At 41.8% G+C, this 288,358-nt stretch overlaps 6 protein-coding genes across 7 annotated transcripts in view; 4 read left to right on the forward strand and 2 right to left on the reverse strand.

Annotated features, from left to right (window-relative positions):
• The window catches only part of GOLGA5 (golgin A5), a gene marked incomplete at both ends in the record, with an annotated part of 14,241 nt that extends 8,405 nt beyond the window's left edge, over positions 1 to 5,836 (forward strand). Inside the window, 5 exons of the mRNA XM_079536823.1 lie at positions 1,658 to 1,756; positions 2,762 to 2,987; positions 3,859 to 3,964; positions 4,166 to 4,229; positions 5,756 to 5,836. Of these exons, the coding sequence (XP_079392949.1) occupies positions 1,658 to 1,756; positions 2,762 to 2,987; positions 3,859 to 3,964; positions 4,166 to 4,229; positions 5,756 to 5,836 (576 nt within the window). The remainder of the gene's footprint in view (positions 1 to 1,657; positions 1,757 to 2,761; positions 2,988 to 3,858; positions 3,965 to 4,165; positions 4,230 to 5,755) is intronic.
• Positions 5,837 to 39,189: 33,353 nt separating this feature from the next.
• Positions 39,190 to 48,953, forward strand: CHGA (chromogranin A; the record flags this gene model as incomplete). Its single annotated transcript, XM_079536679.1, has 8 exons — positions 39,190 to 39,232; positions 39,819 to 39,865; positions 43,520 to 43,613; positions 43,925 to 43,993; positions 45,589 to 45,687; positions 46,273 to 46,782; positions 47,232 to 47,686; positions 48,870 to 48,953. The coding sequence occupies 8 exons, from the start codon at positions 39,190 to 39,192 to the stop codon at positions 48,951 to 48,953; spliced, it is 1,401 nt and encodes a 466-aa protein (XP_079392805.1).
• Positions 48,954 to 56,668: 7,715 nt separating this feature from the next.
• Positions 56,669 to 182,266, reverse strand: ITPK1 (inositol-tetrakisphosphate 1-kinase; the record flags this gene model as incomplete). Its single annotated transcript, XM_079537621.1, has 10 exons — positions 56,669 to 56,991; positions 62,675 to 62,837; positions 64,279 to 64,346; positions 66,218 to 66,383; positions 71,359 to 71,399; positions 72,782 to 72,880; positions 106,804 to 106,921; positions 114,682 to 114,807; positions 151,330 to 151,354; positions 182,172 to 182,266. 10 exons carry the CDS (start codon positions 182,264 to 182,266, stop codon positions 56,669 to 56,671), a joined length of 1,224 nt encoding a protein of 407 aa, XP_079393747.1.
• Positions 182,267 to 199,437: 17,171 nt separating this feature from the next.
• LYSET (lysosomal enzyme trafficking factor) lies at positions 199,438 to 199,889 on the forward strand. Its single transcript, XM_079537578.1, has one exon. The coding sequence runs from the start codon at positions 199,447 to 199,449 to the stop codon at positions 199,840 to 199,842; it is 396 nt and encodes a 131-aa protein (XP_079393704.1). The 5' UTR covers positions 199,438 to 199,446; the 3' UTR covers positions 199,843 to 199,889.
• A 4,926-nt stretch (positions 199,890 to 204,815) lies between these two features.
• Positions 204,816 to 212,405, forward strand: UBR7 (ubiquitin protein ligase E3 component n-recognin 7; the record flags this gene model as incomplete). Its single annotated transcript, XM_079537739.1, has 11 exons — positions 204,816 to 205,010; positions 205,097 to 205,230; positions 205,656 to 205,716; positions 206,743 to 206,838; positions 207,914 to 207,967; positions 209,196 to 209,301; positions 209,540 to 209,724; positions 210,273 to 210,404; positions 210,803 to 210,965; positions 211,591 to 211,652; positions 212,313 to 212,405. The coding sequence occupies exons 1-11, from the start codon at positions 204,831 to 204,833 to the stop codon at positions 212,403 to 212,405; spliced, it is 1,266 nt and encodes a 421-aa protein (XP_079393865.1). The 5' UTR covers positions 204,816 to 204,830.
• Positions 212,406 to 219,344: 6,939 nt separating this feature from the next.
• On the reverse strand, positions 219,345 to 255,114 carry BTBD7 (BTB domain containing 7; the record flags this gene model as incomplete). 2 transcript variants are annotated; one of them, XM_079536881.1, is made up of 11 exons in its annotated part: positions 219,345 to 220,160; positions 221,279 to 221,707; positions 222,860 to 223,038; positions 225,884 to 226,073; positions 227,460 to 227,573; positions 227,804 to 227,947; positions 228,170 to 228,330; positions 229,897 to 229,972; positions 231,115 to 231,323; positions 242,739 to 243,818; positions 255,033 to 255,114. In XM_079536881.1, the coding sequence occupies 11 exons, from the start codon at positions 255,112 to 255,114 to the stop codon at positions 219,345 to 219,347; spliced, it is 3,480 nt and encodes a 1,159-aa protein (XP_079393007.1). The 2 variants fall into 2 exon arrangements, with proteins under 2 accessions (XP_079393007.1, XP_079393008.1); XM_079536882.1 differs by lacking the exon at positions 227,460 to 227,573.
• Between the last annotated feature and the right edge of the window lie 33,244 nt (positions 255,115 to 288,358).

Consider the following 288,358-nt stretch of genomic DNA (forward strand, 5'->3'; position numbering starts at 1 on the left):
AAGAATAAACAAGACCCTAGAGAGTGAACAAAATTGATAATGATCTTAAATTTTATTTAACAGGGGAACAATCTAGCAACAGGAATGTGGTAATAAATGCATTTATGTCAATAAACTTAATAATAAAGGTTACAATTGTATTTGCTCTGATCAAATTCTATGTAAGATTCCAAACTACTGTATAAGACAAATTGTTAATGAGATAGTAGCAGTGAATTTTGTCAGGTTGTATCATCTTTTTAAGCTGTTCTGTGCTAGAAAGAGGAGAAAAAACTTCACTCTTGTGTGTTGTGTTAACAAACAGAATATTAGGTAGATTGGACCAATGTTTTGCAGCCTATTAAGATGTCCTTTAAAAATAAAAAAGCTCATGTAAGAGTATTAATGAGGAAAGCAGGTGAGTGTACTGTATTTGCTAGGAACAATTTATCTTGTAGGATTATCTGTCCTTTGAGAAATTACATTTGAATTAGATGCTAGCAGCTTGAACTAATTAAAAAGCAGAAGTTGATGTCTGTTTTTGATAGATAGTTGATGGCTATACCAAAGCAGATGGTAAATCATATCACATTACTCCTGCCCTTCGGAGGGGTATATTTTAATTTAATGTTATGTATAGAAGAAGTGAGGTGAAGCCTTTTTTTTTTTTACAAAAAAAAAAACAAAACAAAACAACAGAACAAACCATTATTGGTTGCTACAGAAAATGATATTTCTTTTGATGACATATGAATATGTGTGCTTTCAAAGTAATTGTTTGCAACAGTACTTAATGCAACAGTGGCCTGTTCTACTGGAGAATTGCTGTAACTTGCTGTAAAGTTTCTGAGGTTGACACTGGAAAACGAGAGGTTATTTATTGTATATCTGATGACTTAAAGGAAAAGTATCATCAGCTGTCTTCTGTAGCAGCGTTAGCTGAAGTGGCACAGTGATTTGAAGGCAGTTGTAATTTGAAAGATAAGTATGGTAGGCCTTTCAATAGGAGTTAACATAGCTACTAAATCGTGGGAGTAAGAATACTCACTGTTAGTTTTGCTGTTCAGTAAGTTGTCTCTTGTTAATATTGCTTTTCCTTTTCCCTCTGTTATGCTAATTTATCTTAAAAGTTTAAGGAAGGTCTGTGACATTCACAAAGCTAAAGGGAAATATGCCAAGATTTTTTAAAATTGGAAGATACCCACTTTATTTTGATTTTATGATTGATGGGCTCCTTTAGGAACAGAGATGTCTCTCCCCTTCCTCTTTCTCCTCCTCTCCTCCCCCTGGTATCCCTAATTCTTTAAGTTACACAGTATCATTTAAAGATAGCAATATAATAAACAGGGAGAATATGAGGACAACAAAACAAATCATGTTCCCAGTGGAACTGTGTCAGTATTAGTAAACTGGTCTGGGTAGTATTTACGTGAAGTCAGTCTTCACAGAAGGATTTTATGATCTTCTAGGTTCTGTCTTCATACTCTGCTCTCTTATTTTTTCCCAGTGCTAGCCAGACGCTTCTGGATTATATTAAATGTTAGTTTATATGTGATTATCCTGTGTTACTTACTCTACTGTGTAACTTACCTAATGTGTAACTTGAAATAAGAGAATGTCTTTCAAAGTACTTACATAAGTATGAGAACAAGGTCTTTGATTGTGATGTACTTCATAGGAACTCCGTTACACCGAGGAAGAATTATATCGAACAAAGAATACTTTGCAAAGCAGAATAAAAGACAGAGAGGAAGAAATTCAGAAGCTCAGAAATCAGGTACTGTATTTGTATAAAAAATAAGTACTACATTCACTTACGAAAACAGTGCTGAAAATTATTAATTTGCTTAAACTATACGAAAGACACATAGGAACTGCTACTGAGTTAGCATATGCTTGTTTGCTATGCAAAGTAGAATTTTAAGTGTGGAGAGCACAGGAAAGGAACCATGTAACAGTAAATAGTCTAATTTTTATGATTACACATGCTTTTGTCTTCAGAGAGTAACCTGGGATCCTACTAGACCTGCTGTGTGCTTCATCCTGGAAACTAAACAGCGCCATTGGCGTTTGATCATGACTGTTTCTTCAGAGATTCTTTTAATTGTGCATAGAAACATAAGATGTCCTTCAGACTAGTTAGCCATGTATCCAACAGATAGGTTTTTATCTTGAGTAGTGGCAGTGTGAGCCTGGACACTGTCTTTGCTCACTTGTGCTCTTTCAGCATCTGTGGTTTTCTTAGGTGAATTAGAGACCCTAAGTTCTGTAAGTACGTTTATGGAACTGTTTTTCTTAACTAATCCCTTTTGGAACATTCTGATAGTGTCAGTCCTTAGCAGCCTCCTTGGGCAGACGCTCCTTGTTTGTATTGAGCATTTCCTTCCTCACTTGAAAATATTTTACATGCTCACTTTGTGAAGTTAGAAGTAAGAGGAGATTGATTGTTGTGATTGTCATGCATTTAAACTCAGTTCTGAGACATAGCATTAATTTTTATGATAGAACTTATGTTCATAGCACTAGAAGTGGAAAACATACGCATACGTTTTTAAACAGCTTTCTTGTTTTTCACATGAAAAGTCTTGTTTTAACAACCGTTGTAATTGAGTTTCTTCTTCGTTACATTCACTGGTGATGGTTTGGATATTATTATCCCATAAAAGTCCTGCAAATGTGATAGCTTGTTTCTGGGGACTTAGATTTGGTGAGCGTACCACTTTTGTAATATGTCACATTGGTCAGATTTTGAACATGTTCTAATTTTTCCTTTGTTTTTTAGCTCACAAACAAAGCTCTAAGTAGTAGTAGTCAAACTGAATTAGAAAATCGCCTTCATCAGCTGACAGAAACACTGATTCAGAAGCAGACCATGTTAGAGAGCCTGAGCACAGAGAAAAACTCACTTGTCTATCAACTGGAACGGCTTGAGCATCAGCTGAAGGCTTTCCAAGGCAGTAGTAGTAATGGGCCTTCCATTAACATGGCAGGAATTGATGGTACTGAAGGTAAATAAGGAATGATAACATTTAAAAATTTTCTCTCTGCAATGCAGGTTTCTGTATTTCCTAATACTTTTCTCTGAAGATCTGACTTCATAAAGGAAAAAGAGGAGTCTGAAAACATGGTGCTTATAGCTTTCAGCAGCTGTATCAAAAACAGTTGAATAAAAGCTCCACTTTGTGAATGATAAGTAACCTTAATGAATCCAGTTTAATTCTTAATATTGTGGCACTATTAGAGCAATCTTATTTACAAATCCTGTCAAGGTGGAAATAAATCTGTCTTACTGGGTTCAAACGATGTTAGAAGCAGACAGTATTTGCTGTCTTGTAAAAAAAGTTTTGGGAGGTGAATGTGAACAGTACGCTTCCTTTTGAGTGTTGAACAGAATTTTCCTTTTGGCTTGTTTTTAGTTGCACAAAGGTAGCAGTCTGAGAATCTTATTAAAATAAAGTTGATGCGTATTAAAAGTGTAAATAATATGTAAATATTTGGAGTATACAAGTTAGTATCAGAAATACTGTCAGTTTTACTGTATGAGAAATGCAAGTAAATGGAGAAAAGATGACTATCAAACCCATTATTTTACACTTAATAAAAGAACTCTTATTACTTACTAGAATTCAATACCAAGATGTCCATTCAATTAACTAAAGTAAATTTTTGAATGTACTAAGTTGAATTGATGCTTAAATCAATTGTAAGTTTATCAAGAATCCTTCCCTTACAACACACTTCAAAATAGTAATCAGGTGAATTTGCAATTTTTGTTTTGTCTGTGTGTTTGTTATGAGCTGTAATTTACTTTTTACTTAGACTACAACTAGAAGTGATTTTACAGTAATGAGTCTCTTTTTGTTTCTTCCCTTCAAATAGGTGCTCGTATGCGTAATGTTCCTGTCCTTTTCAGTGATGTGGATACCAACGTAGCAGGAATGTATGGGAGAGTTCGCAAGGCTGCTAGTAGCATAGATCAATTTAGGTGAGAACATGACAAGAAAATGCATCTTCTGGTTTAGGAAGAGATTTTTAATAGTCTGCATTCTGAATTTTCTCACTCATGAATATATGAAGTAAAATTCAGGTCTGAAACAGATGTTTGAGTTTGTGATTAATTAGAATGAGAGGAAGAAGAACTTGCTGCTTAGTGCTGACTTGTGTATTTTGTTTTTCTCTTGTGTAGCATTCGGCTGGGAATCTTTTTAAGGAGGTATCCTATAGCAAGAATATTTGTAATAATATATATGGTAAGCAAGATTTCTTTAAGAATATAATTCAAGTCTTCTTTTGCCAGTTTATGAAGTACAAGTTAAATGTACCGTGTAATTAACAATATTTTTTTTTTTGTAGACTAAATAGTATATACAGAACAGTATTTTGGGATTGTGTTGCTTGCTAGTTCTCAGTTTTTCTCATGAATTCTTAGTATAGAACTCTGAAGGGCAGTTATGTAACTACCTTTTAAAAGAATGTTTAAAGCAAAGTGAGAATGGAAAATAATTCTGTGACCTGCATGCACTGATGTTGGAAAATTGACTTTTTTAATGGGTTTTCTTAATATTTGGCCCTCCACTTTTGTGCAGTAATTAACGATCATGCTACTCGAGTAGCTGAAAAAATGACGTATTTTTGCTAAAATTCAAATAATAGAATCTTAACAGAGTAGGTGATAAAAATTGAGAAAACAAAAAAATTATGGAAATGAGATTCCTTCCTTTACCACTAGAGGGTAGATGTTTGTTACTTGAAATGAACTGTAGCAAGGTAGAACGCAGTCTGCCCTGACTGAAAATGTTTATTGAGTCTTTGAAAGGAGAGGGAATAAGTTGCTTGAGAACACACAATGATTTTTCTGAACAGTCTCTAAGAACAGCTGTCATTATTTCAGTAAGGCAGAGAGATGCATGTAAGTAAAGGAAATGACAAGGTTCCCTTGCAATTTCTTCTTCCAGCCTGTGAAGTACTGGAAGGAACAGGGCTGTTTAATTCCTGACTTCTCCCTTTCTTCCTACTCGTGACTTAGACTTCAGAATATGTGAATAAAATGCTTTCTACTGAGATACTGAAGAATTTTACTGCCTGAGCTACTCAATAACGTTGAACAGAAGCCATATTTTGGGCCTTATTTTTTTCAACTGGAATTTTTGTTATGATTGCTGTGATTTTAATGCTCAGGTTTTGGTTATTATTTTTTAAGGATATTTACCATAGGTATTGTCACTTATCTCTTTTGTTGCACCCCAGCAAAATGTATTCTGTGTAATTCCAGTGAAGTTCAAATGATGATTAACATTTCTGCAGTGTTTATAAAAATGTTACTAAACATCATGTTTGGGTAGGGAGAAGGAAAGTAGAACTCAGAGTTTTACTCTGTCTGGTGTCAGCCAGGTGGCACAGGAGTATCAGCTTATCACTGGACAGGTGATGTAATGTGGTGTCTGTGGGCTGGGCTGGGTATCAAGGAGAACAGCTGGAGCTTCTGCAAGGTGTGCATGGATGGAAAGAAGGTAGAGAGCATAAAGAAGCCTGGATTCTGTGCACTTACTTTTGCTGTTTGTGTAAAATCTAATTTAGCTTTCTGTGAATGGCTTCTTCAGAATCTGACTCAGCATTTCATTAAGCATATAAGAATTAGTTATTAGAAGTAAAAATAGTAGAAATATTTTGCTTAAATATTTTTCATACAATTTTTTTTTTTTCACTTACACTGACAGACTTACATTGCCATAAACAACAACTGTGTGTGCTAAGTTAATTCTTTCTGTTTTCCCAGGCATTGCTTCATCTTTGGGTCATGATTGTTCTGCTTACTTACACACCAGAAATGCATCACGAAAGCCCCAGTGGCAGATAGGCTGAGACACCACCGTGTGCTGTGCTGATGTAACTTGGACTGACGGTGTACGTAGGATAATCAGTCCAGATATGCTGGCAAACTTCCTTATGGTGTTTACAAAGAATGAAAACCATCATGCCTGATTTATCACTACTTTTTAAATACATGTATAATACTATGTAGCTTTACCAATTTACCTGAAAGAGCATCTCTTTGCTGGTGAAATAAAGATATTAAGTTAAGCTAAGTTTAGCCTTTACATTTTACATAAACCTTCTCATGGTTAGTGTAAAAGATTAGCTTGCATCTATAAGAAATGCAAGGACTTCTGAAGTTACAGATAAACAAGGTACAACTAATTTAGGTAATGCAGGATGTGGGCTATGGTCAGATAGCAGACTGTACTTAGCAATTAAATAAACTTTATTCTTTCTGGGTTTCTTTCAGTCTTATTTTGCACTTCTGTTTTTAACTTTGTAAATAGGCTTTTCCTTAATTTGTTAAACTGAAAAAAATGCCTGGATCTGTGCAATATCTTTTTGTAAATACATTGGAAAATAAAACATTATACATTCTTCTTAGCTTTGTAGTGCAACAGGTGAATTCCTGTCAGCTGATTGGTGGGGCTGCCTATTTAAATGTTGTAGTGGAACTTTATCAGAGAGAGACAAATGGTGATTTGAAGAAGGAAGGTCCAAATTCTTCAAGAAAAATGGTGTTTCCTTTCCCACTTGGGATCTCTGTATTTTAACTACGTTTTCTTGTATACCTCTTATTCTATGTCTTAATAAGATCTTATATTCACTGAAATATTTATTTTCTGTAACTTTAGATACCTAAATTAAACTATTTCTGTGATTTTTGTATTATGTCAAAAAATTATCATGTCTAAACACTTCCAAATGTGATGATAAACGCACCTCATCAAATCCTTATTGTAAAACCCATAAGATCAATCCAAAGCTACCGTTCTGTCATTAGGCAGTGGCATCCTTAACTTGTAGTACCACAATACAAGGTCATTTTCTTGTGTGGTGCTCGAAGCTGAGTAATGTGAGGATGACTAATTTGTCACTGATGAGTATAGTTCAGCTCTCACATGACTTGAGCGTGCTAAGCCTTGGTCCTGTACACAGAGCTTGTCATGCTGTCTCCTATGGAAATGTTACAGTGGAAAAATGCCTGATTCAGGGCCTGCAGGGAAACTGGAATGTTTTGGTGGGTTAAATAATAAAAGAGAATTTTCAAAAAAGGTGTCCCTACCCTCTGTGATATTTGCTGTGCTTTTTTCAATCCCTGCTGCCTCTTTTCAGTTCTGATGCAAGAGGCACTCTTGGACACAGGGAAGAACAGATTGCTATAGGAGGAAATCGAGGACAGACATTTGTAAAACCTTTTTCTGCGTATGTAGATATTTGTGGGTTTGTTTTCCTCCTTCAAAAATCACATACAGCAGTCTTTGTCCCTTTTTTTTCCTACTTGTGAAAGAGGAGCGTAGCACTTCGAGGGTGGTACCCCATTATATTTTGCTTTTCAAGAGGTGTGATTTGACCAATCAAACTGAATCAGGATGTTCCCACCTTGTGAGAAAGCTGGCAGTTGGCAGGTGATGGTCAGAATTCCATACATGAGGCTGCTCACTGTGGGAGATCACACAGGATGAGAAAACACACTCAGCTGTGCCACTAAAAGCTGTGCTTCTGTAAGTAAACACCTTCACAGATCTGTGTAAATCACAGAGAAGTATGAAAAGCTTTTACAATAGTGTTACCTGCTTCAGAGTTACGCGAGAAACGCAGAGGACTACTCCTTGGTGCTTTCTTTTAGTGTTTTTTTCCCCCGTAATTTCTTTTAATGAGCTACACGTGGTGCAGTGTAAGAATATACAAGATCCTGTAATGGATCCTACCTGTATATAAGCGCCAGGTTTTAAGTCAAAGGTTAAGATGCACTTCCTGCTTGGGATTAAGGCCTGTCCCCATGTCACTTGCCGGCTGTGCTGGGGCATTGGGTCAGAGGTGGTGTAAGGCCGGCAGCCAGCAGCCATTCCTAATGGTGTCAGGAGGCTGCCTGCCTCAACAGATGGCTTTGGCATGAACAAGGAACTTCTGTTAGCCTACATCTTAAGTGATGGAAGGATATCCCAAGCACCGAGCCTTATCTAGGGGCTATCATGTTATGGTGCGCTTAACCCACCGTGACTTCATAGACCTGATCCCTGCACTTGGATTGCTGTATTAGGTCACCCATGTTACTGAGACCCTGCAGAATGGAAGTGAATTTACTGACTGCAGGTAACAAGGGGGGAATTGGTGACTTGCACAGTCACTAATTTACTCACTTCTGATCAGTATGAATGAAACAGATGTTACTTTATATTACATTTCTTTGCCTCCCTTCTTTGCTGGTCAGTTGCAGTTTGCAGTGAATGTGCTGCTGGGTATTTAGCCATAAAAGGCAATTTTAATGAATAACTATTTGCAAATACTGAGGATTATTTAGAATGTCGGTGGTTTTCCTCTGCATTGTCACCTTGGCCTGTGTCCTGTATTTAGAAATCCTTGACTTGGAAGAAGGCTGACAGGTATCACCAAAGTAGAAATGATATCAGATAAATAGCAGCTCACAAAATTACCTGCATGATCACAGAATGGCCAGGGTTGGAAGGGACCTCAAGGATCATGAATCTCCAACCCCCCTGCCACATGCAGGACCACCAACCTCCCCATTTAATACTAGACCAGGCTGCCCAGGGCCCCATCCAGTCTGGCTTTGAACACCCCCAAGGACGGGGCATCCACAACCTCTCTGGGCAGCCTGTTCCAGCACCTCACCATCTCTCTGTAAAGAACTTTCCCCTGACATCCAACCTAAACCTTCCGTTGCTCAACTTAAAACCATTTCCCCTTGATCCTGCAGTTATCAACCCTTGCAAAGAGTTGATTCCCGTCCTGTTTGTAGGCTCCCTTTAGGCACTGAAAGGCTGCAATGAGGTCACCCCGCAGCCTTCTTTTCTCCAGGCTGAACAAGCCCAGCTCCCTCAGCCTGTCCTCTTGGGGGAGGTGCTCCCATCCCCTGATCATCTTCGTGGCCCTCCTCTGGACCCTCTCCAACAGCTCTCTGTCAATGATAGTAACAAGCATCTATGTGTGTGCACTCATATAGCTCATCCTCTTAGATATAATTTCCTTCACATGTGCACTCGTCAATTTAATCTGTATCTTGGAGGGACCTGGAGTTGGGCTTCTGATGGAAATAGACCTTCCACTGGCTTCTGCAAAGAATCTTTGGGGCTCTCCCTATCTAAACTTGCTTCCTGCCAATGTTGCTTGAAATAAATACTTATGCATCAAGAAGTGAGTGCAAGCTAGTCAGCTTTTCAGAGAGCACATACAATGCTACAGGCAGCTCAAGGAAGGTGGGAAACCACAGTCAGTTGGACAGATCCAAGTGAATGAAAGTGAGGAAAACCCTTGGGCTGGGAGCATAGAGACACTTTCTCAAATTGGATGAAAAACAAAGCTGCTGGGTTTGTGAATTACAAGCTCTGTTAATGATGTGATTAGAATTCTGGCAGGTCAGATCTCATGTAAGATACTTCATGTGGGAAAAGATAATAGAGAAGGAATGATATTTCTGTGCAGTGACTTAGACATCTCTCATTAGAGAATCATACGTGGATGGGTTTTCTTCTGAAATCAGCTCTTCCTCATGCCTATACTGAAATGTAAGACTTTTCTGACAGACTTTGCATATACAAATTTTTTGTTTGCATCTTCATGTAAAACTAGGCAAGTTATAGTTTGGGTCCACGTTTGCTCAAGAAAAGCTTGAGCAAGAGTAGGACACAAGCAAGCAGGAGTTTGAACTCTGCTGCAGCAGGTGATGGACACCAGATGTTATGCAAAGACAAGCAGGTGTGCTTGAGAAAGCTGAGAAAATGTTTTCGTTTCCTATAGGCACCAATGCTGTGACTGATCAATTGCAGCAAAATACTTGACATGATATAGGAAAGATATGGGTTTGTAGGGCTGAGATAGACTGAATGTTGGTTTTATGGCTTGGTTTGATTTGGTTTGTTTTTTTGAGGTAAAGGAGTCTGGTTTAGGACTCATGCTGAAGAGGAACCTTATCACAGATAGCACCTTTCCAGTTTTATGCTAATGCACTTGTTTTCTCAAGAGCTTATAAGAAAGTTACCAACTCAACACCAGTGTCTCACAGAAATCTGGAATATATATTATTTGTATGCAAATTCAAGCAGTAATTAAATCCCAAATTACTCTATTTACAAAATTAAGAAGCTTGTTGAAGCATTTGTTTTCATGTCTTTAGTGGCAAGAAAGCATAACAGTTCCCAATTAATGTTTAATTTATAATTAGAAAACATACTCTATTTTCTAATTATGAAAAACAGCAGCATGAGGGTACTGCTGGAGACCCTTGCCTGTCAGCATGGTGTCTCCTGGCAGCATCCCTGGGAGGGAGCCTCATGTTTCCCTCCTACTGCCACAGCTCTACATGCTTTTTCCCTCCCCTCCTCTCCCCACCCCACAGATGCAGCAGATGAAACCAACAGCAGAACTGAGTATTTTTCCAGCTACTTATTCTGATGTTCAAAGCCTTCTGGTACAATAAAGCCAGCCTAACTTGAACTGCATATCGGTTTCTGCAAGTTGGATATGCAGACTGAGGCTTTTCCAAGCAGTACCTCCTAAATGCCTGTTTATGCAACTGAAGGAAAGTGTCTGTGTTATGTTTTTGAGAGCCTTGACTCCTCTGGGCCCTGCTGACTTGGTGGGACATGACTTTGAACATGGTGACATTCAACTGGCCACAAGCTGCTCACACAGGAACTTCTTCAGCCTTTATTTCAGAAGGGCAGCAGAGCTGTGTAATCTCTTGTATCAGTTATACATGACTATCATTAATCCAAGGTTATTGAAAGCATTGGTTTGAACTTCCTGCATCTGCTATTTCACAAGGGTTCATGCAGAGATCAACTATGCAGAAAAAATAGTTTAATAAAAGCAAGCCATACAACTGGCACTTTGTCTAGGGCTGTGTGAGCACAACCATATGGGGCTGTAAACAGTGCAACAAGTTTACCCTTAGAGACATTCAAGGTCAGGCTGGGTGGGGCTCTGAGCTACCTGAAGGACCTGTAGGTGTCCCTGTTCATTGCACAGGCATTGGACAAGATGTCCTTTAAAGGTCCCTTCCAAATCAAATGATTCTATGGTTCCATGACTCTTTATTTTTCATCGATATTGGGTTCAAGTCAGCAGTGGTATAGGAGTATCAATGTCCATGTATTTTTCCCCTGGATTCTTCCAAGCATAGCTGAAAAAATATGTCTGCAGTATCATCTACTTGTAGAAGTTTGATTTCAGTTTTCCTCTATGGTGGGATCAGGACAGCTGTTAGCAATGCACTTCAGTCTGACCTCCATGAGGGAACGTGGCATCCATCCCCAGGTGTCTGGAGATAACTAAGCACAAGGAATTTCCAAACAATGCTCTCTTCCATAAGTTGTGGAAGTACAGTGAAACCAAATCAAACAGCCCAGATTGCAGGCTTTCTTACCTATGGGTATGCTGAGTTCTCTGCAAAAATGCTTGGGTCTATGAAGGGCAGTAATAGCAATCCACAACCTCTGAAGCAGCTCCCTGAACTCTGGAGATAAATGAAGGTGACCCAGTGTTGAGGAGAAGGAGGAGGAGCTTGTCCTTTGCAAGGCTGCAGGGCTCATCTTTCCCAGTGAATTAGGATTAGCTGGGTCTGGCTTTTAGGAGTAGTGTGCCTGTCTAAATTGCTGGTAGGTAATTGATATTTTTCTGTCTAGAATGAGGTAAATGTGCATTTTATCTAGCTAATTAATCTGAGGGATAGAGCTAACATGATTACTGTGTTCTTCTTTCCCTTGCTCCTGTCAATATGGGCATGTGGCATTTGTATATCTGAGCCTTTATTAAACTGCTTTATTTGCAAGCAATCAAACTAGGAATATTATGAGGACATGGATGATTTTGTTTAGCCTGCCACCTTTATACAGAGCTAATAAGCAAGGAAATGGCAGCAGCATTTATTGTCTTCCTATCTCTGTAAACTCCCCTTTATTTAAAAAAACAAAGCTCTTAAATAAGCAAAGAGGAATGGGCTTGGAAAATTCTGTGGACTCCAAGGTTCTTCTCTGCTTTTTCTCTGCAGGAACAAACACCACCAGCTCCTCCTTTCCCACGCGCTGAACTGTTTTATTAATATGTCAGGAAACATGACTCAATCTGTGGCTTTGTCAAGACACAGACAGGAAATTTAGGTGCTTGCATTACCAACTGCTACTGTTTTGTCCCCCTTCTTGACAGTTTAGTGCCTTAGAACAGACTGTTTCTTTGGATATAGTGACTAATAAGACAGTCAAAATTGCCTTGGCATTAAAGATTCTTTGGGAGGATGATGAGTTATCAGCAAAGAAAATTATGCATGTAGTGGAGGGCTAAAGGAAAGAGATAGGAGAGAGTCTCACCTGTAGCTTGGTGATTCAGCTTTGGCCGAAGTCGTCCATAGGCACCCATCCATAGGTACCATTTGTACTGTACTGTTTCGCTTCAAAACTTTGGCCAAGCTGAACATCGATCTGGCAGTGCCTGCCAGCTCTGAGCAGTTGGCAGTTCCTTCCACCTCCTCTGCTGTACTGACCACAAACCCAGGTTTCTGTCTGTGACCCCTTCCAAGTCCTGACATGCTGCTTCATCTGATCGCCTCCTGCTCAACTTCAGTGTTAAGTGTTCACAGTTAGGTAAATTAATTCTGTATTTCAACATCAGAAAGAGAAAATATAGTGGTGCTAGATAGAGCTGGCTGCCTGCCCAGGAAGAGCAGCATCCTCACCCAGTGGTGATGGTCCTTTTGAATTTTCCTGAGGCTTGCAGCTTGTAGAAATAAAAAATAGAATAATAAAATAAAATAGTAGATAATCAAATCATCCCCTGTGGTTCAGCCTTTGCAGAGCCTCTTTAAGATCATCTCTTTCGTAAATGAACACCTTGGTTGTGTGACTGTATATTGATGAAACATGAGCAACCACAGCAGACATGTTGCTGATCTCCCATACCATCCCAAGGGCAGCTCTATAGAGCAGTAATTTCACAAAGCTAATAAAGCTAGGATGCTTTTGTTTAACAATATGTTTACCCAGAGCTTACAGGAAGGATTATTCCTAGGCTGCCAACCGCATGTCCTGGCTCTGTTTTAGCATTATCCATGAGCTGCCTTGGCGCCAGGACAGTGGAACTTTCTCAGCACCTTGGCACTGTGGCCAGGCAGAGTGCTGGTCCTTCCCTTCTTCAACCCTGGCCCCTGATGTATGGACTCTTAAAAGGGAATTATGTCTAAGTGTCACATGGAAAGAAACAACAATTTCTGAAACATGAATGCCTTTTCTCATTACATCTACCCCCTGGAGGTCTGGAAACCATGGTAAAGTAAAAATATCACTTCACAGGAGAAAGCAGGACTGATCCTATCAGAAATGAGTTCCTCCATTCATCCAACCTCTAGTCATTGTCCACACAGAGCTGGACAGGAAAGCAAACTTGAAAGAAAATTCTGACTGTCTTCCAAAAAACAACAGCAATAGTCAGCAACAGAAAAATTACTTAGGGCACAGGAGAGGATGGTAATGTGTGCTGAAGGTCCTTAGGATCCTGTATTTTTCAGTCTGGATGCATGGTCCAAATGGAAATTAAGAAGATTAGAACACTGCAACAGTGCACTGGAACTGGATGACCTTTAAGGTCCCTTCATACCCAACCCTTTCTGTGTTTCTGTGATTCTAAGATCCATATGCACCTGTTCAGCCTACTCTAGTCATGGAGGTGTGCCATACATGGCTGCAATACTATGGCAGATTCCTTTACCTGAAAAAATCTGCAGTGTTTAGGAAGCAAAAAATCCTGAGCAGTGGGTTTGGAGGAGGAAGAATGAGTTGGATATGAAAGTCCAGCAATATGCCCTGGACGTTGGAAGGCTGAGTTCATCCCTGTCTAATAGCAGTACTTGTCTCACCTTTGCATTTAAAGACAAGGACTATCCCTTAAATCTCTTAATGGACTTGAATCTTTCAATTTTATTTCTTCATGGTGGTGATGAAAGAAACCAACCAGTATTTCCTAGCTTTCAAAATTTTAATCATGACCTTTACCTGGAAAGTGAATTATCTTCTGTATTGCAGAACCTGAGATTTGTCAGTACAAATGAGGCAGAGAAGGGACATGACTTTCTGTGCTTTTAGCAGACACTTTGATGCAAAATTCCCAAGTAAAAAGATGTTTCTTTCTCTGTGTACTTGATTATCATGAGGTTATTATGCATTTACAGAGATCAGACCTTCTCTTTTGCTCCCTCTGAAGGTGCAGTGGTGGCAGCTGGTGTTCTGGAGCACTGCTTTCCTGAGAATCTGAGTTTTAATATCCTGAAAGACTGTCAAGCACATGTTACTGCTGATTGCTACTATCTATTCTGGCTTGAAATTAATTCTAAAGCGCTGCATTTAATCTGGCAAGTGCTTTGAACTGGGTAAGCATGGTTTGCCCAAGCCAGTTTGGGGAGCTACATAATTTTTTGAAGAGCTGCTTCTCTGAGGTGCGTTTAATAGTCTCATTTAAGCCTGAATTTTAATCCTTTACATCCAGCCATCCCACTGGATCTCTGGCAGTTTCTGGTTTCATTGGGGCTCAAGCAGGAACATAGGAAAGTTGAAAGCGCATTCTCCTTCCCAAACTTCCTGCTCACTGAGTTGAGAGCTTGTATAACAGACGCCTGCAGGCCTGGCAACATTTTGTAGCGAATCCTGTAGTCGTAAAAGCCAGAGAGCCTGAGGAGTGATATTAGTGAAAGGGTGTGGGCAAAGGATATGGCTGTGCTGCCAGGGGACCATAGCACTAATACATGGCTTTATATGGCTGGGGATCCACTTTTGATCTTCAGAAGCAAGAACTGGAATGCTAAAGCAAAGAAGAAAACCCACGGCATAGGCATGAGCTCATTAGTAGCTCAGGGCTAATAGCTCAGCCACCCACAGGGCAGAGGGCAGTGACCCAGAACAGCTCTGACAGGACCTGAGTGACCAGCAGCTCACTAGAAGCACTACTGTTCCCCACACAGACCAGCACTCTGCCATGCAGCAGGTCCCTCACCGACTTAACACAGCTGCCAAAGGGGTTAAAAATGCGGGCCTCAGTGGGAGTGAGTTCAACAGCCCCTCTGAAACAGCACTGTGCTAACAGCAGCCCTGAGGTCTGCTTGTGAATGGTGGTGTAGGGCTCAGCCCTTCTGTGGGTACTTCAGACTATTTTAAATGACTGTTCACTTCTTAGATGCTGGAGCTTTGGTAGGAAGAACACCCTAATGAAATTCCTTCCATAGCAATATGCTCAAGGCAAGAGCCGAGAGACTCGTTGCCCATGTTGTTGGGGAACATAAATCAAAGTTAATTTGCTAATTTACCCTGATAAAGTGCACAATGTATTATTACTATTGAGCAGTGCAGTTTCACTGCTCATCTCCTCTGGCCTGGTGGCTCTTCTTCACACTTAGCAGGTCCTGGACACAGTGTCCAGAAAGGGAGGTACCCAGAATCAAGGCTGATTCACAATGCTGTCACAAATCCTAGCTGCAATTCCTTAAAAAAAAGAAAAAAAAGAAAAAAAAGAAAAAAAAGAAAAAAAAAGAGCTTTTTAAACGTTGTGTTGATCTGTTAGTGAAGGAAACAAGGACAAAACTGGATGTCTCTGGCACATCCTGTGGCTTTGCCTCTATGCACAGATCCTGTTCCTCACAGCATCAGTGTGTCCAAACCACAGGACAGGAGCTTCTCCAGCAGAAGTCTCCCAGCCCCTTCCTAAAAAGCCCTCCACCCAGAGATCTCTGGGTGATCCTGCAAAGCCTTTCTGCCTTCTCTCTGCTGATGCTGTGGAAATGAGCTCAGCTGCAGCACTGCAGGCGTTGTCACTGCTGCTGCACAAGCAGAATGCAGCAGCCTGCGGTGCACAGAGCTTGTCTTTCCGAACCCTCTGATAACATCAGACAGCTGCGTTGCTTGTCTCTGGATGGGGATACGAAAAGGTGATGTGAGTTTTAAGGATCTCTTGAATCCCACAGACCAGCTAATACTCTGGATGCTTTTGAGATATCAATGCATTCATGCAGACAGCCAACGTCCCTGTTAGAGTGGACTGAGTTCCCCCATTTCTTGTGGGTATGATTTCATCTCAAGTACAACATTTACTCACTGTGGCAGGAAAGGGTTTATCCTGATATTTTGATTCTGGTTAAAATCAGATTACTTTTACCAGATCTTTTCTTTAATATAGTGCTCTGATATTCAGATTTTTTTCCCTACAAGGCTTTTGACTTCTCTGCAGTTTGTTCCTGGGCTCTTGGTAGTGCTTCCTACCATGCACAGACGTGGATATATGCAGTTAGGCACAGTCTGAGGTGGGGAAAGACCACTTTCTCCTATCCAGTCCTCTGCCTTTTGTTAGGGTGACATTTGTTATTAGCCTCCAGCAGACAGTGGTTGCTACCAAGGCTTTTCTGTTAACTCTCATCACTGGGACTGTCTAAATTTTTCTCACAGTGTCATAAGTCATTTGTTTTGGGAAATCAGAATGTCACTGAAGAAAGAAGAAGCTCCTTGTGTTTGCATTTCCATGGAAGTGCCAAGCCCAGTTTGATGACTATTAACTTCTTTTTCTGAGAATCTCTTGTAATTCCTTTTTCTTATTCAAATTCCCCATGCTGCTTGGGCGGGTTTTGGACCCATCTGGCTGCAGCACACATATACTGAATTCTGCTGGGATCAGTGTTAAAATATACTTACTTCAAGGGATGTCAGGATATTGACTGGCAATGTAAGTCCGTGTCAGTGTTAATTCATGTAGATCATTACCGTACTCAATCAGAGTGCTTTAATTACAGAAGGAAATGTTGCTGTAATTAAGATCCCAGGGCTTTTTTAGAAAAGGAGGAGAAGCAAAGCAAAATGAAGGAGAGCTGCTCTCAGCTCCTGTAAAACAGCAGCAGCTCCGTTTGATTTTCCTGTCAAGTCAGATGGGTGGTGCTGCACACATCATTGATCCCTAGGAAGAAAATTATGAAGCCAGATCCAGAGAGGTCAACAGAAGTGCTGACTTCAGGGGGAAACCCAGCGTGGAGAAGCTGAAGTCTCGAAGCACTGTCTCACAGGGAGACTTGCTAATGAGTGCTAGGTTTTCTTTCATTTTCTAAGATGAGCTGCTGCAAACCACCCTTCAATTAAATAATTCAATCTAAAAATCAGAAGAGGGGAAGAGACATCCCCTGTCCTCCCTGCTAAACTCTTTCCTCTAACCTTCATTCATTTACTTGTTATTAAAGAACAAGCAGATAAACCATAACTTGGATCTCTTGATAACTGCTGTTTGCACAGTACAATGTACAACTGGAGATGCAGACCAGGAAGGAAGAAGTTGTTTTCATTTCTCTGTAAACATGAGATGTGCAGCATTAATAAGCAGAAATTAAGATCTGTCTTGTCAGAGCTGGCATAAGGGTGATGCCCTGGCAGGGATGTCACAGAGCCTGTAGCACTGTCCTGTAAATGATAATCTCCTGATACTATTACAGGCAGTGCCATTATGGCTGTCAACTTTAATTAAGCAGACTCCCATTTGCTTTGTCCTTCTAATGTTGCTTCCGGGCCGCTGCTAATTCCATGTGCAGCCAGGTTTCATCACAAGGGTGTTGGCTTTGCGTTGTTGAAATCAAGTCTGAATCAGCTTAATTCCTGTGGGGACAAGACTGTGCAACGGTCAGGGGTCACCTAGCAGTGGGGTTGATCTTCTGTCTTCTGAAGACAGAGGAATTATGGAGAATTATGGAGAAATGACTATAGCAGCTGTAAGCACTAAGTTCATTACAGGGGTAATGGCTTCAGTGAGACTTCATACATGTATAAAGGGAAATGGCAAGGCTTTATAGAAAAGTATTAGCTAGACTATGAAGGCTATTTAAATGATTCGCTGACAAGACTCTGTGCAGTGGTCAGGGGTCACCTAGCACACCTAGCAGTGGGGTTGATCTTCTGTCTTCTGCCAAATGCTCAGTAGTAGTCAGTGCTGCCCCTGGGGTTTGTGGCTCCCTGAGGCTGGATGCAGACCCTTCCTTTCCTGCAGGCATAGGGAAGTCCTCTGAATTGGTACTGGGATGTCCCAACAGCTGAGCTGTCCCAGTAGAGCATGGCCACTACAGAGCCTCTTCAGCAGAAGTCTTCATTGGTTGGAAGTTTTCATCTTTCAGCCTCTGCCTTTGTTTTATTCTGCAAACATGAATTAAGCATTAGGACACCAGTGTTCTGCAAGGGCACCAAGTGTGGATACTGCCCTGCATTTTACTCTAAAAATTGAATCCTATTATGTTTAAAAAATCAAATATTAAATCGCATTATATGGAAATGCAGGGGATATATGTCTGTATATTGACATACCCATTTATTCATATGCACAGGAGGGTGCTAGATACAGGTACAAATAAAAGGAAATTAAGTTACTCGCCCAGCCTCATTCTGCAAATTGGCAGCTGAGTCAGGAGAAGAACTGAGATGTTATTCTCTGTTGGCTACATGGGGAAGCTGAGAGGCCCTATCCAAAGGTCTGTCTGTGAACGTAAATTATAAGTGCCTTTCCCAGGATGCTTGTTTTTCTAGCGTCTGCTCTTTCAAAGTGCCAAAGAGTCAGGCAGACATCAAAGATTGAGCTTCCCAAATCCCAAAGGATGGCCACTGCCCTTCCTCTTCCAGAGCATGTCTTAGCAAGAAAAACTCCTCCATCTCCGACCCAATCAAAAATTACACAAGAAAATTTGCCCTTAACGTTGTCCTGAAAGAGCCACCTTCTGGAGTAACATACTGTGATTTGAAGTTTGCTGCTCATCAGTGCCATATTATCCAGTGGCAAACTCTTCCTAAGCAGCAACCTGGGCAATGATCTCACCTCCCTTGGACACTCAAGTGCGTATTTGTGGAACATTCCCTGAGGGAGATGAAGGTCATCACTGTCCACAGCATTTAATTATGGAGAAATGACTATAGCAGCTGTAAGCACTAAGTCCATTACAGGGGTAATGGCTTCAGCAAGATTTCATACATGTATAAAGGGAAATGGCAAGGCTTTATAGAAAAGTATTAGCTAGACTGCAAAGGCTATTTAAATGATTCGCTGACAACTTCTCCTTGTCCCATGGCTTTCAATCATTCTGCTTGTGGGAGCTGAACAACATTTTTAAGAAAAGCATCTTTCTAAATAATGTATATTCAGATATGCTGAAGCTAGTAACAGCTCAGTGTTGAATTTGGCATTTTAAATTCGCCTGTCTCTGGAACAGCACTGAGCAGGTGGTGAGGGGTCTGACCTCCAAAGGCATAACTGTGAAGGTACAGTGTAGATTGAGGTTTTCCTTGTTGAGCCCACGTTTTTTTAACTCCATTCACATTTAGCCTGTATAGTGGCTAAAAACTGGTGGGTCTGGATGCATAAATAAGGTTAACAGTGGCCCAGTTTGGATGGAAACCTCTCTTTCTTTTCTCAGCTGCAGGGCAGGGACTGGGGCATAGCGTCTTCCTTTCATGGGGAGCTTGCCTAGTTGTGTGCAAAACCATGATAACAGCCTGAACACTACTTCATTATGCCATGCTGTAGGAGAACTTTTTCCATTTCAGAAGGTAGAAAGGAGACAAATAGGCATTTCAAACTTCAGAGAAAATTAGAAAAGACAATTTCAGAATGATAAATTTAAAATATGACCTGAATCTCTCATTCAGATACATCACGTGTTCTGTTCTCTACATTCTGTGTTGCTCAAGAAATACAGTTCCCTGCAGTGCAGGAATCAGAAACCCCGAGATAATCTGGAAGATTAGGAGTGACTTGATTTTCAGTTCTGCATTTGTAGTCGTGACATCGTGGCTTGAGTGAAGTATCCAGGCAACAAGCCCGTCTTCATGATTAGCAGCATGATACCTGCCTGAACAAAAGCTCATGCACACAGATCTAATGAGGCTGGTGCTAGGGAAAAGGAGCATTAAAAAATTAATTAGGATATGCTTTTTGAAACACCTTATTCTTTCTTGCTGCTCTATCACCTGCAATGTGCAGCATGGCTCAGGGAAGGCTGTAGCCAGATATAGTTACAGAACATCTGCTGGAGAACAAAGTGTGAGTGTCTCTGCAGAGCAGGTCACGGTGCTGGTGGGAGGTTTGGCGTGGCAGTGATAGCTCTGGCTGCTCACACGCAGTGAATCTTGCATAAGAACAAGGAGGTCACTGCAGTGTGCCACAGGAGCTGGTGGTAGCGCTGGTTACCCAATTGTCTTAATTGCGGGTAGCCTTGTTTTAACCCCTCCTCTGAAAGGCACAAGGAGGAACACAGTTTGCCTCCTAGAGCGTAGTTTTAGTGCTTGGAACACCTGCAATGGTGGTGACTTCCTCAGGCAGGAATGCCACCTACGTGTCAGCCAGGAGGCACAAATCACATTGCAGCCACTGCTGTAGTGGGCTTTGGCTTGGTAGATAGAGTGTGATTGGATATGGCTGGGATGTGCACATCAAACCGTAGTTACAGCTTTGCCCTAGTTTCTCAAAATTATTTTTTGTGTTTGCTTCACTGTAAGCATACAGCAGCTATTCGATTTGAAATGCTTGTTGGGCTAACATGCCCTGTACAAACTGCAAAAGGTGGCTTAATTCAAGTGACTATGTGTTCTGAAAACCAATGAAGTTCCTATCTATATTTTCTCACCCCAAATAATTACACAGATGCTCATAAAGCAAAAGATTTAATTACATAGTCCCTTTAGTTTGCTGATATTACTGTGTATACAATGAAGAAAATAATTAAAGTAGATGTGTACTGAAAAAGAATTCTGGTACAAGTATGCTTCAGAAAGATTGCTCACACACCTGCCCAGCTCCCTGAAATGACTGCTTTTAACCCCAGACACACACGTCTCACTTTGAGATCAGAGGTACAGAGTTCAGAGAAGAGAGATAATGTGCAGTAAATATTCCACACAGGCTCCCAAATGAGAAGCATTCTTAGTTATAACTCTAAAGCATAGAGATTTTTCTCCTTTGTTTAGGTGTGAACGCTATGGAGAGCTGGAAACCCCAGTCAAAGCTGAATGCTGTGACTCTCTAGGGGAACTGCTGGCATGCTTCTTCCCAGCAACTACAGCAGCTCCCACAGGCACCCCAGTGACAGAGGTGTTCAGGAGCTCCTGGCTGTGGGTCCCAGTGGGGAGCATGTTTGTTATACTCACCTGCATTTGTGAGCTACCTCCACAGAAGTAATGTGCTTTGCTTTTACTGTAGGCAAGCTGAAAGGTAAAGTTGCATTGCAAGCCATATGAGAAGGTGAAATCTTTGATCACAGTCAGAGATGAGGTGAAACAGCAGACTGCAGTGACAGGCTGGGCACAGGTTGGGGGTTCCTGGGAATACAATGAGATGTAACATCAAGTTTCCTTTTTGCCTGTCATTCAGGAGTGAGCTTGAGGGCTGATCAGCTGAACCACTGGAAGGAGGGTCTTCACAGAGTCATAGAGTGAACCACTGCAGATCTTTGCTTATACCTACCGCTGTGATAAACAGCAGCAGATCCTTTCTCTCCTCTTCCTGCTTTTAAACACAGCACTTGCCCCCAACACAAATGTCATGAATGGAGACTTTCTTTCTCTGCGGGAGGTTCTCTGAATTTATATGCTTGCCCCATTCCTTCATGAGCAAATTCATTCAACTTTATGTGACCTGCCTGCCGAACCCAATGTTCTTGTAAGTGGCAACATTTTCTAAGTCCAGTGATTTATTCACTGTACTCTCATCCGCTCCCAGGCTCCAGATTGCTGTTGATGCTCTAGATGGTCCTTGCTTGGCAAACAAGTAAATGACAGTGTGTATGAATGTAGCTCAAGCCACATTTTCTTGCTTGCTTCATAGCTTACCTAAAAAATGTTTATGAGACTATGGACATGGGGATGAGGTGCATCAGCAAGGGCAGAACCTCAGACCTTTTTGTTTTTTTCCTGAATTTATTGTATTCGTACAATAATGGGATTTCTACTGAGCAACATGAACATCTCACCTTTCCTAAGTCCTGAGAGGAGATCTGAAGAGACTGTGGGGAAGGGGTAAATGGTTACATGGTCTGTTAAGGAAAATACCCCAGAGGAGAAGGTTGTATTCTGGAGAGGTAATGATCCAGCAGAGGCTGAAACATTTGCTGTCATTTTCTGCTTCAAACTTCCTAGAAAGGATAATTATAACCAGATGTTGAGCACAATTGAAACAAATAACAAGGGGATTGGAGACCTGGAGCGGAATAAGGAAAGGAAAGCTTAAGGAATATTTAGATTGCTCTGACATGTTCCAGCCTGCATAATCAAACAAAATTCACCTGTAAGGTCTTAAGAACCCATTCAAAGCCATTCCTGAGCTATTATTCCTTTTGGGTAGCTATGGAATAAGAGGGGCAGGAGGGAAAGAACAGGGGAACGCTTATTACCTGTCTTGCAAGGAAAGCCAAGGAATTTAAATCAATATGCCTAACTCTGATTCCTGGAAAGATCTCTGGAACAAATCACTGAAACATCAATCTATAGTTGGCCACAGATAAGTCAGCTGATATAAAATACACTGCAGGATTTTGTCAAAAGCGAACCATGTCAGTCCGTTCCAATTTTAATTATTTGGCCCAGTGGTTAAGGGACACAAACTTATTTGTAGGAAGACTTTGGGCAGTTTCCTACAAAATGTACTCAGTTGTGCACCAGGGAAATGTTCTGGGCTTCACCATGAGAACAGGCCCAGCTACCTGCTAAGCTGGAATGGTGAAAGCTGAGCCTGAGCAGTGAGATCCAGGGGAGGTGTGCTCAGCCCATATCTGGGTCAGGGTGTGAAAGAACAGCTTGAATGATGGAGAAGGGAGAGCAGTTGTGAGATGTCTGAAGAAAGCCAAGCTGATAGGGCTTGCAAGACATTTGGAAATCAGGTTCATCATTCAAAATGATGTTGATGACTGAGAAAAGTGCCCTGAAATCCTCAAGATGACATCAAGTAAGAAGATCAAAGTACTGCTACTGAGGGGAAGTTATTGCAAAAAAGAAAAAAAATAAAAATAAAAAGGTATAAACTACCCATGAAAACACTAGAAAACTAGGACACGTGTATTATAGGATGAAATTCTGAAATGGCTTTCCAATAGATGTGCAAATGTCAGGAAATCCTTACTGGGTTCAGGATGAAAATGGGCAGTTTCAGGGAGAGACCTAGGGGTGGTTGCAGGCTGCCAGGCTGACTGAGCCGGGAGCTTCTTTGCTGATGTCTTCCATTTGATTCTCTGTAATGTATAGTGGCAGCTACACTGATCTTGTGAGGCTTCACCTGGAGTTGCTGGGTTCAGCCTTAGGAGCCCTACTTTGTAGAAGATAGGAGAAATGGAGAGTGATCTAGGACACAGCAACTTGAGTGAGAAAAAGGGGGAAAAAAACATGAGTTTAAGGAAATGCTCAGTTCATTTACAGTGGAAAAAAACAGGGGTGCAGGTAGTTATGATATCCACTCCACATCCACTGCTGGACAACCTCAGCTGAAGAAAATGAACTGGAAGTTGGGAGAAAGCTGTAGAATTCATCTGTCAAAACACAAGGACAGCTATGTTTTCAGACAAGATCCTTTGAGTTTAGGGTCCCATAAGGTGAAGAATTTCACCTGTCCAGTAGCCATGTGGTTGCCAGGAGCAGCAGGGATATTCTTCCAGCAGGAAGATCCCACAGTGCCTGATTCACCCTGAAACCACAGGCAGGTTCCATGTCTTCAGGAGGTCCCTTCAGCCTGGTGCTTCTGTGAGTCAGCTGTGCTAAAAGCAGGCTGCAGCTGTGTGCCATGAACCTGAGTTTATGATGGTGCCAATGGAAGAGGTCTCAGTCGACTTAACGGTGAGTCTTTCACCTTCCTCTGATCCCCACAGCTTTAATGGGTGGTATTTTCTCAAAATTTGCTCACACACCAGAGGGCACAGGCAGTAAAAATCCCCATATGCTTTCAGTCTCTGACCACAGTGATGTGATACTTTCATAATATTCTTTCAGACATATCTTAAAGAAATCTTGTCATAGTGACCATATTCAGAATCTCATTAGACTTAGTCCTACCTGGTACCTCCAAGTATCTCTTCAATTAGCAGTCCTGAAACAAATTCTTTTTGAAGGGTAAGAATTGGTGCTGGAATGACAGGGAAAAGGACATGGGTGTGAGGGAGAGGGCAAACCATCACTACTGGGAGGATTAATTCCCACACAGAGGTTGAAGCTTGGGGAAAGGAGAAGGAACCCAGGATTTAACAGTAAACAACTGTCAAGGAAAAACTGTTGTTTCACCATTTGCAAGACTGAAACTGCAGTGTTTAACGATCTCTGTTCAATCTCCTAATAAATTATTTTCTTCAATTAGCTTGCACAGTGAAACAGCTATGACTTGTTGGAGCTTTGAATGGGCTGATGAATGTTCTCAGGCTTAATGACTGCCCGTGCCCTTGCTGCTCCCCTCAGCCCGTTGTTCATCACTGCCAACCTTCCCTCTCCAGGATGCTGTTTATCTGACAATCAGGGGCACTGCCACTGAAGCATTTCTAAAAAGATTATTTTGCTAATTATTCAGAGGTCATTAATTGGAAGGTGAAGCCAGCACTGTCCCTCAGCTTTGAACTCCCTGGTGATACAAGAATGTTCCTGTTATACCAAGACCGTATTTTTTTATTCCACAGCACTTAATCTCCTCCCATCCTTTGAAGGAATGTTCCAGTTCCTGCAGATGTCCTTTGTTAGGAAGAAATGGAAGTTTTCTGCCTTTTAATCCAAGGTATGTTTAATAACCATAGCAAGCTGAGGACATTTCTCCTGCCTTTTCTCATCAATATGTCATGAGGGTAAAAATGCACAAGCAAATGCCCAGCACCTGCACAGGTGAACCCAAATGGGCTTGTCAGCATTGTCCACACACAGGCACTGCAGCTACCAGTGCAAACGCAGGTGGATTTTTGCTTCTTCCCTGATAACTGTGAGGGTTTGTAGAAATAAAAATGGTTTAATAGTCAGCTGTGGGCTGGGTAAAGGGCAGGAGAGCAAGGGATCTGCTTGTGTCTATAAATCATCCTGAGAAATTTTGAGGAGTGAGCATGGCCCCTATAGTCAGAGTCAGACCTCTCTGGTGAAGATAGGCAGTCTGCTTAACCTGTGGGGCATTTCTCAGGCATTTCTGCTCTTACCAGCTGCTTCCTTCTGAGAAAACATTATTTTTGGTGCCCCATTCACTTCACACAACTCTTTTGTTTATTGTGATGGGAATCACCCAGGAAAGGGTCCTTAGGAAGGGATCATCAGGGAGACAGGAGGAATCATGACACCTGCTCTGAAGTTTCCTCCAAACAAGGGATTTAGCTCTGTAGTGCTTTTGCTTAATATAACTACTGCATGATTCCATTCTCTGCTCAATTTACAAAGAAACTTGAAGCCAAATCCCTTTGATCAAAAAGCAATCCATCCTTACCATCTTATGATACGTAAATGGCTTGAAATACACACTGCTGGATAAACTAAAATAAAAAATACTGACTAAAGGAAACCTATGTTTATTAAATAAAGCAAGAATAAGGATGACCGAAGAAGGGAATTATGAAAGAGACAAGGTAATAAAAGCAGGAATGTAGCAGGCTGCATGTTTCCCAGTTCTTTGAGCTGTCTTACCTAGGAGATATGGGTTTGATGTGCCAAGAGGGCTTCCCCCTGCTCACTGTGACACTACAGACACAAATACCACAAAAAGCAATTCTTGAAAATTCCTTTGGGAAGATTCTCAATACACAAATACCACTCTAGGTCTTTCTGAGCATTCTGGCTGCAGGCTGCTGGGGACAGGTTAGGGCTGTGCTGTGCTGCTGCTGCTGCTTGGCTTCTCAGTGGTAGAAACACTGGGACCTATCACCAACAAGTTTGGGACACTGAGCTGGGGCTGTTGGAGGGGTCTATTGAGTCCCAGGTTTGCTGACTGCTGCTCACAGCGCAATTTCTTCAACCAAAACATGCTGTGGGCAGTGAGTCCCTTCTGGAGAGGCATGGAGGACACGGTGTGACAGTTGTCCTTATCTGCAAATCTCTGTTGTCTGGTCTGCAGCTCTTTAAAGCACTATCTCTGCCACTAACTCAGTTTCCAGCCCTGTAATTACTGAACATCGCTTCATGCGCATATTTATTGCTCTGAAGTCCCCACCAGGCCAACAGCCACGAGTTCCCCGGATGCTGTTTGCCCAGTCTCTGGACTGCAGCCTTGCAGTTTAGTCAACAATGTTCACAATTAAAGAATGTAACTACAGAAATAGCCAGTCTCAATAGTAGGAAGAAAAAAAACAAGATACAGCTCCCTGCAGGGCTGCTGCAGTCTGGCTCAGGCAACTGCACCAAGTGCTGATGGAAGGTGAGGGCTGGGTTCTGCATGTACAGCCTGACTTCAGGCAAGAATTAGATTGGATTTAAGGAAACTTTTTAATGATAAGAGTAGTGAAGCACTGAAACAGGTTGCCCAGAGAGGTGGGCGATACTTTGTCCTTGGTGACATTCAAGATCAGGCTGGTCCAGGCTCTGAGCGATTTGATTGAGCTGTAGGTGTCCCTGTTCATTGCAGGGGAAATTTGGGTTGTCTCCTCCCATTATGAATGTGTCCCGATCATATATTTGTATGTCTTGAAAGGAAATTTGTCGGGAGCACTAATTCACTCCCACAGCCCCAAGGCTCTTCTCACTGCTGAGCCCCCCTGCTTTTCCAGTGCCTTCAGTGTTGCCACTGACGTGATCAATCCCTTTTAGAGGGCTATGGGGAAAGTCGATTCCTCTTGCTGCATAGCAAACCTTCTAGATTCCTTGTAGGTCCTGGCTGGAAAGGCATTATGAATACTGGCTGCAGACAAATTCTTGACTGTGGGCTAATTGTTAGTACCATGGATCTAAGCCTAGAAAGAAGGAAGTGTCATGGGAGAAACAGGGCAGCAGTATGGGCTGGCTCCTTGAACCACAGGCTGGAGGTTGGCTGTGTCCTCCTAGAGCATGGGCAGAGTGAACTGCATCCACTGATAAAGAGCTGGGCACACACTGTCCCCTGGGAAAAGCTGGAGCTCCATCTGCAGAGGGGACATCACCTGCCGTATAAAACAACAGTGGCTTGTGGATATTCTGCCAACCAAGTGGGACTAACACTCAATGTGCATCATCCAAACACTATGCTGGGTGGGATCTTGAGTTCCCCCCCCACCCTCCAGCCCTCACAGCCATGTACCCACAGCACAACAGCACCTGTGCCTCAGCTCCTTGCTTCAGGCTCCCTCTTGCCTCTGATTAGCAATTCTGCAGCAGCGAAACTACGATGCAGCATAAGCCAGGTTTAGGCAGTGATCCATTTAAACAAGCATGATCTCTGTCAGAACAGCTTTCTTAAATCCTGAGATAGATGCTGCTACTTGCACTATATTGTTTTGCTGTGTATTAGGTATTTAGTGGCATTAGCATAACGTGCATTCCCATTTACGGAAGAAGTGTTTATCTGTGTGGTTTCACAAAAAAAGTGGGCTTGATTAATTAAAAAAGGATGAGATTGCTGTGAGGATTTAAATGTAAATGCACCAACAGATGCTTCCTGATCCTCCCAGCAGAGCACATCACTTTTAATAAACCCAGAGCAGATGGCTGACTGCAGTGGCAAAGCTGTGAGGTACTGATGTGCTCCAAGCTCCCTTCGTGCTGCCTCTGTCCTCATGTCTGGGAGCTGGAGGGCTGCATTCCTACCTACAGTCCCCTAGCAGAGCTGCTTGTGCCCCAGGGGTGCTGTGCCTACCTGTGCAGCTCAGAATGCTTCCCAGGGCACGCAGGGCTTCTGCTTCCCAGGCAGAGCTGGAATTCTGCTGGAGTGCAGAGTTGTGCCTAGATCAGTGAGGCTGCATAAGCAGCAGGAGATGGAGCATCTAGTTGAAATTATAGGCGTTCCTCTCTCTTCTCCATGGGAGCTGGCTCCTGCTGGTTCCTAAAAAGGATGTTGGCATGAACCAAGCCTGCCTGGCTGAAGTGTCTTCTCTCAATCACTCATTGTGCCAAAATCACCACTGAAGCTGTTTAGGTGTTTGCATGCTCTCTTCTCCAAAACACAGCATGATGAATCCATTTAAAATAAAAAGATTAAGGAATATGAATAGTCATTGTTTACTTGGGGCTTGCATCTCAGTATCCCAGAGCTCTCCCCAATGACACGGATATACCACCAGCATTTATTCCAAGGAATAATCCGAGCTGTTAGATGTGGAATGAAATAGCAAAGCTGAGTGTAGGATTCAGATCCATAATGTTTTATCACAAACTGAAATACCTTTCCTATTTTGGCACACCCATTACATGCAGCCAGCACAGTTAGTGCTGGTTTGAGCTAAACTGTGCAACGTGCTGTCTGATCCCTGCACAAGGATTTACTCCTGCTGCAGCCCAGTACCTCTGCTGGCAGTGACTGCTGGCACTGCTGGCTGGCAGGTGAGTTCTGGAAGTATGCGAGTGCCTTCTGGATGGGGAAAAGGAGCTCTGTGGTTCAGTAGGAAATCAAAGCCATTTTTCTCACAGTGGGGAGATGAGTTAAGTAGGTCCTCCCCATCCCTGGCTATCACTAAGAGAAAAGAGCTTTTGTTCTGTTGCACTGCACACCTCCAGTGATACTAGCATCTATTGCAAAGACTGTAAAGGGAACTAGGACAACAGACTGACTTCAAGGTTCTTTAACATTTGCAATTCAAGTGATGTAACCAGAGGCAAATACAGACTTAGCTGCATAAAATGAATTAGGCCTCATGAACAGTATGGGAGATGGGGAACACTTGGAATGTATCTGGCAAAATTTCCAGTGTGAAATCTTCATGATGATAAGGACCAGCATCAGGAAGATCATAGAATCATAGATGTGCCCTGCTTTCTGGCTTTGGTTCACTGCAGACTGCTCAGCAGGAAGGCATAGGAGGATGATCTAGGTGATAACTAGACGGTCTTAAAGGTCTTTTCTGACCTTAATGATTCTGTGATTCTAGGACATACTAAGCAAAAAACCAAGGTCTATGCTGAAGCTGCTATTGAAACAACCCCCTTTTGCCAAAGCACAAGAGTAAAAGGGGGGTGGCTATTCATCAGAATGAATGGCAAACTGGCAGCAGAGTTCAGAGGATCCTCCTAGAGAGGGCAAGGAATTGTGAGCTCAAGAAATCCTCATCTGTGTCCCTGTTACAAAGAAATCCCCTACAAAGGCTTGGATGAGCCAGGTTGGGTCACTGTACCCACCTGTCGATAGATGAGAGAAAATACCTTGGAACACCCAAGTTGCACTTTACACCAGGTGAATTGTTTCTGATACTGATGAAGTGCTGTGGAGACATGGTGTGCAGGGCAAATGCAGGATGCAATTAAGCCCTATGGAATTAAAATTAAAGAATTGGGTCAATGGTTTTAAAGAAAAGCGGATGGATAGCAGGGATGAGGTAAATAAAGATGCCAGCTAGGATATTTTGGAGAGGAGAAAAGAAGGCATAGGCAATGGGCGTTACTGAAAGGAACAGAGAGGTTTGAGTGGTTCTGCCCAGCATCGCTGTGTGTGGGTGCCATGGACCTTGGCTAGCACTGCCTCTGTGTACTGCACAAGCTCCCATAGTGCAAGGGGAAACATCAGCTTCCGTGTTGCCCACCTCAACAGACTTCTATGAAATGTCGTCCCTCCTCAATTCCGGTTCAAAGCTAAAATATTATTGTATATTGAAAGTATAAAATTAAGATAAGCACAATGAGATTGATACTGGGGATTTTAAAAAAATACTTCATAAAACTTCGTCTCTGTATAATGGAGGGTTTGCTGCTGGATGAATGCCTGTCTTGGGAAGTTCTTTATTTTAAGCATCCATTTATCACTGTCTCAGGTACTGTAAACTGCAAGCACTCATTGACAGCAGAATGAACTTTCCCGTGAGTACAAACTCATCATTCAGCTCTAATGATCCAGAGGAAAGTTTCAGAATAATCCATACAGGAAAAATGGCTGTGTCACCTCAGAACGTCAGTAAGAATAGGAACTCTGTGCAAGGTCATCCCGGTGGGAAGGAACAGCCCTGTTTGTTCTTGCAGAAGCACCTAATGTGTTCAAGGCCAGGTTGGATGGGGCCCTGGGCAGCCTGATCTGGTGGTTGACAACCCTGCCCACAGCAGGGTGGAACTCTTTAAGATCCCTTCCAACCTAAGCCATTCTGTGTTTCTGTGATTCAGTGATGTATCTGAAGGTTTTGAAGCCAAGACCACTGGTCCTGCCAGAGTGAAGAGTTTGTGCCCAGGTGATCCCCAATTCCATGTGAATCCTGTGGAATTTAGGAGTGGATGTGAGTTCCTCACAGAGAGGCTCGCAAAAAGTAAAATTATATAGAACATAAAGCATCCAGTTATTCACTCAATGATCTTGTCAACAGTGATTAAGCACGTTAGCAGGTCATTTGTGGAGGTAAGGCAATGCTTCTAATACGGGAGATGAAAATTACAAAACAAGACCCTTCAAGTGGGGAAGTACCTTCTCTTGAGGAATAGGCAGAGAGGGACATGGAAGGGGGGCTGCCTCTGGGCAGGGCAAACCCAGCAGCTGGTGTAGCTGAACCAAGGCCGTTGCTTGCTGAAACTGCACTACTGCCTTGTTCAGTGGTGGTTTTATTGTACCCTTGAGGGTCTGACTTCTCTGATTAGCTTTTTTGTTACATAGGAGCAATACATAAAGATTTCCGTTTCTCATCTCTGGCTAAATAGAAGATAACAGCTTCATTAGGCAATTGAGTGCTCTTCCAATCAAACAGCAATATTCTGGCCCCTGGGAGCTTTCCTTAACCACAGAATGCAAGCAGCTGTTCTAATTGCACTGTGCTTGGGGCCCACTGCAAGGGCAATCAGGGCTGCTGGTTTTCCTGATTTTATCTTGTGAGCAGAGCAGAAGCAGTTCTGTGCCTTCGCTCCCCTTTTACAGTGAGGATTTCCAGAGGACCCCTCCACAGTTCTGATTATTGAAAATGCTCTTGGAATATTAAAAAATAATTTCTCTGTCAAGGAATAAACCCCAGAATGTTGATGATTTGAAATGCTTAGATGTAAAAATTATAAGTGAAATGAAATGAAGTAGTAAAATAAAGGTCTTGTACTTAGGAGTGTGTGAGTAAGGGTAGGAAGATCAAGGCTGAACACCTGTTTTCTTTCTGTGACTGTTGTTGTGGCTGTGTACTTGATCTTTATAAAGAGCTAATGAACCATCAATAGATGCAATAAGCATGTTAAAAACATGAGTATCCTGTGATCCAGATGGCAGTAAACATGCTGGTTGATGGTGATAGAAATGGACTTCAGGACGGTTATAAATAGAGCTGATTAAAATATGAAAAAAGGTTCTGCAAAGCAGAACAACCAAAGTTGTTTTCAGATCAAAGAGTTTGGAGTATGCACTCTTATATATATATATATTAAAGTTTAGAAAATAGTCCATTCTGATTCCACTGTTATCTGTTAAAAATATCGCAGAAATTGATATTAATAATTTGCATAGATGAAACACCTTTAAAATGGATTGACAGTGTCTTCTCAAGGAGGGAGCAGAATTTCTCTTGGGAGATGAGATCCTGCAGACCCTCTGATCCTTTGTCCATGATAGGCTTGTGACTATTTCTGCACACTTTGCAAGAAATTCAAAGCAAGTCAGATCCTGTTTACATATATTGTTATACCACCTGCTCTGACTTCTAAAATAGCAGTTATTAGCATCACCTGATGGGTATTACAGAGCTCCAAAGCCATTGTAAAAGTCCATTGCAGTGGACAGCAAGCATCATCTCCATCACTAGTAGCAGGGGAAAGTGAAAGCAGCCAACACAGGCACGGACAGCAGGGGTAAGCCAAAACAAATCTGCAAAATCATGGAAGCATTTCTAGGCAGATATGCTGGTTTGCTATGTTTCCTGTCATGAAGGAGGAGGTTCTCGTTAGGGCTTTTTAAGAGACCTTGAGCTGCAGCAGATGCCACCTGTGTATGGAGCAGAGCAGAAGGGAGTAACAGCACCTCTGTGACAGACACTCAGATCCCTCAGGGCTTCCTGCTTTTACATCTGCCATGGCTGAAGAAAACTAGCTGTCATAAGTTATAGTTTAGATTTATATTATTGCAGGAATGTCCTTATCACAAAAGAAAACAATGGGAGGAAATCACCTTTCTCATGGAAACTGCTGAGAGATTCCCCAATGCAAGGAGAAAACTGGTGACAGAAGGGCACTACATCAAAAGTAAAGGGAAAACATGGAGAAAATGACTCTCCTGCACCCAGGTGAGCATAGCAGCAGTATTAATTAATAAGAATGCTCATTTGTTGATAACTGATGCATGTAATCCTTTGTTTTCAGTCTCCCAAAGGTAAATGTGTAGGGATATGACCTGAAAGCTCTGGGAGGTCACGCTGTGCCCTGTAATCAGAGCTGCCTCTGGGACATGCTCCCCAAACTCCTTCCTTGCAGAATCTCAGGCTGCCTGATGCCTTCTGATGCTCAGTGACGAGACCAGCGCTGCCTGTATGAGGCAGCAGCCGTAGTGCCAGGTGCAGGACTCAGCCCCAAACTCACTGAAATGTGAAGGAGTGTTCCTATTGACCCGTGTATGTTTGGATTCAAGCTTTTAATTAATGATTTGTTTAGAAATGTAGTTAATGAATGTGTTCCTTACACACCCAGTGGTTCACTGCATGAACCTGTATCAAACAACACAGCTGCAACATTCCCCTCAGTGTAGGAAGTCATGTACTCACTGCAGGTTTAAATGTAAAGTGAGAGTGCTCATTTATCTTCTCCGCCTTCATTTCTGCTCTGGTGAGGTTGCACAACAGCAATTGCTTCTTACACAGCATGAAACACATACAAAGATTATGCTGTGTTTGTGGTTATCTAGCTGTCTCCATGAAACAAAAAGCCACTGAGAGTCAGCAGACATTGTTTCAGCAAACCAAAACAAAATAAAACACTAAAAACAGGGAATAGCATGGTCAGGCTTTTCTTTCCTTCTTTGCCTTCCTTTCTTCCTTCCCTCCTACCTCTTTCTCCTAGTGTGGTTTGTCCTGAAACTTTCCCATCAGCATTTAGAGGCAGAAACTGAGTCTGAACTCAGCTTAGCACAAAGGCAGAGGGGATCTGCACAAGGACAGTGACAAAATCCCAAACCCAGCACATGGCTGTCCATTGCTCCATGGCTTTCCAAAGACAGGAACTGCAGTTTCACATCCCCTGCTCCCCCAGGAAGCCAAAGTGTTGGTGAGAAAGGAAATTGGAGCTCCTGTGTGGTGAGGAAAAGCTCAATAGCAGTAATTTAAGATTCTCTGGCTGTTCCTCAAGCTCTGTGCTGATGCTTTTAGGCAATTTAATACCTGAAGGGTTACCTCCTCCTGTTCTCTGTTTAATACCACAGGAAAAGGTTTGCTTTACCTGTAGAGAGAACATTCATTATCTGGCATTAACTTGCAATTTAGTATATGGAAACTGCCTTATCAATAGAACATCTGGGGGAAGAGCCATCTGCACTGCAAAGGGTGCTCATAGCCCTGCTCAGGCTGAGCAGAATGGATAGAGGGAGAGAAGGGCCAAGAGATTAACAAGGAGAATGGAGCAGCAGTGGAAGCTTTTTCTTGCCACATGAAGACTATCAGATTTTGTGATACATGCTGAGACTATGCTGTGCCCTATTGCTGGCATGTCTGAGTGCCAGAATCCCTCCCTGGTCTCTCCATGATGTCTTTATACAAGGGAATAAATCTATCTTGAAGGCATACATACTCCTGAGGCACCTATGTACAGTGATTGCTGAAATGGAAACAAGTCTTTCAGGTTTCCCCTTCAGAGTTTCTGTAACAAAAGTGAGTGAAGGCTGAAAATGCCCAGGAAAGCAGGATACAGCATCACCTCTTCACTGTGCTACCCATGCTGCAGGTAATTTGTCTGTAGGACTCACTGGCTGATAGTCCAGTTTGAAGGAGCTGTATGAACAATCAGAATACAGAGATAATTTCTCTTGGAGAGGAGATGAGCAAGTGAAACTTGTAGATGCCCATAAAAGCCTTACTGGTCTGGGAAAGTGGTTTCAAGACCTAAGTCTGGCTTTTGTGGCTGGCACTTTTGGGGAACAGAGGGGTACAGGAAGAAGAAGCTCAGATGACTGTTCCCCACCACTCCTCCTGCAGCAGCAGGAAAGTAAGCTACATCCAGCCTTCCTTTCATCTTCTCATGTGCAGCATTTCCAATGTAAGCCAAAGAGATCAAAGAAAGCACCTAAAATGGGAACTGCTTATGCATTCCACAATCCTAAAATCTGCTGTCAGAGAAATGTCCATTTGATATTTTTTTTTTTTAATTTTTTTTAAATTACAGGTTTTGTCACTTGATCTATATGGATTGGGAAAGTTAGCATAAGTTCACCTGATTTACGCCTCCAGAAACATCGCAACCATGCTCATATGTTTTGATCAGAGTGTAACTCATGGGACTGCGTACCTCTGTATCTCCCCTGGTGTTCTCTGAGCAACTGGAGTGGACAGACAGTTTGGGAAGATTCAGGAAAGAAGGAGAAGATGTTTAAAGGCAGAAAGTGAGGCATAAGATTAAGCAGTACAAAATATACCAGACAGTCACTGTCTTTTAATATACATAATCTAGGACGACGCCGATGCTGACTGTGGGTCCATGTGTTGGCTGTGAGCGGAAGGTAGTGTGAGGGCAATATGGTCAGTTTATGGACTCCCTGGAGAGGAGTGCAGGTACAAAGTCCTGAATCACTTTCACTGTGGTTTGTTGGTGGTGATGGTAGTTTTTTCCCCCATATTATTTTAAGATTAAAAATGAGAAAAGATTTGCTAAGTCTATCTATGTAAATTTTTCAATTCCAAACCTGTAATTCCATATTTTCCATTTAAAGAACAGTTTTTCCCTTTTATTTTAAGTAAACAAACAAATAAGTAGAAAATCGAGCCCGTTAACTAATTAATGGTGCCTTTTTGGCGTAACTAACTCTCACCAATTTTGTCAGTGCCTGAGGGCAATAAATAGGACTATCTGTCTCTTACTCTGGGGATAAGTAAACATTGAGTAATATCAGTGGTTTTCTCATAAACTTGTTGAAGACCATTCTGAAACTAGAAAATTGTTTGGGGGTTACTTAATATTGACATTAGCATGACACAGACTTCATTATCACAAGTCAAATAAAATCATATCCATGGAATAATCAGTAATTTCCTGAGGAAGCTATTGGAGATTATTTTGGCTGGGGAGAACCCCCATTTCCAGCTTTTCTTACTGATTCAGTTGGGCTTACAGGAATAAGCAAGGTCTTGCTGTAAGTGTTGGATACACTGACCAAAGCATTGGGGGAGTATGACTTTTTCCAGGCTGGTGTTTGAATGGTGTTAAGAAAAACTATATTGAAAAATAAGCTCTTCGTAAGGGAGCCCAGATGGTATTCTCTGATTGCTATGGAGAAGTCTCTTCTCCCAATAGGGAACATAACTCATCTGCCCCAATGAGAGCTGTACATGCCAGGCAAGGATGGGAACAGATAGACAGAGCAGCAGCCACTGTCAACTTTGAGCACAGTGTTGGGCTTTGCTGGTTGTGTGCAAGTAAAACTTTGAACAGGAAAATCAATTAAGTTCAAGTCGGTGCAATCAAAGTCTAGATGAAGAAAATCAAAATAAATCAACATCAGTTTGCCTCTGACCTGGAAAAGAGAAGTGCCTTTTAACAGTGTAGATGGATATTCACAACAGCAATCTGAGCTTTGAAACTTGTTTCTATTTACAGGCATACGAGAGTGGTTTGCATTGGGGAACTGAGAAGTGAGCATAGTTGACTAATGTAGCGCAGAAGTATGATTTGAAGTTTTTAGTAGGCCTTCCTGCTACTTTGTCAGTGAGATTACATTCAAGTTTTCAGTCTGTTATCAACTGATTTCATATGCAACAATGTAATTGTTAATTTTTTGCTTAGTAGTCTGTTTGGCACCTGTGCAGGTAGTAGCTGTGATTTGGCTTCGAACTTCTTTGATATCTTTGTGAAAATGACACTTTTACTCTGTCTCAGTTTCCGGATTTGTAAAATCATAGCAGTCTGAAATGTGGTGTCAGTACTTCCAAGTACCAGAGAAGGGTGAATTCTTATTCCAGTTTCAGCCAAGAAATTAGAGAATTAAGCTTTCAAAGTAGCTCGCTCGGAGCCATACTCCTGATCCTTTGGCTTTATTTTCTAAATTCTGGGGAAATAGGTTGCCTTATGTCTTGTCTGAGAATAGCGTTTGAGCCAAATGATATTTTTCATATAATAATATGGCTTTTTGGATTGCTCTGTTGTTTGCTCAGCCCAGAGCATGGGCTATGCAGTAGCACTGGTTGTCTACTTCCTTCATTCAGGCATTGCATTCTCAAATCACCTTTCAGGCAAGTAAGGCAAATATCCTTTTTCTACCACAGTAACTCATCACCCTGCCTGTCTGCACATACTATGTTAATGACTGTAAGCAGATAATGGCATATAGCTCTCCATATTCTCACCACACATCATGCACTAGAAATCAGACAGTTACAAGGAAAATAGTTTTTTCTCTCCACAGGCTTAAACAGCCTTTTTTATGAGACAGCAATTGGCCAGAAATGCCAATTTCTACCATCATCACTGTCAGCCACTAAGGACCTACTCCTTTTCTCCATATACTAAAAAACAAGCTACTTAAGACATACACAGACTTACTCTCCTCTTGAAGTCTGTGTCTGGTTTTGCCTTTCTCTGAGTGGCAGACTACCTTCCAATTTTTTATTTGATCACTGTTGCTCTTTGACATAAATCTTTCCCTGACATGTTTTACTTTGACTGTTCCTAATATAGCTGTGCCTAATGAGACAAATTCCAATAGCAGAAGTACTGATTGCTGTATTAACAATTTCATATCCATTGCCTTGGGGCAATAAATAGAAAAATTAGTATCCAGCATGCTACTATAGTGGAAGAACTCATGCCATACCTGAAAAATATTTAGTTTCTCCATTACAATGTACTTAAAGGATGCAAGAGCATAGCTTGAGAGAGGAAAATATATAGTCACAAACAGTGCATGTTCTACTATATTTCTCAAAAACAGGGCCTCAGGGAAGAAAAAGGCTTTGTATAAGCAACTGGGTTAGAACAGAGACAATTTATCATCCTAATAAGATCAGAGTTTATGTGTAAAGATAAGTAAATATTGACTAGGTAAATACAGCCTGATAAACAGATCAATCTGTTTTTCTGTTAGAAATACATAGGAATTAAGAAACTTAATGATGGTCAGTATTTTATAACCTCAGACTAAAATGCTCTGGTGTACCCTGAAGGAGTAGAAGGCCATTGAATATGTCAATAGATAATAAATAGATTGATAAATCCAAAAATGCAAATAAACACACATACAGAAAGGATGTCTGTTGTTCCTGGAGGATTCAGATTCCCCATACAACAAGAACTGTCATGGATGTTCATTTCATGGTCCTATAAACATATAAACATCAATCAATGTTGTCCACCAAACTCTGTTCAAAAGATTGATTTATTGTCAGCTTTTCTCTGCCATTAAATAGAAAATGCAACAGTCAAGGGGAACTTTGGTTACATATGAGCAGGCTTTTATAATCTAAATCTATCTTTTGCAGCATAGATCAGATATTAGAAGATGTTAGAGGACTTTTGAGCATACATTTGAGAATTCGTCTCCATGGCATACTGGAAATCCATGTACTCCCTAGTCTCATAGAAGAGTTTTTGTCATCTTAGAGCAAGTATGATCTCACTTCCTCTTTGAGTATAGTACTCTACAGTGAGTGTAACAGGGTAATGTACTTTTCTAAATTTGATTTTCTAATATAAGTCTTAGACTTTTGTGACCTCTGAAATTACTCTAGGGATAATAATCCCCTTGCATAACAGTGGCACTGAATGTCAGGGGTGCACATTTAAGGGAACAAATCTCTGACCATCTCCTAAAGAAACATTGCAAATACTTCCAAAAGAGATTCAAAGGGCAGCTCTGATAGATATCACATCCAAAGAATAAACAGCCATTTTGTCAAGGACATGGTAATGCTTGTGATTGGTCCAATTGGTCCAATGGTCCAGCATTGGTCCAATGCTAAGAGATTGGTCCAATTCATTACTTCCTCTCCCTCCTATGTGCTGTGCTCAAGTAATTTTGGTTACTCCAACTCTGCAGTGCTCAGCAGTGAGAGTATAGTGTGATGTTATAGTTTGTTGTGAACTACTAAACAAAGGATATCAGCATATTAAAATTTGATTGCAGAATCACAGTAGCTGAACAACAACCTCAACAACTTTTGCTATTTACCCTTCTGTTATCCTGCTTCCCAACAAATCTTTCATCAAATAGCTGGAACCTGTCATCTCTATTGGCAAACTGGCTTCATGGTGACCAATTCTCTGGCTACTGACCAGTCTTATGGGCACTGATCTTTCGTGGAGACATCTATCAGCCATCTAAAAATATCAACATCTATTCTGAGCTATTTATCTAGGCCTTCTCTGTGGTCAGTGGAAGGCAAGAGCACCCCTAGTGGGCAAATCTGCCTACAGATGGCTACGCTGGCTGGGATACAAAAAGTGGCTTTCTTACTTCAGACTATTGGTATGTACATAAACGAAACATATGCAGAATGCTTGTAGATGGCTGTTGTTGGGTGAGGTGCATCTCGCTCTTACCACTTTCGTAAAGTGATAAGATACTCTTCATAATCATCCTGCTCCTGCTGTGTATAAAGAAGAGAACAACTCGAGCTTGACATCTTGCTACTGGAATATTTTCCCCAGGTAGCCGGAGAAATCGGGGTCGCTGTGTCGGGTGTGGAGTGTGGCTGCTTCTTCAGTACTCGGCAGGTGGTGGAGGTTAACGAGCTTGCTGCGTGAGAGGGGAGGAGGGAAAAAGGAGGAGGTGGCTTCCTCCTGACGCCATTTCCGAGGGGCTGACATATATAAATGAGCCGGTTGCTGCAGTGCCCCGTCTAGGATCTTCAGCCAGGACACTGGCGCAGACACACACAGTGCCGGTCTCCCTCCAGCACCTCGCCGATCCCCCCAAACCAGGGCCAGACTAAAGCTCTGCCCTTCCCCGCACCCCGTCAGCACCATGAGCCCGAGACTTCTCGCCGTCCTGCTGCTGGCCGTGCCAGGTAAGTGGGGCTGAGCGAGCTCCGCGACCCCTCCCCCGCTCCGGGGCTCCGCAGCACTGCGGGCAGAGCCGCCCCCAGCCCGCCGCGCGCCCCGCGCACCTCGCTTCAGCCCGCCGCTTCAGCACCGCGGACAGCGGCTGCCGCAAGGTCACTGCCCGAGGGCCGCGCCGTGCCCTGCTAGTCCCCAGTGCCAGAGCCACCAGACCCCTTCCCTTCCCTTCCCTTCCCTTCCCTTCCCTTCCCTTCCCTTCCCTTCCCTTCCCTTCCCTTCCCTTCCCTTCCCTTCCCTTCCCTTCCCTTCCCTTCCCTTCCCTTCCCTTCCCTTCCCTTCCCTTCCCTTCCCTTCCCTTCCCTTCCCTTCCCTTCCCTTCCCTTCCCTTCCCTTCCCTTCCCTTCCCTTCCCTTCCCTTCCCTTCCCTTCCCCTCATCGGGGGGAAGCACAGTGTGCACACCTAGAGACCGCATCAACCAGAGCCAGATTCCCACCTCCTGCACTCCCATTTTTAGCAGGATAGGATTTCTGTGCTTGTCTCCCAGAGGCAGGGAATAACAAGCTCCTTCTTTTTGCTCTCTCCTCATTTTGCAGCTATCTCCCTTCCTGTGACAAATGAAATGAATAAAGGGGACACTAAGGTAAGAATAAACCTGTAGTGGAAGAGGGGAGCAAAGTTGAAGGATGTGATAATTAACCTCTACTTACCTGGCTTATCTTGGCTGCTCCTACTGAAACACCCTGTAGGAAGTGACAGCTGGGGGGATTTACATGAGAATTGCCCATATCAGGATCCATCCTCCCCAGCTGCCTCCCTACCAGGATTTACCCTTTGCAATTCTACTTCTGGGTACTTGAGCATGATGAGACTGGGCATGGAGCTTGGGTATGACCCTTTCAGGTCCTCCTACTTTCAGTTTTTCAAAGCTTCCGACAGGAGGTGACTCAGGGGAGAGTAGGGGGGAGATATGATTCAGGAATGGGACTGTGTGTGTTTGGAGGCGTGTATACATCTGTCTGCCTTTGTATGCATGTGGTGTGCTACTTCTCTATGTGCCTGAAAAATAGGCAACTGGATACTCTCAGAGTGCTAATCTGGCCTCAGCTACTACTCATTCTGTCAGGATGGATACAAGCTGTGTATGAATTGACTGACCTTTTCAGCCCTCCTCTGTAGGCTTTTGTGCCTACATCTATGAATCTCTCTGATGTACTTCACACATATGTGCACTCCCAACTGGCTTTTGGCAGCTGAATGCTTGGGTAGTTGTGTTTGCCTGTGTTGATCTGCAGCAGAATCCTCCCATCTCCTTCCTGATGTTACAATACCTGTATTTTTTTTCAGATTAGTTGATCACTTTACTGTCCAAATTAAGACTTCTACAGGAGTCAATGTACAGAAATCAAACACCAGCCCTTTCCCCTCTGCTTTCTGAACCTCTTTGTTTCCTGAAATCTTCTAGCTGCACAGGGATTTTCCCCAGGCAGCATTAGGAGAGAGCACACTTGTGTCACTCTCAGACACACATTCTAGAGTATGGTCTCTGGTCAGTGTTATTTACAGACTGAGTGCCATGAGAAACTCCTCCTCATCTCCTGTCAGATGCACCTGGGCCTGAGGAGCTGTTCAGCTAAGACCTTTAGCCTGCTTAGCCCTTCCTAGGGCTGAGCCATTGGGTGCCTGCTTCAGGCTGTACACTGAGAAATGAGGCTCAGGCAAACGCCCCTTAAAGTGGGCTGGGCCAGAGCAGGATTCTCATTGGACATTCCATGGGAAATTCTATTAATTCCACAATTTTCCTTGAGAGATCCATTCCATGATATGCTTGATCTGTAAAACATGGCAAGTCCCAGTAAGCTACATTTACGTTTTACAAAAACGAATGCAACTCCATGGAAATCTTCTCCCAAGGAAGAATTATCTCCCAAGTCTGTCCTCAGCTTGGGTACTGCACTGAAATGGGTTTGAACTGAGAGGAAACTTAGACAATACCTAGGCTTTCCTGGCACCAAGGGAGTTGCACATGACCACAGCAGTTACCGTATGCCTGATGTATGCTTACCCTTACATTCAGAAGGCAGTATTTCTCACCTGAAAGCATGTATTTCAGAAAGGGCCTGAGCATAGTTGAGTTCAAATGTGGTGAAGTCTTTCCTGGTAAGGCTGTGTTCCTGTGAAAATTTCTGTGCAGGGACAATGTGACAAAGTCTTAAGGATTAGTTACGTGCTTGCAGTTAGAGGACAACTATGGGAAAATTTCAGTCTGAATTTCTATACTGGATTAATTGATTCTTTTAAATTTTAAGAGAGCTTACAAGCAAGAGGGAGGACTGGTGGTTTTTTTTTTGTTGTTGTTGTTTTGTTTGGTTTGTTTTGTTTTTACTCAGTCTGATAGCGATTAGACAAGGCGAATTGCTTGAAACTGAAAGAGTGGAAGTGTAGGTTAGATGTTAGGTGGAAATTCCTTACTCAGAGGGTGGTGAGGTCCTGGTACAGGCTGCCCTCTGAGAGGTTATGGTGATTCATCCCTGGAACCATTTAAGACCAGGTTGCATAGGGCCCTGGGCAGCCTTCTTTGGTAGGGGGCAGCCAGCCCATGTCAGGAAGTGGGAGCTGGATGATCTTTAAGATCCCCGCCAGCCTAAACCATTCTATGACTTTGAAAAGGCTCTCCTTCATTTCCTGTAGGTTGTTCTATCATGACCTTTTGAAACCTTACTCTGCAAGATTTGATCTTATAAAAAATTCTGGAAAGTGTTGGGCTGACTGCTTTCCTCATTTCATTAAGTTACATTATTTCTCCACAGAGCTGCCATATTTCTGTGGTGGTTGTTACTTTTCTTTGTGCTCTGGCAATGTCCTGAAGTCATTTAGAAATATTCAGGAAGCTTGTTCGGGGTGTTTCATTAGACAGGTTCTCATTTGTAATGATGAGAAACTGCCTCCTTCAGGATCTGCATCAAATACTGGAGAGAAAAAAAAAAAAAAAAGGCTTCAAATTTTGGAAAATGTAGAAAGGAAGTATCAGAATCTGATATTTGTTTGGTTTTTTTCTTCTCTTTATTCTTTATGGTTGGTTGATCGAATTGTCACTAGGTCATTTAAAATCAATATTAATGGGCTGTTTGTGGTATCGGGGAATGATACCAGAGAAATTTCCCTTCTTTCTTTTCGTTACATCTTTCCTGCAACATTTTAAATTCAGCAATAAATCCCCTCAAAATGTGCCAATAGATAAAGAGTTCAAGATTTCCTGTCTGTATCCTGTGAAAGCAGAATTCTCTCCTTACACAGAGTGCAAATTTGCCCATTCCGGTTGGTCAATAAATATATCAATTGCTTGAATGAGTGACATTGCAGCTGACTGGGAATTGCTGGCTGGTGTTTAATTTCTACTGCAGCTACAGCGCTCTGCTCTCCTGAGAATGGCATCTTGAGAGGGAGGTGAAGGCCCTTAGGGCTGCCTGCAGAAATGACCAGCTGCCCCAGCCATGCAGCACTAAGTGGCTGCTTGTGTAAAGAGCTAGGGCTGAGTGGGGATGATGAAAATGATGCCTTCTCATTATACACAGAAGAAAAGGGTTCTGCATAGGGCAGGCCCACTGTCTGTCCAGTCTGGAAAGCTGCCTCAGGCAGTAGCAAATGTATGGGAACTTCCTTGCCTTTAGATGGCCTGACTTCATGTTCAGCTCTTCCAGTTTATAATGAGTTTATTTCATCCAGGAAGTCAAGAACTTCTGCAGAGTGGGTTGCTCTTCTCTAGACCATTAGAGCAGTATTTCTCAACTGCACTTGAGAGTACGATTTGACTTTCCTCACCCTCTATGCCTGGCTGCAGTCTAAGCAGAGTGTCCTCCTCAGGGTTTGAATAAGAGCTACGGACACGTGTTGTTCTCTGTGACCTCCCACTGAGTCCTTTTATCAGGTACAGGTTGAGGCACACTGACTTCAAAAACGATGAATTTGAGTTCAGTATGCATCTATTGAGTATCTCTTGAATCATTCCTTGTGTGCAGCCTGTGGGGTGGGCTGAAGTCATGAGATCCTCAGCTGTGTCAAAGTAGCTCTTTCCACTGGCATTTTTAGTTTTATTTCCACTGCTCAGTTTAGGGAGGTACCTTCTGTTCTTCTGTTAGGTAAAATGGGAACTGAACATTCCGTTCTGGATCCATCAGAAAGGCAAAAGGATCTGTGCCATCATCTGCTGCATTTCAGCCTAGATAACAGATTGATTTAAGAAAAAAAAAATAAATCGAAGAAGCAGTGCTTTTGTTTGTATTTTGTTTCTTTCTAGGTGATGAAGTGCATCGTGGAGGTCATCTCTGATACTTTATCAAAGCCAAACCCACTGCCGATCAGTGAGGAATGCCTAGAGACGCTCAGAGGAGGTACAGATGTTAATTTAATTCTGGGTATCAGCAAGAGGGGATCAGGCAGAGAGAGAAGCAGGGTCTTGCTCTCCATGGTCCCGTCTGACACATGCTCAGGCAACTGGCAACCCAACAATTTCACCTTCCCTGTAGTCATCCCACTGAGCCTCCTTCCTGCCAGGCACAGAGCCAAGAGATGCAGCAAATCAGGCCAGAGGACAGGAACGAGTAAATGAGCAGGGAGATGGAATTTGAGTACTTTTGTATTTCCTAAGGGTGGTGGAAAGTTGTCTTTGACCACATTCTGTACCAAGTCTCTCCTATTGCAGATGAACGAATCATTTCTATCCTTCGCCACCAAAATTTACTGAAGGAACTTCAGGAAATTGCGGCTCAAGGTACAGTTTTACTACAGTTGTTTGGGAAGATGGATTTCATCAGTTGTAGCTCCTTGCACAGTTCTTGTAGTTTTATTTTACATTAATTTAATATCATAAAAATGTGTCATAAGGAACACAGTTCCAGGATTTCCAGTGAACACTGCAAGTGTAGGGATACTATTCTTACAATAACTCTAATATGTATCTGATGACTGAAATAACCTGCAGCATAACTTAGTGGCCACATACAGTTTTCCTAGACAGTGTATGTATTATGGGAGAAAACTATTCACAGGTCCCCAGCACAGGACTGCAGGTTGCAGGCAAGGCACATTCAAAGCTGGTGAGGATCCCAGCCAGGTGGTCCAGGCTGCAGCTGCCTGCCTGCCTTCTCCTTCTGCATGGGTTACTCAGCTGGCAGTCCTGCCTTGCCAGGGCATCCTTGTGCCCTCGTGGCACAGCAGCCTGAGATGGCTGGGAGACACTGCCACCAGATTGCCTAGAGAGTAGGGAAGCCACAGAGGCAGCAGGGAGAAATGAGAGGGAAAATGCATGTCAAGAGATCTGTGCAGCTCCCAAAGCAATGATTCGGTCCTTGCCTAAATCTTATTGTGTGGGGACAGCAGGCAGTGGCCCAGTTAGGCTCCAGAGGTGCTCTGATGATCCAGAAGAAAGAAACCTGAGCCTCTTCTGTGCTCTGGGTTGCTGCCCAGGTTGTGCAGGCTGTGTTCTATTGCCATACACACTGTGCAACACAGTGGAGCTCTAGCTTTCTCTTTCCTTGACTGAAACCCATCACACCATTTTGTAATGACGTAACATGAGCTCTCACCAAGAGATCAGTGACTGAGAGTAGGAGCCCAAGGGAAAAACAAAGGCTCCTGCCTCGCTCTCCTCTGTGATGGCTTCAGCTGTTCCTAATCAGTCTGAAAAGCCCACACCCTACAGCCCTGCCCCTTGAAAGGCTGGAGATAACTGAGCCAGTACTGCTGTCTTTGGCCTTTGAGTTAAGTTGTAGAAACAGGCTATGAGCTGGGTTAGGCATGGCTTGCTGAGTATACAGATTCCATTGGGATGGGGCAGTGTGGGGAGCACTGCTTGCCAGGACAACTGTGCAGTGGTCCCAAGCTCTGTCCTTGAGCTCAAAACTCTCTTCAGATGCCTTCATGAAGCCAGCACTGATGGAGAAGGGTCCCATCACCAGGTGGGAGGGCACGCGGGGCTCCCAGTGCTCACCTCAGGTACGTGGGCAGCATTTGGAAGAAGGCAATTATTATCCTTCAGTACTCCAGTACTTAAGTATTTTGTTGGCCTCAATGTGCTGCAGCTCAGCATCTCCTATTCCCTAGTTTGCCATCAATATTGCTGTTTTCCTAGCAACGTTGCCTCTCTGTTTTCACAGAGACCTTTTTATTCCTACAGATAATGTTTTTGATGATGGCTTTGTTACCACAGTTGGTTCATGCATCCCCCATTTTACAGTTGCCCTTTGGCAGATTTGTCCATTGCAGAAAATACATGTAGAATTATAAAGAGCACAGCTATTTTGCTGTCTGTACCTTCTGAAAGTACAGAAGGTGCTGCTTTTTGCTACTTTTTGTTTCCCAACACAGGTGCCAATGAGAGAACTCAGCAGCAAAAGAAAAACAGTGGCTTTGAAGATGAACTTTCTGAAGTCCTTGAAAGTCAGAATGATGAGAACAAGCAAAGAGGTCAGTGTCAGCCTCCTGCCAGGGAGTCCAGGCAGGCAGGCTGTAAACAAGGATGTTCTTTCTGACAGCCTTGGTGTGTCCATCTGCTCCTCATCCTCTCCTTGGGTGTCACATGCACCAGCAACCCTGTGTTTGCTTTGGTCTGATATACCAGATAAAACAACATGGCACTTCTGAGCTGTAGTAACCAGTGATGTTCAGGTTACCAACATGATAGTGATTCCCTCCACCTTGCTGCCATACTTAGTGCTTAGGATGAGTCATGACTCTGTCCTGAAAGAGATGCAAGGGCAAGGTGGGTCTGTCTTACAGCCTTCTTTGAAAGACTGAAATTAATTAATTTAGGTTATGGTCCCTGCAATGAAATTTGAGTTCAGTCCACGCACACACAAAATACCATTATCCTGAACAGGCCACATTTAGCTCATTTGGAGGCATGCAGTGCTGCAGGAAGGCGGGTTAGTCCACTGCTATCATGCTGGGAGGAGGAGGTGCCCATGAGGAGTGTGATGGTTTTCCACCCAGACTCCCCTGTTTGTGAGATGAGCTCTCAAGAGAGGTGTTGTTTCTCACTCTTCTCTGCAGATGTGGCACAACAGCACCCTGAGGAGGAGCAGCCCACAGCATCCCTGGCTGAGCTGGCAGCACAGAAAACCCAGCAAAAGGAAGATGTGAGAGAAGAAGGAAAAAATAGCCTGGAGGTAGGGGAACCTAGGCTGCAGGATGCCAGCCGTGGTGAGAAGGATGACCAGGACGAAGCAGAGAGCAACGAGATCAAGGATGCAGAAGATGCGCAGGGAGAAGCAGCTTTGGACAGCCATGCTGACAAAGATCTGGGTGAGGATGAGCAACAGCAGCGAGGGGAAGGAGAGGAGCAGCGCAGAGGCCCCAGGAACAGCCTGGAGCTCGAGGAGGAGGGAGAGCAGCCATCCAGGCAGGGCCAGAGGCAGAGCAAGGAGGAGGCAGCAGAGGAGCGCGTGGAACAGGAGGACGATGGAGAAGATGCTCCTGGAGAGGAGGACCCTACTGAAGCAGAGAGATTACTCGATTTGGCTGAGGAGGATGGGGAGGCTGAGGAGATGCAGGAAGATGATGGTATGTATCTTGGATGACTGTGCTGATACCTATCCAGGGTGAGATGAGAGTGCTGAGACAAGCTGATAAGAAGCTTTAAACTCTAAAAGTTCAGGCAGGTGCTTACCAGGTTTTTTACAGAAATATCTCCAGTGACAGTCACCCAGGATCCCTAAACACCTGACCCATGGGCATATGCATGGCAGTAGCACAGACACTGCAGCTGCCTTGCTGTGTGCTGCTCACTTGTCCCGTGGGGACAATTCCTTGCCTTTCCGTGAACATCCTCTGTGATTTTGACTGTTATCTTCAGTCCGCATTACTGAGACAGTGACTTGAGAGTTGGATATCCCAGAATCCTGGGAAAATGGGGACTAAGTCACCTTACATAACCTCTGAAGTCTTGGTTCAAAGGTGGAGCCCAACCAGGTTAAAGCTCATGCTCACTGTTGTGTGTTATGCTCTTTCAGGTAATGATGATGCTCTGGGATTTGGCAAAGATGAGCAGAGCTCTGAGGAGGAGGAGGAGCAGCCACATGTACTGAGACGAGGAAGGCATCGCCTGGAGGATGAGGGAATGCAGGCAGAGGAGGACACCTTCCAGTCCAGGGATGCCAAAAGCGAGGAAATGGAGGATGAGTCCTCCAGGGAGTGGGAAGACTCCAAGAGATGGAACAAAATGGATGAGCTGGCCAAGCAGCTGACATCAAAGAAGCGCATGGAGGAAAATGATAGTGGAGAAGACCCAGACAGGTCCATGAAAATGGCATTCAGGTCCCACAAGTATGACTTCAGTAGCCCAGAGGAAGATGTGAGAAGGTCATGGAAGCATCACTCGAAGGAGGACAGCAGTGAAGGATTTCCGTTTGCTCCCATGCCTGAAGAAAAGAAAGATGAGGAAGGCAGTGCTAACAGGAGAACAGAGGTTGGTGTACATAGGCTTAACCGACTGGTTATTACTTGGGAATCCAAACTGTGCTAATGGAAAATAAGGATGATGCCTCAGTGTTATGCAGCCCATATTGGTTCTCTGTGACATTAAATGGATGTTTGGTGCTTTTTCCAGTTTTTCAGACCTCCAGGTCTGAAAAATTTTTGATATTTTGGATATTATTGAGGTTTCCTCTGGTCTATGCCTTTGTTTCTTTTCTAGATTTAGTAATTAGAGCAAAAATATTCCTTGTCCTAGAGAGCTTTAAAAATGTGACAAGAGCATTGTGCTGGCCAGTGCTGGACACTGTGACTAGTCTTGGTGTGGGTTTTGTGTCTCTAATCCCCTTCAAGTCACAGGATAGTCAATTCTGTCCCAAGCTCAGGTATGAGATGAGCAGTTTCATACCTCTTGGGGAGGCAAACCAGGGACAATATGGTGGGAGAGCAGGTGTTAGAATGGAAATGTCTGCAAAGGATGTAAGGCTGTCTGAATATGCCTCATTCCCTCATGTCTCATGTGATGTTATGCAACAACTCAGCATGTCCCCTGGCAGCTAGGAGCAACTGTTTCTGTTTCTTTGGTGTTGAAGCCCAGCTCCAGTTTATATCAGCCACAAAGTGCTGAACACAGGGGCTGGGATTGGGTTCTGCAGTGCTCTGGGACAAGCCATGCTCAGATGCCCGGGAATGAAGACAGTTTGCTGCATTTCTCTTGCCTCCAAGACACTGTTTTTGCTTTAGTAATGAAGAGCAGTGTTGCCCAAAAGTTGCCCACCAGCATTCAGGAGGGTGTCACGTTGGTTGAAAGTGAAGTTAAATGTGTTGGCTCTGAGCAAGGAGAGAGCACCTGCCCCTTCTGCCTCCTGCTTTTGGGGAAGGTCTCTTCCCCCTCATAAGGCTGCTCCCTCCTAGCCCAAAGCCCTTACAGCAGCTCTGGGAGCGCTTCATCCTTCTTTGTCAAAAGCAGTGTGAGTTGTATGGAGGAGGTCTACCCTGCTGCTCCTGGGAAATTGGGACTGAATGGCCCAAATACCTCCACGTGTGCTGGCAGGGCCTGAGGCAACACTGCCATATCTCCTCATTGCAGCAGACAGTGAAATAGGCAGGTGGCATGGCTCCAGCCACACTTCCCATCCCTATCGTTCCCTGTTGCCCCATTTCTGCTCTCGTTGCAGGACCAGGAGCTGGAGAGCCTTGCCGCCATCGAGGCTGAGCTGGAGCACGTGGCCCACAAGCTGCACGAGCTGAGGCGGGGCTGAGGGCTGGCCGCAGCCTCTCTCCGCCGTGGTCTCCATTCCTGAGAGTACGATGGTCTCCATGCCGAGTACGATGAGCAGAAGCACCGCGCCTTGGACGCCGGCCCCACGGGCGCCAGGCCTGCCTCCCTTGCAGTAGTGTTGTGCCCATCACCGCTTCTTGCCCCCACGCTCCTCTGTCCCCTACGGATGTCCACCTGCCCCATCGGGCTGCCGTAGCCAAGAAGTGTGACCTACACCTGTATTTTCTCTCTTTTTCTTTATTTTTATTTCCTCCTTCCCTTTCTGTTTTTTAAAAGACAGGAGAGCTCTCTAGGAAGCTCTCCTCCCACTGGTAGTTTCACTGGGTTAAATTGCAATAACTTGTTACCTTTTGATTAAAAGCTGAGAACTCTGACTGTAATATATTCTATATAAAAAATTTATCTAAGGAAAAATAAAACCACGGTGGGCTCTTTGCTTTCTTCGCAAGCTTCCATGTCAGTGGGCTGCATTCCCTCACCACCCTGGTGGCCCTCCCAGCCTCACCACAACGCTTGGATGGCTCCATGCGTCTGAGGTGGGGGCTAAGGAGCCTTAGTGTTGGGTGAGCACTTGAGAATGTGAGTGGGTTTTAATAAGAAATTCATAAATGGGACAGTCATGGAAAACCAGGACATGCAGCCTGGAAGCTGGGCTGGGGTGGTTGGCTCCTGCATGTCTGTCCAGGCAAATGTTTGGGACCCATAGACTTTCTTCAGAGGGAGGGACAGAGCTCAGGGCTGGGCAGGGCAGCAGCAGCAGCAGCTCTGTCCTTGGAGGTGACACAAAGCACTGCTCCGCAGGCAGTGTTTACATGAACACAGGCTGAACCTGCCTGTTGCCTAGCAAAATTTAATACTGCTGGGTGAGACACCTACCTCTCCTGCACAAAATACAATCCTGGTTAAAAACCCTACTAGGTTTTGAGTAATCAACATTTCCCCATCAGGATCAGTCCAGAAGGCAGCACTAGGAATAAATCCTTAAGCACAGCAACAGCCTGAATCCCAGTGACATCTAGATGTGCTATGCAGTCATTATATAAATAGCCTAATTTCCACTAGTCTTACAAATCAAAGCCAAACCAACCAAAACTTGATAGGAAAAGGGGAATGGCTTTAAGCTACAAGAGGGGAGATATAGGTTAGATGTTAGAAAGAAATTCTTTACTTGGACAGCAGTGAGGTGCTGGCATAGGCTGCCCAGAGAGCTGTGGGTGTCCCATCCTTGGAGGTGTTCAAGGTCAGGTTGTCCTCTGGGCAGCCTGAGGGCAGCCAGCCCGAGGGCAGCCAGCCCATGGCAAGGGCTGGGAACTGGGTGATCTTTAAGGTCCCCTTCAACCTAAGCCATTTTACGACCGTACACCAGCCATGTTCCCTAGTAGAGCTGGTTTAAGAAAGTCCAAAGTAACAGTGACACTGAGGAAGATTCTCACACTCAGCTGCTCCCCTCGCTGCCCTACCCACTCATCAAGAGAAGCCAAAGTAAAATTTGTTATAAGGCATTTATTTTCATTATGTGTTGTAAAGGGACAGTTCTGTCTTCAAAACAAGTACAGAGAGAATGCCACAATACCTACTGCATATTGCTTTACTGTCGAAACCAAAACATTGTCCATCACAGGTGCTTGGCAAAAGAAAAAAAACCAACATATTACCATTGAAATCATTGCTGTTAGATGAAAGCACCATCTCCATTGTCAGATCCGATCAGTCATGCAACTGAAGTAAGATGCCAGATAGCAAACATTTCTATTTTTTTTTTTACAGTAAACCACAATTTTATAAGTTTTTTTTTAATCATTCTAGATAAATTTAAGTACAAAATGGGAATCCCGTTTCAGAAATCATAGTGAAGAGGGCTGGAGCAAATCACAAGACGCGCGTGTTAACACTGTACAGTTGGATTTGAACACAGATATTGACAAACTTGTGAAACCTGGCACAGATGAATGGTCCCCAGGCCTCAGCCATGCTAAAGTGGGGAGCACTGCTGGCGAGTGAAGGAGAATTCCAACATGACCCACACGTGAAGGGCCACTTGTCTCAGAACTGCTGGGATCCCAAGGAACTATTACTTGATTTAAAGAATGACTGCATCTTAGCATATGGTTCTCACAAAGGTATACACAAGCCATATCACATACTGCTTGAGAAATAAATAATAAAAGATACATCTAATACAGCTTTTATTTATTTATTTTTTACAGCACTGACTTTACAAGAGGATAAACAACTCATTTTTAGGGGCTGCTAACATCTGAAACAAAGAAGTCACTATTTTATACTCAACATATAGCCAACCTTTTAATAACTTTATATATGTATATATGACTTTTCACACAAAAATGTTAAAATAATTTATATATAAAAACTACTGTGTAAAGAACGAAGGAGGAAATAAAAAGTGGGTTTCTTTAAAAAGGATGGAAAAGGAAGACCTGAATTTCACAAACTCCATTCACTGTTCCAGCTATTTCTAGTTTCAAGAGATTTCCAGGCCATCCATCAGAACTTCATAATGCTCAGGAGCCTCCTGCAAACTCCAGGCATGCTGGACAAGGCCACTGCCTACTGAGCTCATGGCCCACGGACAACTGCTGGCATCAGCCCCAGAGGATTCAGGGTGAGAAAGGCGGAGAGAAAACATCTCCCAAGATTTCTATAAAAATAATGGAGCCGACTCCTGGCCCATTGGTATCAGTGTCCCCCGGCCAGGACTTTATCCCCAATCCTCACCTGCCTCTTCTCATCCCTCTTCTTCATCACAGAGTACATTTTTTTACAGTGATTTTTTTCTTCCACAGGGAAACTGTACAACCAGCAGGAATGGACCAGACCCCAAGAGTTCCCTGTACACAGCAAGAACACTTTGGAGCCTGTGCTTGCTACAGAAGCTATCATGCCTGTGTTGCCAAGGAATTACCATTCTAATACTTTCATCTGCACCTGGACTCTCTCAAACTTCAACAGACTTTAGCAATTAGTGTGGCCATGTAAACATAACAGCATCCACAAAGGATGTGAAACCCACTCCATCAAAAGCTCAACTTTTGATGGCTTGGATCCACACAGGTGAATAGGGAAAGGAAAGGTAGTGAAGATGTGGGAAGTACTTTTCTGGAGGTTACATTCCTCTGAAATACATATTAAAGCAATATTACAAATAAAATCAGCAATGCGTGTGTCACACATGAAAGCGAGAGGAGATTATATTAAAGGAAATATTTTAATCTACACAAAGCATTTTCACATCCTGCTATTATGAAACACACAGCTGCAACACCATAAAGTAATTATATACTGAATACAAAAATCAATACATCTCTGACCAGAAGGAGGGAGGAAATGAGAATTAGCGGAGTAATGCAAGTGAACTCCTGCAGTATGCACATGGGGAGACCACTACAAACTCAAATTAGACTCTATTCACTAACAAACCCAAACCCAGGATCTTCTGCACCACTCTGGAAGGTACGGCTGCAAGCGAGTGTGAAAAAGTCTGACCCATGGTCACTGCTGCCACACCAAGACTTTGGGGAAGCCATGTTAGCTGAACTGCTGCTAAGTCTGGAATTTCTTTTTGTTGGATAGAAACAGAAGTTTCCATTTTCCTTTGTTTTGCTGGTTTTTTTTTTGGTCAGTCAACTCAAACACCTTTGGCCACCTGCATTCAGTTGCTCTTGGCTGTGCCCCGCCATTCCGATCCATGCGCTGCCCCATGCAATCACTCCTAGACCAAGCACAGCCCACGGCTGGCTGAGGGATGTCATCCCTCAGCTTGAGCCATCCACCTTACTTTCCTCCCCTCCTGGGGCCCCAGGATGAGGCTCTTTGTTCGTGCCCATTTTTATGAGGACAGCAGATGAAGCCGGTGGTTCTTACCTGAGCAAGTTGTTGCAGATTCCTCTGTACAAACACTGACATGTTCCAAATGGGGATCTCTAAGCAAATTTCTCATTCCAATGGTCTGAATAGGTCTGGAAGAGCCAGACACATGGTTACCAAAGGCAGAACAACTGCAGGCTAAGGGTGTCAGCCCTGGCACACGTGGTCAGGCTGCACTCCTGCACTGGGTTTTCTGTATGACCCAATTGCCCTGAGGCAGTCACTGCAAACCCAATGTAACATGGCAGTGTCAGCTAGAGGGAGAGGATGATGGTGATGGTTTTGCATTATGTGCACTAATAATACCATTCAAGTTCTCTTCAACAGGGTATAATCTTCACCTACTGAAGTCAGCTACACAATCACAGCGAAAATCACAGTCAAATCTCCTCCATCACGCTGACGCAAAACCTGGAGAACATTCCAGCCAAGCTAATGGTGCTCCTGTGGACTGATAACAGTGAAGCAGAACAGAAGCAGATCCACAAGATGCTAACTGGTGACCACATCATTTTAACTTAATTGCTCCAATCAACACAGCAGCAATAGCTATGCCTCTGAAAACACAGCAGAACCTTTTCTAACCCACAATAACAGAATTCAAACAAGATGTTATGGAAAATCTCCCTCAGATTGTCTGCAATTTTAAGAGCGAGGCTATTATATGGGATGGTCTAATGTTACTACATCTCCTTACTTTAAAAGAAAACAACCCAAAAAAAAAAAAAAAAAAAAAAAAGGAAAAGGAAGAGACTGCAGAACAAGAACTACATTACTGTGAAGCTTATAATAAATCAAAGCCATCCTAAACTCATCAAATGAGGCAGCAATTCAGAAAAGCACTTTAGCACAGGCTTAATAACATACGTGTGCTCGAATGTTTTGCAGTAATGTAATTGTATGTCTGGACACTTGGTAATCTACAGTTTTGGCTTTTAAAAACTGGTCTCCTGATTGGCCCATGTGATTGGGCGGCACTCTAACATATGAGCCACAACAACAATTTCGGCAAGGAAATATAGCAGTACAGCAATCGCATGGTAATTTAGGAGAAAACTCTATTGTAATGCCACATCACAACAGGTACTTGCACATCTGCACCTGGTAAATTAAAGTGATACAGATACATTTGATAAATAAGAAATAAATTACAGACTATGGGAAAAATGTCACTGATCACACCAATGACCTAAACTTCTCCTCTAGTTAGACCAAGGTCTGGAGTAATATTTAAATATAGCATTTCTGTAAGCCTTCAGAGAATTACAAAATAAACTTTTAACAATCATCTGTAAACAAGTTTAAAATGCACAATTATATTTCAGTAGTTTATTTTGGAGAAATAAAGCAGTGCAAAATAGGCCAACCAAAATTCAGAAGGCAGCCAGGAAAATAAAATTCTCATTTGATGTTCTAACTAGGAAACAGCATACAGACACTTCAATTGGATCCGACACTCAGATTCATGTAAACATACTTAGTTTGAAAGGTCTTGAGTTACTAACCCAGCTTTAACATCATCGCTTTTTCCCCACCACCAAATTAAAAACAAAACAAATCAAAACAAAACAACCCCAAGCCATAATAAAGGGAGCAAAAGGCAAGTCTACAAACACTCCACCAGCTGGTTACAAGAAAGTACCATACAAAAATAAGCACTGGCAAATTTCTTCCTGAGGGTATCTTTTGTTACACACGTAACATAAAAACACTTTTTATTTTCAACAAACAAAAACAAACCCCAAACTGTAGATGTCAATTTTATTTCAGTCACGGCTTTATGAAAGGTTTGGTCTATCGTGAATACTCGTATAAACCCACATCTATGTACATCTGACTCACTCACACCACTACAACCCAGACCTGCAAGCTGCACTCAATGTGGGGTTCAGCAGCCTCAAAGCATACAGGGAATGCAAAGAGAGCCCAGCTCAGGGCCGGTCTGCAACAGAATAGGAAGTTGGCTGTAATTATGTGTACCCTGCAATTCTACAGGTATCACACTCACAAGGTCCTCCCCTCTTGTGTAGGCTGTCCTCAGAAATGCAAACCCAGCTACAGAAATTTTCCTACAATGGCACTTGGGGAACAAACCCAATCTCTCCCAGAGGAAAATGAGCGTGCGTAAAATAACTGCTACACAATGCTCTTCATAATGCCATCTCCTCCAGGACCGGTACCATCAGCTTAGGATGGCGATGCTTTCTACTGCTCTCTCCATGGTCTGCCCAAGCTTTAAGCTCTAGATCATTTCCTTTCGAGTGGCAATGCATTTCCTTTCAATCTAATACAGGATGCTAACAAACGGGCATTAAATGCTGCAGTGATGGGTGCTTTACAAATATCCGCTATAGAAAGCTGGAGACTACCATACCTGTAAGCTATGAGCTGAATTAAGGACATTTTCTTTCCACCATGCCTCTTAAATATATTTTAGGGCTTATATGGGAAAGAGAAGGCCACTCAGTCTACCAAAATAGTGTCTATGTTCTCAGCACTGATAGAGTTGGTTACTTCCAGTTTAGTGTTCAGAATTGGCAAAAGCTGCAGGAATGCTCAACAGCAGAAGATGCTGCCATGCTAGAAGATGCAATAGCAGGTGAACACTGTAGGTTTACTGCACATCTCAAGACACAGAAGGTGGCTGCATTATCGCTTACAATAGTGTGAAGCACCACTGTAAATTACCACACAGCCCATCTGACAGACTCACCTGGCAGCCTGGAGCACGATACACTACTTAGAACTGCTGTCTCACACAAAGGTACTCATTCAGCACACATTTCATTTGCAAAAGAAAAAACTGCAGCACCGTGGATCTGTGGAAGGCAGCAATTGTGTTACACCCAGATCAGGTGCACCGCTGTAAGGAGAATGTGTGGCTCTGGTTGGCAGCCTTTTGGCAGAGCTGTCTCGGAATCCTCACAAGTGTAATGTAGGGAGAATTAAATTCTCTGCTCAGAGATGAGCTGCTCTTCTAGCAGATGATGGAAAGAATGTCATTTCATCAACTAAATCACTCAACTTAACTACCTGCACCTCTTTTTCAGCCTCTAGTCTGCCTGGATCAGACACATTTCACTCTTGGCAAGTGTAGCCAGAAGCTGCTGGTGACTAAAGCAAGGAGGCCTGGGGTAAAGCTGTGAAGGGCGGCTGCTCGGTACTGAGCCCTTAACAGCCGGCATGCTCGGTCCCATCTAAGTGCTGTGGCTCACAGCAAGCTCTCTGTCAATACCCTGACAATGCTGCAAGAGATTTGGTTTAGTGATACTGAAGTTGTCTTAGCTTTCTTTTGCAATGGCCTAGCTGGAAAAAGGAATGGGAGTATTTTAGGCAAAAATCTCTAGCACTGTTACATTCATACATTCCATTTCAACATTATTATCTCCTTGATACCATGAGGTCCGATTTTAAAATGCTGGTCACCAGTGATTACAAAGAACAATAGAAACAAAAGAGCAACCCTCCCACAATGAAAGGTCTAGTGTTAAATCCCATGCGTGTGTGTAAACTCACTATAGATTTACAACTGGAATCTGATGAAGTGGATCTGAATCACTTTCTCACCCTCTCCTTTTCAGACCATTTCATCAGCAAATCAGGTTAAATCAAATGGAAGGTGGGTTTCTTTTAATTGTTATTTTGCTTTTTTTTTTGTATTGTGTTTTCTTGGTTTTTTTTTTCTTTTTTTTTTTTTTTTTTTTTTCCTTTTTTTTTTCCCCCCCCAATTCTATTATTACAGCCTGATCTGGTTCTGGGACCACTATTTGTATCCCTGCGGCTTTTTTCTCAGTCCATGGCATCAGCAAGTTACTGGGAGGAAGCTTTCGTGGCCAACGTGGCGACGCAGTGCTGCTGGAAGCTGGGGGACACTGCAGAGTTGCAGCCTAGTCTCTGGTGTTGCAGTTTTACTGAGCTGTTGGTCTCGCTCTCCACAATCCAGGAGGAGTCTTTTCCCATGACGCTGAGACAGCCCGTGCTCGCACAGCATATCCGCTCGTCCATCATCCCGCCGGTCTGCTCAGCCAGGAGCTTGCTACGGTTTAGCTGGGTCACCTCAGGTGCCTGACCCTGCAGGACAGCAGCTATGTGGTTCAGGAGATCTGTGAAAAACTCGGAAACGCCCTCATAGCCTGAAAAGGGGAAAAACAAAGAATGGGAAGAAAATGCAGCTGAGTAGTTTCTGTATGTTCTCTCTTCTCCCACTTTATTTCTTAGGCTGTCCTCGACCTGCCACTGATAATCAAAAAGCTTTCTTCCATGACGCCACTGTGACTGAAAGCACAAGCAGGCTAGCATAAAAGGGAACAGAGACCCTTGCTGCTAAAATACTTCTGTCCAGACAGTTCAGTAAGAGGCACTAGATCACTTCTCACATTTTCTGCTTCTTTTTCCTCCCACACACATATGTATATATATATAATTTTAGGTATATCCTATCATTTGTTTTCAAGTCCAGCTTTTCCCCTAAGTTACAAACTCTGTGTTGTAGCACCAATTTTCTGCATCCTGTTGCTAGGATTTACTACAGAAACTTGCTCTAAAGCACAGGTTCCTTGAGGGTCCACACCCTCCATAATTTCCCAGTAACCTCTCAGCTAGGGGAACCTCAAAGAAGAGCAAAGCAGGCTCTGCTCCCTACAGAAAGGCAGTGTCTGATTGAAAGAAGCAATGTGGTGCTTGCCTAATCTTACCTAACTTAGCACTCAAAACACGTTCCCTGCTATGAATAATGTCTAAAAACACAGTCAAGGAGACTAAATATATTTAAATGATGCAGCATTGGGCAGAAACAACAGAATCTGGACTCAGAACTGAAACCAACTTTCTGCATGGTTCTGTTAAGAGATTCCCAGACAATTCATACTGAGGATTTAACAAGTGCCTTGGCTAAAACAGATGGTCAAATAACAGGAGATACTACATTTTTTGGTGACAGCAGGTGTATAGAGTATTGGTTTATTTTAAACTCTGGTATGGACACAATTTTATTATTACATTCATTTTAAAATTGAATCAGACATGCGACACATCTATACAATGTCTTGAAATGGACCTTAGCTACTACTACATTAGCTGAAATTGGTATCAATTTGATTTAGTATTTAGAGGTAATGTGACATTCAGTGTATTAAATGGGCTGGGCTGATTGTTTCTGAATGCCTATAAAAGTATTTTAAAGGTGACCTAATATTAATACCGGAGACTAAAGCAATAAATGGCAGTTTAAAAGTTCCACGTGAATAGCACACATTCACACAGATCAGCACGACAGCAGAACTGCAGACCACAAATAAATGCACATTTTAGAACACTTTTAGTAACATGACTAAAGGGCAGAAGAGCCGTAAATAATTCAATTTGAATCTCCCTTCTTCTGTGAAAGCCAAATTCCTTTGGCAATAAGAAACCAGCTTCCTGAAAAACACAAGGTAAGAAGACAATTTAACCTTGAGATAAATGTGGTGGTTTTGCGGGGTATTTATAACCCACACATTAACTAATTAACTCTTACTTAGGCTGCCACATTGCTTTGGATTTTACTGCACTCACAATTTTCTTAGGTATCCCAAACAGATCTCATATCTCCCCCGGTTTGTGTGACAACAGTTCCCAGTTTTCCTGTCTCAAAGACCCTTACAGAAATTCACCAAACAAACTGGCTATTTAAAACCTTCCAATGACCAGTGACCCGCATTGTAACCCACCCATCAGTCGGGGACAACCAAGGCTTTTGCAGTTCTGGGAGCCAGAATAAGAGCTCCTCCTCTCTGATAGAGATGCTTGTTATGCTTTCTTGCTTATGTAAAAGACATGGGATTAGCCTTCAAATCTACTCAGAGTGCTCCTGGCTCCCTGGGAATAAGCCATCTCCATAGTAACAGCTTTAATATTCAGAGAGGAGACCCATAGACCCTAGATGGTTTTATGTCTGCTTGCTGAAAACAAACCAGCCTTGTCTGAGGGCACATGGTAAACTCACAAAGAAGTTGCTTTAAATACTTAATGGGAATAAGAAAGCCAGTTACAAAGTCCTGAAATCAGCAGATGTTACAGTGTAAGGAAGCTACACATTTCATACATGTGCCAGCCCACTGCACACTGCGTGGAAACGCTCAAATAATTCTGCTTGGTCACTGAGAAGAAAGTTCATATAGCAAAAAAATATGTATAAAAAAGTACACGGAAGGGAGGAAAAGAACAATGTGTCTCAGCTCTTAACACCATCCACAACATGGGGATGGCTGCAAACTGTCAATACTGGCTCACCCTGTTCCCTGACTGCTGCTGCACATCTTTCAAAATGACAACTGTGGGACATCACTGTGCTGCGACAATAAGGCATCAAGAAGGGTAACTTAAATTATACCTTCAGAAATTACTGGTAACAAAGTCAGGGCTCACGTTACACAGTGAGTCAGTCAGAGGACCCAAGTTTTGCGCACCTAAACACAAGCGGTATGGATCATGCTGCTGCAAGCACGATGCTAAGACAACCCTATGAAACCACTATGGAGTCAGTGTGAGGTCTGCATTTTGCTGTGATGAGAACAGTCTCTAGTGTTTTCTGTCAGAGCACGGATAGGAAGGAAGTTTGCCCAGGAACTGCACAGAAAACAAGCACCCTGTCGACTTGAGCTTTGCAGAGCCACAAAGTGCTCATGAGCACTTTTAAGCTAGTGTTACAGATATCACACTCCAAATTTTTAGCAAACCTTCCTTAAGCAGGCAGATACTCTGGTTTTCTTCATCTTCCCTAGGGCAAAGAGAACTGGATAGCCCACAGCCTGCATTTGTGGCAGCGTGCTCATACATACACACTGTGTGCCCAGACCCAGTGCCTTGCTTCCCAGCTACCAGATAAGAGCTCACACATCCCACTGGCAAGCTGCTGCTCAGGCTTGCTGAGATCAGCTGCTGTGATGCAACAGCAGGCTTCATGGAGCCCCTTCTCTGTTACCTGAGGTCAGACAAACATAAAACCCACACGCTACGTGACAGTTAAATACCTCAGCTGGTAACCACAGCTAAATATGGCCCAGACAGTTTTCTATATAGCAGGAGACACAGTAGGGCTTTTAGACATTTATCTTTAACATCTTTCCAAACTGCCACTAATGCTAAATGAAGTAGATAACAGACAACATCCTCCTCCAGGTACATTTGCTCTAAATTCTAATGTTGAATTAATCTCAATATGATATCCATGAATTGGCAAGATCAAATGAGCTCCAAGCTAGGTAGATGTGAAAGAGAATGCACAAGAAGCCAAGCCTCTGGGTAGCTGGGGAAGGCTTTGGTCAGGCCTGGTCCCAAGATGCAGCTTGAGCTCCGTGAAAGAGGCTGAAAATACACCTCTTTCTCTCCCTCCCCACTAAGCAGCAGTACTTCCCCTAAGTGTCCAGTTTGGCGTCCATTTGGATCTACTGCAATCCTTCCAGGACAGAAAGATTTGAGGAAGAAGTGAGGGAAAGCCCCTTCCATGAATTGCATGGTTTGAAGCCACTGCTGACACAACCCATCAGGGACTCCTTTGAGCAGTGCTGATTTTCAGCTTCTCATTAGCTAAGTGTTGGCTCCATTGATGAAGTCAGTCCTTGCAGCTGCTCATCTTTGAATCAAACTGGCCCACGGAGAGAAATGCATCTGCCCTGGCTGAATGTGCTTCTGAGCAACAGGGATACATCTCTCTGTTGAGATGTAAATTTTCTTCTGTTGATTTTTACTCTGTTACTTCTCCTCTGATTTTAGCAGCTTTAAGATCATAGAATCATAGAATCATAGAATCACCAAGGTTGGAAAAGACCTAAAAGATCATCCAGTCCAACCGTTCACCTATTCCCAATAGCTCCCACTAAGCCATGTCCCTCAACACAACATCCAGCCTTTCCTTGAACAGCCCCAGGGTCGGTGACTCCACCACCTCCCTTGGCAGTCCATGCCAGTGCCTGACCACCCTTTCTGAAAAGTCCATCTTCTGAAATCAGTCCCTCTCTCTCTCAGTTCTGCTGTCTTTTACAGATTTGAATATTGCTTTGTTTACCCCCAGCCTTCTCTTTCATATGTCTGGTCCGTGCTGCTGTCCTCTAGACTTTCTCCAAGCAGTTTTCAACACCCTCTGCCATGATGATAAAGCCAGTAGCTATCTTCATTACTCACAAGGTCACTATAAAAAAAAAATCCTGTGTGCGATAAAATGTAGAATTGTGCACAAGAAGCTTTCCTGTGCTCTCAAGCATCTTGAAAAGAATACTAAGTTGATGTCTATTCAAAGCCTAATTACTGTGCAGACTGAAATGCAGGACTTGCATTGAATATCAAAAACTGTTGTCTTAGAATAAGCATGCAGCAGAGCACAAGGCTGCAGGCAGTTCTGCAAGGTGATGCCACTACAAGGAGACATTATGCCTGTTTAAGTTGCGGAATTTGCCATTAGCTGTTGCCCAGTCAGGAGTTTTCAATGTTTCAAGAAACTAAGTACCTTGGTCTGTGCAAAGCACCAAATTTGAAACAACACCTGCAAATAAAAAAAAACACCTAGAAGTACAGAATGCAAAACAGTGCAAAATGCAGGATTGCAAAGAGATGTTCTGCACCACTCAGGTGCAATATTTCAATATTCAGTGTCTGAAACATGAACCTTTGGCTATATCTGACTTCTGATTTAGGTAGTTTCGTTGCTCTTGGCAGAAGACAGTTTTCATGGGCTCACAGACTACATCAACAGCATATGGTGGAACCAAGCAGCAAAGTGATCTGTGAATAGCAGGCCTGAAGGTTTGAGAGGAAGCCAGTCACAGACAGGCAAGGCACAACAGGGCAGCACTGGGATTGAGGACTTGGATTGAAAGATTAAGAAGATTGGTGATTTAGGACAAGACTTCTAGATATGAAGATATCTCAATGATACTGAAAATTCAGTGATAGGCTAAACAAACTATGTAACAGCCTGGCTATGTCTCTGAAAACAGACGAGACTATTCAGGTAACGATACAATATTTTCAAAGAGAAAAATTCCATGTAGAACAGCGTCAGAGATTATATAATCTTTTCCTATGTTAGCTTACCAAATCTAGCACGGGTGACAGAGCATTACTGTCTCCTGTTACACACACTTGTTACTCCTAACAATTTCAGTGGTCAAGGATTTTGTTTAGCTGCTTCCAAGGCATATGGTGCACTAAAGAAGTGGACAAATTTTCACATGTGCATTCTATTGTTTTATTCCAGGATACACTTATGAGAGCCTTCAAGGATATTTAAAACTTTATAGCAACTCCTCCGCAAATGCAATCTTCCTTAGATTCCTCCCATTGTTGCTTTTGCGCACAAGACATCTTTCCACGGGAGAATCAATTTGCACAGGAAGAGATTTTCAAGGGAACAGTTTGCTACTTCCACCCCCTCAACACTTTTAATGGTACAGAGTCTAGAGAAAAATAATCTTAGAGGCTCTCTTAAAATAGAATTTATTCTCTCCTCATTTTCAGAATGAAAGACAGACCTAGAAAGTTCAAGCCCCAGCACACAGCCCTGTGCTTCAGTTCCTGAGCAACAGCATGAAAGCCACACAACAGCTAGCCACTAAACTTTGACTGCATCTCCTAAAAGCTACTATTTCAGTAGCACATCCATATCTACACTAGGGTTTTGTCCTTGCTGGATTAAACACTGCCTGATTTCTGTACAATTCTGCACGCCGCTCTCCCTTTCCCCACCTGAGAAATAATTATATGAGACACCGGCAGCCAAACTTCACACAAAGCACACACTGCATGGCTTCTGCATAGCATGAGTAGAAAGGCCTTTCTCACCTGGGAATGCATTTATATCGATGACTGCATGCTGCCCGGTCTGATTGTTAATGATGACATCGATTCCAAAGAGGGAAACTCCCAGAGCTTGCCGCAGTGCCTTAGAGATTTCCCGGATGACGTCATCATCTGGCCGCTCAAACACTCCTTCGATTTTATCCAGCTACAGAGGAACAGGACACATTACTGAGTCTGAAGCAGTCTTTTAAGTGCAAAGATTAAATTTCATTTCCAGGTCTAATATCCACCAAACTGCAGAGAACTGGTAGCACAAAAGAGAAACAACAGGAGCTTCTTTAATAATTCAGAATCCTACATACAGCAGAAGTTCACCTACTGTAAAGCATCTAGTTCTTTGCTTCGTATTGGTGCAGTTCCTTAAAATATGTGACGGTGTAGGAATAAATGGAGAATCACTATTTTAAGTACTAAATCTTTACCTCAGAAAAATAAATTCAGCCAGCCATTTCAACCCTGTGCTACAACCATTCTGGATACAATTCTACTATTACAGGTAGATTATGGCCTGCCTGTGGGACTGATAAGACAGACTTGTACCTGCTAGCTTCATCTTAACTACAAAGCACAACTCTGCTGGTATCTTCAAGGCAGCAGCTAATTCAAAGTGGATAGCTTTTGTGTGAATTTTCATCTATAAGTTATTCTACAGACGTGTACTATCGTAAGTAATCTAAATTATTCTTGACTGGAAGATGTAATTTTTTCACCTTTTAAACAAGAGGTTATGCAGCAGACACTGGTATGCTTACAGAAATGTGCCTGGAATATGTATGTGCATGGGAGAGGTGGCAGGTAAACCACAAGAGCATATTCTCTACATAAACTTAAAAGTAAATTTACCCACAAAGGGATTTACAACTATCACAATTACAGCTTTAAAATTTTACACATGCACATTTTGCACACAATTTAAATTAATCATTGCTGACTACAGAACTACTCCCAAATAGAGCTCGTGAAACAGAAAAGGATCCGAAGACTCAGAGATTTAAAGGACTCAGTCCTGCAAAGTGACTTTCATAGCAGTTGAGCACCTGAGGCCTTATTTGGATTCATATGTACAAAGCTTATTAAAAGGCCTGGTAATGTGAGCATTAATCCATGCCACTTGCTTGCATGGCTGGACTCAGAAGATCCCCAGAAATGGTCCTTTGGTTGCAGCTCAGCAAAGCCTGCACTGCAGCCAGCTACTGATCCTCTATGGCCCTGTCCAATGCATTTTCTCTCAATTTTCACCATTTCTCTTTCCTCACAGAACTGAGGATGATTTATGTCTATAAAGCTCTCTAGACAGGGAATGGGCAGATATTTGTATTCAGAAACTTCTTCCCTTTCTCCTCAGCTTTGGGGAGTCCATGCCTAGTGCGTAGCACACGGGCCTGCTGAACAGTGCTTCCTTACCACCACAGCTTGCTAAGGAATACCAGAGGGACACACAGACATGCTGGTTCATTATACTGAACAGACCTCAGCCAGCAACATGGAGGCAGATAACTTAAGAGCTGCTAGCTACCAGCACTTTGATAAGAAAGGACTAGATAGTCTTCCAGTTATGCTAGAGGAAAAAGAACAAGTATACTTACTGCTGTTAAGACAGATGATGATTCTGGCTTTGAGACATTGTGGCTGTTGAAGAATATTGATTCTCTGTCTGAAATTAAAAGAAGGTAGTAAATAACTGTAGAGGATTTTAATTTCCAAAGGATGAGTGCAATGAACAGCAGATGGCACTGCAGCCCAGGGAATCCAATCTTGATCAATACTAGATAGCTCCCTGCACCATCTGCCCTGAAGTGTGCTCCTACTCACAGCTTGGCTATGAGCATAGGCAGCAAAACATGGCCAGGGCCAGCCGTGGTTTCCAGACCTCAGCCCTCAGTTAAATAGAACTATGAGAGGTTAATAAAAACTAGTTTTGATTCATCTATTAAACACAATCAATTAATAATGAAGTTAATTTCTACCAATTTGATACATTCAATATGACTGCTCAGATCATAAAGCTTGCTGGCCTCTGACATGACGTTTAAGAGAAGCCACAGAGCCATGTACGATAAAGACGGGAGAACCATGAAAAGCAAACTTAAATCCACTCTAAAGTCTGAGACTATCACGTACTCCTCTTGCCTTTCCTCCCATTCAGAAAGGCCCCGTATTTTCAGACAGTCAGCTCCAGGGAGTGCTTCACAATCGTCAGACCTGTTAGAAGGGTACTTATAGCCCACAATTCTACTGAAATTGGAAAGAAAGCCAGACACTTACCCTAATCTGCCCACCCAACGTATTTTACATAAGCTTCCAGACAACTTTAAGGTTTTACACTAATGGATGAGATACTAGCAAAGGCATTTTTAAAAAGATGCCTTAACATATTCTCTTCCAGCAAAACCACAGCCAGTCGCAATATCTTATATGAACACAGCCTACTTCAGGACACACAGCACACCTAAAAGTAAATATATCCAACCTACTGCCACACATCCCTACAGACAAGGTTTTTTACCAGGATCCTGCTGAATTCCACATAAACTAACAAAGTATGCCCTTGTGAGTGGAAACAATGGTGAGCACACACTGATATATTAAGATTAGCAGAAATCACTACAAAAAGTCACCAGAAATTGGTACTTGTTTCTTCATCTCCATCAGCTTAATCCCTTTCACTCATTTTTCCACTTGCAGGACTCCATCCACCATGAGCTCCAGGGAGCACCAAGCACCTTCACAGCCTGTGTACACTTAGTGTGGCACAGCCTGAAGAAGACTTTGCCTAAGAAGGACCCTGTCTGTATTCATACTTCTGCTCACTGATAGAGAGATCCATGCCCTGCTAATTCCTTCTTGCTTCTGATGTCCCACTGAATGTAGATCTCAGGCCCATCAAGGGGAAGGAATTCTTCTTCCATACAGGAAATTTTAGAATCTTCTAATGAAAACATTTAATGTGACTGCTCTCCAGTAACATATAGGAGGATCACTGTTCTTACTGACAAGACCATTCCTCCTGTTCTCCAACAGCTGGTATCCACAAAATAAAGAGACTTGCACCAAGGTTTACAACAATGGGCCTCATATTTCGGGGAAAGCACAAGTGAGTTTCAATTTAAACACACATATATAATCAAGGTAAAAATAGGGAAAGGAAGTTCTGAAGCCATGTAATCCAGGAAATCCTCTCCAAAGCACATTTATAAACAAACTCCGGAACAAATGATGTGACCTTACTAGGAAATCAGAGAATTTCTCCAGCTCCACACTTCCACATTACACAAAACACTGTTTCTAACAGGTAAGACACTGTTTACTGTTGCGTAAATATTTACTGTATAAATGTCATTCATATATATTCCAGAGTACGTGAGTTATCCCCCTTCTTATTGAAATAATACAGAAGAAATAACATATAGGAACCAAATGTCTTCATTTAATCAACCTTCTCAAAGATTTTTTTGAGCTTCCTTCGAGCTGTTTGTTGCTAAGGCTCTAAGAACAATCGCTTCCTTGTAAACGAGCACAATATACCTGAGATTCCAGCAGAGAAGTTCTTTAAAGATGGTCTTTTCACCACTGTGTAGGATTCCCCAACTACAAACACTTTATACAGCACAGCATTGTGGTTGATGAAGCTCTGAATGACACAAGGCGGGCGGACAGCTTTCAGACCCTCCTGGTTGAAGATGATCGCCATCTGAAAACACACACAGTTGTGCACAAGTCTTTCAATAACTTTATATTCACCAACAAGCAGTGAGGGGGAACATGTACTGGTGGATATACATTGACCAAGTGTGGATCCCTTCTTAGCAGCAAGTCCCACATTATTACATTTCAGTGACACAAACTCTTCAAACACATCTGATAGCATAACTTTCATTTTCAATGAAAATTTTAATCTCAGCTCTTCATAATTTCATTTACCCACTTCTGTTAAGAATGCTACTGGAATCACAAGTTTTTAGAAGAAAAAAATGGTAAAATATGTGACCATTATAGCCAATCATGTCTGTGTGAATATAAGCTTGTGTCATGAGAATAACAGAAGCGTGAAGGCATACATCTGTGTACTAACAATATAAGTTTTTCTCTGCAGCAGTATTTCCTGTGGCTTGGGTCAGTACAGTGGCAACGTCATAAGCAATGGGGTCTAACCCACATGATCAGATAACTTTTTCCAGCACCTAGTATCTCTTACTGCTAGGGAATTTGGGGCCAATGATTTTCAGTTTTGACCCATTATTCCAGATGCACAGTTCCCTTCAAGGAACTGTAAAAAATATGCCCCAAAGGAAGTCATTTATAGGGCCTTTATGATGAATACCAGGTGTCTCAAACAATGGATTTGATGCTGGATGGTGCAGAGAAGTATTCTGTCAAGCTAACGTATCTTCAGCATGTTACACTGTTCTTTGCATAGAACCTTCCACCAACTCACCTGCGTGCATATCTAATTATCATAAGCACTGTTTTCCACCTTGCAGGTTTGTAGATGGGATGCAAATGTGTCCATGGCTCCAATGCAGAAATGGCAGCAAGCACTGTTCTGGCACAAGCTGATGAAGTTACTTTATACCCAGGTGCCCCTAAAAGCTGTGAGGATAAACTTAAGTTTGTTCCCTAACCTAAAACCCCTGAGAAAACTTTGCTCTTATTATCTGAATAGGAATCTCTCTTCATCATTTCAGTGATGCTGGGCCTTGTTATCCAGAGACACACAAGAAAATTTTGTCAGTCAGATGAATATGAGTAAGAACTAACCAAGACCAGAGAATCTGATGTCAGGTTTATCTTCCTTCCCTTTGAGCACAGTTCCCTGGCACAAGTTAGACCATCTTTGGGTTTGACAACTGTAAAGCTGTGAAGGCAACAGCTAACCTTCCATCTCTTGTGCCTGCATCTACCTCATTCAGTGCAGGATGTACATTTGCCATAAAAGCTCCTTAGCTCTAAAAAATGAGTTTTTCTTCATCCATATTAGTATTTTCTCCCTGTCCTCTTTGGGCCTAGTCTTTTACTTGTATGTAGAACAGCCCAGAGAGGTTAAGAGAATTCCCGTGGGTCCCACAAGAACTCCACAGCAAGGTACAGAATAACATCGGAGCTTCTTGCTTTGGTATGGTGCAAATGAGTTATCTGACCATGTGTTTCCAGTCAGTTTTTGTACCTTCTGGCACAAGCTGTACCTTACTGAAGTCATATAAATTGGAAAGATTTTACAAAGAAACTTTTCTGCTTTATGTTCTCCCACTCCTACTTTATATTATATATGATCAGCTATTCATCTGCTGTACATTGTACTGTCATACTGAATTCTTGATAACATCTCTGTTCCTGCATTAAAAATAGTAAATTTAATAGATTTTGTTGATCCAAAACACAGGCATGGTAAATGATGTAGTGACTACACATTTATAGTTAAAAGTCTGAGCATTTTATTTTTGTCGTTACTTATTTAATATTCTGCTTTGCTCCTTATGTGGTAGACCACATAGGACCACAGAACCATCTGTATATAAGCACAATAACTCAGGAGATTAACATTTTCTAAGTTCACGTCAGTATAAGCATTCAGTGCCTACTTGCAGCTGATACTCTTATGCTGTCTCTTACACCAGATGCCAGCTGTTTGACACACAGACTGAATCTGTGATTAGTGATAACTTGTGCAAGAAACCTACTGTAACCAACAGCATCATCCATCAAGACGATTCACAGCAATAACATCATTTGCCTTTCACTGATGGCAAGAACCACTGTTCTTTTCTCCTTGTGCAAAGACAGCTGCCTTTATAATATCTACAATATCATGCTGGTAAAAACTATGTTGTTCTTATCCTCCAAGTGTTCTCTGCAAATAGTTAATTAATTCTTGGAAACCACTCCTTCATTTTTTGTTTTGGAACTGTGAAAACCCAGAGAGTTTGTATTCTCAGCACAGAGCCGACCCAAGCTACTAGAAACCACATGAAACCTTTCTTCTGCAAAGCTGTGTCTTGACAGCCCCATAGACTAGCATACAACCCATAAAAACTTTCATGGCGCTGTGTTATGCTGGTTCATTGGGATGTCTCATTCCTTCAGCATGCATGAGTACAGATCCAGGAATTTGATTGCAGGGTGTGCTTGCCCTTTGTCATTTAGCACAGACCTGCTGTATCTAGCAGTAACTTGGGAATAATACTTTGTATCATAATTTTCAAATGGCATTACTTGTTACAGATGCAGAGCTCTTCTAAAGGCAAACCAAAATACCTGGCAGCAAGAAATTATCATGTTAATGGACTTCAGTCTGAAAAAAAAAAACCAACCCACAGTGGTTCCCTACTTTTTACTCTTGTCTGCTCAAAATTTAGAAAAATAAACATTCTGGACATGTTTTTTCACATCATGGATCTTAGTGATGTCAGCTTTACCAAAGGACAGTCGTGTTTCAACCTACTAGCAGCTGGGAAGGAGAACCTTAAGGCATCGTCTGTTCAGTTTCTAACAGAAATGATGCTGGCAAAGTGGGATTCAAATGCTGGGTTGGCTGATGCAATTTGCAGTACAGAAGCCACGTGGAACTGTGGGACACGAATACTAACAGCACCTGACCTAACTAGTTTGTGCATTCACAGCAAATTATGAAGTCTGCCAGACAAGGCTGGCACCAAGCCCAAATTCAAGCCCTGTCCCTTCAGTTGTCCCTGCTAGCCAATACTTGATCTTTCTGACTAGTCATCTAATGAAGAAAAGCAGATTTCTGACCAGATTGCATTCTAGTTTCAGTGTCAACTTTGCAGTGGGAATATCTCTACAAATTATGCAAATTACCAAAAGCCATAGGAGGAGCCATTAATAAAATATGCAACCATTTCTTCTAGACCTACTATCTTTGAGACAGACTGTATTGTAAACAGACTATTTATTCTACATTTCCCTTGCCATTACTGCCCATAAAATAACATTTACAAGACAGTTCTTCTCTGATTATAAATATACTTTCGGATCACTCCTGAGAACACAGCAATTTCAAAGTTTACTAAATATGTAAAATGCCATGCTAGACTTTAGGCTTTCTTCCAGGAGACCCTTTTTTGCTCTAGTCATAAGTTCATGTGATAAAACGCAGCTTACAATTATATGTCAGTCTAATGTTTGCTCATAAAATGGAATTCTGGTGGAGGCATGTCTGCACTGTACAAAGGAAATATTCACCAGTGAAACAAAAGTCAAGGCCTAATTGGACAGGCCTTGAAAGCTTCGCACATTCCAGGTTGCACTTGTAGAGGAAAACTACACAGAAAAGTCAACAGAGAACCAAGTCTTAAATTCATTACCGACCCAGTCCCAAGTGCTCTCAGGAACGACAGCAAAAATTCATAGCAGCTGCTCCAGCAAACTAACAGAACTGTCTGTCATGCTTGTAAAATGATCCAAGCCAAGCTTTAATGAAAAACCTAGCTGCATTTTTTACAGCATTGTCCATTCAGAAGTTTGGCTGTAGGCATTCTGTTCATCTAGACTGGCATTTTACTTTAGGGCCTTCACTTCCCAGAGATGCTGCAGCAACATACTGCACATTTCAGGAGCAGCTGGGAAACCTGGAACAGTGACCATGTTGCTAACAAAGGAAGCCAGGCATTCTTGGAGCCAGCAGGGAGGACAGGATTCTTAAAACTGAGCTGTGGTATGCAGGAAGGCAAGAAGCACAAATGGAAAAGAATTAAATCAGGACTCGACTTGCCTAAATTTAGAGGAAGCTAAGCTCACAGAGAATGCACTCCTTCCAGGAATACATAACCGTTTTAACTGCAACTGCCTTACGGGAATGAGGAAAAGCAGATAATGCTACCAGTTCCGTTCTTCCCACAGCTTCAACCACATTATTACAACCGAACATGCCTGGAAACAGACACTATTTGCTATTCCTGTAGTTCCACTAGGATCCAGCCTGCCTTTATTCACATCTCTGCTTCATCTGCAGCACAAAATCGTTTCTCACCAGTACTATGTATATTTTGGAGGGGAAGCATGGTGGGGCAGAAACCCCCACCCCCTGGTGTAATCTCCTGCCAGATGAGAGGCTGACAAAGGAGATGCCTTGCAGACAGAGCTTGACAACAAACTGTCGGAAGCAAGTATACAGTTGGATGAGTAGCATGGCTAGGCTGGTACGTTGTAAGTATTACAGTTAGAAAGATTATCATGCTGAAAAAGAAATAACCCAGGAAGGAATGCTTACCCGTATCCAAGGATACAGGTTCACGGTGGAAAACTCCAAAAAGGAGGAATCTTCAGAAGGAGATCCTTCCCCAGTGGTAGTCAGCCCTTAAGTGGGGTCTAGGAGTTTGCCTTCACCTGTGCTCCCATGGCTGACCCAGTCCTTGCCTCAGGTGCTCAATCAGTGGTTCAGGCCGTGACTCAACAGTTCCCATGCAGCAAGAAAACTAGATAATGGAAGCTTGAAACTGCTACAACAAGCTTTTATATCAGGAGTTTAAAGATAGATTTGGCTATCTTTCAGATAAACCTAAAAAATACTGGTGTTATTAAACCCAGTGAAATGTGTGGGAAAGAGAGTGGTTTGGGCAATGCCCTCATTCTGCCTTCCTAAAGAATCAGAAAGCACCAGCCAAAGCGCTGCAAGAGGGGTGAAAGTAGAGCTGCAAGAGTTTTTAACTCACCTCATGAGAGTTGGTTCCATGGGCCACTCTGGTTTTACAAACTAAATTAAAAAAAAGAAAAAAAAACTGAGACAGGACACACAAAACCCTTACAAATCCATTCCCACCCACACTTACAATCACTGGAGGCACTGACTGTATCAGATAATACTGACAGCCACTGCTTGAACAGCATCCTCAGTCACTGCAAAGTTTAGCTTGCTCCGACCTCTGCTCTCTCACCTACCCCCTGGAACTGAGATGCAAACAGAGGTCATTTGTAGGGTGAGACAGAGGTGGGAAGCTCCAGAGTTAGTGCCACTACTGGTACTGTCAGCCTGCCCACTCAGAGGGCTTATCCACACATTCGTGGTTTTGCCTGAGGCTGAAGAAATTTACCTGTGCCACAAAAAACCCACTATCCTGAAAACAAGGGAGCTGGGGCACACTGGAAACCAACTGCTTTTCCTGCTTCCCTCTTCCTGGGGAAGGGCCAGAGACCAAATGGTCTGAACCAAAATAAGGCACAGTGTATTTTTTCACAGAAAATCATGGAGGGAGACAAAGAAGCAGAGAGCTCAGCAGTTCTTTCTTCTCCATATTCCTTATCTGCTCTGCATATCTACGCAGTTCCCATTTCCATACCAAAACTGGTAAGAGGGAAGAAAAAAAAATGTTCCTGCTATTATGAAATCAGGAAAGAGCTGAAGATCCTGGGAGCATGATGTGCAAAGATGGTATTATTTATATGTTAATCAGAGGAGATAAAACTTGCATGTAGTGAGGAGGTGGACAGGACAAGACTTCTCTGGGGGCTGCTGGAAGAATAAAGCTGCAGGGCAAGAGGACAGGCAGCTATGAAAGGTAGATGCCCTGCACTAGAGTCCAAAATAAGTTGTAACTGGACATTTTGGAAAGTGGGGCATGATGTCTGATAGACATAAGCTCTGTGAAGCAGGAGAATTTGGAAAAAAAAATTAAATAAAAGAATCAGAAAAAAGCACTCCCACAATGTCACTCTTGTTACTTTTTAAATTTTATCACCATTTAGAGGCACTGACTCAGGCCTTCTGAATACATAGAATCATATAATGGCCTGAGTTGAAAAGGACCACAGTGATCATCCAGTTTCAATCGACCTGCCACAGGCAGGGTCGCCAACCACCAGACCAGGCTGCCCAGAGCCACATCCAGCCTGGCCTTGGGATGGGGCATCCACAACCTCTCTGGGCACCCTGTTCCAGTGCGTTACCTCCAACAAAAGCGGATAGGGAGGAATTTTATTCCACATCCAATCAAACTGTTTCAGAGCATCTGAATTAACAGCCTGTACACTCTGGCAATGAAATACACTCTCCTGCAGTGTTGGTCACGATGTTCTTTGGGGAGTTTGTGGAATATTGCAAATCTAACTGAAGCACCAATTCAAAATCCATATACATACTGAATGGGAATGCCAGTCCATTCTTCTCTATAAGCTGCAAGGTATCTTCTCCACAGGCACTTGTAAGCTCCATAAAGGGTGGTGAACAGATCCTCTCATCTATAAGACAAAATGAGCCCAAATTAACATCAGGGGTTTAGCTTCTCAGCTGCATATTTATAGACTCTCTTCAAACTAACTGCTTCTTGGTAGTCAGCTATACTTTACCAGTTGATATTAAAACATCAGAAAGACTATCAGCCAGACGTGGATTTGCAATTCTGGAAACATTTCAGAAGATATAAGGCCAATTTTTGGACACACTGAAATAGAAATACACAAGGCCCACATTTTCTCAAGTAGGTAGGTAGGCAAAAACCATTACTCAGAAATACATAACTGCACAAGCTGTAGCCATGGAGTAGAAAGACATAGGGATGCTAGCTTTTAGCATTTTACAGAAACTTGTATGCTTAGCAAGTGTGGTGGGAGCAGGCAGTCTCTCAAAGCAGGCATTACTGGATTGCCACTCACACAGTTGTGGATGTATTTCAGGCAAGGTGAGAGACACTATTGCTACAAGAATTTTTCTCTGAAAAGACTATTTTCCTACCTCCTAAAAGGAGCAGAAACATCGATGCTTTGAGATCAACCTTTAAAAACTTAAACAAAACATCCCAGACTTCAAGGTTTTCAGTTTGCTTCTATGAAAACAGAAAGCAGCATCCAAAAGTGACAGGTACTGCAATATTTACAAGCCTTTGCCAGAGTAAAAGAAAGTTCCTTCGTTGGATGAATTAAGGAATCAGATTTAGTTTACAGATACTTGGGAGCAACTTTGCCTTGGCAGCTCTCCCACCCATATGCTTAAGGCTCACAAATAACTTTGCCTTCAGAGTGCAAATGAAGAGGGACGTATGGTTCCATCTCACCTCCCTCCACTGCTCTCCTCTGAGAACAGTAATCGGAGACAGGACGTTTTAGTGTTCCTGCCAATTACATGACGTTTGCATGCGGAGATGAAGAAAGGGGCAAACAGTAATCTCTTTGACACTGCACTTACAAAAGACCACTTGGATCAACAAAAATTATCAGAGAAGACTCTTAGCATCTCAAAGTGCTCCTGCAGGCTTTGCACAGCAACGGCATTTTCTCCACCAAGAAGGCAATTCTAGCTCACTAAAGCTGCTCGAACAAACCATTAATTCATGGCTACACCTGAGGACAAACAACACTTAACCCAAGATTCCAGTACAGCCTACAGCTAGAAGTGCTGCTCTGAGTGTACCTGCACACACTGCAATTCTGAAGGTGGCTGTCACTTTATAAAAGTTCTCCAGCTGTCAGTGATGATCCTTTCTTCCTTCCAAAGGCGGCAAACAAACTCTGAAGCTTTCTCTCATCACTGAGCTCCTACTACCAAAGTGAGTGCAGTCTCAGCACACCTTCCCTGCCCTGAGGTCCAGGATAGACATACAATTCTATGTCTGAAGCTCAATCTCAAAACTGGGTTTAATCAGCACAAAATTACACCATACACTCATGTGGTGCAACAAATAGCCACAGGCACATATAACTTTCTCTTATCCTCCCACAGCAGACAGCAGCTGCAGCAAAATCCTACAGAGCACAAATTGGGTGCACGATGCTTGGCTACTGCTGCTGCCTCTTCCTAAGCCAGTAGCTACCAGTCACCATGGGGAACCATTGTTAAAAAGGAAATAATAAACATACAAACAAATGAACATAACAGTTTAGAGGTGAGAATGAAAGACAGAAGTCTGGCCCTACTGCTGACTCTGTGTTGACACTGACTTTTCAGAAAAGACTATCGCATCTTCCATCTTTGGCGATGCACAAGTGCCCTTAGTTCTCAGGAGTCTTACAAACACAATTTCTATGCTCTCCAGTTCGGACTGGAAAGAAAAACTCAGGCACTTCCTCCTCACAGTGGGTGCATGCTTCGAGTCACATGACCTGCAGATAACCATCGTTATCAGCCCCATCTTCACGCGGCCTTTAGTGAACAAAGATATCAGAAAGGAAAATCTCTCCACGTGTCAGAGGAGTGCGGTGGTAAAAGAGGCTACATACTTTTGCAGGGCACGGTTACAAAGTGATATTTCTTTATTTTTTCCAAGTGCCTGGTGGTCTGTCAGAGACCTGCCCTTGGAAACTTGGCCAGGGCCTACAGGTAGGCCATGTCAACTCACAGCTGCCAACTTGACAGCAGTGAGAAAGGGCTGCTCTTGGCAGGGTTCAGCTCTTGCTTCAGACAAGTACCAAAAACATCTGTAGCATTTTTTGTTGTTAGAAACAACACATTGTATTTAAATGTAAGGTCAAAATATCACTGTATCCCTCCTCCTGTCTTTGTCCTTAACTTTATGGTACGTTTTGGTACATAGTTTGTGGTATCCTGCTTTCTACATATTCTTTATATTCTTCTCTCTTCACGACTGTATGATCTCAGGTGGCTTCTTCTCTCCTTTCTTTTGAACTTTCTACATTTTTTCCCATCCCATCCACATTTCTTCTCAATGTTATACTTTATTAACTGCCATTTCTGTCCTTCCGTTGCTACCCACACCGAGCCCATTCCTCCCTAACTTCCACATGGAGACCAGGGCTGAGATCACGCTGACTGCAAACGCAGAGCAACAGGTGATCTCTGAAGCCAGCAGGGAAGCAGTCATTACCAGGCCACCAGTGATGGCTGGGCCAGACAGTAATGGCCTCCTGCTATGCAGATTTGCGGCACCAGACATGAGCTTTGCCAAAGCAGTGATCCCATGGAACAACACGGGCATTATACTGGATGAAGTACAATGAGGGTAACAGGAGAGACTGGGATATAAAGATGTGGAAGGTGCAGAGTAAATACTGGTTAGGGAAAAAAGTTTTCTGGCTTTGAGAACTGGCTGAAACCTTAATGCTTGGGGCTTGTTCAAACAAGAGGTGGTGAGCAGTGGTCCCCCACCCAGGTTCTGTGCACCACTGGTAGCCTGCAGACAGACTGCAAAACAATTACAAAACATCCAAGTCCCCAAAAGAAAGAAGGTATGAGAAGTCCAGAGCTGAATACACACTGCCATGCAGCAGGTAGATAAATCAGATAAAGGTACAATAAGAGTAATACATGTCCGTTCTTAGTTTAACCAAACCTTATCTGATAATAAATGGAAACCACTGTGACAGCACCATACAAGACAGGCCCTGGATGGTATTCATGGAGGATCAATGGTCCTTGTACTATAAATGGTTATAAGTACTGACACTTAGGGCAGCTGCGAAAAAAGCCTAAACCAGAAGAACAAGACAAACCATAAAATATATTCCTATTCAGATTTCTTACAATGCTGGAGATCTAAGACAACAAATAATAAACTAATTCTAATGCAGCACAAGAGAAGGCCTGTAGTCCCCTGGGTATGTTACAGACTTGTCCTGAAGCATACAAATGTGTGACACCAACTTCTGTTTAGCAATTAGAAATAGAGCACTCTTGAGTTTCTCTCTGTGGCTGGAAAGGCTATCAGTTTTTTTCCAAAGAAATGAGGTATACAATCTCCACATCACACATAACTTTATACAGAGAAATGACAAAACTGTTTTTGAAAAGTACTGGTCTCTGTTGTAAACACTCATTAAGATAACTAGGACAACACCTGTGTCAAAATCAGCACTGGCTTAGATCAATCACCACCAAATGCTCACAGAGCAAATGTTAAGCTTTAAGCTATTTAAAAGATCTGCAGCAGACCTTATCAAACTCTGAGCTTCCTATTTTAGTGTGAAAAGCCACTCTAATAGAATAGTTGGCTCAGTGACTTGAAGATGCTTAAGCTTCTATAAAAATAGAAATGTACAATAAGCCATGCTTCACTGTAGCTTCCACTGGTTTGCACTGTTGCACTCTGCCCATTTGGGAAAGGGAGGATGTACAGCCAGTGCAACATCTTTTTCTCCTAATACAATAAGGGGAGGAAATCTGAACTTCCAGCTCACCCTTGCCTTCTAAGTTTATTTTCAACAAAAAAAAACAACTCAAAGGTATTTTAATTTAAGTAACTACATGACTGTGGTTCCCCTCCCCTCCCCTCCCCTCCCCTCCCCTCCCCTCCCCTCCCTGTATTTAACCTCTGTAAACTTATCAGAGTTTTGAACCATTACTTCTACGGTCATGTAACCCCCCTCACACTGCTTTCTCAGATACTTAATTTTTCAGTTGAAGTTTCATTAAAACCAAAATTTCAGAGTTTATCAGGCTTATTCTTTTGCACTAAAAATAACCTCAAGTTGTTTTCACCTCCCTTCAGAAATTTATGTTTATGTGAAATGTTGGCAGAGCAGATTTAGCTCAAATATACATTGAATCATATGTATTACTGAAGAATCAAATCATAGCTGAATAACCATGAGTTAAGCCTTTTACTGTTAAGTCTGGAGGGGGAAAATTACAATTCTTACAATAAAACAGCTGTATCTGGGGTGTTTTTAGCAGTGTATTCCAAAGACACAAGAGGGCAGAGCAAACTTACCTTTGGGGGCATGATGCTAACTTTGCCAATGCTTTAAATATAAGGAATTGTGCACTAACTATGCTAAATGGAACATCTGCAGAAGCAACAGTCTTCATGTCTAATAAACTGGTGATTTTGAAGCATCTGGGCCAAGTGAAGAAATCTCACAACTGAATATTAATAAGTATTCAAAACTCCCAAGGAACTTGCCATTCATATGCAGTTTAGGACTTCTAGTTACAGCTTTTGAAAATAATGAATTTGGCTTACATTGGAAAGCAACGACGGAAGTTTATATAAAGGAGAAAGTCAAAGTAAAGGCAATCTGACGGATGCTCCCTCAGGTTCCTCTGCTGAGCCCTTCTTCATGGAAAACCATTTCACAAAGTTATGATCTGCATGGTGTCCTCTCCAATCTTTTAAATCTTATGCCCACTTTCCTCACTAAAAAGGGTGCTCCTTTCTTATTCCCAAGAAAGGAATTCACCTTTCTCGGGCAGTTAGGTTGAAAGAAGCAGTTTGCAAACAAACATTCAGCTTACTCATTGTGATTAAGCCTCTAGGGTATTTGGAAGCACACCAGTGCAGCTACAGACTTGCCTTAAGTTAAAACAGACTGTGGTGAAACTCGCTCATTGGCACTGCCAACAATGTGAGCTCACGGAAAAGCAACAAGTTCAGAGGTGAAAGATTATCTCATCCCATTAAGGAGACAGATCAGAGGAACAACTGGGAGATGTGTGTTGATCATCAAATAACCTAATTTTTCAGCAGGTAAGAGCAGTTACCCACCACGATGCAAACAGAAGGGACAGAAAGCTTTGCACTTTAACTTAAACAGCTCAACTCTTTTAAGAGAGTTCCCCTCTTCCCCTCCCCCTATTTTTAAAATACATGATTTCAGGTGCTTGTAAAATGCAGTATATTGGCTATGCTATATGTACCCCAGAATTAAAGCTTGTTTCCAGCAACGTAGGAGGATTAACCAAAAGTGGACTACCTACAAGCTTCCTTCCCCTCCTGCTTTTTAGGTTTCTCAGTAGCACCACACGCAGAGGCTCTCAGGGAGTCACTTGGATGTACCTGGCTACAAAAAATGGGAGAAATGGACCCACTTTTCCAGAAGAAGGATATCATCTTCTGGTGCTTCTAAGACACTCTGTAAAGAACAACCTTAAGCAAAATTTTCTGATAAATCATAACAAAGTGTAGAAAAAAAATCTGTTAGAACCACCTATATTGAAACTGTAAGATTTATTCTGTACAGTGATGAAGCTGTACCAAAAACTCAAGGGATCATTTTACAGGCTGGAACATTTTCAGTGATATGGGAAGAATGAAAGCCATTCTCCTCAACAAGAAAAAAAAAAAGAAAAAGGGATTATTTGGCAAATTCTAAGAAGAATTGATCTGCATTTTTATCCCAGTAATGTCCTACTCAGAATCCCAGCTTTGGAAGTACTGATATCTGTGAAACTCTAAAGGGATTTCCAGAAGAAAGACAATGCAAAATCTGTTCTGTAAGCTTGCTCTATTTTAAAATACAAATGTAAGGTTCTGTGTGAATACCTGAACCCCACTTAAAGGCCACTCAACTGTCTCTAAGCAGTGGTGTCTATGTGCTGTGTTTCACATACTTACTCATATAGCCTAGTGACAGTAATGACTGTCATTCTGAAGCGAGAAAAGTCTCAGAGTTTAGCACTCTTTCCAACATGCACTACTTTAGTACGCAGAATGATAAACGTGTCTCAGAACAAAGAGCCAGTGTCCAATTACAACTCTATCCTCTGAAATACCTCTTGCGTTGATGGTTCACTGCAACTTATTTCAAGCTTCCTCCACCCAAATATTGAGCCAAGAAACTTAGAACTAGTACAAAACAACTTGCAACCCAAATTCCCATCCTCAAACTACACGCATTTAGGACAGGAGCTGGTGTACCTGTACACCTGTAGGCCTGTATACCCCTGGCCTAGATGGTGGTTGAGAGCAGCAGATGGTGGTCTACACTTACCTGTATAACCACACACTGCTTGAACACGGCCAGGGAGCACCAGATTTTGTGCAAATACATTGTTACACAGTACACTTTGGAACTGGAAGGAAAGGCATTAGCACAAGGGCCCTTGTGTTTGAACAGATAACATAGCAGCAAGGAACCTCACAGTCAATTGACACGCCTAAGAAATTCAGTTCAAAGCAGAGCAGCAGTGGGATGCTATTCACACTCAGGAATCTAAGTGGTCTTTGTAGGCTCAACACTGAATTCCTTACTGATTTTATTTGCATGTAATGCTACTGACTTAATTGGGTTATTTTCAGTAGGTTGCAGAATCTAGCTCTCAATGTCTTACACAAAGTACATTGTCTATCAAAAAATAAAACTATCACTGAGAATGGTAGAGGAATGATGCCAGCCACGACACAGGCATTTTTTTCTTGTCCATGACAGAGTTCGCTTCCAGACATTAGAGTATCCAGAAGAGTAGAGAGTCAAGGGAAGCTCTTTGTAGCTTTAATCTAACAGGGCTGATGGCCTTTAATCAGATCAGTTTAATGAGCTTTTGGAAGATAAATCCTGTGAGAGACTAGACAATGCATGTCCCATGCTTTCTGAAAATGCCATTTCCAACTGCTCTGTGCTGGGTCAGAGGCAAAGCAGAAGTCCTAAGGCTGGTGAACCAGCGATACAGCTTGCCCCAAGGCAGAGGCTTCTCAGGCCATGCTGAGTACCATAGCCAGATGGAGCCTCCAAAGCAGAGCCTCTGCAGCAGCTCTGCTCCAGCTAGAAGCAGGCAGAGCAGAGCTCTTGGCTTCTAGTCCAGGCTACACAACTGATAAAGGTGAAAATGTGAACAACTACTTAGTCCTTACTGCCTCACCCCCTCACATGTGTATGAGCCTACCATGCAGTGCAAGAGCTTATATGCAGATCTATAGAACACTGCAAGATGTTGGGATAACACTAATTGGAGAAGCGTGTCACTATTGCTGTACTAGCGAGCAAGGCTGACAGCAACTGAGCAGAGTGCTTCCAGTCAGACATGGGTCTAGCTCAAACCTAACAACATGGGGCCATCTCGGGGCTGTGAAGCCAAAAGGATTTTCCAGAGACATGGTGACCACTGTTTTTATTTGTGTTTCACTGCGTAAAGCAGATTCCCAGAACAAAAGTGCTAGCAATGGTTTTCTCACTGCATCATGAAATGAAAGAAAATAATGTAGTATTTCAGAAACAGCAGGGGAACTAACTGTTTAGTCTGAAACAAATATCCTTAAACAAGGATGGAGAAACCCAACCAAATCAACAACATACGCAAATGACCACAAACCCTAAATCTACATGTGACAAAAAGGTAACTTCCTGACCTAACAATGTCTTCACTCAGGTTAGCAAATATGCGGAATGTTTACCTTCTACAATGCCCATAGTTCACTTTGTGGGGTGGGAGGAACATCCAAATTGATATTTTGTACTTTTGAATCTATGAAATTTGAAAAAGAGGTCATAGGCAATTACGAAACACATAAAAAACCATAATCGTACTAACAGAACACTGGTTCTCATCTCAGAGGGTCCAGTTCTGCACTTGCCTGCCATGGGCACAGCTGGAACATGGCTCATCTCCAAAGGCTGCTAGGCACAGCTGCAGCTTGATGGCTTCTCCAAACTGGAGTGGATAGGGCCCATTTTGAAACCACCAAGAAGAAATAACTTTAAACAAACAAGCTACAGCTATTTTTATTTAACACCAGAAAGAAAAAAAGCAGAGACTTCTTTACAAGGGAAAGTTTTGTTGGTGTATGTTTTTCTGTTATAATTATGTTAGTATAACTATATAGCAGAAGAATGAACATGCACCACTCTGTTTACACTGTGTTAATTTCTTCCTTTAAAAAGTCCTCAGATGGCCTTGCACTCTTCTTCTTTTTCTAAATAACTGCAAAACACTCTGGGTAGACATTGCAGCATTCCCGCACTGCATCACAGATGACCAAAACGCTGTGCAACTAAGTGAAGCTATTGGAAGGCAAAGATCAGAAGTTCTTCTTGGCTATCCTAGGAGCCACTTTGTTTTCAAGGACCATTATTTACCTTATATGTTCAATAGCTTGAGATTAATCACTCATACTCACATCTATCTCTGCCAGTGATCGCAGAAGAACGCAGACACTGAAATGTGTATTTCTGTCTTGCACTAAACAGTAGTGCCCTGTATATTCTGAATACACGAAGAAACATACACTCTTCCCTGGTCTCAGTTACTACATTAAGCCAGAATTCATGAACCTGCCATCACCTTCTGTCAAAAAATCACAACAGCAAGAGTGGAGGAGATATCCTTATGCAAAAACACCCTGAAATAAAGCCCAGGAATGACAACGAGCTTGTGGCTGACTTGCTCAGTTTATATCTAGCAATGCTAGTCAGGATAAACAGTCTCCTGAATCACATTCTCCACTTCAGCAATGATTAGCTACAAATAATCTTATTAGTTCAATCTTCCTTGTTTAAAAGAGAATGAAAATATTGGCCTGTTCCATCTGAGTGTAAGTACATTTGTGTGGTTTCATCTTCGGCTCCTCGGCACAGGCTTGCTTGCTGCTTAATGAACTTTTTGCTTATATTATATTAATCTTGCATTACACCTCCTGCATAACTGATTGGTGTGGACTGAATCATCTTTTTTCTATGTATCTTCATACAGCATTAGGCTGGAGAAGCTGTACCAGCTTCAGCAAGTAGTTCCCATCTGCTGACATAAAGACCAAACATACTGAGGCATATACATATTTGGAACTGGTTGATCCATTTAAGGCTTGATATAAGAGCTATCTCTGTGACACATAAAACCAAATTCAAGCCAGAATTCAAGGTTTATGGGAAATACTCTTACTTAAAGGTTACAACACTACTAAAAAAAATACCCTTTTCTACATACAATTGCTTCTTCTTCATTATCATCCTCTTGTTCGCCTTGCTGTTAGGAATGTAGCAAAGAATTCACCATCTCTCAACCCACGGGTCCTTTTGGTAAAAAACTCCTCACACTGTGCTTGTCAGTCCTCATAGGGGACCTCCAGCCCTCTTCCCTCTTTCCCCTTCATTCCAGTGCCTCATCTGTTCTTCTGACTGACAGCTCACATCCCTTGCCATTTCTGACCTTCCCCTACCTATCTACCCTGCCACCTTTTAAAGCATTTTCTTAAGGATAAACTGTTTCTGAGATTGCTCTAAAACCATGTCTTTCCTTAAGTCCGCTCTGCCAAAACTCAAGCTTACACATCCACTTTCTTCCCTTTCCCTGGATGGCTGGCTCTCTTTCACATCTCTCCTCTTCTATATAATATCTTGAAAGATGTAAGGAAATGTCTTAAGTATACAAGTCTTCTCAAAGAAGTATATACGAAAAAGACTGATAATAGCTCAAGAGGAAGAAGCCTTAAATATCAGGAAGGAATCAAAGAAAACTGAGCTAAAATACATTCAGAGTGAAATGTTAAAACACTGAAGGTTGCTGAGTGAGTGTGGAAAGCTTTTCTATTAGTAGCTAACTATCCATAATTCCCTAGAAGTCCTGCATCTACACTGATAAATAAGGGGGACAGAGATTCCTAAAAGGACAACCTATCTCATATGCATCCATTAACAGGCTGCTCAGAGAGGTTGTGGATACCCTGTTGCTGGAGGTGTTCAAGGCCAGGCTGGATGGGGCCCTGGCAGCCTAATCTAGTAATTGATCTAGTGGTTGGCAATCCTGCCCATGTCTGGGGGGTGGAACTAGATGACCTTTGAGGTCCTTTCCAACTCAAGCCATTCTACGATTCTATGATTAACTAATCCTTACAAAGGGGGCTGGAACCCTAAGAAACTATAATGAACAGGCAAAGCTTTCCCCTTCTGTAACACCCATCAGCAGGATGCATGACAGTGATCTAGAAAAGGACCCAATAGAAGATGTCTTGAGCCACACTGACATTTGTTTAGGAACCACCACCATACTGTGCAGCTCAGACTATCTGATCAGACTATCAGAATGATCTGATCATTCTGAGTGAAGAGGAAAGTTCCACTTCTTTTCAGTGCCAACTCTCAGTTTTCACCATATTCTCTTCCAAAGGAAAAGAAACATCCTTTGTCTTCAGGAAACGCACTTGATTGAGAAGCAAAGAATTCATTTACACTCGTTGACTGTCTTCCCACCTACATTTTCATGGGTGGCAAGAAAAGGGTGCTGAAATTCTGCGCACTACACAGAACACATCCTGCACAAAAGAATTTATGAGTTACAAACAGGATAAGTAAAAATCACAGGCTAAACTCTATTCTTAATTATGCTGTAATCAAAGAAGCATTAAGGACTATCCGGTCTGAAAAATACTGGATTTCTGCAACATGCCAGTTACAGAATCTGAGCTCTGCTGTGTAGGTGGATTAGAAAGTTATGGAAAGAGCTAAATTCTTGGCTAATTTTCAAGGAGGGAAACATTGCTAAGCTCAACAAACTAGACATCTCTCAGCATGACCCATCATGATTTGTATAAAACATCTTTGATTTAGTAGACATGCTATTTCCTTTTTGTCTAATGTATTTAATGACCATTTTCCAGGCTTCAGGAATCTGGATAGTCATTTTCTTTCTGACAGATTGAGAATGTGAGAACAAAGTCAGGGTGATAGGAGAGACATTCATGGTAACAGCATTTCCAAAATGCTGAACATGTCTGTAGCTCAGGGAAAGCTAAATACTTCCATGGCAATTAGCAGATTTCTGAGAGATGCAATCATGTCTTTCATTCAAGACTTTGCTAATCTGATTCCTATTAAATGAAAAGAGTTAGCTTGTATTTGCAATGATTTTTTTTTAGGGAGGCAACAACAGTAAATACTGAGATGAAACATTTCAGCCAGCTAGAATGCATGTGAAAGAATGCTCATGGAAAATGCAGGCTTCTGTCACTGATTTACGTTTCATTTGTATAAATTTCAAACTACAGGAAAAGTTTCACATACATCAAAGATTCTCTCAACATGCCTGGCCTATCCCCAGAACTTCCATGTTACTCTTAGGGACATTGAAGCAGACCTTCAGTAAGCTGAGCAGAGTAACAAAGGGATTCAGAATCAGGTTAGGATCAGAATGTAACAGAATTCTACCAAGTTCTCACACAGCACCTCTCATTTGGAGATTCCCCCTTTTCACAAAGGCACTGCTCATCACCACTGCATTCTACAGACACAAAGTAAGAGACAGAACGCTAAGAGGACTCCTCTACAGAAGATTCCAAGACAGGGTGGAACTCATCTTTTGTGTGTGATTGCACCTGAACCAAGAGCTTCCCAGCTCCTAGGCCTGAGCCACCAGCTACTCCCAGTGCAACAGCTGAACAGTGTTTGTCGAGGCAGGTAAATACAGAGAAAGAAAACAAATATTGAAGTAAGAAAGTGCGGTGGAGATGTTTATAAAACCATGACCAGCACACACAGTAAGTAGTTTAGTTAACAAACGTTACTCCATTGAAAATGAAGAATGTGATCCTAAATAATACTAAGACGTGCAAGGATGCCCAACAAAGAATCAATGCTGTGCCTTACATAAGACTTTTTTCTGTTTCTGGAAGCTCAAACCATGCTCATTTGTTAGGTTTTCACTTCATGTTCTTGCACTGCTGTGATTACCACACAGTGGCTTTTTGGTCTTTGTGCCCACGGATGATTCACATAATTGTAACTGTCTCCAGCATGATGCAGGCATACAAACATGCTCAGCTCTCATTCTCAGATACAAGGATCTGCATATCCATGCTCAGAGTACTTCAGAAACAAGCCTGACACGTGCTGTACAAAACATCACTTTACTGGAGCAGGAAGGCTGCCCTTTCTGACTTCAGCTCATATTTGGAGAAGATGAGATTATGCAAACACCAGACTTCTAAGACCATGGATTTGTCCTGACAAGACCATTTCAGCTTTTCTTCCTCTTCCCTGAGGCCAGCACTGGCGCCATTCATTAGCAAAAACCCATGTGCCATGTGGGAAACAGCAAAACCAAGTGTATACAGCTTTTCTGGGTAATTTTCCTCTCTTCCCATTACTGGGGAAAAAGGCATGTGAAGATATCAGGCTGCTGCAGTCAGGATGCTGTACATGCTACACTAAAAAGCAGCACCAATGCATTTCTATCTCACAAGGAATAGCGTTTGAAACATGACATCAGTAGCTTCTCTCTGGGATTTAACGTGAAGGATGCTGCCACTTTTCAGTGCTTCTAAATTCAGCTCAGAACAAATGGAAAAACACTAGGAAAGGAATTCTGTGTATTCTAAACAAGCATACATTAGCACCCTACAGGGGCACAAACCCTGGCAGTACCAGTCTCTGCTCTGTTCCAGAGAGTCTGACTATTAGTCACATTTATGCCCTGACTGCAACAGCCAAACGCTGTAGTTGGACACATGAGACTTGTACACACAATTCCAGAAACTCATTCACCCTGTGCCAAATGACAACGTACTGCCAGCTTGAGGGGGATTCTCCCTCCAAGAGCAGGGGGTATATTCTGTTTCCAACATGTAATAGGACTCAGAGGAGACATAAAACTTGGCACCAGGCGGGAGCATCTGAAGCAGCAGCCTGACAAGGTGCTTGTCCTCGGGAAGCCCGGAGTCCTAGCACGACAACAGGAGGAAGTACAGCAAGTCCTCCTCATGGCGTTTGCGTAGGAAGAGAAATTGACTGCACTACTGAACTGAGAAAGTAGAAACAAATCAGAGTGCAGAATGAGAGAATCACAGGAGATGCTAATATTTTCCTGTCTTTGGAAATGCAAAATCAACATTTCAGTCTTTTTCGTCAAGCTCTTAATAGTGGTCTCTTTAGGTTACTGAGGATTGTCTGCACAGCCTATAGGGGAATACAAAGGCAGGAAACTGTCAGGAGATTTGGTGTTTTACTCAATGTGGAGAACGTGCCAAGCTTTTTGTGAACAAAAGATTGCAGGTTCAGTAATGCTGCAAAAGAAATGACTGAGATGCTGGCTGTGTATAGGCTCTGTCACTGCTTCTGAAAATGCCACACGGCTATGACTGAGGCAACACTGAATTGGGGCCCCAACAAAGAGCACACAGCTGTAAGTCTGCCTCACTCACACAAAAGATCTGTCACTGCTGCAACTTTATTTCACACATTTGTGACACTTACTTTCACAGACCGCACTGCACAGAGCAGGCACCCTGTGTACTTCATCCATCAGAGAGCAACAGCTCAGCTCCCACGTGGGAGCAGGCAGGTATGAGCAGAGAGATGAAGTTTAACACTGCTGTTTCCTCTACATGAGAGTTCACAGAGGTGCCTCAGCTTACAGCACTGACTGTCATCATTACTGGAGGCAGCAGCAACTGAACACTCCCTGTAGATCTGAACTATAATCTCCCTCTGCAGTCCTACTTGGGATACAAGGACACAGGCTTGCCTTTCCAAGGGACTAAAGGAAGGTAACCATTGGCTCCAAGACTCATCAATGAAGAAATCCCCCAAACAGAGAGACCCCCACCTTCCCAACAAGCCTTCCCCATCCACCCACCATTTTATGGAGGTGATATGAGTCTGGGGAAGACAGCAAGCATCTACTGATGCTTCAGGAGAGGACAGAACACCTGGGATAATCACACTTACTTCAACTGTAAGTTATCCATGACAGGACATGCACGTTCCACTGGGACAACCAGCTTGGGAAGCCAAGGCAGCTCCATCACTGGAGGAGCCAGCGGCTTGATCCTCCTGCACTGTGGGGTCTGAATCTTACTGCAAATGAAAGCAAAAGTATGCCACATCCCAGGTAGATCTGACCACAGCACCATAGGAGCAAAGCGCAATCCTGAGAATGATGCTACTGCTGTGGCTTATGCTAGTGAATGCAAAGCTGAAGGCACCTCCAAGCCAAGGCTGATAATAGCTGAGAGCTACGCTTACTGTCTTCTAAAGTTCAACCTCCTCTTCTACTTCGTGTGTTATACTCCACTCCTGCTCTTTCTGACTGAGGCTGAGCTAGCTGCTAACTGACTGCTTTTAAATCTGCAGGATGACTCCTACTCTCTATGCCACGAAACAGAAATTATGTTTCTTTTGCCAACAGCTAAGTTCTATTATTGAAATGAATGTTCTCCCCTCAATGCCTGTTTCCTAAGCCTGCCTGAGTAACAGAATATTCTGTAAATATATTCCTGTCAGCTAGCCAACACACTAATGCTATTTTCTGTAATACTGGTGCTTTTTTATAGCTCTCCCCCCACAAATACTTTGTGAGTCTCCCACAGATGAGAAAAGATTCATTTTCTATGTGAGAGGAAGATAGTGGGATAGATGTTCATGTAGCACATTGAAATATAAAGCATTCCAGAGACATCATTGCCAGTAAGCAATTATCTTTTCTTCACTGGCAGCAAGTTACGTATGAATGAAGCTCCTACCCTTTGCTCTTCACTTTCTGTTTTTCCTGCTAAGCAGAAAATCCCAGAAAAGCCTCAATGCCCACATTTAATAACATATCTTTCTAAGAACCAACTCAGGATTTTTAAAGGATTTTCATTCTTACAGGTCATGATCACATACATGAGGCTCTGCACTCATTTTAATTCACCTTCCCTCAAAAAAAGCAAAAAAACTTCCAAACATCGAGGATTTTAATTTCATTTTATTTTTAACCCCTGCATCTGCTTTCAAAAGTGCTCACGTTTTGTGGCATGAGTCTGTTCATCATGTTCTATGCTATATAAAGCTGCCAAAATCTGGAGTTAAACTGCAGTCAGCCAATTTTCAGACCTCTTCAGGCTCAGGAGCAGTTCAAAGCTGCTTCTCAGCACACAGTGGGGTCTTCCGCACCAAAGCTTCACAGGCAGAATCCCACTAAACTCAACTAGCAGCTTCAACCTGGAGGCACCCATAATAGCTTCACCTGCATTTTGCTTCAGATACTCATCAGAGAAGTCTTGAAGAAATGTCAGCTTTTTATTTCCATACCCGTTTGATTAAAGAATGACCAAGCAGAAGGAATCATCATAGAATCATAGAATGGCCTGAGTTGAAAAGGACCTCAAAGGTCACTCAATTTCAACCCCCTGCTGTGGGCAGGGTCGCCAACCACTAGACCAGGTTGCCCAGAGCCACATCCAGCCTGGCCTTGAATGCATCCAGGGAACAAAAAGAGCTGAAGTCTAGAAACACAAAACCACGTCATGTGAAGCAGTACGTGGCTTTCTAGCTTTCTATATGCCCTTAGGCTTATGCTAACCCTGACCAGAAGAGTGGTTTCAGCATCAGGATGACGATCTACCGCTTGGCAACCCTGCCCAGGGCATGGGGGTGGACCTACATGATCATTAAGGTCACCTTACAATCCAAACCATTCTATGATACTTCACTGTAACAGGACACATCACATTTTTCTAAGCTTGCTTTGGGATCTTTGGCAAACTATTTCTATATTTTAATATCTCAGGCTATTACATAGGCCTTTCAAGGCTAGAACAGCCATGGTTTGAAAGAAAATAACAGATACTTGGTTGGAAAAAGTTGTAAAGATAGAAGACAATACTATACTCGTAGATGAAGATCATATTTTGAATGCAGTCTCCTATACAAAGTCCCTACCTTTAATATGGAAGTACACTGAAACAATAAGCCTGGTCACTATGAACTAAAAATCAGCCTAAAAAGATCATGAAACACTCAGACGATAGCTCTCTACTGAAATTTGCTTAGTTCAAGAAGAAACACATTTCAGCAGTTTTAACGAAGAGAAGCTGTGTTTACACAGTTACAGTGCATTAAACACACTACATTCCGTCTGTGCAATTTAGAAAATTGGTCAGAATCCGCCATCAAAGAGGTGTTCTGTAACACCTACACAGTTAACTCGGATTGTAAATCCTCCCACCTTGTTTTAGAAGGAGGGAGAAGATTCATTCTCCCAGAAACTACTGCAGGCCGTGCTCAATTTGGCAGTGCTGGTTAGACTGACACTCATCCATGACTGTATCCAGACACCGATTCCCAAAGATTTGTATGCAGGAAACAACATTTGAGTGCAATACCTGCAGGGAATCACTTTGCTTAACCCATCCCACCTTAAATGCACCTTGCACCTCCCCCACCAACCAACAAATAAACAAAAATAACACTTGGCTGATATAAATTAAGGTGAAAATACCATTTCATACATATTCTGATCATAAATTCCAATTAGAAATATTGGAAATAATATATGACTAGAATTAAGATTTAATTTAAGTTAAACTTTAAATTAAGAACCAGATCTTGTAGCTGGATTGTTTTTTTTGGGTGGCTCTGCTTTGTAACAGCAGATGCATTTGGTTTGAGGCTCAGATGCTGGTTTTGAATCCTAGAGCAACTCCACACAGCCTTCTTTCTCCTCTCTCAGTGGAGATGTGCTCAGCTGATTACACAGGCATCTCCAGCCCACTGCAGTGTGAAATGAACCAGATCAGCTTAGATCACTTCCATAACTTATCTTCTTTCTTTTACCTTGAAAAGGAACTGTAAATTCAGAGGCTGTTATGACTGTGAGCTAACACGTGCCTGGCAATGAGAGCTACCTCATTACCAAGAAAAAGATAGGGCCTGGAAGAAAAATATGTTTCTCCTGCAATGTGCAATGCTCAAGGCTAGATTCAACCATGACACAGAAATAACCTGCCCCTGCAATGTGACACACAGCATGCTCTGCATCCTGGAAACGGAGGGCGGCTGCTGCTGCTTTGGGCTTTGCCTGCTGTATCAGAGCTTAATGCTTCAGAAAGCTGAAGATCAAAGCAAGCTGACTTTTCCAAACTCATTAAAACTGCAGGATGATGGTGGGAATTTGGTAGATGGACATTTCCCCACTACGGAAAATCTTTCACTAAAAGCATCATTACTCTGCACCATTAAAGGTCTAAAAGACTTCAGTATATCTAAATAAACAACAAATGGCACATCTGCCCCAATATCATCTTAGCCAGACATCAGCCACAGAGGTCTCAAGGGGTAAATGAAACAGAAAATCAACAGATAAATCATATTTCAGAAATAACAGTTCTCTGGTCAACGCAGGCATCAACATCAGCCTTTGACTTGAAGCATTTCATTTTGTGCAAACAATTTTTCCTATAGGGTAAAGATTATTACATTAAATTCTCATTAATTTTAATTATCATGCTATCTAAATTCTTGATATGTTTACCAGCCCTGAAGATATGTTTTGTTTCAAACTACAAAGCATTCTCTCTTCTTCTGGATCATTTTTCAAAATTGTAACATTTATTTAACCCCAATAACAATCATCACAAAGGAGAAAGTTGAATCACATGGCCAGAGTGGCAAGCACCAAGTTTGCAGCAGTTAATCTTCCTCTGATCCCTTCTTCCAAGAGGCTGCTCCTCACAATCTGATCAAACTCGAAAGCCAACAAGTACATACTTAGAGGGATTAGCTAGTGAAGCAGAAAAGGAGAGTGGCCGTAAGAGAAGTCGTTCACTGTGCAAATTTCCTCACACTCACTCCCCAGGACTCATTTACTAAACACATTTAATATAGCCTGAACAGCAACCCATATTGAGCATCTATCACCCCTTCTCTCAACAGTCAACAAATCCCTGCACTAACGCTGGCCTTAATTTAACACTGAAGAAGCAGATGTGGAGCCACAGAGGTAGCTGCAGTCCCACCAGGTCTCCTGGCATTTACATCCTTTAAAACACTGGTTTTCGTTTAGCTTCAGGCTAACTGAATAGAGAAGTTCCTTGTGGAGACCAAAACAGGACACAAGAAGTTTGGAGATGTTGATGGATGAAGAGGGAAAAAAAAAATACTGCTGAAGCCCAAATAGTACCTCCTATCGTTCTTGCCTGTGATTGTTCAGTATTCTGAAACGGTGAGACAAACATCACTATATGAACAGCTAAAAAATCAGCATACTGGGCATTAGATGCAGTGAATAACGGAGTACTACAGACCTACTGCTACACAAAAGGATATGCACACTGCGTCAACTCAGAGACTACTTGGAATCTAGGTGACAACACTGAAATCTGTCAGAAAATCTCACGTGGTGATGGCCATAGCACCTAGTGTGGATGAACCTGAGTGCTCAGAAGAGCCCAGAGAAGCAGTCATCCATACACTGTCATCCATACACCCCTATTTCTACAGAAAGAGATTTTCTTAAAAGAACATAACCTGCATTTACTTCCTCCTTCCCCAGCTCAAAAGGAAAAGTGGTGACAGCCAGGAACTCAAGCTCACTTGCGACATGAATGTGCACAAATTCACAGGCACTCAGAAGACAGAGTCTGTCAAGCTCTGCCCACAGATTTGTCAATATGCATAAAGCACCTGCACTCAATACACTATGTCAGTTTTTTTTCCCCTCGGGATAAGCACTCTTCAGTGGAACTCGTGCCCCGGTTTGATACAGGTGTACAACCTGGAATCAGGTGGCCTCAGATTCTCTTACAAAAAGCCTTGTTTGATGCTTGCCTTTGCTGAATGAGGGCAGATGTTCTGTAATTATTTTCCTTCTTACCAGGGTGAGAAGAGAGCTGCAGTATGAGAAGAGCTGCTTCCTGCAGTGCTGATACCTGTAGCTGAGAATAACCAACCAAAAACTGCTCATTTGCTCTTGATGTTTTCTTTTAGCATTTTGCTATTTTATACAGACAGAGAAACCAGATGAAACATCTTTATTTGTTATCTTTTTCCCTATTCCATTCTCCTACAAAGCTGCTATGGTTATGCCCTGACAGTAAAATACTGATGCTTCAATATCTGTTCTCCCTCTATTTCATAATCACTGACGGTAAGATCTACAAAATAATTTGTTGAATAATGAAGTTTCATACAGCTTCACAAAACCTACAAGCGCTTGAATTGGAATTACTGGCCTCTTTTGCTGTGTCCCTTTCAAAAATGAGTACTATGACTGCCCCAACCTAGATGATTCTATGACCAGCAATCTATTCTCATTATTAATGCAACCTCCATTACGCATCCTGAGTTTCCTATTGAATGAAATGAATCTGCCTTCATTCACTCGTGTTCCCTACTTCCTTTTTAAGGGAAATACACAAATATCCTTCCAAAAGGAGCACTGTTTAATCTCACTTCCATAATGATACACCCAGAATGAAAAAAAAAAACAGCAGACAACTGTCAGAGAAAGAACAAAAGGTCAGAAAACCAAAATCCTTCTGTAACACCATTCTACAATTAGAAGCAACGAACTCTCAGAGCTGACCCATAAATGTTACTTAAGATCAAATCAGCTGCATGAGAACTGCTGAGGATGAGACAGGATGCCCTGAATAACTCCATTCATCTCTCATTTCCTTTTTGTAAAACAGGCAAACTACCTTTTACTGCAGCCAAAGCAGGGCTATATACCACAGTTCTCACCTCACAGGTAATGCAGAAGTGAGACTGAGGACCTGCCAAGAAAAAGGGATAACTTTAACACTGCAGTTATTCTGCTTCTTAAAATCAATACTTATTCCTTCTCATACTAGTGCTCTAGCATAACTAGGGCTGTGCAAGGGCCTCTGAAAACAGACTGGCTGGCCTCTTTGGGGACAGAAGGACATAAAAGCATCAAATCCCACTGCCATACATGAGAGATGGCTCTCACTCCTCCAGAGCCGCACTCCAGCTCTGCTGTTCTGTGCACTGTAGCTTTCTTAATTGCTGTTTTTTATATGAAATTTTGAATTAGGTTCTATGGAGTTTAGTTACTGCTATCAGCTCCAAGAAAGCCTTGTTTCTTTGCAGAAACAAAACTCACAGCAGTTCCTGATACAATAATTTTACAAGTCCACTTTTCAACTTGAAGCCGAATGTGTAGAAATAAACTTGGAAACACAAAGGCAGTGGATTGGAGGGACTGAGCACCAGTGATATTCATCACTTCCAAGAAGATCCTACTATGAAAGCTGGAATTTCTCATGTCAGAGAATTAAGCCAAAACGTTTGCTTCCTAATTAAGCCTGAGACCGCAGTAAGATCTTCCTGGATATGCTCACTACTTGCACATCTTGTGTATGGATTTACATAGGGAACTGGTGTGGGGGGCATACAAGAGCCCTCTTTTGCCATCCCCACGTTGGGCACTTCATGCCATCCCTAGAAAAAGCTGCAAAGTGCCTTACCAGTGCTCCGCTGCACCGCTCACTGCCCTGCCACACTGCTTTCCCTGCAGCTTGCTCAGTAAAAGCTGTTAACTACACCAAGCTCTGCACCTGTCCCTTGATGCAACAATACCTAAACAGAAGACTTCATATTCTAGTAATTATTGTTCATAATTACCCAGCGTCCAGAGAAACCCCTTATGCACCAATCTTTTTCTTTTTGTGTGTGCTTATTTTTTAGGATCAGATAGACCTGTGACCTCAATATTATTATGTTATAGTTGAGATACCTTGATTCAAAAGATTACAAGCAGCACAGTCCTTGTCGTCCCAAGAAATTCCACCTTATAAACATCTACTTTTCCCCTCTGTGTTACAAAAGACATTTTTTGCCAAAACTTACACAATAATCCATGAAAAAAACCAAACCATGAAGGATTAAAGCACTTGACTCTACGCTTATGCTAACAGAAAAAGTAAGATATTTAGCTTAGGCAAACAATGTTAAAGGTGCAACAGCAGCCCTTCAGCATTTCACTGCCAACTGAAGAATTAAGGAGGATTCCCCACAGCCCTCTTTAGATCTGCAGATACATTGGGAAAGGGCAAAACAGACTGCAAAATGATTGAAATGATGCTATAAAAGAGAGAAGGATATAAATAGGCCTAGGAATGCTCATTCTAATCTGTGTTTTTCTACTCATTTTTGGTTTGTTCTGAGCAAATCCCTTATGAACTGCATGTTGAGACATTTCTATAATGATCTGGTGAACAAGCATTATTTATGGCAAGATTTATGTAACTACCTACACGTGGGAAGCTCAGCACAGTGTATTTTTAGCATCAGATACCACAGGCTTCAAAATAATGACAAAACCTGAATGTTTAAAGAAACCAGATCATAGTGCAGACTTCAGTTTTCAATAATGGCTGTTTCAAGTGTTTCCTCTGAACACAGGAATAATTAAAAGCTACATGGACATTGTGGGAGGTTTCCTATCATCTTCTTACATGACAGGATTATTCGTATTGCAGTAGAAAGCAGATATTTTGAGGACTGCACAAAACCCATGACAAGAGGCAGTGCCTGCCCTGGAGAAGCCTCAAACTAAACAAATGGGACCACTCAAGGATAGCGGCATGAAATCAAGAAACAAATAACTGGAGGAATGAAAATCTACTCAGATGCTGTTGGAAAGGCCTGGAACAGAATCAAGCTTTGCAAGTCCCAGCACAGTAGAATTCTTCTATGGATTTATCTTTACCAACCCTCCTGCCTGACACATTGCCCTTGCTCTAATGGAGCCAATGATGGTGCCATTTCTAGATTCACACCATGTGCCCTACAGCCTGCATCAGAACCTTGCACTTTAATCTAGAAGTTGCACTGCATGGCATACACAGTGCAAAAGCCACACGACACTGGAACACAAAACCGCTGTGCTTAAATCAGAAAACACCTGGGGGGGGGTCGTTTTTAAAACAACAACAAAAAACAGTAAAAAACAAGAGAAGAATAAGTCCACTTAACGTTTAGGCTTCAAAGAAAAAAGAAAGCTTTCCTATAAAGCCAAAAAAACATCCAATGCATGTGAATTTGCCTGCACAAAAGGAAAAATGGATTTTCCTGCAAGGGCTAACCAGGTATGGAAAGTTATTAAAGTAAATTATCTTTGTGCAAGAAGAAGAACAAAGACTGCACGAGAGCTCAGAAAGAAAATGGACCAAAACAGCTGCATATGTCTAAACACATTCAATTCAACATGAAATGCAGCTGTGCTCTTCAGTTTTCAGACAAGCTTTTACTTTCACTGTAACTAAACAAACACTAATGATTTGATGCAATTTACTAAGAAATACAATGACAAATAGGTATATTTAGGTTTAAGGGACATATTTTCATTCAGAATTCATTCAAATTCCTAAAACTGAAGGAAACAATAAACGTGGTTTCTTTTTCTGAAGATAAAATTCTTTTGGTAAGTTAAGGGTTATACAGTGAAGACAACACAAGTGCTCCAGATTCAGAGATGTGTGTGCTTATCTAGATGTTACTGTTATCCAGTAATTGCCTGATGTGCTTTGAATCCCAGCTCTGTCTCTATTTGTGTTTCTTTCTGTGTGCTAAAATTCAAGACTCCAACAAAAGGTAAAATGGCCAATGCAGACAAACTTTTTGCTCTTAAGATGATATTTATTTTGTATGTAAAACTGACTGTGAATTAATTTGGACAATTAGAAGGCGTTCTTAGCTATTTCACTATCTGTGTTCTTGAGCCACCTTGCAAGTGAAGTAAGGTTGGAGGGGAACCCGTTTGCTCTCTGTGCTGGCTCACCTTAATGTTTCTAAAATGGATTGCCTGATGAAGTACCCTGAAGAAGCAGGATAGGGCTTGGTAAATCTGGATATGTTGCATATGTTAATAAGCAAGGATACTGAACTAATCCAGAATGTCCAATCTCCCTTTAGGAAGAAAGGAATGCTTCGGTATGTGTAATCTCTCTTGTTCTTCCTTCTTTGTATTTTGCAGGGAAGGAAGAAGTCTTCCCAGTTCATATGTACCATTTGTGTAAGCTGCTTCATTTACCTCCATACTATTTTCCCCCAGCTCTCCTCCCATCTTGACCATTACAATTCTGCTTGTATTTGTTCTTGCATTCCATAACTCCACAAACACAGACACCCCCCCCCCCCCCCCCCCCCCGCTTGCTTGTTTCTACTTTCAAGCCATGACATACTGCCACTGTGTTGTAATGGAACACCTATTTGTTGGGCCATGATGGAAAACACACCAGGGAAACAACCCAGAGTAAAAATAAAATAATGACTGGGGAACGTGGGCAGGTTTTAAAAAATGGATTAGTTGCCCAATCCAACCTATTGCTTGGCTCAACAACTGTCTGTGCTGGCTTGTGTGAGCTGGTAGCATCTCACTAAGTTAGAACATGGGTAAGCCAGCTGCTGCAAAAACAGCTCAGGTAGCTGCTGCAGCTGGTCACAAAGCCAGTCCCAGGTAAACAAACCTTTACAAACCTTTAGGAGCCACCTAAGGTTCTCCACCCAGTTGCCTGCCAGGAGCAACACATGCCATTTTGGCATAGACAACACTATTGTTTCAGCTATTTGGTTAGATTTTTAATAGGTTACAATTTTAAAAGCTTCTCCTACCATTAATGGCGACATGTCTTCAGCCTGTTTCACAGAGTCTTTGCTCCAATTCACAGAACATCTCTGAAAATAATCAGTCTGAAGAGAAGATAGGAGGGAAGAGGCAGAGCACTGCATAATCTTGGCTCAAGGCAAGCATGCACTTGCAGAGAACTGCATCCACAGTGAAACTGCTGCCAGAGGTGCAATTACCACCTGGGAAGGTTACTCTGCACCAACACCTGCACTGATGCAGTTACACAGATTGGAAGGGTGCTTTATTCTAGTACAGTTTATCCCTCTTCCCACGCAGGAAGTTATGTAAGAACATCCGCGTTAGTGCTGTCATTTGCTGGTAGGAATGAAATGCAACACACCTAATGTAGCCAAAACCATTTTAAATGTGACTTTAATAAAACTCTAACTAAATAACTAGATAATGGATACAGTAAGTTTTTAATGGCTAAGTTCAAAATGAAGAGCATGCCAAAATGCATACAGTAGGGCCCACACTTTCATCATAGGTCTGAAGCAAGATACTTTGCCAAGAAGAATAAAGCAGAGTTCCTTTGCACTCACCTAGCAGTGTCCAAAAGAACACATCACCTTTCTCCCAAAGACTCTTTGGGCCAGAATTACAGAATGAGGAAAGAGAGAGAGAGAGAGAGAGAGAGAGAGAGAGAGAGAGAGAGAGAAAAAGAAAGGAGATTTTCCTCTCTTTTTTCTTCTCCAAGTTCTAAAATCTCAAAAATGCTGTCCCCTTATAAATGAGTATTTTTTTCAGTGCAAATGAAATAGATATGCTTTCTTCTAACATTATTTTATTTCAAAATACTGAAAAACAGAAGCAGTCACAATCAGCTCTGGTTCCTAAGATAGTCACTTTCCCACAGTACAAGACCTTGAGGGGAAGCACTGAGTTTGCAGAATTGCCTGTATTTCATAAACAACTCTTAAAGCAGGAATGCATACAAACATTGTGGAAGGTGTTGGAAGACACAACACTTAGTGCAAAACTAGCTAATGCAGCGCTCTGCAGTCCCTAAACTCTTCTACTACCTACATAAACATATTTCTAAGATTAACAGTTTAACTAAGTGGCAGCCTAATGATTGATTAGAAAACGCTTGGTGAAAATTCATGATTACAACAATAAAATTTCCTAATCATGCTGCAAAGGCAGCAAAAAACACCCAAACAAAAACCCATCTGCAATCTAATTTGACTGCAAGATAACCTACACCAGACCCACACAATGCAAAGTGTTTATAATAGAACTCATTTCCCTGCAGAAAAACACAAGAAAATTTCATTTGAACTGGTTAGCTTACTTACTAGAAGCGCATCTCCTGAACTGTATCTGCTTTCTGGCAAAATTAAATGGGCTTTTTGTTGTTGTTTCTATGTGTAGTTTTTGTTAGTTTTTTTTTATTAAATATTTTTTTAAATGGGAACAAAAGCACCGCCCCCAGGAGCAGCAACAGCACCAGTGAATTACACAGGACAAGACATCAGTTGATAGGATACACTTTTCTCCTTCTAGAAAACCAACACTAACTGCCTAATTCTGAAGTAACTGCAGTTCATCTCCTAGCAAATTCTTGTAAGGATTCCCAAATCAGCAATTAGCATCTCTCCCATTGTGCCGCTCTGCCTAATATCTTATGCAAATTATACAATTTATAGCTTTAGTTTTAATATGCGGTTGCCTAACTAATGCCACAGGGCAAGAGGAGCCCGCTGATTCAGGAATGCATCACTCAACTGCCTCACCCTTGTGAAGCAAGTGACAAACTCATTCCACAGATTTCTCTGCCAGGGAAGAAATATTTGCTCCTGCTGCACCATGCCCACACGAACAGGTGCAGACAGACTACAGCTCCCTCACAGCATCCCAAATCTCAACTCCTCCACTAGTTTGTCTGAGTGCTGCAGCAGTTTAAAGACCAAAACTCTTATCGTGCTTACCTTCTCCTCCCTGTGTTCAAACAGTGTGCTGAATAACACTCAGAAGGTGCTCCTTGGCAAACAAGGAAGTTTGGTATTTTAGACATCAAGAGTAAGTAGGATTGCAGACAAAGCCCTGAATCACAACGGCAGAAATCAGGAACAGCTGGCTCCAGGCACCCAGGCTCTAATAATGGCATTTCCTCAGAAACATCAAACTGTGTGAGTCAAACAGGACTATTCAAACAACTCAGGTATCTCCCCAGACTTGGCTGTAACAAAACTGCATGCACTAGCTTACAATTCCCAAAATTGCGACGCCATATTCTGTCAGGTTCAGAGATTCCCTTAATGCATGCCTTGATGACAGTTCTGCGAGCAGGCTTCCACAAAGCTAACTATTCATCAGTAAGCTTCATTAGCGGTGGATAGATGTCTGTGCCACTGACATTTGGCATCTCTGCAGGGTGGATTTCACTGCTGGCTGCTCATGGAGACACAGTCTGACAGAACAAACACCCCCACAGCATCCTCAAGCTGGTAAAGAAGGAGCTGGAATATGAACACTCCCCCACATAGGAATCCCAGAGCTACGTCTGAAGTTAACAAGCTCAGTAACAGCTGAGATCTCACTTTCCTCCTTAGCCCAGGAGACATGAAATAAGATGGCAGCTGTGCTGCAGCGTGGGCAAAAAGCAGCAACTATTCTGAAGGTGGACCAGGCTTGTTAAAGCAACTAGGAGGGTAAGAATTGTGGATTGCAACCTGTTTGTTCATTTTCATATTTACATGGGAGGAGCATTTTGTAGCTTGTCAATTTTCTCCATTATTGTGCTAGGCAACAGAGGAAAAAATGTAACAGGATGTTTTGAAAGTCACTGAAAGGTCCCAACGTTGTAAGCAATGCCCTGTCCCAGACAAAGCACAACTGTGACCTGGAGGAAGATCTCTTTGATCCTCCAGTAGAAAAGAGGTAATCGACAAACTCCTTCAAGGGTGTTCAGTGATGTTGAGTTCCTGGTGCATATTACTAGTGTCTCCTCAGCAGTGCCACAGCTCTGTCCCTGCACACACACCCTGCCACACTTCACAAAGTTTAGTGTGGGCTACAATGAAAAAACAATCATGAAAACATCACCAAGCTGTATTTCTGAAAAAATAACACTTTAGCACGTACGGCTGTACTTGAATTTCCCATTTAAGAAGTGTAGATAATAATTAATATAAAACCCAAGACTAAATGATATGAAATCCTAACACTTTATTCACAAGACAGAAAGATCATTAAAATATTACTACTTGTACTAGGTTTAAAATACATGTCGAACTACGAAACATTTTTAATCATCACCATGGTTTCAGGCACTCCTACTTCATGGAAGGTGAAAAGCAGAAGACAGGATTTATCAAACCACATGAGACCAGAGGTCAAGCTGAGACCACGAAATCTCAGTTTCTGCTCTTCAGCAGTGGGCTTCAGACCAGAGGAAATGCGTGAATATACAGGCTCTGAAAATATCTCAAGTTGTGGAATTCAGAGTTCATAAACTGAACTTCTCCCTAGCACCTACCAGTCATTACTATGCAGTTCAAAGGACAACAGTTTGCAAGTCTTCTAAATACAACTGTGAACATTTCCCATCTTTTTCAGTCTAGCTATGCTCAGTTGATGTTTTATGGAAATTGCAGAGATATTCTGTGGAATTTTATCCTGACAAGGTAGGAAAAAGGAGAATATTTCTCCTTTATTTATTCATAGTTTGTTTGCTCAGGTTCTATTCCACCTATGGCATCAAGAGTAATTCACCTCACTCTCCCCCTGCATGGCTGTTCCTTGGCCCTGACCATGCCTCTTTTCTCCAGCATTTTTATTATTTCTAACACGTATTTTTAAATTCAGGAAAGGAGAACTGAAAACAGTCTTCTGGGGAGATAAAGTACTTTGTTTCCATAACTGTATGTTCAGTATCTTTAATGCTATTTTTGGCCACCATAAGATTTTTGTTTGGTTCTGCTGGCACGTTCTTTTTGACCACTGAAGCAGAGGGGGCAGAAGTTTCCAGTGAGCTATCCACTTTGATGCTGAGGTCTTTCCTGAGCAGGGAGTCAATTTAGAAGTTAACAATGTGTGGCAGTTCATATTATTTCTTTATGGGCCCAAGAGACTGCAATAAATTTGATCTATCATCACACTGACTCTCCACTTAACTTTTGTTAGACCCACTTGAAATTCCTATTCCCACTGCTTGGAAAAAAACAAGCAATTTGGATTTATCTGAAAGATTTTCAACCCTGTGCCTTTTCCACACTGGTTAATAAATGCCCTGGAGCAGCGCTGGTACGGACATTTGGCTTGCCTACTGGAAGCTGTTTGTTTATCTCTCTGTCTTTGGTTTCTGTCTTGTGCTTGGTTTACTCAACGTCAGCTCTCAAAGTGATTTTTTATGGAAAGTTGTCTAAATGCAGAATCCACCGAGCCAAACTTGAGCTGACAACTTCAAAGGACTCCAGCAGACCAGATGATTTGAAGACAGCTAGAGCAACTTGGCCAACCCGTGCCATTTAGGATACACACAATTTCTACTATCCTGTGTATTTTACTCTGATTTAACAAGCATTGGTTCACTCCTGGTGTACAGAGCTTGAACTGAACATGTTGCTTATTTCTCTACAAATGCCACTGGTTCTAAAACATGCTCCAAGTGCATCCTGTCCAGCAAACAGCTTACAACAGGATGCAACATCCTCTTATAACACTACCACTCTTCCTCCTGACTCCAACACTCTTCTTGCTCTTTCTACCTTGGCAACAGCAAGCAACTGTACAAGAGAGGAGATTTCAGGTTCCCTCTGTGGCTTCCCTTTCTCACTTCCCTTTCTCTTCCTGCTACATCTCAGGACAGGATTAGTTCTTTGGAAGCAGCTGTCCACTTTAAATTTCAAAGTCAGGCCTTGTTTATTTTAACACCAACATGCCCCTGTCTCTGTCAACCACCTCCTACATGAAAGAATGAGCTTTTATGAGGAGGATGTCAGATGACACCTCCTTGGGTCAAAAGTCCCAGTGTCTTTCCAGTTTGGTACAGCAGGGCTGAGACGTAACAGAAGTGCTGACAGCCAGAGTACACAGCACTGTCACACACAGCGCTGCTGTGTGCTGATGCTCTTTGGACAAGGTCTTTTCAGAGAATATTAATTTCATTCCAATTACTTCCCTCCACATTTGTACTCTAATTTTCAGACAAATTAAAACACAGTGCATGAACATGTACCACCCTCGGAGTGAGATGATGAGACATCAGTTTGCATGTGCTCTTGGGAGAAAATCAACATGGAAGATTTTTGCTTTCTGAAGTGACATGGTTATTGCAGTAGCTAACATCAGCCCTCAACTCAGAGGCTTTACTGATTGTTTCCACAAAAACAAATGAGTCTCAGGTGGATGATTTACCACCTTTAAATTAAAAACAGATTTTTCCTTTCGATTTCAAATATAGAGGAAAATTCCTAAAATTGACCTATGTGAATATTCTACTCCCTCCTATCCGACCAAAATTGCCAACTAAAGTAGGCCACAGACCACAGTGACCAGAGATTCCAAAGGTGAATGCATAGAACTATGTACATAAAGCTATTTTCAGGCACTTTAACTGGGTGGCCTAATTTTGAAAAGTTCTGAGTATGCATCACTCCAGAAGTATTCATCCCCCATGACTTCCAAAATGGAAAGTCATACTACTTGCTTTGCTGTTGACCTACAAGAACCCAGTTTTCCACTCACCAACAGGACTATGATTTTGGATAACACACAGCAGATGTTGCTTGGCATCAGAGACTAAGTATGAAAGAGTCACACGCACATATATTTGGAGGAGGTTTCTGCCTGGAAAAATGTGGCATTGGCAGGGAAAAGACAGACAGATATGGTCAGAAGAAGGAGATGCACAAGGGTCCCCAGATCATGCCAGCAGAAAACCTGGAGTCCCAGACTGTGGTTTATCCATTACATCATGTTGAGCCACTCTGCTAGGCACAGAAGACATGCAGTTCAAATAGTATTTCTAAGACAGAGAGATAGAATTTAACAAAACAAAAACAAAACAAAACAAAACAAACAAACAAAAAAAAACCCAAAAACTACTCTGGGGAGAGAGAATGGTGCAGAGTTCTGTTCCAAAATTTTGTGAAAAATCAGAACGATGTACACAGAAACAGCACCTCCTGTAACAGCAAACAATCAAACAAATGATTTCAGATACATATTGATGAAAATATCACATCTAAATGATTTTACATTTTTTTCTGCCCTTAGGGCATAGCTCTATTTCAAAAAATGAGAGAGAAATTCAGGACTCACAACTGGTTTCATACATGAACTCTCTTAGAATCGTAAGAAAAAAACAACAGGTAGAAATGTTTATAGAAATGAACTCCAGAGTCCACAATACCTGAAGGTCCAACACTACTGAAGAAACTGTACAGGTGAAATAAAAGGAAGCTGAGTTTTATATACAGTTGCTAACTAGAAAAACACCTAGTGTGTTGCACATTGGTCACAGTTTTGATCTTAATGCCTCTTGTTTATATTATTATGTGTAATATGTATCAGGAACATTAAAAGCTTTTCATCTTCAAAATAAAAAGGCTTCATTGCCAAGCCAACTCACAGTGATTATCTGCTATCACCTTAAGCATAATTTAAAAAGTCAGATCTTGAACTCTGAGGCTGTAAGATCACAGCTTTTCAACAGTATCAGAGAATCTAGTTATGTTTCATGAGGCAGAAGCTTCAGAAAAGCTGACCCAGCTCCCACCACTGCTACCCTGCAAAAGTCAAATTTCTGTTAAATAACGTCCCTAATCTTTCACCAAACATTACAAAATCTGTTTGAGAGCACTTTGATATTAGAAGTCATTCTTCACAGATAAGTAAACAAAGCAATGTAACTGCCAACAGAACTCAACTGCCATACCAAAAAAGTCTTTTCAGTGATTTATTTCAAGATAGACCTGCCAGCTATGTAGGACATGATTAGAGAATGCAAACTTTTTTCCAAAGACTTAGAAGGGAAGGTTTCAGAATGACTCTCTCTGACCCTGCACTCAAAATAAGAGAGAACAGGAAAAAAAGAGGAAGTCTCAGCCCTGATCAGGCTATTTCTTCCAAAAAAGAAACCACTAAAACTAATGCTAAAATAGCTGTACATAAATGTATGTATATTTTTAGAAGAGTGCTCCATTTCCTTCCAAAGGAGATACTACTATCTGAACTGAAAAAAACAGGATTTCTGCAAGTCACTTTACCCCCTGCTACCTGCATGCTAGCATGCTTGGTTCAAGGTAATCCCCGAGTAGGTGGCCCAGAAGGGTCGCACATCCTCTTTCTGTGCAGATACACAGCATTCAGATGGACCTGGTTCCGAGGATCCTGCTCTGAGCAGGGGGATGGATTAGGCAATTTTCAGAAGTGCTTTCCAACCTTCATGTCTCTGTGAACCCCATATTCCTGAGTCCTTAGTGGTTACAGTGTCAGCCTCACAGTGTCAGCCCACAATCTGGACGTTCAGGTTTAACTCTGTGTTTCACACTAAACTGCATGAGTAACTCTCACCTACTTGTAGTTCTCCTCCAACTCTGTCCCTTTACTAGCTATTGCAGGCTGCAGGGACAACGTATGTGCCACAAAATGCCTGTTCCAACCTGTTCTCATGAGGCTGGATCAAAAAGCTTTTCAGTCACATGGTTGGCTTCATAAAGAGCATCCTGCAGGACTTTCAGAAAGCTTAACAATGTCCAGGTGCCAGTTTAGGCACTTCATGGAACGATTCCTTTTATCATGCCACATGGAGAATTCACTGTTTAAAGCATTAAACCTGGATATCTGAATGATAATTACCTATGCAATCAAGCTGTTCATCTAACACCAGGTCCTACTGCTGCAGAACGTGGTCACCTCAGCAACATCCGACATTTGTGAAGATGCAGGCAAGTGACCAGAACGTGTGTTCATCCTCCCCTTAGCTGTTGCAAATCTCTGATTATACTTGATTATATTCTTTCCAACAAGCTTGAAATGCAAATGGAAGATCATAAATAAGGACTGTACTTTGTTTGCAGTTCCTCTGAAACGCAAATCAAAGGCAAAGATCACCTGAGTCCAAAACTGCCCTCTGAATAGTTTTCCAAAGCAGAGCATTTCCCCACACACAAATACTGAACCATTCCAACCCCCCCGTATGGCATTCCTCTGGAAGAGAGAATCCCTTGCACTGAGCTTAACCCACCACATTCAATCTGTATCCCGTGATAAAATGGGCTCTCCAGTTACAGCTAAATTCTAGGATATTATTCTTGGTAGTGACTTCCTTTCTAAATTCCAGAACAAAAAAGATGCGACTTTAAAGACCTTATGCTATTTACAGATGTATTACTTCTTGTTTGAGCTTTCTAAGTGCTCACTGCCTTGGGATATTCCATGACAGCTGCAGAGCAGAAAACACAGTTTAGCAGGTGAAAATTAGGAGGGGAAAAAACCCACCACGCTGTCTAGAGGGATGCAGCTATTTTGATCTTCTCCACTGCAAATGATTACATGTGGGAATACAGAAGCTGGTCTGCTTAGGCCAGAACAAGAAGTCAGCCAGTTATTCAGCTCTCTTGAGATTTTCCCTGCTAAATACAAAGGTGGTTCAAGGTCTCTGCCATAATATTTATGATGATGAGAAAGAAATAAGCTGAGCTATATCTGGAAGATCTGGGGGCACAGCTCACCTAACACTAGAATAGCCTGTGAAAACAGGTGAAGTTTTTTTCTGCCTCATTCCTAAATTTTATTAACAGCTTCACTTGGAAGCTGTCAGTTTTAACTGAATAAAAATCGACATTTTCCTTTTTCTTCCTCAGTAGTTTTCCCTCCTTATTTTTTTTTTCCTTTCTCAGTTTCACCAGTGGAGGCTGAAATATGTGCATTATATTAATATTCAAACTCCTTGCAAAAACTGGATGCTCTCCTGTGCATGATATTACCATAGAGAAAATAAGGACAATAATGTCATTAACAACTTAAGGAAAAAACAAATAAACGAACAAAATAACCTCTGAATCTCTCTGCTGCTAGAAAAAACACAAAAAAAACCAACCCTATATTCAGAGCACAGATTTCCCTCAGTAACTCTTTCCCATTCACATACAGCAATAATCACTTCAAAACAAAATCCTTTTAAACTAATTGAACATCTTCTTGTAAAGCACATGGGAGACTGCTGCTATTCCTCTTCATTTTACATATTTGAGAGGCTCCTAAAGACACTACACTGATGGGGCCAGGCAGGTCAGATGCAAATAGCAGGTCAATAAAACCCCAAATTATGAAAATGCAAATTGGTAAGTTTCCTTTGAGCCCATGAAATGGTAATAACACAATCATAAAGAAAATTGCAATAATGCCACATTAGAGCATAGTTCAAAAATGCAATTTCCCTGAAATGTAGTCATCTAATCTAAGGAATAGTTACTTTTAGAGCTTCTCTAAAACTAAACAGAAAAGGCAAGAAGTCAAGAAAACTGCAGTAAAAGTACAAAGGGAATGAAAGACCAACTTGACCTAATAGTTAACACAGTAAGATGCTAGAATTATTCAAGTTTAAGAAGCATGACTTCCAAATGTAGGAATTCAGTCCAATTAAGTCCAATTAAAGGCAACAATGTATGTCAGGTAGCAAGCCAACACCAGTAAAGCATTCGTGCTTCCTCCTAGCAATTAACTTGTGAGACAGACTTCCAGCATTTCTCATGTATCTTAGCTCTATTAACAATTTAATTTTTTTCACTTCTTTCAAAAATTTTTTTTCTTCTTCCATAAATCTCAAAATTCAAGCCTCGGGATTCTTATGACAGGTTGTGAAGTTTGTAGTGACGTCTCAATTTACCAGCATGCTCAGAAAGAAAATGTTTTCCTGAAGATTTCTGTGAGCAATGTAGTAAATATGCTCCCCATTAAACCCACACTGCATTTTTACCCAGATGCAAACCTCCTTTGCATGCTTTGAAAGAGAAGAGCACAGGGGGTCCAGAGCGCAATCCCATGTCACCACAATCCTTCAGTGTTTGTGCTCCCATGGAGAGGGAGAATTAGAAGGGCCCAAAGCCTCTGCTGGAAGCCTCACAGCTAACTTCCAGAAGCCAGCTGCTTCCTTCCCTACAAATCACAATAAAAAGTCTTCTGGGACAGCAGGTGACTGGCCTACCTTGCATGTATGCCTCTATTTGTCGAATGAGCTCATAAGACTTGGATCGGTCCAGAAGCGTACGAATAGCTGGAAGAGGGTCCAGGACAATGGTTTCTGGATGAGCATCAATATACTCCTGCAAAACAAATATGAAGGTAAAAAAAAAAAAAAAGCATTAGGTTGGCTAAAGACTGTGGAAAATAGTGAGATGGGAAAGAGAACACAGTTATAAACCTCAGTCAACATCCAACCCTTTTTTTACAGGAGACAGACACTGGCAATGTAGGATGTGACAACATGGACTTGATGCTGACATTCGAAACAAAAACAAATGTGACAGCTAACTGCTTCAGGATGGCACATTCCTCCTGTGGACTCACCATCAGCGGTGAAACCTGTGCTGCTACAACCCCATCAGCTCAGAAATGAGCCAGTGGCAAAGTGCCACAGCAACAGCTGTGAGCAGGGCAGAGAAAAGTAATTAGAAGAAAGATGACACACGGCTATCTTGGGGTCAGTCTTGCACTGAATTACTACACATGAACATCAAAACTGCCTGAGCTAAGCTCAGAGCTACATCTGAGTTCCTTAATGCTGCTATTAAAACTTCTAGCTGTTCTGAATGTTAAGAGCTGGTTGGTAAGGGCTGGAATTACAGTAGATGGGTAAAGAAGAATACGTCTTACCTCATCCAAACTAGGACAAACACCTCCAAAGCTAGCATCTGTATGTCTTTAACCCAACTTCCAAAAGCCATTTTACATTTCCATTCATTCATTTAAATTTGTTCATGGAAACACATGGAAACTACTCCTGCAAGTACTACACTTCCATGAACATCTTGCAGTGCTTCTCATGGTGTATCAGTTCCCCCTTTGGTAATGTGGCAACAGCCCCTCCACCCTAACCATGCTGGTTCCACATTGAGCTCAAGCTCCACGTATGTCCATTTAGGCCCATGCTGTATGCACTGACCCCTCACCTCACACATACATTCCTCCTCCCTTTGGTCTCCATCTCCTTCACCACTCTACAAGGAAAAAATTATTTTTCCCTCTCTCCGTTCCTTGTGCAGCTTCCAAATCCTTCTGATGCTCTCTTGCTCTTAATGAAAATCCTCACTGTTCTGTGCTCAGGTATACTCCACAGTAGTGGATGTAGTGAATTAGCCGATGTATTTCCAGAAGGAACTCCAAGGAACTTCATTTATAAAAGGATAATAGCTCTAAATCACATTAGAAGATGATCCAAGAACTAAGTTTGACACAGCATAATGAAGTTTAACAGGAAAGAAGGTCTGATCCTGAGGCAATTCTACACCAGGCAATGCTTCAATAGCAGTAAGCATCTCAGCTGACTTTCCAGTGACTGCTCATCTTGCTGCCTTAATGAGACTCCAAGAGCTCTGCAAGGCAAGCACAAAATAACCACCAAGCATGAGAGCTGTTTCCCAGAAGCCATTTAGAGCCTGGGGGACTTAGTAGTGTAAGAAAAAAACCTCTTCAAACACAGGAGACTGTAAGGAGACAACCTTTCCTTACTGGGAGAAAAAAAAAGGACGAGCTGTTACAAATATGAACTTGAAAACGGAGCAGCTGCAGGAGAATTACTGAAACCAAAAGATAGCTTTCAGTAGAGCACAACCTGTCAACCTTCACCACTCAGTTCTTCTCTGGTCATCCGAACAAAACAATTCCATGCCTTCTTTTGTTGGGTTTACCAAAGACTGGTATTCAGCTTCAGACTCCAACAACCCAGACAACAATCTGCGAGATACTTAGATTTTCCAGCAGTATTTTTGGAAGGCTCTCTCCCTGGGCTGCAGTTCAGCTTGACCCAGACAATGTTTGTGTTTTCCTCTTTCTAATCTTTGATACAATAAACGCAAACAAGAAAAAAAGCAGGACTTTTAGCAGATCTTCCTTTGTTTTTATTCCAGGCTTGGTATTCAGTAATGCTCTGTACCAGCCCTGCTACTGGCAGAAGGCCAGCAATGAAACCTGAAATCAAAGGGAGACAAAGTATTTCATGTTCCCTATTAAATACCTCTGGATATAGCCCAGAAGTTTTTTAAAAAGCCCTTCTTAAGAAGTATATATATAGATGAGAATAGAATTGATTGTCATTTTACCCAAAAAGGTAACTTTTTTTTTTTTTTTTTAATATTTTAACAGAAAGTTGATACAGTATCTACTGCAAATATTAGGTCATTAGATGATAAGAAATACTCACTGACTCATTTGACTTGACTTTATTACTAAGTAATAAAACTTCAATAACCCTTTGTTTAACGTTAAACAAAAACTGCATATAAAAATGTCAGCAAATGAAACAGTGATAGTGTTTGGATTTGTGTTTTCCTGTGTATAGAAACATGGAGATAACTGCTCATAACAACAAATGGATGTTTTCCAAGGGGAAAATATGTAGAGACAGAAACAAAATTCATCCAATGACCTTGAATCGGATTCAGACATAAAATATAAAAGACCTTTCTGCTGTCTTGGGCTCTGTGCATGGACGCCAAAAGGAAAGCTACAGGCAAGGTGGAGCTTCAGCAAACACCGATCCCAAAATTGTTTGTCTCCTAAAACCTATGAGATCCCTGCAGTGGTTGGAAAGGATGCTGGTAGCAGACACTTTATCTGTTCCTCTTCTATTTGTGCTACAACTAAAAGCAAATTTCTAAGCTCAGCTTCCCTGGTTTTCCATCAACAATTCCCCACAGCTTTATCTTGCAAATACCCATCATCAGGAAGCTCTCCAGTTGGCTCTGAGATGAGAGATTTTTAGTTAATTTTGCCTGATTATAAGGCTCTTTCAACACCAGAGTAGGAGAGAGTTACTTTTCAAATGGGAAAAACACAGGCACTGGCCTGTGAATTCAAGTGCAAATAGACTATTTCAGCTATGTGTCTTATCCTGTCCCACCAGTAAGAAAAAAATTACTAAGCTTTGAATGTTTCTTTTGATTTTTCACTTGCCCATTTCAGCAGAACACATGAAAAGAAATTTGAAACTTGTATTTTCAAAGCATAAAGCTAGTAACTGGGAACAGAATGAGCTAGTATAAGAAAAAAAAAACCCAAAAAACACAAAAAACCCACAGCATCATCTCCTCATCCCCATGAGCATGTACTCAAATCACCTTTTTGAAAGTGAGAAATCTGATGAAAGCAATCAGTGCAGCATGAACAAAGCCTAACTTCTCACCTTCCAAAGTATTTCCCTTATTTCCTTTCATCCCAGTCCCAAGCCCTTCTAACAGCAGAGCTCTTCCTAGACAGCTTCAGAGTAGGAGAGCCAGAAGTAGGAAACACGGGTGGTGGTGGGGAGGATGAAGAGCAGAATAAGGAACATTTTCAATTTTCATCAACCTGACAGCACAGGCCTAGGAACAAAACTATTTGTGATATGCTTTCAAGAACGCTGACAAAAAGAGAAACTGTTCAAAAAAGCTCTGAAGCACAAATCAACAGTCCTATTGATTTTCCATCACTTAAGGCCATCAATCAGAATGGAACAGACAGAAGGAGCTGTTATGAATAAAGCTACACAAGCCCTTGTATAGCTATGACAGGCAGCTGTTCAGAGAGTATTTTGCTAAAATCAGAACTTAACAAACTTTCCTAGTCAGCAGTGGCTTATGCCAGCCAGAACATATTCAACTTTCAAAGCCATAAACTTTATCTGAGGGGCAGGAACTGGGTAGCTTGCTTCTCTTTCTTACCAGGATGACAGGAACCAGAAAAACAGCAAATGAAAGGGTACCTTGGGTACCCTTCACACCTGACTTATCTCCCATGTTCCTCTGGTCAAGAAGGAAATGCCTTTAAATGACTTCAGTGTTTTGTGTGGTGTTTTTTGATTATTATTATTATTATTATCTTTTTTTAATTATACGACAACTAAATTATATTCAATCAGCTCAGCCCAGTGTTGCTCTGGGTAGGAAAGGAGACCCCACATTCTCTAATGTAAGGGCTGAAGTATCTTGCAAAACAAATGGAAAAATTTCTGTCCTTCACACAAATCACTAGGTGCTACACATGGTCTTCATTTTGGCTTTGGAGGAGATCACTAAGCAGCTGCCAATGCTCTCTGGAGGAACTGTAGTCCAGACCACATCCAAATAGCACAAAGACCTCAGAAGGCTCGGTCCAAAAGGTCTTCTTCAATTAAAAGACCAGTATTAGCATGCACCTCCTCCTCACCATTTTGAGAGTCTGCTGTAACAGTAATTTTTTACGATGCAATTGAGAACACTCATTGAACAGCAAGACAAAACTGGCATGCCAAGAGGCTTCACAGTCTGCTAGTGCACAGCACCAGACTGCAAGTGTTTGTCACGGCCTGCAGAGAGCAGGCACACAGACCCAGCTTTCTCCTAAGCTTTTGCAGAAGAGATGGTCGAGACTTCTACAATATAGCTCCGAAATAAGTTATTCTTCCAAAGGTCAGAAATGCAGCCTTGCAGACTATTCCTCCTCCTGTGATCAAGGAGCCCTTGCTTTTTGCTTCCTGAAAGACTGCTCCATGGAGCCACCAAGAAGCCAAGTGCCAGGTTTCATGTTGATGATAAATTTATGTTCAATAGCAAGATAAATAGCATATTGAATTTTGGATTGTTTAGTCAGATTAAGTTCAGCAATAAGGGAACACACTATTTGCACTATCAGCTCCTCATTAATGTCAGAAAGGAGTTAATAACATTTCCTTTAATTTATGACTTGGGGATGCAAACAGGATCATCTAGATCACACAATGAAACTGTGGACTAAACATACATCCCAGAATTCCTTTCTAAATTCTCTAGGCATTACATAACACTTCTTTGCAGGAAGACAGCATCCTCAAAAAATAAATACGTTAGATAACTGTTTACTGAATAACCAAGACTAATGACAGAGACAGAAGAAAGAACATCAAGTTCTGCTCTAGCATTCTTAGCTTTTTTATTACTGTCATTTGTGGTTAAATTTAATATTGCTAACTATGAAGCCCTTGAAGGCCAGCTGTATATAAGCAGTTTGTAAGAACAATGCTTCTTACAAAGTTTCTTACCACAGACCTGCTGCAGCCATTCTAGAGCATGCTTGGCCAAAACTTGCCACTGCAAGAACAGCAATGCTAAATTGGCATTAGGGTACGTGTCCAAAAGAGATTCATGTCATCATCACCAGTGACACGAAGATGAAAGTTTAGGGGAATCCTTAATGCATGAACACAATTCACCTGTAGAGGAGACTGGAATGAGACAATGCCCTTTATCCATAGGGTGCTTTTCACCCAAATTTATTTCCTTATGTGGTTCAACTGTTAGCTGAACAAGTTCAACTGCGTCAACCCATTACATCAAGAGACAGTGAACTATTTCTTCTGACATACCCAGATCTTATCCTTGCTTCCATCTGTCTGCACCACTTGCACTTGGGAAAAAATATAGAAACTATGTATTACTGGGGAAAGAGATTTTCCAGTGATACAGCTACTTGCTGATGAACAGATCTGCACACACTTTGAGGTTGCTCATACAACCCAGGTATGTATGCAGTAAATTTACTTTCTACAACACTTGACACGGAATCCAGATTTCCAGTATTATCAGAATAAAAAATGTTCAAATTCCCATTAGTCCACTGCTAATTATCTTCATAGGACCACAACACTATTTTTGCCTGGATACTGATATTTAATTAAATATTAATTAAAATTGCAATGTTCTTTGTAAGAAATAGACTTCAGTTTATGAACAGAGGTACATAAGCTGAGGCACAGAAAGGCATTTTAGGATGTAAGGGTGGAGAGAACTAAGTTTCTGACTTGCAGTTGCAGTTTTCTTTTAGTATTTCTGTAAGGGAATGTTTGCTGTTCTTAGGCCATTGCATCTCTTTCCAGGTGATATTATTCTTTTGTGAGTGCTATCAAAATGATACAAAAAGTAAGCCTCTGAACCAAAGAACAAACTATAAAATATAATATATATAATATATACATATATAAATATATAGCACTTATCTCTCACCAATCTCAGAATCTATCCCACAGACTCATTAGATAGAAAAATATTTTCACTGAGATTTTCTAACTTAAGTAGGTTTAAAAACAAAGCTTCAACACTTAACCTACACAAAAATAATGACTTAATTTATTTAAGTACTAACAAAGATACATAGAGTAACATCAAGGTACACTGTGATTACTGTAAGAAATTTATCAGGACAAGGCATTTAGCTTTAGCGGGTCATTTTAGCTCTAACAGCATTCCACTCATGCAGCAGCTGCCACACCAAGAAGAGCCCATTAAATTCTCAGCCAAAGCCAAGGCTCTTGTTGTGAAGTGCCCCATTTCATACTGAACTTCACATTGGTGCTTAAGTGCAGCTTTAGGAAAACATGCTCTCCATACTTCATAGTGCTTCTTAAAGACCTCACTTAGACATTTGAAAAAGGAACAGCTTATGATCTTCAGTAATTAAATACATTAAATTCACTAGCTGGAATTCTTAAAAAATATTCAATATTCACTGATGAGTTCTTGCTCAGTAATAAAAGAAACATGTTTCAGATACTAATTGTATTGCTACACTCTGTTCTCTAATGCTTGCACAAATTCCCTATCTACGTGTTCTGCAGGGGACAAAGGAGGTAGCACAGCATTACACAGAGATGAGCTCTCTGAGCCCTGCTCAAACTGAGACCTTCAGGAATGCAACCAACAAAGTAAGGATCAGGAATCTCTGGACTTTTACACAGCTGTGAGCAACTCAACACACGAGTCTTTTTCCCTTTTTGGGTATTATTTTTTCCCCTCAATACAACGTGTCTATTACAAAGGCAAATCAGCTAACATCGGAAAGAGGGAAAGACTGTGAGCTTTAGCAGAAGGTCCCTGAAGTTCATCTCTCCATATTCTACTTCGGGCATTTGAAATTTCAAGTGCTGGGGGATGTGGATGCCCAAGGTACTCAGTGATGAAGTCACATATTCTTCAAAGAACTGCTATCAGAGGGCCAGACCCACAAGTGTATCTTTTGTGTGAGTATGAATAACAGGCAGATGGGAGGAAGCAGCAAACTTTTCTAACTAAAACAAACAGAATATTTTCTCCATTAAGTACAACATTTTCTGCATTATTAGAAGAACATTAAGCAGAGCAAACAGTACATGATTTCCCAAGACAGCAAAGTTGTGAAAACTGCAGAATTTGTCTGAACTGTTCTTCCACCTGACATAAGCATATTTCATAAATTTCAGAAAATATCTTACTCAAGTTCTCTGTGAAAAAGAAAAGAAAAAGAAATGCTTTTGATCAAAACTATCCACCAGAAACATTACCTTTTAAAATGATAAATGCATCATCATCCATACTATGATAGGAATTATTTGGCAGAACAGTTGTCTGTACCACTGTGCCCTGCATATTTCTGACTTAACAATGTTAACTTGGGAGGAGAAAAAAAAAAAAAAGCAAATCAGAATGCTATCAGAGGATGAAAATACTGATACTAGCCTTGATGTTACAGAATTTAGCATTCCAGTAAGTGGGAAGAATGGACAGGACTGGGAAAAATTATTTTAGTAGCTTCTGTCATAGAGAAACAGACGTAAAGGACCCTGGAAGCACCTGTTCTTCATTGACTACACCAGTGTTCTTGAAATGACATTCAAACATTTAGTGGGAAACGAGTTGTTACTAAACTCACAGTGCAGAATGTAACCACAAATGAAAATTTATTTTAGACAGACAAAATGGTGTTTTCTGGACTCTACGGCTGGGCAGCAGTGTGCCAGAGACCTCTTTTCACCAAACATCATCAGCTGCATAGAGAACAAATTAAATCTGCTGCACCACGATCATCCTCTTGCTTGAAATGCTATGGAAGAACCACATACCTGGAACCTCTGCACCAACTCCAGTGACTGGCTGTCATTCTGGTCTGCTTCGAGGATGACATCTGTCAGCTTATGTATGATCACATCCAAAGGGCCCTGGTCTTCAATAGGTTTGGTGAGATCAAGCTGGGGAAAAAAAAAAAAAAAAGAAAACCTTTATCAATATATGGAGGATGTGAGGCTCACTGCCCAAGGTGCTGCCATCACACTGGGCATTTGCTTTACACACTGCCTTTATTTTGACATGTTATCCAAATCCCTGACAACTGATATTTCATTGAATGCCAGGAAACTTTACTCAGATATTTACTTCTCAGCAGTGTACACCTAATTCCATGAAAAGGCACTGAAATTGCTGCAAGCACCCTTCCTCCGAAGGTCTTCCTGTGCTTCTTCTCCTCCTTGAAAAAGTATTTCCTTCTTTGCTCTCCTCCCTGTACTTACACATATATGCAATGTAAAAAGATTGAGCCAACAAAAATTACCACTAATAAAAAGAACACCTCTCATGCCCTTTGCCCTTTGAGCCTGCACAGAACAGCAACTAGGACGGTCCTATAGGTAACATAAGAGCAAGTGATTCAGGATTTCTGCAAATTCCTCTGCTGCAGGGAAAGCTACCCAAGTGGGAGGGGTGCTGCTCCCTGAGCACAGCCTATGCCATTCAGCAGGATAGGGTAGGGGAACACACACTGAGGATGGGGTCAGCAGAAACTCAGCTCCAGACAGTGTAGCTGATACAACATTAGTGGCAATGTGTCACAGGGCTGGATCCCCAGTACCAAGACAGGGTGTGGGGAGCATTGAGCTTGGTCTTCACTGTCTCATTGCCTCGGACTTTGTCCTATACAGTTTCCCATCCCATGCTTTAACGAAGGTAACAATGAGACAGGATGAACAGAGCTCAAATACCAGTAAAACTAAAGCAATAGAAACTTTGTAGCCTTTTAATTATAGGCCAGTTGCTAGTATCACTGATCCCTGTAGCTGAAATGGTTTTCTTCTATAGGCACTCTGACCTGGGCTAGCTTGAGCAAAATGAATGGAGTAAAACAGAGACAGGATGACTATTCTTCCCAACAGAGACCATCTCTGCTTGCATTTTACAATCTACTACTCTGCCAGCTATCTCATACTATCTTTGAAGTACTCATGTAGAGTATGCAACTAGAAAATAAGGCACATCTTCAAGAGGAGAGCAACCGACTGCTCTTGCATGTGAGTAGCAGAGGCTCCCTGCATGCGAAGATGACGTATAAGCAAGGACAAACAGAGCCAGTGGGGCTGCTCAAAGGGCCATGAGCTGCAGGTGAGCAGCCTGCAAGAGGGTGGCTGTGCTGAACCTATATTTCAATTCCTCCAAGCAGTGCAGCAAGAAGACTGAATGCAGACATAAGCGTCTGCAGAATCAAGACAAAATGAAGTGAAATGCAGCTTGGCCAAGGACGGCAAAGGAGAGGATCTGTTGCAAAAAAGTTCCAGAAAATTAGTTAATAGCTTTAAAAGAAATGTCAGATGACCTAACCAATTTTCCTGAGCTTTTTTGCATCTGCCTATCACATCTGGAAGGAAACAGTAATAAAAGGGATCCATTTAACTGCATCAGAAGATTCCAAGTTGCCAAAATTAAAAAAAAAAAAAAAAAAAAAAAAAAAAAGTGAATTAATCAATTTTCAGGACTTACACTTTCAAAAACAGTGAGAAGCAAGTAAGTATTGGAATTTGGTTACCCTACCCCGTTCTTATGGCAGTTGCAGCTATAATCTGCAGAGAAATGTTAAAAACCAAGAAAACAGTCCTTCCTTTCAGCCTTGACCCAGGAATAGAAGCAGCCTTCAAGGCACACACCGGCATTTTCAGCACAGTGTTTCCCAGAAACATAAGACACCTGGGCAAGAAAACTTCCTTGCTACAACTGTGTCAGCTAAAACCAATGGACACGTTACTCTGAGCACGTAAACAAAACACACCTATCAAGATCTGCACAGGCAAACGTGTTAAAAAGTGCCCTGTAACAGCGCCCTGCCTTCTGGTTTGTGAATAAAACAATCCAGGAATGGCAGCACGCTTGAGCAGCTGCTCCTGGGCCGTTCAGTGAATGCTTAAGCCAGCTCAGCAAGGGCAGCAGGTACACTTCAGCCACACAAATCTTCAAAATTTGATCCAGCATTTTGTGGATTGGAGGATCAAACTGTTCACAAGAACAAGTTCTCTGTGTTCTGGGCCGCGCTGTGGAAAGCAAATATTTCTGAGCTGTGCAGAACTTGGAAGTGTTCCACCTTCCTTTTATATACCAAGGAAAAAGAAGTTAAAGAAAGAAGGAAAAAAAAAAAAAAACCCAAAAAATAAAAAAACCAAAACCTTGGAAGGGGAAAAAAAGAGGCCTTTTCAAGTGGAATATCGGACCCAATCACAAGTCAGTGAAAGTACAGTGCAAAATTTCTGCTGGCCCTCTGCTGAGACAAACACTGATTCATTGTTCGTCATCAGCTGGAATTTGAGCCCTCCTACTTCCCCTCTCTTTCAGCATCCCTCTCTCCAAACATCTTTGCATTTAACATGATTACCCAAAGGTTTGTTTTCGAACAGAACTAACACCATAGCAACAGAAGTGAGAGCAAAGATTTATCAGCACCGGTTTGAAAAAACAGAAACAGAAACTACGGCCATGGCGTGCTTTCTTCTGCAAAGTACACTATTGTTTGTATTGCCTACTCTGCTTTTTCAGAAACAGAATTAGGAGGAAACTGAAGATGAGCATTGGTTTCATGCCATTGTTACTTACCACCAAAACCCAGCAGAGATCAGGTGAATGACATAGAAGACAGTATCAAAGCTATTGGTTATTTCTGGAAAATTGCAGATATCAGGTGTATGCCTTACAAATCCATATAGGGAAAAAAGCAATCACTAGGTAAATGCCCTCATCATCAGTCTGCTCACCTTCCAACACAAAGGCCGGGTGGGAGTTAACAAGCACTCTATACTATAGAAACCTCATAGGTCCCTTCCAGTCTTCCCAGAGCATCCACCAACAAGCAAGTTATGCACACACAGTTCCTTCTCTTCCCACTCCAAGCACACAGCCAACATATTTTCTCAAATCATTACACAGTAAGGGAGGAAAAAAAAGTTTATTTCCATTAAGAACAGTTTGTTTAAAGCTTTGGGGTTGTTTCTGTCCAGAACACTGGCAGGCCATTTATACTATGCGGATGGGATGGATGCCTGACAGCATGCCACTGCTCTCCAGCATCCCAACAGCAGTCCAGCACACACACACTTCTAGAAGCAGAATTTAAAGATAAAACTAGGTCCGAGTGAAAAAAAAAAGTGGGCTACATTCACTCACTGCCAAACAAACTGCAAGACTGCAAGCATTGGATGTAAAAACAAAACAAAACACAAAAACCAAACATTTATCTAAATGATTAAAAATAAGCAAGTATTCTTTATTTGACTCAGAGTTTCCAGTGCATGCTACAATCAACTGTATTTCAGAATCTGGCTCACAGGATAACTTTTTTAAAGCTCTTTTGCAGAAATAATTTTTGCATTATCATTCGCATGAAATGAAGTCTTAATATCATCCTGGTCTCCAAATTGAAAACAAAATCTGTCCCCTGCTGCATCCCTGAGGAATTTACAACACATTTCTAGACTTCCGCTTATCTTCATTTTTTTCCTCTTATTATATTTCTATTAAAAAATAAAATCTCTTCTTTAAGCATTCTGTTCCCAAATTCCACACAGCTAACAAACTGCACTCACCAGAATGCTGCACTAACTTATGGCTTTGGTTTGGTTTTTATTTGATCTCCTGCTTAGAAAAGCTGTGCGTATTCCGCTGCAGCAGCCTGTTTTGTTGGGGGGGGGGAAAAAAATCTCATGGAAATTTCACCTGCAGGAGATGAATGAAGAAAAGGAGAAATCACCAGAGACAATAGGTTTGTTTCGAGCCTTCTCAATAGGCAGACAGAAGACCAAAACATCAGACATTATTCCAAGTACAAGAAAGTTTAAATGCAACAAAAGGGGAAAATGCATGGAATTTTCTCTCCCTTCTCACAGAGATCCACCAATGCTCTGAAATTTCTGAAATGCAAGACATTTTCAGAAATCAGTCCAAAAGTCTCTGTGTGGTTATCTAACCATTTCCTGGCACTGAACTCTGCTATGAACCAGACATACAGCACCAGCCTGAGTTGACCTCTCTGCTCCCTGACTCCTGAGGCTGTAGATGGAGTTTTCTACACCATCTTCTGTAGCCTGCTATTCAAATATTGAGTTAAGGTTGCACTGACCCCAAAACATGTGGAATTTATCTCAAACTTAATTCAGTTTCTTAAATTCTACCAAATGTACACCTTCAGGCTAGCAATCACCTTTCTCTGCTGAGGCAAATTTCTACCCCATGTATTATCATAAGTTATATCAAAACACCTGTAAAACAAAGCCTTAAAGATTTCTCCCATTCTTTCCTTTTCCTGCACACCAGTGCTGCACAAGCCAGGCTGAAAAACAGTCCTGAGCTATGTGTTGGAAAGCCAAGTCTTCAGAAAGTTGAAAACTGACAGCTGATCTATCAGTATGCTGTTCTCTCCCCTGAAAGCTTAGAGATGAAAGCCTCTAAAAATATCTTAAGAATTCTGGAGAGGGAAGGGAGGAAACAAAAATCAGTAGTGTCAAGTTTACTGTTTTTCCTTGTAAGAAGCAAAAGCAACAAAAATACAGGATAGTCTAATTACAGGAGATAAAGTGCATTTGCAAGGTGCTGGGATAGAAATCGGGGAAAAGGCTGTGCATTTCTAACCGCACACATGAGATGTGGACACAGCCTGGGGCAGTAATCCAGACCCAGCTGGAGGCCTGCTCTCTGCTCACACACACAGGGAGCTCAGCCTGGTCATGCAGGAGCAGCCTGGCCCTCTGCCATGCTGGCACTCTCACAGGCTCCGTGGCCAGGCAGGGATGTGGGACTCCATACCAAAACCCATGCAAGGTGACAAAGCATATACATCATAGGAAAGACGTAGGGTTATCTGGAAGATGAAAAACAGGTATTGTCACCGATACACAGGCTTTCTGCACCTCCTCAAATATTTACATATTAAAACTAAATAAATATTAAAACTTTTAAATATTTAAGAGTTCCTCCTCCTCTATCTGGCCAAACAAGGAAATGACCTCTGCTGTCTCTGCACAACGCTTACTGCTGCATCTGGGGCCAGAGAACAGTGAGCACAAATCTGTAAGGCAGAACCGCCAGCTCTGGTCCATTGCATAGGGCAAGCACAATTCCAGCAATCACAGGCTGCAGAGAACAAGCCAAAAGCTCTCTAGCAGGATCTGTTTTCTCTGTCTCTCACCATCCTTCTCCAGTGCTATGAACCTGAGCACCGTGATGCAGTAGCAATCTTGGACAGGAAATGCTGCAGTGAGGAGACTCCCCCAGCTCTCCTACTACCTCTCACTCTGACAGCATAGCAGCACCAACAGCAGCTGCCACGGCAGAGAGGAACTTTCCTAAGCAGGAAGGAAACTTAGCTTGAAAATACCACACATTTTTGTTACTCTTCTCAGAACCAAGGAAGCTTAAGACCTGCTGCAGAGCTTACCTTTCTGCCACTGCAGAACGTTAACTCTGCAGGCTGCCTGCTGCTATTCTGCCCAGCTTGGTTCTAAGAGTATCCCAAAAGGAAAGGGCAGTGGCCCCCACACTGAGACACACTGTTCACAGTCCCAGCTGCCAGCTCCATCCCAAGCAGCAGGATGCACCTGAAGGTGAGGAGCAGCGCAGAGTAAGCGATGAACCCTACTGGGTTCCCATTTTCTCAGATACTGAAATGCTAACACCAGAGGAGAAGGTTCCAGGTTTAACAGATGGTTTCTCTGCATTTTCTGTCACTGATGCCAGAGCTGGTTTCTTTGCATTCTGTTTGGCACAAGTTGCCAGAAAGTAGGTGCAGCAGCTCTGCATGTTTCCTGGAGACAGACACGGCCACTGCCCTGGAGACAGGTATGGCCTCGGGGAAGCCTGAGAAAAGAGAAACTGCACTCTAGATAATGAGAGAAATCTCAGAGATATTTTTAATTATTATTATTTTATACTGCAAGTACTAATATACACAGACATCACTTACGGATGAGTTCTCTAACTACTATGTAAAATCAACAGTACTCATATACCCAGCCAACCTGGCTGGGACTGTGGGTAGCTTGGTCTAACACAAGATGTCCCTGTTAAGGTCCCTTTCAACTCAACCCATCCTATGATTCTGTGATTCAAGGCAGTCACTCAGCTCACCAGGATAACAGCATTTCCTCACTGCAGCCTCCTTGGCATCCTTCCCACAGGGGCAAGCAGCCAGCAAGCGCTGCCCTGGGCTGTGCAATACAAGTGACAGTCATGGCTCCTCCTCAGCCTGCAGAACACTAGGAAAAGTGACTCCTTTCTCCCTCCTCTGATCCTGCTCTACGAACCTCAGCTGAGCATTACTTTCCTATTAGCATCAATGTTTGTCCCTATTAGCGCCAATGTTCATCCCTTCACCATCTAACAGAAGAAACAGCACGCTTGGTCTACGGATAAAGCTCTTCACAGTACATATCTGCTTTCCAGAAAAGTGTACTTCTTTTCCATTTTGTTTTTAACTAAGTATATAACTTTGTAACTATATTGTTTTTGACTTGGAGCCCTGCAAAGAAAAAAATATCAAGAAAGGAAAATAAACCTTGGCTTGGCTTATCTCCTCCTTTTAGGTACAGTATTTTGGCACTTGCAGAAAGTTCTTTCCAGAACTTGCAGAGATGCAGACACAGCTATTTCTGAGCATGATACTACACTGCAAGCTCATGTCCCATTAGAGTAGAACTACAGTAAGCATACTTTAGTCAGCAAGTGGTTAAACAGCTCAGCCCTGTCCATGGATGGTCTGAAAGGCAACCGTTGATTTTCAGCACTGCAGGAAGAATAATCAATGTTACTCAAATCCCAAAAAAGCCTCTTGTCAAGGGTTTCTTCTGAGGTCATAAATACCCTTGTGGATTAGGAAGGGCAGCAGAACAAATCCAGAGATTAGCAGAGGAGAAAAGTTGAACAGAAAATGTGTGGCACAGGGGGATTAGTGCTCCAAAGAAGAAAAGTAAGTTACAGAAAAACAAGATCCTGAGTAGAATTCACAGTAGGCGTAACCTGCTGCTAAGACTGCTTTGCTTTATTTTCTGTACCAGTCAAAAAAACGTTGTTCACATCGAGCTGATTAAAAGATTCTATAGGTGATCCCAATGGAAGAAGAAGGTATGGGAAAATTAGAGTGATTCAGAAAACATCTAGTTTCCTTTCTGAACTGGCAAATGAGATCCAGAAAGACAGGAAGACTTCACAAGGAAAGTTTTTAATGTTTCCTTCAGTGAACTGGGTCAGTTCTAGTCCTGTTACTGAGCTGACAGCTCTATTAATCAATCATGTGGGAAAGCAGGCACTGCAGAAGGAATGGAAGGGAAATGCCATCCTCAGTGAATGCCCAAGTTAACCCAGAACACAGAAATACTGCAGCCCTGCAGGCAGCACAGCCTGAATAAGCAAGGGGAGGGCTGCGGGAGCAGCTCTCTGAAGCTTTTGGTGCTTAATTATAGCACTGGATAAACATTCAAAACATCAAGATTGGACATCACTGCAAATATTTTTTTTTTTTTTTTTTTTTGTAACTACTGGATACAGACAAAGTTAACACGAAGGAAAAGTGTACTTCTGAGTGTTTCTCTTGGACCCATGTAAACAAGCACTGCATAACTTCCCTCCTTTTGGCAGTGAGATTAGTAAGTAGAAAAGCTGATCTGCACAGAAACATACAGCAGAAAGCATGGCTACCATCCTTTATCCTTAGGGCTGAGGAAACCCAGGTCTGGACTCACACCACACAGCTCAGGCTCAGCTTCGGGACAATTCCTCACTTGTCCTTGTCAACCAGCACTGACAGAAGGTGCTCCTGGGTGCAGGGCTGCATCTCTGGGAGATCACCAACGTCTGCTGTGATCCTCCTTTAAAGCTCCCTGCCAGTGAGCATGAGGCATGTTCAGGCCTCTGCCAGCCTCTACTGTGAATAACCAGCACAAGAGTACCTGTTTTTCTGGGGGCACTTCCCACCCTAAAAAGGCTCTGGATGATGCAGAGTTGAAGGTGAATGCACTCAGCATACATTTAGCCAGCCTGCTCATCATTTTGCTGAATTTAAGTGGTCTCTGTTGTGCTTATATAATTTAACTACATGTGGCGAGAGCAGTCACTGGCAGGGTAGAAAGTTCTCACGCTTGTTATTTGCCCCCTGCCCAAGGTAATTAGGATCTGTTCTGCAAAAAAATGAAACAAAATTTAAACACATTACTCTCAACGTGCTCCTTCGTCCAAACACATTCTGAAACATTGCTCATGAGTTCTGTGTGCCTAGTAAATGTACACACAATAGCACAAAACAGACATGGAGAAAGTACACTGAAATACAACAGGGATAAAAAAAACAGCTTTAAGAGAGCATCTAAAGGGAAAATAAAAATAGATAATGCTATGTTTAGATAAGGAGAAGCCATGCTCAGGCTGATCTACATCATATACCTAAGCTGCAGGAGCAGAAACCAGGAGAGACTGGAAGAGACTGCAATATTCCCGTCCACCCTGTTCTAGAGAGTATTATTTATGGGATAATGAAGTTGCCTTTCAATTACAAAACATTACTTCAGCTTGAAACCATGGCTCCCAGTGAGACAAAATGATGCAACTACTCCTTCTAATGATGAATTTAATTTGAAATGAACATTTCATTTTGAAATGAACATAATCATATGTTCACAAAGGTAAAGCAGCCCCGGATTTTTCAAACTGAGGAAGATGACCATGGCTGGAGATCACAGCCACGATGGGTCACGTTCCTGCACACTGCACTGCTAGGAAGATACAGGACAAAGGAGCAGAGGGTGGAGCCAGGAGAAAGTGGCTGGGACACAAGAGAGGCTCTAACATGAGGAAGAGGAAAGTAGCAGGGCTCACTCACTGCTTCAGGAAACTCCCTGGCATGGAGGATGAGACAGCAGTTAACGACCAAGAGCTCATGCTTTTCAGCAACTGTGAGGCCTCTCTGCTTTTGCTTTCTCCCAACATCTTTTACAGGCGAACTGTTTTCCAACACTGCACCTGTCTAAAGTGTATGGAGAACTGGCACACACAGAACATTTGGGGTCAAACTTCCATTGAACAAGAATGATAACAAGTCCTGCTCTGCAGTGTTGAGAAGGTTGGACAATCTCATAGTATTATTTAACTGTAGCTAGATATTAATGGCAAACAGAACTGTGTAATTAGGAGAGATTTGTTCACAAGACTAGGGAGAACAAACATTAGTTGTGAGGCTATGGTCTGAGTATTCCTGAGCAGGGATAACTAACATGAAATTTGCTAATAGAAATACTTGATCAAGATGGTTAAGCTTTAATTACAGGATAAAAGGGTGTATTAGCCAAGCATTTTTCATGATCTCAGGATGACAAATTGATAAATTAAGGGAAGTAATTAGCAAAGACAGTTGAGCTGTGAAAAACTCAAGGATCTGAACGTAAAAGAGGCTAAACATTTCCTACATACATATGAAATAGTGAAATTTAGGAAATACGTAAAGAAAGGAAGAAAAATACAGAGCTCCTATTCAGTAAGTGAAGGTTTATATTAGAAACAGGAATGGCACCAAATTTTATTCTGATATTTTGCTTCCATTTTCAGCAAGAATAACGATGCCAACTGGGAGCAAAGGCAGCAGCAAAGACAGGTACAGAGACACCAGTGGATACCTCCAGTCAAAACCAGGAGTCAGAATGAGATCATCTCACCTAAGTTTAAAAAGTCAATAACTATATTTTAAGTATATATATATATATATTTAACTATATTCTAAAAGTGGTCAAATACTTTGAGGTCTTAAATTCATCTATCTTTCTTTAGACTCCTATTCTAGGACAATAGGAATTGCACTTGAAACATGCACGACCAGAGAAGCCTGGCTGAATTCAGCCTGGCACAGATGTCAACTGCCTCTGAAGAGCACAAGCATGCTGAGGTCAGGGGAAAGCATCCCTCTTCTATAATCGGACACTTACCAATAATAATAAAAAAAACACTCTAGAAAACAAAATCCAGTTAACCTAAGCATGGCATATGAAATCACAGGATAGCAATATAAGGGTTCCAAATAACTCTATCTATTACAGAATGCTTCCCAACTGTTAAATATTTGGGAAAGAGAAGGAGGGGAAAAATTACAGCTATGGACTATGCAGCTGACCTAGTATTACATAAGCTTTTCAACACATTAGAAGATGTAGGAAAATAATCACATCTCCAGAGGTAAATAAATAAAATTAATCAAACAAATATGGTGAAACATGACACAGATCTACAAAAGATGGGTCAGGGCTCTCTCGCTGTATGACTGCTGATCCTGCAGACAAAAAATTCAGCAAAGGTCACCTCTCAGACTACAGTGAAGAATGCCATTAGGCAAACCAGAGAAAGATAAGGGCTAATAGAAGAACAGGAAGGTGAAAGGGGAGCTAAACACAAGATGACAACTTCTTGCATGCTGAAAGCAGCAGTAGCAAAGCAAACCAGAGAGGTATGCACCCTTGGCATTCCTTGAGCACCAGTCTTGTGACCATTTTATTTAATACCTTCATTAGTGGCCTTAAGCACAATAAGTAGATTACTGACAGACCTTAATAATTACCCAGAAGTGTAAGCGACACCACCAGTTAGAAAGAATAATAATACAGAAAGGTGAATAGAAAAATGGGACAAATGGTACAAATACCAAAAAATGAAAAGTTGCACATAGTTGGGCTAATGATTAAAAAAATAAACAATCTGACCTTTTCTCAGGGCAAGATGTGAGCATCACTGCTGACATAGGTCAGTTGCAAAGATAAATCCAATTCCACCAGGACCAGAAATGTGCACATTAGATGAGCTTTGTAAAAGGTAAGTTAAAATACCTTGTATTACTGAGACCCCAAATGGAACAAGTGCACGCAGAATAGGTCATTCATGTCCAGACATAAAAAACAAAAATGAAACTAAATGCTTAAGAATTCAACCAAGCAATTAAAATATATGTGTGTGCATGTGTATAATATTTATCTCTTGGAGGCTAGGGGATGGAGAAGGAAGAACTCATCTAGAGTATAGAAACTGTTCTGCACTTTATTCCTGTGGTCACAGGACTTAAAAACTGCATAGGAGCACTCAAGCTAATAAAAATTCTTAGAACATTACTCACTTTCTGGTAAGAAAATGCTTACCAATCATAAACAGTACTGCACTTAAATGCTGATCTACTTTATCCTCTGTGTTTGTGTTCTGGGGCGTGCAATAGGACAAAGAAATCCACTATCCAGGAACACATATGATCCAGGAGCTCTGTAAAGATTCTTCTAGGAACAAAAGGAGAAAGAGGTGCAGAAGAGGAGATCAAGTGGAAAAGCCTCAAGTTTCAACCTCACATTTCACTTCCATTATAAATGGAGTGCTAAGTGAGTAGCACATGAGAGACAAGAAAAAAAAAGACCATCAGAAGCCATCATTCAAGGGAAGCAGGTGAAGAGGCACTTTGTCATCTAGCCATAAAACAAGTCTGGCACCCTCCATAACTCCAAGTTCTCTCCACATCCATCCTGAAGTCTTCCTTAGCAGATGGAGAAGGCCTCGCTGGACTTCTACAAGCATGCAGCAGGTTTTGGGGTTTTTTTCCTCCTTACAGTGGGTGCTCTGACTTAAAGGTAAATCAACCACGTGAAATTAGGTCACAATTTAATTTTAATTAGTTAATAACAGTTTCAGGTGACATCTACCAAGCCTATCATCTGACTGTCGAAGCTTTAAAATGACACTGCCCGCCCTCTACTATTCATTTTCTTTTCCCCTTTCACTGTTTGAAAGGCTCAGATGAACAGGAAAATGACTTCCTATTCAGGGAAGTTAGTGAATGCAGTGGTAATTAAATGGGCTAAAAAAGAACAGCTGAAATTGTACTTCTTATTCTTCACTCAACTGTTTTTACAGGAGTCTCAGATGTTCCTGTCACAGCACAAGGTAAAACATCCTCCAAAAACTCTACTGATTGCTGATATGTCTTCAACAGATGCTAAATCCAAGCCTCAGCATTTTTTATCAGGCAAATATAGGAAGAGAATAGTTAAAATATAAGAACAGTGCTAGAGTGTGAAAAGCTTGTCTGTGTAGCTTATAACCTCATGACAGAAAATACCAAATAAAATTATAGAAGGTCTCTTATGATAACTTAGTTATCAAAGCACGACTGCATGCATGCTCTGATCCTAAGCCACTTATCTTGATGGTCAACCAAGTGTCTGTCAAGGCACCCTAACAAATTCCTACCTCCCTCTAGTCAATCAGAGCTGACAATGTTTCTCTTGTTCTCACTTTCTTCCCTTCTCCCGCTTTTGAACAGGCATAGCTCCAAACTCATTCCTGATATCATCCTGGCATCTATTCTCCAGTACTTTCCCCCAGGCAGAATCCATTCTGCAGCCAACAGGCAGAACTCAGCCCCTCTCCTATTTCCCCCAGGCATCTCGCTCCCAGATATCCCATCTCTGCTGAAGTGTTTTTTCTGACCTCAGCTGTGTTTTTCATTGTAGTTGAACCTTAAGCTCATAATAATAGTTTCTGCTTTCTACTTCTGGCTTACCTCTGCTTTTGCTCTCTCAAAGTTGCCACCTTTTGTCATTCTCTAAATAGTATCACCTAGTTGCCAGGACCACAATTTAGAAGACATCAATTTTCTCAAGCTCTTTCCCTCTTGCAATCCGGATCTTGCAAATTTCTTTTGTTTCTTATCACTTCTAGATCAGAGGGAAACCCTCCTGTGCTCACCTTCAACACTCTCAAGTTTATTATCTCCCATCTCATTCAGAGAGCTAACTTCCACCACAACTTCAAATACCCAATCAATGCTTTTACATTTTCTTCCCATATCTCCACTTCCACTTCTGAGAAGTTCTTCACAGGCATTTACAGAGCTCTATTATTATTAGACTTGATATTCTTTCTTCCAATTCCTGCTTTGCCATGCTGACTACAAAACTCCTGCTATTTCAACTTCCCTATTTCAGGAACAACCAAAATAAAAGGTTCATGATGATAACCAAGACTGTCCTGTATTGCTCCCTTGCCTTCCATAACCTATCTGTTGTCCCTTGTCTCACACAGTGAATTCTGCAGGGATGCTTTTTTCCCTTGTCACGTTTGTGACGTGCCCATCAGACTGGCTGCCAAAGCACAACAAGGGCTTTGAATTACTGGGTTCCACAAGCCTGCGTTGCGCTGCCATTTCTCCAGAGGGCTGCCTGACTCCATCTGCTGGCCCCACCACAGACAAGCATTCAGAGTCCAGGACCATCAGCAATGGCAGCAAAGCCCCCGAGCTCCAGATGTACCAAGTATTGATTCCATGCAGGCAACATAATGAGACAAACTGTTGTTCTTCTGCACATATTAACTCCTGGCTAAATTCAAGCCTTTGATGTGCTTCCATGCTTGCTGCCCTCTTTATATTTGGAATAAGGTTAATTAATCCCACAGAGAAATACACATTGGTGCAACACTGAACCTAAATTAATGTGGCTACACAGCTTCCAGATGGTCAGCAAAGAGACTAAACCACCACAGGCACAATAAGATTAACAGGGGCCAGGTGAGCAGAGTGGCATCTCACCTAAAATTAGAAATCTGATCAGGAAGAAAGTTGCTCATGATAAAAAAATTAAACATGCATAAACACATTTCACATATTCATACATGTTTTCTTTCTCTTCTTCCCTATGAACTTTTCCTTATGGTATGCCAAGGAAGAAGTTTCTACACATTGCCACTCCAAGCTACCTTCTGATACTCAAAATTTCAGCTGGGCTTCACGTATTTCCCCCTGGCCTAATTCCACCAGTGCAGTCCCTCAGTGCCCGGAGGAAGTGCCTACATTTTGGGGAGGGAAAAGTAGGCTGAAATCCTTATAGTGCATCTAACAGACACAGCTTCATACTCAGAAATGCTCTCACACAATGATCCATTGGCCAGAACACCAACACGAGCTCCTTCTGTTCCCGTCCCATGCACAAGAGCCAAGCACAATGGCACAAGCTGTCCCCTCCCAGTTGTCTGAGCAGAAAAATCTGAGACCATTTCATAGATGGCACCACTTGTACACCCAGACATCTTTACATTTAACTGAAAAAGAGCCTGTGTGATGACAAGATCCTTTCCACGTGTTTCCTGAAGGACTGTTAGGTCTCCACTGTTAGTCTCAGCAAGATATCCCGAAACCTTTTGGACACAAGTAGCATGAAACTCCCAGATCAAATTTAAATTTCCAAATGAATAAATGCCTCCTTATTAAAAATAAAGGGGTGAACAAGCTTTCCATTTTCATTTATGGCAAGATTTACATAGGGACGTGCTTCAGAAAACTTCAGGGAAAATATACTTAATGAGGAATATACTTAATGGAATGTGCTGGGAAAACAAACAAACAAAAATGGTAATTCACACTCTTCGCATCCCCTGCCTTATTGCACCTGTTCAGTTCACCAGCTTGGAAAAGCTTACTTAACAACTTCAGATGCCCAACAAGCGAAGCTCCTGCAGAAGAAGTTTGCCCAGCGCATCGCAGAAGGAGCTGGGAGGCAACTGGGAGAGGCTGCTTCCTGAGCCCCTGCAGCCATTCCTGCAGCAGAGCAGCACACAAAGCTGTCCAGCTCCTGACTGGAGTTACCCAAGGGAAACCCAAAAACCACATCCGGATCATCCAACCATCACTGCCCTCTTCATTGCTTCATGCTTCCCTGCAAGTACCCTATGTTTCTCCCATCCCTCTGTTAGGTGAGGATCACTTTATCCCCAGAACCCTGACCATGGCCCTCCACTGCTGGGCAGGAAGCACAGAGGTGCATGACCCAGCTGGCCCCAGTGGAGGGAATGCTGCCACGGCTCCCATTGTTCCTCTGCATCTGCTGCTGGGAGGAAATAACCTACTTGTCTGGGCTGGAACAGGGAATGTTGGAGAACTATGAATCAGAAATCTGCTTGTGTCAGTTTCCTAAACTTCAGCCATATGTTGTGTTAAAGGATTTTTTTTTTTGTTTTCCACGGTTGTGCAAATAAATAGAAAATTACCATCATTTTTCCTCCCTGTTTCCTCCCATTTGCACAGTGGCAGAGAGGTGTAGTGGAGAAAGGCTGAGACCCACACAGCAGAGGTAGACTTTCCTCCTGCCTCTGTCACCTAATGCACAGCCGCAGCTGTAAGCAAGCTTTAATGCATACGAGACTTTCACGGCAATGAAAATCATGCTGACACAAAACAGGAAGTGCTGCCGGATCCACAGGCATGTGTTGAATTGCTGAACTCCAGGCCAAGTCCTCAGGAAAACACACAAACCAGGAACAATGGAGGTGTTCTTCAAGCTGTGGCTGTAGGCACTGGGAGTGTCCTTCAGCTCTGAGATTGCAGAGTCTACCAAACATAAACACTTAAGCGCAACGGTGGAAACTGATTTGTGAAAGAGATGACTGTTAGGGACTGTTTGGAGTGGGTTTGGCTGGGGCAGAGTCAGTTTTCTCCACAATAGCCTGCATGTTAATGCATTACACCGGTGATCAAAGCAGCTCTGGTACCGGCACTGATAACTTTAGATACTACTGAGGAGATGCTGCTTGCCATTCAAAGAACTGCTATGCGATAAAATGGGGGAAGTTTTTCCAAAACTGCTCAGAGACAGGCTGGGCATCGCTCTATTGGTGGTGCACAATTCCTTTCACAACTTCATGTATTTTTTTCTAAATCTTTTTTCCTTCACTCAGTAAACTGCCCTTATCTCAGCCCATGAGATTTCTTTCCTCACTTTTGCCCTTTTGATTTTCCTTTTTGGAGCTAGCACGTAGGGGAAAGGAGGAGATAAGGGGGCTTTAGCTGCTGGCAGGGGTCAGCCCCTCCATGGGTGTACAGAACATCTTCCAAATCTAAGCTCAAGCCATTGTGAAAGCACAGATTTAAAATAATGCTACACGATTAAAATCAGAAGTGAAGAGATCGGGCTGGTAGAGGCAGTTATTCCTATTGCTTAGGTAACCAAAGTGCTTTTTAAAAGTCCCCTTCCCATCTCCATGCAGTCATCCGCAGTCATTCTTCTGAGCTGGAAAGACATAGAAAGTACAAACTACATTTTGCACATTTCTGGCAACATGACATTTTCAGTTGTTTAATTTAGAAAGGAAACTCATTTCAATATTGATTGATCTTGAGTTTTGACAGTCCATTTTTTCCCTATTACACACTTTCCTCCAGTTATTTCAGCTGCTCAAAAGTTTTCACATTCGCCGAGTAATATTTAAAATATGCTGACCGAATGCGCTCTTTCAAACACTGACACAGAAAAATTTCTAATTTATGGCAAAGAAGATGGCCAAAGGGCATTCCCAGTTCCCTAAAAAAATGAGTTGGCTATCTGCAAATCATACCCTAGCTCAACCATGTCATTTCTCACACGCCATCGCTGGTGAAGGAGGGCTGACTAAGGAGATCCAGGCAGCAATCCCTTTGCTCACATGGCCCTTGGCACCTGGCACAATGATCTCTGCAAGGAGGGAGGTGTCAGGTGTGAGTGTGGGATGGCAAGACTTCCACAGGAAAGGGGCAGACCTTCGCAGTCACACAGCTGATGCCAGCATTGCAGACATGGGCTAAAGGTGAACACAAAAAACAAAGAAGCAATTGATTTTAATAAGGTGCGTGATTTGAAACAAATACCAAAGGATGTACATGGAAGTCAGTAAGTTGATAAACTTTCTCTTCTGATAGTAGTAGTTTAGCTAAAGACAAAAATCATTTCAGAAATTCGTATGAAAGCTGTTCATTGTAGATAAAAGAGATTGTCCTCATAATTATTATAAAGCCTCAAACTTGGAGAAGGAAAAACAGCGCCAAGTACGTTGTCCTCAGGTCACCAACCTGCACATTGGACTCTCTTTAGCTTCTTGCCACTTCTTCAAGAACAGCTCAATGGGAGGAGGTAGGAGATGGAAAGGTTTCAAATGAAAGTGTTATTCAAACTCCACTATATCCTACAAAAAACACAACAATACTGACATAGCAGAGATGCAGAAGACCTGGCTGGGTTCCAAAACACAACAACCATTTGTCTTCTTTGCCAGAGGCAAGAAGCAGCCAGGGATGCTGCTCAGGGGATAAAGTAGCACTACTCTACAGCTCAAGGACGACTCCCAGGAGTAACATAATACATAAGAATAAAAGAAGACAAGTTAGACGAATGCCATTTGAGAACCTTTTCAGAGTGCACTGAGATTTCTTTAGAAGCAGCAAAATTAAGGATGCCAAAAAAATCTCCCAACACAGTTTTCCAAAAATTACTTGAGAGTGAAAATGAACTGACATGCAAAAGGCTTCATCTAAATCAGCCTGGAAAACCTACAAAGAAACCCGAGCACAGAACCCAGAACAAGAGTTGCCTAAAAGGTATTTTGTGGAAATGAGTGTTTTCCTAGAACTGACCATGTACCCTTTCAAATGCTTCTAAGAATCTGCAGAGTGATTTTACACGCTGCAATGAGAACTTTGAAAAGTGTCTCAAGCATTTCATAACATAGCAGGAAAAAAAGCAAAAGTCCAGCTAGAGGTTTTCATTATTTTGTCACAATACCTGCTTCAAAACTAATTTTCTCCTAATACCTGTAAGCCTATACTGCAGCAAAATCTGCATGTTAGAGAAAGGAACTGCAGTATAAGAGAGGAATAAAAACACAGAATTCTTGTCAACATTAAACCTGCAAAGCACAAACACTCCATGAAGCCACAAACTGTTGCTTTCTTTTTTTTAATACCACTGTTCACTCATCAGGTGACTGTTCCAATAAGAATAAGTGAGAGCAGAAGTGCATGTGTCTCAAAAACAGACCCCTGTGCAAACATGCAAGGAGAAGCAAGGTGTAGGAGATCAACTAGAAAAGGCTTCTCAAAGTGCAAATGAGAGGGAAGGGAGGAAAAAAAACTTCCTCTGTATCACAACAGGCTTAATGTAAAGTAAATTAAAGTCCCTAAAGAACCACCCTAATGACATGGAATGGAAACAATGTCTTCTGCACTTTTCAGTGCTGCTGGAAAAAAGAGCACAACACTGGAAGGCACACAGCGACCAGCAACAAAAAACAGGTTCAATTCCCACAAAAGAAGAGCTAAACATAGCTGAAAGACCCATGGCAGCATACAGCTCCAAGTTCCAGGTCACAGCTAAGTTTAGTTGCCACCAGAGTCTCCTGGGTGATTGGTTTAAAACTGTTAGCTTACAAGAATACAAACAAGTTACCGTAAGATAAAGTCAGTGGATTTACAACTCATTAACAATGCTGAGGCCAGCTAGCTGTGGAGTAACCCAACTTCCACCCACAGTAAGACTGTCATACTGAAAGAAGCACTGACATCTGAAAGGTGCCATGCACTAGAAAGAGATAATGCCTGAGATGAAAAGTATACAAGAAGGATTAATTAGGACTTACGTGATGAAAAGGAGAAAGGAAACATATGGGCTGATTAGCAGGAAGACTTCTTGGCAGCAAAGCATTTAGATTCTGGAGTAAACCCCCATAGGAACTGCAGAAAGACGGACCTTAGGAACTTTAAAACAACAACCAAAAAAAAGTACACTGAACAATAGAAGAAAAAAAAACAACAGGAGAGAATCCTGCACTTTGGGGAAATGTAGTGGTGGTTTTTCCACATCTACCGAGCCCCTGCCTCAGTTCAACCAACCAGCAAAGCTCGATGCAGGCCTTCTCACTATCGGGTCGTCTCCTGCTCCGAAAAAGATTTAATCCATTCTGTAGAGACTACCATGCCCACAAACAAGGTAGGAGCCCAGTCAGTGTCTTGGGATACTGATACACATTGCTTAATACAATGTATTGCTTAATAAACTGTGTCACTCAAGCTGCAACTACTCTGAGGTGTAACAAGCACTTCCAAAACTCAGCACATACAAAGGTAGAACATCTGAATACAGCAACGCACACAGACCCACTGCAGTTTGAGATCACACCAGCAGCTGCCCTGCAGCAACGCGCAGCTGAGCAACTGCTGTGTTAGCTGTGACCTACAGCTATTTACAAAGGGACATACCAAATGAAACCTATCTTGGTGGAGTGCTGTGTGTTGTAATGCACGCTGTGGTTTCAGGCACTTCCTTGTATCAACTACTAACAACCAGGATTTTTTTTCAGAAGTTCAGTTCATTTCATGAAAGGAACAGAGCTGCTCCCTTCAGTCCAGAAATGTAAAGAAATAATTCCTAATTCCTGACAAGTTCCTAGTCTAGACATGTGCTCTTCGACACCGACCAGGCTCCCAGTGCAGCCAGGAACGCCCTGTGCAAACACAGCCCATGTTCTTTGCTGCCTGATAAGAGCACGCTGGGCACACTGGCTCAGCAGGTAGCAGGGTAAAGAACGTGCACTTCCATGGCACATCCTGCGTTGCATTTCTACACCACTGGCACTCACATCTCATAAAGATGCTGCAAGAGACAAAGGTAGGTCGTGAAAGGGATGCTCTGTCATATTTATTACCACAATGAGTAAATGACAATCAGATCTTAAGGATCATCAGCCTCATTGAAACCTCTAATCTTTACTGCCCTGTCCTCCTCTACACATCCCATAACCCAGAATAACCCCAGAAAAGCACTAGCCCTGTCAATCTCTAAAGTGCACTGGTGATGGGCACTGCACTGCGGGTAGGGTCAACCTTTGGCCTGCCTGCCAACGGTGGCAATTTCAAGTGCTTTATTGCCTGCATAAGCAAAGTTGAGGAATAGCTGAAATATGCTGAGTATGACTACATTTATCAAGTAACATACAGCAGGAATTTCTTCTATGATTAAACCCAACAAAATAAATGTATCCATGTAAGATATCTCACTGTCTTTTCTATACCAAGAAAAACAACGACGACAACAACAAAAACAAACACAAAGAAAACAGACAAACATTAATCCCCACATCACTGTAGTTTACCCTACCCTCCACAACAGATCACTTTTCTCCTCCTCCTCTTTTGCAGCCCCTTCTAGCCACCTCCAATGAATCCGAGGTGTCCCACGGTCACTGACACACCAGCCCCATGGTGCTCACACCCCTATCTTCACCAAAGCAATAGGACAAAATGCTGAAGCAACCAGGGAAAACAAGCCCTCACCATGCAAAGGGACATGCCAAGCTACAGAACACAAAACAATACAGCTACGTATTAGATCTGTTGGGAGAAGTGCTTCCCTACACCACCAAGGACCTTAAAATCCATTTGATCAGTTCCAGTCCCCTAAATCCCTGATGAAGCTCAGAACAATACTACCTGTTGGCCAAAGTAAGGCCCACAGAAATTATGCAAGTTATTCAAAGCTTCCCACGTGGGAATGGGAACAAGTATAACTAACTGCTCAGAGCACCCACCACAAACAAACTTAAACATTTGGTTTTACTTTGCTTCCCTTAGCCAGTTGTTTGCTGTTTTTAGTGAGAACAGCAGGACCCACGGATAAATCAGGCAGACAGATACCTCAAGGAAATGTCTCCATCTCTCTACCGTACTGAGGGTCTGGCTTTCCCAGCACATGCTTCCTCCAGAGCTCTTCACTACAGTAGGATGCAAGTCACTGCAAGGGGCACCTCTATTCCCAGCCTTGCATTTGCAGAATGATAAACTAAAGCTTATAAAAGGCAATTTGCCCTAATGTCCTCCTGTTTGATTTGAACCATGATAATGGCGTTATGATAGGGATCAAAAGGCAAGAACTGCAGAAAAGAACAGTACATTCTGCCTTCTCCTTCTGGTAAAGTTTCCGAATCCTTACTCTCCATGAGACAAACAGAAGGGAGAAATACGGAGCCTGTCAAGGAACAAAATAATGAAGATTCACCCAGCAGACATTAAGAATATATACAGGAGAACTCAGTTGTTTTCTTTTCTGCCTAAAATAAATGTCTCAAATAAGTGCTTCAAGTAACTTTCAAGTATTAAAAATAGTTTATGAAAAACTGGTGCCTTTAAGCTGTCTCCTTCTAGGGAGAAGTTCCCAGCAAGCATGATGGGAAAAATGAAGACCCAACAGCAATTCATTTCCAGCTCATCCTATAAACTGCATTTTTACTTCAATCTCCAATTGACCTAAGAGAGCTACACATAAGTTAACAACCCACTACACAAGTGATGACAGCACAGTAGCAATTTACTGGACTTATTCTGGACTCCTTGATTTGGTTGGATTTTCCTTTTGGAATGAGCAACAAGGGAATTCTTTTTTTTTTTATTAATTTATTTATTTTTAACCAGGGAACGTAAAAGTTTCTTTACTTCATCCTGTGCCTGAAGGAGGGGTGACCTCTGTTTTCCTCGTAATAAAACTTCTCTTTCCCAGTCTTTCTTTATGTTACACGTACCAAGCTTGTGACATTAGGCTGCTATTTCAGAATCAGAAAGTTCTCAGAGTTTTGGAGAAAATGCATGGTATTCTCAAAGCCATGGCTGGAACTGCTCTGTCTACAGCACATGGTCATGCATGGTAGACACACTTACGTTAGCCTTGATCTTCCTAGGGAAATGAGCAGAAGCAAAAAGGACAGAGTGACACTGACTTAGGTCCGAATCAACACCGTAACTACATATCTCATGCTCTTCTTCAGATTAACCAGTTTGAATGGGGCCCTGGGCAGCCTGGTTTAGCATTTAACGTGGAGGTTGGTGGCCATGCATGTGGCAGAGGGGTTGGAGATTCATGATCCTTGAGGTCCCTTCCAACCCTGGCCATTCTGTGATTCTGTGAATGGAGAAGATGCCACTATTAACACTCCTAAGAGATAACACTGCTTTTCCAGCTACTCCACACAGACACTGCCCCCAGGTCCTACACAAAGCTGCCTCTTCCAGCAGAGAAAATGCTGACAATCTCATCTGCGCAGGTCTTGCTTGGCACAGACATCTCAGCTTTGCTCACACCACTGACCCAGTCACTGCTGGCAAAACCAAACTAAGCAACAACCCACATGGATGAGTGAAAATGTTAAACCTGACTTCACAATGAGAACTGCCTTCAGATCCTTCCTACTGATCTTCTTAAGCCCCAGTATAGACTCACCAACCATTCCGTTGCAACACTGTTTGCAAAGATGCACCCTACCTCTAAACAGTTAGAAAAAACAAGCTCACCCCCTTCCTCCCTTCTAAAACGCAGAAGAAAAAAACACATTAACAGTGCTCTTTTTACAGCACAGAGCAGCAATGCACTGCCTTGCACGGTACTTTCTTTAGATGAGAAGAGTATCTGCAAGTCATCTCACTACTTGGTTTCTAGATTTGCATCTGCTGAATTTGAGTTGTTTCCACAGAATCAAAGTCTCTCTCCAAATAGTTGAAGTATCTGGGGTAAATTTCTTATGAAAGCTAAAAAAAAAAAAAAAAAAAAAAAAAAAAAAAAGAGTTCATACAGAATTTTGTATGACTTGCCTTCTTTCCCCTCCACATAGCTAGCCCATATATGAAGAACACACATTCCTATTTGAATATGGTATCCAGCTAAGTGCATAAAAAAAAGTGTAGAGTCACTGAAGCATTAACAGAACTTTTTGTTCTGCAAAGCTACTAGGAAATAAATACAACTTCTGTATATAAAAAGCTGCAATTTTAGCTTTCCTATGCCACACTACCAACAAGAAGTAGATTTGCAAACACAAACATTTTTTCTTAAATAGAGATATCAGAAACACAAATACCAAAATCAAATGGTTTTGTAGAGCATAATTGTACGATAACCTCATTGAAACTGCAAGTCCACTGATGGCACACAAGCTACTGCATGTGGAATTTAGGATATTTTGGTGTCAAATTTAAAAAGTCCTCCAAATTAGAAAAGTCTCCCCAAAGTAGCAATAAAAGTATTGCAAATTTATCCAAATGCTTGTACGGGGAAAGACATCATGGAATAGCTTCAACACAGGGATCTGAGAGGTGAAGCTTTCCTGTGCCCCAGAAACAGGAGTCTCCCATCCCTGCTCACATCATTAAAGACTAGAGCAATCCCAATAGAAGCAATGCATATCATGACAGTCAGAAAACTTGCTGGCATTTGGAATTCATTCAGAAAGATTTTCAGCTAACATTTAGGGGGGATGACACAAATGACAGAACTCACATACAAGACTGTTCAGAATGGGTATCTGCATTCTGCATTCATATTTACACCCAAAGGAAACATCTAGAGTGTTTGGCATTTTCCACGTATCTCAATAGCAGCTGTAAGCACCTTTGAAATACAAGCTCATTACTTTGCAATTTAACCCCCAGACTTTCAGATTAGATAATGGTCCAGTACAACCATCTGACATGTCCCATGGCACAAACCACAGAACCTCCCCTCACCAAGACCTCCAGCATAACCAGTGACCTGTCAAAATGCTTAACTTTATAGAAATAATAAAAATATGAAAAACGATTCCAAGTTCATTTCAGCTAACTGGGAAGCTAACCTGAGGTTAAGGAATAACTTTAAATGATTGTTTTCTCCTGATTAGAATATATCATTTCCATTGCAATGCTGACACATGTTATATTCCAGCCATTCTCTCTAAGCCATATCCAGAATGTACAGGAACATCATGAAAATCTGGGGCTAGCGACACACTCCATCCTGGTTAGGTCTGATATTCAGTAACGGCCCAGCATTCAATATTCCATAAGGAGGCTGATGGCTGCAATGCTACCACAAACATCAGCACGCTCAGGTCTTCCACCTTCTGTTACCGCCAAGCACTCCAGCTTCCAGCCCAGGTAACAAATGAGGTGCTGAGCACTCCTGCCTCAGTACAAGAAACAAGGTGCTGCAGAAACACAGCAGCATGAGCTAAAACCCAGCCAGCATGGAGCAGGAGAGGACGATCCCTACAGACAGCTCCTCATGCTGGAGGTGTCTTTCAAATTCAACAACTATGCCTGCATGAATTTACAGCTTTTGAGTAGGTTTGTGGTCACACGCAGGCAGTGGCATGCCTGGTGCATTGCAACATAGTTGTAACCTGGCTCTCCCAGGGATGCTGTGGCTTTCCAATGTGGCATGGAGCTCAGGAGCCTTGTTAAGTCCAGCTGAGAAACAAAGCCTGTCCCTTGCCACACCAGCACTTGCTTTTGCAACCTCAAAACCAAGAGCTGGCTTGCCTCCAGCCAGCTTCAAGAACAAGCACAGGGCAGGCCCCAAAGACATGTCCTTCTGTACAGCCTGTTCTGAACACCCCAGCAGAGACATTTGTGAAGGGGAACAAAGATGAATGCAAGCCAGCGCAAACAGTGGCTTGAAGTTTGAAATTTACTCTTCTGAATCTGTCCTTCAGGCTCACCCTGCTTCTGTGAGGTGCAGAAACATTCACTCAAAAGAAGTCAAGTCCCACTTTCAAAACTTAAATGAGCCGGCAAAACTCAAAAACAGATTACATGTAAGCAACGACTAGCAAGTTGTAAGTATCCTTGACATAAACACATGCTTCCAATATGGAGATTGAGAAACTAGAGCATTTTTGTACACGTGCTATCGCTATATTTTGAGCATCTTATTCCAGAACTATAACACATAAAAAAAGTGTCATCCAGTGTTTTCACTGTTAGCCTTAACAGAGCATATACACAAAGATTATTTTAGTGGTCTTTTGTTTTAGAATTAGCTTGTACAGCCTCTATCCTTTCACACACTTTTCTTAATCAAATGCATAGCTTTTGAAATAGGTGGAAGGATAAACACATTAGATGATAGGTATTCAAGTATACAGTGGTCCACTGATCAACACAGATATCAGACAGGAGAGGTAAGTTTGCTGCAGAGCTCCAAAAGCTAGACTGAAATCACAGGAATGTGATTCTATATGTAAACAAGTGCAATAGAACCACTTAAGTGAAAGCTCCAACCACAACCACTTAATTCATGGCTTCTCATTTCCATCAAATGCAGGTTCTTCAAACCACTGGCTGCCTCAAAGACCTGCAGAAAGGTCAGCACAACTTTAGATAGTCCCTTTCTGCAACGCACAGAACAGGACAACCAAGACAGGTTTTGTTTGACCTCCGCTGCCAGGTTAAACAAACTGCGATAACCCTGCCCAAAACAGCCGGCATGTGTAAAGGCATAGCTTGCCCCAGCTCCTTACGGCTGGTTTATCTTAGATAAACCCATGACCTTGACAGCCCAGTGAAGTACAATTTTCAACACCTGCAGTGTTAGGAACAAAGCAAGCGAGCGGCATTACAACCTTCGAAACAGCAAAGTATGCTACACACGCAGACCTCAAGGCTGTGAGCTTAAAATACGTTACAGAAACAGTTTTGGTTTTGCAGACTGACAGGATTCAATAGATTGCTCTCTTGCTGAACTTTTCCAACTCACAGGGTTACCTTAAGCAGAATAAATTAGCGATCGATGAAAGATGGTGTCCTCTGTTAAGTTCACCTCCCTTTTCCAGATAAGAACATCACTGCTCATGCTCAGTACTGTATCTTCAAACCCTCCGTGCTACAAGAGCAAATTTGGTAAGACTGTTTTTCAAAGAAAACAGGAAGGTACCCGGTTCTCTCTTCCTTTGAGATCACAGGGCTCAGAACTGGAGGTCGCTGTGGGAATGTGATGATCAACAAACTCAATTCCACCAAAACTCACCTTCTCTATTGAAACTTCTGTTCATACCCAAACTCTTAAAACTCAAGGAATCCTAGACATAAATGCAAATACTGCAGTATGGTTTCTTCTTCAACAGGTCAAGAAATGGTAGAATTTCTTCAGCCTACATTCAGATCAGAAGGAATAGGTGTGTCTGTACATATAGATACACACACAGGTATATAAAACATGTATTTTAAGACTCAGCATTTCTCTCACATGCTGCAAGCCACTCAAACCAAGGTCCATAAACACAATGTCAGCTATATTCCTGTCAAGTTACTGTTGCCTGACAAACACAGATGTGGGGCATTTACTTTGTGTTGTGTCCACATCTCAGATCCTGGGGACAATTTCTGAAAAAGAGAAATGTTTTCTGCTTGCATTCAGTTTTCACCTCCCAGTGCAAGCTAGGTCATTTATGTCAAGCAACTTATTTGTATCAATATACAATAATGTGACCTGAAACGTGCAGAAATCCAAGACTTGGGAACTTCCATTCCTTAGCTATCAGTTGGTGAAGGACTAGTTAGTATTTAACAGATTAGTTTGAGCTGATTTAATATCAAAGAGTTGCTTCTTTTGTAAATACTCAGGAGATGCTCCATTACAACATCTGCAGAACTGACATGAACATCTGTAGAAGCACAGACCCATCACTGCATCAGGATGACAGCAATGTAAACAAAGACCAAGAAGTAAAGAATTTTAGACAGTGCCCCAAAGAAACAGTGGAGCTCTTCACTACACAAACTGCTTTGTTTTGCTGTAAATTTCTATTTACTTGCTGTTTCTGGGTGTTCCCTCATTGTTTTAAGGTTCACCATACTAACATGAGGATGTCAGAGGCAACTTCACCATGCCATAGGCTGTTGCTAAGTGATCCTCTACAAACACACAAAATTCTTCAGACAGAAGTGTAAACATCCCTAATAGACTCAGTGAATGAAGTTGCACTACATCAACCTTCAGAAAATTCAGAAGAAATTCAAATTCACAATTGCCACCAATAATACTTTGTAAACCTATCCACTGAAACAAATAATTCTCTAATAGCTCTTTTAAATATTAATGTGATGGTAATACCGCATTAAAACTTGGCTACAGACAGATATGTCAGGGCACTAATGAAGGATAGCTTTAAGACAGCATCTCTGTGGACAGACTGATTTCATACATATACATTTACACTGCAATTCCTTACACAAACCAAAACAGTCAGCACAGTGTTACTTGCAACATATATATGCTGTAAACAGAGTTAAGACTCCATGAGAATATTTGACTGCAGTTATAAAAAGCAAGCCTCAAAAACTGGGAATATTCAGCACTGCTGCAGACTTAGTCCAAAAGATCCAGAATAGATCCAAATGCACTAATCTAATTGTACGAGCAGATTAAATTAGCTTAGAAGAGACCCAGCTGTCAATAATATCTAGGATAAGTAATTGCAGCATCTAGCAAAAGCAAGCAGAAGAGAACCTGGGCACTGAGCACATCCAGTGGGACAGACTGAGGCTGATCTCGTAGCCCTGCAGGAGTCAAGAGCAACATGGGGCAGAGCCACCAGGTCCTGCAGTTGGTGCAGGAGCATCTCTGCTGGGAGCTGCCGGAACGCCAACCTGCCCTTTTGGCTACAAGCGGGTGGATCTGCCACCAGCAAGGAGCCAGTGCTCTCTCTAGCTCCTTTTTGGTCACTTAGTGAACTAAGTCAGCCATTAAGAGCTTGAATGGCATGAATTCACTGCAGCAGGCTTCAGAACATCTAATCTGCTTCGCCTCTTTTTCAAACTGCTTTGCACTCACAGTTCAAAGAAAAATTTCTGCTTTCCCCTTTACAGCTGCTGTTCTTTTTTCAACCACTTAAGGACATTTCCATAAAAGAAGGGGTATTACAAGATAAACTCAACTAGGTCACAAGAACGAACATTTTCCAAGCTCGCCTAAATTAAAACAATCTCTTTGCAATCAATATAAATTCTCTATGGACTGCAGTTAGCATGTCCTCCAATCTTTGCAATCAGTAAGGCAGTGAGCAATCCCAACACAGGAACTCCATGCTGCTAAGGCTACAGAACAGCAGGGTTGTGCAGTGAAGATTCCTGTGCAAGAAAACATTTTCAGATGCACTTAGACCTTTGAGTAAAGGAAGCTTTTGGCTCCAATCAACAATTTACTATGAAAACAAATCTTAAAAGCTCTTCTCTGTTTGCAAATTCAGCCAGAAACTCCTCTGCAACAGTTGCTTCCCTTACATCTCAGTCTCTTAGCTCAGCCCTAATGGCATGTTTTCCATTCCCATCTTCAGATTACTCTGTCAAAACACTGTAAATAACTTGTTTGCATTTGGTCAGGGAAGTTGTATTTAAAATAAAAACTCTTCACTAACTAAACTGAAGTAAATGCCCACATTAGAATAAATACTCAAACAAGGATGTGAGATCCATGTAACCTAATGCATATAGCAACCTTAACTTAGATACAAAACCCCTTCGATTCAGGGAAGCATACCTCTTGGGAAACTAAATGAGAGTACTGTAAAGTACTGAAGCAACCTCAGGTTGGAAAGCTGTGATCAGTGGAATTGAGTGAGGTGCCTTGGATCCTAAAATAACAGCCAAAGAACAGGACAAGTCCTGAATCTATTCTATAGACTGAACACAGGTTTGGGTTTATTTTGCTTAACTGAACCAGAGAGCACCTGGAAACTAAACCTCCTAGGAACAAAACTATACAGCTTTATGGAAGAGTCAGCAGGAGTAGCGCAGATCCCACACCTTGTCAGTAGCACAACATCTTCAGATGATTATCATTCCTGATGTGAATAGGAGAAATAGATACAAATTCCCACAAACCTGACAGAAGGAGGCTTCTGTCTCCAGCCTCCTTCCATAGTCTGCGAAAGGAAAGTTAACTCCAGACCTGAATCCCTTCTTCAGAAAGAGCTGTTCAATAAGAGGGGCCCTATTTCCACCACCTACTAAGGGGACCACTTAAGACTGATCATCTCTCCTTAGGTATCCAATGAATATTTCAATCCAATTATTAATAATTGCTGGCCCACCCTCGCTTCTGCAATACCAACAGAGAATGACATTCATCTCATCTAGGAAACTGAAGCAGCCGTCTGCTTTTCGACAAGTCACGTAAGAGAAGAGATGAAAAAACCAATACAAAAACCCTTTCAAATTTTCCATAGATGTGACCTCATGTTAAGAAGAAACATTTTGAATTACACACTCCTACCTCATTTTAGAGAAACTATGTTTACAGTCATCTGCATTTCTACTGGTTCTGTTCCTTCCTCATCAGACTCAGAAACTCCCACCCTAAGCTATTAACCGTGCTGCTTTTGGTCAGTAGCAAATATTCTCAAAAACTATAGAGACAGTGATTAAAAATAATTTATCAAGAAGTATACAAGAGCTTTCCATTAATACACTAGCACACAGCAAAAGTTAAGAAACTTTATGCCTTCTGTCTTTAAATACCATGTTTCATTGGCTCATCATTCAATCTTGTGACAGTAATGAACTTAACTCATTTAACTGTGAAGCACTACAAGACAGAATAAGCATGCAATAAAATGGATCTCCAAATGCAAGCATCTCAGATGACAGCTAAGATCAAAGAAGTAATTTTTGCAGAAGTTGAAAAAAGGAAGAGTCAATAGTAAGAGACTTCCCCACACTCCAATTTTGATGATATTCTTCCTGTGAAGCTTTTGATTGAAGCAAGTCTTAGCTATGGGGGGAGATGAGAGACACTACTCCCAAGGGAACATCCCTGTACTTGTTGAACAAAGCCCCAAGAGTGAAGACAAGGTTAGAATCACAGGAGTAAGCTTGTAGCTCTGCTTGAGCAGGAGAACCAAATGATTTCACTCCCAAAACTGACACAGGATTGTTATTCAGCCGAGAGAGGACATCTCAGTGTTAGGGTCAGAGGCACAGTCACCTTTGGAACTGAATCAAATCATTCCCCTTTCCCTCCTACTCTGAGAAAAAAAACTTCAGATGAAAAATGTCAAAAGAACCATGTGCATATTTGTACTTCAACATATACTTAGCAATTTCAGCTAGCCACACAAGACAGGTTGGTTGTAAAAGTAAAATTTGCCCTGGTTTGACACCCTAACACTTGTATCCAGTGAGATGAATAATCTTATATATGATAATAATCTTTAATGCAGCCTAACATTAAAGTTTGTTCTTTGGTGACCCGTGGGTACCACTGCAGTAATCATGATTAATAAAAGCAGTGTTCAACTGCTGCTTTGTGCAAAGACCTGACTATATGCTGCAAAATATTTCTAGTCAAGAGCAAGCAAATATAAGTTCTATTCCCAAGCATAAGAATCCTTTAAGCTCTTACTTTTATCTGTACTGTTTCCTGAGGATGGTTTTATGAAGCTTTGCAGTTTGTGTAAGTATCTGGGAAAATGATGTTGATGGCTGAAAGAGTACTATACACAGCAGCATTTAGAAATTACCAGCACCCATTATTACTCCTCTTCTCCTTTACACACGCATCTTACTTTAAATCTACTCAATTCAGATTTCTCGAAGCAACTTAAATGGCATTCCAGTAAATGGAAAAATATCTTCACTAGAAAGCAGAAACAGACTTGTCAAGAGTGTCCAAAGTGCCTGCAGTAAGTGGGGCACCTCCCCATTGCAATCTCAGTCCTACTATAATCAGATAAACCTTTGGCAGAGTTCCCAGAGTGCACAGACTTCCATCCAAGGCATCCCAGCTCCCAGCCTTCAGCAGTGGTAGGCATCACCATCTCATCATGACGTAGCCAGGAGATGGGAGAAGACAAATGACAGAGAAGGCTTCACAGGCCAAAGCAGAACAATCTCAAACTTGAAGGCTACTCACCACAGATTTCTAAATCTTAGCAATGTTTTCACTCACCCAAGAAATTCTGGCAAGTGACTTCAGATTCCACACCTCATCCAAAACTGGTGGAATTTAAAGTCAAAAGAAAGCAATCCAACCAGTCGGTAAGAGACTGAACATCTCTGAGCCACAAACACTTCCTCTCAGATCTCACATTCACTCCCCAAGAATAACGATCTAACTGCATTTTGATTGACTTCATTCTTAAAAATTAGACAAAGTGCATATTTATTTAATCTGTTCAATCCACATGATGAAAATGTTCTGCTGTTTTCTCTCCCTTCCCTGCCCCACCAGATGTGTATTTATTCTTCTTCCCCACTGGACCAGAAAGGGCCATACTGTACCTCCCTGACCAGTCTGCTGATGCAATAGGTAGCAATGTGCCAAAGCCATCTCTCCCTGTTCTGGAACCTGTGCTCCATTCCTTCTGGGCAGGGCTGCTCCTTAAGTACCAAGATGGTCTCATGTAGAAGGATCTCCCCTTCTGAGAAGGATCTGAGAAGGATCAGAGGCCTGGCAGTTTTTTTTTTTTTTTCCACAGACGTGCTATTCCTGAGGGACTTTTATCACTGCAACTTATTATTTTTTGAAGACCCCACTCTGAGGCTTCCCAAATACTAAGCAGTATCACTGCATGCTTCTGTGTTATAATCTTCTCAAGATTTTAACCAGCTGCTTTCACCTCCCAGCACACACAAAGCATCTAGACAATCCAGACTAAGAAGGGTTGGAGGGCTTTTGCAGCATCATTTCCAAAAATGCAATACAGACAAAACTGAGTGCCATACTGAGGAGAACATGCACTGTAACGAGGGGTTGGCATGCATGTAAAAATAAAACTTTCTTCTCCCTATACTACAGAGCCAGCTCTCCAACATCTCAATAAACCTGCTTGCTTTGGAAGCTTTCCAGTCACATCTTTCTGTACATGCTTTTGAATATATACTTTATAAGCTCTCTTCTCATTAGACTGCTGCCGTTCCAAGCCTATTCCATTAATACTTCATGTGAAAATAAACCTCTCTGCATTTCAAGAAAACAACTGTTCCCTGGCAACAATTAGTGGAAACTCTTGCCATTGGTATTTCACTTTGATTGAAGATTTAGGAAGGGGGGAAGGGACCCTCAATTCTCCTTTGCTGTCATAAGTAAAACTCACAGCCCGAAGGACAGTTTGCTTCTCGAAAGTAAAAGATTTCAAATATCTTAATTCCCAGAGGGCTGAAGGGAAAGAAAGGAAAAACAAAACAGCAGCCTAGACCATTGTAACTACTACAATCAGCTGTTCCACACTGAAAAACATGTTGTCCTCCATATCCCATTGCTATTAAAAAATGTGCAGCTTGAAATACAATGACTAATCCCAGTTTTATAGCCAACCAACTAGAACATCTCTCCAAGATAAAAGAGAGCATTACTGCTCATCAGAACCAAAAATACACATGGAAAATAGGAAATCTTAACTATTTAAAATTTGAAAGAAAAAAAAAAAGTAAGTTAGAGCTCTAGGAAAGCCTGGGTGTGGAAGTGCTCGAAAGGGCTTTGAAGTCCCGAGAAATAGAAGGCTCCAAACTCTGTCACACAAAGACGGAACTGGCAATTTGTCAGAAGCCAAAGGGCTGCAGCTAATTATTCTGGATTTGCATAGCTTGTGAAACAAAAATAAATGCATGTCCCCATCAGAGGTACTTGTGATGCTTTCCACTTCACTGCACATGTTTTCAATCTCACATTCTTCAAACTAAGCCAAACAGATTTTTTCCTGAAAAACAAGGTATATGGAGATGTTCTTTCTTTTCCTCACCAATGCACAGTTATAAGAAATAGAATACTGTACTGGCTGAAGAAAAGCTGACAGTATGCAACTCTAAATTTGGCCCTACATTAATCTTGAGGGGTGAAACTGATCAAAAGCAAGCTTTAAAAAAAAAAAAAAAAAAGGTCAGAAACAGCTTTATGTTTCAGAAACTTCTCAAAACCAATATTTGCTAGATTCCATTAATAGAGAAGAATTTTTATTACTGCTAATGTCTAATTAGCCAATCACTGCATAACTACAGAAGCAGTATTCCCCTTGAAACAGCGATGAAAGAAATTAAGAAAGGCTTTTGTTGAAGCACTTAGTGCCCTGGCAGCCCAGGCTAGCACCAAAGCTGCTGCCTGCCCAATGGCCTACAGGCCATGGTACTACTGGGGCTCTGAGTACATGTCACCATTCAGGGCATCGCCACCCCACCACTGGCTACCTCTTCAGGTGGCTCCAGCTGCAAGAGGCTGGGGGAGCTGGCAAGAAAATAAATCAGGATGACAGGCAACAGCCCAGGGTCTGAGAACCCACAGCTCCCCAGACGTCTGAGCTCTACCCTGTTCCATGCAGCGCTGTCAGCACAGCTGCCAAAACACCACTTGGGCTGGAAGAGAAACAGCATTCCCGTAGAGCTTGCATACGGCCTTCAGTTCTTTTTTTGTTTGTTTGTTTTTTGTTTTTTCAGTTCCCACCTTAAAAACAGAACAACAGCATTTCCTTACCTCTCTGTGTACAAGCAGGATAATCACCCTAACACAGTGGTGGTGATGCCTACTTAAAAACCAAGAAAACAGCCTGCCACAAGGTAAGAGATTGAGCACAGCCCTCGATCCAGAGAACTTTCTGCTTGGTTTCCCTTCTAATATAATAATGGTTTGTAGCTGCCCCACTGACTAGGATTTAAGTCTCAAGAGGCAAATATAGGTCTAAAACACTTCCAAACCTTATGTTGTTATTCAGACTTCTGCCACCGGAAAAAAAGACATGAGCTAGTCTGATCAGAATAAATCCGAGGCTCCCAAATGTTTGGGTGCAGGCTCAGACTTTGGAAAGGCTCAGTCTTTGGAAACTTCATAACTTTGAAAGCTTTTTGATTCATTTTCTGCACTATCTTTTAAGCTAGACAGCTTGATGGGTGTTACTCAGTTGTACTAAATAACACAATGCATTTCTCCTATAACTCCTATAACTCCTATGCATTGAGTTTACAGTGAATTCTCATTGTTAGAATTAGGACTTCTGTAAAGAATAACAAAGAAAACAAAATTATTTATCACCCAGTGAGTTGAGAGGTTCTTTGTTTTCAATATGAAACTTAAACAATTTCTTAAATTCGAACAGAGGGTCATGTCTGCTTAGCTTTCCATTGCCAGTCCTACTCTTCTACTACTTCTCATTGGACAATGTGCGTGTCGCCCAGCTCAATAAAAACAGGAAGCTGGAACTACCCTTTCTGCTATAACAAAGCCTGAGAAGAGATAAAACAGAGAACTTGAACACAAGTCACAGAATCTTGTCTGCTATCTAACAGTGTACAGAATCTTGGCTGCTAGCTAACACTGTATAGAAAATCTGTACAGTGAAAGTAGCCCTAAGTAAACAAAATAAGAAGACGCCAGAATAGTCGAGGCACAAAGAAAACAGAAGTCACGTATGTGCTTACTTGAAGACTTTTCTAAGACTTTTGTTCTGTAGTAGGAAATTAATTCCTGCTCTTGTACAACATTTTTGGAAAAGAATGAACTATTATCTGTCTGCAGAAATCAACACAAACCAGTCCATTATGGTACCTGGAAACTAGTAATTGAACCTCATCTTCTGACTTGCTACTTTTAACTGGGAAGCATGTATGCATTCAGGGAAAAAAAGAAAAAGAAAAAAAAAAAGGAATTTATGTAAAGAGGAAAACAGATAATCAGTATTCTACGTTTTGAGTGATTTGTCTTTTACCATGCATAGAGCTGGCTTCTCTTGAGACAGCTCACACCAGAGCAGGTTCTTTAAAGGAGAAGGAGAAACAAATAAAAGAAACCTTGCTGCTCAACATAGGTAAACAACATCCCCCCTGTCAGACAAACTTTGTCCAGCAGACCGGTATCAAGATATTCTCTACCTAAAAGCAGGGCTAGTGGAAAGACAGTGCAAGGTGACAAAAGCCACGCTTCCTAGGAATACTGAGTAGGCAAAGAACAGATATCCAAGATATCTCTTGCTACTACAAGTACATGCTTTAGCATGTACAAAGCATCGTGCAGGCCAGCAGTGAAAACACGTGGCCATCCACCCTGCTCTAGCAGAGCATCAGGCATTGATATTCCAGGTATGCCTTTGGGGCACAGATTCCCAGTATAGGTTAGTGTGGCATCTCAACAATGCTGTAAAATTTGAAACCATCTAAGAAACTCTACAAAGTCCTGCTTAGTTCTGTCCAAATGTTTCCCAAATGCTCGCTGAATAAATACATTCTTTCCAATTATTTTGTGAATATCTAATGACTAGCCATTAAGTCACTAAACATCAGCAAAAAAACCTAACTAAATAAATGCATTTGTGCATCTTGCATACACTGATACAGCAAAGACTTAACTCAAATAATACACTGAAGGACAGCAACTTTAGCCCAAGAGGTAAAACAGCATCTGTTCTCTTTATCTAATCATAGGATCATTTAATTCATTTCATACAGGCACAGCTTAAGTGCACACAGCAGGAACTAGGCATGTATAACAAATGCAGACATTGGATTGTAAACCAAAGAATGCCACAAACACAGGCTAGCTTTCTCCTTGTGCTGCTTGTTGAAGACGTACTTTGCATACGTTGGTTGCACTTATCAATCCAGAGGTGCTCTATCAGAACTTATAACAGGAGCTGCTTCTTAGTTCTGAGCAATAGCAGGTACAAAGCAAGGAAGATGCTGCTGCAGTGGTGAAAGGGTACTAGAATTAAGCCTAAATTCAGACATGAAATATGTGCCTTCTTTGCTCATAATACCATGCAGTTCTCAGATAACCAGACCTACTAGAAAGACTTTGTCCAAGGTTAGCTAGTAATTTTTTAAAAGCCTTTTCTGACAAGATTCTTTAGAATCATATGGATTATTTTTTTTTTCTTTTGAAATGTCCCTACTTCATGTTTGTGTGAAGTCACAAGGACACAAGAACAGCATCAACTATCAGTGACTAACGCCCATTTCTCCTCTACTGAGGCAGGTTCATTGCGGCTACTGGGACGTAAGAAATAATAGGACAAGAGGAAATAGTCTCAAGCTGCACCAGGGAAAGTTCAGGTTGGATATTATGGAAAATTTCTTCTCAATAAAGAGTGGCATTGGAACAGGTTGCCCAGGGAGGAGGTGGAGTCACCATCCCTGGAGGTACTCAAGAAATGCAGAGACGTGGCACTGAGAGACATGGATTAGTGGGCATGGTGGTGGCAGGTTGACAGTTGAACTAGATGATATTTTCCAACTTCAATGATTCTATGATTCTATGTGTGAGGAACACATCGAGCATACGTTAGACTAGAAAATGAGCATCAGGTAAGCACTAGGAAGAGTGAATCCTGTGACACTCAGCTCTTCTAAGTACACACAAGGGGCCAAAAGAAAAGAACGTGCTTCCCCATTCGATCTTTTAGGAGCACAGTCCTCTGACTGAGCAGGCATAACAAAACAGCTGTCATGCTAACATAATTCCTTTCCCAAGTTGGCGTCATCCTTTAAGTACCATCTTGTGTAAAATACGACCACTTGGACGTAGCTAACATTTATACTTAACAGCAGAGGGGCTAAAACTTCAAAGCACTTCAGTATCACTTCTCTGCTCCCTAGGTTACAAAAACACCACTACTGTTTGAAAGGCCAGCTCCTGTTTCTGCTAGATCTGACCGTCCTTAAATAAAGTAAGCACAGATTAATTTCACTTAATCAACTATCAGATCTTTATAATTAATAAAGACAAGAAAAGCCAACTTCATCTCCACTTTCACTTAGTCACCTCTACTAGATGAGCTTGATGCATAGTTGACAAAAATGAATCCATTTCTTTTCCCAAAAACAGGATTGATAGCAGAGAAAAAAAAAAGAAAGAAAAAATAACTGAATAGTTTTTACTCACCTGTACTACTTCTACTCCTCTTTTCCTGAAAAAGAAAAAAAAAAAACAACAAAAAGGTTATTGTCGGAATGTGGGAAAAACGCACAGCAAACATTAAAGGTAAAAGGTTGCTTCATACTAGAACACAAACACTAAAGATCTGCATTCGCTGATTCAAATTCAGGAAAGCATTTGCTCAGTTCTATTCTGCCTATGAAGCATGTTTGCAGTTTCTGAACCATGGTCTCAATGGGGACATGGGACATGCACTGAGCAGCTGTAATGCTGAGAGCAATGCAGCTACCCAGTGGACAAAGGTGGGAAGTGGGTGATGCGAGGGGGAGAGCATCTCAGTTTTAATCATAAATCAAAACGTCAAGAACTGAAACTGGCAGAGCCAGTTCAGTCCAATCTACTCTGCTAGTATGAGAATTGAGATTCAGGTACACGCAGCCCAGCAATGTTCAGTCAGTGCATTTGACAAGTTATCAAGAAAAACAAACCATTTCTGCTTTAGTCTGGAGAGCAGAACTAAGTATCTGGCACAAAGCCCAGTCGTTCCTATTCCATGCCACTTTCCCACTACATGAGGGCTATTTAAATACATCATGAACTTCTCCTCACTTTGAGGACATAAGGAATTTAATTTAAGAATCAAAAGCCTCAGCAAGGACATGACTGGAATCTTTTTTCCTCATTCCCACTAACCTCATCTGTGAAAATCAAAGACCCTTGCTGGAGAGGTCAGGGCAGCGCTGCCTGACTGTCCCCAGCGCCCTTCTATCTATGAGGGCCTATGTTGCTTTCCACAGTCACAACTGTTGCACACTGCTGAATGCACAATGGCTCCTCCAGTTTTCTCCCCAATACAGTAAGTCTTTCTTTTGGAAGGCGGTTACAAAGATGCCCAAAGGAACAGGCAATCCATCAGCATCTATGACATAAATTTTTCCTTTCTTCCACTTCACAAGCCTGGAGTTTCTCTGGCTGAAAAGCAGTATGCATGCGCTACATAGTCACAACAGAGCTCATCGTTGCTCAGCAAGGAAATTATAAAGAAAATGAAACCAAGCACCTCTTACAGAGAATTTCAAAGCCCTCTTGCAAATAACAGTAGCCTGTAAATGGTGGGTGATTGATGTGTTGCTATTAGAGTGTGGGAAGCATTGCTGCAGAACAGCACCTGAGGCTAGCCAGATGCATTCCAATTATGCTCTGGGAAGAAATAGACTCCTATAGAGAAAGAGTTAATAGCCAAATTGCTGAAACAATGACTTTCACACAGCTAAGTGACATAAACAAGAAATACTAGGTAGGAAGTGTTGTGTGCTTTTCTTTTTTTGTAAATGAGTGCAGCAGCAACTGGTGAGCCATTCCACGCACTGTAAGCTAAGACTTAAAATAACCAAACCAGCTACATTTTTGCTGTGTCTGCCCTGGAGTAAAGAGAACTCAGAAGCTTCATAAAAATACACCAGGCTACAGCAAGGACTACTCCAAAGCTCCTTGAAAGACGGCATCTGATGGAAAAGACTGCATTTTTTGCCATGCCTACACACATTGAATAAGTTTTGTCCTACTTTGCGGAAGAGAAATATGTGAAAGCTGGTTGCCAAAGCTACTTGAGAATGAATGGGCCTAAAGGCTTTCTATAATGACCCCAAAATGGACTCTGCAAATTGACCAGGAATTACTGAAACCAACTGTACCGCATCAGCACAAGGTAGAAGCTAGCCTACAGCTTTTGTTTCCGCTAACAAATAGCAAGAAGCATCCGGTGTTGAAGACGCTGTCACACACTTAGTGGCTATGGGAAGGAGGAAGCGATTAGCAAGGTTGGCTTGCAGCACCGGGTCTTCCTCTTTCTCAGTAGCGGGCTTTCCCCTTTGGCTATCTGAAGTATTAGAACTACTTACACTTAAACCCAGGAGACAAGAAACCATAGAAGCATGTGTGTTTTGTGGATTAGTTAACTTGGGATAAATCCTCTATCAAAATAGTTTGGTTTCTTTTTGTGAAATTAAGTTATTTAAAGAACCAAAGATACCCACGTAACCAGGACAGCAGGCAGCCTCGTGTCTCTGTTACATCACCACCTGGCAGTGCCACAAAGCCACAGGGATGGACAGGTGGTGGCTGTGAGGCACCAAGATGGGAGCTCCACAGCCGAGTGCGTAGCACCATGTCACCACACTAGTTGTCCCACATCCTGGAGGAAACCGATTGGGAGTGGAAAGCAAGCTGTTCCCCAACACGAAAAACTCTAGGAACCCCCAAAAAAATCAGTGGGCAGAAGGAAGCAGACCACAGGCCATAAGCAACTCAGCAGCAAGGGGCTGCCCACAAAGGGTGTGCAGGTGAGGTGGAGCAGTTGCCAATGAGCCAGTCTGGGAGCCTGACAGAACCAGCACGTGGCCTGAAACCAAGTCATATCCTGCCTGAGGAAGGGCATCTATTCCCAGCTTGTCCAGACATCTCCTGGAACTGGCTACATGGGATCCAAAACAAGCTTTGCAATACAATCCCTTTTTTCTGAGGGGAAGAGAGTGATCCCCATTAGCTGTGTTTCCCTCCCCCTTCCCAAGGTGTGACACAACCACATCAAAGCAAGACTGCTCGCCTACTTTCCTTGAGCAAATGCTTGAAAAATGGCCACTCTTAAACAATGTTCCTAGAGGTCACTGTTTTTAAAACAAATATAATTCTAAAGAATATCCAGACTGGGATCTTTTATCAGCCAGGAAAAGTAAAAATAGCCAATGCTAGAAATCCTCTGGAGAAAAAGAGAAGAAGAAAATTGGCTGAAAGTGGTAAAACTAAACACCTAATTCACACCAAAGCTTCAATGTCTTCAACTGGTCCAGCCTGTCTAAAGCTATGGAAACATATTCACAGGCATCACAAATTTCTGACTGATGCTTTAGCACACGCTTCCTTCAGTGCTGAGCTTTCATTTAATCAGACACTACAACATCTCAAGAAAAACAAAATTGTTGAAGTTATCTGCTGTTCTGAATAAAACCCAGAAGCCCATCACAACTTAATTCTATACCCGAGGCACGTGGAGAACTCTACAACCACACGAACAGTGATTAAAGTAGGTTACCACGCTACATGACTTAAGAAGTTATGAAGTTGTCTGTGGATTCAGGGAAGAGTTTGATATCAAGTTGCTATGAACCCATAAACTGGAGTCTTAGTACTGATCCTCTACCATAGTCTCAAAGTATATGGAACAGTTTTGGTTGCTTTAACATCCAAAGTAAACAGTTTGAACTAATTCACCCCAGCATCTCAGACTAAAATACCATAGTGAATGACAGTTAAAAAGAAAAAAATTATTATGTCATACATTACAGCCAGGGTTAAATTAAGTAGCGTATTTTTGCTGTCTGGACTGAGTGACAGATTGAAAAATGGCAAGCAATTTACATTTTGAGAACTAAAAAGCAATCATGATACCTGCTTTAATAACCTAAGCAGTTATTAAGGCATGCAGCAAAGTTCATTTTCTCAGATCTGAGGATGTTTCACCTCCAGAAGGTTCCATTTACAAAAGTAGCAAATAATAACATATTGCTTTGACATAAAAAATAAAAGAATGTTTTGGTTTCAAAGGGATTTGCATAAATATTAATGAACCAGAGCAAAACCAACATCCAGTAAGATTTTCCACCTGAAATTATCAGGCACGGAGGATGGCACCCTACAAGAAGTCCCAAAGCGAAGTGCAAAATGCAGCAAACACCAGCCACCCCACAGCCTCACAGACATCCTGTTTTCTCTTCCAGGCATAAAGGCAAGCTCAGCTAATTTGCATGAGATTTTCCATCAGCAGGGCACCCTGTATTTCTGTCAGGGAATATTTTGAGGATCCATGCTTTTATTACCTTCCCTCACTGATGGACAGTCATTACTGCCCATGACAGAAGCAAGCAGACAGCAGCCCCAGTGCAGTGCGTGCTGCTGGGAGGCGCAGGCTTACAGTCATAGGTCAAACTGAAATTAGTTGAAGGCACCTGAAAAGCTACAAGACTTGGAAGTAACACAGGAATTTATTTTTTTTGTGGTTTGTTTTTGCTTTGCACCCAATCTATTAAGCAGGGAATTAATCAGAGGTAATTTTGCTAATATAAATCCAGCTATTCCTTTTAGAAACATTTTGCTCTTCTTCCATCAGTAATTTTGAAAGACTTATGACTGAAATTGGTCAGAAGTTGATGTTTGGGATGGGCAGAATCCTTGGTTTTCCGTATCTCTGTAAAGCATCATAGATCCAGAGGAGAAGGGCAATCAAGTATACCCTTATAGATAGGTAGCCACAGATAGCGTTGTGTGTTTTTAAATGTTTTAGGCTGAAGAAATGGGACCTCTGACAGCCACTGAGGATCTTTTAAATAGAAAAAAATCATGGGGGATAGTCACATACGTGCATTTCATCCTTCTTATTATAATCACATAGAATCACATAGAATGGGGAACAGACCTCATACATCAGACGCTACAACATGGCAAGCAATTTTCATGCAGCCATCCCACGTGACAGTTGGGAGAGCCATCTGCTCTTCTCCACATCTTCAAAGCATTATATCATCCCATCTACAGCTTTAAAACTGCTCCTTTGAGCACCATACCAGAACAAGATGCCAGGAAATGGATTAGTTAAAAGGAGAGCTTTTGGGCAGGGCAGGCAACAACATCACTCTGGCATTTACCTGAGGGACCACAATGCCTCCACACACCTCCAATTCCACCACAACACAGTCACCTTCTGGGAAAGAGGCAGCTAGAACCCCACTAACCTGTCATCCTGCCAGACCAATGACAAACTGAAGTGTCCAACATCAAGACTACAGTGGTTGAAGCTGCAAGGAGGAGAAAGCCACAAAAGAAAGAAACCAGACACTCTGAACAGTGACCATAGGGAGTATACTACCTTAAGTCACTAAATATGAAGTCTACATTTCACTAATACAAACTTGAAAGGATCTGTTTTCTTCTGTTTTCTTTTTAAACTCGACATTTAAGACATTTCCATGGTGCTGATCTCTGCATGATGTTCTTGGAATGCAGCGATCTTGGGTCCTGTGAGTCCATACTCACTGTTTTCCCCAGAAGAGGAACAAAACGACAGTAACAAGGGAAGAAAAAAAGAAGAAAGAAAAAAGAGGCGCAATCATGGGAAGAAGGAACGATTAACAGATGCACAGAAAAATGATTTAAGACAATGAACTATTCATCCTGCCAGACATTCAAAGGCGTATTTAATACCTGGTGGCAATTATGAGCAATTACACAGGGTTTAGCTTTCAACCATAGGCACACAACACCAGTGAGACCTTCAGACCTTATCAGATTCAGTTTCCACCTATGGCAAGCAGCCACACCACATGCTCTCTCTATAAACTTATTAAAAATCATCTTCAAACCAAGCTGCCTTGGCACTGTATCTTCCATTACAAGACATTATTTCCCAAAGGTCACAGTCCTTCAAAACGCTAAGTTGTTCCAGCACCACCCTTTGGCTTCAATAAACTGCCTGTCTCCTTAAGAGCTGCAAAAAGTACGTATGCTCTCCCTGTGCCAGGCTCCCTTTGTCTCTCCATAATCCCAGTCACCCTAATGTTAATGTGACCCTCTGCAAAAAGCAAACACTTGAGCCATCCCTTTCAATAGTCTTTCTAAGGTCACAAGGCACCAGTGATGACTGAGAGACTTGAAAAGAGTAGACAGAATCCCACGGCAGAAGACAATATTGCTACTGAGAATAGATAAAGTATTTATCTTCTACGTATACTGTAAACTCAGTGCAGAAGCTGCAACAGGCTTCTAGAAACATACAGACCTATTCACATTTTATAAACAAAATGAACTAAAACTTCACATGAAAAGGTTTATATTTTGAAAAACACTTGATATTGCCTATTTGCTCTCCAGTGTCATGATATGTTCAATTAGGTGTTACACCAAGGCATAAGTTTTCTACATGCATTGATAAAACTCCTTGGTACTGTATAAAATGCTTCAAGACTTATTTCATTCACAAGCTTCTAAAAATTACATTTTCTATCATTGTCAGCTACTCTCCTCTCGTTCTCCTGAATAAGGAAGTCATTAGGCAGAAAGAAGAGTCCTAAAAAACTTCATTTTCCGTTGTCATTGGAGCCCTCGAAATCAGATATGTGTATTTTCTCCATGTAACGTGTGACTCATCATGTAACTTGGGAAAAAAAGGGCAAAAAGGTGCATTAGCTAGTTGAATGGTAATTTGTTTACATCTGAATTTCCAGATACTGTCAAAATGCAGGAAAAACTATTTCAAACTTCTTAACAGCTATTATGCTGGTGAAGGAAGACAGGCATTAGGATCGCCTCAACCTCCCCAGTACTAAATTGCAATGTAAGAAACTAAAACCATTCTGAAAGGCTTGCCACAATAAGGCACCTACACTAAAGTCAAAAGGAAGACTCACATTGACTTGATGAAGACTTCAGTGTCATGTTTGGGTAACACTGCTAGAACTGCTCTAGATGAAAGCTAATGGTAAACAGTCCTGACATTTCTTGTTTGCAGCAGCTGAGGATCCAATAAACAGGTGATTTTTCAGTTTTCCAAATGACAGGAGTTCACCTTCCATAGTTAACTTCACCAAGGCCACACCAGCACTCAAAGTAATGGGTCTACATCCCAAGCAACACAGATAATTAAACTGCTCCCTCACTAGCTACTCTTGAGAAACTTGTTCCATCACATTTTTCACTGCAAGTGAAAGTACACATGATGTGCTGGAAAAGCACAATGTACTGCTAAGCCACTGTGCAAAATAAGATTTAAAAGGAGTGACAGAACAATGCTGTTTTAAGAAAGTGAAACAAGGTAGGATGGTTAGTCACAAACTGCAAGGTGAAACAAAGAGCACTCAATTTGAAGAAAGAGTCAGCAACCCTGCTGGCAGTTAGCTACACATACTTGCCCCAAGGAATCACCCTGCAGCTCTCGTGCCTACAGCAAGCAAACTTCTCTTGCTCCCCAGTAGGACAGACACACACAACATTGCACTCAGCTACAAAGGAGCCTGAAAGTGCAGGCTTGCAGGTTCAATTTGGGCTTGAGACCTTACAAAGCATCACCACTTTGGGAACCTCCTTGTCAGAGCCAGGAGAGCTAGCAGCTCACAAAACCCACCGTGACAGACTGACACAGCTTTCCGTTTAAGCTGCATGTCAACTACATGGTGATGCCCTTCAGCATGCTTTTCCCAAAGTGATAGGTAGAATTCCTGTATTTGCATGGGTCTTTCTAACTCTCAGGTGCCTTTCAAACAAAACTGGCAAAAAGCATTAAGTCAAACGCCTGTTCTCTCAGCCTGATACCATCAAATCTGAAGTCAACTCAAGCACAACTCCTCCAAACTCTACCAGTACTTATGTGGGCCCACGCTGCTTATGAGCACTATCAACACAGCTTTACCACTAAATCTCTGAACTGCACCAGGCAAGATAATCAAGCCTTCCGCCTACCTCCTTTCAAAGACCACATCTTTTGCAACAGGAATTAAGATTTAGCAAGAGCTGGAGCAATGCAGATAAAGTTGAATCGAGACATGCACCTGCACTCCAGCTTACCTACCTGTAAAACTATCCAGAAACCAGAGCCTTGTCTTCCTTTATTTAAACTCTGCAGCTGAAGTGCAACAGGCAATCTTACTATAGCAGACCGCAGTGCTCACCTAAGGATACAGTTTGTACTCTGTCTCACTGCTGAAGTTTCCCCAGCCAGCCACTTGAAAACTACCTCACAGATTTCTTCTTGTACTACAGAAAAAGCTAGACTGGACCTTAAGTCCATTTTGACTGGAAATGGAAAATGAGAAGGGCAGAGAAGAATACATTTTTCTCCAGCGTAGGTAAGGCTGTCAAAATGAATGAGGAAAAAACTTCCTCCAGCATCTGCAGAAAAGCCCTTTCTCTAGGAGGCTAACAAAATCATGATGCTTTTACAAATTTCCATCTAGGCAGAGAGCAGCTAAAAAATAAAAGATTTAAGGCAGATGCAAACTAGCATTTTTATTATTATTATTATTATTTTTTACTCTGGGACTTCCTTAAGGCTTCTGCTTCACTGTTCAGTGTGACGCAACGTAAAATTACTTTCTTTTCAATATAGTTTTTAATTTTTAACTCACGTACACCAAGGCTAGTAAAACCTGCATACATATTTTATAAGCAGCTTTCTCTGAGAATTCTAACAGCTGTCAACGTCTCTTTATTAAAACAGCTGTCTTCCATGTTTTGGTTAACAAATAAACTCAAGGCTTCTGGGGCTTTTATAAGGCAAGATGAGGTTTAAATAGAGACAGCATGCATTCTTGCATTTGGACAATATACAATCATAACATACATGAAGACACCCACAAAGTTGTTTCATCAACAGTTTTCAACTTAAACATCATCAATCAGATTTAGGCAATAAACACAACTATTTGTTATAGTTGCAAATAATGTAGCCAAACCAGAAACATTGGTTTGCCATTCATAGAAATACCACACTGTTATCAGCTACCAAGGAAGGCTAAAGAGACAAGACAAAAATTTGCACTTGTACACATCAGACAGTTCTTAGTGCAAATATATCTGCATCTATCTATATACCCTACTATCTATCTCATTAAATCTGTGTATGGAATGAAAGCCTTAGATTAAATATATTGATGTTGTGCCCTACTTACAAATCTTCCAATTGCCTGCCTCTTCTTTTTGGGTAGGGAAATCAAACTGAAGAAATGCAACACATCTGATCAGCTAACCTAAAATGGGCACAGCAACAGACAGCAGCTGCCTACCTTTTTTTTTTTTTTTTTTTTTTTTTTTTTTTTTTTTTTTTTTTTTTGGAAGGAGAAAGAGAACAGAAGAAAGACAAGAGGTGAACTGGCTCGGTCTTCCAAGGTCACATAACAATTTCGACTGCCCCATCTGTCTTTCCCCTGCAGTAAGCCGACTTTCTGAAAGCATCTGGTAACTGTCCTCTGAGAGTCTGACCTTCTCAGGACTTCTCTCAGTTCTAGGCATCTGCTGCAGTCATCTTTAACAACATTATCAACGGAGCCTGCACACAGCTACCTGGCAAACGCAAGCAGGAAAACAAAGTGCTACAGGAACACTCATTTAGTAGAACCATTATCCACAGTTTGTCTTACCTAGACCAGAATCCCCCAGGGCAGCGCATTTGAAAAGCATCCAACTCCATCAACCCGGAGAGCTACTCCTGTTACACCAATCAGCCTCGACGGCAAAGCCCATTCATGACCACAGTGTCTCACTCAAGCCTCTGAAAGGTCTGCAGAGAGCTTATGGCTCTCCCACAGAGTTGATGCTCAGCCTATTAACATCAATTGGAGGCACTTTTTCTAATAGTGCAGCATTCAATACTGGTCTAGTATTGAAGATTCATGATCTTGGAGGTACCTTCCAACCCTGGCCATTCTGTGATTCTGTGACTGAAGATGAAATTTTGCCATAATCCTCTGAATTATGAGCATCCAGGTGTGAGATGTGGAAATCTCCTTCTTACAATGCCTGTCTACAAAAACATGTAATATGTGGCAAGCCAAACTAAAAAGCCCTGTACAAGAACGTCTGCTAAATTCTCACACACTAATCAAGGCACAGAACTGCTGAGTTTCTTAAAAAACAAGGTAAGAAAGAAGGTACTTAGAGCAGACTTGTACATCAGCCAGAAGGGGCTGCTTCCACACTGCTCTTTCTGTTCGACTCCCCACCTCCCTCCAGCATTACTACTGCTGCCTGCTTACTTCCACAAGTCTTATCTGGATTCCTAACTCCTAGCTGAACAAAAGCAGCCTGTTAGCCTTCCAGAAGCTTGGGCCTGGAGCTTGCATTCCAAGCAGCTTCCCATGCTCTCCACATAGCGTCAGCCCAGCACAGACAGCAAGACCAGGCCCTGCTGGCCCTGCATCCCCATCCTGCTGCAAACACGGGGCGCTGAGCGATGAGCATGTCTCTGCCAGGCAAGCTTTCATACTGAAACGGCTTTTATTCCATTAACCCTGAAACCCAACGCTGAACTTCCACTGCAGCTTCCCAAGACATTGGCAAACAGCCCTGGATAAACCTTTTGGAGTTTTACAGAGACCAGACGTGCACTGAGACATACATGAGAAATGTGTAATGCAAGCTTTTTTTCACTCGGATCTCTGAAAGAGACTGGGTATTTTTGGCAGAAATTAGACATTTATTTAAACTCAGCAACTTGCCATGCAAAAATATGTTTATTCATTTCCAGCAAGGCTTCAAGTAAGATATATAGGTGCCTGGGGCTTTTTCCTGCATGCAAAACTTCATTATACAAACAAGACAGTTAAGTTAGCATGTCTGCTCACCACAGAAACCTGATTGCAACTTTTTGTTTTTGCACAAAGGATGGCCCCAGTGTTTTAGCATACTACAACTCAGACATCACATCTTCCTCAAATCATTAGCTCTGAGAATACTTGTGATTCCTCATATCCTCTGCTTACCAAGTGACCTCTGCATACCCAATGAACAAATTTTCTTCCTCATGTATGGAACCAAAGAAAGGCACTGACTCAGCCATAGCTGACAAGAGAACTCTACACCCAGAAGTTACTGCCACTGCTACCAAACTGGTTTCCAGCCTGGTGAACATCAGGATATCAAAGGAGAGGGCTTACAGAAAATAATGAATGCAAAAAATGTTCCTAGAAGCCCCTCCACTCTTAGCTCAGCACCTGTTTAGACTCACGTAACTCATCCATCCAGTTCCTGGTTTGCTTGCTGCCTTTGTCAGGCATTTCATGCTTGAGCCTTCTGTTTCTGTTGAGCTGTTTCTACTTCTGAAACAGCTAGTATTTTAAAGAGAACTGTTTAAGCCCAAAATTAATATCTGGCTAGAAAGCAGTCCCACCAGTTCAGCATTACATGAAACTGGGATTCACCTATTTGTTGTGCACCATCCCCCATCCTGTACTCTCCGAATAATGTAGGAACCATGTCATCAGCAGACAGAAATCCAACTGGAATGCAGAAAGTGCAATCCTGCTGTCTAGTTCCCTTTATGAGAAGAAAAAAGGTGTTCAGCAGAAAGTGCATGGTACAAAATAATAGTGAATCGGATTGCTTTTGTCCACTTCAACATATTCAGATGCCAGTACCAACAAATGGAATTTCCTTCCCCTGCAACTTACTCCTCTGCTTGAGTTTAAATCAACATAGATCAAAGAAATGATTTTACTTTATTTGGAAGCTTCATTAGGAAAGCTTGCAATAAAATGAAAGCTTGGCTTCCAATAAGTGATGACCACACTGTTTCAAAACATTCTGTTTAGTGACATGCAGCCAAATCCCCTGAGAAGAAAGAGGATGGAGCATTTGACAGCGCCGCAGAAAATTATCTTAGTGCTCTACACAAATTACACATGATTCTGGAAATTGAAATGCAAGCAACATGCTTGTTATTGAGCACATTTCTTCTCATAAGGAAAAAGGATCTAAATTGAGAGATAGTTAGTTAAGGAATTATTTTAATTATATTGCATATAGAATGCTACTAATGGCTGATGTGGGAATAAATAGTTTTTTCCCTTAAGAGGGAAAAATACTTTTCTGCTAGTCCTGCTAGAGAGGAGTAAGAAATCGAACATATGGAACAACATACTGCCCTCAATCTTTCAGTATCAAGGCAGTCTAATCAAGAGGATTGACAAAAATTTACCAAAAGCTTTATTAAGTGAAGGATATTGGATCCTTCCGTACAGAACAGCTGAAGTCAGAGAGAGTAAACTTGAGGCTGGAGCAGAGATGAGACAGTAAAACAAAGTCTCCACCACTCAAGATAGTTTCTGCACCTGAAAAAGACAGAACAGGATCTCTGAGAAATCTCCACCCTAGCTGGAGAAAATTCCGTTGCGGTGTCTAGACCACTTCAGAAATGCACATCTGTGTGCATACTGCATACGCACCTATTTTGCCAGACATTTTAACTGCTTTAGATTACAATGAACTTTGTTGCTAACTGTAAGATTAAAGTTCTCCCTATTTCTTTCAGTCCATAGGCTTCTTGCTCGGAGCAGCAGCATATGCATAGCACTGCCAGAATACCATTTTCTCATTTGCTTCAGTCACAAAGAACAGCTACTACCTGTTTGTGATCCAAGCTGTTAGACAAAATGCATACCTACCCACAATGCAAAAATGCATTATAGAGTAAGGAAGTTCTTCAACAGAAATCCGGCTTGCTTACAAGAAATTTAGAGCATTCTTCTTGCTGAACCAAGCTATTCCTCCCAACCAGCTTCAGCCTTTCTACCAGCACCACTGTGCCCAACAGGTGACCCTCAACACGCTTCCTTGGGCTCAGACTCACTACACATACCATGCATCCCCACACCTCTCTTTCTCTTTCCATGGAACATCTTGCTTCTATCTCTCCACACAACACATACATACAGCACTCCAATCATTCCTTGTGGTTTCTTTTTTTTTTTTTTTTTTTTTGTGTGTGTGTGTGTGTGTGTGTGTGTGTGTGTGTGTGTGTGTACACAACTTTCCCATGTTTGGCCAGGGCACACAGGAACTGCTATGCAACCCCCAGAATGCTATTACCTGTTCCAGCTGGACTTCACTGCAGCCCAAACTCAGTCCTGCTGGGAGTCCTGCACAGCTGGGAATAAAGCAATGCCTTGGGCCTCCCCAGGTTTTCCAGAAGCTGCCTCAACAAGCAAAACCCTGAGGGAGCTGTTACTCACACTCTCATTCTCTCTTTCAGAAGAACAGCCCAAGGCCAGCAGTTCAGTGGCATCTTTCATATTTGCTTCCCTTTATGGATTTATCTGGGCTCCCTGATACCTGCAATTGCAATGCTGTGCCATTACAACATGCCAATGAGTTTAATAATCTAAATCTATATAGATGGATAGATTTCAATTTCTATTCTAAACCACCAAATTACCATTGTCCTTCTCATTACTAAGGAGGCAGACACTAACAGCTGATGAAGGAGCTGCACAGGCAGACACAAAGGTGCAGAACAGCCAGTTGTTTTCCTCTGGGTTATTTCTGTCCAGCTCCGCCCTGAAACTCACTCTTCAATCCCAACAAATGGCAGCAACTAATTAGAAGGAAAAATGCAAGTTGCTGATTAAATGTCTGATTAAATGTTGATTACATGTTTGATTAAATAGGATTGCAGAACAAATTTCCCTTGGACAAGCGTATTCATCTTCTGTTGCTTACTTCTTTTTCTTGTAGACACGAAAGATAAGGAACTCAGAGACGATGCTATACCACACAGTGGGATTTCAAGACAAGAGGTGACTGTGCAACACAAGGCAAGGAGAAAACAATGATTCCTCTCCTGCTGGCTGGTTTCTACATATCATCATAATGTACAAACAGCTAACTGCCCAGCTTCTCTTGTTAGGGCTTAGATGTTTGACACAGGATCCAGCTCAGAGATTGCCAGAAGTACATCACAGGTTAACTGGAGATACAGTCAGCACCGAAGAAAGGAACAGATGGAAAGGTTTCAAATTGCTGCAATTCTGAGATATGTACAAGGACTTGAAGAACCATTATGTAGAAAAATAAAGTTCACATTACACAGTATCTTCAGGCAACGTTGAAAATGTCTTTGGTAGGTCCTTGAAGAACTACATCCACTGAGCAAAGTGATTTTCATTCATCTCATTTGCTCTCACTTCAGATATATCAAATAACAGCTAAGGAGAACAACTGAGCCACATAATAAGATTAGGACTTCTCTACAGAGAAAAATGCATACATGTACCTCTCTCAATCTCTTCGCAAATAAAAACATCATTTGCTCAGAGTGTTTTCAAGAATTCCTGTTTGTGAATTCAAAAGAAAATCCCCACTTGGGTGTCTGCTCTTACAGCCCACCAGCACATCTACTGGTACCAGTAGGACGCTTTGCTCCAGGAAGCCTTTTTCCCAGCCAGCATACTATCATGGCTCCTTGTATGTCAGCCCTCCAGCCAGCTGCGTTTCACAAGGACAAAGTCACTCCACACACAGCATCACGTTCAGACTTTATGCACTCAGTTTGCCAGCTGACAGCACATGGGTGTGGGGCTGATGCTCTCTGCTCCTTGGACCTGTAGGGCTTTGCGCTTAACCAGCACAATGCCAAGATGCCATAGAAAGCTGCAAGGTGTACAGGCACTATTAAAAAAGCAGAAACTATTCTCTTTCAATAGAAATGTTCCTCTTCAAAACCATCTCAGTCCTCAGAAAAAAGAAGTCATGTCAGTTAAAAAAACAAAAAGATAACTAAAGATCTTGAGAAAGTTGCACTCAGAGAGACCATAAATGAGTGTCGTCATTCAGACTACACACAATTATTTTGTTTAATTAGTTTCTAAAGAACTCTAAAAAAAAATTCTAAAAAACTTTGCCAGCTTAGTAGCTTTTTCTTTTCCGAGAATAATTTGGTCACCTACACTTTTCCTCCCCAGAATCCTAGCTGACATTACCATGCATGCTGTGCAAAGGATGTCTTCTCCGCTGGCCTGCACGCGCCCAAGCCCCAGCCCCATAGATCCCCAGGCAGCCCCAGCCCAGGCAGCTCTCAGATCTGCAGGGCTGCAGACCCCAGACCCACAGCCCAAAGACACAGCTCACCAGCAGCCTGACAGCAGCACGACTGGCCTTAGCTCTGCAGCAGAACCCTCTCTTACACCATCCAAGAAGTTTGCATCTGGAACCAACAAAAACTTTGTTCAAGTGCTGAAAGTCTAAAGACAGCACTGTAAGCACAGCCTGTCTTTAAGTCAGGCATAACACCAATGATACCGATTACCAATTCCAGGGTGTTTACAACAACAGCTCTGTGCCCCTAAGCACTTTTAAACCACGGACCCTGCTTGAAGAGGTGCAGTCCAGCTTCATTTACATCACTTTCTTTCTTACTTGGGAATGTTCAGTCAGAGCCAATGCTGGAAAGATAACAGACTATTTCTTCGTGATTTTCTTCGTGATGCTCTCCTTAGAAAAATGCTAGGAAGAAAGATCATGACCAGAATTTTTCAAGAAGACTTTTTCTGGTGAGTAATTACTTCTCTCTCTCTCCCAAGAAAAAAAAAAAGGGTCTGTACACAAGCAATTAGGAAATGAAAGAAAAGTCTAGATCTGTATTTTTGACCATTTAAGGCTATGACTGAGAAGGACTGAATAAAACCTTACTTAAAAAAACAAACAACAAAAAAAAAAAACAAAAACAAACCCAAAGCTTTGATGCTGTTAAAAACAGAAAGATTTTTTTCCAAGCATTTGCCTGCAAAGTATTTCACTGTAACTATGGCTGTAACTCACACAGCCTTGCACCCTGCCCCAAGAAACTACACACAGGTGCTTCTGAAGACAACCTGTGTGCTCAACTTGCCATGAAGCTCTACCTTTGCACGAGAGACAGAACTGCACAGAGAACGCAATGTAATAGATCAAATTTCTTCACACTTCTTCCTCTTTTTTTTCCCTTCCACTGCCTGGGCACTAGGATTTCCCCAGAGCATTATTTAGTGTCTTTACCCACCTGCAGCAATACATTCCTCATGCTGTGCCTTAATGGCACCAAGCCAAATACCACTGCCCTAGCTCTTCTCTAGCAGCACGAATTGGACACACACTGCCAAGCACCAGACCTGCACTGATGGTGAACCTGCTAGGAGAGCATGGGCAACAGAAGCTGTGGATGATGGTTTTACAGACACTTCACACAGTGCTACTGTTTCTCACTCTGATTTGGGGTTCTGCAGAGTTGCTGTGTAAGCTCTTCCTTATGGTGCTATCCTGAGATGTATGGCACAGGTCTGCAGCTTTAGGATTAACACTGCAGGCTTTGATTCCATGGGAAGCAAACAACTTCCATGAGGCAGAACTAAATGCTAAATCCTCTGATTTTTGCCAACTCTCACTGCAGTTCCTTATCAGAACAGCCAGTCAAGCAGAGCCATGCCAGTGCAGTGCTGCTTTACTCTGGGATAAGGGCAATCTCCCTCTGTCGTCGATTCCATGACAATGAAAGCAAAATAACTGCAAATCATGTAATACCTGTACAGAGATTAACCAGAGTTGCCTGGAAAAGAGCCTGCTAGGAAACTGCTCCTACTACACACACATTAGGATCTTAGTGGCATCATATCTATCGACTTCCAGTTGTCACACACCACCTTACATAAACATGCCACAGATGACAGGTACTTCCCAGTAATGATACCACAGAAAGGTTTTCTAAGGTATTTTTGACTAAAACTAGCTTAACAGATTTTCCAAGAACTGATATCACCAAACAACAGAAGCTACAGAGTCCTATTCTAAAGCAGACATCTGTCCCTTTGGAAACTGGTTTCAGTCCTGTAGATGAGATAACACATGTAAAGCTTAGCCCACCTTAAAACACCAAGCTACACCTAAAGCAAATGCACAGCCTCCATTGCTTCTCCCTGGGAGCATCCAGCTGGGACTCATAGGTCCCTGCCACCTGCCTCTCCTGCTCAGCCTCAGCTACTCCTGGTGCTGCCTGCCAGTCCCTTGCCAGAGACGCCATCTTACTGCTCAGGCATCACTTTTCAAGATGTAGCAAATTATTCTATTTCTGAAATAATAAATATGCAGTCTTAAAATCTCCTAGGAGATTCTGAGCTTCATTTAGAGGGGAAAAAATAGTTTCTCAGTACAGTAGTTCCTCTTGAAAAAAAGGCTGCCAAGCACCTCATCTTTTCATTTTAAAATAAACACAAAACCAGGCTGCTACCCACATCCAATACAAGCTTGAGCCAGACAATCATTCCAGTCTTTCAGATGTTTATTTCAAGTAAAACTGTGTATAACAAATACAAGGAAGAAAAAACTTCCTGAAGAATTAGCCACAGAAAACAACCCTGAAGATATGAAAGAAAATGAATCACTTCTGAGAAGCAATTTTTTTTCAGTTCGCAGCAAGATGAATAAGTCATGCAACACCTTTTTAAGATAAGGTGCTATTAAAGACTCATACTTTATGAGAGGGTTTTTTCCAAACTTCCTGTGTTTGATAATCATTTTGTCATGAAAATTAACTCCTGTTAACTTGAGCACATTCAGTATTGGGCTCACAATCACTCGTAGCTTGCACAGCTTTCATTTTCTCCTGTGTTTCACGATGTCCTGTGAATGGTTGGAAAATAGCAGCCATATGCTGCATTCACAGGGTTGCAGAGACCTCGTAGGAACTCAGGTATCCCAACAAGGGAAAATGGCTTGGGCTGAAAAGCCCACCCAGTTACCACCCATTGCTGTGGTTTGGCTGCTCCCCATGAAATCAGGCTCCCCAGGGCCCCATCCAACCCAGCCTTGAGTGCCTCCAGGTATGGGGAACCACAGCTTCTGTGGGCAGTTGTGCCAGTGTCCTGCTGCCCTCCGAGTGAAAAATTTCTCCCCAGCCTCTAATCTTAAATCTCCTCTCTTTTAGTTTAAAACTATTCCCCTTTGACTTCTTCCATGGTGTGACAGTGAAATCGCATTTTCCATCCTCCTTACAAGCTCCCCGCAAGTACTGGAAGGCTGTAATGAACAGAACCCCTCCAGAACCTTCTTTTCTCCAGGCAGAACAAGTCCAGCATGAAAACAGCCCCCAGTACTACTACTGTGTGGGGAAAAGGATTGAAATGTCGCCTCACAGTCCCTTCTTTCTGCTTTCAAAGTATATGGTGCTTCATTTTCAAGGCTGCTTCTATAGAAATCATCAGTGAAAAATAGTCAAACGTTAATGCCTCAGATTTGTTATTTCAAATGGTGCTTTGGAGCAGATAGAAATAAATGAAGAGCTGCTAATAAATACCAAGACAAAGCAACAAATACCTTAAATCTCCTTTGAGACCCAGCAATCCTAGAGCAAATTGCTACCAGTTCATCCACACAACAACAGTGTGATAGGTTTTTACTATAACTGCATTTGACAGGTGGAAAAAGTAAATATTGGGAAATTCACGTACTAGTTAGAGATACAATTATGCATAGTCCAGAGATAAACTCCATGATGACTGCAAGACCAAAGCTCAGTTCAAGAGGCTTTTCTCTCATTTCTCTTGGATTTGAGTGAATTCTCTGATTTGGAAACATCCTCAATACCCCCCACATTCCAATTCTAGGTACAAATGAATGCACGGAAGACAGCAGCAAATATCTAAACCTATTTCAATTGCTTGCAGCTCATTTATGTAAAGTCGGACTTCATTCATATTTCAAAGCTGTCTGGGCGGCATGTTTCAAAGCCCTCTGGCAGTCAAATCATGCATTTACAGTACAGCAGGAAAAGAGCCACCTCTCAGGTTTTGGGGATTTGCCTCACAGGAATGTCTCTGAGTTCCTGTGCTAAGGTAGCCATCCAACACAGACATGAGACAGTCTGAATAAACAATTTAATTTCCTGAAGCTGTTAGGAGGAAGGAAAAAAGCCAGGGAAAGAATTTTTGTATTTGAAGATATACAGAAGATGGGGCGGAGGTGTTAACCCTGTAGTAGTTTTTATTTCTTCAAAAGGGAGGTCCAAAAGGACCAAAGAGGAACTCTCATCCCTGTTTTCTTAAAGACAGCTCCAACAATTATTTCCTGAAGCCAAACTGGCTGCTGAAAACACTCCAACATAAACATTACTTCTTTAAAGAGTAAATAATATTTACCAAAAATATTCTCCAACCCAAACCTTTCTTCACTGTGATGTTAGCAGTGCCACTAGTCTGCTCCATCTTGTTTGAATTCGTTCCCAGAAACTTTGATTTAGAGGGAGATGAGATAGAAAAAGGAGATTTTACAAGGACTTCATGCACTTTCTACAAATAAACATGCTTTGCTGTCAGGTTCTACAGACTTTTTTCTCTGAAGGAAATAAGAGAATAATAAGAGAAACTCAAGGAGCAAGGGGGAATCGTGGAAACTCTCTATTAACATACAAACAGCCAAAGACCAGACTTATGTCCAACCTGTCCATGCTCCTGCCTTCAATGTGGCCAGAGCTTCTCTGCTTTATAGCCAAAGACACAAAAGAAACATCCCAAAACATTGGTTTTCTTTAGTTACCTATTGCAATTAGAGCTACAGCTCTATTATCATTGTTGTGACAATACTTGAGGAAGAATATTTGACAAAAAGGAATGGGTTTAAGCATTACATATTAACAAATTACTCAAAAGAAAGAGATCATATCACAGTACAAACACACTGTGCCAGCCCCTTCCTAGATAATACCTACTGTGACCTAAGATGCACGGTCATGAAACTGTCCAGCACAGTAACACAACAGTGCAAAAATAAGAAAAAAATGTTTCACTATAGAAAGGCTGGTGGTTTGCACAGTACATGTGGAAGTAATAGCTGCACCCAAAAATTCTGTACTATGTACCCAAGTTTATTTTAGTTCTGGGAAAGAGAAAAACTCCCCATACACCCTTCTGTTCTTCCATTCAACCACTTCTGGCTCTTTCCAGCATCATTTTGGGCTTCCAAGAGTAGACTCTCAGCCGACTCACAGAAGCACTCACATCCCACCACTATCTCAAAAACTTTTACAATTAAGTGCAGCAGCTGACCAGACAACAGCAAGATTCAGTGTTACTAATGCACAAAGGAAAATTCTCATTCACATCTATCTTGAGGTGGAGCGCCGTTTGCAAGCAAGTGGTCCATTGCTCAGAAGCAATAAAGTGTGGAAGATCACTGCCTCAGAGCACACACGAAGAGCAGAGCTATGATCACACTGCATTACCAACGGAATCAGAAGGTGAACTAGCTAGAGGTCTTGAAACACAGCCACAAAAACCAATTCAAGCTTGGTGATAAGTCTGTGACCAAAAATTCTCGCTCTGCTCAACTGAAAATAAAACAAAATTTAAAGAACAAATTCTTTCCACTTCTGAGAACCGAGGGCCTGAAACAGTACCAGAAAAAGAAAGGAAAAGAAAACAGAGCCTTCTAACTATCAACAAGTCTGTACTTTCTATCCTTTAAAGCATGCTAAGAAAAATATCAAAAGACCTACTCTCTTCAAAACTCACTGCAACATACACTTCTATTTATTCCTTGGAATTGAAGGAAAAGAAACACCACGAAGTCAAACCCTAAAGTCAAAATACAACCCCACCCAGTACTTACGCACCTGCAAACACGCCTGTTTTCCTCAAGCAGCCTCAGCTCCCACTTGCAGGCCATGTATCCAGGAACAGCTAAAGGTGAAGCAAAGGACTTTGCCTCTTCACCAACTTTAAATGGTAGCAGAAGTTGTGAATAAGAAAAACTCTGTGAGTGACAAAAGGTGCTGCTCTGTTTTACACTTTTTCCACCACATACTCTTTGCACAATAATACTTCTTCCCTCCCCTGACAGATACAGTGCAGGTCAACAACTACAAGTACTATTGGGGTTTTTTTGGCCACCATCCTTTCATTAAAATAGCAGACTTTCCTAGGGTGGTTTTTTTTTTTTTTTTTTTTGCTTTCCTCCCTCCCATACACTTATGTACACTTTTAAAGGAGTTTTCTTTCAGCACTTGAAAACTACCAGATTGACAGCTCCTGTGAATTAAGCTCCCTCTTTGTTTGCAATACAAGAGCAGCACCACAGGCAGCCTCAGAACAAGCTCCCTCTGTCCTCTTCCTACCATCCAACAAGCAAGCACAACTAAACGCCAGGTTTCACACTGCTTTGTCACACCACAGGGTCCCCAATGACGCGGTTCACCCAGACCATCTCACACAGTACACCAGTGGCAAAGACATACGCAATGGAAACATCACAAGATGGCACATTATTGGCACGCAAGTGGGGCCGTTTCCACACTAGAGAACACACCAGCTTTCTGAGTGTTCGCATGGAACCTTTCCGTGCAACCTGGTCAGGCAGCACATGTGGATGCTTTTTTAACTGCAAGGGGTTGTTAGTTTCCACCAAACTCTCTGCCAGGAGAGCTGTAACTCACAGCACGCAATACACGAAGCTAGAGGCTGGCCCCTAGGCCGTGCAGATGCTAGCTCCTCCTCCCCCTCTTGTTCAAGCTTTGTTATTTCTAACAGAGAAGTTCTTTCTCTTTGGGGAATAACTTTTGACTTCTGAGCTTCTTACAGCTCTTTGACTGAAATAATCATTTTCTTAATTAAGATGTTTTAATAAAATAAACACGTGTATAAGCGTGTGTATATATATATGCTTAAAAATATGTAACATCGATTCCTTTACAGGATTAAAAACAAAAAAGGAGGGGAAAAAAAAGCAATTTTGTATTTGTTTAGTACAACTACAGAGAGTAGCCAATGCATACTGAAAATTTACTTAATGATCCTATGATACCAGAAATGAAAGTGAGATCAAAAGACACGGTTGAAGATTTGCATAGAACATGGCTATCTGTAGCTATTAAACTCCATACCATGGATGCAGCTGCCATCACCACGGCCTCCAGACCAGTCAGTGACCTGCAGATGGAAAGAGGCTCCACCAGAGAAGATGAACACATTTTTTCAGCGCCTCGTGCTGTCTCAGTATCTGCTACAGACCATCCTTCAGGCCTGACTGGTCAGCTGCACACCCAGCTGGCCTCATGATCCTCCTCAGCAGGTCTGTCTCCTGCACACCCAGCCATAGGGACCAGCTCACACCAGAGCTGCCACACTACTGCCCTCTGCTAACCCCAGAGCTTCAGGCTGCGGTGCCAGGCGCTGTGAGGGCAGGCAGAGGGACAGGGCCCTCCACTCTGACAGGGGGTTTGTCACATGATGGAACAGCTGAGGTCAACCCAGAATGCCCTACCCACAGCTGTGCAATATGCAGATGGAGCAGAAGGCCAACACTTAGTTGTATTTAATTTTCGCAGTGTTCTGTTGTATGTTCAATTTTTTTTTTTTTAACTACAAGGAAGTAACAAGATTTTCACTGCAACACAGGTGTAATAATTAATTAACATACCATTGGATTTAGGTGGTCACCACCTGACTCATCAGAATATAATACAATGTTAAAAGAGGCAATGCTTCATAGCTCACCTATATCTCATGAAGTTTAAGTCCAAGCACAAGGTCCTGCACATGGTCAGGGCCATCCTGAGCACAAATACAGGCTGAGTGATGAGTGGATTAGAGCAGCCCTGGCACAAATTACTTTGGGGTGCTGGGTACCAAGAAAATAACACGAGCCAGCAGTGTGTGCTTGCAGCCTACAAGTCCAAGTGGCTGCAGAGAGAAGGAGAGGATTGGCCCCTTCTGCTCTGCCCTCATGAAGCTCCTCCTAGAGTCCTCCATCCAGGCCTGGGACCCCCAGCATGAGAAGGATGTGGAGCTGTTGGAGTGGTCCAGAGGAGGGCACGAAGATGGTCAGAAGGCTGGAGAATCTCACCTGCGAAGACCAGCTGAGGGAGATGGCCCTGTTCAGCCTGGAGAAGAGAAGGCTCCAAGGAGACCTCCATGCGCTTCCAGTACATAAAAGAGGCCTAAAGCTAGAGAGGGACTTCTTTATAAAGGTATGTAATGACAGGACAAGAAGTAATAGCTTTAAACTGATAGAATAGATTTAGATTGGATATTAGGAAGATTATTTACTTTTTTTTTTTTGTAACACAGAGGGCAGAAAGGTGCTGGTACAGGCTGCCCAGAGAAGCTGCGGATGCCCCATCCCTGGAGGTGCTCAGGACTAGGCTGCATGAGGTGCTGGGCAGCCTGGTCTGGTGGGTGGCAGCCAGCCCACAGCACAGAGCTGGAAGAGGATGGGCTTTAAGGTCCCTTCTAACCAAAGTCATTCTATGAAATGACGACACTTTTTGCCCTTGTAATGAAGATTAGCTGACAAGATAAAAATAAGCCTAGTCATTACCTCAGTTCTTGTAACCACGAAAGTAATTTACGAGTTACAGGGAGAAAGGAGGGCCACACAGCACAGATGGGGAAGGAGTGGCACATCGCAAATGGACCTGTATGATATCACTTCCTTCCAGCACCATTAATCACCCAGACATCATTTGTTCTATCAGCTATTAACCAGTTACCCCAACACGCAGATAACTTTATCAAGGCTAGGCAGCAAAAGTCTTTACTAAACACCACACCATACAATGTGGGACACCCTGTTTCTACAGAATCCTCTGAGCTATTTCCTCCTGCATACGTACCATCCATACCTAACATTGGGGGGAGAAATTGCAGGAAGTCAAAGAAAAGGAGAACAATGTTGCTCACAGCTAAAACAGAGTGCAAGCCAGGTCTCTCCAAGCACCAGTTTTGAGAAAAGATTCTGTCAAAGAGCATGCAGAAATGCAGTGTGACAGGGCAAACATGGGCCTTCAGAAAAACTGCCAGGAGCATCCCAGCTTCAAAGCTCAGGATTTTTCACTTTGTCTTCTGCTACAGACATGTCTCCTTCAAGTGTTTTATCTGCTGCACCCTGAAGAATTCAGTTTCATGAGGCAATGCCTGGAGACCCGGACTGAATATATAGAACTGAGGCATTACAGAGCAAAAAAGCTGAAAATGGCTTGTTGGCAGGGGGAAAAAAAAAAAGAAAAAAAAAAGCCTATGAGCCGTGTGATGAAGAAAGAAAATTATTCTGTTCTTTTTGGGTAAGGACAGACATCAAGCTCTTCCAAGTAAGCAAGCATGACTCAGCAGTGAGTGACACAACAAAGCAAGATGCATTATAAACCTTTGCCAACCAGCATCCGAGAGGATGAGATTAAACAGCGCAACATGAACTGAATTTGCTTCAAAGTCCAGTGCCTGGCTCTGGTAATTGCTTTCCTAAAAGCACAGTTAGATCTAGAAACATGAACTTTTCCCCCTGGACAGAGCAGGTCCCTGGGAGCCTACAGTGACCCCGCTAAGCTCATAGTCATCCCCCACAACCTGACTACAGGAAAGAACAGGCTTCCTAGGAATCCTGTGACCATTTTTATCAGTGGCAATCACACCTCAGGTAAGATAGCCAGCCCAAGCACTCTAGTTAGGAGGAAAGAGAAGGACAACCATAGAGGTTTTACTTGGAACTAAAGGATTGCCTCAAATGAGAGTCAATCATTTTGAAAGGCATTCTTATAATATGCAGCTGTCCTCCAGCGGTGATTTCTGTCTGCAGAGGGAACAGAATGCTAGCTAGTATTTGTGCACTGTTGAAACAGCATGGAAACATCAGCAATTTCCTCCTTGATCACATAAAGGGCACAACTCCTTCTGAAAAGAGCAAAATTCCATCAGTACAAAACAAGCCATTGTTTCAAGGACTGAACACTGAATTCAAAAATGAGAAAAAAAGATAACCATACAGGAGAGTGTTTGTTCCACAGCAGTACAGCAGAGACGTGCCCAGCACAGGTGCTTACATTATCTATTATCACACTCATTTTAGTGTCTTTCACATGCCCTGTTTCCTTGGAACATATTCAGGAATGTCACCTCAAGAAAAGGTGTCAAATGTTGAGATAATCAACGCATTATCTGGCCAGTATCATGAGAATTAACAAATTATCTGGCCAGTATCATGAGGAACTGTCAATTGATGCTTCACCAATGCAGTACACTTAAGCAGAGCAAACACTTCCAGCAGGCAGCTCTGAAATCCCTCACAGATCGAGTCCCCATATTGGAAAAAGCTGCTTGTGTTTAGACGGTGCCTAGACATCCCAAGACATGACTCCTGAAGTATTAAAGGGACTTCAAACTACTTAACGAACACAAAGAACTTCCCTGGACACCTTCTGAATTATTACAGATTGAACAAAGCAGCACTGATATCAGGAGAGGTCAGCAATGCTGCCTTAAAATGGGACGACAGCCTGATGTCATTCCTGCCATGTCTGCCTAACCGTTCTTAGAAGTTTAGAGCAACAAAATCCACTATCCACCTAGACAATCTACTTTTACTCTCTAAAACCACTTATATATTTTTTTTTTTCCTACAACAGCTTTTTAAAGCATTCAAAGATTTATCCAGTTCTTCATGTTGAATTACACTATTTTCAAGACCTCTGCTGCTTCCCTGTTTTCCTCTGGTCACATACCAGCTGACCTCCCTTGTCCCTGAAACACAGCGCTCCAGACCAAAAGCAGGATGAAGCAGCAGCCTTATCTGCACCGCACAGAGTAGATATGCCACGTGCCTGGCAGGCCAAGTTACAGCTTATGTACCCCAACATGACTTTCACTTTTTAATTTTTTTTTGGCCAAAGTGTCAGTTCGCATTCAGTCTGTGATCAGCAGCAGAATCCAGATCTGTCTCTAAAGAGCCTCCACTTGACCAAGGCTAGTATTGTTCCTTGCTGCCTATCAGCTCAAACAGGTGGTGGTACAGGGATGTACTGCAGGAAAGACACAGACTTCCTTAATGCAAGGTAAATGATTGTTAGATCACAGAACAGTCTCACCATGAAGGTGGTGATTGTTACAGTTGCTTCAGCTGCCGCATGGCCTGGCTCCGTGTCCCCATGGGACAGTTTTACAGACAGAAAGCAGTGTGCTTTTGTGAGAAGGATGCCTGTCAGTCACTGCTCCTGGAGATCAAGAAAATATACACGCATCCGCTTCTAGAATGTGAAGTAGGCACATCTACATCCAGAAGAAGGAAACACAGTAACTTTTCCTCTAAGAAATTTGGAACTTTTTCATACCATCTTCAACACATTTTCATGGCGTTATCGTTACTATCATTTCATTAGTTGCACTTTTTGTTAGAGCTTATGTCAAAGGAAATTTCTGATTCATTCTACCCAGTTACTTCTCGTGATACAGTATTTCAGACTAACACAACCAACAATGGGAGCTATTGACCAATGCACACACAGACTTAAAAGCCATAAAATAAAATGTAGAAGTTAACTGGCACAAGCCAGATATTCAACAGATGCCTACATTTAAGTGGTTGCGGCAAACTGGGGTTAAATAAAATCCCCTAAGTTCTTCTGGGGCAGGGAGAAAAAAAGATAGATAGACATATATAGACACATACTTCATGGTCTCCAATAAAGAAACAGATTAAATTTAAAGTCTTCAGACCAGCACAATTCTTAAATGCATCTTAAAACTCATGTCTAGGTTCTTGAGAACAGATCACAGCAAACAAGGGACTACATCACAGAGTCTAGAGGAGAAAAAGTGAGCCATAGAGACTTAACGTGCAGACTGAAGCATTTACCCACTTATGGCACTGATTAACTAAACAAGAGCAAGTTGCACGAAAACTTAAATTAGGCACACTAATGTTTTGGTATGAAAAATACATTGGCTTGAAAATTCATTGGCTCAGCACATTGATCGTGTAGCTGCACCAAAATAGTTTCAATATAACTCAACGACAAAATAAAAACCAGAAAAACCATAGTGACATGTCATACCCACACAGCCTTCAGCATAGGCGACACAGGCTCTAACAAGAGTTACATGCACAAAGCAAAGTACACTTCTTTGTGTAAAACCAAGAACCACTGAACTGATGCATAAAGTAGCTCGAGAGTGCGCTCAAGTTCTAGAGCAGATTTCAGCAGTAGGTAGCACCTAAACCAGATCAGTAGCCTTACTTTTATGTGCGTTAATGAATGCAATCATGAACAATTTCTCAAGAAAGGATGACAACTGGACTTGTTCACTAAAGACCAAAGCAACAAATCTTCACCATAAGGCATTCTGTATTATTTTGCTTACGTTACTTCCTTTGGTGGGCAAAATTTGCATCTCAGAATTTATAGGATTCCCTGAGAAATTGTTCCTCTCAGGCTTCCGATCTTTTATGGGAAAAACACAGTGCAATAAAATCTGACCATAAATTATGTGGACATTAAGACGAACAAGCACAGTTTTGCTGTCTCTCAAACTGCAGGATGTATTGTGACAAATTACAACCTTGGGCAACTCCTCAATTCCTTTGCTCAACATTTTCTGCATGCTATAAAAACTGACACACTATCTAAACAGTTACACAAAAAAGCTACCACACTACCATGTGAACTTATGAGTTGCACTACTGAATGGTTTTTTACCCAATATAAATGAGAAGCAGCTTTTGAATAATGGGATGACTCCGAATTATTTCCTCTTGGGTATTTCACCTTTTATCATTGCAACTTACTCACATAACCATAACCTTATTGCCTCACATCTTCACGGCTCCCAAAGAGCCGATATTAAGATGACATGCAGAACTACCATCAAGGAAATGGCTTTTAGAGAGACAACAGCCACTTGTAAACAGCCACACCTCACTAATCTGAGCTGGTGCCTAACACACACAACTCATTTTTTGAGCTGATAGACACAATTTGCCATACCACTACCACTGCCCTTCTGTATATTGCACGAACACAAGACTCCTTACTCACAACACCCAAAGAGGAATGGCAGTACATCTACACATATTTTACAGGCAGAAAATAGGGTTATTCACTCACCAGTTAGCAATCCAAAGAAACTTTGTCTGACTTTTTAGCAGGATTGCAGATGTTCAGCAGGCCACAGATACCGGTATTTTAACAATAGCAGCTACCTAAAGCTCTGGATCTCAGCCACACCTGGAGGAGCTGGACTCCATGACCCCAAGGAAAGCACACACTACATTCCCAGAGCAGGCACTGGCCATACAGCTGCAGCACGTACACTAGCACGCAGGTGATACTGACCTCAGTATAAGACATGGTGACCCAACAGCTCTCACAGAAAAGTACAAGTCAGCTTGGCAGCAGCAACAGCTTCTTTAATAACCTCGTGGGTAACAAACTGAAGGAGGCAATAAGGAGCCCGCACCAAGTGCCCTTCTCCAGATACAGGAGCTCAGTCTCATACTGCAGCTCCCAGGGGAACATCCTCATATTGACAAGGCCAACAGGGGCATACTGCTCCCTACTGAAACCACACCAGTGTACACCAAGGAACATGGGATCCTTTCTGCATGGACATGCAGAAAGCAGTTGGCAGGTGGAACTGAAAACTAATGTGAGAAGCAGAAACCACAACCAAAGGCATGACCCCACCAGGCATCCCACAGGCAAGGGCTCCATCCTTCATTAAGCCACTCTCTGAGCACAGCTCTGGGGCTGTGGAAGCATCAGAATTGCAGTGGGACATAACTTAATTTGGGAGCCGCTGTCTGGGCTATGAATGTGGAGGTAGATACACACAGCCATTGTTTTCATCTCCTTGGTCTACAGCTGAGAAGCTGCTACGATCCCTGAAGGCAGGACTGCACTGTGCCACAGTGAGGGGATCACAATGCAAGGGAACTTGAAGGCCTTCGATACCAGGTCTTGTGAATGCAAGATTTAAGCAGAAGTACCAAACTGAGTTCAGGCAGGAGAGGGGCTGATCCAGACACATGAATGATCAGAACTTTGTCTCTCCAAACAAAAATTTTCAAAAAAAAATAATAAAGGAGGTGTCTATCCTTTCTACAGCCACAAAACCTCTTGGAAGAATCCAGATGGAAAAATTTCACAGGGAACCTTACTGAAACTCAGCCAAAGTTGCACTCAATACTGGATAAGAATACAAGGACAGTATTTATGGGGACCTGCCCAGCCTTTGTGGAGCGCAGACCTGAAGACAGGACGGCTATGCCCCCGAGCAGCACCTGACTGCTGTCCCATTCACTCTCACATCTCACTTCAAGTAGTACAGCAGTGACATCTCAGCTCTGGAATGCTGCTGGAGACACAGCCTGAAACCACTCTGACCAAAGCAGTTCAGCACTTAGACCATCTCCCAGAGGATGGCTCAAACTGATTCTGAAATGCCCCAATCCCTCTATGGGCCTGGTGCCTTACACTGGTATTGGCTGTACTGGCAGGCTGCAAGGAATGTAAGATTTTTCTTATTGAAACAACACTCCTGCTCTAAAACCAGCCAACGTTCCAGGAGTTCATCAGGCATCTTTCTGTTACTTTCCTGGGTTACAGAACAGCTTCGTTGCAAAGCCATGCAAACAAAGCTGAACTTTTTAGTTATCCAGAAAGTATATCCCTAGGCAACAGGAAAATAAATTCCAAGAAACAGCCACCATAAAATACATACAGTAGACAGACAGACACATAGTCCACTCTAACACATGAATCACTGTGAAGGAATGAGTATGCTCGCCGTATTTCCTACCGTGCACAATATTCCTGGTAAGATGTATGTTGAGCTTGGCACTACTTTTCCTGCAGCAACAAAATCATAGAAGTACACAGGCAATCTAATAGCTATTATGCATTAAATACTTGAAGCCTTTGCCTAAACAAATGTAGCCTACCACCACTACCAATAGAAGTTACCAGGATGGAAAACAGATCGTCCAAGATTTCTGAGCAACTGGCTCCAGCAGCAGCACTGATGTTTAAACCTCGCTTCTACAAATAGGCTAACACTATGTTTTTAAAAAAAATAATTGAGGCATGACTGAATGGATGTATCTACCCAACCTCTGCAAATGCTATTCAAGGCAAACTTCACTTGTACAGAGGGAAGGAGGCAGGCAGACTAATCTTTATTACAAAACTAGGGAAGCGCAGCAAGAGAGAAAACTTGAAGGTCCATTTTCACAGCACTACCAGGACTTAGAACAGTTGATAAATATATACAGATACACAATCTCTTTGCGTACTGTGTTATGAAAGACAAATGCAAGGCATTTCTGAAGTAGTGAAAATGAGGCAAATAACACGGTCAGGAGAGAAATGAGACCAGTGGAGGGCAGAAAGTCATCTTTGGAGATCCTTAAATGTGAAGCACAGCATACAATACCAGAAACGAAAAACAAATTACAAGGAGAAAGCGGTTATGCATTTTCTAAGATTCCTCTAAGTTTCTGTTCCGGAAAAGCCAAACTACATCAAATATCAGCCTTGAAAATAACATTTGCCTTACAATTATTGAATTGTATTTTTTGAGCAACACAAAAGAAATAAACAAAAAATCTCTTAAGCAGACTCAAAACTTATCATTCATCTGGAAGTATTTTGCTTGAGAAGGCCACGAAATTTTAAAAGAAATTAAACCAGAGCTTGAGGCTGTTTCTGTACTTTAAAAGATGCCGGTAGTTCTGCTGAAGTTTGACAGAGCAGATAGAGAATGTCAAGAACGCCAGCTGGTGTAAAGGTTTCTGCTGCTTTCTCCAAATAGTTTTCTGTTTCTTTTTTCTGCCTCCTTTCTCCTTACAGCCAGTGCCGCCAAAGGCATATCAGTACATTAGGATTGCTGGTTTCAGCATGGCATACTTCAATAAAGCATACCCAAAGTTTCATAAAATGTGTCCTGCAAGGCTTGAACACGCTTTGCAGAAACTACAGGAACAATGATTACTTACAATACTTCTGAAGTTCAAACACTATCAAAGTTTATTCCATATTCTATATAAAACAGTGGTAACAGCAAGAAATAAAGAGCTGTTACTCAGTCTCATGCTATGTGTAATGAGACCTTGGACTTACATAAAGTTTACATTTACAATTAAACAAATTGACTGCGCAATATACTGCATTTACAATCCTCTGAACTATCCCGATAACACCTAATGGCAGCCTATCAAACTGCCCAGGGAGCAAAGAACACGGACGCGGCTCCATCATCTCCGAGTCGGGGCTCCCCTCTCGGGTTCAGACGCGCTGCTTTACGTAATTTAGCACGACACGAAGGCAAGTTATTCCCAGTCAGCCTCGAGCCTCAGCGAGGTCTGCGGGCGCCCAACCGAGATGCGCAGCCCGCCCGCCGCCCAGGTGAGCCCACGGCACGGCCGGCCGAGCCTCGCGCGGGCACCGGCCCCGCCCGCCGGGCTGCGGGGATCGCGCGCGGAGCGCGGAACGCCGGGGCGCGCGCAGGCCACGGCCGCCTCCTTACCGGCACAGCTCGGCGAAGGCCTGGAAATTGAGCTTCCTGATCTTCTTCTCGCTCAGCCAGTAGCCCACCCGCTTCCCCTTGAGGAAGGTCTGCATGGTGCCTCTCCGGGAGGCGGCGGGCGCCCGCTCGCGGGGCGGATCGGCCCGGGGCAGCCCGGCTGCAGTTGGCGCTCGGCGTCTGGGGAGCGACGGCTTTAAAAATGAAAAATAAAAAGGAATCAGACGGCGATCCCCACCGCGCTGAGCCGGCCGCAGCCCCGCAGGCCCGGCCTCACGGGCGCAGCGCGGTGCTACCCGGGGAGCCGCTGCCCGCAGCCCCAGCCCAGCCCGCTGCCAGCCCCACAGCCCAGCCCGGTCCGCACTCCCGCTGCGCGCCCGGCGGCGCCGGTGCCCGCGCCCCGCTCCCGGCGCACCCCCGCCAGCACGGACCCGTCGCCGGCTGCTCTCGCTGCTGCTGCTGCTGCTGCTGCTGCTGCTGCTGCTGCTGCTGCTGCTGCTGCTGCTGCTACCGCTGCTGCGCGGTACTGCTGCAGCCGCTCAGCTCTCCATTTGCCCGCTATCCGCGGCCGCCTCCGCTTCCTCCTCCTCCTCCTCCTCCTCCGGCCCGTCCCCTCCTCCCCGCCCGCCCAGCCCACGGCACAGGGGTGGGAGAGCGCAGGACACACCCGCAGCGACCGCCCCGCCCGCAGCTCTGCCTCCACCTCCCGCATGGGCCGCGCCGCCGCCGTAAAGGCACAGCTCCACTTCTCCGGCCCCGCGCGGGATGCGCCCGTTGAGCGACCCGATGGCGGTTCGGCAGCAGGCGGAGTCGCGTGCGAGGGGGTCCGGCGGCGCGGACTGCGGAGGCCATGGGGTGTTGCGTTCCGGGAAAGAGGATTCTCTTAAACCTTCTGCAGTGCTTGCTCGGGAGAAAGGTGTACGTCTCTTGCAGAAAAAAAAAAAAAAAAAAAAAATGTTCCGGTAAATAGAAGTTTTCACCGTAAAACTTCTTTCAGCACTTGGAAGTGTCTGTAAGAACTTACACGTAAGTTTCGGCAGCAGCTATTTCTTTTTTATTGCTGAAGGGAGCAGCCAGCAGCATCTCCCGGCGTTCCCTTTTCGGGTTCTGCAGCTCCTCGGCTTGGGCTCAGGTGAAGCACATCTCCGCCTGCACTACTTATGGTCTCACCGCCCAAGTACCTTTTTCCCCGTCTTTGTGTCTCACTCCGGCATAAATCACACAGCCCCAAGGCTCGTTCCTGGCTCTGTCGCTTTGCCTCTTCCTCTGCGGTGTAACAACGATCCCCTCCCAACGGCCCGGCCGTTCCGGCAACCCCGAGCTGAGACGCAGGGCAGAGCTTTGGGTGATGTGCCCGGCGCTGTGCTGACTCACGGGGCGGCTCTGTAACCCCAGCGCAGTGCCCGAAGGGTGGGACGAGGGTCTGCTCAGGGCAGAGAAGAAGGAAGCCGAGGAAGCCTTAGGAAATATGAAAGGGGTCACTGAACCAGGGAGAAAGCTTTGCTTTCGGTATTTACAATGGCTGCTCCGAAAGTAATGCCTCCTATGTTGTTATGTTGGCCCACAACGTCAGAGGTGGATGTTGGTAGTACGGCAGTAGAGGCTGAACCTTCCCACCAATATTCCGTTCCGTTTTGTTGCCATGAGACAGATGGCAGCAGAGGGGCGGTGTGACAGAATGGTGTCTGACATGGAAGTGTGGATGAAGCAACAGTGTGTCCTTCAGTTGCACCATGGCACCCACTGACACGCATTGATGAGCATTTCTAAAGACCACGTGAGCACAGTGAGGCACTGGGTGATAAATTTCAGCAGTGGTGACAGTGGGTCACCTCCACTGGTGCAAATGAACACAGCATGCAGGTTTTCATTCATTGCTGGTGAAAATGCGTAGCTCACAGTGGTGACTATGCTGAAAAAGTGTATTGTAGCTGAGAATTTGCTCTGTCAAATAATGTCCCTGTGCTCTTTGTATCCATTGTAAGCAGCATTACTTTCAGAGTGACCTACATACATAAACAGCGAGCTCACCCCGATCCCCAGGTATACTGGCAAGTAGGCAGGAAGGGGAATCGCCCATGTAGCAGTGTTTTTGGGAAATCTACTTTCTGTCCAAATGTGGTGGCTCTCAGGAATAAATATGTTTATTTTCCTCTTTCAGATAATCGTCTTAAATTATTTGCCACTAATATGGTATAACCTTTATGTTTCAGAATGCTTTTTTCATCTGAATCGTATTCACACATTTGCACTGTTGATAAATTAATGTAATTTGACAAGGTCCACATATGTTGATAGCAATGTTTGTGCTGCACAACATTTCTCTGACATTTATCCATTTCAAGAAAGCATGCTAACTTCAGAAAAACTTGTAACTCAAAAAGGCCCAAATACAAGGGCTAATCCAACTCTATCAAAATCCAGTAAAAATCCTCAAACACCTTGAGTTTCCTGTTGTTTTTTTGTTGTTTGGTGATAGTTTGTCTGGGCACATTATTTCAGCTATCATTCCACTGGACTTATTTTTAGACTATTTATTATGGTTTTCATTAGCATATTAAGTTCAAAATTTGTATTTATACCACGTGGAATATTGATATATTGTCACACGATGCAACTGAAGCCTTCCTCCTGAAGGATTTCTTTCTGAGTGTTTTTTTCTTTCAGGAATATCCTGATTTCACACCAACTGAAGGCACAGAAGGATTTATGGACTTCTGCCCAGGAATGGGGAAAAGGTTCTCAGAGATGTTAGGCGTTCCTGGCTCCTATAGCAATGAAACACAGGTGCTACAAAGGAGGAATGTTTTTTTCTCCAGTTAAGATAAAACCGAATGACATATATCAGAGACAAGATTCAATCCTAGGAAAGAGAACTGTAAACCTCCTCCTTTTACGAGATGTTTTTGTTTTGCTTTTCTTTCAGTTTAACCCTTTAATGATCTCATATGTGAGAAATACATTTCAGCTCGGTGAGACACTGTACTGCATCTTGCTGCATTATGTTGCCAAATACATTATAATTTTCTGCTTATGCTGCAGAGCCAGATTAGGCAATGCCAAATCTGTGACCACATGGAGCCCCAGGGTAGTGTTTACCCAATTCCTGATCAGTTGCAGGCTGATTATTCCTGTGACTTTCTATGGCCCAATGCTGTAAGCTGTAACTCCTGAACAGCTTCATGCTAATTAAAGGGGTGAGGGCTGATTGAGATCTTAAGCCCTCCAGCAGTCAGAACTATCTTCCTCTTCATCTCAACTCCTGCTGCAGGTCAAAGCAGGTTTGTTAACCTTGCTGAGGTGGAACCTCTCATATCTTGTCTTCTATTATTTCCAACAAATACAGGGGCCCAGATGCATTTGCCACACAGTACAAGATATTGCAATTCCATGGGAGTTCAATTTGGGATAAGATGAGGCATCTCCATTCATTTCATTAGCTATTGAAATATATTTTCCTCAGTGAATGATTATGAGCAATTTTCTCATCGCCTGGTAAAAGTCACAATAGGATCTTTGATAATAGGTACAAAGAAGATAATTTTAACTGCCTGTAGTTACGTTTATATATACATTCTCTTTTAAAAGCCATTGTTTTTCCCAGGACAGATGCAACTCTGCTGCAGGCAGTCAAGAGGAAGGGCTGAGTCTACCAGGACAGGACTTCACTTTCTCCAGTCAATCTTCGCTGCCGGATCAGGTCATGTGCTAACATGGCACTGTTGGAATGTGGCCGCAGGCAGGAGGGAGCATGAAAATCCCCTGCACACACCGTGCAGCTTCTCTGGCTTTGAGAGGCTGAAAGAGGAGCCCTGGTGCTGCTCAGTATCGGGACTGCTCATCACCAGAGCTGGAGAGAGATGAATGAGAAACATGGTGGAATGCCATTTCCTCAGGTCTTTGCCACACGTGTCACTGATTCATTACTGCAAGAATCACAAAAGGGCCAGATATGACTTCTCATCACAGGGATGCAGTAAAGGGAAGCAGAATTTCTCCAGTTCTTCTGGTTGTTCTTTTGCCTGACTTGCGGGAAAACACTATAGAATCTCAGCTACTGTCTGGAAACTTCCAAAGTAGTCTGGACCAGCAGCTTTTAAAAGACAATCAGCCGAAATCAGTACTGAGGGATAAAAGCTCACTTCTGATTTTTGTATTCAAGACACACAAGCTAACTCCCATCAACACAAACTTCAGACAGACTCTGCAGAGTTCCTTTTCAGCCGGCCAGAGGAGGGAGGACCCTCTAGTGGCTGTTTGAGCCCAGCTTCTGTTCCCTGAACAGCCCATTGTGTGCAGTGACAGCACAGGTTGAACTGTGCTAGCTGGAAATCAAACTGTCATTTACAGTCAACTGAATCAGATGTTGCTGTTGAGAGAATCAGTCCCTCTAGAAAGAGCCATTTGTTCTCACCTTCTACTATTCTCTCCTTTACAAAAGAGAGGAGCAGGGAGCTGGGAACTGATTCTATTAGAGCAAACTCAGGAAGTAGACAAAAATATTTTGACTTTAATCTAAAGCAAACTGATTCCCCCATGTAGATCACTGTGCTGTTTCCTACCTGTTTATAGTTGCAAAAAGCAGTGCAAGGGCTGAAAGGAGGGGTCCAGGAAGAGAAAGCACACAGTTGCCTTGCTTGGCAGCAGTCCATCTTACTGTAGCAGATGATGTTGAAAGCCCCAGTGCTCAGCCACAACCACTCCCTCACTCCCCAAGCAACCTATGCAGTTTATACTGCAGTACTTCAATTTCATAAAGAAAAGGATAACTGACATGAGATTCACCGCTATCTCTGGCATCTTGTAGAAAGAACAGAAGAGGGAATTCAGCCATAAGAGCTCAGAAACATTCTAAAAACAAGTACTAAGAGGTAGACTGGGAGTTGACCTACGTATTTGTGAGGGCCAATGCAATGCCATTCAGAGACTCCTGAGCAGCCCGAGCACAATGCTGCTTACTGAGCTTCCTACCTGTTACAGTGGTAGCCCAGCAAGCTCTTATGTTCCAGTAAGGAAAAAAGAACAACTGGTGTTTGGGTTGAGGTGTTATTTTTGTTTTGTTTTGAAACTGCAACAAAACCACATTAGAAGCAGTATCTTTTGCTTTATACACAGCTTGAGAGTTTGGCTATTTTAAGCTCTGATGAATGTACAATCTGAGGGGAAGTCAGAAAAGGCTGGTGCCAAGGCTGGTCACTTCCCTTGTAACACTTTGCATGCAGGCTTCGTATTTGACATCATAAGTTAAGGAAAGCATATCATCAGTGAATAAAGAATGTGAAACCACAAAAACATTCAGCCAAGATGCAAAAGATGAAGAAATCCCGCACCACTGTAATTATGTCAGTTGGAGTAGACTTTTTGAACTGAATTTTGTAAGTCAAATCCCAAGTGTGGGTACAGACTGCACTGTCATATATTATTGAAGCCCTTTTGCCTTCTGACATAGGAGAATTATATGGAAATAATGCATATGCAAATTCTTTCATTCTTCAACTACAAATATATGGAGAGATTTATTCAACTGATAGTCAAAATCATTCAAACTATGTGTGTAATTAATTCCTGAGATCATTCTCTGAAGAATTTGGATATCTTGACACAGTGCATTAGATATAGAATGAGGCTTAGATACAGCTTAGGCTGTACTGGGGTTTTCTCTACCAGAATTATAGCTCTTGGTTTGTCTTGTCTTTCCAACAAAACAATGAGTCAAATCATATAATATATTCCTAGAACGTTTTCCTTTTATAAAACAATATAAGTAATTTTTAAATGGTGACTGTAAATAAGACTGGGATCTCAACATACTTGTGTCCTACTACTATTATTCCACAGTGTATCTGTCCTTTTCTCAAGTTAAGAACACATTGGTTCAGATGATCTAAAATACAAATTCTCATTCCAGTGGTCCTCCACTTCCATGAGTTGTTTCTCACTACGGTTCAACCTTTTAAACTGCTGTAACTGAGAATACAGGAAAGATAAAGCCTGACGTTGCCTGCAGAACCACACCATCACTTGCACTTAAATCTTATCCTTAGGCCTTCAATGATTGAGGAAACTTTTCCTGTTTTCTTTAAGTTCCTTAAGTTAACTTCCTTACAGTTCACTAAAAGTTCAGAAGCCACAAATCCCACAAAACCATTGTGCTTTCTGATTCTGCATGCTTCCATCAGGAGACATGAACAGAGCAGCAGTTTTCATATGTTCAGAAGCTACCAGAATGTGTAGGCTTACTAGTGCAAAAATGATACAGAAAAGCATTTCCAAAGCTCATGTCAGTGCCAGTCCAAAGTTAATTAAAGGGAGTATATTTTAAAAGCAAACAAGCAAAACCAGACAAAACAAATCCTTTTCATAGTATCTCCATCATATGACAACGTTAAGGAAAGACATTTTTGCCTGCAAGGCCCTCATGGAGCAAACTCAGTCTTTGTCAGCAAGATTCATAAATGTTTTGAAAACAGTTGCAGACTTAAGCCAAAGTGGCTTCCTCTGGATGCCTACAAGTTCTTCAGATCACAACTATCCTGCAATTAGTTAAAGATGCAGCAGATAAGCTGAAGACAAATCTGTGAAAGCCCTGCTATGAGTTAGGTGCTCATAGCACTTGCATCTTGCAAACCTTTCATCCTCCAGAACCAGTGGTGCACCAATTCACTTTCTACTTAATCTGCACTGGAGGCAGAAGCAGTACCTCTGTTGCTCTGTCACCCCCTTCCTTGGCTTTTTCTCTACTGGCAGAGTATTCTGAAATGCTGTTCAACCTCAGACTCAGTTTTGTACTTTAAGCGCAGTCAGATCAGTAATGGTTTTGTATTGCTTGACAGATGACACACTTTTTAAGAGAAATTCAGTTGACTACAATTCTCCCTAAAAGCATAAGCATCACAATGTAAATTCATAAATGCATATGCCTTTTATGTCACAGACATTATTTAAATTACTGTTGTATACCGAGTACATAGTTTCCTGTCCCACAGTCCTGCTCTGCAATTCTGGATCACTGGTAAACAGGAAATTTTCATAGAGGCAGCATCTTGTCTTGCAAATAAACAAATAAATAAATAAATAAAATCCAAACAACTTGAAAGTCTTTCCTGGCTCTCTTCCTCAGCCTTCACTAAAATGCTTTCCCATCTTTTCACGATTTCACAAACACATATGCTAGAGTCATTTTACAGCTATGTGGACTAAAGAGTTCTCTCTAAAAAACAATTTCATAATTTAGGAAACTCAAGTTACCTTAGATCTCTTCAGAGTAAAGTTGACAGTGGTTTCAGGTTAATTTTTGGCTTCTCTGCAATACGGTTTGTGAAGCTGCCAGACGGACTGACAATGATTTGTATAACCATGACCTCTTCTGTAGATGATGAACCCAACATCTGGATGAAGCAGAAGAGAATGAGATATAATAAGCATTTAGATCCCGTCAATGGATCCTAAATACTCAATTTCACAAGAATTCAAAGCTGAACTCTTGTTTGTTATTAATTTCTACTTTGGTGATAATAGTCTCAAAGGACTGATTTTTCATCATGTCACATATGTGGAGAATGGAGAGCTTCCAGGCATCAGACATCTCTACAGTGACAAAGCTCTCGTGTTTGGCTAATGTTGAGCCTTGGAGTCACATTGGCACACATTTCCAAAGTGCCATCAATACATTATGCTCTGCTGTCCTTTTTAATCACCCCAGCTTAGCATAGCTGTCCTCTCCCACTAGCACAGTGTTTCTTGCCCAAGTTTCTAAGCATTTTCACCATGTGAAACCACTGAAATATCAGGTTGCTTTATTTTAGTTTCATCCTCTACCATCTTATCATGGTGGTTATCAGACTGAAGATTTTCTGCAGTTTGGACTGCTTTTCCAGAAATATTATCAGGAACACTCTGAAAACACGTATAAAAGCAAAAGAACTTGAAAATCACACCGACTGGCTAGTGAAAAAGAGATGAATGAAAGAACAGAAGGTAAAAAAACCCCTCAAGATTGTAAATATTACAGAATCACAGAATCACAGAACTGTAGGGGTTGGAAGGGACCTCCTGAGATCATCGAGTCCAACCCCCCTGCCAAAGCAGGTTCCCTACACCAGGTAGCACAGGTAGGCATCCAGGCAGGTCTTGAACATCTCCAGAGAAGGAGACTCCACCACCTCCCTGGGCAGCCTGTTCCAGTGCTCCGTCACCTCACTGTAAAGAAGTTCTTGCGCATGTTTGTGCGGAACTTCCTATGCTGCAGTTTCTGGCCATTTCCCCTTGTCCTGTCTCCACTCACCACTGAAATATTCTGTTCCAACATGCAATTTAGAATAGGTTTTAGTTTATATCACAATGCACTGAAACAATATAATTATTGCAGTGTACTGCATTACTGCAATTTGCTGGTGAAACCCTTTGGCTGGGAACAATTACTCAGAACACTATGAACATAACACAAACAAGCTCTGCGCTATGTAGAGGAATCTTTTCCGAGGAAGGTATTGTGTATTTTATTACACAAAGCAGTGAAGAAGCACACATTCAGTGAGATAATTAATTGAAGCTAAATTCTTCTTAATGTGGAGAAGGTGTTGTTTTGGATTTAGTCAGACATATTAATGTCTCCTCCAAGCATATTTCCTTACCTTGTAATTACCTTCATATTGTCCCAGTTGTGTTTATGTTCTTTTGATATAAGGCAAACAGAACAAATATTTGTGTGGAAAAACAGACGCATAACCTCTGTAAGAATACCAATAAATGTTATAATATGTGTGTAAACATATTTAAATATTCACCTGGAGCTTTATGATGAAGCTGATGTAGACACTGCAGTTTGAAATTTAATTTCAAATAGGTACAGGAACAGCAGCTTGCAAACTCTGCAAAATAAGGAAAATAAAAACAAATACATCATACCTTTTTGTTTTAAAGGTTTTCAAATACTGCTTAATGTTTTTGTTAAATGAAATACAAACATTAGCTAACAAATACATTACTGAAATTCTCCTTTTGAGAGTAACCACTGACTGCTGCTGATACATCCATTCAACTGGCATCCTGTACCTAACTTAGGATTTCTGGTACAGGCCTCTTGCACGTGCTTTGCAAAATGATAAATTCAGTTAAGAGCCAAGGTAAGTACTTAAAGGCAGTCTTACATAAGGATCTGCTCAACTACAGTGAACTAGCATTTATCCCCTACTGAAGTCCATAACAACAGCAGCCCTCAATTTACTTGCAGCTGATTAAATTTATATAAAAGGCCTTCCAGATGCTGGCAGGGCACAGCCTTTCAGCTGGGTGTGTACTAGAATGAGTAATGAGGTGCTCTCCAGGCCCAACAGCACAACTAACCATCAGGTACGTTTATCATTCAGCCTTCCTCTGACACAACACTTTCTGTTTCCTTAAACAAATCTGCTATTCATCCAGGTTAAGATTTTTTTTTTTTTCTTGTCAGGACTATGAAGGAATACTGAAGAAACCAAATCACAGAGGAACTGTAAAGGACATTGCTCTATCAGGCAGAGCTCAACAGGCAGCTGACACACAGAATTTATTACTAAAAGAGCTATCCATTTGGGTTAGACTACATAAACAGCATTAATAAACAAGATTGTAACATTTTGAGGCATCAGTCACTCTCAAGTGCCCAACACAATCCTTTCCATTGTTTGTACCAGTATGGTAACTGTTGAGTCATGGTCTGAAGCACTGACTGAGCACCTGGGGAAAGGATCCTGTCAGCTCTGGGAGCACAGGTGAAGGCAATTCAGCTGTGTGACTTAGACTCCATTTAAGGGTTGGCTGGGACATCTGGTTGGAGATCCTTTTTTTTGTGGACTCACTTCTGTAAGCCTAGATCTTTGGAGTACAGGCAAGCACCTTTACTTTTCTTTGAAATACCGTTCTGTCTGTGCTGGTCTCTTTGCTGTTACATTCCTGTATTGCCCTTCCACTGTGTTAATTTTTCCAATTGTAACTATACTCAAAAAAACTAAGCTGGGAGGTTAAGGGATAAGCAAAGAACATGTAAAGCAATTTTAAAAATAAACCATAAAAGTTGTTGTTGAGAAACATAAAGATGTACAAAATCTCCTGGTAATAAAATGTTATGAAGTAGGTAGATGCTAGGTGATCCAGTTACTTTAGAAAATAGAAAAAAAGAGGTTCCATAGACACGCAAAACACTTTTTCCCCCCCCCCCCCTTAAATGGAAGCTTGGATTCAGTCTCAAAGAATACCTTTTCTACCACCCCCCAAGCTTACATCTTTATCTATGCAAACAAGCTGGGATTCTTGCAAACAAAATTTGAATGTGGGAAAAGGACAAATCTGACCTGATATTAGTATAGTGACGAAAGTTATGCTTCACAAGAATCTAAACATAGATACTCTCTGCTGCATGTGATTCAGTCTAAGCAGGACAGGCACAGCCTGGGAACTGGGAATCTCAGAGGAGACAACTTAAATCTCTTCAAACTCATGCTATGTTATTGATGCCCTGCACAAAAGTACAACAGCAAAAAAGGATAATTACTAGAAATATGGGGGACGAAGAAAGGTGTGTAATTGCAACCTCTTTTAACAAGAATAGAGCTGTCACTCCCTCAAGTGGTCAGACGTTTACCTTTGAATGTGTGTATGGAAGAAAGGAGGAAGGATGGTGCATACTTTTAATTAGTGACCTTTAGAGGAAATATTTATTTTAATAAATATTATTTTCTCTACTTTTGTCCAATTATAGTTGAGAGGTTGGTCTTTTAGGCCAAATGCAGAGGCTGACATTTTTAGTCTGCCAGATTCCTGGTTTCAAATCTGTTTTTCTTCCTAACATGGGTGACTCTTCAGTTAACTTGTTTACATGAACAAACCTGTTGGCAGCAGCAAACTCAGCATGGAAATTCAATAACTGTTCCTTTCTGGCAGCATGAGCAGACCCTCACTGAAATCACTGCCAGGCTGATTCTGATTTCTCAGCAGTTTAATAGCAGTCTTGGAAGTGAATTTTTGTTGAGTAATATTTGTGGAGATTTAATTAATGTCAGCAGGCTGTAATGAATAATGCTTTTGCTGAAATGTAGTTTCTAACTGAGAACTGTTCTGACCAAAATTCTGCAGGCTAGCTCTCTCTTTCCTACTAAATCAATACAATGCCAGATCCTACCAATGCAGATGTGAGATCTACACCTGCATTGCTTCTGTGTATGCTGTATTTGTCCTCTGCTTGAATTACTGCCGCAGAAATAAATACTCAGTCACCAGTTGCCTCTGATAGATATTTTCCTATGTTTTGTCAGTTCTTGCTGAACTTCCAAGATACTTGGTAACTGCAGAAAATAAAAGGTAAAAGCAAATGATATATCAAAGATTAGAACTTTCAGACTTGATTACAGTGATAAAAGATCTAAAGGAGATCACAATTCTTTAGAGACATTCTGATAAGGGGTAATAGTCTGTAATGCATTTGATTAATGTTTGTTGTGAATGACTGGGAAAATGATACTGGTATTCTGCTTGGAAATATCAAACCTTTGCAGTTTATTGGTAAGTATTTCTGGAATAACTTTAGAAAAGCTAAGAACAAAGTATGCCTGGTATTTCAGAGAACCTGGACAATAGGATTGCCTGAAGCTTTACTTAGATGTGTCTGCTGCAAACAGATAAAGAATTTCAGGGACAGAGAATGAAGGTAATTGAAAGTTCCAGCATTTCAAAGTATAGGAAGAAAGTCAAAGCAGGGAAGGATCACCCTGGATTATATACAGTTTGCTGAAAACCTATGTTTCATATGAACAGTGTACCCAAAACAAGCAAATAATGTTTGAATTCAAAATGAGAATAAAATACAAAAATGCCAGCTTATCCACAAGTCTTACATGCTTCCAAAATGTGCTACACCCAGTATGAAAACAGATGTTTCCAAGAGAGAAGTTCAAAGAAAGACTACAGTAAAGGCAAAATAAACACTTAAGAATTAAAAAAAAAAAAGGAATCAGAAGACTTTCAAAAGATATAAAAGCTATAAACTAAAAAATGAAGATTCATAGAATGTGAAATAAACCACATGATACTGAACCTGACATAAATTGATTTGTCTCTCAATAAACAACAGCGTAAGTGATCAAAACAAGTTATTGCAACACAGCAGGACGCTATAAAATTCAATACAACTACCCATAACTGACAACAAATACTCTGCAAGCTGCAAAAACTTGGCATTCATTCACTCACTGATAGAACTTTGAGTACAAAAAAAAGTTTAATTTTGAGAATTAAAAAAAAAAAAAAACAAAGAGAAAGCATTCTCTTTTACTAAGATGCAGCTTTTTTGTGTGTGTTCATTACTCAAAACTTACTAAAAAACCTTTATATTCTTTATTTATGAACACTGTATTAACTCTTTTTGTTATATAAAAGGGTGCATTTGGAAGGAGCTCTGTGCTTAATCCCTTGCTTCTCAGAAGCCTAGATCTACTCTAAAACTAGCCTTACCTTCTTGGCTAAGGTTATGCAGGCTCTCCAAAGACTGACGCATAGGATCATGCCAGTTTTCTCTCTGGACACCCAACATAGCTGGATTCCACAGAAATCACAAATCTCTAATGAAAAGTCTGGTTTAGACTTTCTTTCAATTAATCAAAAATCAGCATTCTACAAAGTGAAAGGTAGATGACTTCTTGAGAAAAACATATTTGTCATTAATGTGGCCCTACGTACGAATGCCCAGTGAAGGCCTTAATTTAACATTAAGTATGAAAACCCTGTTTCAATGCAACTATTATAACCAACTCCTCTGTTTTCTTTCCATCAGCCCTCATTTGTCCTAAATAATTTGTCAGGGTCCTAAGTGAACTGATAGGCTTTAACAGCCCCCAGCAATCCTCACCTGCCCCAGCCACGAGCTCAGGAGCCTCATTTAAGCTGAGCCATAGGCTCAGCTTAATCTATATCTAACGTATGTTGTAGGGGTATCAGATTCTGGCTTAGCCCTGGCTGTGCCTAGACACAGGCCCTCTTCATCTCAATCTTGACCTACAGCCTAACCTTCAAACTTAACTTCAGTTTTTTTTATCAGTAGGGATCTGCCTGGTAATCACTATGTTTCACTGCAGTTATCCTCAGTGGACCTGAGGCTAACCAGTGGCTGCCTTCCCAGATTAACCTCAGACCTACTTCATTGCTTGCTGGGTAACCCAGACCCTTGGCTGAACCTAGCCTGCCCTGCTTGCTTTGCTGAGGTACTCTGGCAGTGAGGCCCTGATGTGTTGGCTTTGTTATCTATTTAGCTCCTGACTTTTATGAATCAGCTAGTTCTCAATGCTTCCCGATGCTTTTTTTATTTACCTTCAAAGTAAACTTTATTTTTCTATAACTGTTTTGGCATGAGAGTTATTATAAAGACTGTAAAAACTCAGATGCTCTTTTTTTTTTTTTTTTAATGTATGATTAAGTACTTTTAAAAAAATAAACTTGGCCATTAAAAGTTAATTCCTTTTGATTCAGCAGGCCTCTATCTTCTCCTCTTGTTTACAGCCTGAATATTAACCATGTGAGTCTTACTATGCATGTGTCCCCATTTTAATATGGAGAATATGAATTGTTCCCTTCACCATCAGCACTTTTAAGGAAAGAGGATGCTATAGCTATTCAGTTTTCCATCACTACCTGTAACATCAGGGATAAAGCCATACATGAACAGAAGGTTAGAGCCACCTGGGAAACTTTTTAATTCTGGATCAGCTGGGATGTCACTACCGGTAAGAAAGTTAAGAATGGCATTTAATGAAAAACAGCATCCTAATGGTATTTAGTTACTCATGTCTACAACATTTTTATCCGGAACTCAATTCACAGTTTATAACTTTAAATTTCATGAACAATGTTGAAAATCCTCACTCAACGCACGTACAAAATCTCTTCTGCATCGGGAGTCGGGACGGGAGGCAGAAGCTGCCTTTGTCTGTGGTACAGAGCGCCATCTGGTGGTCCTCAGAGTGAGCCTGGAGATGGACTTGGAGCCTGCCGTTGAATAAGCAGGGAAGCACCGCCTGAGAACTTTTCTAACTGTTGTGGGTTCTCAGGTGTCGTCTTTTTATTTTTATTTTTATTTTTTTTTTCCTCAGAGACAACCGCAGCACCGCGCATTGGCCATCAGCTGTTCTGAATAGAACCGGAGCGCCGGTTTCCAGCACTTTTCACTTAAACACCAAGAACAGAATGACAAACCATCGTAAACTTAATTTTGCAGTAGCTTTATATATAGCCTCACCAGCACCTTCCCAGTCCCAGCACAGGAAATAAGTGCTAAACGGTTGCTGAATTCAAAGCTGGAATGTCTTACACAAACCTTCCCAACACTGCTGTGATGTAAACCAGTGAGCCACGCAGACCTGGCTCAGCAATTTGGGGGGCTGGTTTAGATGATTTTCTGCCTTCGTTGAAGATGTTTTCTCTGTGGCGTTTTTTCATAAGAATTTAACTCAACAGCAACCCACAAGCAGCGGGTTTTGCGTACAGACGGACTCGTATAATCACATCAATGTGTGTCACTGGAGAGACTGTTCCACACCACGGTCATCTCTATCGCTGCTTTCTTTGGCGTACCGCACCTGGCTAGCGCGGCCAAGTGACACAAGTAAAGCTCGGGGCGGTAACTGAGGGACGACAAAGGAAGGCCGGCCTCAACGGCGAGCCCAGACCGCCATTTTGGGCGAGGTCAACGGTGCCGTAGAGAGGCGCGGGCTCTCGCCAAGATGGCCGCCAGCCAACGGCCGCCCGGCGGGCACGCCCCGCCACGTCCCGGATGCAGTCGGACGAGAACCGGAAGTCGTTCCCTCATGCCGGAAGTGGCGCCGTTCCGGGGTGGTGATGGCAGCGGACCGGCAGCGGCGGCGCGGACCGGCGAGTCCTCCCGCCTCCCGGCGCGGTGGCGCGGGCTGAGGGGAGCGGGCCGCCCACCGCCGCCCTCCCGCTCCCTCCTTCTCCGTCGGAGGAAGGTAAGGGGCTGCTTTGGCTCTGGGACGGCAGAACTCGGCGCGGTGAGGGGGCCGTCGCCCCGCCGCTATGCCTGAAGGTTGGGGCTCCGCCTCCCTCGCAGGAAGCCGTCCGAGCCGCGTCCGCGCGGCGCGGGTCGAATGCTCGCGGTCACGCGGGAGGGACGAGAGCAGCAGTCACGGGAGCATGGCCGCTCCGGGGGGGTCTCGTACCTCCGCGGGTGGCGACGCTGGGCTGACAGCCGGCGGGACGGCTGGAGAGGCCGCGAACGGCAGTGGCATCTCGGGAGGGAAAACGGGGGAGAAACCGGGCGCGGGCTATGCCTCGTTCAGCCTGACCCGGCGCAGCGCTTCTCCGGCTGTTCCTGGGTAGTGAGAGCAAAGGGAATCGGCTCCTGCTGAGCTTCTTACTATTACTGCCCTTATAGCGGTGTCTGTGCCTTTACTATGCTCCTTCCTTTTGAAGACTTCTGAGTACTGTTAGTGCTCTGTAATACACCCAGCTTTGGAAAAATGAATCACGGCATAGCGTTGAGGTGGACTCTGGCACTTGCCAATTGATTCTTACCCAGGCAGCTTCTTAAATATTTCCATGCTGTCTTGATAAAAGTGTTAACTGAGTGTATGTGAAGACAACGTACTGCTAAGATGTATAGAAATTATAATTTAAACAACAAATGCCGCAGACATAACTAGTGGCTTTCTCTGGTGTCTCACTGCCTGTTTGGCTGCGTTGGTCTCCTTATGTGTAGTAGTGTCAGGGACAGAAGGACTGCTCCAGTGCTGCCCTGGTAAGTTCTGTCAGGTCAGGATTGAGGATGTCCTTCAGAAGTGGAAAACCATAAAATCTTCTGTAATTGGTGCTCAGCTGCAGCTGCTGGTCTTTGGAGGGGGAATCTAAAAAGGTGCAATTAGTTTAACATCACTGACAGCAAACTCTTGTATACTTCTGTTACAAATGTGGCATGCAGGCTCACACTGATGAAATGCACAGCTCGTGGTGGTGCCCATGTTCACAGAATCACATAGAATCACAGAATGGCAGGGCAGCCAACCTCCATATCTATTACTAGACCAGGCTGCCCAGGGCCCCGCCCAACCTGGCCTTGAACACCTCCAGGGACAGGGCATTCAGAGCCTCTCAGGGCAAAAATATGTTGAGAAATAGTGTTTAGTAGCTGAGAATGTCTCTATCAAATAGTGTTATTGTGCTCTTTGTACCTGTTGTAGTTTCCATGGAAATAAATATGAGGCATTATTTCTGAAGCAACCTATGTATGTTTTGCTTAAACAGTACTGCAAAGTTTTATTCCACTTCTCTCCTAGAAATCTTAGGAAGGATAGGACCCTGACAGTATGAAAACTGCCCAAGAGCTGTTTTGAGGGAAGGTGATGATGACTTCCTTGATGCTATAGAGATCCTTCAGCTGGAGTGCTGGTGGCTTGTTTGAAGAAGGCTTCAAGTGACTTACACCTGTACAGCCAGCAGATAAAAATCAAGCCCAGTGGTGTCTGTGGAGCTTCAGTTATTTGTGCTTTTTCGGGAGGAGGGGAAGGAGAAGAAAATGGCAGTTGACTGCTGTCTAGTTTACTGTGCACTGAGTCAGGTGAATGTGTGTGTTTACCTTCTTTCCTCCAGAAGATTTGCTGTAACTGCGCACATAGTAGAACAGAAATACTGCTAGGTACTGCAGTCATACATATTCTTGTTGTGCAGCAGGTACAAGTATGTATGCTTAGTATGCATCTTCCCATGTGTGAACTGAAAACTTTTTAAGTATGATTCCTCAACAGACACTTAGCTAAAGCTTAATAAAACTGGATGCTGGTGCACTGCAAACAAGCAGTGTTGCTCATGTCACTAGCTGGCTGCTTTCATCTTAGAATTTTCCAAAGTTCTCTGATATCTCTCAACTCATGGGAAGTGTTGCATTTCTCACCCTGTGGCTAGAGGCACTGAGAGCAGATGGGGTAAATGACTTCCTCAATTCAGGGCATTGGTTTTGTTAACCCACTGCTTGCCTGTAGCCTCTTAGAACTTGTAGGCTCTAAATTAGTCAGAACTTCTGATGGGAGTCACCATTAGGCCGTTACTGACATAGGAATACAGCTTTCCTCTGCTGTAGAGAAACTTGGCTCTGTAGAAATGGGTGCATGCATTGCTTTTATTTGTGCGTCACGAAAAGTTACGAAACGTTAGTTTATGAAAACCAAGCGTTGTCTGTGTCCCCTTCCTCCAAACTGCACTGAATTCATACTTCTCATTTTGTTACAGGTGCAGAGCATGGAGAATGATGAACTTCCGCCAGAGGATGGGCTGGATTGGTGTGGGGTTGTATTTGCTAGCAAGTGCTGCAGCTTTTTATTATGTCTTTGAAATCAATGAGACTTACAATAAACTAGCACTGGAGCACATTCAGCAGCACCCCAAGGAACCACAGGAGGGAACCACATGGACGCACTCCTTAAAAGTACGACTGCTATCCTTGCCTTTTTGGCTGTGGACTATAATCTTTTTAATACCGTATTTGCAGATGTTCTTGTTCCTCTATTCCTGTACAAGAGCTGACCCCAAAACTGTTGGCTATTGCATCATTCCTATCTGCTTGGCTGTTATTTGCAATCGTCATCAAACATTTGTGAAGGCCTCTAATCAGATCAGTAGATTACAGCTGATTGACACTTAATTTCTAGTTTCTGTAGCTGTTTTGAAGCAATTGCATACACCTGATCTAATCACAGGACCGAAGTTCTGAGCGAAGGCTGGAAAGAGCCTTTTCTTTCAAACTGTTAAGCAATGAACAGTGACTGTTTTCTATTAAAAAAAAAAAAACTAATTCCAAAAGTTTTTAAAGTATTGGTCTATCAAAATGACTTGAATGGGGGAGTTCTATGTGACACGTGATGGAAGTATTCCTCATTTTGCCTTAATGATGCAAAACTGCTACACTCCATCTGAAACATTCTTTGGGAAAATAAGTTTCTGCTCTATGACTTTACTCCTCTGTGCAAAAAAAAAAAAAAAAAAAAAAAAAAGCTACGTCCTTCATTTTTCTTGGAGTAAAATCAATGGAAAGATAATTCTTCTGTGATAAATGTAAAAGAAAAAAGATCAGAAGATGATTATAGAAGTTGCACTTAGAACAGTTTTTTTGCTTTTTCTTTTTTTTTAAAGTAATTCATACTTACATCAGTGCTCCTAACACATTTTAAAAATAAATTTAGGAAATGCAGGAAGCAAAGAATAAAGAATGTGCAAATCATTGAAGAGAGAAAGATAGATATCTATTTTTTCTCTGAGGTATCATATATTTTTTTTTCTCCATTGACTAGAATAGCAGGTAGCAGGCAGGCAGTGAGGAGTGGCACAGACCTGGAGGTACTTTAAACTTCTTCCCTACAGTGTCAAAAGCAGCTTGTGCTGACGTTGGGCTATAAGAAGCACAAAGCTTTGTGTTTTCTTCTTCTTTCTTTAGAAATCTCCTTTGGTAAAATTACAGTTGGAATTTTCTACTATTCTTATGTCTCTCCAGACCTGCAAAAACATATTGTGTGAGTACTGATGCGTTAAGAAGACTTTACATTTGTGAAAGTTAAACTGTTACCAAGCTGGGGAGTGCTCTAAGCCTGTTGTAGGACAAATACTATCTCTCCCAGAATTCTGAGTAAGATGCCCTCTTCTTGTTCTGGAAAGAAATATGGCTTTCTTCAGTCACACTGAAATCCCATTGGCATTTCTTACCATGATTTCACCCTGTTTTTCAGTGCTATTTTGATGTCACATTTATTTCTGACTACTGGACTGTGTTTTGTCCTTCTTAGAGTAACTAAATTTTTGAGCCATGATGGAAGTAACCTTCTGATTGTGAAAACATTGCAAAATATAGACTTCAAAAGCAGTAGGCCCAAAACAGTTATGCACTGAACTTCTCACTTTTTTTTTATTTGATTGTACGTGATTGTCAGTACCTAATGATCACAAATGCTAATCCAGTTCTGACAACTTTAAGGGAATCTTGGACATTATCATCTGTTTCCTGCTTTGGAAAGAATGTGTTGCTGTATTCAAGGGTGGTGGTTACAGCACCTTAAACATTGGTTGCATTTGGAGATACTTCTAGAGTGGTCTCAGATGCCAGCAGGGGTGCTAGGACCTAAAAACACGATGTAGCCTTTACAAGAAGGTTTTTAAGTTCAAAGTGCAATATGAAAAGGAGGAAGCTGCCATCTTAATATGCTGGAGTAAGAATAAACTCTGACTGCTCCTGTCTTTCGGAGTCAGAGCTTTTAAGTTGTGTTGTTTCTTAACTCTAAAGATCACCATCTTATTTATCTATAAAATAAAAAACTTTTCAATGTTTATAAACAGAAGTCTGTTAATGCAGAGATATGTTAATGGTGTTTTATTGTGTACCTTTGTTCTTAGATAGCAGTGCTGGCATTCAGTGGCTGTTGCTCATTGCTGTCCTTCCTATCCCTTAGAGTGTGTATTTGGTTGATTGTTTGTGTTGTCTTTTTGCTCTCTGTGTCCCAATTCCTTGGCTGTAGCCTGAATTGTTGGGGCTGGTTGGATGACTGATTCTTTAGCCATTTCTCTACTTGTGCATAACATGGAGATGTCCAGCGGGATTTTCTTTTATTTGATGCTGTTTTTTAACTGAGAAGTTGCTATAATGCTAGTTATTTAGATGAGACCAATAGAAGAGGAAGCACCAAAAACGGAAAATGAAGTGAGAGCCACGTGGCCGGGATACCGAGCACGTGCTGCCTGCAGCAGTGCCTCACAGACGCTGGTTTGTGTTGACAGAATTTTCCACTGAACTTTTTAATTAAAGCTGTCTGAAAGCAGTGAGTTTCACAACTAACTGCAGAAAGATGTGTGAACTAGTTCAAGCCAGTGCTACATCTGTAAAGGTTTGAGCTTAAGGTGGGAAGGAGCAATAACCTATTAACAGTATAACCTATTAATGTAGTGCATAGGGATTAGTAGCTGACAGCGCTGGGAGAAAAAGGAAGTTTCCTCTGCTGGTGCTTCCAGCATTTCTGGCACCAGTGGAACATCAACAGGTGAAGTCTCACACCAAGAGAGCAAGCAAAAGCTATAAAAATAGTGATTAGATGGCTTTTACTTGTAAAAGAGGTAGTAAAATTAAAGCTGATTACAGTGACGATTTTTAGATAGTGTCAAGCCTAATTTGTTCTCACAGAAGATCGTGGCTTGCTACACAAATTGACGTAGTGTACAAGCTAATTAAGCTTAAAGTTATAAAATCTCTTTAAAGACTGTGATACCTCTGAATTGGTTCTTAATTGTAAATGGCAGTAGCACAAGTCTGTTTCTATAGCAGTAGCATTACTACTGTGAGTTATAGTAGCCTTACCAGATGTGAGATTTGCTTATACCAGAACTTTTCTTCATTCCAACCTTACCTCCAAGTGGATGGGAAAGATGAATTGCTACAGCTTCAGTTAGAGGTGGAAAAGCTCTTTTTAACTCAAGAAGATTTGGTTCAGACTTCTGTCTTGAACAGCTCTCTCACGCAGAAGCTGTGAATGCAGAGGCAGTAATGAAGTCCTGAGGAAAAATAATTGACCTTTGTCAGCCTAGCAGTCACTCAGAGCTTTTTTTTCTGCTGAGGAAGTGAGTAGCCTTAAGGCTTATTAATATTTATCTCTGTGCCACTTGTTCTGCATTTTTTTATTGTCTGTGTCACAAGATAAAGCTTTTTCATACTGCTTGAGCATTGCTCCTGGGCAGCCTGGCTGGCAGTGTCATCAGCTGCCTTGCCTTCTGACAGTACTTTACCATCTCAGGAAAACCTCTGCCACGTTCTGTGACTACTGCTGAGCCACTTCATCTCTTCTTGTGGGAGAGCAGGTCCAGTGGAGAGCAGAAGGTATGGCTGCAGCCCTTCAAGTGAGCTGCAATAAAATGGGTTGCTTACAAAGAATGTTTCTCCTGGCAGCAAAGTAGAACTGTGAGCTTTTTCTTTGCTCCCTCACAAAACCATCTCAGTGCCTAATAAATATCATGGTTATGATATTAAACTGTTTTTTTTTTTTTTTTTTTAAACTTAGAACATTTACACTCTGAGGTGGATTTAGGCTCAAAGCCGTTTGAACCAGCAAATGCAGTTTTTCAAACCACTGCTGTAACAGCAGACTGCCGTACACTGCAATCCCTGTGTGAAGGAGACTTGCTTTGACAAGAAAACAAACCTCACCAAAGCCTTCTGTACCTCCTTGCCTTGGGGCAGCCCTGAGGAAATTCGCCAGCTCAGGAGTTACACAGCACGTGGCAGCAGCGAGCTCGTAGTTCGGGGTTACTGAAGTTCCCGAGAAGCTCCGGTACCTTTTTCATTGTTGGTAAGTTTTGTGGCTGCAATAAGGGCTACAAATGATTGTTTAAAGGCACGGTCTGCGTGACTGCCCTTGACCCAATGCCTACCAATCTCTCCTGGAGCTCAGGTGCAGCATTTTGTGTCCATCCTGACAGAAAAAAAGAGCTGTGTTACTGCAGCATTGCCCGCATTTACTCCCGCGCTAGGAAAGGCGGTGCGTTTCCCTTTAGACCTGTGGCGTTCAGCAGCGAGCTTCCGAAGCCGCAGCAGTCCCGGCACCGCTTGCAAACGTTGATTATGGTGCAAGGATCGCCTGCGGGAGCCATTCCGGCCCGTTTGCGGGCGTAGCTGCAGGTTTTTTTGCACAAAGCGCTGCCTTGGCCATTTCGATCAGCAGCTTCCTTCGCTGCTAATAAAGATCTCCGAAGTACGTTTATTTACTCGGCCCCTTTTCCAACTTTTTGCACCACTTCAAATAAAGCCAGGCAGTTCTGTGTTTAATTTATTCAGACGCTTTGTCTCCCACAGTCTGAGCGTCAGCAGGGTAAAACGCTCGTGCGGACGGCAGCGTCGGACAGCAGCGGTACGCGAGGCGCCTATCACAGAGCGCTGCTCTGCCTGCAGCCCGGCCGTACAGGGCCGCGCCGAAGGGCTCCACGTTTATCCGCCTACCCGCGCTGTTCGTGGCCGCGCGGAGGGCAGCGCCGTTACGGCGCCTTACAGCGGCGGCAACGGACGCCGCTCTCCGCCGTCACCGCTTTATCCGGCGCGGTGCCGCCCTCACGGCGGCTGCACCCTCGTCCGCTTTGGAGGAGGCAGCTCGGCCCGCGCCGCGTCCACGCCGTCCTCCTCCTCGTCTTCATCGTCGTCGTCCTCCTCCTCCTCTTCTTCCTCCTTCAGGCCGTCACCTGCCGGACGCAACACGCGGCGCTCAGCGGCTCCCAAGTCCGGCAGCCCCGCGCCGCCGTTCGCCGCCTCCACTCACCGCCGCCCGGCGCTCCGCCCGCCGCGCCGCGCCGCTGCTGTTCCAGCACGAGGGGCGCCAGCAGCTCGGCCACTCGCTCCTGCAGCTCTCCCAGCCCGCGCCGCAGCTCGCGCAGCTCCCCGCGCGGCTCCCCGCCCGCCTCCGCCGCGCACCGCACGCGCACCTCTCGCGCCCGCCCGCCGCCCGCGCGCAGCTCCGCCACCAGCTCCATGGCGGGAAGGAGGGAGGCGCGCTTCGGCCACGCGCCTCGGCCTTGTGACGCGCGCTCCCGCCGCCCGGTTCCGCTTCCGCCGTGGCGCCGCCCGGCGCTCGGGCTGCGCGCTTCCCGCCTCGGCATCCGTCCGCGGCCATGGCGGCGGCGGCGGAGGGAGCCGGGCCGGGGGGCGGCGGCGGCGGCGGCGGCGCCGCGGGGGCGGGGGAGGAGCCCGTGGTGTCCCTGGCGGAGGTGCTGGCCGAGAACGAGGAGCTGGAGAAAGAGGCGCGGGCCGTGCTGGGCGGCAGCGACCACGAGCGGTGCAGCTACTCCCAGGTGCGGGTGGGGCCGGGAGCGGGACCCCCTTCCCTCACACCCCCGTCCCGGTGCCGGCCGCCCGTTACCGCGCTGTGTCCCCGCAGGGCGCCGTGAAGCGCCAGGCGCTGTACGCCTGCAGCACCTGCACGCCGCCCGGCGCCGAGCCCGCCGGCATCTGCCTGGCGTGCAGCTACGAGTGCCACGGCTCCCACCGCCTCCTCGAGCTCTATACCAAGAGGTACCGGCACGGGGCTGAGGGGTCGTGCTGAGCGCGAGGGGGTGTGCTGGGCGCTGAGGTGCGGAGGTCGTTTTTTTTTCCCTTCCAGGACTTGAGGGGAGCCGATAAGGGGGGGGGGGGGGAGGTAAAGGGGGGTTGGGGAGCCACTTTTTGCGCGGTCTGATAGCGAGAGGACAAAAGAGAGCGGCTTTAAACTGAAAGGGAGGTGCAAGTTCAGGTGTTAGGCAGGGATTCTTCACGCTGAGGCGCTGGCACGGCTGCGCAGAGAGCTGTGGGTGCCCCAGCCCTGCTCAGGGCCGGGTTGGACAGGGTGCCGGACTCTGATGTGGTGGGGGCAGCCAGCCCGTGGCACGGTGGGGAACTGGGGGGGCTTTGATGTTCCTTCCAGCCCAAACCGTTCTGTGGCTCGGTTTTTTGTTTTTCAGGAACTTTCGCTGTGACTGTGGAAACAGCAAGTTCAAAAACCTGCAGTGCAAGTTGCTTCCGGTGAGTTTGGAGGTTGGTTTTGCAGAGACAGAGCGGTGGCCCCAGGAGGTCAGTGCCCTCCCTCTGGCCATAGTGCTGGCATGTAGCAGCAGGTTGGGTGAGTGGGAGAGAGCTGCAGTGCTGCTTGGAGACCCTGGGGCCAAATGTGCAGAGAGCAGCAGAGACATCTCCCTGCTCTTCGCCCATGCCTGCAGCCAGCGTGAGGCCAGAAATGTGAGTCTGCAGCCACAAGTCTGACCAGGTCTAGGCTGGATGTGAAGAACTCTTCTGTGCTTCCATAGTGGTGGCTTCAGGTAGTCCAGCAGTTGGTGACCTTTCAGGGAGGCAGTGAGAGAGAGGTGCTTGTGGGGCAGCTTCCACAATAACACACAACATGGAAGCAGCAGTGGGTGTGTATGCTCTGTTTGGTCTGGTGGAAACAGGGCAGAGCCCTAGCTTTTAAGCCAGGAGCTGACAGCCAGTGATTTCTACAGCAAACCTGTGATAGTCTTAAAGTGTCGCTATTACTCTCTGAGTGAATGAAGTGGGTCATGTGGCTCTTCCTTCCTCACTTAGTGTGAAATCAGTTCAAAATCAGTCATAGCATTTCAACAGTCATCAGCATCCATCTGAGAATGCAACAGACATCGTGGAAGGAGGGTGTTCACATTGCCTTCTTCCTTCTCAGAATGGTAGCACAAAGCATCGGCAGTAACATCATATGGCAGCATTAGGCTGCAACTCTGTGCGGTTCTGAGGTTCCCTGGCCACCTATCAGCTGTGTTTTGAGAGGAGCTTACCTGGCAGTGAGACCCCCAGCCTGTCTCTAACTCAGAGCAACCTCTCATATTCCTTGTATGCCCCATCTTCTGCTCACTGCACGGCACAGGTGTCTCTGGGTGATGTTTAGATGTTCAAGCTGTGTGCATGATGATTGGTTTTAGGAAGTAACGCTGAACAGGAACGGGGATTATTCCAGGCTGTGCAGCTGTTCTGTCTTGTTTTTCACTGCATTGTGTACTGAAACAGTTTTTCCTTTCCTTCTAGGAAAAGGGCAAAGTGAATTCAGGAAATAAATACAATGACAATTTCTACGGCTTGTACTGTACTTGCAAAAGACCTTACCCTGATCCTGAAGATGAGGTATGAAATACAAAATCCAGCAGTGAGCCTCCATAGCTGCCGTTCAAGCAGAAAGAATGTGCACAGGGTGGTCCTTGGGATGCGCCAGGGCGACGATCCTGCTTTACAAACCTTTCTGTCCCATATCAGTTTTGGTTGTGGTGTACGGTATAAAGTGATTCCATTCTCATGGTTTTCTAGTGGTAGAATATGTTTATGCCTTGAAGACAGACAAGGAAGGCACACCAGCACTGGGATGAAATGCTGTTGCAGCTGTCTCTACTTCCTCCGTATAAAGTTGCACAGCTCCCTTAGAAGATTTGTTTCTCATTATCTTGAGAACCACTTGGAGCATGGAACAAACAGACGTGTTAAAGGAGAGCAGAATCTGCTTCCTCCTGCCTGCAGCAGCACTCTGACAGGGCTCTGCCCTGAGGAGTCTGTCCCATAGCAGCAGCACTGGCCTTCCTTGGTGGCAGCCAGAGCTCTTCCTCTGTCTGCAGAGTGAAAAGAGTACTGGGTTTATGTACACACACTTCTGTTGGCACTCAGAGAAGTCAGGGAGTAAAGCAAGGCATATGTTTTTTTAAGTAGGAAAAAGAATAATATAAACTCATCTCTCCTAAGTGTAGAAGTGTCTTTGAAGAAATCATTAATTAACCATTCTGTAACAAATTGGTTTGTATTACACTGTATTGTGGATGGCTAAGTCAGGATTGTGGCATTCTTACACAAACCAGATGTCACCTGTCAGCATCTTTTGCTCAGCTGCCTGCTCGTGCCTTTCTGTTCACTGGAAGAAAGATACCAACACCGTGTTAACCTCTTTCAGCTCTTTTGTGTGAGAATGCCTTGTTCTACTGGGAAAACAAGTTTTGTAATAGTAACTGAGAGTTCCATAGGCTTGTCAGTATGACAAATTACACACGCTGTTTAACTTCAGGGAAGCGAACTGACTAGAACTGCTCATTAATGGCAGCTCGCTGCGGGTGGGTGAGGATGGAAATGCAGTTTGCTCTGCACAGGGCTGTTGTGTGAGGCTTGGGGAAGATTCTGAAGGTTGATGTTAATGCTAATAAAGTGACCATCCATCCAGATCCCAGATGAAATGATCCAGTGCATAGTGTGTGAAGACTGGTTCCACGGAAGGGTAAGGAAACTATAAGTAGCAGAATTTGCATAGAAATAAATTAGCGTCAGGTAAGTCCATATGTTAAATTTTACTTGGGAAGTTTTGCTGTGATTCTTTAAAGATTGTTATGTATGCTCTGGGATGTTTCTTTTCATTTAATGTAGGGGAATATTAAATCTTGCACTGCTCTTCCCTCCAGACAAAAACCATTAGCAAGAGCACTACTGATTTCAGGGTTCCTTCTGCAGAATAAAACAATGACTTCTGTATCAGTCTCATTAATTAGAAAATTCTAATCATTAGAATCAGCGATAAGAAGCTTCTTGCTGAGACATACCGTCACCTACCTCAGTAGGTCAATCAGAAGAATGCTTTTAAACTGTAGTTACTTAAAATAGCAAGGAACAAACGGCACTGTTGGTGCCTGATTACAGACTTCAGGAAAATCTGTCAGGAGCAGCGAAGCACTTGGGTGAGTGTCCCACTTAAATTGTGAGCATGAGGGCTCCCTTCAGTCTCTTCTCCCTTCAGGGGCATGAGTGAAATTCCGTACTGGCTTGTTAGAAAGTAAAATGTTTGAAGTTACAGGATCAAAGGGGGGAAAAAAAAAAAAAAAAAAAAAAAAGGATGATTGGCTTCAATTATAGTTCCTGTAGGTGTTAAACCACAGCATTCTTTTCTATAAATGTACCTATTAAGAATATTACGATGCATACTGTGAGCTTTGTAAGAATGCTTTTCAAAAGAAAGCAGGTGGTGCTTTTGATTGCTTAACCATTTCTTAGAGGTTTATGGAGAGATTTGGGATGCAGTTCTTCTCAATTCCAGTGTGTGAACAGTAGGAAAAGTTAGAATACATACAGGGAAGGAATCATAAAGTTATGTAGGTGCTTAAAGTGTGTGGTAGGTATCTTAATAAGCTGTGCTTAGGACAGTGTTTAGAAAAACAATGTTTAGAACTGAGATAGAACTGAGATTTCTGGGGAAGCAGAAGGCATATGGAACTGCAAACAGAGGCCCATAAGCAAAGACAGAACGGTTTATTTATTGATTTTTTTTTTTTCTCCTGACACTTGATAAGATCTTTCCAGTCTTTGTTATGCTGATATTTGTTGCAGAATTATTGGGACAGCATATGCTTGTGCTGAAAATGTGTTGGCAGTTATTTTTCTTCATCTAAAGCTAGAGCTGAATCTGTTCATTTCAGCAAACATTCAAGTGCTGCATGCTTGTTTCTTTTCAACAGCATCTCGGTGCGGTACCTCCTGACAGCGGAGACTTCCATGAAATGGTGTGTCAAGCCTGCATGAAACACTGCCATTTCCTGTGGGCCTATGCTTCACAGTTTGCAGGTAAAGAAAATTAAGAGCATAGAGATGATATCTCACTAATAAGTCTTTCTTCTGCTTTGTTGATGAATGACATTACACTGTTTAAGGTCAAAGTCAGCAAAAAATGTGTGATAGCTACTGAACCTGTGATAACGTTCAAGGAGTGCTAAGAAGCACAAGCATTTCAGTACAGAGCTATCTGAAATACCATGCCAGAAAGTCACTGTTATTTTTGCTTCTGCGCTTGTTTATCTTCTAGTTCCTCCTTTGACCAAAGCAAACTCTCTTGAAGATGAAGGGGTTGTCCTGAATGTTGAGGAAACTGAAGAGCAAATGAAAGAAATAAAAAAAGAAAGCAGACCAGAACACCAAGAAATAAAGGAAGAAAAGCAAACGGAGCAGATTAATGAGCCATCCACTAGCTCTGGGTCTGCTTGTCCAGAGGTAAATTGTGCTGCCTTTTCTGTCCTGTTCATCTTTGTACTCATGGTACATGAAGCAAAACTCACCTCTTCCTCTAGAGGATCAGTGAGCAGGTGAACGTTTTCTAGCTAATTGCTGTGTTCCTCTTCAGTTGCTGACACTACAGCCGTGGTCTCAGTGGGTCACAGCCCAAGCTACAGAACTTGCCTATAAAAGAGATAAGGGTGCAAGATTTCTTTGCGTGTAGGGTAGATGCATCCCATCTGGTCAGCCTTTTTGCCTTTACTGTGAGGCAACTTCTGAGTTTGTTACAATAAAGTGGTGTTATGCATTGTAATTGCATTTTCACAACAATCCAGCTCAGATTTCTTTAAAACCTATGGCTGGTGCTTTAAGTTTCTGAAGAACAGTTGTGCGTCCAGGGGGAACTTGTAAACTACATCAGAAACCTTGTGTGAATGAAATTGTGTCAAAGACAAAAGAAAAGTCTTGTATAAGGAAAGTGGTGTGCTGGAAAGAACAGTGTGTGTTTGAAATTGCAGAGCACTGAGTAATGTTTTTCAATTCAGGTAGGTGTGAAGAGTGAAGAATCAGGCTGCAAGCTGAAAGAGCTCCAAAGCAAGCAGGTTTTAAAAAAAGATACCGCCACCTTTTGGCCATCAAACTGGAGAAGCAAATTATGCACTTGTGAAGACTGTTTGGTACGTATCCTGCTTTCATGGTAATCACTGAAGTTGGGAGAGGCAGGAAGGGGCTCCCACAGAAGCTTTGAAGAGAAGCTTGCAGATAGAAGACTGAGAATGTCCTTATGCTGCATTATAAGCACATAAAATCCCTCCCCGTGACATAAACACACCAGACCCACACCAGAACTAACACAGTATAGAGGAGCTTCTAAACATCTGTATTTCCTTTGCAACTCCAAGCCACTTTTGTTTTGGAAGTCATCGTGAGGAAGTGGCCAAAATGCATGATACAGAACATAATTTTTTATTCTTACTGGTGTTATTTGTGATACTGAATGCAAAAAGGTGTAGGGGAGAGCATCGGTGTATGAGAAGTTTTGTAGTGCAAAAGTAAATTTTCCATTATTCTCCAGAAAATGTATTCAGAGCTCGAAGTCCAGTTCCTGACTGATGAATGTGACACTGTCTTGGCTTATGAAAACAAAGGCACCAGCGATCAAGAAACAGACAGAAGAGACCCTTTGATGGACACCCTTAACAGCATGAACAGAGTCCAGCAAGTAGAACTCATCTGTGGTAAATATGAAAGTATTCAGTTTTACCATCTGCGATCAGTATTGGATGTGCAGTTTACTTTGAAATTAGTCTGAAATCAACACGTAGAAGACTACGACAGATTGCAAACCTCAGTCAGTGTAACTATAGAAAAGTCTGTCATTTCTGGGGGGTTGTTGTAACTTGCATTAAGGAAGTAGATGGCATGGAAACTTCACAGTTTAACATCTTGGGTAGGGTAGTGATGGTGATGTCTTCTAACGTGAACATCTAAACAATAATTTACAATTCTGCTTTTTGGCTTCTTATCCCTTTACTCTGTTGTTTTGGCCATGTCTTGGTGTCTGGGAGAAGCTATGGTGAAGGCTGGATCTTGGGATCTGTTTAACACAGCGTATTGAATTCCAGCCCACTTCTCTGAAGGCCGCCTGAACAGAGACCTCAGAGGCCAGGCAGATCAACTATCAGACATCTCTTGTTTACCCAAACTTGTTTCATTCTTTGATTTTTGCTGAAACTTCTAACCCAGTTCAAGTCTAGATTTCTCAAGTGAATCTAAGGTCAGGAAGTGCAACAGGCTGTCATATTGAACCAGGCGTGAACTAAATCTGTGTATCTTGTTTGTTCTCTTCACTTCTCCATCCAGAATACAATGACCTAAAGACAGAACTGACTGACTATCTCAGGAGATTTGCAGATGAAGGAACGGTAAGCTGCAGCTTGCAGAATTTGAAGAACTGGGTAACAGAAATCGTGTTTTAAAATATTGTTGAAGGATTTCAGCTACTGCTGTGCTACACTGTAGTGGTTTTCTTCTGTTTCATGGAGTTGTTGGTTAATGCAGTAGAGACTGGACAGTCCTGATCCAATTGGAATTCGACAATCTTGTTTCTTTAACATTGCTGACAATAATAGGTGTTAGAATAGATGTAGAATAACTTCATAGGTTGTTTTCCTTGAAGAAGTTGTATGCCATTATTAACAAAAGCATTTTGAAACTCCATATGAAGCTACGTATTTGTTAAACCACCACTTAGTTACAGTGTGTCTGAAGTGAGCTCGTCAATTTTTGCTTTGTGTTAATTATTTTCATCATAAAAGCAAGTAGCCAAACAATTAAAAATACGAAAAGTTTTGCTCCCTGTGCTTGTTTTACATTTGGGAAACTCATTTCCCTCTTGGTATTCTCTTAAGCTGGAACTCAGGCATCAGTCATTTCCTTTGGGTAAGACAGGAAAGCTATTTCACTATAGTTGAATCAGAGATTTAAAAATATTTCTAAATGCTTTGTGCATTACCTATGGAATACATGTAAGAACCATTGTACCACATTGTACCACAACTCGGGTTTCCTGTTGTTTCCCCAAGGTTGTTAAAAGAGAAGACATTCAGCACTTCTTTGAAGAATTTCAGTCACGGAAAAGACGACGGACTAATAGGATGCAGTACTACTGCAGTTAGGAGATTTGAGGCTGAAAGGACAACTGGGGAAACAATGCGAAAGAAGAGACGTTTTTAGTACTTGGCTTCTCCTCAAAATCCAACTATCCAAGAAACTGCCTCCACCTTCATTTTGTCTCATTTCCTTCCCTTGTAGCGCATAGCGTGTTCTTAACAGGTACATTGCATTTGTATGGATTTCATCACTGATGTTCTTTGAAAGCTGGCCTCATCTCCAGGAGGAGGATTGCTTGCTGAAAGAACATTGTGCCACTGTTTATTCCTCTTCTCCTTTGAAGTATTTTACTTTTAGCACCTATAGCTCTACAGCATCCTAGAATACGGGCATTGTATGCAGTCTGTTTTCCAAGACTGGAGTGCATTGCTTGCCCGCTTTGAAAAGTTCTGTATCACCTCTTCTGGTTGTGGTGATTCTAGCAGATGCTCCCCATGCAAAATAAGCTTCTGTTTACTACACACAGGGAGGCATGTCTCCACGTAAAGTAAAGCAGGCCCGAGTTGCGGTGTCTGTTGGTTTTGATCATGGTTGGTGAAATGCATTCTAGAACTTGGTTCAGATCACGTGCACGAAGTAGCGCTGTACTTCTGCGTGCTCACTGCTGTGGAGGTACTGCCTACGGGGGTGAGAAGTGAGGAATCGTGGGTCAGTCTATGCAGCAGAACGTTGTATCCGTTTTTATAAACTCAAAATCTTGTTTCTGATATTGTGTGGTGATGTTTTACATGCAACAACGTGTCACAGATTTTTATCTGCTCACTAAAATAGAAACTATTGAGGAAGAGGTACTAGATGACAAAATAAGCAGCAGGGGGGTGTTGTCAGATCACTTCTAACTAGCTTTGATTTTAAAAACTCTGCTACATTAGATTGTTCCTGGAGACACTGCGGCATCCTGGTGTTTTGTACAGTATAAGGGGGGATGGATCTTTTTGTAATCACTGTGATAATCAAGGAACAGGAGATGTTTCACTGACTTTTTAAGAATTTCGTTAACTGCAATTAAGTTTTGCTTTTTCGTAAGTTATTTTGAGCCTAATGTAGGGCTTTTGTTTTCTATACTCACAAAACCAAAATCCTGCTTTAGGAAAGCTCTAATTTCTAAACTTTTGCTTTCTGTAATTGGAAGACTTGTTTGGGGTACTATTCTGCTTCATCATTAATGAGAGTTTTTAGAAGAATATCAGGCATTTATCATTTGCCCTATTGTTTTTGACATTTACATAAGCTAGTTCTAACAAAGGCTCAGTTAATGAGTTAGTTTTCATGCAAAATGATAGTTGCTTTTAAATTTAACTCTGAGTATTGTATGTGCTTTTTTGTAGCAACTGTTACAGGGCTTGTAACTGCATATCTAATTAAAGTATGTAAAAATTAAGTGAGTGTTCTGTCTGCACGGTCTTGTGTTTTGAAATGCAGCTATGATGTTCCACGCTCATCCATAACGCAGCCAAACACCACAAGAGTGGTTGTTATGTCAACCATATGGCTGAGACCCCTGTGGGAGGCTGAGTCAGCTTGGGCCGAGCCAAACCTGCTGTTCTTAGAGCTTTGCTTCCAGTTCTGACCCAGTTCTCCGTGTGAGGACATACATTTTTTAAGCAGGAGACAACAACAGTGGAACTGTCCTCTGCTTCTGTAATGAGTTACATGTAAACAGGGGTGGGGGCAGAAGAAGGACAGAGGCAAGGGCTGTCCTCACTTTCATCTCTGAGTTCAGATCACCCTGAACTGAAACCCTGCATTTTGAAAAACGTGCTATTCTCCCTCTAGCATATATATTTCAATGCAAAACACAGCAACAGCTACCATGCCACAGGTGATACTACAGCAAGACTCAGTCCCAGCATTCACTGTGCTCAAGAAATTAAAGCCAGTTCAGTTACAGGATCTTTGTAAGTTGCAACAATGAGATACTACAGCTCTAGTCTCACACAAAGTCAAGACTGAAGCCAGGCATTGCCCATTTTTGGCATCAGCCTACACTAAGTTAGCACAGATTACCTGAAGTGATCACCAACTACTTGGGCACTGCAGTAGACAATTTCCCTTTCAGACTTTTAATCCAGGTGCACGTTCTTCCAAAAGGTGCCCTCAAGGTCTTCTGTGAAGTTCAGCTGCTGTTGTGAACATAACGCCTGCAACAATGAAATGCAGGTTTAGGAAGCTGCTCATAAAACTCATCTTCTTGCTGGGAAGGAGGAGGAGGATGTCAATTAGTATTTGAGATCACACAGTACTTTTCTCCCCCCATTCCTCTTATGCCAGGACTTAACCCAAAGTATGTCACGGTTGTACATCAAAGAGCGTAGTCAGCGTTTTCACCTGCTGCATGACATGCTCCTAAAACTTGTCATCTCTTTGAAGGAGTAAAATACAGTTGTTCCTGTGAAACAGATTTAATGAAGATCCAGCTGACAGGGGATAACTGCAATTCAAGAGAAGAATGCTGTGTATTCAATTAGTCTTTGGCTCTAGGAAAATAAACATCTTCTAAAACAAGGGCTAAGTCTGGCTGCCTTGCCTATGAATAGTCCTGTTACCACTGATAGCGAACAGTCACAGACAATTAAGCTCTAGCCAGAAGAACTTGCTGAAATATCTCACTAAAGTGCTTTTTTTTTTTTTTTCTGCCATGTCTTGAAAGATGCCACTAACTTTAAATTCCACTTTTTACAGTGCTTTCTATCATATCCTCATTGAATGACCGTGTAACTTTGTTCCAGGACAGTCAGACCTTGTTTTTCTTAAGAGCCTTTCCTGTGACAGGGCACCTTCTGGATCAGTGCCTTTCCCTGAGCCCAGGAGTCAGCAGGTTCAGAATCACAGCAACAGGCAGCCTCAAAAATCCCCAGATCAGTGCCTAATGTTAAGAAGCCACACAAGCACGTTCTATACAAGCCATTTATTTGAAATGCCAACTATACGTAGGATAAAGTCAGTGTTACATGCTTCTCAGCAACAGTAGAAAAATAGAACCAGTGAAAACCTTTTTACAACTGCAATGGTACTCAAAAGAGAAATGTATTGTTTTACAATGTATCACACAAGACTAGAATTCAAGTTTGGAGGTACCTAAATAAAAATACTATTTTTTCTTAAAAAACACTATGTACAATTGAAGCGTAAACAAGTTTTACAAAGTACTGGTTATGCAGGTTGTAGAAAAAAACACTTGCATAGGATATGAAGTCAGTTTAAGAAAGTTTTTCTGAGCCTTTAGCATTGAAGGCACTTGACTTTATACCAGTAACAACACAAGGACAAGAAACAGAACTGTGACGCTGCAGAAGGCAAAGGCTGCCTCCCAGAACACAGAGAATCACAGAAAACCCAAATACGGTCTTACAGTTTTATCTCAGCTGTCCCCTGCTTTTAGCAGAGCTCAGCACCACCTCTACCATAGAAGCATATAATCATTAGAAGAAATAACGGTGCCTCAAACAGCACGTGTATGCTTTCAGAAAACCCCAAACCAAAGAAACGCATAAAGACAAACGTTTGGGACATTCTGAGACCCAAAACCAAGGCTTATAAGTAAGGGTGGCCACAGCCTTAGCTTTCAGAAATGAAAAATATAACAAGAAACTGCCCGTCAATACAGCAGTTATTAACGCACAACTACGGCAACAATAAAACATTTCAAAGGAAGAATCTGTTTCAGGAATTATTTGTCCATATATTAAGGAAAAGAGGAAAGGGTCAGGGAAAGTGGAAAGAAGTTTTGCATGTTGCTCACTACATGAAAGTCTGAGCTCTCTGTTTAGTAGAATAAGGAACACAAATCACCCTCATCTAAGAAAGCTTAATGTTCATACCTCTATCCTAAAGCAACGTACAGTCACTAATCCACAACCTCCACCAGATTTGTAGGAGGAAAACATGTTAATTTCCAGCCTAATCAGAAAGTGCTTCATGTAAACAAGGAGCTTTTGCACCAAAGTTTCAGTAGAAAGAGAACAACAAGAAGCAGGTAGCATAGTATGTATGTTCTGAGAGCAAAATACAGGAGAACGAGCTTCTGATTGGTGCTTCCATGAAAAGGAGAAAGATGGTCTGCTCCCCTCCCCCCCCAGCCAACTAGGTAGGAAATTCCACCCTGGACTACAAAAACAATTCCAGTAATTGGACAAATCCTTTTTCTCAACTTAAGAACAGCCACCATTAGCTGCTACCTTCTTCCTAACTCAAAATATACAAGTGAAAACAGATTGTCTTTTTGGCCTGATTGTCTTTTTGGCCTCGAAAGGACTCACCTTTTCTTCTGCACCTACTTTTAAACACTTTATTCTCTCCTTAATACTGCCCAGCCTCTGAGACTTCAGAAACAGTTATGTATTCTAAAATGCAGAGCTGTCTTCCATTCCAGAAAGGCATTTCTCACAGCTGATTCCAAAGCCAAACTAATCTATTACTTCCCCCACATCATAGCCTCAAAACTTCTCGGTCTGTATCAGCCATGCATCCACAATTTCAAGCTTGGGAGTTAAGTCTAGATTTCAGCCTCTCCTCAGCCCAGGCACACAGTGCCACAAGCTACTATGGATCAAAGTAGTGTCTTTCAAAAGCGTATTTATGAATTCTAGGTGAAAATAAGTTATTCAGGACAGCTGTCCTCAGAAAACTTACTAGGATGTTTTAGCAGTCAAGATACAACGTACGTACGACACACACGCAGTGAGTTTCAGGTTCTGTTATGTGATGAAAGTTAACGCTTCTAGTGTTCAGGAGCACGAGACCAAAGTGTCTGGTTAGAGCTACAAAGTAAGACAGCACTGTGCTCAGTCTTCAGAATAAAACCAGTGAGCCTCAGTCCTTAACCACAGGAGCACTGCTCCCCCCAGCACCTTCTGACATTTAACAGTATTCTACACAGCAGCCCCACAGAGGTAATATGCACTGGTGATGAGGTCAGCACTCATTTCAACTGCAGTTTAAAAAATGGCTCAAAAGAGGCTAATGGAGGAAAAAAGCCCATCTCTCCTCACCCACAAAACATTACATGACCTGCACAGTTCAGCTACGTCTCTCCTCCAACCCTACACAGTGCCTTTCAGGGCTGTACCTCAAAAAGAGCATCTGCAGAGCTTTCATAGAAGCAGAAGGCAAACATATAGAGGGGGCATTAGAATTTATTGGCTCAAAACCCCACATCTTCATTTCTCTAGAAGCTATCTGGTAATTCTGGAATGCAATATTCAACATATTTCAGTAAAATTGTTTTGTGGCTGGCAAGCCTTTCAAACTGTAATAAAACAAGATGTGTAAGAAAAACTGCCATCAGTTAACAGTAAAACAAGATTGCAACAAGATTTCTCTTTTAAGCATTTTGAGCTGGTTAGGCAGGAAGCAGCCTAACCTTGATTAATCTAGATGTAGTTATTAGGTCATACTTCAGATTAATGTTTTCAGCTAATGGGAAATTCCTCACTATAGAAGATGCATTAAAAATATAAATAAAATTTAAAAAAACTCGCACCAATCAGGTCTTCACCAGTAATCACTACACTGCAGTGGCACCAGATCCCTACCCTACATGCAATGAAGCCATGGGAAGAACTGAACACTAAGTACTAAGGAGAACACACTGAACTACAACTGTCACACAGCTGCATTGGTGAATCTCAACCCAGTAGGAGGGAGCCAGCCCCAAATCCTTCCTTCTTTATATGATAGTATGAGATGAATCTCATTTCTGCTCTTTAAAAACAAAAAGCAAGGTAAGGGGATGAGAAATGTAATTTAAGAGTGCTAAAACTTCACACTTAATATTAGAGTAGTTACTCTTCACTATGATTTTTTTTTCACAGAACAGTGGCAATTACAAGTCAGCAATACTTCAGATCAGATAAGGAACACTGAACAACATCTCTAAGAGCGAAGCCCTTTTTAAAAATCATAGGCAGGAGAAAGCAAGGCAATGAGCAGTCACCTCAGCACCTCTGGTGGAGAGAGAACCCTCTCAACTGGAGAGTTACTATTCAGGCAACAGCACAGGATACTATGCCTTGACTTACTGACACACCAGGATTTAGTGTGAATCCTCAACTCCTCTCTTCACGTCCTCTCAGGAAGCGAGCAGCTGGAAGAACAAGTTATTACTCTCCCTTTTACAGTATTTCTAGATTCATTTCTGTGTGGTCAAATAAACAACTCTAGCCTGGCTAATAAGTGCTCTTGGCTGACCAAATTCTCTGCAGTTAAGTGTGAACCACAAAGAAAACAGAATCAGATCCTGGTGAATTTTACTGGTATTTAGACTCTTAAATATCACCTTGGTTACCTGAAATCTCATGTATAGTTCTTGGGGTGAACTTGCTATAAGGTAAGTAAGACCAGCTGCCAGAACCTTTCAAACAAAACATTAGACTGGATTCTTGCTGTAGTCATAAAAATCAGGAAGATTTCAGATCTAGAGAAAAAAATTTAACTAAAAATGTAGTGTTTTGATGTGCTGTTCTTTGGAATTCCTATAATTAAAAAATAAACACGTTGTTGCTATCTCATAAGAAAATACATTTCATAATGTGCAGCTCAGTGCACACAGGGAAGTGGCAAGTGAAAGGGAAAATGCAAAAAGTATGAAAATGCAGTCCTTTAAATGTGACAATAAAGTTTAACAGATTAGTACAAAACTAATACACTAAAATAGATGTACAGGTGCAAAAGGCTACCAGGTTGTAGAAAAAGGTACCAGGTTTTTTTTTAAAGGCTTAATTAAATTTGCTAAGAAAAAAATGGTTTCTCACAAAATAAAACCAGAAGCAGCATTAAATCTGATAGCATGCCATCTGTGTAAAGCAATGTATGTACAAAATAAAAGGATGAAAGTGAATTTATCTGCTGGCATGAATGAATTTGTCTGACAGAAGTCAGGCCAAAAGTTGCAAAGAATGGGAAGTTTACAACTCTTAGGCACAGAGAAATAGTGGAGGTTGCTTTCATAGGGCAGATTTTTTATACAGGAAGTCTGGTTTGTTCGGAGACCTCCTTCCTCTGCTCACTGCATCTTCCCTTTCCAAATCCGCACTTCTCTGTGTTCCATGTTCCAATGGTTCATCGTCTGCCATTCTCCTACTGGCTCTCTCTTCTTGCATTTCAGAGGTGTATGCAGAGTGAGAAGGTCTGTTGGAGGTTAGCCCATAGGTTAAGTCAGTTTCCATTTTTGTTCTTCCCCTGATGTGAACTGGGCCATTGCCAGCATTTTCCTGGGTAGCCAACGCCAAGTCCAGTCGCTGGGGAGGTTGTTCTAAGACATCGAGGTGTATTGGCTCATTCTTTTGTCTGTGTTGATGCCCATCCTGGGAGATCAGGTATTCCCTCCTAGAATCCTCTTGCTTTTTAGGAGATATCTGGGAAGGTAGATAAGCTGGCTTTAAGCCACTCGGTGATGCCTTATTGTGGCTATACAAATCTGGGCCATAATATATGCCTTGTGAAGGCAAAGGACTGTGCCTGTTTGGTGCTGGAGTGGAAGGTCTGCACGCAGCATTAGAGAAGTCATAGAAGTCAGGATATTCCTGCTGATTTTCTCGAGCATCTATTTTTTGCTCTATTGCATGTTTCTTTCGAGAAGTAGGCATGTGTCTGCTCTGAATACATGAAATGTGCTGGGGTGGACCAGGCCCTACCTCCGTAACTGTCTGGCTTAGCTCTGTATCAACAGTCAGCTCTGGCAGTCTTCTGTCTTTTAAAGACATGGCTGACACCCCCATTGCAATATCTGGCATCAGTTCATTTAGCAAGGGCTGAGTGCACTGGAAAAGAAAAAGAAAATGGTCCACAAAAATGAAGCAGCAAAAACCAAACAAACTAGTTAGGACAGTTCCAGTAATTCAAAGTTACATTTCCTTAATCTACCTTTGCCTAGACCATTATAATTATTATTAGTTTTTCTACACTGTTTAAAGAACACATTTTCCAAACTCCACCCTTGTGCTAGCTTAAGATAACCTCTTCTTTGACTCCTTTCTCCTCTAAGCTATTGATGAACATACTCAAGTTTACATCAGCTCTCACAGCAACATCACTATACGACTTCCTCACTGAAGTCTGTATTGCGCCCACCTCTCCAAAAAAGATGCCTATGCAACTAATTAAACCCGTGAACAAAAAAATATCTAAGTTGAAGTTAAATATTTTAAACTATAAATACTCTAAAATATAGGGGTGCAATATATTGAAAACAATTGCTAAAGAAAAAATAAATTCATGCTTCCATTCAGAACGCCTGATCTAATCCGGATTTAGAGAACAAGCTTTCACTACGAGAGAACAATGCACCAAAATAGTTTTCTCACTGAAGAAATGAATTCACAAATTTTTATTTCTACCTATAACTTCAAAACTCTCAGTTCAGTATCTGAGATAGTTAACTGTTTTCATTGTATTACTATTGCATAGTATTATAATTCAGCAATTATGCTCTAACAAACTTCTCTGTGTCCACAGTTACCAATTTCTGATTGCCTACTCATTTTTAAATGCTTTCTACATATGCAAGTCCTTCACAATCTCCACAGATTCCCATACACCTATTTAGTTTGGGGCTGCTTATCTGTGAATAGCCAAAATATTCTCACTATTTCTACCTCTGAATTACAGCATACAGTCCTCTACAGAAGTTCACATGGAGCAAACAATGTTATTTCAGAAGCTTTACAAGCCCTCTTTGCCCCTCCAAAATCACTCCTGCCCTTGGAGCATTCAGTCTTCCACAGATGACACTTCAGATGCAGAAGACTTTGGTCCTCACCAGCACAGATGCAGCTGTTTTGACTAAGTCAAGTGACAACATTGTGTGAACTCTCTCCACCTCCTCTCAACAAGCTACTTTGAACTGCCAGGGATAGGGAGGAGAAAATATAATACTTACTGCTTGCTTCTCGGCTGCCATCACTGCTGCTGCTGCAGCCACAGTTTGTCTCCCCAGGCCTGTAGTGTTAGTGCAATCAGGGGGGGCTGCTTTCACACTGGGCAAGTAGACAGGAGGTGCAGCTTTGGGAGCTGTTCGGGAGTGGAACAGCGAATGGTTACATGGGTAAGAAAAGGACCGGGAGGGATGTTGACTTGGCACCCTTTGTTTCCAGCCCACTTTGAACTGGTTGTGAATAGGAGTTGCTGGTGGGTGGTATGGAGGTGGAGGAGGGGGCAATGGTGGATGGAAGGCCACAAAAGAGTCCAGTTCTGTAAACAGGGTTTCTGCAGTGGGAGTGCTGTTCACGCGACATCGTCCAGACTGTCTCATAGTCAGGAGTGGGCTTTCGTCCCCAAACCGCTCATCAGGAAAGAATTTGTGAGGATTCTGCAAAGGAAGAAAAACAACAGTGACAGAAGCAGGAAGCCATCCAGAAAAAGTTCTGGAATTGACACACATAAGAACTCAATCTGCTAGTGCTGTACCAAGCATTTTTGCCACAGGAAACCTCAAAGCTCGAGGCAATTACAGCTACTATGGATTATTTGTTATGTTTAAAAAAGGCAAGTGGCATCAGATCCACTACATGAAAAAGCTGACCAACAAATGCAGTTTGCTTAATAGCAACAAACAGAAGTGGCACTTGCTTTTGCCCAATCCTGACACGTTCTATGCAGATCTACGGAATCACTTAAGCTGTTTTTTCCTGATTCCAGAAGAGATCAATCTAATCCTCTAGTCATGCTTTGACTAGTCTCAAGAACTGCCTTTTGATTATCAAGAATGCAAACCATTCATGTTGTTCACTCTGATTATACACCATTTACAGAGTCAGATAAATCATACCATTCTTTTTAGAAATTCATCTTTTCACACCTCAATGATTCAAGTTCACAAAAACAAAAGACAAGTGGCAAATACAGAATCTCAAGAAGGAGCAGCAAACCACTGACATGTGAACATCATCACTTGCACGCTGAAGCTATCACACAGAAACTATTTGCCAAGTATCTGGAAGCAGAGCAATAAACTAAAATTCTGTAACATTTCATCACATAGTTCCAAACAAGGAGAAGAAAGCCAAGTCTGTCTTTTCCTAGAAAATAGCTTTTCAGAGCCTTCAGTTAATAAGAAATGAGGCAAGTACTCATGGTGCTTCCTTGAAGAAGTAGGCAGTGTACATTAACACTTTTTATCCTACTTAAGAACAACCCTTTAATCTCAATCTACTTTAAATACGAGATTTGACTTTGCTTCCAGGATCTGTGGCAGTAGGAACAGCCTGAATGGCAACAACCTTTGAGAAAAATATTTATAGATTGTACCTGTACATTTATGAAATCGTATCACTGAACACAACAGTCTCACTGTAATTTGCACCTGGATGGCTCTGAAGTTAGAGTTATTTTACAGCATCAAGATGCTGTCCACACACACAAAGTAGCTCTCTTATTGCAGGTTATACATTCAAGTCAACTCATAGTCAGAACAGATCCTGAATCAAATAATTTGTGACCTTACTACAGCAACTTCCCATACCTGCAGAAGTTCAGCAGCAGCATCAGAAAGTCCAAATTCCCGCAGCACACGAATCTGAATCTCATAACTGACTGTGGCACCCTCTCCACAATTGAGAGCATACGCTCTCTGCACCTGCTCAGTATGACGAAGCTCCTGCAGCCGTTTGATCATCTCCTTTACAACAAGCAGATTGGGAACTGGTGGGACAGCAGAGAACAAAATTGGGGATAACAGATTACTTTAATAACCGTGAGACACTGGTTAGATTTAACTGTGAAGGAACTCTAGGATGACTAAGCTTGTCTTTTTTTCCTTTTTAAAGAAAAACATTCTGCCAAGCGCAGTTCAACTTGGATCATCGTTATGGAATATGTACGCATCATACAAAATGTACACCATTTTTCCAGCTTCTGCTGGAGTGAACCACAAATATAGCCTTCTTTTTACCCTCATAATGCAGGAATTTTATGATTTGAGGTAGGGGCAGGATATCAAACAACAACTGACTGCTCCCTCATGAATACTACAGGCCAAGAATTCTCTGATTTTTTTTTTTTTGGCATTCTTTATACTTCTAGTGGAATTCTGTAATCACAAGACCACAATATCAGTATGTAACTACAGAAAGAGCATTTGTAAAAAATAATTACACAACTATGCCAACATAAACCTGTTAAATGATGATGTTTTATGCAGACATATTGAAATCATTAAACAAAACCTTTCCAAAAGGAAATCATATATAATTTGGGGGGTATTTATGCTGTTGCTAAACTTTCTCATGCCACTCTTCATTGCTGTTTGATGACAAATTGTATTTCTTTGTGGTCTTTCCGTCCTCAGGAAAAAAATGTGCCTATCAAGAAAGAACACAAGTCCAGACCTCTGAATAAATAAGTCCTGTCATTTGACCTGTTACCAGCTTTACAGGGGCTACGCAGCACTGTGACCATATGTCCATAGTGAAAACTCATAAAAACTAAGCAGATGAGGCAGCAAAAACAGTGTGAAAAGACATTTGTGTTACATAGAAGGAAAAACCCAACACTACAGAACTACAACTGCTCCCGATTTCACAAAGTTCACATTGCTGCATGTAATAGATGTAAGCAGTGCAAGTTTACTTTTTCCCTTCCAAATTGAGTTCCTGTACTATGAAAAAAGTATCAATTCTATCTAGTCTTCATGGCTTGTAAATGTGTCTTTTACTCTATGCTCCATACACTTCAATTGTTCTTAAAAATCCTGGCTTGGCACTCAGATGTTAGCTACACCCAACGTTTTACAAACACTGAAAAATAAACATAAGGATTTTAGGGAAGTTTAATTGGTTCTCCATATTACTGGGCATAAAAATCATCTAAGTTTATCATTAAAAATGATAACTTAGGAGGTTTTGTTTGTGCTTTTTTTGTTGTTATTATTGGTGGTGGCTTATTGTGTTGTTGTGTTTTTGTTTTTTTAAGCAATTATTCACGTGAAACATACAGAAGGGATATTACATATACATGAAAATTACAACTGGGGTGCAGGATTTCTAATCCAAGCTGAAAATGGAAAATACTACAGGAAAAGCAATGACCTGTAGAACCCATTCAACCTTCAGCAGAGTTTGAACTCAGAGTAGCGTTGCAACAGAAGTACCAGGACAAGCTGCCAATGTCCTTTACTTACACAAATAAAGTCAGCCAGCAGCAGTACAAGCAAGATGCAAGCAACAGATGGAGAATGCCTAAACTGCAAAGCAGCTCATGTCCCCAGAGCCCAGACCCCAGAGCCCAGAACTGATGATGCTTGGTTCTTCCGTCAAGAGCTCCTGTGCAGCATCTGTGCTTCAAGGACAGACTCCTGTACAAGTTAAGGGTCTGGGACATGCCTGAAGCTCCTCAAATCGGCTCTCATCTATCCCTCCTGCCTCAAAGAACTGGCAAAACAATCAAATCTTTCGCATAATCAGAGAACAAAGCAAAGCAGGCAGATACGTGACAATCTCTATGCTCCAGCTACTGGCTGGGTTCACAGCTCAAATCTAAGGGCTGACAATAATTCCTAAATATTACATTGTATGGAATCAAACTGCAGTGGAGTTTCCGATTGGCCAAGATGCATCATTGCCCCCAGAGCCAGATTTTTTTCTGACCACAAGAACTTCTGCAAAATGCTGGAGACTTCTGAGAACTCATTTCCTCTGTCAGCTTCTCCCGAAATCAAGATCCGGCAAAACCTTGGTCCAAATCACTTCTTCCAATTCAATTGGCAGTTCACAGATGAAAATGCATTTTAAGTTACTAACTACACACAGAAAGATACTTTGGCAATCCCACTCCATACACTCTTTCAGTTTGACACTGAAAGACCAAATAGATAAACGACAATGTATCACAATGACTGTGGCTTTCCTATGAGTGTCAACACCAAGTAACCTAAAGTACCTACACATCCACCTAAGAAAATTTACTCTTTTGCACAAGGAATTAAGTTGGTTTGACTTAAAAGCTCAAGCAGATTTGGTAAACCAATAAAAAAAAAAAAAAAGCATTCTGAATGCCTACCTTCAATATCTTTTCTGGAAAACTGAGCCAAGTTGACTGTTCTACAGGTTATGGTCCACCTACCTTTTTGATTTTAGAAGATATTTAGCAATTTTACACCCTTCTGAATCTTATCCATCTTGGAGGACTGGTATAAAACTGATAAACAACCACTGATAACCAACCACTCTGAGAACAGGGAGCCAGGGTCCAGCAAACATTCTACAGTAAATTTATCTAGTCCAAGGTTTTTCAAATTGCTGAGCCAAAGCAGGTAGATGTACTACTCCTTCTGTAGCTCACCTTCTTACAAAATGTATATGGATGGCATAATAAATCATCTCAGAGCAGATCAATTCAGAAACACTACTGCTGAGTGGAAAGAAACAAACTATAAAAGTACTCCTCTCTGAGGAGATCACAGTATTCACACATTCATTTTCCCCTGTTCCAAAGGCCCCAACCACTCACAGGAGATCAAGCAGAGTTACCAGCGATCTAGCAGCCTTACCTGGGATTTCATTGGCTATGACTGAAGGAGGACTGGACTGGTTAGTGCTAACTTGCTGGTGGGTAATCATGTGACAGCACTGCGGCACCGCGTTGTTTACCATGTAAAGGGTATCTGGCACATTGGACATTCGGACCATCCGCAAACGAACGAGATCGGTTTGTTCCACCATCATCTCATCCAGTACTGACTGCAACGACAGCCATTAGAGCCCTTGTGAAGGCACTGCACACATCCACCAGGACCTTCTGTAAGCACTGCCCCAAGGCCACCTAGAGCTGCTGCAAGCACAGCTCCAAGGCCACGTGTCTAAAGCAGGTCCCAAACAGTATTTGACACATCCACACCACTTTCTACTCTAGTTTCCAGTCACTATTAGCACTGGCTTTTCAAAGCTAACAGTAGGCTGGTGAATAAAGTTTGGGAAGATTGCTTTAATTCGTATATGTCAAAATGAAAGTATTCTTCTCAAGGCAAATTTAAATGCTCCGCCAGACAGTTATGGTTCTCAATTCTCTGTACCACTGAAAGACAGAACCTTGAAAATGAGATGTGTTTCCCTGAGATGTTTTAAACAAGACAAAGGGATTTGTGCACATCTTTAAATAAGACTCTTATTTAACCTTGTTTTTCAAAAATAAGGTGAACAGAGGGAAATAAATTAGAAGTCACTTATCTGAAGCTTTTGCACTTCTCAGTAATCAAAACGAGTAAGAACAGTTACCAGATAGTAAACAAGAATAATTCCCCTAAGCTTAAACAACAAATTATGCTTCTTAGAAAAATAACAGCAAAACATAATGCTAACAGAAACAAGTCAGACTCCTGACCAAAAAAACATGTAGAATGAACTTGAAGATTATTGCTAAAGCATTCCCATAACACACACTTGAAAACCAAGCGTCAACGTTTTTATTACACATTTTTAAACATCTGTTAGTTTTGACAGTCCAAGGTACAAAGCTAAGTTTTGAACTGGCTAGTTCTCCTTTCTTCCTTTTGTGCCACCTGGTGCTCTCTCATCTGTGCTCAAAATGCAAAACAATTCTTTTTCCCCTCTCCTCAAAGAGGATGTCACCATTTAAGCTTTAGAAGGTATTTTTGTCTTAAGCACAGGGTGAGAGATCTGAGAGCAGTGTTCAGAGTTTCCAGGCAACGTGGATGTGCACAGCTTCACCTTACCCTATTGTTTGGCAGTCACCTGCACAGCTGGGACTCACAAGCTCCTGACCTAAGATAGAATTGCTTCAAATAATTAGCAGGCCATCTATAAGGGTCCCATCCTGCCAAACAGAATATGGCACGGGCTCTTCAGTTTTACAGTCCTCATACAAGATATTGAATAAGGAATCCACTACACAAAGGACTGTAATCAAGTTGGACACAATATATTTATTCCACTTTGCACAGGACTGAAAGAATTCTGGTTCTGATTCAAACAACAAAACGAATTACTGGAGTCCTCTGCCCAGTGGAATAGAGGTTCTCCACCCAGCTCAAGTGGGAGCTGGGGAGCCTGAAAGACCTGGCACCAAGATTGCTGAATATCTGCAGACTGGGACTCTCAGGCTCTCACCTTGCCATCCGCCTGCCAGGTGGGCTGCCGAGGAGCTGGGCCGGCAAACTGGCTGGAAACCAGGGAGGTTTCCCTCAGAACGCTGCTTTGTTTCCGGTGGAATTTCATCAAGATCTGTCTCGCAAACATTTCAATTTCGACAAAAAAATATTTTGTTGAAATTTTTCTGATCAGTTCTAGAGACTTGAGCCTGATGATCAAACTTGTAAGTCTTGTTAAATTGAAAATGTTAGTATTTTAGGCCAGTACATGCAAAGAAAGACAAAACACACCAAATTTTTCCCTGTTTACAGAACCCCCTGATGACTTCAGTGTAACAACAGCCAAATATTGATGATTATTACCTTAGCTTCCTCCACATACGGTGAGAACAGTCTCGGCCGCACATATATTCCAGCATTTTTCTGTCTCAGCCAGGCATTCGACTTTCCACCTTCTGATGTTGGTAGCATGTCTGAAGGAGGAGTACTAATCAGGCCTCTCTTCATCTTGAAGAATGGAGACAAAATTTAATGTTTTACTTAAAAGAAAGAACTTGAAAGAATCCCTACACCACTGTTTTTTTTGTTGTAGTTGTTTTTTGTTTTAGTTTTCTGACAGATTTGAAGTACAAAAAAAATGCAAAAATCCATGTAACCTTGCATAGACTTCTGTAGAATCCAACATACAAAGAAATCAGAGATGATACTTGTACGAGATGACTGACTTACTGCATCACTCAGTACTTCACTGCTCATGGGTAAGATGTGCTCTATGCGGACAAAAGGTAAAAGTGGAGACAGGATCTCTCTCAGCTCCTCAATGTCAAGATCTCTTCTCTTCACACCTCTTTTATTCACACTGTGAGCAGTACCACTCAGTAAATTAGGCTCTGCGGAAAAGAACAAAAAATAGTTATTTTATACAAGAAAAATGTTCAGATAAGAAATCATAAGTTATGGGCTTATAGGAAGTTACAGAAAATTTAGAAAAAGCAGCATTTCTCAGTATTGTCCCACAAAAGTGGATCACACATTAAAATTTGATACAAAGCATCAGCAGAGTCAGGTTATATGACCGCTGGCCATTTGTATAGCTGTCATGTTCAGTGTGTAAGCCTGGAAGAAACACAAGAGTAGCATTTGTGTTCCATGTTCATAAAGCTCTACCTAGAGCTATGCTATAAAAAAGTTTGTGTCTTGCTGCAGTTCCCCCCGTGACGCTCTTCTGCAGTGCCTTCCTTCTTCAGAAACCAATTTTCTACAAATTAAAGCCTGAAGAGACTGCTGGGATAAATTATTCCAGCCTCAAAGGAATAAACACTCTAGTAACTGCAGTGTCACAACCACTTAAACTGCTCTCAAATTCATAAGCCATCAATTTATGCCAGGAGTGGAATATCTTTCTGAAGACTGCATAACGATACCATATGACATTCTGGGATCTTCTTTCCCCAAGTAACTACCTACTTTTACCTGTATTTTAAGTACTCTGCCCAACCTGAACTTGACTAACTTGAGTCTGTGAGGAAACTTGTCAAACATTCCCCATTCAGTACAGGCAGCCCAAGTTCAGGTCATATTTTTACTGCTTTCCAATATTTGACTGATATCACCACATTCACAGTTGCAAGTGTGTTACATTTAAATAAAACCATGGGACTAAATTTGGGCCCTGTCTGACAGAATTTGACAGATTTTATTTCTGCTTTTGTGCATCACATCATCCAATGATCCCAGGAAATAGAATGAGCTATTTACTTAATGATCATCACAGAGCAGGAAGCTGCACAATTACTCCAAACAAGCAGCTATGCCACCATTTCAGTCAGCTTAACTTGCTCCATTACGTTCCAACACGCATAACTCAAACACGTAAAATTTTGTTTCAAAAACAGAATTCTAGTACTTAGGTCACTAAAAATCACACCATTTAACTCTTTTTTTTGTTGTTGTTCTTGCATGTCATCCAACATCCATGACAAAACAGTTGTACTGCAAGCAGTAACAGCAGATTTCAAAAACACAGTAAGCCGCAACCATCTTATTCCCCATTCCTTCTCAGGTAGGTAGGATAGATTGCTCATAATCTGTGAGGCTTTCATTATCTCCAAGGATGAATACTTTGTAACTTCTCTGGGCAACCTGTTGCACTGACTCTTCTTTGCAGTAGGAAAAAAAAAAGAAGGGAATTAATGCCTCATGGCAGCCACTGAAAGGATGAGAGGCAAAGAAAAAAGCATGGCTGCATTTTCTTACTAAGACATGTCAGACATTGCTAAGATTCCCCCTAAACCCATTCTTCTTCAGACTGAGTTACTTCAGCTCCTTCAGAACATCTACACTTTTTTTTTCTCTAGAGGATAATTTACCCTTTTCAAAAGATTCTTGTGCTCATCTAGTTTAGAAACATTATGGTTTATTTGGTTCGACAGCACATGGCTGAAAAGCATCCTCACCTCGGTCTGCTATTCTCTTCATCAACTGGTGTTCTCCCCATTTAATTAGATATTTTAGAATATCTTGTTCACTTGCCTGGGAGAAAGAGAAAGTCAGCAATCCACATATGATCAGTTTAAATGACACACATACAGACACAAACCTCTCATAGTTAAAAAGAAACAACTGTAGCAAAATAAGTGTTTTATGTCTCCTAATAGTACTTGTTCTAAACATTCCAAGGAGCACTACTGATATATCAGCACTCTAATTCCTACATTTAGGTCATTTACTGAATCCTTAGGAAGAAGAACAAGTATTACATCCAAACGACAGATTCAAAAGGGGCAATTCCAACACTGGGCATTGTTTAGATCTTCTACTCAATGTTACAAATTCAGTATCTGCACAGCCTGAGAAGTTATAGTAACTAAAATCAACTATATGATGACCTCAAGCATATACTAGTCAAAGAACAACTGTAGAGGAAAAACTAACATAGACAATTAAGTTTGTTTTCTAACAAATAATTTTAAATAACCTCTAACACTCCATACTTTAAAAAGCAAGACTAGGACAGATAGAATTTAATGGGTCCAATATTGTTTATGCTGTATTTGGTAGCCATCATTAAAGATATATTCACCGAGGAGGTGGCAGCAAAAAAATCCCCACAAGCTTTCCATTAGTCAGTATGGTTTGCTCTCCCTAAACCCACACTCACTGAAGGAACATTACAAAGCAAAAAGAAAAAACAATTGATTCCACAGTGCCTGTCAGATGAGACATTTTTGTATCCTCACTAAAAAAAAAAACAAAAAAAACCAACAACCTTCTGAATTTATTAGCTCTCACTGCCTCTAACTAGGATATACATTGTAGCAGTATAAGTATTATGACTACATAATAATCATTATTATTTCTTTTCAATAAAACGCTTGAACATGCAAGGAAATGTTAAGTTCACAAAAGCTTTATTTAAAATAATTTGCATCTGTTTCTAAGCTATTACCAACACCTTAAGTAACAGCATATACCATCAGCTTGGGTTGTGTGACAAGCCAAGAACAAAATAGTTTTCTTATTCACTACTTCAATTTTGTGTTTTACTTCTTAAAAAGTAGTGCTTATCTACAAAGCTTCTGACTACAATCCAAGGCTACTCACAATTGCTTCTGGCAGGGGCACAACATATCCTGCTTCAAGCAGAACCAGCTATATTCTGAACTGCAGGTTACCTGTAAATAGTCAGACTGAATAGCTGTAAGCAGGTGGTCCTTGCTTAGTTCATAGAAGACATCTGAAGTCATGACCTGGGTAAACTCCTCACAGAGGAAATGCAGTGCTTGACGATGAACCCACTTCGAACCGTATGGCTGAGAACTCCACTTCAAAATGGCAATTAAGGTGTCTAGAGAGATGCTCTCAGCAATAATATCTTCACAGCCTAGGAAACAAAAGCAAAGCAAAACAAATCAATATAGCTGTTATAGAGTCACTTAGATCCTGAAGTATCAAAATACGTAATATAAAGGAGTACATGACTCCCATCACAGTTAAAGTGAGAATAAAACCAGAAGTGCCCTACAGACCAAGGTCTGCAAACAAGGTTAAGTTCTGACTGAATTTTTAACTGAGGTTTAGGATTCTGTTTGGTCATTTACCTTTTATAGCCACACAAAACGTTACTTCTACTGGCATGCCAAGGTGAATGTCTGAAAGCTATTTCAACCACACTAGAAGGCCCTTTGATTAACACACATTAAACACACTGTCTGTAATTCATTTTAAAATTGCAGGTTTGAATGCAAGCAATTACTAGTTACAGCATATTCAGAAAAGGCACAAAAGCCCTAACACAGGTGGGATGTTTTGCTGGTGTCACTTTTCACATGGACTGCGAGACAGATTGTGCAGAGGATCAGAAGCAAGAGCTGTGAGGTACTGCTTATACTCAGCTCTTCAGCACAGCACGAGGGCAGCAAAGCGTAGTTTTCTGACTAGCAGTAAAGGCAGGAAGCAGTGAGCATCTGCTTTAGGCCATCATCTGGCAAAACCAGAGGAGTGCCAGGACAGAGAGCACCTCTTCAGATATGGAACAAGAGAGAAAGCGTGCGAGAAGCAGGTGCTCTGCCTTGGGCCAAGCCTGCTACAGCTTCTCTGTGCTTCTGCTGCATTAGAATTTACTCTTTTGCAGAGTATGTGTCTTCTGAAGAGAAGGACATGGTATTTTTCCATTCTGAGAAACAGTGGAATAGATTCAGGATCACTGAGAGGAAACACTGCAAGAGGGCTGAAAATGCAGGGAGCTGGGATTGCCCTGCTCACAGACTGTACCACAGTGTTGATTTCATTTCTACATCTGGCTTACATACTCACACAATGTGAGTTCTATTCGCACTATACAGCAATTTGAGAGAAATTCTACTATACAATTAGACATTCCAGCCTCAATCCGCTATAGACACAAAATGATAGCTGTGCTCATGCCCATGAGAAGTCCCTGGATGGCTGACAGCAGAATGCTTACATCGCAATTATTTTACTTATAAGCTATCATTTTTAATATCCTTGTAGCAGACGGGGAAAAAAACTGACTTATTTACAGAAATGTAGCTCCTTACCAAGCATTTGGATGAAGAAAGCAATGTATGTTTAATGTAGCAATCTTAATTTTTGTCAACACAAAGACCAAACAGACAGTCCTGGTGCTAAAGATTTTGAACTGCTTCCATACAAAAAACCAAAAAACATCAACTAATAGAATAAAAAATGAAGTCTGTCTTCTCTACTTAGGTCAGCACATTAAGTGTTGACTCTCTCTTGCAACTAACAGTGTGAATGAGGCATCATTATGAGTAATAAATGTGCTGTGGAAGACTGCAGGAGCACAGCCACTGAAATGGGAAGCTTAAGCAGCAAAGGAAAGAAGGTGGTAACAGAAAGTGCCAGTTAAAACAAAAGGGATATTACAAATTCACCTGTCCTATTAAATATGAGCATTTCTACTCCACACTGTAACAGCCAGCATGTTAATTACAAGAATATTCCAACGTTTATTTTCCTGAACTTGCAAGTACAAAACACAGTGACTGTAGTAAATACAATCAATACTAAGTGAGAGTGCTTGCAACAAGTTTCATCAATATGTCTGAACAAATACAGTTTCAAACACAGTTTTTATTTATTTTCAAGTAAATTTACGGCACTGCTGTCCCCCAACAGTAATATAATTTAGCCAAGTTTATAACCAAAAAAGCTTTCCTCAACAAGCACTTGGAATGATTCATACTTCTATGCGCCTAATATGCCTCAGATAAGACCATACGTATCAATGGAGCCACCAACAAAACATTTAATGGAAGCATATACACTCATAGAAGATGTATTAAAAGTATCATTATGCTATTAATTCCATTTTAGACTCTCCATTTGTCTTTTGTTTTTCCCTGCCTCCAAGGGAAATAAGTTGAAACAATTCATACATGCCTGTTTTATCCTTTACCATTACTGAAGTAATGCAGAATTACCTCTTACCATCAGGTCACACATTTTAACTATGAAAAAGAAGGACAGATTCCTTACTATGTGTGTTGGCCTCTAAACTTCATAGCAAGAACCAGCCTACAGCGAGCTGTGAACTTGCAGCATTACTTGTTTAGAGGAACCTGGACCATCAACCTAATCAGCACTGGCCTGGATGAGAACAGAGGATCAGAACCACTCTCCAAAACGCATTACTTGTTTTTTGGTACAAGTCAGAGAAATGCCCCTCTTCAAAGGTGCAAATCCTCCAGAAGCCTAATGAATATTGTATTCTGAATTCTTAAAAAAATTCTCTTCAAGAACATGCAAACTAGTGTTTAAAAAAAAGTTACTTTGAAAATAAGCCCAAAACACTTCAGCATGTCAAAAATATGAGCAAATGAAATCTGGAAGCTTTCCATTTCAGAATCCATTTCTGCTTACATTTTTACTTGCACCATTTATGACTGACACTGCACTGAATTGTGCTGTCCCCACCTCACCCACACCCCAACCCTCTTATTCACCCTTTTGGAGCTCTGAAGATTGGAAAACATTACGTTTGCAACAAACTTGCCAAGGCCAACAAAGCTAACCTTCCTCTGCAGTGCCCAGTTACAGTAGTAAGAGCTAACTTCCCTAAATAAGAAACATACAGTTGTTTGAAAGGCCACTTGTTGTGTCTCATTCAGCTAAAATCCTATCCCAGTTTCTTGCACATTCTAATTATTCTGCTTGCATACAGCCTGGTTTCAGCAGCTGATTACATCCCCTGAATTCAGAAAGCTGATTACATCTAAGGATTGTTTCATTTCAAAGGCAATACATAGATTTATTCACTGAAATCAGACAAAAGAAAACTTGAACTGTAAGCACAAAGAGCCTTATCCCAAAGTCTTTCATGCCATTTCTTTATCCAGTATTTATTTTAGGATAGCTGCTCCTGTTGCAAAGAGAGAAAGCCACGTATCCGTGGAAAGACAGTTCTGAGGATCCAAGTTCTATGATTTATAGAACCAGAGCATCAGCTTGGTCTCGATTCTTCCAAGAAGTCTTATTGTACAATTACCAGTAGAATGACATCAGATGAAAAGCTCATTTAGGATAACTAGTAAATGGAACAGTCCTTTTCCAAAGTACTTCTATAAATGCATCAGAACAGTGGGTATAAGTATTTCTTCTGAAGCAAGATGAGGTAAAAGAAAAGTGTTTTTCTGAACACCTAAATAAATTAGGACAACTCAATTTTGACCATGGAAGGAATACAATCTTTCTTTCTCTTTGACCAAAGGCTTTCTTGCTTTAAGATTCAGACATTTGGCAAAAAAGCCACCAAATAGCCACAGTATTGTTCCCTACAGCAGAATAGAGTATTTTTTTCCTATGAGCACTGTTTCATAACTTTTAGGCAGCAACAGCTGTTCCAAGATTTATTAGCAATGTCCCCAAGTGCTCTACCACAAGCTTCTCTGACCATCAGTATATTTCAAAGATTCTGCTTGGAGTCTGGAGAAATGAAAGATGACCTTTATCACATTTTGGACAAATTAGTTTATTTCACACCCTCTTTATGCTGAATGCCAATAGCCTTAGGTCCTGCGTGCAAACAAGTTCTGTTTCTCAGTTCCCTCTCATATGTTCTACAGCCCTTGCAAGCAGAAACAGCTTGAGCCCATGTTCACCATACTAACCAGTAGCCTGGATCTTGTCAAGGCAGCTGACAAACCCACTGAACAAACTAAATGCCCTCAACAGTGTGCAAAAGCAGGATTAAGCAAAGATTTTACTAATTAAACCTAACAGTTTTGTAAGTCATTTTGTGGTGGAAACCTTTCCCCTTAAACTCATGCATACCACACCAAGAGAAATAGAAATAAGAATTCATCTTGACAATGAAAAAGGGTCTAGATGTTATTAAATAGTTTCTAAATTTTGTCACGTTAGAAGAGACCATGCACCAGGGATCTGTGATTTTGAATTCGCTAGCATGCAGAAAACAGTCTGAAGTCATGATATACAGCTTGTCTGGACTACCACGTATTCAAAAGCTGCAAAGAAGCACTTTCCAACCATAGGCATCCTTGCAGTTCTAACCAAGTGTCTGGTGCAAACAGAAACGAGAAAGGAGAAAGACATTTAGTCTCCTTCCTGCATCTTAGAAACCCAAGGATGCAAATGTGACCTGTACTTTTAGAAGAAAAGTCCTTAGAAGGAAGCTCACACATGTAGGATGTTTAGTCACAAATGCTAACCTCCTCATACAGCTGAACTGGACCAGACTGTCCTCCTCTTATACTCTACACCTCCTGTTCTTGTGTCACAGCACTACTCAGGTAGCTACACAGTCTACTACTCAACTCCATTCTGTCAAATTTGATTCCACATTAGGGTTTGTGCAACCAGGTGTTTTATTATTTTATTACCAGCATAAGAAACTGGACCAAGGAGACCGAAGTGGGCAGCACAGTAGTAGCAACCCTCTTGTGGCAGCCAAAAACGGTTTAAATCTGTTTCGGATATAAGTGACCTCAGAATTCAAGACATAGCAATACAAGTATCACCCACAAAAACAGTAAGAGCAAAGCAGAAGAGTTCGGTTGAAAACTTGTAGTTTCCAGTCTGTATCATTATCTCCCATAAGCAGCAGTGTAACAACCTGTACTTTACCATAATTGCACTGTGGACCCACTGTTTATCCAGCAGTTACAAAACAAGATAGTTTCAGCAGGTTGACTCTGCCAGCTGATTACTTTCATCTCATTTTAGATTTTTCAGTTTGAAGCAGAACACTACAATTCAGAGCAGCTAGAAATCTCTAGCCCTCCTTCAAAAGAGCATGGCGCTGCCAGGAGAGAATATTAACAGATGCCAAGCCTTGCAGGTGCTTTTTATCCCTTCCCACTTTCTGACACTGACACAAATAAGTTTTAGCTTCTCAGAGGTGAAAAACACCACAAGTGTTGTGCAGAAGATAAAACTGAAGCAGCCCTGGACATCAAGGAGTCTAAGGACATAAGCACTCAAACAATTGTGAAATACATTCAGTACCTCTTTCAAGCTACTTTAATCCTTCCACTGATTTTTCTAAACACAAAGTAATTTAAAACATTTGTGTATTCCGTCTTTGAGAAGCTAAATTCAAAGTACACCTATTACAGATCTGTTAATGCATGCTGCACTGTTATTTGCCAAGTTCAAATATGGAGTCAGCAGCACTTTAAAGCACTTCAGATCATTAAAACAACAACAAAACATGAATGGAAGGTTAAGCAGCATTTTGTGTCATGCTAGCCTTCTTCACACTGGGAACATTCAATAAATGTTGTAAATTCTAACACAGCATATTATCCATCTGTTTGAAATAATAAATTCTAGAGCAGATGAAAACAATGCAACCTGTATAACTTAAAAATATTTTATAGTGTTGCAATAAATTATATAGCTGTTAGTTCATCTGAGACATTAACAAAAGGATTTTTGAAGTTACAAGCTTAGCTAGAAATTTAAGATACTTCATACATGCTTAAGGCATTCAAAATCCATTGCAAAATTCTTTCTAATGCTTTCTCTCCCAAACAATGCAAATCAATTCACTCTCCTGCTCCTACCATAAGCACAACGTATGGATTTAGGAAGCCCAAAATCTGCATTTACATCTTTGGCAGCCAGTCGATAATGGCCCTGGACTGAGCATCAGCATTCCTTAAGCAGCACATTCAGCAGCAGGCAGCTTAGCTACATCAGCTTAAGCAGAAAACAATCGTGGGACAGAAGCAAACGTTGCCAATTTATCCAATAAATTGGAGAGAGAAATTTAACACGGAGACAACGAAAGGCAGGGGAAGAAAGAGCTGATGTTCAGCAGGGCTGCTACCAGCCACCAGCAGTCAGCATTTTAGCTGAATACTTCTAGAAAACAGGTGACTGAAATGAAAGATGGAAAACAGGTGATCAAACTTGTTTCACTGCAAGAAATTGTTTGCAACATCACAATTATACACCCAATTGCAACTCTGATTGCACCACTGGGTAAAATTCTTTCTTTACATATAGATCTAGCATGTAACAATACCGTAAGAAAGACTTTCTACTTCCTGATCTCTCTCATCTTCATTTTCTTAACATAAAATTTAAGTAGTAATTTCAGACTTGAGCACAAGTGAATCATGTTAAGAAAGTAACAGGTCAGATATATGATAATATTTACTTAATTATACCCTGTTTCTTTTATAGTTTAAAGTGCCAGACTAGATCCTTTGAGAATTCATACTGCACTTAACTGACATACTTGCTATAATCTTCCCACAATACATTTGTGCGTATTTAATACTGTTACTGTGGGCTTTCTGGTGCTCCAGTATTTCAGTCCTGCTGAGATCAAGGGTACTTTTGATGTCAGATGATATCTGCCTCTAGATCAAAGACTGTGCTACTAAATATGACTTTATTTTAAAGTGTATTCTCACTCTTGTCAAGAATAAAGAAAATACCTAAAAATAAAAGGAAGGAAATGCATAGTTAAAAGCCTGGGTTCGTGTTATTTTTTACTTTGTACTAATTTAGAAAACTTTCTGGCATTTTCTTTTACCTTACGATTCCCAGGCACGACTACTGCTGTAGGAATCTGCAACAGAAAAGTCATATTGTGCCACCACCTCAACAGGACTACTCATGACAGTAAGCAACAGGGCCAAAATTCGTACATTCAGCATAGATAACCAACAATTAAGATACTTGAGTCAAACTTCTCTGAAACCACAGTGGATGTGGCAGCACAGCAAAGCCAGAAGGGGAGATTGTTTTCACCATGCACAGCAAACAGAATTAGGGAAGTGGTCCAGTTTTAATAACGGTGCTATTGAAGAGGAAGGGATAAGTGATTTTACATCTGATTTTGTGAGCCAGTGCATTGGAACAATCACCAGTACAGTCTCAGAGTGCAGCAAGGTAACAAGTAGAGAGAAAAGAAAGAAAACAGGACGAACAGCAACGTTCTCCTGAGGGATGTGATTGAGCATCCTGAAAAAGGCTCTAATCCTTACAGTCTCTGCAAAAGCAGTAAAGAGCTTTACTTTTTGATAGTTAAATACTACAGAACCTCTAATAACAGTTTCTGGGTTATTAGCACAAATGTGTTTTGCTAAGATCAGATCTAGAAATTAAATATCCTTGCTGATTAGTTCATTTATTCACATTAGTTTGTTTTCAGTTTCCTTTGTAAGATAAACGATCTGTTTAAGCTGATCATTAAGTCAAGGTGAAGCCAAAAGAAATTTTAAACAATCTTGCTTTACTTTGACAGTAAAGACTCTTAGCACATAGCCAACTCATCATGACTTAATCACAGGGAAACTATGAAAACACACCTTTATCACTGTTAGGAGCAAGAAGATTTCACATAGAGTCAAAGCTGATGCTAAAACTGATGAAAAATGACATCTGGATACTTACAAAGTAATCTGCAGTCAAATGAAACTAAAATTGCTTAGAATAAATTAAAAAAAAGTTGATCAAGTTTAAAATACATCAACTTCACTTAATGCTCAACTACAAGCATCCAGCCAAAACTGGGTTAAAGTGAGTAAAATGAGTTGTAAAGAACATCCAGACTTGCATATATTGAGACCCAAATATTTTCCAGGAAACCAGGGAAACAAGCTTTAGCACATTTGGAACTGGCTAGCTTGAGTGAGCCTAATCGAAAATTTGAGCTAGGGAACATGTAGAAATCTAGAGAAGAAACTGAAGACTTTTTATTAAATTAGCTACTGCAAAAGCTGACCGATCATACTGGTGACAGACCTTGGGTCAAACTGGGTGCCTGCAGCACAGAGTAGAAAAGCACTATCAGAGGACCAAGATGAGAGACTTCATGAGAACTGCCTGCTCAGTGGACTCCAACAACTAACTATGCAATTTTTACCTCTTACGGCATCATCTGTGTAGTGTCTAGAAGTCAGATGTCTGAGTTACAGCTTCTAGCACAAAGTATGCTAGCTATAACACCGGGAATGAGGGGGACACTACTGAGATGAAGATTCATCTCCTCACATTAATTACAACTCTTACAGTATTACAACTCTTAAGGGAGAACAAGATGCTAGAATACATGCTGAAATGCTGATGCTGAAATAAGAAAGGAGGAACAGCTTAAAACTGCTAACAGCAGTGATTAGATAGCCAAGTGCAGGCATACAGTTTTTCCTGATCAAATAAGCGTCCTTTTAATTTCAATTATAAGACTATAATAACAATTCGTTACTTTTCAATAGCAATGATCTAAACATGAACTCAGCAAATGAAGTATGAAACTACCGGATACCGACTTCACTGCCACATAGAGATTTCCTACAGACTGCTTGCTGCTTTTTCTTGTAGCTACCTAACACAGCACTCACCTGTAACATTCTAATTAGCTCAAGTTAACAAATGGAATCTCAGTGACTGTAGGGGTGGATAGGTAGGCAAAAAGGCCCGAGTTTACTACCGTTGTATAACATGCTAAGTTTTGATCCTTCTCCACTTTTATTGTGCTTCTCCCCAAGGGATAACAAGTCTCTCACCCCTTACCATCACATACTTAACCAAGCTCCAGCAACCCACAGGTGCTAATGCAGCTGCACTAGCATCCCTTAAGGTGAGGAAAAACCCTTCAGCTAGAAAAAATTAACACCTTGTTAGCTCTGGTTCATACAATGTATTTTAAAGCAGCATCAACTGATCTTGCATTAATGGAGAGTACTGACTTAGGACCTACTGATTGGTTTTGAGAGAAGTTACACTGCTTCTTCAGAACACCTTCAAATTTCTCAGTTGCTCCAGTTCAGATTTCCAGTCTGAGAGAATTATACTCTGTTCATTTATGAAACAGTGCATAACTATTCAGCATCTCAGTGCAGGTTTCATTCACAGTTTAATTCCCTCATTAATATTCCCCCAGCACACTAATCCTTTTAGCACTTATGTAAGGGCATGCACCAAAATAATCAGATACTGAGAAACTGTACGTTTACATCACGTTCCATTTCAACTCATTTTCCTTTCTTGCTTTCAGTTGATCTACAAATACCCTGCTCTCAAGTAGCATGAATTCATATTGTATAGGAATGAATCTAACATTATTTCCTCTACAGAAAAATTTTTGCCACTTCTACACTTCATTTAAACACTGCGTTTCTAGGTAAACAACAAAAATCAAGTTTAAGAACACCTCATTCTCATTCCTGTGGCAGCATACCTCAGAACAAATCTCCTCTGTTTCCTGACAGCTTTATTTCAGCAGGATTATTTCAACTTTCAGCATCATGTGAAAATTAGTTTCCTAACACCAGTCTCAAGGGAATATACAAGTTACTGATTAGTTCCCCACATCCTCTATAATTCACAGTTTGATACAGCTCTTAGGAAAACCCACTGTTAGGCTGAAGTAACAGAGTATGATCTATTTCTGCAGTGTTAATACAGTATTCCATTTGATAGCTAGAAGTTGTAAACATCTACTGTAAACAGTTATTTTCTTTAACTAGCTCAAGCAAATCCCATTTTTTTCTCAGTTATTCTCAGTTTCTCACCTCAAAAGTAAAACTATCATTCCCCACCACCGAGGTCAGAAGTCAGAAGCAACTGCAACTCCCATTACATATATTATATCTACTAAGTTGTCTGAACACCAACAGGTGAAAGAGCAAAGCACCACAGGAGGCATTAGCTCACCAGCCAGTGCTTTGCAGACTCTGCAACTTGCCAGCCCTTACGCGCAGGAATCAACTTTCCAAGAGTTGAGAGTCCCTCAGTATTAGTACAGTTAAATCTTACAATGTCACCTTCAAACAGCAAGACTGAAGACTTGGTGTACCTCCTTTGACACAAACTACAGAAGAAATAATTTAAGTTTACAGCTTGTCAACATGCAAGATCACTTAGTATCAACACTAAATAATTCCTTTTCTTAAGATCTCTTGTATCCTCTGCCCCACACCTCATTTAGCCCCAGAAAAGGAATTGTAAATGAAAGCTGATAAAGATCAGAAATATCAAGACTTGCTATACATATTTGAAATATCATACTTCAATAACGATGCTCATTGCAGTTAAAAGCCCTCACATAGCATTTCTTCTGTCCCTGGAAAACACAGATGTATTATCTCCAACTCACAGATGGGAAAAATTTCTTTTCTTCAACTGTGTTGCCAACCACTGACAGCAAGACTCATTATGCGTACTTACAGTGCAAATCAGTTAGAATGCAAGACTTAAACTAATGGCTTTCAAAAAGAAAACGGATGATTCTGTATTTTTTTTTTTTTAAACCACAAATAGAGTAAAGGACCTTATTTTCAGAAAGGAATACACACTCTGTGAGAGACTGCAGATCAAGACGCTAGCATTTTACACACTGTTCAAGCCTTCTCAATTCTTCGTGAAGACAAACACTGCAAATGATAGCTTCTGCTGATCAGGCTACAGGGTAAGCTACTCTAGAAAGAGTTTGAACTATTCAATGAGAACAGACATCACTAATTCTGCTAGTTGGGATGCTCAAAGAAATTCAGCTTTTCCCACCCTGCAGCAACAGCACCCTCAGCTAACACGTAGGATTCCAGCATGGAAGAGACACATTAATAGAGGTGCATTCACAATCAGGTCAGAAACACTCCCTGGATCCCACAGACAGCTTCTATTTATACTTCCTTATTTAAATGTTAATTAAGGAAGACTACAGTTATCGTGCATTTACATTTTGAAAAGAAGAGGCACTTGAAATATGAGTGAATAGGACTCCAAGTTCCATTGCAGAAGGCTATTTTATCCGATTATGGGCACAGCACAGAGACTGAAGCAAGTGCATCTCACTTTCTTGCCATTCTTAAGCCAAGAGGTATACAAGCATAATACTCACAGTACATCCTGCCTCTATTCCTGAAGAAAGGAGATAATTACTGGAAGACAAAACAAACAAAGACTACCCACTGACAGTTCACTGGCTGCTACATAGGTAAGAAGAAAATAGACTTGCTCAAATGGAAAAAGGTGGAAAAAAAAAAAAATCTCTTCCCTTCCTTTATTTTTTAAGCTACTGTTTGAACTACTGTGGAAGTTCACAACCTAATTACTTTCAATAATTTAACATAAACATCTTCTTGAAGAAGTTAATATCTAACCTAATTATGATTAAACTACCCTAGTGGAAGGCATCCTTGCCCTTAGTAAGTGGGTTGGAACTAGATGATTTTTTACGTCCCTTCCAATCCAGACCACTCTGTGACTCTGTGAGCTGCAAGATACAAAACTGTTCTAATAACATCATTTATTCCACAGAAAGGACAGTACCACCTACCTTGTGCAAGCATGTTAAACTCCAAGAACAGTGCTATGTGGTAAAGTTCCATAGCTTCTTCAGCCCTAGTCATGTTTAGTTTTCCTGCAACAAGAGCCTGAACTTCACTTAAGCTGCCCACTGAAGGGCTTGAGTGCAAAACTGAGAGGTCCACCACATCTGTATACATACAGTTCAAGATGACCTTAGCATATTTTTTTGGTATGATAGATTCATCCAATATAATTCTAGTTGGAGTTCGTAGAGTTCGGTCTGTGATCTCTTCACCAGTCCGTATTCTCCTCTGCAGCAAGTGACGAAAAAACGGCGACCGTGATGAAATAATAGCTTTGTGAGCTCTGAGCTCTTCTTCTAGACAGTTCTGACTTCCACCAAAAGTTTCAACTAAGTCAGAGTTGGAGGAGAAGCTAAGAACCACATCGTAATAGCACATGTAATCAAACAGCGCACGCATATCAACATCTAATGAATTCGGTGTTCCAAACTCTTCACTAAGCTGCACAAGAATATCAACGTTCTGGAATCTTGAATCCTCCATGCCAAACTCTCCTGTATAAAGGTAGTGTAACAAAGCTGAAAACATAGGCATATCTATGCCAGCTGTGTTAATGTCCATTATTATTTCTGCCCCATATTCTGGTGAGGAAGAAAGCAGCGTCTTAAAAAACGGACATCTTGCTGCTAATATTGCACGATGCACAGGAAAACAAGTTTCTTGAAATATTAAGTCTACATCGGTGCAATATTTGTACTGATAAAGTTCAGCCATGTCTTTTTGTAGCGTCCTGGCTTCAGGTCTTGCCAAATTAGCTTGTAGGTAAAGTTCCTTTAAGGCTGATGTCCCTTCATATTCTTCTACTAATGCATTAACATCTCTGACATCCCAGCCTGAGAGGAGCTCTCTCATCTGCTTGGCATGATCAGCAGATCGGCTGGATTTCCGACGCTTAATGAATTTCTTTTTGAGGGTGGCAAGGCCAGAGGTTTTCTTTTTCTTGTCTTGAGGTTTCTCATGGCCATGGTCAAGGCTATAGAGCTTTGATTCACAGCCATAACCTTGATGAGAATAGGATGATGTTCCTGAAAGCAAAAGAAAGGAAAATTAAAAACATTTATTCCTTAAACTTAAAAGAGAGGTCTGTCATACTCAAACAGTTGTCATGGTTCTATGATTTTGGTTTTTTTTTTTTTGTTTTTGGATTTCAGTATTCCACATCAAAACATCATGTAGTATACGGGGCATTAAAGTGTCACTGCCCCAATTCCAAGTACCTATCCCTGTACATTACAGAAGTCACGGGATCTGGCCCTTCCGGGTGGGGGGGGCGCTCTCTTGCTGCCTGGCAGTGGGTGCTGGAGGGTGCTTTCCTGGCCATTCCAAGCTTTTCAGGTTTGAATCGGTCCCGGGAACTCTCTCTCTCTCATCTTGTCTGATTTATTAATCTCAATTTCAATTAAATTGTATATATTGTGTTATTTTGTATTCCGATATTATAGTAAAATAAGTTTTCCTCCATAGATTGTTGCCGCTGCTCTTTTCCTCCCTTCCTTCCTTCCCATTTTTTTTGTGGGACTGGGGTGGGGGGGGAGGGCAGAGGCCTGTCGCCCCTGTCACGGACATAGATTGATCTGGTCAACTCCGTGACAGATTTTTGGCGCCCAACGTGGGGCAACGCTACTTTTTAGCTTTTAGAACGAATCTCTTTTTCTCTCTGCTCTTAGAGAGCTTCGTTAGGGAGCATTATCAGTAGTTCAGGTTTCTGTGCTGGAAAACCTGACCTTGAAAGATTAGGTGTACTGCCAGTGTTCTGGGATATTTGTAAACTTTGAGCACTACTTCGTCTGTGTAGTGCCTTTTTTTTCCCCTTCCTCTTGTTAGCTTCAATTCATTAACCCCTTTTTAGCAGGCACCACTGATGAACCCACTCGTTATTGTGGGGGTGCTGGGTAAAGGATTAAAAGCAATGGTGTTATTCACAACCTACTGGCCAATAATCCAGCTCATAATTATGTGTTGTGGAATTGCAACCATATATAGGTACCTAATGACACTGATGGAGACACCTATGTTTTACCTATTTGCAATGTGGTATGATTTGAACTTTGACATCTACATCCCAGAAGGAATGGCTAATTTCACAAACAACTACATCCCAGAAGGAATGGCTAATTTCACAAACAGCTACATCCCAAATGGAATAGCTAATTTTACAAACAACACGATGTTCAGACCAGTCTCCGGGTTTTCTTCTCGGTTTGTCAAACGTTTTTTGAATCCTGAATTAATACTCATGTTGGTGTGCGTGTGCATGTCATCAATTTTCCTGAATATATTCCTATGCATTCGTAATAAGGGGAAGGAGTCTCCTCCAAAACTAGAGAATGATGACTGGCAGGGAATATGGAGAGGTTTAGGAAAGGTTTTAGAAGCGTGGGGACCCGCAGTGTCATGGGATTTTACTCTTGAACACCTGTGGGATCCTGAGAAACTAAGCCAGTATCTGAGTCAGGGACTATGCGGCTTACATAAATCTAAGGAGGTACAACTTATTTGGGGTTTGGCTTGTGCTTACCATGCCCTATATAATACCATTCTGGAGAGAGAGAGTTTCCGAGCTGAGGTTCAAGCCAAAGGGGAAAATCCCCAAGTCAAATCTGATCGATCACAGGAGACACCAGTAACAATACCAGTTGCTCCTGTGGAGGGCAAGAAATGGAAACGAGTGTCTTCGCGTCTTGAACGAAAAAGAGAAGAGGAGGAGGAGGAGGCAGAGGAAGATCCAGGCGAGGGGCCCTCCTCAGAACCACCACCATTGCGAAAGGCAAAAGGGAAAACTAAGAGACATGCAGAAGAGAGTGATGAAGAGGAAATCTCTATTACTACTCGCCGGCCTCTAAAGATGACTGAAATCCAAGGTTCAAGAAAGGAGTTTACACGGCACCCGAATGAAAGTCTTGTTTCCTGGTTGGTTCGCTGTTGGGACAGTGGGGCCCATAGCTTATCTCTGGATGGTAATGAAGCTCGCCAGCTAGGTGCCATTGCCAGAGATCCAGCTATTGATAGAGGAATTAGTCGGTGTTCGGATGAAACTGCCTCCCTCTGGGAACGAGTGTTAATAGCCGTGAAGGAAAAGTATCCCTTCAAAAACGGTTTGAAGATTGCGATGAAAAAATGGGATACAGTTGAAAAGGGTATCCAGTATTTGAGGGAAATAGGCGTGGTGGAAATGTTGTATGACCCTAACTTTGTTCCTAACCTACCACAACAAAACCGCGACCCTGAAAGAGTGAGGACAACGCCTGAGATATGGCAGAAACTCGTGACAACAGCGCCGGACAAATATGCCTCTACACTAATGTCAGCGTGTGACAGATACAATGAACAACAGAGAACGCCCTTAATTTATGAATTAATTCTTACGCTCCAAAACTATCAACAGTTGCTATCCCCCATTCATGCTGCTGTAGCTGCTATCTCAAAAGTGACGGACCAACTGAATGAAACGCGGCAGCAAATGTCTCAACTGATTAACCGTGACAAACCTGTAGCAGTATCAGAGACGCTTGATGAAGACCAGGATAATCAAAAGAGTCTAATGAGGGAGATCAAGGAGATGAAGGAGATGATGCGAGCCCACCTAACTAAAGACGATGAACCTTCCTTCTCACGTGCACCATCAAAGATCTCAGCTGTCAGAAGCAAACGCTCTCCGGCTCAAGTAAGGGGTAATACACCGCGAATTGCCTTATGGTATTACCTACGTGACCATGGAGAAGACATGGGGAAGTGGCACGGTCAACCTACTCCTGTACTACGAGCCCGGGTGAAAGAATTACAAAGCAGATCAACCACCAGTGCAGTTGCTCCAGTTACCACAGGTAATGAATAGAGGGGCCCTGCCCTCAGTCAGGAGGGGGAAAGGGATAACAGAGTATATTGGACTGTGTGGATTCGATGGCCTGGCACATCAGAACCACTGAAATATAAGGCACTGGTGGACACTGGTGCACAGTGCACTCTGATGCCCTCGAGTCACCAAGGGACAGAATCAATCCATATTTCTGGAGTGACGGGGGGCTCTCAAGAATTGACTGTGTTGGAGGCTGAGATAAGCCTCACTGGTAAGGACTGGCAAAAACATCCTATTGTGACGGGCCCAGGGGCTCCATGTATACTAGGTATTGATTATCTCAGAAGGGGGCATTTCAAGGATCCTAAGGGGTATCGATGGGCCTTTGGAATAGCTGCTGTGGACATAGACAACATTAAGCAGCTGTCTGTTTTGCCTGGCCTGTCAGAAGATCCATCTGTTGTGGGGCTGCTGCGAGTAAAAGAGCAACACGTACCGATTGCTACAAAAACGGTGCACAGGCGGCAGTACCGCACCAACAGGGATTCCTTGCTCCCCATTCATAAGTTGATTCGTCAACTAGAGAGCCAGGGAGTGATCAGCAAAACTCACTCGCCTTTTAACAGCCCCATATGGCCAGTGCGTAAAGCCAGTGGAGAATGGAGGCTGACGGTGGACTACCATGGCCTGAATGAAGTCACACCCCCACTGAGTGCTGCTGTGCCGGACATGTTAGAACTCCAGTATGAACTGGAGTCAAAAGCGGCCAAATGGTATGCCACCATTGACATTGCTAATGCCTTCTTTTCCATTCCTTTGGCCAAAGAATGTAAGCCACAGTTTGCTTTCACATGGAGGGGCATTCAGTATACCTGGAACCGTTTGCCCCAGGGGTGGAAACACAGCCCGACCATTTGCCATGGGTTGATCCAAACTGTATTGGAACAGGGCAGTGCTCCTGAGCACCTGCAGTACATTGATGACATCATTGTGTGGGGCGATACAGCAGAAGAAGTCTTTACAAAAGGAGAGCGAATGATCCAAATTCTTCTGAGTGCTGGTTTTGCTGTTAAGCGAAGCAAAGTGAAAGGACCTGCCCAGGAGATTCAGTTCCTAGGTATAAAGTGGCAAGATGGCCGTCGTCACATCCCAACAGATGTGATCGACAAAATCACTGCTATGTCTCCACCCACTAGCAAAAGAGAGACACAATCTTTTCTGGGTGCAGTGGGCTTTTGGAGAATGCATGTTCCAAACTACAGCCTCATTGTAAGCCCCCTTTATTATGTGACGCGAATGAGAAATGAGTTTACATGGGGCCCTGAGCAGCAGCAGGCTTTTGAACAGATTAAACAGGAGATAGCCCGTGCTGTGGCCCTAGGGCCAGTACGGACGGGACAGGGTATAAAGAACATCCTCTATACTGCTGCTGGAGAGAACGGTCCCACTTGGAGTTTGTGGCAAAGAGCCTCAGGAGAGACACGAGGCCGACCCCTGGGATTCTGGAGTCGGGCGTACAGAGGGTCTGAAGAGCGCTACACTCCAACTGAAAAGGAGATCTTAGCTGCATATGAGGGGGTTCGGGCTGCTTCCGAAGTAGTCGGTACTGAAACACAGCTCCTTCTGGCACCTCGACTGCCACTGCTGAACTGGATGTTTAAAGGAAAGGTTCCCTCCACCCATCATGCTACTGATGCCACTTGGAGTAAGTGGATTGCACTGATTACACAACGAGCACAGATGGGAAACCTCAGCCGTCCAGGAATCCTAGAGGTCATCATGGACTGGCCTGAAGGTAAAAAGTTTGGAACACCAGCAGGAGAAGAAGTATCACGTGCTAAAGAAGCCCCACCATACAATGAACTACCAGAGAATGAAAAGAAATATGCCCTGTTCACAGATGGATCGTGTCGTATTGTGGGAAAGCATCGCAGATGGAAATCTGCTGTGTGGAGCCCCACACGACAAGTTGCAGAGGCCACTGAAGGGAAAGGAGAATCAAGCCAATTTGCAGAGGTAAAGGCTGTCCAACTGGCCTTAGATGTTGCTGAACGGGAGAGGTGGCCAATGCTCTATCTTTACACTGACTCGTGGATGGTAGCAAATGCCTTATGGGGGTGGTTACAGCAGTGGGAGCAAAATAACTGGCAAAGAAGGGGTAAACCTATTTGGGCTGCTGAACTGTGGAAAGACATTGCTGCCCGAACAAAGACTATAGTTGTAAAGGTGCGCCATGTAGATGCTCATGTGCCCAAAAGTTGGGCTACTGAAGAACAGCAAAATAACCATCAGGTAGACCGAGCTGCCAGAATTGAGGTGGCTCAAATAGACCTGGACTGGCAGAACAAGGGTGAATTATTTCTGGCTCGGTGGGCCCATGAGACCTCAGGTCATCAAGGGAGAGATGCAACATACAAATGGGCTAGAGACCGAGGGGTGGACTTAACTATGGATGCCATTGCACAGGTTATTCATAACTGTGAAACATGTGCCATCATCAAACAAGCCAAGAGGATGAAACCTCTCTGGGAGGAAGGGCGATGGCAAAAGTAGAAATATGGGGAGGCATGGCAGATTGATTATATCACCTTGCCACGATCTCGCAATGGTAAGCATTATGTGCTTACTATGGTGGAGGCAACCACTGGGTGGCTCGAAACATATGCAGTACCCCATGCTACCGCCCGAAACACCATACTGGGTCTGGAGAAACAAGTCCTGTGGCGACATGGCACCCCGGAAAGAATTGAGTCAGATAACGGGACTCATTTCAAAAATTCTCTTATAAATACTTGGGCCAGAGATCATGGCATTGAGTGGATTTACCATATTCCCTATCATGCTCCAGCCTCTGGTAAAATTGAACGATACAATGGATTGTTAAAAACGATGCTAAAAGCACTGGGTGGCGGAGCATTTAAGCACTGGGAGAAATATTTGGCAGAAGCCACCTGGTTAGTCAATACCAAAGGATCTATCAATCGTGATGGTCCTAACCAATCCAGTTCCCTACATACCGTAGAGGGAGATAAAGTCCCTGTTGTACATGTAAAGAACATGTTAGGAAAGGCAGTTTGGGTTCTTCCAGCTTCTGGAAAGGGCAAACCTCTCCGTGGTACAGTTTTTGCCCAGGGACCAGGATCCACTTGGTGGGTAATGCAGAAGAATGGGGATGTTCAGTGTGTACCACAAGGAAACTTGATGCCGGGGGAGTGCAGTTACTAATTCTATGTACATATATATATAGCCATGTGTGCATTTTAATCATTTTTTGTTTGTTTGTATATATGTATATATATTTTAAGCATGATGTAACGATGTAGAATAAGGGGTGGAATGTCATGGTTCTATGATTTTGTTTTTTTTTTTTTTTGTTTTTGGATTTCAGTATTCCACATCAAAACAGCATGTAGTATACAGGGCATTAAAGTGTCACTGCCCCAATTCCAAGTACCTATCCCTGTACATTACAGAAGTCACGGGATCTGGCCCTTCCGGGTGGGGGGGGCGCTCTCTTGCTGCCTGGCAGTGGGTGCTGGAGGGTGCTTTCCTGGCCATTCCAAGCTTTTCAGGTTTGAATCGGTCCCGGGAACTCTCTCTCTCTCATCTTGTCTGATTTATTAATCTCAATTTCAATTAAATTGTATATATTGTGCTATTTTGTATTCCGATATTATAGTAAAATAAGTTTTCCTCCATAGATTGTTGCCGCTGCTCTTTTCCTCCCTTCCTTCCTTCCCATTTTTTTTGTGGGACTGGGGTGGGGGGGGAGGGCAGAGGCCTGTCGCCCCTGTCACGGACATAGATTGATCTGGTCAACTCCGTGACACAGTTCATCAGAGTATCTGAAAGTTATGCAGTTTTTTCCTTCTCCTCACATCAGATAATTCAAACAATTTGAAAGCCTGAGCTTGTTTTTATCATTATAAAGTCGATGTTTACTATTAAAGCTACTAAATAATCTATTATTAAAACTTGTAATTTTCTCAATTAGAAGAGCCAGGCAGTGCCAATTGATGCAGTTCTGTGGCACATACATGCTTACCAAAGTAGGAAGAGAGAATTGTGCTCATAATATTACAAGTTTCATTGTATTAACTCCAGGAGAAGCAAGAAATACAGTTTTTTTTTAAAGCTTAATGAAATAATAGCACCCCCAACTTTCAAAGTGCTTTCCAAATCCAGTTCTTCTAACATTAAGAATAATTTTAACCAGAAAAAACACACTTGGCATTAGATACCTAATACAGTAACAAGAGAAAAAATACTGCAAAACAAAGTAAGAGAATACAATACTAAAGTGGTTGGGAAAATTAAATACAATAAATCAAATGCCAGTCCAAATTTTAACAACGAAATAGAAATCTTGTGCATTATCAAGTAATGCTGAAAGTTAAAACATAAAATGGACTCCTTTCACAGAGCAGTTTCCAGTTTGTGTTTGAGCTCCATTTAAGACAATAGGGAACACCTAAACCTTACTGTTGTCAAAGACTTGCTTTGAATGGAACATTACGCAATTAAAAGAATGCACATAAATTCTTCCTCAGTGTTCATTTACACGTAAATCATGTTGTGATCTAAACATGTAACGAAAAAAAATAGACTTCCCCCCAACATAATCTGCATTACACATCTGACCTGTTCTACTAGAAGAACCCTTCACTGATGCTTCAATGCTAGCAGGACATCAACACCACACTGTTACTAAAACTGAATTTTTATTAAGGTGGTTAAAAATCTGCAGTTTAAAAAGAAGTGTGACTCATTACAGGGCTATTTTCTCATTTAAATTCCAGAATTTTCACTGAAACCAGATGGTGGAAGACTCAGACTTTACAGGGAGGAAAAAAAAAAGTACAAACCAACAACTTCCAGACAATGTAAGAAAATAAGACATTTGCAAATGGTATAAATAACACTGTAATTGATTTAGATCGAAATATATTTGTCAAATTCTCTGTTGGCAACAGGCAATAGTATTTTTTTTTTTTCTTCTAATAAACTTGAACAATTGTACTACTTGTTCACTTTTTGAAGTGTTTAAGATTAAAGCACGTGCAACCACCATATAGTTTGTGTGGTCTTCTGTATCTTTCAGCCACTTCTCTCTGGTCCATATGTTTCAGTCAGATCTGATGTGATGCTACTTGCGGTGATGTTATGGGTCAGCCACTTAAAGTATATAAGGTGTTGTGGTCTCTTAGTTACCACATTATTTCAAATACTATCATGAAGCTGGAATATAACAGGAACAATTCAAAGTTGTATTTGAGAACATGGCAAATCTAGCAAGTTAAGATTTCAGTAGATTACTTAAACCTCAATAATTTTAAGTAAGCTATACATTGACTTTTAAATCAATTTAAGTAAAACTCCCCCAGATCACCCCGATGTAATAGATTCATTTTTAGGGAAAGTTTGGGGAAGTAGCCTTCATGACTTAGAGGAAAGACCATTTTAGTCATGCTATATGAAGTTTTCCTCAATCAAGCAACGTGTCATTAAACACTGAAATTTCAAGACATTCAAATCAATTTAATGGAATATACCAGTAACTCGGAACTGCTTTGACAAAGAGATCATACTACATATGATGGCAAAATCCATCATAAACACTCTCTCCACATGATATACTAGATATTACAATAGAAATGAGGAGAATCAGTTCCCTGTTGAGATGAACCTAGAATTTCTGCTGCACTGAAAAAGTATGGATTACATTTCACAGTAGAAATGTAACCACACTTCGAACATTCTGTAATGATACTGTTCTGAGGAATAGCTCATTATTAAGTATTTTGGATTCCAACGGTGAATGTGAATATGTACAATATTCCCTTACGTTCTGCTGAACAAGAACTAGGACACCAGAATCTCAATTTCTCCTCCCTGAAGGCTGCCATCAAGTATTACTTATGCTCGAATCACCTCAAGATGCTACAATACCACTCAAACCTTTGCATACCCCAGGATACATTCAGGATTTCACTTCAGAATTACTGCAAACAGCACTATTAACCCCTACAATTAGATAAAGCACTGCTGCTAATACAGCTGTCACCACAGCTGCTTTTTGCCAGAAGCAGAAGCAGTGATGCATCAGCACAGTCTTTCCAGTACTTCAATAACTGGTGATTCAGTATCTATCAAAAACTCTGAATCTTCCTGGCTTACCTGTATTCCTTCAGAAGGCAGGATTAGAATTAGGAAGTAAAAATTTACTGCCCACTACTATAATAAAAGGTAGCAATCTATTAAGTGTTATTAAAAAGCCCCTACATCATACTTAGTTTTGAATAGATAATACAAGAAACAGATGACTCCCAAGAGAAACTACTTGGGCACTTGACAATGAATAACAGGATTTGTCTAGTCCTTCGCATGCCAACACACTTATTTTTAAATACAGCTCTATAATTAGTTTTTAACATCTTGAACAGATGTACTGCCCTAGAAAATTGTGTGAAATCTGAATGCTGTAGACAAACAGCAAGAGATTAACTAGTAAGCTTTTGCTAAAACTGAAATATTGATGCACTTTGAGCTCTTACAACACCAATTCTCATATTTTCAGTTCTGCTTTTGGGCAGTAAGCAGAGCTAGTGCCTACTACATAGAGAAGAATCCGAAACAGTTCATGTAGAGAAAAAGCATGGTTATTCTCACAAGCGATTAAAATCTCAGCCAATTTTAGGACAAAACTATTTTCTATTGAGAGATACAACAAACCAGCTATTCAAACAAGATTCAAGAAAAAGCCAGTGACCACAAAGCAGGACAATGGATACTTGCCAATGTTACATAAAGAGCAGTTACTTTACTAGGGCACGTGCAGCAGTGCCACCGTAGCATCATAAAATTTCCATGAAGAATTTTTGTTTTATTATTTTAATGAATCAGAACACTCATTTTTCATTGCCTGAAAGGAAACAACGACATGCTCTTAGACCTTTATCAAAAAAAGACTCTAGATAGATCTGTAACCTACTGAGGAATTGCTTTGTGAAATACTAAATAATAGGTTTCTATCTGGGGTTTAATACTGAGGAGCATTACCAAAAGCTTCCATGTACAAACAGACAAATTTGCTATGCAATTTAACAAAACCTTTGGAACTTTCCCCTCTTAAGAGATGTTTGGACCTGCATGGGGTTTCTCTTCAGTACAAAGGTAGATCAACTTCAGCGATAGTCTTGGCTGTGATTTTAGAAATAACATACATAACAATTGGGACAAGCATTTTACTACTCTTAGTTACGATACACTGAAGATACATAAAGCCTTAAGTTCTTCCTTGACTCAGCACAAGCACACATATGCAGTTTTTTGTCCAGAGCAGAAGTTCTCATATAACATAAATATAAAATAGCTTGTGTGCTGTCCTCTACTCAGATCTCTAAAAGTTCGTAATGATACAAAGGCTGAGATGATAAAACAAAACACAAGTTACAAAGCAAGTAAATTTCTCTCTGCTAAGGATGCCACAGTTCTTTCAGCGGTGATTAAGAAGAGTCACTGCATATCATTAAGTACTGATACACTGTTGCAAGGCAAGGCATAAAGGAGAAAAGCATTTATAAATTATTTATGTTATTTACAACAAAGATCATTCTTCAGGCTGTCAGGGTGGCTTTTTGTTTTTCTTTTAAAAAAAGATTGTCTTTTGAAATAGTGCCTTTTAGATTCTTCACTTAACTATTTATCATTTATATCATGACAGTACTGAGATCTACACTGAAGTCTTTTCGTGGCTAGACTGAGCAGCATATAAAGTTGGTAGCTGCCCCAGTTATGACTGGGATGAGTAAGTAATTTCTTAAGAGCTTTGTGAAGTTTCTAGTTAAGCAGAACCCTTCCTTGTAAATAAGGTGGTTAAGAAAATAAGCAACACTCCTCTCCTCACCCCAACTTCCACAAACAGGAGAAGGGCAGAAAAAGTTGTCTTCAAGATTGCCAGTTACTTTAACAGGTTTACTACTAGAGGAACCTTTCTGGTAATAAGTCATCTCCTCTCCTCCTACAAACATTACCAATACTACAGGAAGTACTGAGGATCAGGAGGGTTCTGTGCTTAGAGAACATTGCACAGAACATCTGAGGAAGAATGAAAAATCAAAGGTACTGCTAACAGACAGCAGCTGCTCTCTGAACTTGTTAGTCTTCCCTCTATGACTGAATTATCTGAAAGCACTTATTTATAAATAATCTGACATCTGTTTACTAGTAACTGGCAGATTGCCAGTTGCAAACTTATTGCCTACATAGGCTAAACAGATATTGGACAGTACCAAATTTCACGCACGACTAAGCTTGAGCAGATACAAGCTGATGACCTAGAAAATTAGAACTGCATGGTGTCACTGCAAGAAATTCAAATACTACAGTACATATATAATCCAGCAACCCATTTACATAAGCAACAAGATAACTGAGAAGTTACCTATGAATGTCTGTTGTGCCTGTGAATTTCCCCCTACCCTTGGGGAACATGAGTGAGGGTAGTTAGATGCATTAGCACCCATTTTCTTCAGTCACTCAGGCATTCCGCCTGCTGGCTCTTCAATGTATAATCCCATAATCCTTTAAAGTCTTCAGTCCCAGATCCAGCATTTTGTTCTTCCATTTCTGAAAAACAAAACCAAGAAGTTACTTTGTTTTAATATTACACATTCTGAATGAAACAAACTCAGCCTCCAGCACATATAAAATGAGGTTTCATTTTAAAGATTATTTGATCCTTCGAACAAGAAGCTGAATTCAAAGATTTAAATTTTCCTGAATTCTGTAATTTCCAAGTGATTGACAATTGAGTATTGTCAATCTGAACGAAGAACAGGATTGTTATCAAGCTTTTAACTAATAAGACTTCAAAGCAGAAGACGGTCTAGACTGAACTTGCTCCTTTAACTATACCAAGGTAGACTTTATGCACACTGATGCATTTATACATTGTTATTAAAAAAAAGTTCAAACAAACATTCTGACTGAAAAAGTAGAATAAACCTATCTGTTGAGGTTATACCATCAGTACTGCTTTCAGGTAAACTTGGATTTCACATTGGCCACATATCTCTCTTTCAGTTTTACTTTTCAAGTCAGAACTTGTGCCTAAGAAATAGGTAAATAATAATATTGAAAAAAGTAGTAATTTGCCCATTATCTAGATTTTAACTATTCTTTTATTAGGCAATTGAAAATACTGTAGAAAGTCAATGCTGAAGTAACTTGAACAAGGACTTGTGTCACATATACTAACAAGTACTTCCTAATTTCTTCTATTAACTGTGATAAAACACTGATACCATAGAAGTAAAAACTATCACTGAAAAGCACCTTTTCAATCAACTGAATGCATGTACCCCAACCAGAACACAAATGTACAGATTAGGAAGAGAAATACTGAGTCTGAAAAGTTCTTAGTATAGACTCAAGCCCTTTAGATTTAACAGTGAACACACAGCTAAATTCCACCATGGTGTTGCCACACCTCCTGCATGCTACCAACTTTCTCCACGCACCTCCAGTTTGCCAAACCGCACAGCTACATTCCATGCAAGAGCAGTGTTTCAAAGAAGCTGCAGCACCGTACCTCATCTCCTCTCCCTGCCTTAATAATTCATTTATTTCTGGCATGAGCTCAGAAGTGGGAGTTTTCATTCTGCTGGAGAGGTGAGATATGATGATAATTAGAAGCACACCTGGCATCTCAGACAAATGCAGCACGAAGAAAAGATCATGAGGAGAGAAAGCAATAGGCCAGGAGAGACTGTAGATTGCTCTAAGAATGGGGTCGGGTCAAAACAAGCATCGTGGGACTTGAGGGTTGTTTACATGAAGAGGAAGGGTTTAGATCAGGTATTGGCATAGAAGCGATATGCTATTGTACAACAGGGGTGCATTATTTCCAGCTATCTGCTGCCTAAGAACAACGTTCCCGGGAGGCCACGTGGTATTTCTGTGGTCAGCAAGTATTTTCAGAACAGAACCGCAATGCCTCACACTAGACATGACATACGGGCAGAATCCCTACTGTGAAAGGGCTTACAGTCCAGGTCTGCCTCACAAAGCTGTAGCCGTTTACTGCTATCTGAACTCCACAAAGGCAGAAGACAATCCCAACAATACAGCAGTTCTACCAGCACTGCATATTGACAACTGCAGACTAACCAGAGGCTTGCTGAAGCAGAAAGTGGGAGCTCCTGTATCTAGGAGCGTAGTGCCAATTGCTTACAAACTGGTACTTCTGGCCTTGTCTGTAAGCAGATTCAGTTCACAGGTTGAGGAAAATAAAATGCCTTTCTCCTGGCACAGTAAGACTGTTCAGTATGAAATTGGAACCAAAACATACACAGAAACGTAGAAACACCAAGATTGGAAAAGACCTACAAGATCATCCAGTCCAACCAATCACCAATAGTTCTTACTAAACCATATCCCTCAGCACAAAGTCCAAACATTCCTTGAACACTTCCAGGGTCGGTGACTCCACCACCTCCCTGGGCAGCCGATTCCAGTGCCTGACCACTCTTTCAGAGAAGTAATAATTCCTAACATCCAGCCTAAATCTCCCTTGGCACAGCTTGAAGCCATTCCCTCTAGTCCTATCACCAGTTACATGAGAGAAGAGGCTGACCCCCAGCTCACTGGGACCTCCCTTCAGGTAGTTATGGAGAGCAATGAGGTCTCCCCTGAACCTCTCCTTCTCCAGACTGAACAATCTCAGCTCCTTCAGCTGCTCCTCATAAGGCCTGTGCTCCTCACCAGCTTTGTCGCTCTTCTTAGAACCAGCTCCAGGGCCTCAATATCTTTCTTGCAGTGAGGGGCCCAAAACTGGACACAGTACTCGAGGTGCAGCCTCACCAGAGCTGAGTACAGGGGGACAATCACTGCCCTGTTCCTGCTGGCAACACCGTTTCTAACGCAAGCCAGGATGCCACTGGCCTTCTTTGCCACCTGGGCACACTGCTGGCTCATGTTCAGCTGAGCATCAATCAATACCCCCAGGCCCATTTCCTCTATGCAGTCTTCCAGCCACTCTGCCCCAAGCCTGTAGTGTTGCCTGGGGTTGTGGCCAAAGCGCAGGACCTGGCATTTGGCCTTATTGAACCTCATCCCATTGGCTTCAGCCCAGCTGTCCAGCCTGTCCAAATCCCTCTGCAGAGCCTCACTACCCCAAGCAGATCCACACTTCCAGCCAACTTGTTGTCATTTGCAAATTACTGAGGGTGCACTCAATGCCCTCATCACAAAATGGACAACATCAGCAAATCCCTGCAAACACAAGCTGTAGGATCAGTTCAGTCTTATTCATACTTCTCTCCTCCTTCCTGTACAGAAATAAGATAGTTATTCTAGAATGATAATACTCATACAGATGCAGACCTCTTCTCTATAAATGAGAATTCTCACAGATTTAAGGAAAACCACACAGAAAAGACTTCATCAGAGCAGCAACTCACCCAGCTGATATGTACACCCACACAGATCATGTTGTCTAGAATTTGCATCCACTCCCATATGAAATTAGTTGCATTTAGTACAAGCTTTGTGGAGATAAGAGTAGCCTTTCAGTTCCAAACTCCAACTGTCTTACAAATAAGGGCAGGTATCCTGGGTATGCTGGGTATATAGCTCAACAGCTTCCCTTTTCTCAGCTAAAATTGGACTTAGTTCATTTGGATGGAGCCCTGGAATAAAGCCATTGCCATCCTATTTCCTGCTTCAGTGTTCAGCTGTGATGTGATAACTTGTCTATTAGATGGCCAAAAAAGTTAACACTTGTCTTCCTGGCATGGTAAAGAGCCTAGGAGTTGAAAATAAAAAAAGGAAAAAAAAAATTTTTTTTTTTTTTGTTTTGACTGCCAAACATTCAATATATGCAAGTAAGTCTCAGGTTTGAAGTTAATATTTTACATCTGCTTCCACTGACTCTACCCAAAAGATGGACAAAGATCACAATCAAGAAATAGACAGAACAGTCTGATACTATTAATGTTTTGTAAACTCAGGCACTGAATATCTATTCCCCAAAAGTGTGAACACCTGGAACAGCTCCTAAAATATCCAGTATGTAAAACAATGTTACGTAAGGGCTTAGTACAAGAGCACTGTCACACAGTACACCCAGGACTATCTCATACAGAACGAATTCACTCACTAAACTTCAAATACGCAACTTAATTTTACAAAATAAAGGACGATGTAAAAAATAGTGATAAAGCTGTATAAATGTAAAAATATACATATAGAAGTGATATATATCTATGTACATCATATAAATTTGTAAGAAGAAAAACCAAACATACTGGGTTCCAGTGAAGAAGGAATGAAATGCATTTCAGCAAAACAGGCACTACTGTCAGTCATTCTGCTAATTTACATACACCAAAATTTCTTGTGCCTCCTTTCGAATCTAATCATGTACTGCACACACAGATGCCTGGATATTGGAAGACTTCCCTAGAGTATTTTGTACCTTGAACTCAAGCAAATCCTAGTTAGAAGCATATTGTGCCCTATGGCTCTGAAGTGATCACAGCATAATCTCATTAGTCTTTCACCTCCTTATCCTGCTGAAAATGCAGTCTTTGTACAAGGGAAATTTTGAACAACTGAAGTGTTGAAGGACTTGTTGTCCATACCACTGTCTGACACATATGCAAATCCATACAGAATCCTGTTTGATATTTATTTTCAAACTAGTCAAGCAATCAAGCTTTACCGTTACACAAAATATACAGATGATAGTGAGATGCAGCTAATATATCTGAAAGATTCTACTGTGGTTTAGTACTGTACAAAAGCAAGGAACCGATATTGTTATTCATTATTTGAGGCTAGAAAAGTATTATTTACCAGATAGGAAAGAAAAACACCAGAACTTAAGCCACATCAGCAGTTACATGCACAAAAACAGCAAGAAAAAGCAGATATAACCAGATTGCAAAAGCATTGGATGTTCTTTGTATCAACTCATGCGTTCCAGCTACCACAGAGAACCCTTTATTGAAGCTGAGCATGAATTTTAAAGCACTTGCATTTTCACAAAGTACTATGCATACCCAGTAAGGAGAAGCAGTCCTAGCCTTTTATTTCCTGACCTATCCAGACTCATAATGCTGAGCTTTAGAAAAAAAAGCTACTTTTCATCATGTCCTCTGGGTAACGGGAGCACAAGTTAGAATAATTATATTCAAATAAAGTACAATAGCATGTAGCCTTGGAGATACGCACACCCTAGAGAAAAGAAGAAAACTCTGAGAAGCACGTTAGCAGTTGCAAACACAAAAAAGCCATCTTTTCAGTACTATCTTTATGGTGTTCAAAGTAGACTTTTTACAATCAGCAAAGCAATTCAGAGCACAATATGACCAGCTCACATCCCAGAAATTAATTTACATCATGTGAGGTAACAACAGGTCAGACTATGAACAGAGATGTTGGACGTCAGCACATTGTATTCAGAGGAATATCAAAGATGTTCCAGCACTTAAAACAACATAGACTAACCAAATCACACTAGTATAACACCACACATAACAGGAAATTCCTCCCAAGCAACTTAAATATTTTTATATTTTTATATATGATCTCTATTCATCACTAGTCCTTCCAGTTGGTTGCAAGCACCTACCAGTTTGTTGCAAGCCTATTCTGACTGATGATATTCTCACTGCAGACTTCCTTGACATTCTGTAAGTTCAATTCAAAATGCTTCTTTTAGCAAAATCAGCAAGAACTCAGTCTCTTGAAGTAAAATAACTGCTCGTATTCTTAAGACTTCTTACTTTTAGAAATTCACTTGAAAGGAACATTAGTGCAATTCAGACCAGAATAAAGTTAAAGATAAAAAAAAAAAAAAAAAAAAAAAAAAAAATCAAAAATCCCATTCGTCAGATCTTTATCGATATCACTGAACAGAGTAGCTAGGTATAAACATGGCTATTTACAGAGAAAGTTAGAAGAGTTCACTTTAGCCCATCTAGAATAACTGCATGTTACTTTGACATAACATCATGTTACACTTTGAGGAATCTAAAAGACTTTCAAAATACAACTTTTGTTTTGATGAACAACTTTTTTTATTTTTAAACAGAAGGAAGTAAACAGATTAGGCTTTATCACATCTACCCAAGTTCTAGACAGCATTAAATTATCTTGTCAGGCAGCAACTTCCAGCTGCCCATCCTTCACAGCAGCAGTACACATGAAAGGTATCCTGAGTCACCTACTCTGGCAGAGACTTCTTCCTGCACAGAAAAGGCAGCAATGGAACAAAGGTAAAAATCTTTATGCATTGTATTTCAAAATGTTTTTATTCAAGTAGCCGATCTGTCAATGGCATTGGTGCTCTTTGTGAGAAACAGCAGGTAACCTGTGCAGTTTTCACAATTTATAGTTCTGTTCTTTTGTTCTTTGAGACTTCCCCATAAAGATCCTTGTTCCATTCCGAAAGGGAATTCCTTCTCTTGCTTGAGCTGTGACCCACTTAGAACACAAGATGCTGTTTCAAATTAGCAAGTCTACTAAGGCAGGGAAATCTTGGCTCAAACCCCCACCATATGGAAGATCTGTCTCCAGATTTCAGCACTGCTGCCTCACATCAAGTACCATCTCAGTGGGATATACCCTACAGTCTCCTATCGAAGATGTTTTCCCTCTTTTCCAAGCCCAGTTATTTCACAGAGAGCCATTCACTCTAAATGAGCATCTGGGAGCTTCCTGTACACAACAGTGGGTATAAATCCAACTCACCGTTCACATTCGGTACAATTCCTCTGAGAGTACAAGGTTACTAATAAGGCCATCTGAAACACTATGCTCTGCTTCTATCTACTTTGATAAAACAAGCAAGCAACACCTGTCTTTTTTTTTCCCCCCCCACAATTTGCCATTTTCATTTTGCCTTCAAAAACAGCACCCTTTTGATCACAGCCTATGTTCCCTCATTAAATCCCACAGCTTTACCAGGAACAGAAACCTCTGGTGATGACTCTACTTAACGGTTTGCCAAACAATAATTCCAGATCACAAAGGAGACTGAAAATCTTGGACCCACATACCAGTTGGCCTTCCAATGAGAATAGACTCCATTCCTAAGTCAGCTCACAGGTTGTCTCTATAGTCTTATTGTGGCTGCAGTCAACACGCGATCCTACTGGTCAGCCACTGTACAGTTATAGTTTCTTCTTGCACTATTTCTGCTGCTTACAACCATTAAAGACATCATTCCTCAGTCCTTCAGTGTTTCTGCATTATCATATTCCTTCCTGCACATGCCTTTATGAGACATTTGCTGACAGAATCTCAAGTACTTCCACTGCAGTCTTTCTCCTGTGACCAAAAACGCCACTCAAATATTACCATGCATTCAAAAGAATTTCCTCAATATACTCTCATTACTTTGTTCTGAGAGCCATCCTTCCTGTGTATCTTTTTGTTCTTACACAGCAGCACGCTTCCCCTGTGCAGCTTTTGCTTTTTGATATAACAGAGTTTGGTAGAACCAATTGCTAACAACATTTCTAATGCTTTTAGGGACTAATGGATTCACTTACTTACAATACAAAAGCTGGAAGGTGGAACACAAGAACTTGGTAAAAAAAACTCAAGAAGTAATTGAGTCTAGTCCATTTGATGGCATGCATCAGGTATTTTATTAAAAAAGCATTCATTTTTTTCTTGTTCAGGAAAGGATTGAAGCACAGTTGTAAAACTACCAGTTTAACTGCAGCTTAAGTAGAGTTTCTACAGTAACAGTTACAAGCCACAACAAGTATCAGATCCAGCCAAAACAGCCTCATTCTTGATTCAAAACACACAAGATAATGTACATGAAAACAAATAAGGTGGTTCACTGATACTGTGGTTCCACACACATTTCTTCAGTAGCACTCACCTCAGCTACTATTGCCATCTTCATGAAGCTTCTCCATTTTGTCAGCAACCAAATAAGAGAAATCTCTTCTGCGGGTTTCTCCTCCCCAGCACGACAAGTTCCTTGTACCAGCTTCCTGAACAATTAAAATACCCTCACAGGAGGTAAGAAGAGCAAGAAGCAACCAGAAGGCTTCCTGCTCCCCATAGCCAAACATAACATCCAGTTTGAATAATACTCCATTGGCACAGCCTTCAAAAATAAGCACTCCCAATCCCATGTGCTCATCCCTACAGCAGAGATGTCCCCTTCTCATCCTGGCAAACGTTTTTGAAGCAACATAACCCACACCAGGGACCTGACAGGACCATGTCTGTTTTTGATCCTCTGCTGCAGCTACAAGTAGCTCTGCCCTTCAAGTACAGCTCTGCCACTTGTCCCCATTCAGTCATCTGTCACTCTAAATTTAAACATCTTAATGAAAGCAGTTACAAGAACTCTTCTTTTTTCTTTTTTAACTACATAGCTCTTAAGAAATCAGAAGGAAGAAAGATCTCCCTCAAGTTGTCTGCAAACCTAGGGTAGAGCTAGCAGAAAATGGTAAGGGATGCAGTGCTGACTACTGCAAGAACTCACCCTGAAAGTGCTTCACTTATAAAATGTCAATCATCAAGCTGATTGAACTACAACTTCTCCTTTGGCCTGTACTTCTTTTGTTCTGTACCTGTACAGTTTGTTCTTCTCAGCTAGGCTGTGGTTAACAGCCCTTCAGGTAGCAACCGTTGCTGAAGATGTCCCATTGAGGGGGACAGGGCAGCTTTTTTTTTTTTTCCAAGGTCCCCCTGCCCATCAGATCTTGATACCCACATGATCCAGCACTACCACTGAAATCAAGTAAACAAGGAGCCTCACCTTCCCTCATTCTTCTGCTCCAGTCAAACTGTTTCCCTGCTTCCCTTCAAATGGGGCTTACCAGATCTCAGAACAAGTCATTTCAGATGGCTGATCCATCACACAGCTATCTCATGGAGTGACAGGCAATGCAGAATTAAAAAAAAAAAAAAAGAGTTCTGCAAAGTCTGCCTGATAGTCAGCCACAACTGTAACAAGACACAGCTATCAATACAGAGAGAGCAAACAATTGCTATTATGCTGCCTCACAGCTATGCAAAGCTCTGCCCTCACAGTCATCTATTTAATTCTCTGACCTCAGGCTCAGTCTCCACAAGTGACTCATCTGGCCCTGCTGCACAGTCAGAACCCTCCCCTGCTGTTTCCCAGGCTCAGGTTTTGGCATTACTATGCTACCTCTTCTCCCATTTCTTAACAACACATGGCAGCCTCTTCCACATCTAGGCTACACATTGAAACAGGCAGCAATATAAAGTTGAGTTAATTACTGCATAAATACTGTGTGCAGTTCATCTGAGAGCCTGTCAGCTGCTTACAGACTAACGATGCTTTGAGGAAGTCTGATATTCCAGGTAAAACCCACAAGCTATTTTAATTCCTTTTTTCTCTTCCCTAGATATTTTTAATGTACCAAAACACAACTTAGGTGGTGATCTCACACCTGTTTGTACAAATCACAATACAAATATTGCTACACATAAGATTTTAAACACTTATTGAAAAGCTTGCATACTTACAAGTTTCGGTTGGGCTTTTCTATCAAGGAAAAAATTAAAAGCCACACTGACATCAATGCCTAACATTTATCTAACAACATCTGATGCAAAAATTTTTTCCTATGCCAAATACTTCAAAGGTTTCAGTTGCCTGCAAACAGACATTGTAGTACACGTGCAGTAAGAAAAACAATAGCACTACAGTGCCTCTCCTCAAGAAAACATCAGATATGTCTGCAAGTCATCAAAATCCTTTGAAAAAAGCTATACCACCACTCTTGCATCTACACTTAGATTCCATGCCACCACAGCCAGAACTAAATGCTCTCAAAATTTGATGTTTGTTCTCACTCGATATAAAAACCTATTTCAAATGCAACAGAAAAGACTTTCACTATGGTAAAAGCCATCAATTAAAGAAGGAAAGACTTGGTCAGAAAACCAATCTACCAGTTAGCCAGCAATTAAGCTGGATCTTTCTTCACATTTTTCTCTTGGCAAAAAGGAGCAGCTCTCTTGCATTTCTAAAGCATTCACTTTTTATCTTGTGACATGAACATGTAGGTTCTACAGAAGAGCCAAAAGGAATGAAGCACACCTTGATGCATCATTCATTTACACAGTTTTATTGAATGAATACAGCAATAGCTACACATAGCTCACCTGTACAGACATTAAGATGGCAGTTACGAGAGGTTGTTTGTATGTTTTTTGTTTAACTATTAAAGCAAACTTGCCCTTTGAGCACTCTGTTGATATGCCTTAACTCTTCCCTTTCCTTTCATAGAAACTGAACTTTTCAGCTGCCCTAGAAGATGACAAAAGTAAGATTCTCTTAAAAAACGAATCAGAAAATATAGAATAAAAGCAAAACTGCTGGTGTACTCAGAGGAAGTATTTCATTAAAACAACCTTTTATTCTTCATCTTATTTTATGAGAAAGTTCACTCATCTTTCCTTGATACTACTATTCCTGCATACTCAAATTCAGAAGTACAGAAAGAAGAGCCTTTGCCAGTGCACGCTACACTTACCAAACCTTCTTCAATTCTTCCTATATTTGAAGATTTCATCAGTATATGAAAAAAAAAAGCAGTAGCAGTCTTACTTCCAACTTCACCCAAATGACTGTTCTAATCACCTGTCAACATACGTACCTTGTACACACACACATATATATACAGACATAGAGAGAAAAAACCCAAATTACTTTTCCTTCCAAATTTAAAACATAGATGAAACTCAAATTCACAAGATGTTTAAATAAGCATTCTCAAGAGTGTTGAGAATCACCAAGGTCTTAATACACGTTAGCCTTAATGAAGATAAAACCTAGTCATAAGGTGTCATTTTCTAAGTTAGCTCTTCAGAAAAATAAAGTTGGGAGATGAAATAAATCACAATGAGGGGAGGAGGAAAGCAGGGTAGAAATGGAAAGATCCCTAAGGGTGATGGAGGAGAAGTACATCATCACAAGCCTGTTACTCAGACTGGTAATTTTTGAGCCAATAATGAAATGAGTAACTCACACAGTAACAGAATTACTTTGGATATTCTCAAAGAAACTAAACAATCTTGATAAACATGCAGCAAGGCCAAACAAACAGTATTTTCCTTAAAATGGAAAAGCCTTAAGCAGTACAAACAGGTCTTTTGGAAAATTTGATTTAGGACTATAGTTCTGAGTATTACTGCTTGAACCTTGTAATTCAAGCCTGAAAAGCAGCTTAACATAGAGCCCAGGTTACAGCAAGAATTTAATTTTCTTTTTTAAGTTTAAATTCAATTTCTTAAAGAAGCAGCTGTTTTGATCCACCACAGAAACATATCTGAGTCACTTCACCAAGAATTACCAAGCCTCCAGTTTCACATCTTCAACTACAAACCACCATTATAGGGAGGATAATCTTGTACTATATAACAGCCCTAATATACTAAAAAGTTATTCTGGTATTTCAAGTCCAAATGCGTGTTTCAAAAAGCATTCAATAAAGGACTAAAACCTGCAGATTCAACAATCAAGAAGCAGCAGGTACATCGTCTGATCCAATCTATGTTATGTTTTCAGAAGAGAAAAAAATTGTCTTAAACATCGCCTTTGACTTAAAAAGTTGAATTTCACATCCCATCTCTGCTAAGGCACTAAACACATATTCCTATCCAAAATTTAGACAAGCTAAATACTCAAAACAAGCACAGAAAATAAAGTACAGAAGAGACAGAGACACTTAGTACTGTGGGCTGGGGGGAGCACCAGGAGCAGACTTACCATAACACTGAACAGCAGCTTCTAATTTTCTCACATAAGTTCCTCTGTAGACACTGTGGTGCTTGCTTTCAGTTCAGCAGTACTAAGCATAGCCTTTCAGGTGGTGAGGAATACTGACACAGCTTAGATTCCTCCTTGTTCAGTAACAAGGCTATAACTACACTGAATAACACAAACCTTCAGTGTACATTTTGTCAACTCACCATTTTCTGTCATGCCAGTGCCTGAAGCACGATAAACATATCTTAAAAGTTTTCCTACAAACACCTTTATCAGTTTGTAATGAGCTATCTTCAACTTAAAATAAAACCGTAAGGAATTTGATTTTATGTCTTTCAAGTGCAACCACTACTACAACGACTTAAAAAAAAATATCCAGGAACCTGTAAACTGGAAAAAAAAAAAAAATCTCAATAATGTATTTATTTCACATCTTCAGACATCTGAAACTGAGATGCCCACTACAGGGTAGACTAAGGTATAAAGCGTCAACCTTTAACACACTTCTGTATGTGATCAGCCTTTTTTTTTTTTTTTTTTTTTTAAATGAAAAATAGAAAATTTCACTGTGTGTATCTTTATACCGCTCCCCCTTCTCCAAGAGGAAGTCACAGAATCTGGGTTGAAAAGGACCATAGCGATCATCTACTTTCAACCCCCCTACTATGTGCATGGTCACCAACCACCAGACCAGGCTGCCCAGAGCCACATTCAGCCTGGCCTTGAATGCATCCAGGGATGGGGCATCCACAACCTCTCTGGGCAACCCGCTCCAGTGAGATGCTCTGATCATCCAGCTAAATATCACAAGCAGGTTCTGAAGTAGTTTGTCTTCCATATATTTTAAGAAAGCAAACATCTGAGTAGATGAGAAATCCTCTAAATGCCTCCAATTGTATAAAGAGCTTCAGCACAGACTCCTATTAAAAAACAGAATCTACACAGATGAGCACTATAATTACAGCATCAGGAAGGCTTTAAAGAGGGCTTGCATCTTTTAAACAAAGTCAAAGAGCATGAAAGCGACAGCAAATCTGGTTCTTTAGTTCCAGCAGTGAAGGAACCAGTTTTATCATCTATCCACATCAAGAATCACTATGAAAAACAAAAAGCAGGAGAGAATCAAAAGGGTAAGAATAATAAGGTAGGTGATATTTTCTGGGCTTGTGCTAACTGGTTTCTGATCAGATTTATTAATTTAAAAGGTTTTTTCTTCAGCTCCCAATTTTAGTGTCAGGAAAATAATATGAAAAGGAACTTTAATCAATTATACTGATCATTGTAAAAGCAATTAGAATAACCTACCCACCACTGAAGTGTTTTACATATTTCACCACAGTAAAGACACTCTGAGTAGCAAATGATAAGCAAAGCAGCGTTTCAATTTCTCCCTAATGCAAAGTAGTCTACCAAGTCACTCATAAAACACTGACCTGTATGTGAAGAGGTGCAACTTTACATTTTATGATGCTTTCATAAGACAGATATTCTTGCTCCTTGTATTCCAAACTTTAATTCAAATCTCAGCACTAGATTGTAAGAAAGGAGTCCTCTCACAAAACGCATAACTAAAAGATCAAGCAATAGCCATTAAGTTGTTTCAAGTAAACCTTTTCCGTTTTGTCACATTTCCCATCAGCAGAAGCATGAAGTGGTTTACAGTGCAACAATTTTAACTAACTTTGGACAAGGCTTTCAAGTTAGAGTAGGATCTCACATGCTCTTAAGTAGCTTGATCAATGCCTAAAGCACTTCCCAGATAGGAAGACAGTTAAGACTTGAAATGATGAAAAGCATCAGGAAAGGGAGATTCATCTTAAAAGCCCCAAGTCAGTATCCTAAAATAATCCCATATCAAAGAGGGCAGTTAAAGTCTGGCACTAACAGCAGCACTAGAAAGAGATTCTTGAGAGATTAAAAAAAAAAAGCCTAGTGTTTATAACATCACACAGTGTTGTCAGTCCAGTACAGCTAAGAAAAGCAAAGAAGCACAGATAAAATATCCCATCCTTCATATACAGGAACAACTGAACAGTTTAGTACAAACACTATACAGAACACAAAGTGAGAACCCAGACAATATTTGTGCACAAAGATCAAACAGGACTTACCAACCAAATGGACACATGGATAACAGGTAGTGTTTGAATGTCAAATTTGAAAAACAAAACAAGATCTCCTGAAAATACTTCTGAAACTTAAGAAACCAATCTGGAAAATCATTACCCTTGACTGTCACCTATCCAATTTTCCCCTCTACACTCATCATACTAAGGGCTGTTTCTACCTAATCAGGTTTGACTGCTGTTAAAATATTTTGGATGCTAGACCACTCTGGTAAAACATGGTAATTCCTATTTTCCATTTAGAGAAATAATTTAAATCTACAGACATCAGGAAAACTTCAGCAGGCTGAGATCTGAAAGCTCACAAGGTCCATGAGCTGTTGAAGTACACAGTTAGCACTGCGTGGCGTAATGTTCTACAGCAGTTGCACACATGAAGTAAGCAAACTGGATTTAAATCTGAGTATCTAGTTACACACATACTTCAACCCAACATGCTTCAGGCACAGTCCTGCTACCACATTGCCTACCTGGCCTTGCCTCTGTACCATGGAAGCAAGCAAGCTTTCCACAGAAATATGATGCCCCAGATCTAGGGCCTTATCTAAAGTTGTTCTGTGTTCTAATCGTTTATTTTTCAGATATCAATTTCAGAATGAAGCCATGTAAACAGCTTCACCAATGCAGCTGAAGAGACTGCCGGAAGCAGGAAAAAGCAGCTGTGGACAAATGTTTGAGCTAAACATCTACCTAGAACCTCACACGCATCCCAATAAAACAAAAGAGTGCTCTGCTCTAGTCCCCAGGACAAGAAATTGAGAACATACAGATCACCTTGGTTGCAGGTAACATCTCTGACATGAGCACCTAATGCCAGAACACTGGAAATGAATACAAAACAGAAACAACAACAAACAAAAAGACAGGAAATAACATATAGAAAATGATGTGCAGAAGCTGTGCAGAACTTCAGACTGTAAGCTATAAAATATCTTGTTGGGATGCTCAGAACTTTTCATTATGGAGGCACGTTGCTCATTCTTTAAGTAGAGTACAATATGCTGCGTTTCAGGCAGCTGTTTGAATATAATTCAGTGGAGCTGTCAGAGCTTGATGAATAGACTAACAAAACAGGGAGCTTGGCTTTGAAAGAGGCTTTTCAAGTTGCTGCATACCTGGTATCAGGTTTACACCTGTTACTGATGGTAACTAACCTGGTGGCTTGGATGGTGGCTTCCTCTGTCCTCCTTTGCAGGTTGCGCTGGTGCTGTGGTAGCTTCTATGTGGTCCTGTACATGGCTGTAGCAGGATGAGTGATGCTAGCTAACCCTGGTGCTGTAGTAGCGTGTGGTCCTGATGTATTGGACCACGTATAAAAAAATCAAATGTGTTCTGATAGCCCCACAATGATGACAGAGGTAACTGTAGCTGCCTTGCAGAATCAAAAAGGCATAACATCCTATGGACGTCCCACATGGGATAATGTGAACTACGTGCAGTCCATCTTCTGAAGAAGAAATAAGTGTTCTTACTACCGAAAAAAATATGAGTGCTCTTGTGGCAAATCCTGATAGAAAACTTCTAGGTTCCATCTTAATTACTGTTTTTGCATTTCTGAACACATTCAGGCTTCAGGCATTCAACTCCTTCCCATCCATTTTTCTTCTTGCCCATTTCTACTCTCACCAAGACAGGGCTAACACGGTCTACATAAAACACTTCATATCTCCTAGCACCCATTCATTACGCAGAAGACATCATTACAACTGGCATCCTGCTTGGGAGACGTGCAGGACAGACTAAATAGGCACAAAAACTAAGACCAGTGAACTTTGCATCTGCAGTCCCTTCATACTACAGTTTAGGCACATTGGTAAGCAACAAAGGACATAATCCTCTAAAAATCTATAGTTGCTTCTATTCAAAGATACATTGATAAGCCTCATTCTTGAAAGAGCTTGGGTAATGAAACCGAGATATAGTAATTATATGACTCACTGGAAACTTAGATGTGAACACGGATTCCCAGCCTGCACAACAGGTTTTCTAGTCTTGTTGTTTGAGAAAGTGGTGCAAGTCAGAGATCTAGTAATAGATACAAAAATTAATGTAAATGTGTTCAGAAATGCAAAAACAGTAATTAAGATGGAACCTAGAAGTTTTCTATCAGGATTTGCCACAAGAGCACTCATATTTTTTTCGGTAGTAAGAACACTTATTTCTTCTTCAGAAGATGGACTGCACGTAGTTCACATTATCCCATGTGGGACGTCCATAGGATGTTATGCCTTTTTGATTCTGCAAGGCAGCTACAGTTACCTCTGTCATCATTGTGGGGCTATCAGAACACATTTGATTTTTTTATACGTGGTCCAATACATCAGGACCACACGCTACTACAGCACCAGGGTTAGCTAGCATCACTCATCCTGCTACAGCCATGCACAGGACCACATAGAAGCTACCACAGCACCAGCGCAACCTGCAAAGGAGGACAGAGGAAGCCACCATCCAAGCCACCAGGTTAGTTACCATCAGTAACAGGTGTAAACCTGATACCAGGTATGCAGCAACTTGAAAAGCCTCTTTCAAAGCCAAGCTCCCTGTTTTATTAGTCTATTCATCAAGCTCTGACAGCTCCACTGAATTATATTCAAACAGCTGCCTGAAACGCAGCATATTGTACTCTACTTAAAGAATGAGCAACGTGCCTCCATAATGAAAAGTTCTGAGCATCCCAACAAACTTAAAAAACAGGAGAAAAAAAAAATTAAAAAAAATGCAATGACAAGTTCACACAAGTCTTCCAGGAGCACTTATAAAAATAATTCTTTCATGTATGACTCTTTGCAAATAAGTCAATGCCAACTATAAGCATTATAACACTACTGTATCCATGACTCAGCAGGGAATCTAGAAGCCCGAAGAAAGCTCCCCTCACATTATTAGGACAAAAGGATTTTAAGAAACCAGCAGTTACAATAATGCCACAAAAAGCTAACCAAGATGACTCATGTATGTGCTCCTTGTATGCTTAAACACACAAAATTAGATCAGAGAATCAAGCCCATTCATATACTGGCTAAGGTTGAAAGCAAGAAAAACAACGGTTAGGCACAGCTGAGCCAAAACACAAAGTATTCAATACTTTCTTCCCCCTTACCTACAAAGAACAGACACTGGTTGTACATTCTACGAAAAACATTCACCTCCATTTCTGAGATGACCTGAATGCAGTTCAGCTGTGGAAGTCTAACTAACCTGAACAAAAACAGACAGCAATTGGCAGCTTAATACCGTAACATAAGAATCAAGCCGTGTTCACCAAGACACAGATTCACACATAAGAATGAACTGATGCAAAGTTTATACAAAGTTACTTGGTGCAACAAAGTAGCAAGTTCTTACAAAGATCGCTTACATTGCCATTGATCAACTAAGTTAAGTTATTCCGTGAAGGGGGAGAACATCAGGAGCCATACCTTTACAGTACATTATCTTCATTTTAAACTATACAGTCAACAGAGCCTGCATACTACTAAATAAGAGACATTTGTTCCACACCCAAGAGGAGAGCAGGAAGAAGGAAACATGCTTTCTTAAATCAAAAGGCTCCAGTAGAGAGGGATCACAACAGGAATCCCCTTCCTCCCAAAAAGCAGCATACTAACACAGAAATGGAGAATGTGGTGTAAGGTTCACTCTGAAGCAATAAAGATGACTCAGAAGAATAGTTCTCCTCAACATTTTTCAGACAGTGCCAGTGAAGCTTTAAGTCATTGAGCTACTCAGTGCCTCAAAGTTACGAGCACTGAAATTTTTACACTCAAGATTCTACTTTTATTTCCCCCTATTCTAAAAGGGAGCAGAGCATACAATATGTGGTAAAACCTGAACTGACCACATCTCAACGGTGCATCTGCCAAATGCTTCAGATGCATGCATTACATTACACTGGCTTGGAGCAAATCCTCCAGCAACGCTGCATTCTCAGGGCAAAATTCTCACACAAAGTAAATGCGTAAATCATGGCCTCAATGAGCACTTTGTGACCTTTCCGCTGTATTTCACGTTAGCTCTTCACTTGCGTGTCCTCTTTCACCCAATGCCTCAAAAGACACGTTAGGGACGAACAAGTGGAGGCACGAAACCACACAGGTCCCTATCCCACTCGCAGGAGGAATATTCCAGAGGCACAGCGCGCTGAGCCCCGCAAGTTTCCTCAGGAACAACACAGGGACGGGAGCAGTACGCGAAGGGCTGAGCCGAGCGAGGCAGCGGAGAAACCCCGGCGCGGGTCCGGGAGCCGCTGTGGCACGGCTGCCGCCGGACCGAGTTCCGCACTCCAACCCCGCGGGGCCCGAACACATACGGCGGCGGCAGCGCCGCTCAGGAGCGGCCTTAGGGCCGGAACCCCGCGCTCCGGCCCCGTGCTACCCGCGGGCCGAGCCCGCCCTGCTCGCTAGCTCGCACAGCTACAAGAAGGGCCGCTTCCCCCACGGCGAAGACCCCGCGGGCCCGCACAGCGCGACGAGGCAGCCTCGGGGAAAGCCCGACAGCGGCCGGAGCGCGGCGCTACGTCCCGGCCCCGGGAGCCCCACTGGGGGGTGGTCGGCGATCTCACCTCCTGTCCTCCTCCACCGTGACACCGAGCTCGGCCCTCCTCCCTGCCCGCCTACCCCCGCGCGGCTCCCCGCGGCGCCTCACCTCCGGCAGCCGTCCGCAGCCGCCATCCTCCCCGCTCAGCGCCACCCGCTCCCTCCCGGCCTCGCTCCGGCCGCCGCCATTTTGATTCAGAGCCCCTGCCTCGGCCGGGCAGGGGGAGCGGGCACGGCGCACGCGCGGCAGCGCTGCGGAGCCAGGGCCACGTGGTCCGCGGTAGGGGTGGGGTTGGGGGGGCAGCGCCTGGATAGGACGGTCGTGGTGGCGGGGTGGGTGAGGAGCTGTTAGCCTGCGCTTGCCCTGTTGTGGCTGTGGTGTAGGGGGAAAGGGGAGGGCGGCGATGCCTCGTGCTATTCTCTGCTGACGGGGATGCTACGTGTGGGGCGTGAAGGCCCGCGCAAAACCACCAGAAGGCGTTATTTGGAGAGCGCTCGCGGGTTCCGTTCAGCTCCTGCTTCTGGTCGTGGCTTGGCACGCGGCAGAATGGAGCGTGGTGGGCCTCGGTGCTGTGATGGGAAGCAGCGGTCCGGCCTGGGAGACGCGTTTTGTTCCTGCTAGCAGCCCTTTCCCCGCGTCTGCAGACGTAGCTTGGGTTGGTTGGCGGGTTTTGTGTGTTGGTCGTACCCAGGTACACTGGTGGAGGTGGTTTATCAGCACGCGTTCTTTGTCCTCGAGACTTCCTTAAGCTGCTTGTATAAGTGTGAGCTTTGCTCTTCGTGCTTCCAAACTGCTGTGAGCTCATTACAGGCAGACCACAGATTCCAGCTTTATTGTTTGTGCTTAAGCGCATTGTAATCCAGAAATAAACGTGTGCTGCTTTTCCTCTTCTTTCCTCCTCCTAGCGTTGTGAATTAGCATTTCACACACCTGAGTAACAGTAAGTGTTAGTAGTGAAAGGGTTTGTGGCTTTTCTCCACCACACTTACTACTTTTTCTTGGAAGAAAGGTTCACGTGAACTGTTGTGTTCAAAATATATCAGCTGCTCTTCCTGTAAGATCACTGTTTTCTGAATCAGAGAAAGTGACTAATAATACATGCCACAGATTTATTAGAGTAAGAAACCACTTAAGTAAATCAAATCACTTTTGCTCTCTAGAACAACTCAGTACCATACTTCTGTATATGGGAGGGTCTGAGATAACAGTTTCATGTATGGGTCAAAAATCTGATTAATTCTCATGGCTGATAATATTCAGCAAGCTGGAAGCCACACCTGTAATCATTCTTGGTTGATAAGGGCAAGCTCTGACTGATTACATGCCCTCCTGCCTTTACTGGTGTTCCATTTCTGTAGTGGAACCTTCCTCCCTCTTGGCATCTCTCTGTCTTCCAACCACTCTGTAATTAGCTTTCCTAAATACAGCAGACTTCCCTAACTACTACTTTGCATAACATTCCAGACTGCCAAATGGCTTACCAAGAAGCTAAATAAAAAAAACAACTTCTGATACTCTTGGCCATGCTGAAGACTGTTCTCTGACTGGATTCCATTCAAAAAGTGGAGGAGAATCAGTTAGTTGGGCCAGTGGATGTTATCTTGCTCTCCTTGGTTGTTTAACCATCTTAGTTAATTATGTGTTGTCTGATACACTAGTATCTGAGAAACACAGCTTTTGACTTCTCTATCCTGACAGCACCAGAGGGAGTTGGAATTTTTTATAGTACCAATTTGATAGATAAAATTCACACTGTTATGCTTGTATATGTTCAGAGGAGAGTATATCCTGCATGCCATGTCTGTGGTTGCCATTGTTCCATTGTTGTCTGAAGAGCAAATAAAACTCACTGGCAGGCAGGGCTCAGTTTCTTCCAGCTATTTCCTGCTAGAGCCTTCTCTTCAATTCTTTTTCTTAAGCCTGCCCTAACCCACTTTCCCATTTCCTGCTGTTTGGTACCACAGTACTGAATACCACTTAACACTCAGTGCTTAACTTAGTTCTGTTCCGCAGTGGTTGGATTCCTGTAGAATTGTGGCACATGATCATATGCTTTTCTGTGCATATATTTGGTTTTAGTATTTGCTGATCAATTTCTCATTTGAGTCCTTGTAAATGCTACAGCTACAGAAAAGGCTTCATTTGTTTTAATCACCAAAGTGAAGCAACTGAGAGATACAGATCGATAGGAAACTAAACTGCAATAGTTTTAGGGCACCTGGAATTGCTACTTATATCTGTGAGACAATGTTTCTCAAGGTTATCCATTATTTATAATATCTGTTAAAATTTTCACAGTGCTTTACAGAAATCAGCACAGAAGTAAGAACTAATTTAAGTTAGGATACTAGGTCAAAACGCTTTTGGACTGAAGGGATGCAACATACCAGCTTGGTTTTCAGGAGAACTGAACGAGTTAGGATTTGTTGCCAAAGATCTATAACTAGATAAAAAATCCGTTTTTCCTTATAGCAAGTAGCAAGCCTGGCTCATAATCTTACAAATAGTGAAAATCAAAATGGAAAGGAAAGAAAACTTGCAGGCTGAATGCTTGCTTTGCTGGCATTTTTTATTATTCTAATACAAAAAAAAAAAAACCACAGTGTAGTCAAAATGGCTGGTTAGATTAGAGTGCAAGATCTTGCTCTGTGGTGATCATCCTTGCTAAAGTTAGCCTCCTTGCTTATGTCTCAGCAATAAACGATGTGTTGGTTAACAAGCTGGGGAGGCATCTGGCAGGTTGGAAGTGAAGAAGACCACCTTCTGCTTTTGCTTCAGACTTTTTAAAGCACTGAGGTCACCCCTTGCCTGCAGTGCAGTGTCTTTGTCTCTGGAGGACTGTGTGGTCTCCTACAGTAGGCAACTGTGAAGCAGGCCAAAAGTAAGCTGACCAGATCCCTCTGCCCTGTGGGATCTTGGAGTCAGACTGTAAAACACTGAGATCCAAATCTTGCTGTGGAAGAGTGGGAAATGGAAAGTAATTGATTTTATTTGCAGGTAAATATGTTTTCTGAGATGAGAGTGGAAGAGTTTCACACCATCTGACAAACACCCCCAGAGCATGTGCATATTGCACACACATCACCTCTCCGATCACATAATTATAATCTTCACAAGTGCTCTCAGAAGTAAGCTGATTTTCAATTTTCTTTATGATTGAGAGATGTTCATATTGTCTGATTTAATATAATTTCTTAATGTCCTAATAAGCAAAATCTCATGCATGCCTTAAATATCATCAGATGACTTCTTCTCTTTAAACAAACAAAGCAGAGATTTAGATACTGTCTGAGCTATTCAGCAGTTCTCAATCCCTCAGCTCATGTTAGGTGATGTAATGCTTTATTCATTCTTTTGCAAGGTCTTCTGTGAAATACTTGGTGATGGAAATCACTGTACGTGCACATTACATTCATTACATTTTATCTCCAAAATCAAGAATGTTGGTTGGAAAAAATTGATAATGTGCCACCACTTGTTAAAAATAAAAGCAACCCAAATGTCTGTTGTGGTTCATTTACTCTTCATTTGCACTAGGAAACTCAAGCTTCAAAATACCTCCTGGACATTTGTCAGAGTTTACTGAAGAGGAAACAGTTGGCAAAAAAAATAAAATAGTTCATCTCCACTGATTTCTTGTCCGTGGTTCATTTCCTAGACTTTTGGATGCTTCATTCTCTTTTCATTCCAAATGTGCATGTCTACTGATTATTATTATTAATGATGTATTTGTATTGCTGTGTTGTGTGGATGCCTAATCAAACCCGGGGTTCCACAAAGCTGGATGGCAGGCCAAACTTAGGTTCCAGTACATGCTCTAGAGAATTTGCAAATGAACTGGAAGGTATGATTGTACCCGTGGAGCAGAAGGGCAAAAGCTCGCTTGATCTTGATTTTCAGTACGAATACAGACCGTGAAAGCGGGGCCTCACGATCCTTCTGACTTTCTGGGTTTTTTATATACTCTTGCAAACCACTGATAGAACTGGATGTGATAATTTTCAGTGAGAGCTGAGGTCACACCCCACATTGCAGAAATTATAGCTGATTGCCTAACACAGAAATATTGCCAGCTGTGTTACTTAGAGAATGCAATTTTGTTTTGCTGTAAGCAACACCTTTTTATTCACGACCTTCTGAAGTGTGACTACTGAGTATTACAGATCAAGTCCTTAAGGTCCAATTTATCACGACTTTTTCCAGTGTTGCTATACCAATTTCAATTTTATGGTGCTCAGGGCAGTAAATCAAAGCTAAAGAAAAAGAATGGTTTTAGTGCTATCTGTTTATTGCTGTATAATTCACAATAACTGCATCCTCAAGGGCTGAAGAATAGATTGGCGATTGATGCTTATTATGCTAAGCAAGCTTCATTTTGTCAATGATAAATGATGAGATTCTACAAATTTATAATATGGATTATTACTAGCTCTTTAATTTTATTCTTTTCCTGTTTTCTTTCTTACTATCTGAGCATTTATCAATACTTACTTTAAAATTTCCTAGAAGGGTATTCACCATATACTCATCGGTCATATATATCATCCCACGGCCCCTCACTAAAAAGATTTCAGTTGATAGGCAACACACAATAATTGTATTTCTACAATCAGTGATGCAGAGCAAGAGCTGTGCTGCCCTGCATGAAATGATGGCATGGAAGCACAGCAGTGATGGCACTTCGTGCTTTCTGCTCATCCTGGATTTACCAGGTCTTTACACAGAGATGAGGAAAGCCAAGCGTTCTGGCAAGGAGAACAGAGAAAGGGAGGCAAGAGCAGTGGATTTTGGTTGCTGCTAGCAGGAGAGAAGGAGACTGCTGTGGGGCAGTTATGGGACTGCCACATAACATTGGAACTCTGTCTTTTCTGAAATGAAGCAAATTCCCCATCAGCTGTAGATGGGGAAAGCTAGGGGGTACAGAGCTACCCTGCATCTCTGAGAGGCCTGGTGAGTTTGACGAGGTAAAATAGTGGCATCCAAACTATCAGTGTGGCAGAAGTGGTAAATAGGCCCTCTCTGGGACAGGTGGCAGAAAATAAGGGTATAACACAGGTCTTTGAAGAGGTACAAGGAAAAGACGTGACATTAGACCCCTTTGTTGGCATGGAGAGGCCTGGGGACAGCAGTCTTTCTGGGATAACCCAACACCTCAGGAAATGGAAACAAGGCTGATGGTGATCTGTGCCAGTAGAACAGACCTCACCAAATGACTTGTCTGCAAAACCAGTACACTGACGGTGCTACAAAACCCATGGCCGTTACATTTAAGGGAACACAAACTGATGTTGAAAGCTACAACTGAGGCCTCAAAGCACAAAAAATTGTTTAGCCTGTGTGACATTTATACAGCTAACCTGTGCCCACGCACAAGGAAAATCTCTAACTCTTTGATCACCAAGGCATGTCCTAACAGGAAAATTCTCTTGTAAATCGAACGTCATTTGAATTGAACTTTAGTTGGGTCCTTAAAACAATTTTAATATGTGTGCAGTTCGTTTTTACTGATGGTACCTTAACACAGACATTTTGGCGAGGGTATAATCAGCTGCTCTGTGGCTGCATTCCTTGGTAATACTCTTTGCAGTTTGTCAGAGGAGAGAAAGATGCCAAACCCAAACTGCTACTGATCAACTCAATTGCTTGTTTTGGCTGCAGATGTCTGCATGACTAGTCTTTTCCTGCCACTCTGTACTTTATCAAATGATGGCATTTATTTCACAGGATTCATTTTTGTGAGCTGTACGCACAGTGTGGGAGGAACACTGACTGAGCAGTCACTCAATGTATTGATCTCTCCCCATAGTTCAGTGTGTGGCAATGTTCCAACTTTACTGCACACTCTTCAACCCCTGCTTTGAATTCAGTTATCAGCTTCCTCTTTGTGAAAGCTAAATGCTTCATATGCACTAGTGAATTTTCCAAAAACAGTTGTTAAGTCCACCCTGTAGGTTAGGAAGTGAGGCATAGAGTTATTCAGGTGTCCAGCTAAGACACGCAAGATCTTGCAGGTACTTACCAGTATTGTAGCACTTGCTATGTTCAGTTTATATTTCCCGTTCATTCACTTGCAGCTGTGGTCTGCCCTTTTGCAAATTTGGCAGCAAACTTTCAAATCAAGCACTCAGAACACGGGGAGCAAACAGCTGACCACAGCTTATGAAAAGTTTAAATGATCACCTCATTATGTTGTTATAATCCTTTGGCAGAGGCAAGATTGGATTCCCAGACCTGTACTTCACTATGAGATGGTTCTTTCTGTTCCTGGAATTTCTTGCCTTGTACCACCTGCACTTTCCAAGTTCTGCAATATGCTGAGCAAAGATCAACATGTGGACATTTTTTTCTTATGTACAGCCCTGACTTACACCCAGAACAGGTCTCTTCTATAAGCTACCTGTCTGGTTAGACCCTATGACCCAGCTGGATCTGGATGGCACATAGTGAAGAGTTGCCTATGTTAAAAATAAATAATCATGGGAATCTAGGTGCAGCTTTTGAAGTTATACAGCATCAGCTGAATACAAAGCACAGGCTGGAATTTGTGCTTAACATACGGATAAACTAACTGACCAGGAAGTTCATGCTAGAAAGATGATAGTAGACGAATACGTGGTGCAGTGTGGAAGAAATGATGACGTGTATGTGAAGTCTGTTCTTTGGATTCAAGCTGATGCAATTATAGCCCTACTGAGATGTTGTTTGATCAATGATGGACCAGTGTTGCAAAGTTATTATTACTGCTTTCTCTACTGCCTTAGCAACAAAACCTGGATCGTGAAGGTAGTGTCAAGCTGTGTTCTGTCTGGACAAGATAGAGAGAGTCTGGTTTCTGAAAAAGATGCAGTGTTAGAAACAAATTGAAACAATCTGTCATCATCAGTGAAAGGGCAACACTAACAATACTTTTAGATGCTGGCAGCCTTTGGAGTGAGAGTGAGAGCAGCACACAAAGTAGTTAGTGCTCAGGAGAGACAGCCATGAAAGAAGCAGTCATTGTAATGGAGAGCTCCAGCCCTTCCTAAGGAGAGTTGAGCACTCTGAAGGATCACTCACAATCAGCAAAATTTTCCTTGTGCCACATATAAATCTCCCTTTCTACTCTTTGTTCTGTCAGCAGTGGGCACAGGGGATAGATCATTCCCTCAGTCTCTGTGCCTGCTTTCATGGGCTGAGTCTTGGAAGATAGTTACCTTCTGCCTCAGTTCTTTAATTTTTTTTATTTTTTTATTTTTTTATTTTTTTTTTTATGAACAGTCCTGATTTCTTCAATGGTGATGGTGGATTCGTTCACTATAGATGTGTTCTGTAGTTCCTGATCATTCTCCTCACATATTTTTGTTGTCTCCCTATTTAGTTCGCACCTTTCTTGAAGTAGATTCCTGAACTGAAAGCCACACTGTAGCACAAGTGTTACCATTACCATGTACCAGGTGATTCCTACAAGTACTCTACAGATGATGCATTTCTGTTTAAATCTCAATACCTTTTCCTCCAGCTAACAATCATTAGTTTCTTGTTTAGTGCATCTCGCACACTGTCTTCTGCAAAATGCTTTTTTTTTTTTTTTTTTTTTTTTTTTTTTTTTTAGTTTCTTGTGTTTTGTTCTATTGGTTATCCTCAATATTCTGTCCTTTGCTGTTTGTTTGTATTCCCTCTTGTTTATGCTGAATTGCCTGTGACTGAAGCAAGTTGCCTTCTTGTTACATGTATCCCCCTGTCTTGCTCCATTTTGCTACTGCGCCATTCACACTTTTCTCAGAAAAGGTACCAACTTTCTGAGATTCCTTTTCCTCTTAGGCATATTTTCCATAGGATCCCTGAGTAGACTGAAATTTGGGAAAGCTGAATTAATTAACTTTATTTTACTGTTCTTCCTTTCCTTCATGAAAAACAGGAACACATTTCATAGTCTCATCCACCTTTCCCCTCTACATTCTCAACTTGTTCCTTCCTGCTTCCTGGAATTAAATGGAAGAATGAGCTCCCTTGCTAGTTGTATTCTTAATAAACACATCACTAATGCATTCCAAGACTTAGTTGGACAATCTGTTCAGTATCTTTTTTGTCTACTATATGTGCAGATGGCAAAGTCTCTGTTATTTCCGAATGTGGAGCTTTGGCTGATTCTGTTAGTTGCTCTTAAAAATCTTTGTTCACATGATCTTTCCTGCTTAGTGTCCCTGTGACACCACTCTTGTCCATTTTTCCTTTGTGATCATTGCCTGTCTGTTAGCATTCTGATAACACAGTAACTCTCAGCTGTGCTAATTGAGCTGTAAGTGGGCTATTGTATTTAAGATTCCTACAATTTCTCATTTATTTTCTGTGCTTCTTGCACTAATGTATGAATATTTGGAGTGTTCAGGGAATTAACTGACTGGACAATCCTTCTGATACTTTAACCGAAGCAAGGGTACTGTCTCCCATTCTGCCCAAGATTAATAGAACACCTATCCAATAATTTGTAGAAAATTGTTCCAGTTCTCTTGGTTCTCAGAGAACCAAGGTCCCTCTGAAGCTACAATTTAAGCAGATGAATACACATCTAAGATATATTTCTCACTTCCTTGACTTGAATTAATAACTGGAAAAATAAAAAAGACTACAAGCTGAATCCCCTACTGCCTCACTCTTGCTCTTTGCACTTTGCAATTGTATCCATCCACTCAGACTTTCTCCTAGCACTATCGTTGGTTGAAGAGCGTGAGGAAAGAATCATTGAACTGGCAAGGATCTGCCTTCTCTTTCCAGGAGTTTGAAAGCACTTCTCTTGGGAGATCAGGACAGGACACTGTGGGTCTGACCAGTGGAGGAGAAGTCACTTGCACTTTTTGTTTCCTCCCTGATTGTTGTGTGTCTGTCATCTTTTGAGGATCACAGTTTTCCTTTCTTCACCGTCAGTGCTAAATCCTTGCTTGTTGCCTAGAGCCTAGTTCTCTGACCTCAAATGCATCTGGCATCTTAGAAGAGCAGCTAACTCATCCCAGCTGATGATGCCTCTGCACATTACTGCAGCTGGCCAGTTTTCCTCATTATGCTGCATTTTTGAAGGAGAATTTGAGAATAAAAATAAATTAATTAGAAATTCCTGTTCTGAGGTACTCTACAACTACACAAGAAAGGAGAAAGCTATGAGGCATTCGCTGAGGATTTTTGCTTCAGAAGACCTCTGACTGTGATTGTCCCACAGGTGCTACAGACCAATGTTTTATTTCAGGACAGCAGTGATGCTGATGCTGCCAGGGAGATCTATAATCCCACACTGAGCCATAAGACAATGCAAGAATAGGCAAAATGTTATTAACAGGTTTTTATTAATAATTAACAGCTCATAAAAACTGATGACTTCTACTGTGAGACTCAAGTTAACATCAAAACTGGGAGCAAAGTTTCGTCTTAGTAGAGAAAAAGGAGAAAAAGTAGATAGAATACCACACAAATATTGACGCTTTTCATTCTGTTGCCACTTTTCAGTATAAAGATGAGACCTGAGAAGGTCACATATGAACTTCTGTATGCGGTAGCGGGGTCCTATTGTCTTCATGGGATGGCTCTTGGCTATGAGAAACTGTATCACCAAGTTGCCACAGCCATGGATTAGAATTTGCTGCACTGGTGTGCCTGTATACATAGAATATATAGTATGTGTATGTCTTATGCAAAGCATTCAGGCTGGCAGGAATTAAAGCAATTACTTAAATGAGGTTGTTGCCTTGGAAGCCCCTTCTAAATAATTTTAAGTTGTGTCAGACGTAGTTCTATGTTGACTGACCATTCAAGAGCCTTAGGATATATGGTAATAGTACAGATCTACCAGATGAAGTTGACCCTGAATGCAGCAAACTTAAGTAGATAGAACCTCACAGTAGTTCAAATTAATAATTGGTTGAAAGTCTGGTTCTGCTTATGTTTCAAGCTTTTGACTCCACCTAACTTTCGCCTTTGAAGTTAACATTCAGTGCATGCTGATCTTTGTTTTCTCTCAAGCACTTTCATCCTCTGCCCTAAGCCATCCCAAGTACATGGGAGGAGAATTGTGCAAAAGACTTTTTTCCAATCCCTTCTTAAAATTAACTTTTGCTATAAATCTCAACAATGGCATCCTGTTACTGCTTGCTGTGCTGCATGTGGCAGTTTCCTCGCTCCTCCTCAGTTTTCCCATCATCTGTACATGTATTGTTGCCTCAGCCTTTCCTGTAAAAAAAGAAAGAAAAAAAAAAAAGAAAAAAAAAAGGATCCTGATGCACCGAAAGATGTTACCTTGATGAGAATGGCTTTGCTTGGAGCTAGTTTTTTCTAGGAGCTTCTATTGCAAGTGGTATTTTGGGATAGGTCTCTCAGGTTCTCTTGGACAGTGACTCCACCAATTATTGGAGAACAGAAAGGAATTGATGTCAATTTCTGATAATTTTCCCAGTTGGTATCTGATTCTCTCTTCACTTTTTAGAGAGTTGTTTTATTTGATTTCTTTAGACTATAGTGTAGCACATGTACTGGTTTGTATAGATAATGCATAATGTGACATAATATCTATTGGTGGTTCAGGCCCTGCTGAATTAAACTTGTCCTCTAGAGAGTTTGGTCTAGGGTTAGGCACTGTATTTCTTTGCTGCACAAAAGAGGCATGCCCTTACATTCCTTTGGGCAGAATTCACCTTCAATCTGTAATTCTTAGTGACCAAACTTTGGACATTAAAACGAGCATTGCAGGGAAAAGACAAAAATGCTAAAGATCACCTAGAGAAACTGATGACATGGCTCTGTACGGCGTCTTAGAATAGTGTCCCAGAATCAATCCCCAGAACTGAACATGGCAATTACTTTGTGATGCCTATTTACAACAGAAGAGTAAGACAAAAAGTTATGTACTGTGGGGGATCTGATGGAAAAAAAAAAAAAAAGAAACAGTAAGTGCAGTGATTTTAAAAGCAAGAACAGCACTTTTATCCAAATTGGACAAATAAGAGTATTAAGCCCTGCTTACTGTTGTAAGAGTGCCTCTGACTAATGACTACCAGCCGTAGGGATCAGTGTTTTTTCTTGTCCAAAATACAATTTGTTGAGCAGTCATACCATGAGCTGTCTCCTTTCTCTGTCTGTGTTGGCCCAGTGCCACTGTCTTCAGTTGTACAATGTCAGCTCATACCAGCTGAGGCTCCAGACCATCATCTGCTTATTCATCAGATTCCAAGGAAAAATATAAATAATACTTAGCTCTCTTACAGTTCCCTACAGAAAAGTGGAGGAGTCTCATCTCCATTTAAATAGGAAATAAAAGTGTATAAAATCTTGAAATTTTAATGATGAAAAACTGGTTTTGTTCCTCTGAAACAGATGTAACATTGTCACAGATTGGTAGATATAGGATAAATGCCCAGATTGAAATGAATGTCCTTCATTAAAAGTAGAATATTTCTCCAGAGGAATTTCAATGCTTTTGAAGAATTTAATTGCTTCTACCAGTTTTAGCAATGTATTGATTAACTTTGTGATAGTAAAGAGAAGTAGAAGTTTGGGTCCTTAATGTATACAAAAATATCTGATGGAAGGGCTTACAAAATATTCAGCCTTCTTCAAAACTAGTTTCTTTTTACTGAAGCAGCTATAGCCTGAAAAAGAGAACAGCATCTATTGTAATTACCTTTCCTGACCCAGCAGCCACATTCACACTCCTGCCTGTGAGACTTGCTGCCAGTTCCTCAGTGCCCTCGAGACCAGTCTTATAGCACCAGATTATCCCTAGGATCAGACTTTGAATTGGAATTTTGCTGGCATTCAGGTGTGCCAAGGCAGAGGGAGGAATACTAGACATCAAGTCATCTCTGTATTCCAGCTTTTCCTCCAGGTGACTATATGACCTGACCTCCCAGAACAAACATGCTGTATGTGTATGTCAGAAAAAGTATAGCAAAGAATATTTCTGTCTCTGGTTGCAGGAAGGTTTATGTTGCTTTTCATGCTACTTGTAAGGGTGGGAAAAAAAATCTTATCCTTTCGGAGAATAAACAGAGCAAAGTCACTATATACCCAAACAGATTTAGGTGTGAGTCTGCTTTATGTTGTGCAATGATTTAGTGCCATCTACAGTGGGAAATGGGTCTTGAAGACCAAAAACTATCAGAGGTTCAAGTTGCAAGGGAAGCAAAGCTGTGTAAGCAAAAAATTACCTTAGGATTATTAAACAAAGACAGTATAAAAAGCTAGATGATGATCAAACATTAGAGCAGCCTGCCGAGGAAAGTGGTGCAGTTGTCATCCCTGCAGGTATTCAAGGGATGCGTGGATGTGGCACCAAGGGACACGATTTAGTGATGGGACTCTGTAGGCCTGGATCCTGTCTAAGCACTGCTCAGCAACAACTGAAATATTGGTATGTCATCAACACTCCTTTTGTCAAACATTCAAAACAGAGCACTGCAGCAGTGATTGTGAACAAAATTAGCCCTAAACCCTGCCCAAACCAGTACACAATTTTAATGAACTTTAGGCAACAACATACAAAATTTTCTTTGTGTTTCTATACTGTAATCACTAGGACTTACCTAGGAGGAGACAACTAGGCCTTACTAGCTTTTTTAGTGGAGTTTTTCTTGTTAGTGCATTCATTCAAAACTTGCAAGTATGTTGCTCATTTTAAAATGCTTTGCTCTTGATCTAAGTGTCTGACATGTTACTGCCCTTAAGATATCCATCAAGGAGGTTCTCTCAAACATGATTTCCTCTCTGTTACCTTTTATCTTCTATGCTCTGTGAAAGTTATTATTCTCTATATGATGATGAACTGAGTAATTCAGTTCTTTCTCCCTTTGTGAGGGAGAAAGGCTCACAGTGAGAGGACTGATCCTAGTTGCTCCTCAGCCTGTGTATGTCATGAGTGCAATTTGGGATATGGAATTAATTTCTGACAACTGGTGATGAACTCATCCTAAACACTTAGATTTCGGTGGTCAGGCTCTGAATCACAGCAAGGGCAGCTTCACAATTTCTGTAGTACTTGGATGTCGAAGAGCAAAGTCTGACAGTAGTCTTTTTGAGACACTAACACAGAATGACCTCTTCATATGCCATCAGTTGTATTCCTCAAATCAAATGGATTTGAGAATAGGAATCAAAGCAGTGGGCTCTGATGTCAAGGTCCCTCACTGCCTTCCTCTACCTCTCATGTTCTCTCCTCCTCAGCATTTACAACTCTCTGCATCCAGAGCCATTGTTTCTTTATGTGAGTAACACCTGCATCATTCTCATTATAATATGGTGGCAAAATCAACTGCATATTTTCTTTCCGTATATACATACATATATACACTTGCTGTTTCTCTCTTTCTTTCCTTCCTTCTTTTTAAATTCCAAATGTAATGATGAATTGAGTGTTATTTAGAGTGCTTTGGAAATGCTCTTGAACAAGGTATATTTTGGATTATGCAGCATCTGATTCCAGCACCTGGTTCCTTTCTTTCACACACCCTTGTAATTCAGGAACAGCCAAATTTAATGAGCTCTTCTAGTTAAAAACTGGAATGAGTCTCAGCTCTACAGACCCCAGGTGGCAGTATTGGCACTGAAAAGCCCAGGTCGTGGCTTGAAGAGATCCAGGTGATCCACGTGTAGTGGCATTATGGGCTCAAGTTGCACCAGGGGAGATTCATATTGGATGTTAGGAAATACTTCTTCTCTGAGAGAGTGGTCAGGTGCTGGAGCAGGCTGCCCAGGGAGGTGGTGGAGTCACAGACCCTGGAGGTGTTCAAGAAATGTTTAGATGTTGTACTGAGGGACATGGTTTAGTGGGAAATATTGGTGAAAGGTGGATGGTTGGACTGGATAACCTTAGAGGACTTTTCCAACCTTGGTGAGTCTATGTTTCTATGATTCTATGTTTAGGTAGGTTGGGAATCGGTGTGGCCAAGTAACATTGCTGCATTCGTAAAAACATTTTCAGCATTTTTCCCAGAAGACTTTCTAAGAGCCTCTGTGGATCAAACAAGAGTTTCAACATATCTCAGAATGAAAAGGTCATGAAATTATGTTAAAATACATCTAGACTGAATCTTGCCTAGAAATAGACTTCAGAATAGTTCCTATTTGCAAGCTGGAACATGTGTTGTTCTGTATTTGAAGAAGTAACTGAGAGGAAAATCAACACAAACTCCTCTATATTCTTATTCTTCTTTTTACTGATCTGCAATTTATGCAAAAAAAAAGAAAAAAAGAAAAAAAGAAAAAAAAAAGAATATTTTTGGCAGCAGACACATTTATAAGTATCAAATGTATTACATTTCATTGAGGTTAGATGTTATATGGAGTGTCTTAGTAGTAGAAATAGAATTGATTTGGTTCCATTTACAAAACTTGCAGTAAGAAAGTTGAAGCCTTAGAAGTTGGCCCTGCTGTAATTTTTCTCATTAAATCAAACTAAAGCAAGCAAATAAAAACCATCAAAAATCCCAACATAACTATGATTACTTCTATTTAAAATTGGATGTTCAAGTTTCATCATTTAATCAGTTCTACTGATTAAATACCACTCACCATGAATACAACTGTTCTAAATTTATATTGCTGTAAAACACCTTTTTTGACTTCTTCTGTTTTTTGAAGCATTTTTAATATTTTATCATAGCAATAGTTCAGGAACTAGGCCAGTGCAATTGAAATGTTTTCATCTGTGAAATAGCAAAGACAGAAATAGGCTTTCAAATGCAGTAGCAAGGATTTTATTTAGGAGAATCTTACTAAAGATCGATAAACCAGAAAAAAAAATACTAAAAAGAATTAAGAAATCTCTTTCCAATGAGGTCATTGTACATATTTTGCAAGGAGTGGAAAACCTGCCATCCTGAAGATTGGCGATAAGAAGTCCTGAAGACTACTTTTTCAGTTAAATATCAACATGGGTTGTAATTCTGCACCAGTTTAATAAGGCACTATTGAAAGGGGTAGCAACGCGTTGTGATTGCACACTACAGTGATTTGATTGCCCATGACAGTTGCAGGGAGAAGGGACAGTCTGGAAGGTGTTTGTGCTGAATTTAGCTCAGAATGATCATTTTCTGGCTCTTTCATAGGGTTTACCACTAAGGTTGGAGAATCTAGTTGATCCTCTGTGTCATGATTTCCTATAAGCAAAAATAAATCTTCATTCTCTTTGAAATAAGGATTTCAGTTTCAATGTCTAAGGCAGTTAAAAATTATCTGTGCAGCAGGTTTTCTTCCCTCAAGTGATACTCTGAAACTGAATACAGTAGAAAATACAAATAAGCATTAACATCCTGCACACCTGCTTCAGTGTTTTAAAATAGAATAAACACTGGGCTTCATGCTGACGTA

This window comes from Tetrao urogallus (assembly GCF_951394365.1).
Source record: "Tetrao urogallus genome assembly, chromosome: 6".
Taxonomy (NCBI): Eukaryota; Metazoa; Chordata; class Aves; order Galliformes; family Phasianidae; genus Tetrao; species Tetrao urogallus.

Excerpts from the sequence above, each read along its gene's own strand:
- LYSET (XM_079537578.1), top strand. The coding sequence starts at position 199,447 with ATGATGAACTTCCGCCAGAGGATGGGCTGGATTGGTGTGGGGTTGTAT.